This window comes from Camelus ferus, chromosome 11 (assembly GCF_009834535.1).
Source record: "Camelus ferus isolate YT-003-E chromosome 11, BCGSAC_Cfer_1.0, whole genome shotgun sequence".
Lineage (NCBI taxonomy): Eukaryota > Metazoa > Chordata > Mammalia > Artiodactyla > Camelidae > Camelus > Camelus ferus.
Genome location: NC_045706.1, coordinates 14,860,961 through 15,141,607, shown reverse-complemented (window position 1 = coordinate 15,141,607; position 280,647 = coordinate 14,860,961). Strand labels below are relative to the sequence as shown.

Here is a 280,647-nt window from a genome sequence, read left to right as displayed (position 1 = left end):
CCTTCGATGCTTGCCATCTTTGAAGGAAAAAAAAAAAAGCTATTGTTTAATAATTTCACAGCAATCTGAATACCCTGGAGAGCTTCTGTATTTTAAGTTGCTCATAAATTGACTGTGGTCATATGTTTCGGTGGCTTCTGTGATGTTTATCTCAACTTCTGATTTTCTATGCAATATTTATAAGATAAATATTTTTGAACTCCCTGTGACCCTTTGTCTTTGCCATAAAGGTTGAAAAGAGGAAACGTAATGACGTTTTGCGGGGGGAGCTTTTCTTTTTGTATTTTTACATCCCATGTCAAACATAACTCAGAGCGGGGGAAAAAAGAAAAAGAAATCCTCTAAGGAAAAGACATAAAATTTCCTACTAATAATTTATCAAGCATGAGTTTTCAACTTGACATTAACTGGGAGAGGAAATGATGAAGTAAATTTTCTAAGTGTGGAGTTGTCACTGGAGAAAAGATTTATATTAGTCTCTGGCATCAAATCATAATTTCAATTTGTCAGTATTAGGCACCATTTCTTTTCTTTGACGTTTTTAGGAGTCTGACAGGAGAGGATTCTGTGTGTGTTGCCGTAGACACTTCCTGCCACGCACCTACTGAAGGTTCATTAACTCCTCAAGCTAAGTATCTCAAAGAGACTGACGCACCAACACCAGAGCCTCGGCACGCTCGTGGAAGGAGTACGTCAACTCCACAATCACATTGAAAAGACTGATTTCTCTTTTGCCCATGAAATTAAGAGAGCACTGGTTCCTACCACGCATGGACAGAAAAACTGCCCCACGGCCTCTTTCCAGTTAGGCTAGTGAAATTGAACATAAACTGTCGTAAGGGCCAGCTGGATCCCAGCCAAAACCTCACCCTGTTACTAGGCATCTTCCAACAGCTTGCACGCTGTCCTCATGTCCACGCGAGGAAAAGACCAGGCCGGTCAGCAAAATCACGGCAAAGTCAGATGACCATCTCCTCACCCTTCCTGCACATAGTCTTGTCATCAGGTTCAGCCTAGGACCTGGGGAGAGTGACCGTGAGCTCGCCTTCAGGCCAAGTGGCCAAGGGATGCTGAGGGTTTCCCTTCCATTGTTAGCCCTGAGGACCACTTCTTTGCCTCTCTCAGTAGGAGAAAAACTCTCAGTCATAATAATTCATATATTTGGCTTGTTCCTTTGCTACTATTTAGTGTCAAAAATAAACCACGATCATTACAAAAGGTAAAATCTGATGGGATCTGATGCTAAGTGGAAGAGTCAAACACAAAAGCCACATATTACATGTGTATAAAATGTCCAGAATAAGCCAACCATAAACACAGCACGTGGAGAGTGGTCGCCAGAGGCTGGGAGAAGCGGGGCATGGAGAATGTTTAATGAGGATGCGGTTTCCTTTGGGCTGGTAAAAATGTTCTGGGACTGGAGAGCAGTGATGATTGCCCCCTTTTACGTGTACTAAATGCCACTAAACTGTGAGCTTTCAAATGGTCAAAACGGTGAATTTTACGTTTTGTGTCTTTTACCGCAATAGAAAGAAACCTGATTGGGTCCTTTTCTACTAGGCTTGCAATTTATTGCCACAGACAAAAATATATAAAACAAAAATTGGAGAAAATATTTCAACAAAAGAGAAAGAGAAAAAATTTATTTTAGCTTCAAAAATTGTTAAATTTATCACTGTTGAAAGCAAGCAAAGAGGAATTGCAGTCTTCATGAGCCAATGCAATTTTCTCATTTTACAGCTAAGAAGTTAAGGATTTTGTGGCATTGTGGTCTTGAGAGCAACATCCAGATTCTTGCCTACCCCTCACTGGTCTACATTACTGGCTGTGTGACTTGAGTGCAGTTACTTAGTCTCTCTGAATCTCAGTTCCCACATCAATAAAATGGACCTGAGGGTCATCTAGAGGCCTCCAGATCACTTGTTAAACAGCAAAGCCAAATTTATTAGAATTTAGTGCAGTGAGGGAGAATGCCGTCTTGACACAGTCTTAATTTCTCAGAAGAAGGAGTCAAAATGGATATTTATAGGGTGTTAGCATCCAGTCCCAAGTGCCTTTTTTACAGCAGGCCTTTCAAGGTGGAGCTGACTGAGGTCAGACAGAGTCCGGAGCATCATAGTTTTAGGGGACAGCATGGCGAAGGTCTTGAAACAAGTCTTAACAAACTGTTGTTTGAAACCAAGCTGTTTACCTGTTGCTTTGGACAAATGGATCTATAAGAATTTCCTGAAGCAAACTGGGCAGTTATTTACTGGTTTACAGTCTTATTGTTCCTAAGGGAAGGGTTCCTGGAATGAACAAACAAGTCACGTGGACATGGGTGGTCTCAGCTCCGGGCCCTAAGAGTCCGGTCATGTTCGACGGAGGGGCCGTACGTAGTTCTCAGAGGCGCTCTGGTTGTATGTCAAGCACATAACCCAGTACCTACCCCTCAATAAATCCTTTATTTTCTCCCAAAGTCTCACCACCATTCCCACTAAAAACTTGCTCCTGGATAGTGAATCTCAGTCAGGACTGGAGCCAAGTCTTCCACCACCTTGCATTCTAGAACCCTTTGCACAACCCGTTACTGGATTGGGCTCCACTTCTAGCCCTGGCAAGTTAATTTAGCCACAGGAAAAAGCCCCATATCTTTTCGCTACCCCGAATAAAGCAACAGCCGGGCAGAGTGGTTGTGATGCCAGCAGACCTGGGTTCTAGGTTTTCTGTCACTTGATTTGTGACCCTAGGGCAGTTATTTACCTCTTCAAGCCTCACTGCCTCATTTGTAAAATAAAGATGGCAATGCTTAGCACATAATATTCAGCTAATTTTTAAAACTATAGATCCCTACTCCCAAATTCTAAGTTCAATTCCTTTTCTAAGGTTTGACAAAGGGACTTTTATTTGGTTTGGTTTGCTCTTATTCCATATCTTCTGGGAGGACCTGGGTATGTCTCTCAGGATGCTGAGAAAGCAGCCTTTCAAATGGAATTGTGAGCCTGACCTACTGAGAGGAAGGATGCAGAATTCCAGGGGACATGAGGGACCCACAAATTTAAACCCAAAAGTTCTCACTGTTTAAACAGGCAGCCCCCAGGTTAATTTGATGATCTGAACCTTATCAAACTTAAATTCTCTTTCTTACTACCTGCCTCGTCTTCTTTCCTGTGACGTGCAGCATCCCTCACGCGTAGGGCCGTTCACATTTTTAGCTGCGCCCTTTCAACCTGATTTATCACCTAGCAGTCAAGTACAACAGTTTTTGTTTCAGTATTTATTTATATAAACTAGTGGTCTGTCTGACCTGTAGAATTACCCACAACCATGTGGTAGGTTAAATCCATGGCACAAGAATATTGCAGATAATTCCTATGCTGGACACTTCCAGTGGAGGCATCAGGAAAAAAGGCCCCTGGGACTGGCATGCGTTCTAATGCGCCCCCAGTAAATTTGGGGGAATAATTTTATATCTCTTAACCACAATGTTAACTTTGAAAAAGGCTCTTGTTTGAACAGGATAAGAGCTAAGATCTTTTCCTAGCTCCAATGAGCTGTGATTACCTGCTCTTAACCATAGGTGTTTTCATGAAAATTCAGGCTCTCCTTGAAGGCAAACCCAATAACTTTCTAACAGATTTTTAAAGAGATCAAAGTTAATGGGTTAATTTGTATTTTTCAATCCAGAAACATTTATTGCACTCCAACCAGAAGCCAGGTACTGCCTTAGGTGATGGAAAGCCACAGTGGCCAATCCTGGCCCCCAAGTAGCTCACACCTGCTGGAGGAGGCAGCCAATGTAAGTCTCTAATTGAACTATGCAAGGTTTACTGTGCAACCCCCCAAAGAGGGAATACATTCTAACCCTCTGGGATAGTCAGGGAGAGTGTCACTCAGAAGTTATCAAGTCAGCTGGAACTTGGTGGATTTTGTAAGTTTTGCCAAAATAAAAAGGACATTCCAAGCAGAGGAGAAAACTTTCCAAAGGCACGGAGGCAAGAAAGAATAGGCTGGATTCTGAAGACAGTGAGAATACTTGCACGGCTGGAGCATAAGGCTGCCAAGGCTGGTGCAGTGGGAAAAGATTCTGGATAAACAGGCAAAGGCTAGACTGGCTGGGAAGGAGTTTATATATCTTACCAGGAATTTTGGAGCTCATTCTGCAGGGCAGAGAGCGTCCTTGAAGGTTTTTAGTAAAAGAACAACTGAGTCAGCTTGGAGTTGCTTCACACGTCCTCGACATGAAGAGGGAGGATGGATGGGTGGAGACAGAATTGGAAAAGGGGAGATGGGTTAAGCGAGTCAAGAGGATGAGAGAAGGACCTAAACTGCAGCAAGGAGGGCCAGAGCAGTAGCAGGTTTTGTTGGGGGGAAGATCAAGGAAACAGAGTTAGATGTGTGGTTTGAGGTTCTTGAGTTGGATGTGGACACGCAGGGAGAGGTCCACCCAGCAGCTCAGTAAATAGATATGGGTTTCAGGGTCAGGCTAGATGCAGAGATGTGGGAATTGTTGGCTCACCTCTGAGGAGAAATTAAAAGTGAAAACTCTAATACTGCTAACAAAAGTACAACAAAACAAGTGAGAAAATAATGGTAGCAAAGGGACAAATAATTTCTACCACTTTCTTTAGGCTTATTCCTTATGTCTTTCTTCTTTATAACCAATTCCGGTATTATATACAACAAGGAAGAAAAGTAAATGTTTTAGGATTATTAAGTATATATGCGCACGCATGCAAACATGGGAGTAGTTTGCATGTGTGTGTGTGGACTTCCTCATTCTAGGAAAAGATGGTGCATCAGCTTCAGGTCAGGTGAGTTGCCCAGGAATAACCAGGAAAACGTTATAGTCGCTTCTTTATATTTTAGTTTGTTGTCCAGTGTTTGCAGGACTTTCCCCTCCATCACTGAAAGAATGTGTTTGCTCCCAAGGACTTGGTATCAGGCAGACAACATATTTCTTACGTTAGAAGTGGCACTGTTAGAAAAAAGAGCCTGAGAACCGGAACTGTTGCCAGAAATAGCCGGGTAAATTCACCCACTTCCAAGAAGGTCACTCGGCTTCAGAACAGGGTGCAGGCAGACTGAAGCAGATTCCTGGCACTGCCACCACTCTGTCTGCCGGCTGCAGAACTTAGAGCTCTTAGTTCCCTTGGTCAAGGGCGCTAGTGTTGGCCGGGCATTTGCTGTTCCTCCCTGTTACACTGCCCTTCCAGCTGTGTCAAACTAATCACCGTTATCGGGTGACCTTTCCTAGTAAGTCAGTCTCCCTTCTGTGTGTACCAGCTACCTGTTGAGAATCCTATTTTTAATGAACAATCATAACCCAAGAGCTGTCATCTGTCAGGTTTTAAATGTTTGTTAAAAACAGGAGTCCCAGACATGTAGTCATTAGACCACAGAAAACCATAAACAATAGGAAAAGCCAGTCATAACAGGAGATGTTAATTATCTGAATTCATTACTGCACCTCAGCTGGGGAAGGGAGGGCCATGGTGAGAGGCAAATCATACGGAAATGGAGGGTTGTGGTCCTTAGCAGAAACAGTTCTACTGACCCACAGGAAATTACATCCCTGTGGGCATCCTGTTCATATTAATAACTAGAGCCATGCTCTTTTTTGGGCGAGTGGAAGGTCCATGTTCTAGAGCAGGACTTGGAAAAATAGGATAATATCTCAGGAATGATCTGTAATGTGGAAGAATGCATCAAAACGATAGTTAATTTTTCTTTAGTGATTCTTATTGTACTTAGTCCTACATTAAATGCTCTTATGGATTCCACCACTCGATCTGAGAGAACACCGCGAGACAAGTACTGTATCATCACACTTTACTGATGAGGAAACTGAGGCTTGGTGAGGTCAAATGTCTTGCCCAAGAATCCAGAGCCAGGCAGTGGCTGTCAGAGCTTTGGGGACCCAAGTACTTTTCTCCAGAGCCCACCCTCTCATCCTCACACGTCCCACTCAGGACACTAAAATGCCCCTTTGTGGAAACTAAAGTGGGCATGCTCCCTCCCTACACCCCCTCCCTCTGGGCTCTCTGATTCACGCCATCCTTTGTCAGATGGGTGGTGGCAGCTTGGGTTTTGGTCAAGAGAGTGACTCTCTGAATCACCCTCAAGTTAGGGGGCAAAGGCTGGGGTTTATTCCGTGGCTGCATTCTCTCCCCCTCAACACAGTACCATGATGTCCTGGGTAAATGCAGATACTCAAGATGTCCAAAGGTGCAAGGTCCAAGGACACACCTGCATTTGTGGATTAGAGATCATGTTTCTAAGATTATTAGCTTCTTTTGTTTCACCCAATTTATTTCCCAGGTCATGACTTTGTTTCTGTTCTCATACATGATGAAGTATGTACTTTTCTGTCTGCCCTGTACCCTATGTAACTCACTTCCATGGTCTTAACCCCATGGCATTTTCTCACTATTTCCCCTGATATAGGGAAATTCAAACTTCCACATCCACAGAACCCTAGGACACAGCAGACTATTGAATTTAACTGAGCAGAAGACCTTTAGATAGCAGCCCCAGGTACACTGGATTGCACGTCATTAACAACCACTATGGGCCGGGGGGAGGGGTGGGGATAAAGTCCTGGCTAATTGACAATCACTCAGAAATTAATATAAAGCATCTCTGAAATGCAAATCGTTAAGTGTTTATTGAAGCCTATCTGTAGGCCTGTGCTGAATACTAGCGTACAAAACATTTCCAAAGAACTTACTGTCTGATTGCACTCAAAAGAATAATTAGAGGGAAATGGTGTTATATGTAATCAAGTGTTTAAATGTGTAGAAGGTGATTCAATTGATCAAAGTCTATTGTATAATCGCATTTCAGATACACACCAACAATACAAAGCGAGCTACCGTTTTCTCAGTTAAAAAAATCAGACAAAAGTCCATCGTTTTCTATGCGTAGCTATGACATCAGTCAGCATTGTCTTTCTGGCATTTAGGTTTTCCTCTTATCTGAACCTCATTTTAATATCTTTGAACTATTTAATAAGAAATGCAGTCATTATAGCCACAAATAGGGCTTTTTATTACGAATCATTCTTTTCTCATTACCTGCATGCTCCTTAGATGTTATTTTGAAAATGTGTTCTCTAGGACAATACTTTTCTTAGGGTTTTACTTTTGGAATCCAAATAACGATCACTCCCACCCCTTCCTTCACCTGAAATGTATCTGCTGGGAACCCTGGTGCCACAGAAAGGATTCTCAAGATCTCCTAGAGAGAATACTTGATAAACTTTACAGCCAATTTTACAGCCAACAGCAGACTTTGAAGATGAGAAAATCAGTATGGCTGGGAGAGGACCGTACACAGAGGTCTTCTAAATTCCTTTTTCAGTTTGTAGTGCTGCAGATAAGTTTTTCCATGAAGCAGTCCAACCCCTGTTGCTGCAAGACCTGGTTTTTTTTTTTCTTAAACAAGTAGGTAAACTAACTAGAACTTATGTCAAGTCTGGTGACTCTGTATAAATGGGTGCAAATATAACTTGACATGTTAACTTCATTCTAGAAAACAACTGATATTCATAGAATTACGAATCCCACAGTGGAAAGGACCTTAAGAGTCATCCAGTGCAAATACCAATCTCATGCTGGAATTGCTCATTTCTAAAGAAGTCTGTTTTCCAGAGCAGCTGAGCTGGAGTTCCAGAGATACGTCTTGCATGCCCCTGTCCCATTAGGGCAGCTCAGTACGAACATCATCTCAGTGGTGATTTATTTACACTGGGTGGCATGGATGGGTTCTGAGTGATAGGTTGGTAAGTTTGCGAGTATATATTTTTTTTCAATCTCATACTTAAAGAAACATGCCAACACTATGATCTCCATCTTCCAGATGAGGAAACTGAGACCCAGAGACTAAGTGAGCAGAGCTTGAATCCAGGTTGGTCGGGTCCCAAGGCCTACCCTCCTTTATACTAGTGGTGCACCAACCGCACTACGCGAATACTTGAACAAACCCAAGGAAAAGTAGGGGAAAGGAAACTATTTTAAAGAGAGATTAAAGCGGATTGCTAATAGGTTGAACTAGAAGCCAATTTTTTTGGTCACCCCAATAGCTACAGTATCTATTCCTCTGTATTTCTATTTTTCTTTTCTCTATAGAAACATCTATACTTCTGAAAATTCCAGCATGTTTGTCGATTTTTTATAAATCCCCCTTAAATAAATGCAAGTTTGAAAAATCCCTTACCAGCCACCCATGAAACAGGATGAGTTGTTTCAAATCGAAGGGCTTGAAAAACCGACCAGAACAGAATATATGAACTGGCAGAAGCACAACAGAACGAAAAACCAAGGGCAGTAGCTGAGAGTGTCCTAAGATACACATGCTCAGAAAATGGGGAAGCTAAGGCAGGTCGATCGTGGGGAGCAGGAGACCGGAGTGCCTGATAATCGCTTGGTATAAGGTCTTGCCAGACAGGACACTCCCACCTGCTCAGTGACCAACAGAATTAAGAGTCCTGACTCCAGCTACAGACAGAAGCAGGAGAGAGAAATCTGATGTGGGAATAAACACCTGATTAGCAAGTTCAACTGAATAAAGATGAATTGATTAAATGAGGCAGAATCTTACCTGTAACTACCTTGGTGTGTTTAGTCTGTGTTCCCAGATCTCATATGGTAGTGCAGTAAAACATATTTTTTACTCCGAGCTGTTATGTTGATTCTGCCAAAAACACGTGGAGATGGGATTCCAGAAAGGGGAGGGTGGTTCAAGAGCAATGAAAGGGAAAACTGGGTCCATGGAGGTGCAACTGGATGTTACCAGCAGCAGATTCGGAGGCTTCGATTTGGGTGAGTCAGACTCATGCTCGTCCAAGAATTAAACAGAAGGACCTTCTACAAAGAGTCAGGTTTGATTTTCTATCATCAGATTTTATATTTATTTCCCCTCCCCCTACCAGCTGCTTCACTGACGGCTGGCAAATCCATAACTGAGTTCAAGGGTTTTTCTTTCCCCTTTTCCTCAAAATTTTACATTTCATTAAACAGGAGGATTAAAAAAAAACCAGGAAAGTAAAGATAATTGGCAACAGCTGTCTATATAGCACCACCTACTAGAATTTATTAATATCAACATTTGGCTATATTTCAAGATCTTTTAAAAATTAAAAAATTAAGTTGAAGCCCCTTGGTTTCCTGCCCAGGACCATCCTCCCCAGTCCCTCCATAGCAACAACCTCTATCACGAATTTAGCAAGCATCTTTTCATAGCTGCATCATGGAATATTGTCTTGTTACTTTAAAAAAAAATTTTTTTTTGTGGGGGTGGAGAGGTAATTAGGTTTACTTATTTACTTATTTTAACGGAGGCACTGGGGATTGAACCCAGCACCTCATGCATGCTAAGCGTGGGCTCTACCACTGAGCTATACCCGCCCCACACCCTGTCTTGTTACTTTTTAAATGTTACAGGCATCATATTATTGATATTGATCTACAATTTGCTGTTTTCCAGCCATTCTGCTTTGAGATCCGGAATTCCACATCTTTTACAGTCCCAGTGACCACTAGCTTAGAGAACTATTTTTAAAAAGAGAAAAGAAAGAAGAATGACTCCCATCAGCAGATGTTCCTACTAGATTATGAAAGGTTAAAGTGATAATTATTAAAATCACTCAGTTGCGCCTCCAAGGGTACCATGAGGATCTCTGATCTATCAAATTAAAAAGCACAGCATTGTAGAAAATTGCAATGAGTACTAATCAGACTAGATAGGTTATTTTTTAATTTCACAGAGCTATTTTATTCAAATGAAAGTGCTTTGAAGATGAAAAGCACGTTTTTTCCCCTCCCAGAATTAAATCATTCCATCCCTCGTCCCACAAAGTTTATTAAAGGAGGAAAAAGTAAATACTTATGTTCTTCCCTTTTTATGGAGTTTCAGTTTACTTATGTTATGGCTTGCTTCAATTTTCCATCCTTATTTCTTGTCACAGTTTGTAATTTCCCTACGCTGACAGATATCCTTTTTCTACCCTAATTATGCAGAGTAGTGGTCTGGAGGGAGGGGTCATTAGCCTTATTTTTCTTGTGGTTTTTCTCTCATTATTTCATGGCAAGGCAATATTTTTTAAAAGACCTCATGCTCGTGAATGGAAGTTGACATAATAGAGCAGAACAAATTTTTCGGAGTCTGAAGGTCTGTGATGTAAATACCCAAGTTTGTTTTTAAAGGGTTTTCATAATCCATTGTATAAATATACATACTTACATAATTTCCAAAACATGTTCTTTCAAGCCACAATCCTTCCAGCGTTATTATCTGTTAGTAACTAGTAAATGTGGGCTCTGCGAGCTTGAATTCCAGCGTGTGACTTTATCATTCTCAAATTGTGTGAGAGCTGGAACTTCTTGCTTCAAGAAAACTTCTCCAGCATGTCATCCGCTTTGGAGCGAAGAAGACTCCAGAGGTTTGATAAACTTGACCTCTGTGGAATTATACCAGAGAGAGCTGAAATAAATATTTGTAGGCATTTAAACTCATCCTTCTAGGTGGCATTCTGCAATTCCTTCTGAAATCTACTTTTTATTTCTCCCCTGAACTTCTGACCAAAGCCATGGGGGTTTCAGTGAAAGCCAGCGAAGACAAGACGCCGCCTGTTGGAAATCCGAAGGGTATTTCCCATGTATGAGTGGTTTCACATGGGCTCTATCTACCCTGGCTTGCGGCAGAGGAGCTTAGAGAGGGGGAGAGGGCTGCTCACAGTTTGAGTTGAGTTTTTCTTATCTTTGGCTTGCTGGGAAAAACACCTTGTTGGCCTCCACCCCACAGACCTGCAAGCTTTGTGATTGCCCAGGCTTGAGACAGAAGAAAGTGCCCAGAGGCAGCAACAGAGACATCCATGGATTCTTGGACAGGAGATCTTACCCAAAGGGTCCTGGAAGCACTCCCCACCGTGCGCAGCAGACCGTGGGCAGGACGTAGCAGCAGTCTTCGCTAGCCAAGGGGAAGGAGGCTGCCATTGATAGGGGAATTGATGTCAGGTGGGCTCATCAGTTACCAGGGACGAATTAAGCCCTCTAATTAAGAGGATTGTATAGTCATGTGAGTGAAGCAGAGACCAATCGAGCAGGGAATGGACAAAGAGCAAGAGAACAGCCATCTTGAATGGCCTGACCATACACACCTGAACGCAACCTCCTCGATATTTCCAGCCTCACATGCCCACCTGAAACTGAAGTCAAGGACAAGGGGAACCAGAGACCCTTTGGACCAAGCTCACTGCTAGGCTTTGACTGGATCTTTTACCTGTCCCTCTATAAGGTTCTTCCCAAGAACAACCCTTTTGGGTTTTTTGCCTCAACAGCCTAGGTCACATGTTGCTATCTTCTAGACTGTCCAGTGTGACAGAAGTCTTGACCCTTGGTGGACTTTCTTTCTTTACTATATTACTATATTAAAACTTCTCTCACGACAGTTTGTTTTAGTCATGTTTGTATTTTCATCTTTAAGAAAATAACATGGAGAACAGTAAGGATAAGGGGAGGAGTTTCAAACATGGGGGAACAGATGCCAGGGATCCCCCAGTGAGCTCCGCCTCACTCAGCCCTTCCCTGCCTGTCAGTGGATCTCTCATTTCAGCTCCAGATGGTCCCCTTGACCTTGAAGACAGCCTTCTGGAAGATGTTTTTAGTCTTGCACCTAAAATCATTATTCTTGGCAGCTCAGTGGGAGATACAGGCTAAAATATTTCCTCTGGGGAACAGTAATCCCAGCCCTAAAGTTGGCTTAGTAGGGCTCGAAGCACACTCTCTTATCTCAAGATGAGTAAATTTACCAATTAAAATTCTTGATTTCTCATCTGCATAACTTTCTCACACTGAGGTGATTAAAGCTGGATACTCTCCTTCTGTCCCTCTGGATCGACTTTCCAGTCCTTCTCCCAGCCAAATCTGGCCTTTTGAAAACCCCTAATGTAGGCAAAAGCATATCCTTAAATTCAGAAAAGGACCAGACCAACCAGTGCTTTGATATGATCATCGCCATCATCATCATCATTAAACACCTGCTCAGGACCCCCACAATACAAAGAAGTGTAAGATACAGTTCCTACCCCAGAGGCATCTCTAATAGCATGTGTCTGCAGGGTGTGCCTATATTTGCACAGAATGAAAAAATAAATAGGCGTAAGGAGAAAGGTATGGGAAATGTCCACTCAACCATGCAGGCAATAAATACTGCAGGAGTTCAAGAAAGGGGGAGAAAGCTTCAGCCTACGATATTTTTTAAATGATCTCAGTAAAGAGGTGGGGCTTGGGAAATACAGCATTGAAATGAAGAGAGACAAGGGCGTTCTTTCTTCCAAGGAGAAATGTGTGAACAAAGACATATAAAGCAAAACCAGAAAGGACCCAGACGTGCCTGAGGCCAGTTAGTGAGCTGTAGCTTGGTACCGAATGTTTGTTTTACATGCAGGACAGGGACTGCCTCTTTCCTATGTGCTAGCTAGTGTCCAGGACAACTGGTGTACCTGGGGGATAGTACATTGCAACGTCTGGACGTTTGCTAGGGAGACAAAATTTTGCTGTTTGTCTTCTGCCTGGTTTACTAAGAATGGTGTGAGTTTTCAGCTTAGAAAAGATTAAGAACTGTATTTCTTTTAGCTCACTTCGTTCTGGTGACACGGGCACATTTTTTACCTGTTTTAAAATTAATACATACAGTAGAATGTATGTATTACATGCAGGAAAATTGACCCTTTTTAGTAGATAGTCTTGCGAGTTTTGACAGATGCGTGCAACCGTGTAACCACAACCACATCAAGACATCAAAGAGTCTCATCACCCCAAAAAAAAAAAATCCCCCTGGGCCCTCCAGCTTCTGGTAACCACAACCTAGTTTCTGTCCCTACAATTTTGCCTTTCTCAGGGTGTCTATAAATGGAATCACACATCCTGTAGCTTGAGAGCCTGGCTTCTCTCACTTAGCATAACTTATCTGTGATTCACCCATGTTGTTGCATGTATCAGCGGTTCATTGGTTTTTGTTGCTCAGTGGTATTCCACTGTATAGATGGTCCAGAGCGCTTATCCATACAAAAGTTCAAGGACATTTGGGTTGTTTCTACTTTTTTGGCAATTACAAGTAAAGCTGCTATCACTATTCACATACAGGTTTTTGTGTGAGCGTTAGGTATTCATTTTACTTGCAGAAACACTTAGGAGTGGGACCACTGGCTCATATAATAAGTGTATGTTTCATTTTAGAAGAAACTGCCAAACTGTATTCCAAAGTGGCACTATTTTGCCTCCCCACCAGTGGTGTATACAACCTCCAGTTTCTGTGCATCTTTGCCAGTACTTGGTATTCTTGTTTTCTTGTTTTCTTGTTTTTTTTTTTAATAGAGCCTCTTTTGTAGGCGGCTATAGTTTTAGTTTGCGTTTCCCTCATGAGTAATGATGTTGGGCACCGTCCCACTGGTAAGTTTTTCATTCTACCACACCTATAAGTAACCACTCCACTACAGGATTGGTGCTCAGCCAGGGGCAACTTTGCCACCCAGGGGACATCTGGCAATGTCTGGGGACAGTTTCAGTTGTGCTGCTGGCACCCAGTGGGGCAGAGACCAGGGACACTGCTAACCATCCTACAGTGCACAGGGCAGCCCCCCACAAAGAGTCACCCATCCTGAAATGTCAATGGTGCCAAGGCTGAGAAGCTCTTCACTAGAGGGTGGTCAGAAGGACTCAAACCTAGGCCTCCCCGAAGGTTATGGGAACTCTTCATGCTATATTACATTTACACTAAATAAAAATGGACTTCATAGTTTCCGGTTGATCTTAAGCCTTTTTTCTTCACTGCCACTCGGCCCCAGGGTCATAGCTTCGTGCCCTCCGCTCGATACTTCCCAGTGACAAGCGCTTCTCTCAGGTTTAGACTGCACGCTCTCGCTAACTTACATATTTGGCCTTCTTCTGAGCTGAATAAATGTCAGATCACTGAGGTTTTCCTTTGCGTCTGAGTTGCTTTTGCCAGTGAGACTTCATATTATCAAACTTGGGCCCAAAGTAACTTATGTTTGCATCATAAATCCTTGAAAATGGTTACAATGTATTGCCAAAAAAGCAAGTCACTTACTCTCTCTGCATCTCAGTTCCCCTGCTATGAAACATGAGAACCAGAGGGGAAGCTGACTGCCAGGGCCTCTTTGAGGCTCCCCTGTGCTTTGAGTCCTGTTGAGACTGTTGGTGCTTCTGCTATCCAGCAGCACAACGAAATCACTCCCGTGCCATTTCTTGGCACCAAAGGTTTACATCTATTTGGGAACCCTTGCCTCCAATCACCCCTCAAAACTATTTCTTTTAATAATTAACAGATTAAACGATACGATTTGCTCAGGAAGAGTTTGACTTCCTTTGAAGACTCCTTATAGATTTCAGTCATTTTTAGATTGGGGTTTTTATTTCAGGTCAGAAGTAGAGCCATTTCCAGTCCATGTCTGTGAGCCCCGAAATTCACCTTCAGAATCGGTGTGGGAAGAGGAGGGAGGCAGAAAGGCAAGAGACCGCCTACCTGCTGAGGCCAAATACTACTCTGAAACATCTACCTCAGTTTTCTTACCACTAACTCAAGGTAATAACTTCATGCAACAAGTACATATTGGGTGTCTGCTCTGTTCTCAGCACTGCCAGAGACTTGAGTAGATCCCAAAGACAACCAGGATATGGCAGCTTTCCTTCCAGAATCTGCCTTGACACAGGGAAAGGCTAGACCCATCACCCTCAAATCATTAGCCTGCCATACACAGCCAGGACTTTCAGCTGCCCCTAGAGCTGACACATGCATGTGTAAACATGTTATTGTTGAGGTGACAGAGTGTCAGGCAGTGCTTCTGCTGTTATCTGTAGGAAAGGACCCTTTTAAAAATTTCCAATCCATTGGAGACCAATGCATTGGTAAAACACAATTAAAAGCGTGCTTTGATGTCACAACAATGTGAAATCGTTATGCAAGTTTCTAAATGCTTTATCCTAATTTCTGTGGTTGTCTCAATGTAGAGGAGTAAAATAATGAACAAAAACAAAAGGAAAACACCTACAGGCCAGCCCTGGTCCGGGGACCACATTTTGGCAATAGGTGAAAAAGAAAGGTGCATGAACACACAATTCACGTTGATTTCACCCAACAAATCTGGGGCTTGAAGCCAGTAAGAAACTGAAGCAATCAGAGTAACTCCTCATCCTCAAACCCCACCAGGTCTTGACTTTGCTTCTCAGATCCTCTTCCTCCCATATCTGTTTTCCGTTCAAGCACTGGATGGAGGAAGAAACCAAAGCAGAAGAGGAAGGCAGGCAGATGGGGACTGCTGTGTGGCTGTGACCCATCTAGAGTGACTGACAGCGCCCCTCCCAGACACTCCCCCTCAGTTCATCAGGTCACCTAGGACTTCGCTCACCTCCCTGATGAGTCACTGGGCAGTACCTGTCACATAACATCACGGTCAGGCCCCGCTCTGAAGACATTCCAGCCACTGACCTACAACCTAATTGTTCTCTCACTAGTGTTTCTAGCTCACTGAAGCGTCCAGTCCCAGCGATCAAAGACTCTTCTCCTCCCCTTCCAACTCACCCACGGCCCCTGCCAGCCACAGTCACCATAAGGTGGCCGTGACTTTCCCTCCCTCTGGGTCTGGCCAACTGCAAGCCAGCAAGCTAGAGAGGAGTCTCCCCTCCCGTGAGCAGCCCCGGGCATTCAGCTGTCTGTGAAAAGCATTTTATTTTAAGAACCAGAACAAATTGTCATTGCAATAACTCCTCTACAGCTCAGGATGAAACTCCATCACAAAATAAAGTGTCTGCTGAAAAAAAAAGGACAGGGATAAAAAGTCACTCTTCTTAACTTGGTGGCCAGCCAGGTTTAGATTAGACCATCTCTGCTGAACTGCTGAGAAAAAATGACGTGTGAAAATTCATCTGTCTTTTGTGGATGCTGTGGAATAGTTTGCTGGACGTGGTCACAGAGAAACACTCTGCTAAGTGAGCCACCGCTGAAACCGTGCTCTTGAAGGAATATGAAAAAGGGAAACTCGTCGGACTTCTCAGGTCCCCAATGTAGTGTCTAGAGTGTTGGTACCAGTGGTGCATTTTTTTTTAATTATGCAAGAAGACAGGAAATTAATTTGACTCAGAAACCAAGTTGTCATAAAGAGGAACCAAACCGTGCTTCCTGACACTTTGACATAAAACTGAGTAAACAATATTAAAGTTGAATGATATTATTTTGAGAAACAGTGACTGGAACTGCCTCTCAGCTCTTCTTAACACCTTCTGTCTCTTCCAACTCCAATCTCCCCTGCATATTAAATTAATCTTCCTAAAATACACAATACACGTCTTATATCCCTCTTTTGGTCATGAATCTACAATGGCAGCCAATAATTTATCTCGAAAAGTTGGTGCCTTGTACAGCAGAAGGAATCTCAATCATTTCATCCAGACTCCTTATTTGCAAAGTGATGAAGTAAAGTGATTGACTCATGATCACTCAGCTAGGAATTGACAGAAATAAGAAACTTGAGCTCCAAATCCAAGGCATGGTTTGCTTTTTTTTTTGCCTTAATTCCTCTGAAAAACTTTCAAAGCACAATTTGACTCCACATTCTTGTAGAACATCATTTCTCAGCCAGAGTTCCCAGCTCCACCTCACCGCTGTGCACAGACCTTCCCCTTTGTTTATGGGGGACCTTCAGCCAGAAGTTTCAGCCCCTCCTTCCCTGGACTCATTTCACTGAATTTCTCCATGAGCCCAGCCTGAGAACCCTAGTACTGCTCCTTTCCTGGTTCCTCTCCTATTCATTGGCTATCCTTTGTGATTAGCATTCAATCACATAGTGTTTTGTTCTTTCAGTATTTCCTGGGTCCTTGGCCCCTTCCCTCCTCCAGAAGTCTCACTTCCAGTTCAAATAATTCTTTCATCCCATTCTCCCCGTGACATGGTTTTGAGTATACTGCTCACAGTGCTCTTAAATTATGATAAAAAATATTTTAACATGAACCAAAAAAAATCCAACATCAGAAAATAGTCTACAGATGGCCAATCACCTCCATTGTTCTAAAACTACTACTGTCCTTGTGTCCTGAAACCTCACCAGCTTTCTGAATGTCATATCATACTGAGGACCCACCGTGACCTAGCTAACACCAAGATTAATCATCCAGGCACACCTTCCTTCTTTAGTCTACGTGCAGTTAGATTTTCAGATTTTTGTAGAATGTTGCATTCATTCTCCTTAAAATAATCTTCCTTCTTTCATTCAGCAAGTCATTGTTGAATTCCTTGGCACATGTGAGAAACAAAAAAGAAACAGATGTTAGTCCTTTATCAAAAAGTGCTTATAGTAAGTAAGGTTATACACCCATAAATAATTATTCTAAGATAAACATTAATGTGCTTTTCATGAATTTCAGTTGTAGAACCATGAAAGTTCAGAGATGAGGAAATTGCTCCTATCCGGGGAGAGAGAAGATAAAAGACTTGGTGGAGAAAAGGTGCAGTTTGGATACACTGAAGGGATAGGAAGGAAATTCTCTGGGACGGGAACAGGATGGGCAGAGATACAGAGGCAAGAGATCAACGACGTGAAACAACCTTGGCGGGTAAGAGCAGAAATCGTGGGTTTCACTGACACCTGATTCCAGCCCAGTCTCATACGGTGCTTCCTGGCATTTCTCCATCCCATATTTACACATCCCTTCCTCCACAGTGAGGACTCTGACTCCCCCAAATAATGGCACATTTACTCATTTGCTCAATTCCACAACACTCATTGTCACAGCCATGTCACTACACAAAACAAACCCATGGGAAAGAGTTCAAGATTTATTGGAAGTTTTTTTCCTCCTGGACTGAGGATCAAGACTCAAAGTGCTATGTTCAAAATCACCTGGATTCATTCACCCTGTCCCCATGCCTGCTCGGCAGGGTGTGTTATGCCTTCGAAATACAGGGGGCTCATTTGTTTCTATTTGCATTCAGTTTCTGGTTTTTTCCCCCTTATCTTTCTTGACTTGGACTGTATTTTTCCCAATATGTAGAACATTCAAGGTCTTGACCAGAAACTTTATTTCATGCTTCTTTGGTAGTTGACTATACCTAGAAGACTGGATTGACTCATTACGGAATAAATAGACAGAATAAATTGTGTATGACAATCAGAGATACCCATTATTGGAGAGGTTTTCAGTTGAATCTCCAAAAGTCCTGTAAGTCCTGTAAGCTCCAGCCTTTGCTGTCCAATCAAAGCGAAGTCTGATGTGCCCCAAAGTCTCCACCTAACCAAGGGCATACACCCAGATGGCAGCACTCGGATGCCCCAAAGGAAGGTACTCCATCTGGGACACCATTCAATGGTGCCCTGGGGGAAACCTGTCCTGGGGTTTGTCCTTGATGTCACAGTGGCTGTTGAAACATTTTTAGAAGTAGCATCTGCACAATAAACCTCCTCATGTGACTGCTGCTTCTTCCGCTGTGGGCAAGGCTACAAGAAAGAAGAAGAGGTTAACCTTCCTCAGAGATTAGGACAGATCTGTGCGTGCATTGCATTTCTTTGGGTGCAAATATGGCACCTCTACTTGAGAAACCATGCAACTAGATTGCAGCCAAGTTGGCCTCTCCGTGGGGAACAGATAAGAAAGACATGATTCATTACATAAATCATTCTGAGAAAAAGGGCTCTAGTTAACATAGAGTTGGTTTCACTTTTAAACTATTCTTATCAATCATTATCAATGTAATCATTAATGACTTATTTAAATAATTGGCTGTAACATGCAAACACAGGGCCAAAAGACCAACTACTTGTGTGGGAGTTCCCAAGACTATACTTTTACAAAGGCCTTTTTTTCCCCATGAAGTTGGGTTGCAGAGCCATGCATTGAGCATGGTTTTCCTCCTTTCCATCTCCACGGAGGGGAGGAAAACACTGCAAGTTCATTGGTGGCAGTCTAGGAATGTGCTTTGCCCAGTGCCTTATACCAGCACTGCCTGGGGGGTTCCCAAGGAAGGGACTCAGCCCAGTAGCCTGGGGGGTCCTGTGACATGAACCCTTTACCCAGGCTTCTCCCCAAAGCCCTCAAACCATCTCATTGGAGAGGAGAATGCAGGTGGGGAACTGGGGAACTGGGGAAATTTCTCTCCTTTGAATGTTGGAAGCACACTTCTGACCTCCTGATACAATTAGAGGGAAGACAGAACTTACCAACATCATTCATTTTTACCTAAGCCTGCTGATATAAGACAAGGTGGCCAATCTAGAGAGAAACTTGAGTCACAGAGCAGTGAGACGCCCGACCCTCACTCTTCCATACTATTTCTCCTTCTCTCAGTTCTGCGCCTCCTTCAGTAAAAGCTGTGGGAGGATTCATCTATTGATCACATAGTATATACAGAGCAAGGTACCAGGTGCAAATGTAACAAGACATTTGACAGACGTTATTAGTTAAATACTGACACCTAACAATGCACTCAAAACTTAGAAGCTGAGGGGGAGGATATAGCTCAAGTGGTAGAGCACATGCTTAGCATGCACAAGGCCCTGGGTTCAATCCTCAGTACCTCCCCTAAAAATAAACCTCATTACCTCCCCCCCAAAATAAAGTATGCAATACAAAACCTAGAGACTGAAAACAACCACCATTTTACTTATTCTGTGGGTCAGCAGGTGGGTTATTTCCACTAGTTCCTCTTAGCTAGTGGTTCTTCTGCTGGTCTTGCCTGGAGTCCCTCACGCAGTTGAAGTCACCTCTCTGGCAGCTCAGCTGGGTCACATGTCTGTAACATGCAGACAACATTCTGGTAGGGCGAACCTCAATACAAACTTTTCAAGCTTCTAATACCATGTCTGCAGATATCCCATTGGCCAAAGCAAGTCATATGGCCAAACCCAGAGTCACTGCGGGCGGAGACTCCCAAGGGCATGGAGATGGAATTCACTAAGGACACCCGCTGTGATAATCTACCACACGTGGTCTTGTAAGGACACAGGCTGCATGTGTTAACATCAGAACCACAGCACAAGGCTTATTTGGGCTTCTCAAGGCTCCAGGCTAGGGCTCTTTCTCCAGCCCACATTCTCTCTGTCCTCACCAGTCTAGCTCCTACTTCCCGATTCATGTACCATTCACATCAGGCATTGATGGACTACAAGGCTCAGAGACCTAGTCTCCTAGTCTTCAAGCCTACCACCACTTCAATCCTGGCCAGCAATTCCCCTGTGTTTTATTTTTGTTTTGTTTTAAGTATCTTAAGTATGGAGAAAAATAAAGTGTGTACCTGATAAAATAAACTAGATGACACATAAGAATAAAAATGAAAAGTAGAAGGTCTTCAACCCTATCTATATAATCTACTCTTCTCAATTTTTCTTCTGAAGACATTCCAGCACTATCTGAGCTCCCAAGTCCACTTTATTTCCCACTTAGGACATCAAAGCCACAGGGATTCTGTGGGTCTGCGAAAGTGGTCGAGTCGAGTGGATTTTTCAGCCTCCGCAGATGTTCTGCAAAATCTCTTGGTCAGTCTCCCTCAATTGACTGTTAACTTCAGAGCTCTTGAGCAGGAGTCACCTCCATTACCCAGAAATTTATTTCCAGGGAGCTGGGGACAAGCCTCGGGTGCTGGTACAGCTCAGAGCAACGCTGCTGTGCCCACGTGAGAACAGGCATGACTTAGTGGGAAGCCCTGAGCTGCCGCAGCCTGGAAGGTGCTTTAAGCTGTTCCGTGGGGCGTGTCATGGAGCCCAGCTCTCCAGGGGATACATCTTCATCTCATGTTCCAATTACGACTTTATCTTCCCCACCAAAAAATGCAGAGATAACCCATTCTATTGGCATAGTATAGGCACACTCTAAAGAGTGACACATTGCACACTCGAGCAGGCAGACACGGGACAGAGCACAAGAGCATACACAGGTGGGAGGCAGCAGGGACAAGCAGGCAGAGGCAGCACACGCCTTGGCAAGAAGACTGGACTTGGGGAAGAATAAAAACCTGGGAACAAGGGCGTCAGTGGAAACTAAACTAGTAATGATGACCCTGGTTCTCAGACCAGCGTGGGACCTGCAGAAGAGGGGCAGCTTCGCCTGGATACAGGCAGGAGAGGAACCCAGACCAGAGAAAAACGAGCACGCGCTAATCCGAGGGTTTTCACCAACACCCTCCCCCGTGCCCAGGAAATTAACACACCGGTCATCTACCTCAGAAGTGCAGGTTACACACGCACATGAAATGCACATGCACAATGTGATTTATTCTTCAATTAATTGCACTAAATTGCAATTCTCACTTCATAACAGTGGTTTCCAGTTATTCCTACCAGACGGTTTTTGTCTACCTAAAGCTCCAGATTAGAGAACTCTTGCAGATATTGTTAGGAGAGCATGCGTGGGCTGTGCAGACACTCTAAATATTGCTGACGGACGCCAATGGCCGGAGTGGGCAAGGCCCAGACAAGCCTCACTCTTCGCTGAATCTTGCTTTAATGAGGTTTATTTCCGCCTGTTCTCAGGACACATTGTACTTCCACATAAGGTATGAATTCACGCTCTCTAGGAAGATCCTCAATCCCCTTCGACTCCTTTTTAAACCGTAACAGTTCAGAGCATCTCCCCCCGTCTTTTTGCTCTCATTCCACCTTCTTCTATTCCCCAATCTCTTTATGAAATAATATTTATTGTTATTAAACTTGCCCCATAATCTCTTTTTTATTTTTCTTCTGGGTTCTGGGAGAATTTCCCAACCTTATCTTCTCCTTCCCTGATTTAAATTTCTGCAGGTCTCCAGTGCCTCCACTGGGATTTGTAATTTGGCAACCACACTTGTCATCTCCAGGCTGCCTCTCCTGCTCTGATAGCTCCCCTTCGAATTTGCTTTGACTGCTTTCCCAGCAGCCATGTCCGCTTGGATCTTACTGAGAACACAAATAAGATTTTATTTTCCTTGCACTGAGTTTATTTCATAGTTTATTTTGCAGATTTGCTTGATTCCTAGGATGGGTTCCCTTCTTTAGAAGTGAGGCGTCCCCTGTGTTTCTTGCATTCTGTCTGAGCCGAGCCTTCTAGAGGGAGAGGAGGGCCGGGAGTTGAGGTGAAACCATTCAAAATGATGGGGTCACCTGTTTGAGTTTTTTACGCAAGTAAAGAGATTCACTTAAGTTTCACTTTACTAAGTCAGAGGTCCAGCAGCTCTGGCAGAGAGCGTGGTGGGGGTTGGGGAGAAAAGAAAGGAGAAAGGCAGGACCATAGGCCTCTGGGCAGAGGGCTTCACCTACAAGCCGGAAACCCCTGTTCATGTCCACAGCAACACACATGCTTTGCCTGGTGTGCCTGTCCTCTGAGCAAGCAGCTCTGTGTTCCCTGGCTCTGCCCTGAGGCCACCATCCACCCCAAGTGCTGGAGCTGGAAATGGCCGCTCCTCAAAGATGCTAAAGAGCTGGCTGAATCTTGGTGTCTCTCTCCCTCCCTTGCCTGCCTCCACCCCACACTCTTCTCTCCAGTCCTGACCCTCAAATTTGGTGGCTATTGGTGAGGGTCTAAGCCTCTTCCTCTTCCCAGATAAGTAGTCCCTTTCCGTGCATGTTTAAAAAGATGGTGGAACTGTATTTACCAGGATTCCTCTTAGGGAGAGCACTGTATTTGGAAGAAATAACTCGGCCAGCTGCTAGGTAGAGTGGATGAGACTCCAAAGGCATATTCTTATTACTAATGGTGGTTGCTTAATCGATGACCATGAGACAAGGAGAGGAATTTGTTTGCTCCTGAGAAGCAACTGAAAGAAAGAGAGAAGAAAAGGAGAAAGGGCAGTCACGGAGAGGGCAGAAACCCACGCATGCCCTGTGCAATGTCGCCAGCCCTGTGATCTGCGTGTCTTCAGTTAAGGCAGGTTTCTTAATGTGAACACCATTGACATTTGGGGCCCCCGGATAGTTCTTTGTTGTGGGGGGGCTGTCCTATGCACTGTAGCACCCCTGGCCTCTACCCACTAGACGCCACTAGCACACCTCCTCTGGTTGTGACAACCAGAAATGTCTCCAGACACTGCCAAACGGGGACAAAATTGCCCCCGATGGAAAACAACTGAGTTGAAACAACTTAACTCATGAAGCACCCGGGCTGAGTGAATTCTTTGCGGAGAGTGTTGAAGGCTTTGAGTTTCTGGCTAGACTGATACGGGGCCAAGCAGGGGCAGCATGAGGGACAGAGGGGGCCATAGGCAGAAGGGATCGTGAGAATATAAGCCCCAGGAATTCGCAGATATGGTGGGTAGGGCTTTGAAGTTTTATGAGCTGTGGTCTCTGGGGGCAGGGAGTTTGCCTGATGTCTGCATCACAGAGTCAGCCCCAGATGAGAGCCCCCCTCCTTTGAGTCTGTTTGAGTCTAAGCTGTAGATGACAGAAATTCCTCCATGTCCCTGGCACGTGGCAGTCAGTCTCCCTGGGTTGCTAACTCTGAGCCAGGCTGTTCCTGTTTCTTTAGTGGGAATCTGGGAGGTCATCCGGCCCAGAAGCTGTCCTGTTAATCAAGTTCTCCACACCAGCAGTGAGTCTCCTGCTTTGGTGGAAGCACCGGTGGGCGTTTGTGCTGACACAAACGATCAGTGTCTCTCGCAGGAAGACATGCATCGGTGACAGTCACATCCTAAGACCTCAGGAGAGGTTTTCAGGCTCAAGTGGAGCAATATTGTTGGTGGCTTCCTTCAAGAGAGGTGTGTCCTGAAAACAGGTGTGGCCAATTGCTTGCCTTTGCTATTGTTGTTAATTTGTTGTCTAGGCTGATCAATGCATCACTCCTCGAGACTCAGGGTTTCTGGCCATTTCCCATGAGCCCCTGCTCCCTTGTCCCATGTGAGCCCTGTGTGGTGCCTGCCTGCTTGCCTTCAGCAAGCACCAAGATCCTTAAGCGTTTCCAAAAGTACTTCCTTCTCTCTTCTTCTGCCAGATTCCTAAACATGTAATGGTGGTTTACTTGTTAATTCAAATCAAATCAGCAAATACGTGTTGAAGGGTTAGAACAGAATGATCTCATGGAAACATGGAAACCCTGGTGTCACCATTTATTGAGCGATCATTATGTGCCCTCCGATACTTTAGGGAACTGATCTAATGGCAAAGCCCCCCTTTAAAGACTGAGAAACTGAGTTTCACAAAGGTTAAGTAACTTGCCTGTTGTCACAGTGTTAGCAGCTTGACAATCTGACTGCAAACTCTCTTTACAATATTGTGAAATGGCATAAAAGAGGAGAATGTCAGGTATAATTTTATCGGTTTGGGCCACAGTTAGTATAAATTTATGGAAAGAGAGTTTGCCTTTAAAAAATGGGGTTATTTCCACCATGCTTGATGAGTTTTTAAAATTTTTTTCCATAGGGATTAACTCATGGTTCCTTTGCATGGCAAAGATAATATTGCATGTGATAATATCAAAAAACAATTTCATAAATACCATAGCTAATTAGTTAGTAATGTCCACATACTTAAGTTATAAATCAAAGTGTTAACCTGTTAAGTAAAATATATTCTAGCTTTCTACCTTGACAAATAGGACTTAATATAACAAAATAAAATATATATGTGAAATTACATTATTAACATGACTGAAAAGTAGAAGAATTTGAAAATAAAATAATTAATTTTTAAAAGGGGATTGTTAATTCCAAAATTCAAGCTTTCAGACAGATTCCTAAAGGTGGAATTGGGGGTCAAAGGCAATAAATATGTTCTCAAGTCTTATGGGACAAATTGCCTGAGTCCTTTTAAAACCTTTGCCATTTTAACAGGTGAAAACATGCTACCTCTTCATTTAATTGTGCATTCTTTATCTCTAAGATTGAACAGTTCTTCCTGTTTATTGGATAGCTGTACTTCCGTTCATGTTCTTCATCTGTTTTTCTGGTACACGATTTTCTTAATATTTTGTAAGGTTTGCTTGTAAAATAAAGACATTAACCCTTTATCATAGTCTTAAAATATTTTTACCAGTCTGTCATTTGCCTTTTTGATCATTTGTTGTTGCTTTAGACACTTAAGAATTTCTTTCATGTTGTTGGAAAATCTCGTTCTTTTTCATAATAATTTATTGTATTGATGCAGCACTTAGGAAGTGTTCCATTTTAATGTTTTCTTCTGATCTTAAAAGGCTCGATGTTTTACTTTCATGCTAATCCACCTGTAATGTATTTTAATATATCAAGTGAAGCTGTAATTTTAATCTTTTACAAATAACCAAGTTTTCCACCACTTTTTGAATAATCACAATCTTTCCCCACTGCTTCCTTGATGATCTACTAAGTACTTAAATATTCCGGGGTCTCTTAGGTTGACTGTTCTGTTTTGTCTATCCACTTACCAACTCTTATGCCCAGAGCATAGTGTTTTAAAGCAGCTTTCAGATCTCCTTCAATATTTAAGGCTCCTTCCTTTTCTCATTACACTTTCCCAAAACTTTCTTAAGAACTCTTTTGGCATGTTTACGTTCCAGATGAAGTTTAATCGTTAGGTCACTTTTTAAAAGATAAGCAAAATCTCTTTATTTGCATGGTGGTTGCTTGGGTTAGTTACCTGCAGCTCTCCCAGCCTGCCTCTGGGTCTTTTAACTTGCCCTGTCTTTGCCTGGAACCCCACCCTCCCCACCCCACCTCATCAGCTGGGTAACTCCAGCCACTGGTTAAATTGCCCGGTTGTTCATCTATCTGTCCCACATCACCCTCCCCCTGCCTTGACCCCCTCTGAACTGTGAGCCTCTCCAGAGCAGAGGCAGAACCTTGTTCTAATCCTCTGCCCCGCGGTCCGACTTCGAGCATAAAGGTATTGAATAAAAGATCAAAGTAAAGCCAGGAGGAGGTCAGTGTGAGAGGTGAGCTTCAGCCCGGATCTTGAGGAGTCCTCAGGGCACTCAGCTGGGCCTCTGGCCTCAGAAACCCCCAAGGTCCCTTCCTAACATCCACGGCCTCTTTAAAAGACTTCCCTCAAATCTACGCCTCGCCCAAAGCTTCTGTGGAGCTACAGTAACACAGCCCACGTCAGAGGGATGTGATGAGCTGATTTCTGCTAAGGGCCCAAGTCAAAGACTTATGGGACTGCATTTTAATTTTGGCAGCACGAAGTGCGAATAAACATCACCAGGCTTTATTGCGCTAAATCTGTTGCTAAATTCCCTGCTTCTCGACAAGTTAGAAGCCTAATAAACAACTTCTGCAATGTTCCAATAACTATGACTGTCATTTCACTGATTCTGAATGACTCATAGTCTTTCTGCTGATTTCCAGCCACAGAAGTACTTTTTGTCTAAAGCATTAAACCTGAAAATCCCTAACTCTCAGGATCATCAGAACAGTTGGGAAAATAAGAAGTGCACAAAGCGGTACCTGGAGTTGAAAGTCTGCAACAAGGCTTGGAAAGCAGCACCTGTCTTCTTGATGAGCCGAAGCACGGGTAAGGGCGATCTCATTGTTTTCATCTCTCACTTCGCGTAGCTTCCACTTTCAAAGATGTAGGGGAGGTCTTGCTCTGGAAATAGAGTTACTGTCTTATTGGGAACACTTTGGGCTTGAAACAGAAAGGGAGCCATACGCCTCTCTAAATATGTCCCCAGCTAAAGATGCTTCATGTGTCCTGGGTAAACAATCATCACCCCTTCTAAATCTGCACTCACACCCTGTGTTAGAAAATAAATGGTAGCACAGCCCCTCATACGTACGTAGGCTGGTTAAGTTTTCAAATCTGTGCTAAGATTTTACGAAGAGGCTACCCCATGCTCTGGCCCTATATATAGGCGGAGGAGCAGGGCACTGCCTGAGAGGTAGGACGGAGAACGCTGCTTACATTTATCGCCCAAACCCACACGCCCACACCCAACTGTCACAGAGCCTGAAATTCCTACCATTAGAGCTGCTACTTTTGGTTAAGGCAGAGGGCTTCAAGAAAACCCTTGTTCAAATATAAAAATACCAGGCAAGAATTGGTCTACGACACTCAGTTGCAAACAGCGTCGCATTCCTTTATTTTTCTGTTGCAAATAAAACAGGGTCAGATGGCTTATAAAGAATAGAACAGGGAAGTAAAAACAGTGGCTTTACAGTGGTGAAACCTGGCAGATGACACCTTCACCAAGCACTGAGGGCTGACGTGACCAGTGACATTATGTGGGTGTCATGTGCCCTCTGACGTGACGCGGTGTGGCGTGAAGGGCACATAACCCTTGTGGTCTTCCTCCCCAAGTCCCACAGCCCTAGTCTAATATGAGAAAAGCAACTGACAAGCCCAGCTGGGTGATTAAACGCAACCTGGCACCCTGAATTGGACTCTGGAACAGAGGACATCAGCAGAAAAACTAGTGACATCCAAATAAAGTTTGGAGTTTAGTTAATATAATGTACCACTGATGGCTTCTGAGTTTTGACAATGTACCACGGAAATGTAACTTGTTCACAGTGGGGCAAACTGAGTGAGGGATAGACGTCTTTGCAACACTTCTGTAAGTTTAAAGTTTTACAAAATAAGGCTTTTTAAGGGTCACAAAGAATTCTGATATCCATTTTATTCTTTAGGGCTCCCACCTCCAGTCTAGGACTGCAAGGAACCCCAGGAGCTTGGTAGCGCCCTAAACAGTTCTCTAAGTGTAGGGTCAGCGCTCAGCTGGTTTGCCTTACATCCCCTATACTTACGGGTGCAGTCCACAGCCATCTGGTCAGTGCTGTGGATCCATCTGCCCCGGGGGCCCAGGCCAGCCTGGTCCAGGTGCTGGCAGGCAGCTACTGCTGAGTCCTCCACTTCTTGTGTGCCAGGCTTGGCACCAGGGGACACCTGCCTTGACTGTTAGTCTTGCACATCAGTACCTGATCCTTTGCTGGCCCGCAGGTGACTGGCCCTTGCCTAAGACATGACAAGCTGGGGTGGGTCTTCACCATTTCAGAACCTCACTCCTTCCCTCTGGCCAGCCTTGGGGCTCCACCCTCTTCATCCTCATCATTCCAGTGGGTTGAGTCCTGCCTCCTGCAGGAACCCCGATTTTTTAAAACAAAGGCATCTAATGCTCCCCTGAGACAGAAGAAGTCCAGACATCCAGGACCCAGAACCCAGCTCCTCTCTTTATAGAAGAAGGAAAAAAATACTTCTCATTCTTTCCTGATGAGCTTACAATCGAGAAAAAATTAGGCAGAGTTGATTCTCAAGCTGGTTATTCCACCACATTAAATGTTCAATATATGGCCTTGTACCACTAAGCCATGGAGGTGACACATCACACGGTTGCGGGAAGAAGTAGCACCAGGCCCTGTATCCCCTCCACCCCCAAGAGACAGCTGGAGAAGAAGAGAAGGAGGGAAGAGTCCTTTCCAGAAACGGTCAGCCGGGAACCTCCATCAAGAGAACCAAAAGGAGTAGCCAACAGGGTAGTGTGGGCCCTTTACTGTCTGGGGGAGGCTCCAAATGACCACTGTGCATTAAAAAAAATAGTCTGGCTGCATTATTTTGGATACATTAAACTAAATAAAATATGTTATTAAGTGGGGAAAAAAAAGTCTGGCTGTCCTTGCATACTGTGTGAGAATTTTCTTTCCTGATAGGAGTTGAGATTCCACTGTCCCTTGAGGCTTCATACTTGTCCCTCCTTCAGAGACATCTTGAGCATGCACTAACCGGCCAAGCCATCGAAGGATCAGGAGTCCCTGCCATGCCCATGGCAGGACGAGGTGCCCAGCCTGAAGGGCTCGGTTACCAAGGGGCCTGGATCACCTCTCAAACATCACTGACCATCAAGCTGAAGCCCCAGGTGCCGCTCCAGGCAGAATGACTCCAACCTGAGCAAAAGTGACGGGGGCACAGGGAGTGGGGAGGGGAGGAGAGTTCCAGACCATGAGCCCCCTTCCATTGGGTCAGGGTGAGTTTCCCAAAAGAGGTGGGGGGAGAGTCTCATCAAGATCTTTGGAGAGGGACGATAGACCTGAGGACCAGAGGACTGGTTAGGAGTGGGGGGCATGTGAGGACGGTGGCCACGACAGCCAGTTTATAGAGGACTCAGAAGTTTGTCCATCATGAGACGTGGTCACGGACAAGCTGTAGTGTCTTCCCCCAGAGTGAAGGCGGTGGGGCGCTGCCCAGGCCAGCCCCAGAACTGATGTCAGGGATTACACGGCCTCCAAGAAAATCCTCTGCCTCCCTGGGATTCTGGACATCACCGAATACACTCTAATAAATGCCTTTTCTGCTTAAAGGGGCTAGACTTCCTCTCTGTTATTTGCTATTAAGAACTCTGATTGACACACGTTTACTCCTTTTATCCAAATTTACGTAGATAAATGGCACATGAAGATGATTCCCCTGAGTCTGGAAACAGTCAATTAAATGGATATAATGAATTCTTTTAGCAAAAAAGACTAAAAGTATTTTTGTTTCCTCCTTCCATAACACATATTAAATAACCCCATCTAACATTACTTCTGCGCCTCAGAGACTCAAAAGCAGCTCGGAAGCACACGAGGGCCTATGAGTTAATTATATTAACAGCCTTCACCGGGTTCCGCTTGTGGTTTTCCTCTCACAATGAAATGTGAAGGATGGGGGAGGTCAGCTTTGCCATGTGTGGCTGCTAATGTTTTGAACCAAGGATCTAAGGCTGTTTGATACTTTTGGCTTCATCATCCCCATTTCGAGTCCCATTCTGAAAATAAAGCCAGACTGAAGTTCAAAATGGTCTTTTGGTCCAAGATAAAAAAGTTAAATTCCTGAGGTCCCTCCTCACCCTATTTTTTCGAGGTGGCTTTTGTCATGGAGCCAGTGGACTTCCCTGATGCTCTCCTGTTCCTTCCTCCTTGGTACTCACTGTGGGCTCCTTTCTGCCTCAGTTTATCTCAGCATCTGCTCCGTGGCTGTGGGCTTCTTATTTCTTCTTGGCTCTCCTCCTGGACAGTGAGACTCAGACTCAGGGCTGGGCACCGAGAAGAAACCAAGCGTCGTCCTTTTGCTCTTGGACACACAAGGAGGTTGTGGCTGTACTGCCCATCCGGCCCATACCCCGTCGTGTGACTAGAACCCAGCAGAGGGGGGTCCCCACAGCTGAGATCAGAGCTTGGGTTTTATGCTCCTCATTTAGCTCTGACGTTTCACAATTCAAGAGAGGTCAAGGGTGTGTGGTGGTTTTCCTTTACCCTTTAGGTACTTGGAGCACTCTTCAGCAAGGGCTAGGATTCCCTAACAGTGTAAAAATACCAATGCTGCTTACTTTACTCAAGGATGGGTGAAAACTTTTCTGGACTCTGTACACTTGTCTGTGTGTGTGTGTGTGTGTGTGTGTGTGTACCTGACCCTTGTTTTTCACAGAACCCAGGTTTGCCTCCATGTATCAGATATTCAGTCTCTAAGAGGGACAGAATCTGAATTTTTCCACCCTGAGTTCAACCTATGTAGGCCCAGGCCCCAACCCAGGGTGACCTCCAAGTTCTTCTCAATCTCCAGATTCTGAGCAGCCTCCTGTGTGATAGAGGAAGGAAGAGTCGGGGGAAGTTGTTGGAGGCAAGAGCTATTTTTGGTGAAGCTCCCTGTAAGCTGTACAGGAAGACAAAACAGGAGTCTTCTCCTGCTTCATGAAATTTCTTGTGAAATTCATCCAGCCAACTCGCCATTTGGCATCATCTGCAGACAGCAGATCACACTGACCCAGTGCCCAGCAGAGTAGGTGTGGAATCAGTGGTGATGGGTAAATAAATGAGAACATGATTTGCATTTAAGTTCAAGCAGCTAAGAAAGCATGCTGTGTAGTAGTGCCTTTGCAAATTCATCTTTTCATGGCAAACTTGGCCTCCAAACCTTGGGTGTATACAGAGGGTGCAACGTTGACATTCGCCCATAAGACACATTGTCCTAAACTGCCTCTCCCACCCCTATAAGATAACAACTTGCCTTAAAATAGCACTTGACACACTTTTCTGACTTTATCTCATCTGAGTCTAAACACAGGAAAGGAGGGGAAGGTTTATTTCAGTTTTACCAATGAGGCTCTGTTACCGGCTGAATCGTGTCCCCTCAAATTCTGGTGTGGAAGCCCTGACCCCCAGGATCTCAGAATGTGACTCTATTGGAGACAGGGTCATTAAAGAAGTAATTTAGCTAAAATGGGGTCATTAGGGTTGCTCTCACCCAATATGATTGGTGTCCTTATAAGACAAGGATATTAGGACCCAGAAAGAGAGAGGGACCTCCGGCAGGTGCGTGCACAGAGAGATGCCATGTGAGAGGACGGAGCGAGAAGGCAGCCATGTGAGAGGACGGAGCGAGAAGGCAGCCATCTGCAAGCCAAGAAGAGAGGGCTCAGGAAGAAACACCACCACTACTACCACCAATAAACCCTACCAACATCTTGATCTTCGATTTCTAGCCTCCAGGGCTGTGAGAAAATAAATGTTTAAGCTGCCCAGTCTGTGGTACCATGTTGTGGCGGCCCTACCAGACTAGCACGGAAGTTAACACCCTGTAAGAGCCAGAGTAAACTTTAGTCCTACGTGCCCTAATTTGAAAATTCTTTATCAAATAAAACAATTTACTTAGGGGACAAAAAAAAAAAAAACCCTGCTTGGTGGCTGCTAATGTGTAATGGGTCTCCGACTGACTTGCTACTTCCACTGTTTAATTGCCCGAGGGATTGTACACACACAGACACAAATTCTAACGTTCCTTTCCAGGTGACTTTTAGTTCAATCAGTATTTAGAGTGAAATGTTCCTTTGATCCTAGGCAGCACTGGAAAATAATGCTGGGTGCCCACCGCCTATTCCCCCGCAGGAAAGCTCTGACCCTCCCTCCTTATCTGCCCTCATTTGTGCAATAGTCACATTTCCTATTTGAGCCACACGCAGAGAATGACAAAGATTCTGAGAAAAATTGGACTTCTTCAGGTAGACCTAATTTCAGTTATAAAAGCCCTGGATCCTGACTTGCTTCCTTTGGGGAAAGCTGACCTGCACTGCTTCCCCCGCCTCGGGCCAGAAGTGACTGGTCTCTCCGAAGGGGCCAACGTTTTACATGTATCTTAACACTTTCCCTGCATCCAGTTTACTCTCTGGGAGATTGGGGCAATGCTCTTTTCCATTCTGAAACGGAACTGAATCTTGGACGTGTGCAATATTTTGCAGTACAAGTCCACTTCCGCCTTTTTCTCCCTGCCCTGCTTTGGCACCTGCTTTCTCAAAGCCAAGAGAAGAGGGTTTCTCAGTCATGAAGACAGCTCTGGAACAGGTGGCCCAGGAGCCAAGCTCTAATTCTGCGCAGAACACTCCCCCTGCCGAAAGGGCTAGAGAGGCATTTGTTACTGCTGCGGGGCGAGGAGGGGCGGAGGGCGGATGCAGCTGACTTTCCCAGCAGGCAGAGATCAGGCAATACCTGGCTAAAATAGTAACAGCTGTAAGTGACAGGGACATAGTCCATGTGTGTGGCTACCGCCAGGGCAGTCACAATCCAGGGTCTTCAGCCATGCTCTGGCTGAGGACCGCCCTGGGTGATTTTGCACCCTGTCCAGCTACAGGACCAAAACCTAAGTGTTTTGAGAATTTGAATTCCTGTTCATGAATTTAAGTACTACACATTAACTGGGTTCCTTAAAAATGTGCCTCTGCATGTGTCTTCATTATCATCATCTTTGTGGTTTTCAGGATAATCATTAAATCCTTATCAATATATGCACAGCTGGCAAAGATACCAATCATGCCAATAAAGGCCAATCTCAAAATCTGTGACCTTCATGCCAAGTGGAGAAGTTGGCGTCTCACCCAGACTGTGACTTAGGGGTGACGTGGGGGCTTGGGAGATGTGAGAATCTAAGCCGTATTAGGCTATAAATGATACAGCTCTTCCTTCTCTTCCAGTGGCCTTTGATGAAAAACCAATTTTAAGTCTGCTGATCCCCAAGCATCATGAAACGAGGTGTAGGGACCCCGGGGCTGTGGGTGATTGTCCATCTAAACAGCCACCACGGAGGATGCATGCACTACGGGTTCCCAACGCGGCACAGCAAAGTGCTTTATTAAGAGTTTGATTAAGGTTCTTTATTAAGGAAAAACAGATTTTTCACTCCCCGTTAAAGCAAGTTGCAAATTCCTAGCTACATCCCAGTATTACTACCAAAGCTCCAGAAATGTGCCCAGCTAGTAAAGCAAATGTTATCCTACACCAAATGGAAATGGCTCTCTGAGAAAAACTGCCTGCACGTCAAGCCGGACGCCGGCTAGAATTGGAGAGGCAGAGGTGAGTTCGGTTCTCCTTTCTAGAGAGAAGACCGTCGAGAAGAGACGAGGCTCCCCGCGGCAGGGACCTTGCGCCAAAGGATGAGCGGAGGTGGTGGGGGGGTGCTCTGCGCCCAGGGAGGTGGGGGTCGGCACGGCCCCGATGGAGGGGAGGTTGGCGCTCTAGAAGGAAAAGAAGGGCAGGGCCGTGGTTCAGGCCGTGGGAAATCCTAGGGTGATGCTCTGGGAAGTGAGAGGGGACTCGCAGCCGAGGGCAGAGTGAAGTAGCTGGAAGCTCCTGCGCGGAACGGTTCCCAGCTTGCCCTTCACTCCCACGGCATCTTTCAAAGCCCTGCCTAGACACCTGGACAAGGAGATGAGACGGCTCAGAAATGAGGGTGCGGCTCCTCCCCTGCCTTAGCTCTCCAAAGCCTTCCTCTGCACTTCCCGCCGCCCCTGACGGTAGGCAGGCGGGCCCCGCTCGCTCGGCTTCCTTTGATTCATAGATGGCTGCGTTTCCAAGAACCCTTTATAGGAAGCAAGAGGAGCTGACCCTCAGCTCCCGGCTTGCGTGGGCGTAGGGTTCCTTTAAAGGAAATGATTGTGTTGACTTCATTTAGAAGCCCCGAATTTCATGTGCCCTTAATTTGAAAGCTGGATTTTCTCTCCCACTTTCTTCCCAAAGCCAATAAACAGATCCTTTGATGGAAAGTTCCACCACCATCCCCCCCCCCCCCCCCGAGGGAGCATATGGCCGCTGTAGTAATCGCTTGCAGAAGGGAGGGCTGGATGGATAGAAAATGCTCTGGCGACATCTCAGCTGACACCGAAAGCTAGTAGTCGTTCATCAATAAGAGCACTGCCCCTGTGGGAGATGGAGCCCTAAGGAGATTCCAGACACACAGAGGGCTTTAACTGACAGCGGCTTAGGACGCAGGTAGAAAAGAGGGGGCTCTTCCACAGGACACACTCACACTTGCTACCTCTGAACCCAACTCCCTGTCACCTCAGTAAAGTGTCTTTTAAGACTGTGTGGTCCTTATCCTGTCTCCTTATATGAACCACATGCCCTGCTGTCATCTCAGCTGGTCCTTTTTCAACCTTCAGTCAGCATCTGTCATGTGTAAATAGGAGAGGAGGACTTGATTCTTAAACCAAGGGCCTCAATTACCTACCTCTGGTTTTTCTCCAGAAATTAGAACAATTAACTGGATAGTTCTAAATATTAGTAAGAAAGTTCTGTTATTGTTAGCAATCCATATTGAATATAATAAAATTTGAAGTCATAAATCAGAACCTGCTGGATTTTTTCTTCATGTGGTAGTGGCATGACATTAAAGCAGCTCTTTTTTCCAGGAAGGCATTTCCTCTCTGCTTACAATGCTGCTTGATCAATCCCATCCTGAACCTTCTCCATATAGGCTATAACTGAGCCAGAGCTCAGAAACAAAAATAGTGCTTCTCAGCTCAGACTCAGAACCTTGTCAAGAAAAGAAAGAAAGAAAGAAAGAAAGAAAGAAAGAAAGAAAGAAAGAAAGAAAGAAAGAAAAGAAAAGAAAAGAAAAGAAAAGAAAAGAAAAGAAAAGAAATAAAGTCACACAAATTTAATCTAAACTAGCCTCCCAAATTTTGGAGTGTTGGAAACTATGCTCCATATCCAAAAAGCATGATTTCCGAGATTACGAAGTTGAAGATTTAGACAGCAGTAGCGTTGTGTGCCCCTCCTGGGAGTGGGCAGGTTCGGAAGGGAGATGGCATGGCAGTGCATTGGGCTCCTCCTTTCCAGCAAGTGCTTGTGAAGCTCCTGCAGGAATGTTGCCTTTCTTCCAAATGTCCAGATCTAGGAGACTCGAAAATAAAATTTTCAAAGATTGGAAAGCTTTTGATATTTTCTGTTTAGGGATTTGGGCAACAGTAGAATCACTCACTAGGTTATTTTAGTACCAGCCATCCAGGGTCGAGAACTCTTCTGGAGGCTGAGTATGTGGAAAGACAAGGACTAAAGGCCCAAGTTCGAGGAAAGGTCTCTTGGAATCTTTCAGACAGGGCTCCCACCAGGTAATGAGAAGGAAAGGAACAGACATCCTATGGGTCTCTGAGGATTGGCTGGTTTCTTAACGTTCCTCTGCCACCTAGTGGCATTTAAAGCCCAAGTGTAAGTCGCACAGAACTTCCCAGGAGTTCCTGTCAGGGAGGACTAGCTGTAAGATTCCTCTGAATTATCTTTATGTTTTACTCAAATGCTTTTCAAAACATCCCTCCTGAGGCTCATCAGAGAAGATCCATGAGACCTGACTTCAGGTCTTTGCTGGTGTGTGAGGTGATGACCTGAAACCACTGTACCATGGACACTTTGCCTGAGAACTTGTAGCAGGTGACAGTGTTTCCCTTCATAATAATGTGACCCACAGCTCAAAAACTACACACACACACACACACACATACACACACACACACACTCCTTGCTCTCTTTATCTCTTGATACAAGGAGATCCATCATAGCTCCCCAACTGTGCCTCTACTATTGCACCATGATGGGAATTCTCTTACAAGGATAACGCCGAGTCTTTAATGATGTCGTGTCATTTGCATGACTAGAGTCTTTTGCCTGGTGCCCATGACCTTGCACTGTTCTAAGCCTGGAAGAGCCATGTTCAGCGCTGGTGTTCTGAACTCTCTACTATGTCAACAGCTAACATTTATTCAGTGCTTACACTGTGTGACAGAGTGCATAACATTGGCTCATTATCACTATTGAATCTCACGACAATACGACCAGGAAGGTACCTACTCTTGGCATCATGGTGCATATGAGGAAACTGAAGCCCAAAAAGATCCAGCAGGTTGATCAAGTGATCAAACCCAGGCGGACAGATTCCAAAATGTACATACATGCTGTAGACGTTTTGCTACAGCTTCCTTCAAGTTCAAATCATATCCCTGCTGTTGGACTTATGATGGTATAAAACTTATTTAATTTCTCAAGCTGATCAGATTGCTTGATTAATAGCCCAAGCTCATCACGACACACAAATATGAGGTCTCTCAGCATAAAAACCCCAGCCTCATCACGGGAGGTGGATGTCCTATCGGCACTGCATATCACACCACGTCAGGGACTTCTTAGCGTAAAAGCAGAGTCCTGGAAGTGAATCACACAGGTGAAAGAATTGTAGCACATTTCAGACTAGCGAATCTCGGTTAAGATTTCTCAGAACCATCCAGAGGAAGAACTGGTCGGGGTAGATGGTGTAAAGGAGTGAAATGAGCCCAGATCCAAAGTCAGACACCTCGCCCCTTGTATGCAGCCGAGTGAATTGGGAACCTCATTTTATGAACTGTTAAAAATCATTCTTCTGAAAAGCTAAAAAGTAAAATAAACATTGAAATCTAACATCTTAAGCAAAATATGACAGCATGAAAGTAATACTTCAATTTACACATTTTCAGGCAAGCAAAGAATGGTCTTTCAACAGTTTGAAAGAACGAAATTATTCTGTTTTATGCCTTTCAATTTTTAAAGCCACTTGAGGTTTTAAGGCTAAGTGTTGCTAACTCTGTTGGATGTGCTTGTCACCTCGGGGTGCTTTTTAAATCATTTAAAACTACTTTTCATTTAGAGAAAGTACACTCTGCTGAAGACAGAGTAATGAGAATAGTCCAAATTAATAATATTAAAGGGAACATACTTCAGAAAACTTATATTCATGTTATTTGAAGTTGTTTAAAGTTTTTTTCCCTCAATTTCCTTTGTAATGATTATGTATAAGGCAGGAATCGATTGCACCCGTATGATTAGCTCCATAGATCCCTGCTTATTTTCTATCTTCTCTGCATCTTTTACAACAGACATTTGACCCATGTCAGTTAATTAGATTAGAATAAGAAATGTCAGTAAGTCAGCAACTGGCAACTAACTGTACTTGGCCTCGATATCTTGGGCCAGTCTGGACAACATCTTTATTTTACAATATGTGATGGAATTTTACACGTTGTAATCCTTTCCCATCCAGTAAACCGGGAAGCTTAAAGAGCTTTTACCATGGCTGTTGGCCAATCAGCCAAAGTAGTTAATGTAAAAACTTGTTTATGTATTGTTGGATTTTTAACAAAATGTCTGCCAAAGGAACTTTTCAGTACAGGAAGCAAATACTTTTAAAATATAAACATATATTTGTAAGTAGAAAGTAGATTTTAAAATGCAATTTGAAGTGCTTCTAAGACAATGTTGTTTTCTACTATATATTCAAATACAATGAGAAAACTCAGCTTCCTTTCAGCTGAAATGTGGCCAGATATCAAAGGGCAGGCCAATGCCTGGACCGTTCTCTGTCTTTACTGAAGTCAATGTCTTCTCCCAAATCCTGCTAGTGAAAAAACTGGCAAAGAGCAAAAAAAAAAAAAAAAAAAAAGTTTCCTGGAGATTCTACCACACTGGCAAGAAATGCATGCCATTTTTGTATAATATAATAATCCAGAAATGGTATATTCTTTTTCAATGACCTGCAGAGCAAATTGTACCTTGGGCTGCACAAATTGATCTCAATTACCCAGGGAAAACGTGACAGTGCAGAGATGTATTGTGGTATTGTTTATGTGCCTGTGTTGATTTTTCTTCAGCATTGTATGATTTGGTCTTGCAACTGTTTAGATAAATAGTAGTTAAGAGAACACTGAATACTTCATAATTCACTCACTTATTTGGTAAGTCCCTGGTTGTGCATTCTCCACGTGCGGGACTGTGCTAGGCTGAGGATTCTGGCGACTAGGAATTTGGGGTCCTTGCTGGGAGTCTCAGCTCCAAAGTCAGCTGACCTGGGGGCAAATTCTGACTTACTAGCTGGGTGACCTCGGGCACGTTGCTTCAGCTTACTTAGCTTGTTCATTTCTAAAATTGATCTTTTGCAAGAATCAAATGAGTTAACAAACGTAAGTCATCTCAAACAGCATCTGATTGATTGTAAGGATCTGCCATGTTCTTTAACGCAACAACGGGTGAGCATAGCTGGAAAGAAAGCATTGCCAGAAAAGATGGAGTTGCTCCTAGTCCTTGTCAGGGAGGTATTTGTTTGCTCCCTGTGTCTGTTTGTGTTGTCATATTTACTGAGTTCATTAAAATTTACCTGTTCAGGGCCACAATCAGTACCATTGAAGCTGTGGTCTCGCACGAGTCTCTTAGCTCATGTGCCCTAATGCATCCGTTGAATCAGCCATCGTTTGCTCTGCCTGATATGGTAGGCCTTCTCAAAATGCCATGAGGTGCTCCTTGCCCTCTCTGACTCCACTCCCTGCCATTTCTTTCGGACACAACAATTGCTTAGCACCATAATTCCTCAAAACAGGTCTCCGTTTAACTCACTTGCTTTCTGGAATTACCTGAACTCTCGTCATTTGCCCTCATGGTTTTCGAGAAAACTATGAGGCAGAAGGATGCTCTGAGAGATTGCCAGAAAAATTTGAATTTGCTAACCAGGCCCCATTGGGTTTCATACTGCTCGGTAGGTCCCTGCAGCAAAGTCTGGGGTCACTTTGTTGTCATCTTGCTTGTTACTTTATTTACATTCTGTCCTCATTCCCACTCCCAGCTATGTGCCACTTAAATTGCAGACAAGCACTGAGTATTCAGAGCTCACAGTTTCTTGGTATGCCCGTTAGCAACTGAAAGCAGATCAAGGAAGCTCTCCACTTGACACAGGATGACAGCTAGTTTACCAACTAAATTCAAAAGAAACAAGCCTCTTCAGGGCAAAATATTTTGAAATAATTTCTCAAACGATTTTGAAGTTCCCCTTAACCTGAAGTGACTTGCTTTTTGCTAATATTTTAACCTTAGTAAAAATGTTCACTGCTGTTATTCTCAGCACCTAAAACAGTGCTAGACATGTACTTAGTAAATATTTGTTGAAGGAATTGAGGTATAGTGGGCATGATTATAAATATTAGGTTGTTTGGAAAATTATATGACTGGTCTCATGATTTGAAGAGGATTCACTGAACTATATCCAAAGCAGAATTTATTCATTGATTCATTCATATATTTATTCATTTAATAAACATGTATGGTACTTAGTATTGGCCAGGCACTATTACGAGTGATTTATGTATAGCAACTAATTTAGCTAATATTTCCTCTCTATATAGCTGAATAATCAGATCTTAGAAATTGAAATAAAGTTTGAACAAAAAGAGGTGTGTAAACTACAGAGCTGATTGAAGAATTCAGCAAGGTAGCAGGTTACAAAATTAACGTTCAAAAGTCAGTTGCATTTCTTTACACTAACGATGAATCAACAGAAAAAGAAAGTAAAGAAACAATCCCCTTTAAAATAGCACCCAAAGTAATAAAATATCTGGGAATAAACTAACCAAGGAGGTGAAAGAATTATACACAGAAAACTATAAACCATTGATGAAGGAAATTAAAGAAGACTTTAAAAATGGAAAGATATCCCATGCTCTTGGATTGGAAGAATCAATATTGTTAAAACGGTCACACTTCCCAAGGCAATCTACACATTTAATGCAATCCCTATCCAATTACCCAGGACATATTTCACAGAACTAGAACAAATCATAATAAAATTTATATGGAGCCATCAAAGACCTAGAATTGCCAAAGCATTACTGAAGAGAAAGAAAGAGGCTGGAGGAATAACTCTCCCAGACTTCAGACAATACTATAGAGCTACAGTCATCAAGACAGCATGGTATTGGTACCAAAACAGACATATAGACCAATGGAACAGAATAGAGAGCCCAGAAGTGAACCCACAAACTTTTGGTCAACTCATCTTCGACAAAGGAGGCAAGAATATACAGTGGAATAAAGACAGTCTCTTCAGCAAATGGTGTTGGGAAAACTGGACAGCAGCATGTAAAACAATGAAGCTAGAACACTCTCTTACACCATACACAAAAATCAACTCAAAATGGATCAAAGACTTAAACATAAGACAAGATACAATAAACCTCCTAGAGGAAAACATAGGCAAAACATTATCTGACATACATCTCAAAAATTTTCTCCTAGAAGAAATAAAAGCAAGAATAAACAAATGGGACCTAATGAAACTTACAAGCTTCTGCACAGCAAAGGAAACCAGAAGTAAAACAAGAAGAAAACCTACAGAATGGGAGAAAATTTTTGCAAATGAAACTGACAGAGGCTTGATCTCCAGAATATAAAAGCAGCTCATACAAATCAATAAGAAAAAAACAAGCAACCCAATCCAAAAATGGGCAGAAGACCTAAACAAGCAATTCTCCAAGGAAGACATACAAATGATCAAAAGGCACATGAAAAAATGCTCAATATCACTAATTATCAGAGAAATGCAAATCAAAACTACAATGAGGTATCACCTCACACCAGTCACAATGGCCGTCATTCAAAAATCCACAAATGACAAATGCTGGAGAGGCTGTGGAGAAAGGGGAACCCTCCTACACTGCTGGTGGGAATGCAGTTTGGTGCAGCCACTATGGAAAACAGCGTGGAGATTCCTCAAAAGACTAGGAATAGACTTACCATATGACCCAGGAATCCTGCTCCTGGCCTTATATCCAGAAGGAACCCTACTTCAGGATGACACCTGCACCCCAATGCTCATAGCAGCACTATTTACAATAGCCAAGACATGGAGACAGCCTAAATGTCCATCAACAGGTGACTGGATAAAGAAGATGTGGTATATTTATACAATGGAATACTATTCAGCCATAAAAGCCGACAACATAACGCCATTTGCAGCAACATGGATGCTCCTGGAGAATGTCATTCCAAGTGAAGTAAGCCAGAAAGAGAAAGAAAAATACCATATGAGATCGCTCATATGTGGAATCTAAAAAACAAAAACAAAAACAAACAAACAAAAAAAATGCGTGAATACAAAACAGAAATAGACTCATAGACATAGAATACAAACTTATGGTTGCCAAGGGGGCGGAGGGTGGGAAGGGATAGACAGGATTTCAAAATTGTAGAATAGATAAACAAGACTATACTGTATAGCACAGGGAAATATACACAAGATCTTATGGTAGCTCACAGAGAAAAAATGTGACAATGAATATATATATATGTTCACGTATAACTGAAAAATTGTGCTCTACACTGGAATTTGACACAACATTGTAAAATGATTATAAATCAATAAAAATGTTTTAAAAAAGAGGTGTGTAGATTTCAATGAATATGTTGGAAGAAATGTGTAACTGATTTATTTCATAGTAGTAACACCTTATTTCAGGTTTACTCATTCTAATAGGCCCGTGCTATATGCTTTATATAATAAACTCCTTTCATCCTCACAACAAATGTATGTTATAAGTATTCTTACAGATATAAAAACTGAGGCTCTGAGAGAGAAGACAGATACAGGTCCAAAGTCCACGGTCACAATATTAAGAATTTGAACCCAGCTCTGAGTTCAAAGTTTTTGCATGCTTGGAAATCATCTTGTTCTCTTATTTACTTTCTGCCCTCTTTCTTCCTCACTCCCACTCCCAACTAGATTGTAAGCTTTACCCATTGGCAGATAAAGCCTCTTCTTTCACTGTAGTATCCGTGTCTAGACAAGGGCCAGGAGTTTGTAGGCACTAGAGAAATATTTGTTTGATGGGTGAATAATGGACTCCAGAGTCCTAACAGGAGTGCTACACTGTCCCCCGAATACCATGCTCACTTTAAAGGAGAGATGGTTAAAGAAATTCTCTTCTTGATCACAGGGCAGGTATTTCAGAGTGCATTCGGACCTGAGAGTCAAAAAATCAATAACCCACAACACCTTCTGCTGTGGTTCCTTAACTCATTTGGTTCCAAGGACCTGCGGAATCATAAGATGTCAGTATTAACTGTGTTTCAGGCATCATCAGGGACATCAGCGCCCCTGGAGCAAGGAAAAGGCTGGCTAGGAGTGACCTCAGGCAGATCACTTCCTCCCATGGGCCTTTTCCTTGTCTTACAATGAGTGGCTGGAGTGAATCAGTAGTTTGCAAATACCAGGCTCCAGTGAGGGGGAAAAAATCAAATGTAGTGTTTTGCAGAGCTAAACTCATGCAATTTAAAAGTTGAACTTTTCAGCCTTTTTTTTTAAATTATCAAAACATCCAGTCCTTTATGAAAAAAAAAATGTGACAATGAATATATGTATGTTCATGAATAACTGAAAAATTGTGCTCTACACTGGAATTTGACACAACATTGTAAACTGACTATAACTCAATAAAAAATGTAAACAATAATTCTATGCTAAAGAATTTTTACTACAGTGTTATTTATAACAGTGAACAGTTGAAAAGCATTGTAAACCTTAAACAATAGGGAATTGCTTAAGTAAGTAATGATCAGTGCAAACAATATTTTATTATATAGCCATTGAAAATGATATTTTCAGATTACTTTAATGAAATAAAATGCTTTCCCTGTGACACTAAGTGCAAGAAGCAGTGTACAAAACTTTAATCAAAATATCTATCTATAGTTATATGTTCCATAACATTTACCTACAGATCTGTATATTCATACATAATAAATAACAAAATGTTAAAAAAAAAAGTTGAACTTTTCAGCCTTTTTTTTAAGTATTAAAACATCCAGTCCTTTATGAAATTATGGTGATAAATGGCAATTCTTTTTGATCTTCACTTAGCAAAACAAAATTCTGCAAGGTCAGAATTTTGTTTTTGAAGTTTTACCGGTCTGGGGGACCTGAAAATCTGGTCACTTTCTCTCTTGTGCATTCCTTCATCTCTGAGAACAGTGGTTCCACAGGGCCTTTTGGTCTTTTCTCCTCATCATCCAACTCTATGTTTAACAGGCAGAGGAAAATCTAGAAAAGGTGCTTGCTTCAGCAGCATGTGTAGTAAATTTGGGTCCATCCCAGAGATTCACGTGGTCCCTGCACAGTGATGACTCACAATAAGTGAAGCATTGCATATTTTTAAGATATTTTGTAAACCCCAGGGCAACCACTACAATAAGAAAGGATTAACTCCTAAGCCAATGGTAGAGATACAACTGAATCATACAAAATGCCCAATTAATCCAAAAGCAGCTAGAAAATCTGGAAAAGGACTATTTATTTTCAATGTGTATCTTGCTTAGCATAATGATGGACTCTTGGGGGCAGCAAACCAAGCCTAAGTTCTATGAAAACACAAATGGAGTCAGGAGCAGTGCTTGAGCTATCTTTATTGCTTTGAAAGCACCACAGAACCAAAATAGAATATTGACAAGGGAGCTTTCTTAGACTCAGGAGAATGAGCGCCAACTGCGTGGCCGGGGTGACACATGGGTCGGTGCCTGCTGCCTGTCTGCCCTACTGTCTTCACCAGCACACCACCACCTGTGTGTTAGGCTCGGGGTGGCTGCGATCAGGACCCCGCTTAGATCTCCTGACCCGAGGAGGCCAGAGGGGGCAAGTCACGCGAACACCTCCCTTGAGCTGGTATGAGTAGAATTCCGATCCCTCCAGTGCTTTTTCTCCCTCTCCTTCCTCCTTCCTGCAAAAGGGTAAAGCACCCACAGTGTGTTCACAATAGAACCAGGCCCTCAGGACAGAGTCTGTGTCACAAGGCCAAACAGTTATTAATTATAAAGCTCCAGGCATCTAAACATTCCCTCTGCTGACACCTCGGGGGCTGTGCACAAGAGGATGCGGTCGGCTTGAAAACGAGTAAGGACAAAGGCACTTGTGTTCTTCTCATCAAGCAGCTGGGGCACCCACCGCTCCACCTGCAGCGACAGCATGAGGCTGCAGGTGTCTCTAGGTAGCTTCTGAGAATTAAACACAGGTCTAAAGCTAGAATTATAGGTCTTCTCAGGGAATGCCGCTCAAATGAACGTTGGCAACACACACCACCTTCTCCTATCTCTTTCCAAACTCAATTTCCTTCAGTGAGAAAACTGAACAACAGTATCTTTCCAGATAATAACTAGGTATATGTACTCTCTCCCCTCCTCCCCGCTTTCTCTTAACCATGCACTTCTGTGGTGCTAGGCATCTGAGATGACTCAGAATAAAATTTTAAAAGTCAACTGGAGCAAAAAGAGTACATACTCATTGAAAAAAAAATTGGAAACAAGAAAATAAAGTAAAATATGAAAGAAAGAAACCACTCCTCAAGAGAAACCACTGTCGAGTCTGAAACGTAGCCATTCAGAACTTTTCCTTTACACGTACAAATGGTTGTATATATAAAACAGTATTTTTCACTTTATTGTAAAAGTTATTCTATTAAAACAACAATTTTTATAATACACATATATATGCATCCTTCAACGTTTTTAATAACCGTATTTAAAAGCAGGAATTACCCCTTTATTTTTTAAAGATTTAGCTTATTTGTCCACATCTCAGTGCTTTGCAGTCTACAATGTCCTTTCACATACATCATCCTATGTAGTTCTCAGAACAGCCCTGCAAAGTAGCTTTTATCATCCCCACTTTACAGGTGAGAAAACTGAAGCTCAAAGAAAGCGACACGTTTAAAGTTTCACAGTCAGCGTCGGGGCAGGGTCATCCAAGTCCACATCTAGATCGTGGTACAGCCCTGCGTGTTCTCTGGTCGCCTCAGATGGAGCTGCGGCAGCAAAGGGAGGCTCTGTTACAGTCACCAGCAGGGCAGCATGGGAGGGTATCCCCGGAGGTAATTCAGAAGCTTAAGGAATGCCTATTCATCGCCCAGACAAGAAAATTATATCACCTATCAATTGTGAGTCCCCCGCAAACCTGCACTGAGTTTAAAAGGGAATAAAATGACTGATTTTATTTCCGTTCTTCTCTTGCTGCAGTTAGAGGCAGAGCTTAGTCAAAGAGAATCAGAAAGAGGAAGAAAAGAGGGGCACCAAGCCTCCAACTAAGAGTCTGCTGAATCACACACACTCGCACACCCATCTTCTGTAATAGATAATTGGTCTTTTTGTTTAACCCATATTAGTGCAAAGGGAAAAAAATCTAAATATGACTTTCACCCACTCACTGAAGTATCAGAACTTTTGACTTTTGGGAGGCAGCAGAGGACAGTGAAAGGCACCCCCAAACTGGGTTCAAATTCCAGCTCAGTAAATCCCCAGCAAGAAGACCCTCAGAATTACTGTGCACCTACCTGTGTCCTACATCGCAGGGTTGTCTGAGCCTCACTCAACGCAGTTATTTAGTATTTATTCCCTGTCCCTGCCTTCATATGTTTGTCCTTTAAATTTAACTGTATTCCTTATCATTTCAAAGGGAAAACAAACATTCTTAAAATACAAATATAGTACATTGTATATTATTTCTTTCTGACCAGACAGAGTAAGTCCTAAATGCTACTGTGCTAAGTAAACACAGCAAACTCCTAAAACATGTAATAGCCCCTCACAGATCAAACCATGTCCATTTTTGTAGCTACTTTTCTTGTGCTGACAAGTGTCCAGACAGTCAGAGGGCCTTTCAACATCATTATGGCATGGATCCTGTAGCCAGCGGTGTCGGAAGTGAGAACCGTGACCCTCAGGCCATCGCTGCAAACTCCACCTTTACTTGAACTTGGTCCTGACCCTCACTCTACCCCCACCCCCCAAACCTGGTAAGATCTCTGCTTCTCATTTCCACAGCCTGCAATACTCTGGGCCACATATTTATCTGCTAATGAGCATCTGAGGCAGAGGTCAATCTAGAAAAATATTTCAATATACTGGGAGTAACTGTTTCCCAGGATTGACTGGCTTTGGGGGGTCGGGCAGAACTTTCATAAAGTCAACATTTAAATTATGTAATACATGAATATACTCTTTTAAAATCTGAAACCGTCCTTTAACGACTCCACAAAACTCCCTGCACCCCTACTCTGTCTCCCCAACACATATTTACACAAGATAACTTCTCCTAGGACTTCAGTGTCTAACTTTCAGAAATGCCCTCCTTAAAAAACATACATACACACACGTTAAGCCGGTACACCTCTACTCTAAAAAGCTACAAAGTGTCATCAGCAATCACCATGGAACATCCTCTATGAACAGCCACGTTACATCAGTCCTACCTCCTGTGGTACATCACCCACAGCACAGGCAAAATGGGGCATTTCCACCGTCAAACAGGAATCTGACAAGGAACAGAATGTGATAAAGAATCTTGCTGAACTTACTCTCTTTTCCTTTCATAGCTTCCTCACCTGACTAACTTCATAAATTAAAAGCTCATAAGCGGGATGTTGAAGGAATTGATAAGGATTAGAAACTCAGAGACAGCTCTGGACAGGCAGTGTTCTGGTTGTTTTGGGTGTGTGTATGTTGTGTTTGTATGGGGTAGGGGAGTGGTGCTGGGGGTGGGCGAGTGGGGGTGGGCAGAGACAAAAGGAAAGATTCTCTTCTGTTTTGTTGCTGAAGTGGAACTACATGATGCCTGCAGGTAGAGCGCGATCTTTAAAAACCATCAGGAACATTCGTGCTTCAGAGCGTGGCCTTTGCAAACTAGTTACTAGGATTGCCTGCCTAAACCTTAGAACACCTTTGTGAGATTGGATCATCCAACTTCTCAGACAGCACCTGGGATTTGAGCATGCGGAACATCATTCTGCCATGAAGCTATGCTTCTAAGCTCTGCTTATCTTTTTTTGAAGTTGGTGCCCTGGAGCTTAGATTTAACTGCATAAAAGTAAAAGCCAGGAACAGACTCTTTTTGGCCCACTAGTCCCAGCAGGGACACTCTAACCCCTCCAGGCTTGCCCCAAAGTAACACAAAAACAAAACACTAAATCCAGGACGAGGCCAGTTCACAACCCAAAGCAAAAGCCTCCTTTAGCATGGACTCCCGGGGACCTGGGTTTTGGGGGGAGACGGCAGCTGTGGGGGGCCTGGTGGGAACAGAAGTGACACTCCAAGTGTTCCTCTCACGTGGGCAGGCCAGCTTAGACCAAGGGCAGCGGGGGTCGTGGGCATTTGAGGGTGTCAGGAGTTCATGAAGAACTCGCCTAAGAAAACAGGCACTGCGGCAGGCTGAACTGCTATTTCTTGGGAAAGCAAAGCATAAGGATGCTAGAAACACACACACAACTGTCTGCTCTTGGGCCTTTAATTAGTTATTAAAAACTACACAGTGAAATGGATGATGTGGGAAGCCGTTCTAGTATTTAATACAGTTCCCAAGTTAATGTAACTAGAAGTCGACTATCAACAAGCCAAGGTTTTTATTTCAGTGAGTCCTAAACTTTCAATAGATTCTTTTTGCTCTGGGTTAAATGGTGGCGATCCCTCTCTCAGATATAACACCCTATCCTTTTTTTTGAAGTGCAACTGGGGAGAGTCTGACTGGCAAGAAGCATGGTCTTTGGACAATTTTTTTAAAAGGCTGAAAATTCCTCAGAAATAGACTACTACTTAAGTGGATGCTCCTTTTAAAAAATAAGAATCAGGTCTCTTATATGTAACTTGGGAATTAACAGTGTGTCTCTACAGTGGCAGGGACATCAAGTCTGGTCACACTTCTCAGAATCATCAAAACAGCATTAGCATTGGTCAGCCAAAGGCATCCTCCCAAGCTGCTGGTCCTGAAGAAGTGTGTGCTCATTCTACACGCACTGACTGAGGCAGACTTCATTAAGAAAAAACAGACTTGGATTTAAGTTCATTGGAAAAGTCTTTCACAACTGCGGGTCACACCGACCTTTACCTTTATTCCACAGCTCTTGATTTCAGGGGTTCTTTCCAGTAGTGAACTCTTTTAAGAATGTAGCATGATCTATGTGTACCAGAACTGTTAAGAGAAATGGAAATCAACGAATAATGTGTAATGTGAAATAGCCATCATTCATGTTAACTTCATGAATTTAGTGCCATTTCAATATCATTTTATTGAATGTATTATATCTTTATTATTAAAGCTAGATAATTTGGGCAAGTAAGTTCCATAATTTTGTGGAAAATCTGCATATATTGCTGGCTTGTCAAGTTCAATGAAAAATTCTCACACAGGCATGTGTAAAAAGCCAAATTTTGCTATCAACAATTTAAACAAAATTTTAAAATACAGTGTGGCATTCAATTTAATCTGCTTACTATTGTTCATTGCCTTTCAATTATAATTGGTAGAATGACAAATCTGGAAGGCAAAAATTCTTAATCTAGTTTAAAAAAGAAAATTTAAGCAATCTGAATCAGCCTTGCCAAGTCTGGAGAATCAGTCTGTTAGCAAGTGTTGTGTGTAAATAATCAAAGATGCCAGTAAAATACAACTTGGAAACAGGCATTAGCTATTTAATAAGTACAATATATACATAAAATTCTCTTGAAAAGCTTCATTTTATACAGAAACATATTTACAAAATGAACAGTGTAATCAAACTAAAGATTATCTGTACAATGCACACATATATATGAACTTTGGAAGATAAACAAGTTTCATCATAGTCAAAATGGACAGCCATATGCATTTTAAAAAAGAATTTCATTCAAGAAGAAAAATACATCTTTAATATACAATTATATTTTTCATTTATTTTCCTGAAAATTCTGTTTGAATTCTTTTTTGATTACCTTCTCTTGGTCAGCCTTGAAAAATTTCAGGTTTCTAGTGCCACCAACTGGTGCTAAAAATGAATGATCTTAGTGTCGAAAAAGAATTTTGTTTTAAAAAGGTTATTGGAAGATAGGCCTACTGGAGTCAACATTCATAAGGCAAATTAATAGTACTGAATAACAACATGATTGATAAAAATATTTTCACCAGGGTAGCATATCTAACATTTATAATATTAATGGTTTCTAACACTTTTTTCCTTCTACTGGTAGGTATATCTTGGTCTAAAATTATACATAAAAATCTTTAGAAAACAATATACTGCAAAACAAAGTTTGGGAATACACATGATAACATGATTAGAGTCAGCGTTATGAGCATCAGGTAGGCAATAATTTACTAAAATGGCAAAAATTGAAAGCCTTTTTATGGTCTTTGGATATTTTTTCCCCTTATTCTTAAAGAATAAACATCTAACTGTGAAAAAAAGTAAGGAAATATGCAGAACCACCATGAAAACAGCAATCTGTTCTCAGCATACCTCAGCAAGGATTCATTACCAAACGCTTCATGCCAGAGTGGGACTTCTGGTCACCTACTTGTACAAGTGAATGAACCCTCTTCTGACAGGGGCTGACTGTGAGCTGCAAAGGCTCAAAGAGCTGCTCCTACTGCCTCACAGCTGTTTTCAGTAGAGCACAAGCGCCATGAAGACAGGAACTGCCCTGTCTGGTCTGGTCACCAGCAGAATGATGATCTCCTGCATAGTGCCTGAAAGCATAGGTTTTCAATAAATGTGTTTATTACAAGAATAAATAACATGTTGGGAGCCTGATAAAATTTAATTTCAAGATAAACTGCTTTAAATGGTAATGGGTAGTTAAAAAAAAAAACAAAAACAATGGTAGAGTTCAAACTCATTCTTCTGCCCAAACCCAACATTTTCAATCCTTAAAACTCAATAGCTTAAAGTCTGAAGTGGTATGGGGAAAAGGGAGTCACAGTGAGTATTGATTTTAAAATTAAAACCTAGTGAAGTGTATACATACACACACAAATCATCTCCTGCTCGAAGAAAGCAAAATAGTGCTAACTAAACAAAACAGTATTTGATGTGTTCAATTAATAATGAACGCATAAAACAAAACTTCCCCCAGATCTCAAGTTTATCCAGACCATTTTCCTTTTCGAGACACCCCATTCTTCTCTCCATATGTTCAAAATAGTAAGGGTAGAAGGTCCTCTAAATGCCTATATCAGAATCTGTTTGTGAATCAGTTTACAGACAGATCAGATAAATGCACATTTTATACACACTTTGCTCAGTCCTGATCCGTACACAAAAGGATATAGTAGAAACTAAAGAACAAAAGGAAAATAAAGCATTTTCTTCAGAAGTCTTTCATAGTTTCTTGCAGTTATGTGGGGAAAAGCAACAATAAGTCAAAATATGGTTTATAATAGCTTTCTTCCAAAATTGTTTTACCATCAAACTTCTCTGAATGCTAGCACAAATGTTAATTTGGAATGTTTCATTTTCTTATGTAATATATGTATACAAAAATGAATGCGTATTTTTTAAGTGTATAGATATAGGACACTATGGATCTGATCACTATTCGGTCTCCATTACTACATTTTGTGTCTTGGAGGAAAAAAACAAATATTGTAGTGCATGAATCATGTAGGAAGCTGTAGCAATTTAGTTACGTTGGCTACTCTAAGTAGTCTTTAAGAGTATCAACAGTATGTCAAAAACAACTAGGAAAATAATTTAGATTTGATTGCACTTACCCTTTTATTAGTCTACTTTGATAAATTATTACTGGTAAAAAGAACAAGACACATTATGGTATGACTAAAACTTTTTACAGCTATTTTAAATATAAAATGTTTCTGAATTTATATTTCCATTTTGAACTGAAAAGATTTTGTTTTTGGATGAAAATATGTAACTCAATATACAGAAAAAATAAGACACTACATTGAATCATCTAATCCTTAGTAAATGATCTTTTTAAACAATGTTAAGTTGATTTTAAAAAAAAGTTAAAACACATTAAAGGGACATTGCCACCATAAGCCCAGCCCAACTTTTAGAGCCATATAATTCTTTAAAGGCGTTTAATCCAACACCCCAAAGCTTACTTCTCTTAAGGGGAGAAAAAAGGATGCCAAAATCCAAAACAAAAATTATGGCTTGCTGCAACATCTGTGTATGTGCCAAGGTATCATAATAGAAATGATCTCTGATTATATTCAGAAATGATCTGAATATAATGAAATGTGAAAAGCCACACACAGAAACTGTAATAGGTGAGAAATTACAAGAGGCAAGAAAAAAATTCAATGACAGAAATACTGATACTATGACTGGCAACATTTGAGTGCACTTCGTAAATAAATATTGCAAAAATCCAACAGGATAAATTTGGCTCTATAATTCCTTTGGTTACGGAGATGTAATTATTTTGTGTTTTAAATAATATACTGAAACATCATCATATCTGGGGACTGTAAGTTCACTTCACTATGATATATAATTATACCAACAGTAAAAGATGGTGGCAAATGAAATGGTTAACAGTGCCATATGCTGGACTCTCTTGGGAACTGGTTCTTCATAAATATCTTAAATTTATCTTTATACTTGATGTCAGTAAAACTAAAGTATTTCAGTTTCAAAGAATTCCTTATTCATCTCTCTGTTCTAATGACTAACCCATTTCATATTTCGAAATATAACTGAAGTCCACAGGAATTTTCTAAATGAGGTTATTTAAAAATCATAATTTATGTAATGTAAGACTTTAAAAACTCCACTATCAACTCAATTTGAATCTGAAAAAAAAATGTGACTAGCACAAATAAGGAAACTTGATAGAGATACAATGTCTGATCATTCCTAGTTACCAAAAGCTAGCTTTCCTATTAGCTTCCATTAAAACAAAAAGATTTAAGAACTCAGAAGCATCCCTAACACACAAGGAAATGTTGTATTAGAATGTCGAAACGAAGGTTTTTATCACTTCTTTAGTCTTCTTCATGTTGGAGAAACAGCATATTACTGAATGATTAACACCCATCCTTTCACGCATAATTTTAGAAAGCAAAATCAATTTTGACATTATATATTTTAAAGGGAAGAAATGTGGAGAAGAAGTTTTCAAAAGCCCTTGTAGTAATGTTCAGCACTTCATATGATTATGAGCAAATTAAATTAAGTTGCTCTGATTCAATGACAGGCTGTCACCACACAAAAACAAATTTCATCAAAGCTTACACTTTTACAGTATAAAACAGCAATGCATTTGTATTGTAAAAGGTACTTTTTTATACAGATGAAGCAAAACAAGTTTTTTACTGGCTGACACACAAAGCAGGGAGAAGTTTCCAACAACACTAGACAGTGGCACCTGCTCCTTGTGTGGCTTTTTTCTGTTTACTGAGCAAGAGCTTTGTATTAGGTTTTCTTCGTTCTCTGTTCTAGTTCATGCTGGTGTTTAATAAGACGTTCTATTTCTGTTCCAAGTGTTTGCAGATTTTCCTTTAACAATTGGGAAAAGGGGAAAAGAAAACAGAACTACTAAGTATAATAAGTAAAAAGATTCGGTTTGAACTAGTTTTGCGTAAATTTTGAACTGAAAGAGTGATGACTAGTCTTATGCCATGTGAGAGAAACTAGGCACACAGCTGTTTTCAGTAAAGTAGCCCCACACATTTCAGAGTCATACTTAATCTTTTTACTGAAGCTACAGCCAATTTTAGTGCATAAAATTATTATTAGATTAAAAAATTGTTTTTTAAATTCATCGCTAACCATAAAGGCCCAAATAGCACAAATAGAATAGCTGGGTCAGATAATAGCTGAGAAAAATAAAATAAAGCTAGAAAATACATTAGAAAATAAATGCCCCAATCTAAAAAATGTCTCAGGAATCAATCACAACTAACCGCAGTATGTGTCAAAGGCCACCCACTGCAAAGTAAACAACTCAGCTTAGTGTCTATCCAACAGCTAAACTGATTTTTTTTAACTATATCTTTCTTTCCTTGATAATTTAAAAAACTGTACTTTTCAAAAAGAGAAAAACACAAAATTTTCTCTATGGGAAAAATGGCTACCTTGCATTTTAGAAGTAGTCCATTCATGTGCTAAAATCAAACTATGAAAGGGGCACCATTTTTGCTATGTTTATTGGTTGGTAAATGAATGAGAAATACAAATACCTTCAAAGTAATATTTTTTAGTAAGGTATCCTCCAAAACAGCCTGTAATTTTCTGTTAATCTCCAAAGAAAGTTCCAATGTTAATCCACTATCAGCTGGGTGGGATGTGTATAAAGATGCCATGATGCCACCCCGTCTACTTAAATGGACTTTGTTAAAATCAGATGCCTCTGAAGAAAGTGTGCCTGATTCTTCTCGTAAAATGTAACTCTGAATTATTCTGCAAAATAAAACAACACTATCAGTTATGTAATTGTAGAATTAAAAAAAAAACTGTAATTTGCAAGAGTCAATGAATCATAGCATAAAATAATTTGCCTACTAGGTTAATAGCAGAACTATATTAACAATAAAGAAATTTTCCTTATTCAGATGGTTTCTTAATCTCATTTTTGTTCTAGCATGGTATTTTAAAAAGAAAGTATATACATTGCTTTTCTATTTTTTTCCTTATTACTTTAAATCAAAATATAGGAGCAATTTCTTTAGTGCTCCAGTTTCAGTTAATATTTTTAATTTCCCGGTCATTAAACTTAGAACCATATTTTAACTTTTTTTTTTAATAAAGTCATGGGTAAACTTTTCTCTATGTCTAAATGTCAAAATTTTTAAAAGTAATGGGTAAAGATCCACAATAAAAAAAAAAAACAACCCCAAAAAAACCCTCTGACTTAAATGAATATGGTATTTTGAGAGGAATTTGGCCCAGCACAGCTTCTGGAGTCAAACAGAGCTGGGTTTGCATCTCCAGCTCTCAAGTCTGTCACCTGTAGGATGAGTTGACTCTGGAACATTTAGTAATTTGACCTGAGCCCCCGTTAACTAACCTGCCAAATTAGAGAACTCATTCTCTCCCTGAGTAGATGTAAGAAATCAGTAAGATATTGTTAAGTCATCAGCACAGTGCCTTGTGTTTGGCAGGTGCCCAGTAATACCTCACTATGTCCTACCCAACAGGAATGATAATCTACAACCTCATTATCTCTTAGAACCACCATCTTGAAAATAAAAAGCTAAGTAGAACACTACCTATTTTTAAGTTATTTTAATATCTTAAAAAAAAATTAACACCTATTGACTTTATAAGATGTTAAAGAAAAAACCTGTTTTCTTTCATCTCTGTATTTCCAAAACCTAGAACATAAATAAGTGATCAATAAAAGATTGGAAACTGAATGACTGTAATTTTAAGAATTATTTTTTGAAAGATAGGCTCTTGGTATGATTAATTTTGAACACAGTAACTTAACCACATGAATAATGGTATTTTGAACACAGGTTACATTACCATAGTAATACATACTTTGTTTTTTTCCTAATTTCTTCCACCAATTGTTTGATATGATCCTCCATAAACTCTATCTTTTCATTTTTCCGAGCATGTGCCTTCTGCAGCCTTACTATCCTCTCTATCAGCATGGCCTTGTCTACTTCTGGAAAGTTATCCACAGCTACTGACGACCCTGTATTTTCTGGAGATCGATCTTCTGCACTGCTTCGAGCATTAAGGGACCCTGAAGACAAAAAAATCAGTTTATTATACTCAGTCTGGATATATCATTATATATTATTTTTCATATATTATTTCTTCTAGTATTGTTTCAAATATTCACTCTAATAGAGTTGGGCACAGATTGCAACACATGGCATACCTGCCCTGAGTTCATGTTTCTGAATACACTGATGATGGAAGTACCAAAAAGGTCTATTATGTCTCTCAGCAACAGGATGAGGAGTAGCAACAGAGAAACAAGAAACTCAAGAAAAAGTCAGAAAAACAAGTCTGAACTGAAACCAAAATTAAACTGAGACAGACAAGGACAAAGACAGAAGACAGAATATAGCCAGTGGTTTAAGCTCTGGAGCCAGCCTCCCCAGGTCCAAATCCCATTTTCCTGCTTTCCAGCTGTGTGACTTTGGACAAGTTATTTATCTTTCTGCATCCTGGTCACTTCGTCTTAAAATGGGAGTCATAATATTATTTGCCTTACAGACAAATACCTTCATTTAAATGAATTAATATATCTGAAGTGCTTTTCCAGCCCTGTTTTGTAGATTTAAGACAAGTTATATATCTTATCCAAGGTCATACACTAATAAATGGCAGAGCTGGGAGCTAGATAACTATGTGTAATCTCAAGCCCATGTTCTTTCTACTACATCAATTTCCCACTATTTAATAGTTGATAACATTTTCCCCCTAATGTGCAACTCCTGGGAGGCAGTGTAGTGTAGAGGTATGCAGATGCTAGAGTCTGAGAGTTCTGTTACTGTGGATTTTGGGCAAGTCGTGGAACCACTCTAAACCTTAAGTTTCCCCATCTGTAAAGTGGGAATTACTTTGCATGACTGTTCTTCAAACATATCTGGAATGATATGTTTGAAGAATTTAGCATGGCTCCTGGCATTCCAAAAATGATACATATGTTGATATTTTGCTAATTATTTTCACAATGCTATCAATCATAATTTTATAGACTATTAATTTTTGCTTTAGACCACAGACATATTTACCATGAGAAAAGCAAAAAGATTAAAAATACATACGTGTATATATATCTATATATAAATCTGATACACAACGATCATTTCACTAGCTCTCAGGAGTTAAAAGTAATATAAAAGGAAAAAAAAAGACCATACTACACCAAATCTCTCTACATAGATGAACACAAATCTGAATTAAAAAATGAAAAGGGAAATTGTTGCAGGAAATAAAGAAGCTGGTAAGGAAAAAGGAGTTAAGGAGACAGATGATACAGAACCCCATGACAAACTTGAAATTTTATGTAATAATGAGAACTTAAACACATAACTGGATATATTTTTTATAATTATGTACAACTACTGCCTTTTACAATTCAAAATTAAAGAAAAATATATCAAGACTTTTTAAAACAAAAAATGCTATTTCTTTTTATAATCAATCCCCCCCAAAAATTATAAAACCATTAGTTTTTTACCTGATGAACTAGAACGACTTCCCATGCTGCTGACTTCCTTATCATAGCTTCCATTCTCAACCTGATCTAACTTTCTTCTCGCTACAGGAAGATGAAATGGATTACTTGAGACAACTATTATGACCACTTGCCCCCACTATCTCTGATTTTAATCACTAAAGTCACTTAGGCCAAAACAGCATAAACAACAGAAGAAACTTCTTAAATACATAGACAGGAAGGCTGTAAGTGTCATTCATACAAATGACATCTAGAAATGTACAGGTCAAATACAAAATACATGGAAACAACATTATGATTAACAACTGACACTGGCATCACTTAGGTACACAGAACTTAACCTTTTGGATCCTGAAAGATTTAAAAGAGCTCTTCAGTACCAGAAATTTCTCCCCAAATTTCCCTTCAATTACATCTATTAAAACACACTGAATTCTTATGGCAAATACCTGAGCATATTCATATTAAGTAAATGCTAAGTCTCTTTTATTTTATTACTATATTTCACTCTATTTTAACACAAATAAAGCAAAGGAGAATAGCAGAGAATAGGATGTCAGAATACATCTCTTATTCATCTTTGCATCCAAGCACATAGCACAGACTTTCAATAATTGTATAAATTTTTAAATGAAAGAAATTTGGGTTCCAGTTCTAGCTGCTAATTGTTGCATTCAGGTAGTTGATAACATTTCTGGGTCTCAGTTTCCCGTAAGATTAAAGGTTAGGGTTCAGTGATCTCTAAGTCAGATGTCTACCAGATGGGTGCAGGTACCTTGATGCTACATAAAATAATTCATAGATAGGGAAAAAACATTAGAACTTCTATTTATACTTATATTTAATCTGATCTTCTAAAATTTGTATTTTTCATTTTTTCTCATGTGCATAAAATAGAGTAACACATGTTTAAAATTTACAAATAGACAGCTATACATTGGAGAACAAATGCTTAAATACTTCTTACTGACAGCAGTATGTGATCAACAAGGTCTAGACACTACTGCCTCAGTAAGGTTATTTCCCCAGTTCTTACATTTTGTGGTTATGCAAATAAATGTCTTCTGGCATAGAACATGCTATAAATTATTTATGGAACTGTAAGAAGTTTAACTATTTGGTTTATGAACATTGATACATTAAAAGAACATACATCTCTCATCACTGTGGGAGCCACTGACATAAAATATTTTTTTCTAAAAATCCTTAAAGATTAAAAGAAACAAAAGCATTCAAGGACTAAGTATAGAAGAAATGTATATATACCCTGCTGAAGTTGTTTGGTAAGATCCTTGACACTAGAGGCATGTTTACGTCTTTGGGTTACTAAATCATCTTTTAGTTCTTCAACCTGGGTACTCAATGCTTTAACTTCAGTTTGTCTACGAGTGAGTTCAGCCTGCAGAGTCTGGACTTCTTCTCTTCGCAGTTCTTCCTCTTTTAACAATCTACTTTCCTAAATATTAAGTAAGATAAAGAAAAAGATACCAACTTTAATATCTGTTTCTGTTATTGCTCACACTTTAAAACCTTAAAAATATAAGCTCTTTAGTAGTAAATTCTTCTACCATCGTTCCTTACCAGGTTTTGTTTACTGAGTTCCTCAAATTCCTTATACAGTAACATAAGGGGATATGTTAATACATCTGCCATTCTATACACGCAAAACAACATGAAATACAGGACTCTGTATTTTTGGACTACAGTCTCCAACTATTTTTATGAGTAACTTGAAGACACTCTCATAACTTGAAAATACTAAACCATTTTTAAACTATAAAAATATAGAAATTTAAAATCCCTTCAAAAAATTTACAGTAATTCCAGTTAGGAATGACAAAAATCCTGGTTTCCTTACTTTCAAAAGAGAAATCCTTCTTCATAACGACGTTAGGAAGAAATTTTATTATAAATTACATAAGCTGAAAGGAAAAAAACTGACTTTTCTCACAGTATTTGAAATTATAAAAAAGTCAGTGGCAATTAAAAAAAAAGAGCTTAAATCAGCTACCACTAGGTTTATGTTTTTAGGGAAATTTAATTTGTGCTTCTTGCTCTGTTGCTTTAAAAGTTAAATATACATTTATACTTACCAAATCAGTATTTGTCTGTTTCATGTGTTCACATTGGCTTTGTAACTGACTTTCACTACAGGAAAGTTTATCAAACTGTGACTGCAAAGAATTGGATTCAGACTGAAGTTGTGCATTCTTACTAGTGAGCTTTTCTGTAAATAGTAGTAGCTCAGATTCTCTTTTCCTACTGCCTTCGATGTCTTTTTGGAGGTCATTAATCAAAGAATTAAGATTTTCCACTTCTTCCTTCAAATTTTCAATTTCTTGTTTACCTCTAAAAAACAAAGTTTATATTTAAGAAAAAAGTTAAACTATTAAGAGACATTAAATTAATGGTTTGGGAATTTTCACTGAATGAAATGATTTCTAAAGGTACTTCTATTTTTTTATTCATCCAAATATTTATTTGGATTATTATGAATGCCTAATATATGCTAGGAACTAAGAGTTGGGAATATACGTAAGAGAGATTGCCATGGCCCCTGCTTTCAAAGAGCTTTTAATCACATACTGTGATAAAACACTTTGGTTGATGAAACATCAGGAAGTGTGATAAAACATTTTTGATGATAAAAGCACAGAGTGGGTCACCTAAGCTAATGTAAGTGATGCTTAAACTAATATTTAAAGTGAGGGTTAACGAACTCTTCCTGTAAAAGGCCTAGACAGTAAACAATGTAGGCTTCCGGGGCATATGGCCTTCCTTGCAACTGATAACTCTGCCACTTTAGTGTGAAAGCAGCCACAGACAATACTTAAAGGAATGGCAGTGGCTGTGTTCCAAAAAATAGTTTACCGACAAGAAGAGACAGTGGGCTGGATTTGGCTCAGGGGCCACAGTTTGCTAATTCCTGAGCTAAGGGAAAAGTAAGCATGAGCGGCAGAACAGTATGTTCCAGGTAGAGGAAGCAGTATGTGCAAAGCTGGGAAGGGAACAAGAGAATGATCCCTTGTTGGTACTAACAAAGAGATACTCAATACTGATGAGGATAAGGACTGCACTATATCCTAACACTTAACACAGGGCTCAGCACATAGGAGACAATTATCGACATTTGTTAACCAACTACTGCTGAAACACAAGAGTGAAAAAGGAGAAGGCACAGAGGGAGAAGCAAGGTTACTAACGATCTTCCAAGCCACGTTAAGACATCAGAACTCACTAGGCAATCCTTAAGGCAATGGGAAATCACTGAAAGGTTTTCAGATTTCCTTTTTTAAAAAGATTATGCTAACCACAGCGTAGGAAATGAACTAAAGGGGAAGTAGGCAAAACAAAAAAGTTTAGAAATAAATTAGGAGTTTGAGATTTGCAGATACCAACTACTATATATAATATAAAATAGATAAACAACAAGTTTCTTCTGTATAGTACAGAGAACTATATTCAGTATCTTATAATAGCCTATAATGAAAAATAATATGAAAAGGAATATATATGTGTGTGTGTGTATGTAACTGAACCATTATGCTGTATACCAGAAACTAACACAACATTGTAAACCAATCATATTTCAATTAAAAAAAAAGAAAAACAGTTTGGAAGCTATGACAGTTTTCCAGATGAGAGTTAATAATGGCTTGGACAATGGTAGCAGCAGTGGGGATATAAAAAGCAAATGGCCTTGAAAAATATTAAAGAGTTAGCATGAACAGTATTTTGTGATTGGTTAGATGTGTGAGGGAAAGGATAGAGGAGCCAAGAATAACTCCCAGGTTCCTGGGCTGGAAAATCATGTGGCTGTCACACTCACAGCTCATCTCAGGAATATAAGAGAAGCGTAATTGAAGGCGCAACAGATGAATCAGTTCTGGATGTAAGTATGAGATATCTTTGATACTTGTGTGCCTGGAGCTCAGGGAAAAGGCTTGACAATAATAACTTGAAGGTCCTGCAACACACTATTGGAATAGTTAGGATCACCCAGGGGTATAATAAAATAAGAATAAAAGACAGCTTTATGACAGAAAGAGAAGGCTACCAAGGAGACTGAGAAAAAAAATGGCCAGAAAGTGGGGAGGAACACCAGAAGAACACAATGAAATGAAGCCAAAGGAACAGAGCATGTCAAGAAAGATTATGGGCTTAGTGGTATTCATACTGAAAATTCAAGGAAGGCTTCATCTGGGAAGTATCTGCTATATTTAAGGATGCTTTAGCAGTTCATAATTAATGTTGCAGAAGCTAGAATGAGATGGAGAGGAAAATAAGAACAAAGACCATGAATAAACAGGATGATTCTATAAAGGCATTTATTTGGTTGTGAAGGAAAAGGAGAAAGCAGATTACAGGAGTTTTGATGTTTTTAAGATCTAATAATATTTAAATGCAGAAAGGAAAAAGTCAGTAGAAAGAGGTAAGACATAAAGGATAAAGATGGAATAATTAAGACCTCGAGAAGGCAGAAGAGCATGGAATCCACAGTAGAAGTAGGTATCACAATTTGACTCAAAAAGAACAGCAGTATTTCTTCCAAAATAACAGGACTGAAGATGCAGGCAAGTTCATAGGACTGATAGCAAGAGGTTGAGAGAACTGTCACCTGACAGCTCCCACTTTTGCTATGAATTAAGAGGTAATCACCTGTCAAGAGTAAATAGCAAAGCGAGAGGGAAGATCAGAATTGAGAAGAAAGCAGTAAGGTTTGGAATAGATGCTAAGAAGATGGGGGAGAAGGCTCTGACTAAGAACATATGGTAGGACTGGAGGTGCATTAGTATTCCCAGTTGAGGTTCTAACCGTGAATTTATAGCAGCATCAATCTGGATGACAGTGCAGCCTTCTTTAGCAGCACTCAGCAGTTTGGGTATTGGTAGGATACGAAAAAGATGATGTTTGGATCCACTCTGAATCCAGGCTCTGTCAGGTAATGTCATAAGTAGAGTTTAGCTAAATGATTTTATGAGAAGTCAAGGAATAATGTCACCACCTGAACTCTAGCTACATACATGCAAAGATACAGATACAGATACATATCTACCTTTTGAAGAAAAACTAAGTACTGTGTGTAAATAACAGAATTTGAAAGCTAAGGAATGGATTAAAAAAAACTATAATCTATTCTGTCTTACAAATTACTACTGCCAACATTTAGGGAATATAAACTTTGATTTTTAGAAGCCATGATGGGAACTTTAAAGATAACCCAAAATAGCTCAAATGAAGACAGGAATTTAAATTTTCTATCTAGTAGAATGTAAAATTATTCTTATTTAATGCAATAATTGCATTTAAAAACAGAAACTTGAGATGGAATCAAAAAGCCTGTTGATTAGCACAAACAGAAGCTGCTCATTTTATACCTTTGATGCTGCTCCTGTAGCTGATCTGCAATCTTCACTTTGTCCAACAAGTTCTGAATTTCAGCTTTTTGGCGATTAATAATTTCTTTATATTTTGATAATTCATCTTCTGTTCTTAATCGTTCATCTTCTAGACATTTTACCTATCAAATAATCATAACCAAGTTAAGCTACAAACAATATTTTCTTGTTCCTTATTAACTATTTCAGATAGCAGTTATATGTTAATAATCTAAGCTGAATTCTGAAGCAATATTAATGTGAGGAAAATATAATGGGACGTTAATAGTCCTGTGTTTCAGTCTCAGATTTCTCATGATTTAGTCATGGGAGTTCTAGCATGTCACTTCATTTTTGTTGAATCTTCATTTCCTCACCTGAAAAGAGTATGTACATTCCCCACCTACCTCAAAGAACTGGCATAAAGAACAAAGAGAAGGGTGCATGAAAGGCACTTTCAAAATCAAGTGACTGCAAATGCCAGGTGGTTCCCTAAAAGTCTATTTCTAAATAAATGAATGATAATGATAATATATTCCACATTCATATTAAAAGGGATACTATTCTTAGAATAAAGACTATAAACACTGGAAAAGATTTCATAGATTGTTAGAAATTAAAACTGTATACAGACTATTAAGCATACCCAGGAGAAATGTAAAGTCTTTCTATTATTTTCTGACACTCACAGTTCTAAAGCCCATATATCTTCCCAATTAACTTGCTAATAAGACTACCTTTAGATCAGAGGCCCAAGGAGGAGTCATAGGGAGAGCAATGTGCTGTGAAACAGGAATGTTCGGCAAATATGTTAAAGGGGCTGAAATGGAAGACATTTTTAATTCTGTAAGTAAATTTTGTTGCTAGGGAATTGATATATTACTCTTCTGAATTCTTTGACTCTGGAATGCTTCTATATAGATACCCTTTCACCTACATTTTAAAAATCAGAATGAGTCCAAAATTAAAGGTACTTATCCTTCCTCTGGAGTCATGACTGAAGACTGAATTACCTTCGTTCTCAGTGTTCGTAGCTCATCCATGCCCTCCTTAAATGTCCTCTTCAGATCTTCTAGTTCCTTTATTTTGGCATGATGCATCTTTTAAAAGGTTTAAAATAAACCACAAATCATTATATGCTAAACCAGACCTAAAATGTATTCTCAGCTCCTTTCAAAAGGCCTTAAAAGCAGATGACAATACATATTTGTTATTTCTTTCCTTCTGTATTATACTATCTAGGATATACAAAGAATAGAGCTACTCACTTCTAGCTGATCAGATTTTTCCTGCATTTGTTTTTCCAGTTCTCCTTTTGTGACTCTAAGCTTGGCATCAAGTTCATTTGACTTAATTTCTTCTGACTCCTAATGGGAAGGAAATGACAAAAGTATGACAATTTTTAAAGTTTTATGCTTTGGAATGTGAAAAAGGGTTTTGCAATTAAGTTTACTAACCGTGAAATATATAGCTCATGCATCTAAAGTTGATGACTGCACTGAAAGATTTTTAGTATGTCAATTTTGCACCAACAAGAAGAGCACACTTAAGATATATAACATAATACAGAGTGGGTTTTAAGTTATGCATTTGCTTGTACTCTTCATTCTTCTGAAATTTTCTAGTATTCTTATTTGGTTAAAAACGTCTCTAATATCTCTACTTAAAGTGCTGTAAGTACTTTAACATAGGAAATAATCTGTATTTTATTTGGTTGCCTACAAAATCTATTCTACACATCAAATACTGTAGATACAAAAATTTAATGAAACAAGAGTACTGATAGTTGGCGTAATTTGTTACTAATCTATTCAAAAATTTAAGCATACCTGATATGTTTTTATCATATCCTGACAATTTTTCCGAATCTGATCTGCTTCTTCCTTTGCTTGAGTTAATTTTGTTGTTGTCTCTTTGAGTTTATCTTTGGTTTCCTGCAACGACAAAAAGACAATGTGAGAAAACAGAAAATATATATTGGGTCTGCCCCCAGTTCCTGGCACAGAGCCCCTAAAACCCTTGCAATTTTTTTAAGTTGTAAAAACACCAGGGCCATCTCTTGTTCTAATACTGGTCTTTGATTTCTATTCCTGACACAGAGCTCCTGAAACCTTCGTAATTTCCTAGATGATCAATCATGCTTATGTGATCAAGCCTCCACAAACATACAAACAAAAACCCAAAATATGAGGTTTAGAGAGCTTCCAGATTGGTGTACACATCTACACTGGGAGGGTGATGCACCTTAACTCCACGGGGACAGAAGCTCCTGAACTTGGGACCCTCCCAGGCCTCACCCTATGTATTTCTTCATCTATATCCTTTATCACATCCTTTAATAAACTTGTAAAGTGTTTCCCTGAATTCTGTGTGCCACTATGGCAAATTTTTGAACCCAAAGGAGAGGTTGTTAGAACCTCCAATCTACAGCCAGTTGGTCAGAAGCACAGGTGATAATCTGGGCTTGAGACTGGCATCTGAAGTGGGGAGAAGGGCAGATGGAGGAAGGAGGAGTCCTGTAGGATGAGCCTTTAACCTGTGGGGTCTGACACTATCTCTGCATAGATAGTGTCAGAATTGTGTTAAATTGAAGGCCATCGAACTGGTGTCACAGAGAATTGCTTGGGGGGAAAAGCCTCTAAACACTGGGGACTAGAAGTGTCAGAAGTGAAGTGTTCTGTGTAAAAGTAAAGGAGAGGCACAGGGAAAAAACCCACAATAGGGGAGAACTGGGTTTTTCCTTTACAGATGACAATAAAGTTGGCACAGTGATGTGATGAACGGTGAGAACAATGACCAGGGAGTAGGGAAAGTTCCTGTCTTAGCACTGCCACAGGAGTCAAATGCTATTCCAGTAATATCATTTTATGCTTCTGACAAGAAACTAATGTGGCTAACTGATAGTCACTAAATAAAGTTAAATCTGATAGTCTTCAGCAAAGCACTAGAAATTACTAACCTGATAAAACAAAAAGAGCAAAGTGCTTAAGCAGTTTTTTGTATGCACACGTAAAAGACAATTCTTCAGTTTATGGCCTTGGTATCTATACAGAACCTTTTCACAGATTCATGCTGCAATTTGGTTTCTGTTCCTAACCCCTCTCCTAAAATAGCAACTGAAGGTTTGTAGGGACTACTTTCTCATTAAATCCAATTGCTTTTCCTCATTTCTTATTTTTGATTTCCCTATTCCAGTTCTGATCACCCCTGACTCTTTGAATAGCCTTCCTCTGCTTCCATTACAAGACAGCATACTCCTGTTTTTTCCCACTTCATCACTGCCTTCTCTGTCTCCTTGATTGGCTAGACTTTGTGTGGTGATTGTCCAAGTACAGTGCTAACTAAACAGAGCCTGGCATGTAGCACTCACTTCATTCATTCAAAACATAGCAATTGAGAGTTCCTATGTGTCAAATACAATTTTAAATGGTTTGTAGCCCTGTGTGAGCTCCAAGGATTGTTGTTCCTACTCCTTTCTCTATAGTTTCCCAACACTCATTTGGTCATCAATAGTTAGCAAAGAACTTGAGGGAAACCCACGATTCTCTAACCTATCTTTGACCAGTATCAACACAGACCCCCTACAGTTTTCTCTGATAATATTATACATAGAAGATCAAAAGGTTAACAGTCCTACCTAATTAGAATTATTGAAAGAGATAACGAATGATTATGGTTTTAAATAATATCATCAAGCCTATTTTTTAAATTTGGAAATTGTTACAAATAACACTGTTTTTTTGTTTAAATAATATATCAGAGCTGTTTTTTTACTTCACATTCTAACATCTTCAGATTTTTATTACTGCTTATACCAGTTCAGTTAGTGCTTAAAATTATGGCATAAGGTATATAATCACCTTTATAATCACCTTTTATTATGTTAATTTTTTAATAATATGATATTCATTATGCACAATACCAATGGAATTATATTCACAATAAACAGATAAGGTAACTTTTCTTTGTTACATTCATATTTAAATAAAATTTATATTTCTTGATTTTAAGAATCTTATCACTAATATTTTTAAAAATTTCCAGTTTACTTTCAATTTTGATAACTTAGACATTCTCCCCTTCCCCTGAATCTCTGACAATGTTTAATATAAAATACAGTATACCCCAAAATGCTAAAAGAATAGTCAATTTGGGTGTTATAAACAATGAATAAGAAAACAATATTCTATTCAATTTAATATATAAATCATATAAGGAAATCTTTTTACAGTCACCAAATATTCAGGCCCAAACTATCCTACAGGAGTCATTAAATTAAGCTTTATGCCTCATTAATAACTACTATGCATTTGCTCTTAAAACTGATTCTAACAATTTTTCCACTCTATTACAGTACTCACCTTGTGTGAATCCATTTCTGCTTTTAATTTGTTTTGTGCCCACTTTACTTTAATGATGTGAGAGTTGACATCTTCCTTTAATTTGTCTATTTCTCTGATGAGTCTAGTAGTTTCACCTTCCTAAAATAACATCACTGTGTCATATTTTTCATTTGAACAATCAACCAATCACTTGTGTATCTTTTATATCACCTCAAAGAAATCAATGCAATTATACTATAATTCAGGGGCTAGCACATTATGGCCTACAAGCCATAAAACTTAAAGTTCAAATCATAAGAGGGCAGTAAAATCCTAAATCCAATTAATAGACTTAAGACTATTAATATTTATATTTTAACCTACTAGTATACTGTGAGTATAAGCCTACCTTTCTGATTCTTCTCAACTGGTTGACATTAAGGTGAAATATGAATTAAATTTGTTTTGCCAGAATTCCTGGGAACAATGACAACACTCCTGAACTAAAAGTTTAATTAATAAAAAATAACATTCATTACCAAGAAGTGATAATCTACTGGAAACAAGATCATACCACGAGGCTGCTAGTTAACATCAAGGGCTCTAAATAGCTCAGTAATTAAATCTTCTTAGGCAGCATTTAAGAAGAAAATGTCTTTCTGAAGGAAAAATATAAATTCTACTCTATGAGTAAGTGTTACATTAAGATTCTGGTCAAATTATATTTTTGGCTCAAAACCTACTCACATTTTGACACAACTATGTATATCTTTTACCAAAATAAAATCTTCCTTTGAGACACAGTCATTTCTTCAACATACAGATTTTAAAAGAAAGTTTTTTCAAAGTTCTGTCTAATAAACATGTATCAGTTGCTCACCTTTTCACAGCAAGTATTATTGTACAGTGCTGGAATTACTAGAGCATTCACATGCTTAGAAAGTAAACTAATAAAAACAACTTTATGTTTAATAGTGGTTTAACCAGGTTATGATTGATTAAATAAGAAAAAGCAAAGAGAATAAATTTCAAATAAGACACAAAATCAAAAGTTATACCTTTGTTTCATATAGCTGGTGCAACCGCCCTTTCTCCTGAGAAAGCTGCTTAATTTTGTTAGTGTTTTTCTCATTTTCTTTATTTGCATCTCTAAGTTTTTTTTCAAGTATCTCTTTTTCCTTTCGAAGGTCTAAAGATTCCTTCTCGCCTCTTACATACTTCATGACCATTGCTTCTTTTTCCTGGCGTGCCTCTTCATATTTTTTGTTGGCCTTTGAAAAAAGTATCTAGCATTAATAAAACATTTTTTCAAATTAAAATAAATAATACTTTCCTGTAATATTACCATTGTATTTTTTGGTTTTTACACAACATTTCCAGGACATGTGTCGTGGAATTTTAAAATAGAGAAATGATACAATAAATAAATTAGTATCACTAATATTTGCTTCTTCCCTTTCCTATTCCTTTTCCTTTAGCTAATTTGGTTGCTATTTTCTGTTTACTCCTTCAGATCCACTTTTCAACTCTTTCCTAGCCCTCCCTGTGCTCGGGGAAAATGCCCATCAAGGACCTTATCAACAAGTTTCTTTCCCCCAATATTTCCAGCTGGGTTTGGCAAACAGGAGGCACTAAGCTGAAGATCAGAAGGGTAGGCAGAGAAGAGATCTGGCTCCTCCAGAGTCACCACAGGTTCGCTGAAAGCCACTGCTCCTGCCAGGTGCCCTCCCTATACAACTACCTTCTCTGGGTTGTACCACCTGCACACTCTCCTCATTCCTTTAACCCAAAGAGTGATAACGGCTCCACCAGAGACCCAGGATCTTGCATTTCCCCTTGCTCGGCTCCCTAAATCTTGCCCATACCTACCTTTGTAAAGAGTCCTTTTATGAGATTCTCCCCAAATCCCCAGTTTCTGTTTTCTGCCAGGACACTGACTGCAACTGACAATTTCTAAAATCTATAATCTTAGCTCCCTCACAAAAAGTAGTAAGTTAATGAGTGATCACTGATTTCCTATATATGAAAAGCTTTCTAAAGTATGTCACATATTAATTAAAAAACACCTAATTGGATTGAGAGAAACATCTATACATATACTCATTTAAAGTTCTCTGGTAAGTATAAGCTGGTAATCCATATTCTGAAATTTCATACAATAAAAACTTCAACAGATAGCCCTTCGTTTAGGTAAATTCATAGTCTGCAAATAAAATGAAGCACATACTTATTTTGTAGAAGACAGATCTTTAAACTGTAAGGATTTTCAGTGGGTCTAGTGGTAAACTCCAACTAATCCTGTAACTGAACTGAAGTATGTATAGTGCTAGGAGAATGTGGGAAAACCTCCTATGCTCTGATGAAAAGTGCCTGACAAAAAGTTTCATGAAGTTCCAGTATTGCTGATAATCACATGTAGTAACCACCCAAAATAAGTACTTTAAAAAATCATCCAATTGGGATTTTTCCCCCATTGAAACAGCCTAGTAATTTTCAAGAGAAATTAAGGAAAACATTGGAATAGGGATGTCAGAGATCTCTGAGGATTTGACTGACAATGTGCTTGTGGACAAATGACTGAGAAAACTGATGGAACTGGCTAACAGAATTAGCTAGATTTTTGTACAATGGAATAACTGTACTTAGAAAAAGTCAACTAAGGATAATGTCAACTTTAAAAAAAAGTCCAATTTCATGAAACCAATGCTTAGATAACGTATTAGCTTTGGGAACACAATAAAGAATAGGTCGTGGTTTCAGTCCAGAAAGAGCTCACTGTATGGTGAGAACAACATACAAACAAACATTATAATATAATTTCTAGTGGATGAATGTATGAAGTCCTTTGAAAATACAAAAATACTAGTATTCCCTGGGAAGAGTTGACCTGAAGGGTGAAAGATGCCATCTATCCTTGAACTAGGAGCTATACTTGAGTTAGTCATTGGAGGTTAAGCAGGACTCAGCAGAATACAAGGGACTAGTCAAGGAAAGGAATTCAAGGTAGAGTGGTTATCATGTGCAAATGCCTAAAAGTATAAAATAGCATGATATATTTGAGGATATTAAGTCATTTCGTAGGGTTTAAATTTGGTGTGTTGAATGGAGTGGGGAGGAAGTATTTATAAAACAGAAAAAGAGATTAGATCCTGAAAGGAAGAAGGACTTCTCCTGATATGCTAATGATTTAGGATTTTATCCTATAGGAAATGGGGACCCAAAGAACAACTTATAAATCAGAACCTTTTATTACATTGTGTTTTAATAAGACAACTGGTAGTAGCATCGAAGCTTCACTGAAGTTGAAAAACAGAAAAAGGTAAACTACAATAGATGAAATAACGTGTTATGAGGTTCTTGACTACAGCAGGGAATGTGCACCAGAATGTCCTGTTACTCAGTCATCCCTGAATCAGCTGCAAAAGAACAACCTGGAGTGCTAAAAGTTCACATTTCTACATCTCCCCCAGATGATGGCAGCACCTACTTCATAGGATTGTTGGGAGTATTAAAGGAAATAATACAGTAATTATTATTTAAGCTTCTATTGAAAATCAGTCCACTATGGCACAGGTAAAGTAGGAGGAAGCATAAAAGTCTTTGGATTTGACTAATTTAAGATGTTTCTCATTAACCTGGATGAAGATAAACTTTGAGTAAGATAATCAATAGGATTCAATAGCCAGCTAAAATTAAGATAAAAATGTGTAAGCAGTCTGCTTCTCCAAGTATGGCAGATAAACCCTCTCCATTCAAAACACCAAAAACTGTGAAAAACAACAAAATTTTTTTAATGCACAGTTGAACTCACAAGAAAGTATGGGAAATCCCCAGGGCTAGAAAAATCTAAGAGGAAGCAGGAATCCAGAATGCTTTGCTAGGGCTGAAACCTTCATTTACCAACACCAGAACACGTGGGGATGAGGGAGACATGTTATAAAGTCCCTGAGAATTTATAACTAACCCTACCCTCTTGTACCTGTACATTTGAGATTCAAACTGATTCTACAAATCTGTTCTGAGAAATGGAGCAACCTCAAGTTGCAAATTTTAATTGGAGAGTGTAGACGTAATGTGCATAACGTGTGCACACTCATGCTGGGAATCTATTTCTAAATAAAACTTACCAGGTTTGGTGACCCTAAGTGAAGGGTAAACAAGTGTTTGTTTTATTATTCTTTTACCTTTTCTACAGGCTTAAAAATTCTCAAATCAAAAGGTTGAGAGGAAAAGTCAGGGGGGAAAAAGGAATGAAGCATATCCGTCAATAATTAAATGGAACAATCTTTAAAATCTACATAACAATACCCACCTCTTAGGGTTATTGTGAATATTAAGTAAGTTAATACCTGTAAAGCATTTTGAGCATGAGTTGGCATGAAGCTAAAACTCAACACACAGCTACTATTATTAACCTCACCTACACTCCTCATCATTAGAGAGGAAACAGATACATAGCAGTGACTGTATAGTATATTGCCATTTGTTTAAAAGAGGAAGGAGGATGGGAGAAAAAAAGGAAATATATATATGCTCATCCATGCAACAAACATTTTGGGAAGGATACACAGGAAATTGACATCAATGGTTGCCTCTGGGAAGGGAGGAAAAATGGGAGAAAATGTTTGGAAGAAGACGTGTTTTACTGTTGAACTGTTATCTGTGCATATTTAATATCATTTTTTAAATATAATCTCCAAATAATTTTTTTTTAAAGTTCAGCAGGTGATTCTAATGAAGCTATGTTTAGGTCCACTAAAATCAACAACTTAACATCTTATCCTCTGTATTTCCCTGCAATCAATATAAAAGGTTGAGAACTGATAGTTATGAGTTTTAAACATATAACATTTCTAATGCTCAGGGTCAGCATACTGTAAAGAACCACAGAAATAAAGGTTGAAGTTTTTTTGTAGTTAGCATGCATTTATGTACTGCTTTAGCATTTTTTTAAAAAGGTTAATTTTTATATAAATAAAATTTCCTATTCCTAATACATCACTAATATCCAAAATTGTCTAACAAGTTTAGTTTACTTTAATAAACAAAGAATCATCAGAAAGTTAATAATGATAATGACTTGAAAAATACCTGTTCCATTCGATGGGACATCTCTTTGTGTAATTGCTGAATTGCATTTTTAGCTGCAATGTCTTGAGCTACTACTTTATCTTTGGAAGCTTGAATTTCTTTATTAAGTTCCTCTATTCTTGATTCTAACTGTAAAAAAATTACTTCCAGATTATTTTTATATCCAAAACAAAGAGATCATCAATACCTCAAATAAATATAAACAAAGTAAATAAACATAAAGAATGCAATGAATATACTTCAATCACAGAAATCATAACTAAATGTTAGCAATGTTTCTACATACCATTAGAATTTAGTATCAATCTAAAGCAGATTCTGATAAGATGGATGGTAAGCTCTAGCATAATTACCAATGAAGTAACTCAAAAAATAAAGTGAATATCATGAAAGAAATTTAAATATTACATATTCACTGAATGCAAAAGAAAGCAGTAAATGAGGAATAAGGAAACAAAATATTAACATAAAGAAAGACATACAAAAAATATAGACATACAGAAAATTTTTTAATGATAAATATATTCCAACTGTCAACAATAACATTAAATGTTAAATAATTAAATAATCAAATCAAAAGGGAGAGATTGTCAGACTGGAATAAAAAAACAAGATGTCATTTACAAAGATACTTTAGATTCATTTCATAATGATAAAAGGGTCAATCCAGCAGAAAGACATGACGATTATAAATATACATGCAACTAATAACACATTGCCAAAATACACGAAACAAAAACTGACAGAAGGTGGGAAGGATATAGCTCAGTGGTAGAGTGTGTGCTTAGCACACATGAGGTCCTTGGTTCAGTCCCCAGTACCTCCATTAAAAATAAACTAATAAATAAATTAACCTAATTACCTCCTTCCCACCAAAAAAAAATTTTTTTAACTGATAGAAATGAAGAAGGAAATGCACAATTCAACAATAATAGTTGAAGACTTCAATACCTCACTTCTAGTAACAGACAGAACTAGACAGAAGATTAACAAGGAAAGAGGAGACTTGAACACAACTATGAAACAACTAGATCTAACACATCTATACAACATTCCACCCAGCAACAGTGCACATGGAATATTCTCCAGGAAGGAATATATGCTAGATCATAAAGCAAATCTCAATAAATTTAAAATATTGAAATCACATAAGGTATCTTCTTCAACAACCATAATGGAATGATACAAGAACTCTGTAACAAAGAAAGCTGAGAATTCACAAATATGTAAAAATTAAACAACATCCAAATAACCGAGGGAGAAACCATAAAAGAAATGAGAAAATAATAGGTGATGAATGAAAATAAAGATACAACATACTTATAGAATACATCTGAAGCATTGCTTAAAGGGAAATTTGTAGCTATAAACACCAATGTTAAAAAACAAGACAGATCTCAAACCAAAACTTAAACTTTCATCTTGAGATACTGGAAAAAGAAGAGCAAATGAAATCTAAAGCTGGCGAGAAGAAATATCATTAGAGAGGAAATTAATCAAATAAGGAACAGGAAAATAGAGAAAAATCAACAAAACAAAAAAAATTTTCTTTGAATCAACAAAATTGACAAACCTTTAGCTAGACTGATCCCTAGTATCAAAATGAAACAGGGATATACTGACCTTATAGAAATAAAAAGACTTATGAATGAATACTATGAGCAACTGACTTAGATGAAATGCACAATTTCTAGAAAGCCACAAACTTAACTGGCTCAAGAAGAAATAGGAAATCTGTATAGACCTACATAGGCATACCTCAGAGAGATCGTGGGTTCAGCCCAGACCACTGCAATAAAGCGAAAATTGCAATAAGGCAAGTCACACAAATTCTGTGGTTTCCCAGTGCATACTAAAGTTATGTTACATTATACTGTGGTTTACTCATTATACAACAGCGTTATGCCTAAAAAAATACATACCTTAATTAAAAATACTTCACTGCTAAAAAATGCTAATCATCATCTAACAACACAAGTTGCTACAAACCTTCAATCTGTAAAAACCACAATGTCTGTGAAGTGCAATAAAGTGAAGTATAATTTTTAAAAAGGCATGCCTGCAATAAGTAAAGAAATTAAATTACTTAAAAAAATTTAAAACTACCCTTAAAGAAAAATTCATGTCCAGATGACAACACAGGTATATTCTATCAAACATTTAAAGAATTAACACCATTCTTCACAAACTCTTCCCCCTAAAAAGAAGGAACACGTCCCAACTTATTCTATGAGGTCAAAACTACCCCACACCAAAACCAAAGACATCACAAGAAAAGAAAGCTACGAGATCATTATCTTTTATGGATACACACAGAAAAAGTCTCAACAAAATACTAGCAAACCAATTCTCCAATATATGAAAAGAATTATACACCATGATCAAAAGGGATTTATCATAGTAAAGCTAGGGTGGTTTAATATTCAGAAATTAATTAATGTAATACACCATACCAACAGAACAAAAAACACATGATCATCTCAACAAATGCAGAAAGAGCATTTGGTAAAATTCAACACTCTTTCATGATAAAAACATTCAACAAATTAAGAATAACAAAGAACAGCTTCAACCTGATAGAGAGCATCTGTGAAAAACCCACAACTAACACTGTACGTGACGGTGAAAGACTGAATGCTTCAGAAATAAGAGAAGGATATCTACTCTTGCCACTTCTACTCAACATTATATTGGAAGGTCCAGCCAGGGTAATGAGGGCAATCAGGCAGGAAATGAAATAAAAGGCACTTAGATTAGAAATGTAGAAGTAAAACTATCTGTAGATGACATAATCTTACATGTGGAAAATCCTAAGAAAATTCACAAAAAATTTTTAGAATAAACAAATTCAGCAAAGTTACAAAATATAATATAAAAAAATTACTTGTTTCTATACACTTGTGATCAACAATCAAAATAAAATTAAGAAAACAATTCCATTTACAATAGCATCAAAAAGAAAAAACTACCTAGGAATAAATTTAACAAACAAATTGCAAAATTTACTCTGAAAACTACCAAACACTTTAGAAGGAAAGAAAGATCTAAATAAAGAAGGACATCCCATGTTTGTGAACCGGAAAACTTACTGTTGTTAAGATGGCAATACTCCCCAAATCAATCTACAGATTCAATGCAATACTTAACAGAAACCCAGTTGTCTTCATTTAGAATGACAGGCTAATAGTAAAATTCATATGGAAATACAAGAAACTGAGAATAGCCAAACAATCATGGAAAAGAACAAAATTCAAGAACTCACACTTCCCAACATCAAAATTTACTGCAAAAAACAACAGAAATCATATACATGGATTATTTATACATGGACATGTACCCCAATGTTTGTAGCAGCACTGTTTACAATAGCCAACACATGGAAGTAACCTAAATGTCCATCAACAGATGAATAGAGATGAATGGATAAAGAAGATGTGGTATATTTATACAATGGAATACTACTCAGCCATAAAAACCAACAACATAACGCCATTTGCAGCAACATGGATGCTCCTGGAGAATGTCATTGTAAGTGAAGTAAGCCAGAAAGAGAAAGAAAAATACCATATGAGATCGTGCATATGTGGAATCTAAAAAAAAAAACAAACAAAGCACAAATACAAAACAGAAACAGACTGACAGACATAGAATACAAACTTGGGGTTCCCAAGGGGGCAGAGGGTGAGAAGGGATAAACAGGATTTCAAAATTGTAGAATAGATAAACAAGATTATACTGTATAGCACAGAGATATATATACACAAGATCTTATGGTAGCTCACAGAGAAAAAAATGTGACAATAAATATATATATATACATATGTTCATGTATAACTGAAGAATTGTGCTCTACACTGGAACTTAACACAACATTGTAAAATGATTATAAATCAGTAAAAAATGTTAAAAAAAAAAGATTATATTAAACTATAAAAAAAAGATGTGGTATACATACACACACACACAAAAACATACAATGGAATACTACTCAGCCATAAAAAAGGAATGAAACAATGCCATTTACAGCAACATGGCGAGATTATCATACTAAGCGCAGTAAGTCAGACAAAGACAAATATCATATGATACCACTCATATGTAGAATCTAAAAAATGATATAAATGAACCTATTTACAGAACAGAAACAGACTCAGACATGGAAAACAAACTTATGGTTACCAAAGAGGAAAGGTTGAGGAGGGATAAATCAGGAGTTTGGGATTAGTAGGTACGAACTACCACATATAAAATAAAGTCCTACTGTGCAGCAGAGGGAACTATATTCAATATTTTGTAACAATCTATAATGAAACAGTATATATGTATAACTGAATCACTATGCTGTACACCAGAAACTAACACTGTAAATCAACTATACTTCAGATTTCTATTATATATAGAATACAGTCACATCTTTCATATAAAAATACAAATTTACATTAAACAAAAAAAAAAAATCAGGCTATGATCCCCAGTTCATAAAAGAGAATGCTGCACCGACCAGACAAGCAATCTTCTGCATTTAAAATATGACTTACTTTCCAGAACCTCAATTTATACACACATTTTCAGGAATGTATTTTATAAACTGAAGTATAGTCTTTAAAGATTTTTGTTTTTTTACCTGTTTAATTGTGTTCATATGCTGCTTCTCTGTTTCTGTTCTTTTTCTTAGTTCTTCTCTTAAATTGTCTTTTTCTGAACAAATGTCTAAGATGAGTTCCTGATGCTTCTTATTTTCTTTAATTAACCTAAAAATAAAAAGGGCAGTATACGCAAAACATAATTTAAAATGGCGAAGTGGAATACAATGTGTTTGCAGATTGGGGTGTAGATACTCATGATTAATAAATGAACATTCCTAAGTAATCCTTTTATAATGATACATTATACTTTACAAAACATTCTCTCGTCAGTCAGGCTATTAACTTTTTCCTAGAAATTCATGTATTTCAAATTAAGTGAAATACAGTCAGATAAAGAAAATCACACTCTTTCAACTCTTTTAAGTCTTTAGGCATCTGATTTATGTACTTCATCTCTTCTGCTTTGGAATACCTTCAGATCAGTGTCAACTAGGGGCAATTCTTCCCCTCCAGGCATCTGTCTGCGGACATTTTAGGTAGCCACAATAGCAGTAAGGGTTACTACTGACTTCTTGTGGGTAAAGGCAGAGATGCTGCTAAACATCCTACAAAGCACAGGACAGCCCCACCATCAGCAAAGAATGATCTGCCCCCGTATGTTAACAGTGATGAGGTAGAGAAACCTTGTTTTAGATTTTAAGAATATTTTAATAACATTCTAATAGTTATAGAAGAGTAGTCAATGTAAAATAATAAAATTTTAAGTAGAAATTTCATTTTGAGTTCCCTAGAAAAATATAAAAACCTTAAAAATTACCAGCAAAAGTAATCAGAACTATAAAATAAGGTACTTAGGCTAATATTTTGGGATTGTTAATAGCATCAGCTATTACTTCTCATTTATTCCACAATTACTATTTACTAAGTTTTAAGTACATTGTTTAACATTGATGTCTATAAACTAATAAGTCTATGAAGTTATTATTTGTTTTTATGAATTTGGAAAACAAAATAAAACTGAAACCTAGAACTTACTCCAGGTCATACAGCTAGTAAGTGGTTAAATTGAGATTTGCAACCCAGGTCTACTTTTTTGCTATCTTCTCCTCTGAAGATCCCTCATTCACTCAAAAAATGTTTACTAAGTGCCTACTATGTTCCTATACTAGTCTGTATGTTGGGTCAGCAGACTGTCCCTGCCCTCATGATTCTTATATTCTAAGAGAGAAATAATAAACAATAAATAGATAATGAAATGCCAAGTAGTGATTAAGTTCTATTAAGACCACTCAAGGAGGGCAAGAGGACACAGAGTGCTCAAGCTGTGGCTGTACGTAAGGTAGTCAAGACAGACCTCTCTGAGGAGCACAGGAATGCAGTGAGGAGGAAAACCACGAAAATGTTTAGGAAAGAGAAAAATGTGTAGCATGTAAGTTTCTTCAAGCCTTTCATGGCACAGTGGTTTAACTTAGATAATTTATATAATTGGGTATACACTTAATTTGTTCCAGAAAACTACCTGAAACACAAGAACCCTGGCTGTAATCCTGGCTCCCTCCCTGTGAACAGCAGCAAGCCCTCAAATTGTTATTTTTAAATGCCAAATGCACATCCCACACTCAAATAACTGTTCTTAATTAAGAATTATGGTTGGGACGTTGGACAATAATATTGATGTCAGAAAATAGGGGAATGGATGTCTAAACAGAGACATCTGGAAACAGATGCATTCATGAAAATTTAAGCCAAAGGAACTGAAAGGCAGTTTTCTTTACAGAAAACGAAGTCAAAAGAAAAAATATGGGCTGTTTTAGAGCTAACCTGTGTCACAAAAAATTAACTTAGATTTAAATTACAATATTTGACATTTTTATAATGTCTTAATGTCCTCAAAACCACCTCATCAGGTAAGCATGGTACCCCTTATAAAGGTGAGACCTTTGTCTCAGAGAGGTTAATTTAATCAAGGAAACAGCAGGTTAAGTGGCAGCGGGACTCTTTCAACTCCCTGCTCCTGAGCAGAACTATGCTTACCCCTTTCTGCATGCTGCCACTGTTCTGACAGGATGGAGCAAAAAAGAGGAATTAACTTTCTGTTCTTAATGTTTTTAGATAAATTTTAACAAGTATAACTTGTTTATTTCAGATAACCCAAAAAATCCACTGAAACCAAAGTGGGTTCAGATTTTAACTTTGCCATTTACTAGTACATGACCTTGAGCAAGTTATTTAATCTCTATGTGCTTCAGATACCTCATCTGTAAAATGGGAAAAGAATAGTTCAGCATACCACGTATAGCTGTTGTGAGGATTTCATGAGTTGTACATGTAAAGTGCCAGGCACATAATTTAACAGCACATAAGTTTTCCTGCTATTACTATTAAATCTATAATTTACAAGAGAGTCACTTGTAAGACTCCAAATCTAAGTAAAGAATGAAAATGTAGAAGGGATAACCTCAAAGGGAAGGTCTAAAAGATAGGTACAGATGGCAGGAAAATAAGGAAGTTACCCCAAAAAGCAAGAATGGCAGAAACACTGATGGTTCAAGTATAAAATCATAGCTTTTTCTTAATAGCACCACTCTGGTCAAGTTATGAGCAGGAGTAACTCACTGCCATTAGTTTTGGGGTAGTATTAAGAAAAGGTCTTCAAGACAGGCACATGTAGAATAGATAAACAAGATTATAATGTATAGCACAGGGAAATATATACAAGATCTTGTGGTAGCTCACAGTGAAAAAAAAATGTGACAATGAATATACGTATGTTCACATATAACTGAAAAATTGTGCTCTACACTGGAATTTGACACAACATTGTAAAATGACTATAACTCAATAAAAAAAATGTAAAAAAAGAAAGGTTTTCAAGTCTCAAGAGATATCTGTACACTCATGTTCACAGCAACATAATTCACAATAGCCAAAAGGCAGAAGCAACCCGAATGTCCACTGATGAATGGATGGATAAACAAAATGTGTTATATACATACAATGGAGTACTACTGAGCTTTAAAAAGCAAGGATCTCTGACACATGCTACAATATAGATGAACCGTAAGGACATCTGCTAAGTGAAATAAGCCAGTCACAAAAAGGCAAATACTGTATGATTTCATTTATATGAAGTAACAAGAGTAGTCAAATTCTTAGAAAAAGAAAGTCGAATGGTGGTTACGAGGGAATGGGGCAGGGGGAAATAGGGAGTTGTTCTTTAGTGGGTATAGAGTTTCAGATTTTTAAAATGAAAAAGCTATGGAGACTGGTTGCACAACAATGTGAATATACTTAACACTAAAACTGTACAATGAAAAATGGTTAAGATGGTAAATTTTATGTTCTGTGTATTTTATCACCATTTAAAATAAAAATAAAAAACAGAAAAAGAGAAGGGCTCTGGGTGCTTAGATTAAAATTCATTAGATAAATCAATGAAGGGTGAGCAAGTCTGCAGAAGACTGATCCACTGATAATGTGAGAGTAAAGACTCTAGCATTAAAAGTCAATTACATATCCAGCAATATTTGAATTATGGTGTATTTTCTTCTGTCATCTTCCTCTGGTAAAAAAGAGAATCAGTTTGTATTTTAGCCGAGGGTAGCATGCTTTATTTTCCTTTCTTAATGGTTATAAGAGTACCTAAACATATGCATCACCTACATATATAAGTCTAGAATAAGAACACAGGATGATATAATACTACTAGGAAAAGACAAAATGAAATTAAATTATCATTAAAATAGAAATTAACTCCACAAATCCAAGAAAAGTCTAAAAACAACTATATTCTTATTTACTGAATGATAATAGGTCAGTTCTTCTGTTCTCTAAATCTTAATTTTTTAAACCAATGAATTTACAATGGGGATTTTAAAAAGCTTTTTTGAATTTTATGACTTCTCATTCCTTTTGAATTCATCTTAGTTGTGACAATATTATGCTCTACATTCTTTCAAAACAAAAATTTTGAGTTGCCTTTGTATTTCTAGATCTTTAATGAACTTACACTATTTAATAAAATATTTATTCTTATATGTTAAGACGTATATGTAAAACAGAAATTTTGAATCACATTCAAAACAATGATTTTATACATACATACATATACATTTCTATATATGCTAATGTATTTGACATAGGTATATTATTTACAACACATAAAAACAGATGTTTACCTATTATTTTTAAAATAATGAAAATAAAATACCACATTCTAAAAAAAAAAGAGTTGTATATTAAATGTGACACTTTGTGTGTTAAATCTGACACTTGCTCAATAACTCAACCACTATGCACATGGCTCTACTATGGAATTAAAAACAGATAAAATGATACTGTCCTTTAAAGAATTCAATCTTTAATCCCCACAGAAAAAATAACCTGAAAGAATAAAAAACTTACTTCTTTATGGTGTGCTCCTGCTGCAAATACTTATCTTGCACACACTTTTCAAACATAACTAACGCGTTTTCTCCCTTATTCATTCCATTTGGTACTCGATGTTCTTTTGCAAACTCTGTAGATAAGAGCTCAGATTCTATTTCTTCCAGCAAGTCCTCTGATGTTGAAACATTCATTTTTGAAATAAGTTTCGTGGTGCAGTCTGTATCATAAAGACTATTTGAATAAGTCTTTTGATTAGCTGTTTCTGTAAATGTAGATGACCTTAATTCTGCCAATATTTGTGTTACTGTTTGTTCGGTTTCATTTATTTTCAAAACTTGCTTTGTCACATCTCCAACAGGAAAGTTAGCTATTTGTTCAGAATTTTCTGGGCATGCATCTGTTTTAGCACAAGAATCCTCATCTCCACCATGATCTGGAATATAATTTTCCTGTGCTTCACTCTGATTATTTTGCTCACTAGGCTGACATAAAGTTTTATCAACATTTAGTGACAACACTTTGGACTCATTTTCTAAGTTGCTGCTTTCATCACCAGAAAACGAGCTGCATGAGTCTTCCTTTATTTCTGATGTTTTCTCAGTATTTTTATCAGAGGAAATGGAGGCGATATGCTCTGTCTCTGACATGCTGACTGGCACCAATTCACTCTGCATTTCTTCAAATCTGTTCCTGATCTTCGTTTTACATCTAAGAAATTCAAAACATAAAAAAGTTTTTTTAAGTTTTTTTAAACCAAGACCCCACATTCCATGATGTGGAAAAACTAAGGCCAAGCATTTTACCACTAATAGTTCTTTAAAAATTCCCTCCTTGAGCAGGGGGAAAAATATATAATAGCTGATCCAAGTGAGCCCAACTGGCAGGATGCTACAAAGTCTCATTCTCTTTTCTCCTATACAGTCTTACAGCTTCATTTCAATTGCCATTTGGCACTCCCTAATCACTCCTATAAGATGCTGGGTATGGAATGACACTAGTAATAGGAAGATTAGTACCAAAGAATTGTTTCGAATTCCTTCAGCTCCACAAGGGGAGAAAGACTAACAAATTTGTATGAAACTACTGGGGAAATAAATGAAGACACTAGTTAAGAAATTACAAATAAAGATAATAAAACAATGCACAGTAACAATGATATTTACTGAAAAAGGAAAACTAAACATAGCAAAACACCATTACCTATAGCCCAGACACCCAGAACTGAGCTGAAAAAAGTGAGGGTGTAAAGGATCCCTGACACAAATTCAGTTTTCATCCAGAGATGAAGGAAGTACTATGTCAATTTCCAAACATTCTCATCAAGAACACACAATGTTCAGTGCAACTCCAATGGACCTTGTATGCACTGCCTGGGTCATAAAAGAAACATTTACAAAACTAATTCAATGTTAGAATATATATTTATTCTGTTTATGAGGGTTACCAATCTAGTTATTTTCTGAAAATTAGTCAACTTCAAAAATTATCCTGAGACAGATAAACACAAAATATTCCAGTAATCTTGATGAAAAAGAAATTGTCAACTTTCGTCAGGTAGCAACAAAGCAAGTACTGGAGTCATGTGATGCTGGACAAGAAAGTGGGTAGATCATAGTTTTGACAGAAACTAGGAAAGAAACAATTCTAGATGGAAGGTGCACCTATGGAAAATAAAACAGAAAGATTAATATCTGAGTAACAGAAACATGTATGTTTACATTAATCTGTGATGAAGGTGGCAGTCAGAGGATGGTGACAAAGGGTAAGAGAAGATGGTCAGGTAGAATCCTCAGAATGATATGCAAGAGCGAATTTTGTTAAGAAGGACTTAACAAAATAACAAGTCATGACAGACTCGTATATTTGATTATACTATAGAATTTCTAGCGCATAATATATAGGTTCCAAAATACTTGTTGAATTAAAGCACAGAATATGATAAAATTAGGATTTGAGGAATATTATTTTAGGGATGCAAAAATGGGGAAGAATAATTCTAAGAAAGGAAAAGAAAACCAGCTTGTTTGATAAACACTCTGGCACTGACTAATACAGACATTGGCCTTAATACTACAAATTATCTACCTGTGTAACATATTTCCAAACAACCAAACAAATCATCGTTGTTATCTTGCTGCATATATGTTAAATGAGACAAAGTCCATATTAGTAATAAAGGTCTGGTTTAGGCAATACAAATAAATGCAGCAAGTCAATAAAAGGCCTTGTGAGTATGCAGTATTCCAAATCTAGGACAAAATAAAATAATTCTCAAATGGGGCACTAGGTACCTCCATTACTTTCCTCAAAGTAACTAACAACAACTTGTGAATGTACTGCTGCTGAATTTGATTCTCTTAATGTAGAAATCAATCTAAAAAGCAGTTTCAAACATCATAACTAGTCAATACTATGCTTTGTCTACAGAAATTGAACTCAGAGCAGACCAAATGTAATGGATAGCAGATAAAGAATCTACATAAAAGAGAATAAGTCTATGACAGCATTGTGATTCGACAGCATTGTGACGCTCCAGCATAGGTAGAGCAAATGAGAAGAAACCACCACTTGAGAACTCCACGGCTCTGTGTGCCATGCTCTGTAAACAGAAAAGCATTAAACAAACAACGGTTATCTTCTTATACAGCTTTCATATTCCCCAGGGTTCAGCCCTCAATTTTTTCTCCTACAATTCATCCATTTTGATAACTTACACCAAAAATTGACAGTTGATGCCCATGTTAATTATTTTCAGCCCCATGCTCTCGAGTTACAGATAACGAATGATCTCTGTCTTCACTTTAGCTCTATACCTATAAAATCTCCACCCAAATACAGGCATTCCCAATGGTTCAGACTCAAAATGACTAAATCCAAAATCATAATTATAGCTCCCCAAGTTGAGTACCTCCAGAAAATCTTTTTTATTTCTGTCAATGGCATTATTATTCTTAGTCATGACTCCTTCCTTTCCTTTGTGCTCATATTCTTTTACGAATTTCACGTCTCCTACAATTATACCCTCCTTTCTACTGTCACTGTCCCGTACCTGCAACCAAACTCAGGCCTGATAACTTCCTATCTGGAACACTTGCATTGTTGGTTTCTCAGTCTCACTCCATTCCTCCCTCCTGTTCTCTTTCCTGCGACTCCAAGTGAAGGAGCAAGGAGATTAATATAAGGGCAGTGACTTGAGACAGAACCAGGGCAAGTGTCATCCAATGCAGAGAAGAGGTTGAAGTGTATACTACATTGGTTCTGACAAAGGGGAACAGGAGCTGCCCTATGAAGTGGGTCCTCAATGGCACAAGGGGCCAGGAGCTACAACACTGCCCCTAAAAAAATCCACACACACCACCTCCACAGAGACCACCATCAAATGCAACCATATGAAGCAAAGTAAGGCCAGAGCCATCTCTTCTCTCTTTAAAGTTTCATACAGTGAGAACTGCCACCACTGCCTAATCTTCTTCCCCCAACACCAAAAGGGCTAGCTAGAGAAGGGAGAGGGAACGTATTTTAGAGCCAAATTACATCTCTTCTTAAATCTAAGCAGCTGGGAACTAATAGCTTCAACATTTCTTCAGGGAGAATGAGAATGATTATCATTTTTTGTTGCTTTCTTTTGTTTTGTAAATGATTGAAACCTGTCTTAATTCTGGAGTAAGTTTTCTCTAGCAATCAAAAGTGGCAGAAAAATTATGACATCAAACCAAGACATTATTAAAGGACTGCACTTCAGAGGGAAGCGTTTTACACAGTATGTCTGGTGATCCATTAAGGAAAAAATAAAACCATTCCCTATCTACACCTCAGAGTTGCAATTCCTCCATATACTAGTTGTACTGCTTTTCCAATCTTCTCTCTCCATACATTCCTAAAATCCTAGTACTTCACCTTTCCTGACCAGTCTGCTAAAGATCCCTCCAAATAACGTGCACATTAACATCTGCATGGCTTTGCTCCCATCTGGATTGTCCTTCCCTTCAGCCTATGCAGACCCTAATTATAGTTAAAGGATGGATTCTACTGCCACATCTTCCTTCAAATCTTCCCTCATCAAAAGCACAAAAATAATTTCTCATGTAAATGAAAACACAGTGCATTCATACATCATCAAGTACACAGTTGCAGCCCTCCATTCAACTATGGATGTTCCCTGCAGGTTCAGAAATGCAATCACATTTCTCAATAGCCTTTTGAATGATCTCTACTTGCAAGGAAGAGGAACCTCACCGTGGACTGAATCAAACTTCTTAAATCGCAAGCAATATGGTAATAATAAATAGTATGTAAATCTAACAAATACACTCTCTACTACATTTATAGTCATTCCTGCAAAGGCTGTTCAGAGGTTCTCAGTGAGGATGAGGCCCACTGGGTTTACACAATGAGCCAGGGACTGAACAGCATTGAGAGGGTGCGAACCAGGTTGTAAGAAGACCTGTAATGTACAAGACAGTACAGAACAACAAAAAAGTCTCATTCTGCTGGATACTCATCTAGGTTAAAAAAAAAAAAACACCTGCTTTTATAATTACCTTGGCTTAAATTCTATTTTACATATTATCTTCCTGTAAATTAAAGAAGGTTTAAGAGAAGTACTTCCTATACTTTTGCTCATTAACATGCCCATGACCTTTGTAAGTCTTCACATAAACTGGCAAACTTTGTTTTCATGCTAAAAAGAATACTGATTGGAGATGAAAGAAAAAGGAAAGGATTTAAAGAAGATCTATGTGTATATATGTAAAAAGCCATCACCAAAGAGTAAATAACTGTGTAAGAATGGTGGGGGGAGGGGAGCCATGATGAACTTGATTATGTCCACGATTAACCAGGGGGAAAAAAATAGCTGAGTCCTCTTGTGGGTTTCCAGTTGGCAATGCTGATGTAGGCTAATCTGGCTGCTGTCCAAGGTTTTTCTTGGGGGTGGGGGTAAAAGGGGTAGTTGTCATAAAGCTACTGAGAATGGAATAGCCTAGGAGTAGATTAAAGGGGGGAATGTAAAACTAGACATTTGTTTACAAGATTGTTTTAATTAAGAAGTGCTTGTACAAATTAAATTCACACTCACATATACAGTAATTACAATTACAGACTACAATATCTGTTGGCTTTTTTGAGGAAAAAAGTAACACAGGTTATTTGACTTTTAGCAACTCTTACTCATTAGAGAGAATACTGTATTTAAAGTTAGCACAGTCACAAAATTCCTCTTAATTCAAGCACTTAATTTTTTCCCAGAGTTGTTTCTTTTTCTGACACAGTACTACAGGACCAATTCACACTTCAAAATTGTTTCAATCGAGTGAGAAGTGGTTTCGCTCTTACTGGAGCTCATCAGCTGTAGGCAACTGGTCAAGAAACACTTTTTATTTGCCTTAAAACTAACCATTATCCACCATGCATTTTATTTCTTTTCAAAGAACTCACAATTTTACAAAATTATTTCCATACAAGAGCCTTATAAATGAAAACAATGTCTTCAACAGCTTTTGGTACTATTTCTTGTTTCCCAGAAATTAGCAATATAAACAACAACAAAAGAACTTAAGCTTACTCAATAAATGTAAATACAAATGGATCCAATCCACAGATATTTGGTAACAGATTATCAAACACACAAGCTTCATACAAAAGTACCAAGTCAGAAATACATTTCTAAACTAGATTATTAATTCATTCATTCACCAAACATACAATGAGCATGTATTATGTGCAGTCACTGTACTATGTGCTGGGAACACGGCAGTGAATAAAACAGACATCTCTTACAGAGTATACATTCTGATGTAGTTGATCAACATATAAAAATCTACATTAAATCTTTTATTCTTTGTGTTTACAGTATTTTAATTGGAAGGTCTGTCAGCATTTCATCAGAAGTCATATAAGATATGAATGTGTGTTTAAGTGCAACAGAAACATCTCACTCAGTTCATCATAAGTATTATTTACAACTACAAATTTTTAAAATTACAAATTGTACCATGAGTCTCAAATAGTACCAGCTGTACACGTCTCAAATAATGTCCATTAAGATAACCAAGATGAGCCTGTGAAAGACTACTGTTCCTAATATAATGGTTTACTGTCCTCTGAAGGAAAAGTATGTACTTCCAAAGGTCTTCTACACATTCCCCAAGTACACTTTGAAAACAGTATAAACAAAATAACTTATCTTTCTGACCAGTTCTAACAAGGTTCTGATGTAGCAATTAAAGTTAGAAGCAATAAATAAAATTTTAAAAATCATCCATAGTCCAACACAATCTGATGACAAACCCCAAATATCTGATTTCTGAGAGATATTAAACTTTAAAATACACACACTTTCTTGGATAAAAATTTTTTAAAACAGAATAAAATAAATAGAACAGAAAAGAATCCATGTTATGAAACATGAAAACTTTGTTTCACATAGTGAAAATCTGACACTGAAGTTCATATAAGGTGAATTTGTGCAAATCAAATTCTACTTTTAAAAGATTAAAAACTCAGCTGGCTATTTCCAAGAATTCTAGATTAACTGTATCAAAAGGAAGACATATTTGTAGCCACATTTTAACTAAGCTTTTGGGTAGATTTTAATTTTAATATATTGTGTTTCCTTTATGTGAAATATATCACTAGATCTTAAAAGTTGCCTTTAGTCACCAGTCTAAAAAGTACATTATATGAAGCCAAGGTCAATTATCCCTGTAGGGGTTTGCTTAGCTTTGTACTCAAGGTCCAGGAAATTGTGAATTTTATAGTTTGCGCACTGTCACACACACAAAAAGATGTTGAGTAGACTCAGGGCAACAGACGCAGCAAGACTATTTGTGCTCCAAGATAGTATAAATCCTGTGATACAGTAACAGGAGAAATTATGATTTATCAAGATTCCAGAAAAAAGAGGGTTAAGTGGCTATCACATATCAACGGATATCACATTATCAAGTTTTACATCATATTATCAGTTTGGTATCTTAGATCCATGCAATTTTACATATCTCTAGTAAGTGTTAAAGCAGAAAGTTATCAATATAGAACTCTCACTCATTCTGAAGCTACTTGTATAGAACTCACCAAATGAATTTTAATGAGTCTAAGAAAACATCAAGAGTATTTTCAAGGACACAAATGAACTGATTTACAAAACAGAGACAGACTCACAGATACAGAAAATAAACATAGTTACCAGAGGGGAAGCGGGTGGGGAGGAATAAATTGGGAGATGAGGATTTGTAGATACCAACTACTGTATATAAAATAGGTAAATGACAAGGTCTTACTGTATAGTACAGGGAACTATGTTCAATACCTTGTAATAGCCTATAATTTAAAAATATGAAAAGTAATAAATATATATGTATAACTGAATCACTATCCTGTATACCAGAAATTTAACACATTATAAATCAACTATACTTAAATTTTTTAAAAAAAAGTTTTTCAGCTAATTTCCCCCCCAAAGCTGGGGGGAAAAAAGGGGAATAATTGATAACTTAAAAAAAAAAAAGTGTTAAGTCTGCCTTATATTAAGTTCTGGTTAATGTTTAAATTTTGAAGCCACCTTTGGCCTGGGCTTGGTTAATTTGGTATGACATAGTTTACCAAAAAATTAAATTATTCATTAGCTACTACATCCCTAAAGTAGGCTAAAAGTTCATGTGTCTTAATGACAGACTACACTCACAATCCAATCAATACTTCCCTTTGCTGGGTTTGATTTCCACTGTGTCTATTGCCCCTTGACACCAATACTTTTTCTTTTGTTTACTTCTTAGCCCAGATTTTTAAAATCTCAGTAGCTGAGAAATAAAGTTCAAAGGTGATGTTTGAAGTAATATAAGATTAGAGGGTTATTTGCAAATTTAAATTATCTATGATCCCAAAGTTGCCCTGAAATGGCATCTGCAACACTGTAAGCCCAGTGACATGTTTACGAGAAATTTAAGAATCAGCTTTAATTATTTAAAACTAGAGATAAGGGATAAAAGATAAACCTAAATTTTGTTGAAAGAAAAGAAACAATTTCAGGTTAAGGAGTCTCACTTTAACATGAAACTGTTAGGTTAATTTGAAAAACTAGTACAAATTAGTCATTTTTCAAAGGGAAAAATGATTTTTCTAAATCTCTAAATAAATAATGTTGCTTTGACCCACCACTTCTTCTTATAGAGTATACTTCTCTGTTTTACCTTCATTCCAGATGTCAGCATGTAGCTGTAAATAGATGGTTTTAAACTGAATATACTAAGCAATCATCATCGGCTACGCTGTCATTGTGTAACATCAAAGAACTCTTTAATTTATGGGTGAAGAAACTAAAAGGTTAAAGAGTGGTTACTGTGTTACACCATTCCTTTCCTGTTAGCAATAAATAAGACTGAAATACCAATGACACTCTGTGGAATCTCCACTGTTTAAAGGAAGCTCTGAGTTTATATGCAGGTATTCTAATTAGACAAGGTCCTTTAAAAAGAATAAAACCGAATAAACACAATCCATGCATTTCCAGGGAATAAAACCAATATAAACAGAAGCTAGGCATTTCCAGGTAGAATCTTCAGTAATTATATATACTTCCCCATTACAATGTAATAAGGAATTTTAATTCTTTACACTGCAAAATTTATTAATCACTCAGTATCTTCACTGCGTTTAAAATAACAAGGAAGGGGAGAGAAAAAAAAAGAACTAGGCCAATAATCATTGTTTTCTATCTGTGTAATGATGGATAAAGAACTGGAAAGTAGCTGTATAGAGAACAGTATACTTTATACACAAGCAGATAGTTCAGTTTCACTATCAATATCTCCTGAACCTTAATCTTTCCCACAAGATCAACCTTGCAAACATGAAGGTATACCCACAACTAGTGTACCTAAACACAATTGATTTTTTTTGACTACCAGCACACTTGAAACACTTCCACTTATTTGCTGTACATTTTCCTTAAGAAAACTTCCTATCTATCATTTTGAAAGAATTTTTTTTAAAAAAGCTAAGCAACAGCTGCTTAGCTGCCAAATGCCTGGGGTTGCATGGCATTTCTATACTATGCAATTCCCCTCGGTAACAAGATTATCGAATCAAAAATAATCCAGATGTTCCAACTCCAAATACGGGCCTCTTCTCTCTAAACAAAATCAAGATGTAAATATTAGCTAAAGTTATTAAATTGTTAACAGTCGAGCAATAACTACACCTGTACTGTTCCCCAATATCGCTACTAAGGAACATGTAGAAGGGGTTACAAGTTTGATAGAGACCCAAATTTGAAATACGTTTCCTACTAACCAAGGTTTATCAAATGCCTTGATGTCCTTGGAAGAAAGACAACATAAACACAAAGAACAATTTCCCTCGTATCCACAATCCCAAAGAATCGTCTCTAAATTACCTAAAATCACTGTAATAGAAGTATTTGGAAGAGGGTAAAAAGTAGTTAACAGTAAACATAAAACACGAACACAGTCAACTTGGAGACGAAAAGAGAAATAGGCGATTAAGTCTAGGAAGGACCGGCGAGCAGGTGGGGCTTAGCTGCATGGGGAGATCAGGCAAGCGGCCCAAATGCTGCTACTCTCCAGGCACCGCTCTGGAGGCGCGGCCCCCACGACTCCCGGCCACCCCTCGGCCTCCTCCTCCCCTAGAGGCCTGGGACTGAGAGAGGGAGGGAGAGGAGGGGACCCCGAACTCCATCCCCCAGCGCTCGCCTCCCGCCCCCGGAAAGCGAGGTGGGGATCCGCCCCGGGGGCAGCGGGACGGCGCGGGGAGGTGGGCAGCCCGCCGCGCCGCCAATGAGACTCCCCGGTCCGCCCCGGGCGCCCCTCAAGCACTTACCCCACTTCTCCGAGCCTCAGGCCACACCCCTAACGAGGCCGCTGGAACTCGGGTTCAGGAGCCAACTTCTCCATAGCGGGGTCCCGCAGACCAGGAAGGGCCAGGAGACGGCGGCGGGGAACTGGGCCGACACCGCGCTCCCTCCGCGGCGGCTTCCCAAACCCCCGCGGAGCTGACACATCAACAAAGATGGCGGCGACGCTGAAGCCGGCCCCGCTACAGCTGAGGGGGCGGGGCTCCCTAGAGGAGCCAATCAGAGCGGTGCGGGCGGTGTGACGCAACGCACCTTGAGGCCAGGGTAACCTGCCTGCAGTGGGCGGGGCCGGCGCCGCGCCTTCTCCGGCCCCCGGAGCGCTGGGCCCTGCGCTTAGACTCGCTGGGCACCCACGCACGGGCGTATCCGGCCAGCCGGCTCTCCAGACTGTATTGCCGTCCTACCTGTCACGCCCCTCCCCGACCCGAGCTGGTTATTGCCTCCTGTAGGACGCGCTCCTTGGAGAGAATCGCTCTTTACCCTTTGGCCCTTAGTCCTAATTAGTCAGAGGCATAAAGTAATAAAAGAGAATTTGAAATTGTGACTTCCCAGCTCTGATGCGTAAATCTTGCACTTGAAGTGGGCGTCAGCAGGAACACCCTACCTGCCCGTCTCACAGTTCATCTCTGGAGGAGGCTCTGAGGGTTTCCATAACACTGCGTTCGTGTCCACCGCGTGGCACGTACTGCCATTGTTTAATAATAAACTTGGTGCCTTGTCTCTGGTACCCGGCTGTGGTCCTCTCCCAGCTGGGTATCCCAGCACTCAGCATGGGGTTTGACACGTAAGAGCTGCTCAATAATTATCAAAAATAAATCAAAAGTGTATTGGGAAAAGGTGTATCGGATACAGTTACCTAATCGCGTCTGGAGAAGGAGAGCAGTTTCAGTCTGTGGAGGTTTTTGGTAATCTACTCTGCCCAGTGAAGTGCTGTTCTTTGATTTGGGACTTATGATGCACAACTCATGACTGAATATAGTTAATTCTGACAAGTCGTTAATTCAAGAATTTATAAAGCAAAACTTCTTCCCATTCTGTTAAGCTTCTTTCATACAAACTGCTGGCAAAAAATAAAAACCCACCAAAACCAAAAACAAACAAAACACTTAAAAATCAACATTGTGTAACTGTTCCTCTTTCCTTTTCAACAGGAAATGGCACCTCCGTCCTTAAATAAAGATACTGATCAAAACACATTATGCAGTTAAAGTGTGACAGTAAAGAGATGACTTTAAAACAGTTGACAAAACATTCCTATTGAGATGTTATCCAAGGGGAAAAACAAAAAAAGAACTAAGCTTTTTCAGTATGCATATTGTTAGTAATAACATTCGGTGTCATTTCTGAAATATATATTGTATTAGTATAAAGTATACATGTCTTCGAGAACCAAGATTTTCAGTATTGCCAAAAGGAAATACAAATATAAAAATCAAAGAAATTAAGTAAAAACATTGCAATCTTAAATTTGAATTTAGGAATATAAGTATGAACTCAAAGTGCATTTTTTTCCATTAAAAAAGTCTGTCCACCGAAAAGGCCTGGAACAATGATCAACCCAAGCACACCCCTATTCTCCTATCATCTCTAAATATAATTTCCCACTAAAAGCCACCTGGACTCCTCTTGGAGCCCAAGGGTTGAATCTACATCTGGGGTAAGAAATGTACAAGATAGCCTAGGACATATTGGTTATACCAGAAAGAAAAAAAAAAAAAAAGAAAGCAAAGATAATAGGAGTTGTGTCAAAAAGACTGAGGAGTAAATTCAAAGGTGTTCCCACTGGTCAAAGACAGGACAATTTAAGTGTCCAAGAAGAACAGCAATTGAGACACATCTACTATGTTAAAAATCAATGAGTGCGTTGATTTTTTAAAATGTCCTTTGGTCACCTTTGGAGAATGTCAAGGAATCATCACATTCTGCAAACTGATAAATGAATCAACCATCCTACCTCTTGTATTGCAAACTGAACCTCGATCAAATACTTGATGTGGGAAAGTTCTTCACAGAATTTCAAGTAATAAATGCAGAGGAAAAGACAGACTATCACCATTTTGGAAACCATAATGAAATAATGGATCTAGGTAATGATCATCAGTAAACCCAGAATCATTAGCTAAAAAGCTGATGGAAAACTTTCCAGTGCATAGGTGGGGCTGACAACACTAGAACCTGCTAAGTTAATTCTAAAATTCCCCAAAGAGAAACAAGTAGGTATCAAGTGCCTTCTGATGTGGAGCAATAGAGGAACACACCACCACCTGTGAAACATTTTTGCCAGGGAAGAAGTAATCAATAAAACTGCTTGTGAGAAAAACTGCAGTTACTTCAATATATAAGTTGTAAGAAAATGGAAAGATTAAAAGAGAAATCTCTTCTTAAAATACACCACTGAACCCAAATGTAGGATCTCATTTGACCATACCAACTGTTAAACATCACTTGAGATTATTTGGAAAATTTAAATACTAACTTTGTGATATTAAGAAATTATTTTTAAAGGTGGGATAAATTTTGGTGATTTTTTTAAAAGTCATACTCTTTTAAAGACAGAAACTTAAGTATATATGGATTTTAAAATTACAATATCCCAGAATGTAAGAATGTGCTCAAAAAATAATAATAAAAACATCCCCACATTGATAAGGACATATCAAAGTGTTACTGGAAAACTGGGTTTGCCTCTTGGTGAGTGCCGAATCAAAAGACACAACCAAGACAAAGCAGGGAGAAGGAAGGATTTATGATTACTTGCAGCAAGTAAGGAGAACACCAGGGATCCTTCCCAAAGCAGCGTCTCCCCAAACAGCAAAATTGGGGAGGTTTTAAGCTAAGAGTATATGCATATTCATGAAGGGGCTTGAGCAGAGAATTCAGCACAGAATTGGGGCAAAAGCCAACACAGTTTAAGCTTTAGTTGATTGAAGTCAGGAGGGTCAACGTCATCGTTCTATGCTCCACCTAGGTCTTAGTTCTTGCTGAACTCAAAGAGATATTATGTATATCCCTTGAGGAGGAACTAGGGTTCTGCTTTACTATGTTACCCGCCAGGGTTCTTGGATTCCTTGGTCAATAGAAATTGACAAAGGTCAGATGAGAAATTCAGGCAAGAGTTTATTGGGATTTGTGCTGGCAGCGAAAACAAGTAACAGGTTCTCTTGCTCATTCCCTGAGTGGGAGGGGTAGGCTGGTTCCTTAACTGGAGTGAAGGTTGGGGCAGATTAGTGGGTTGGGCCATAAGGGTGGCTTAGGTGGTCTGCCACCCCCTTGGTGGTGCTGTGTGCATGGATCATGCCCAGTACCCTGCTTTTGCTCAGGACACCTCAGAAGTGGCAGCTGGGTTTTTGGTCTTTTCGTATCTTGTTGATCAATATTTGTCCCAACTGTGAGTGCCTGCAGTTAATTTTAGTTCCTTATAGTTTCTGTTTTCTATTGTTCCAGGAAACATTTGTCCAGGTGCAAGCATGTCAGCAAAGGGTCCCAGGTCCCAGCCTGTCTCAATTGCACTGTTATTTGACTGCCTTTTCTGTTTCTGCATTCCTTTGTTCCCTTAAGATCATAAATTACTGAGATCTGTTCAAGGGCAAGCATTGTATCCAGGCTTAGATCACACAATGGCTTAGGCCAAAATGGCTTCTCTTATGTCAAGAGAGCCATTCCCGCTTCTCTTACAATGGGGACCCCCTAACCTATCTGCGTACAAAAGGAGAACAAAAAAGAACTGAAAGGAAGCACTCCCAAAGTTGGAACAAGGAAATAAAGGTGTTGGATTACAACCCAAAGTATAAAATATCTGAGTCCCTACTGATATATAGAGATGATTGAATATGTTAATAAATAGGAGAGACTAATCTTACATGCAAAAGAATCCTAAATAATTTCTGTAGGTACTCTACCCTTAAGGAAGGGAAGCATAACTCCCCTTCCTTAGGTGTAGACTGCAAATAATGACTTCTTCCAAAGTGTGTACTATAAAGGGAGGAGGAAAAAAGAATAACTTTTTAGTAGAGGAACCTGACAAATGCTAGCCAGACAATCATGGAAAGTATCAACTGTCACAAAAAATGTTTGGAGAATGTACACTTCATATGATGCCATACAAATAACATGTTACTTCTGTAGTCTTCCTTCTAATAACCCATAACTACAGTTTTATCATGAGAAAAACACTAGACAAATTCCATCAATGGGGTATCTTACGATAATGCCTCACCAATATTCCTGGAAACCGTGAAAGTCATCAGAATAAGGAAAGTCTGAAAACCTACCACAGCCAAGAAGAGCCTAAGGAGACACTGTTGCCAGAGAACAGGTTCCTGTCTTGCTCATAAAAATTCAAGAGCAGGCATAGTAAAGTGAAAACAAGTTTATTTAGAGAGAGACACAGTTGAGAGACAAAGAGCAGGCAGTCTCAGAAGGCAAGAGAGCAAGCAACCCCAAGGTGAGAGGTTGTTAGTTTTTACAGGCTCAGTAATTTCATATTCCAGCATCATTCCAACTATTTTGCGGAAGAGGTGGGGATTTCTAGGAATTGTCCCCTTTCCCCCACCCACTTTTTGACTGTTTATGGTCAGCCTAGGAACTGTCCTGGCTCCTGTGTGTTTGCCATGAGGCTCAAGGTCTACTGGAAGTCAAATCTTTCCCGATCTCCGTGCTAACCAGTTTGTCCTGTTCTCTATTGCTGTGTCATTCCTTCAGTGGTTGTGCCCTGCCCCCTTCTCTCCTATCTCAGCATCACAACTAAATAAAGTGTGTTATCCTGAATGGGATCCTGGCTCAGAAATAGGGAAAACTGGGTGTGGCTTCTCAATCTATTCTGTCTATCTAAAACTGTCCTAAAAATAAAATCTATTTAAAAAGAAAAAAATATACAAGTTAGAACCTGCTTCAAAACAATGGGGGGGGGGGAGAGTATCTGGGGTACAGATGCAGACAAGATTGACCATAATTTGATAATGTTGAAACTGGGTGATGGGTACCTAGGAATACCATTTTTCTTCTTAATTTTTTTTAAAGATCATAATTCAAAAAAAGTTTTAAAAATTTTTAAATTTAAACAATATCAACCTATAATTACATGCTTTCAGGAGAAAAGTGATCCCACTTAGTTTCCAAGAGCAGGCAGAAGCAGTGAATTCATTTGAAAAACCTTTTTAACACTTTAGGTGGTTAACATGACCCAAGTTACCTCCGTGGAGACAAGGTCTGCATCTTTGCCCTTGGAGCTCCCAGGAACTGCTTTCTAGAAGAAGCTAGAACAACCGCTATCTTACGGTTTTGCAGGGCACCGCCTGCAGTGCGCAGCTTTTGTACCAGCGCTGGAGCTCAAGGACGCGCCTCGCGGGCCAGAGCGCGGCTCCCCGACGCACACGGAGGATGCACGTGGGCGCGCACTGCGCAGGCGCCGCGCTGGCGGCTGGGCTCTGGGAGTGGGCGCAGCGAGCGCAGCGGGGCTTGCAGGGCTCCTGGGAACCGGGGGACGCCACCACGGCCAGGCTTCAGAGACAGGTCGAGGTAGGCTGTCCTTTTGCCTCTTTCCAGGTCGGGGGTTCCCAGGCACCTGAGGGGAGAGGAAAGGACTGAGTGAGGGCTATGGGAGCTTTGGTCGTTGGGGGCCGGACGTTCGGTGCTGGACGTTGAGGTCGGGCGTTGAGGTCAGGCGTTGAGCGGGTACCAGGGTCCAGGAAGTGGAGAGCGTATGGAAGGTTAGAGAAGCCCTGGGACCCTTGGCCTGGGAAGGGAAGGTCTAGGATTGGAGGTTTCGGTGGGGGAGGGTTCTGTATTGGGGGAGGGGCGAAAGGCGTGGGAGTTGAGCTGTGGGCAAGCGGGACCTTGCAGTAGGTTTGGAAAGTAGTTAGGTCTTCCAGGCATCGCTCTCCAAAGTGTGGCCATCCACCTGCTTCCCGTTCGGGGGCCTCTTTACCCTTCACTCTAAAAGAATCTGGTTTGTGGATTCAGAGCCTTCGTTTAACTAAAAGCTATGGTGCAAACAATATTAATACTTTTTAGGCTTTTTTCCCCCTACTTCCTGCCTCCTGTAGTAAGGAAGGTGCACTGCAGCATTCGCTTAGATATAGGTAAGCACTGGTTCGTTAAACAGGTATTCGTAGCGTGTCTGTTGTGTGCCGGTCGCTTTTCTTGGCACTCAGGCCGTGCTATAAATATGCTTGCCCTGTTGGCCTCTGGAGTTAAAGAGCATTCTTCTAGTTCCCTTACTGAGCCATGAGGGCGTTGAATGCACAATTGCACGGCGAAAGAATACGCCCTGGAATTTCATCTCAGCTGTGTAAGGGCACTGGTCCTTGTGAGTTTGGCAAGTTACTTCTTCTTCTCAGGGCTTTCTTCCTTATCTGTGGGAATAAGAAGAAATAGGAATACTTTTATCCTCAAATTATTTCCGTTTTCAGCGTGCAAACCAGTTCCACATAAGTGGAAGAAATTCCTTGCGTGTGGGAGTGGTATAGAAGTGAAACAGAAATAACAGCTGTCTTACAAGGATTTAGTCAGCACCTGCCTCTGTGCAAGGTAGTTTACATATAGTCTCACATTTAATCCTCATGACTAGGTGTTATGAGGAAGTTACTACTGCTGGCCTCATTTTATGGTCACTGAATCCTAGAAAGATGAAGTGAGTTGCCCGAGCTAGCGTAGCTAAGTGAGGAAGATAAGATTGCTCAGACTTGAGTCTGACCGACTTTAAAGCTCATGTACCACTGAGTTTCATAGCTTTAAAACTGAGTGTTTCCTTTGAATAGCCATTCTCTGAATATGTGAGGTTACCAGGAAGACAAAAGCAAACAGAGAAGAAAAAAAAAAACTGCAGTTAAGTATCTGCTGCGTGTACTTTTGATATTAAAGAAATTAAGTGAATGTGGGTTTACTCTAGCCTCTAGGCTGTGGTCTCCTGGAAAGAAAGGAGAGGTCTTACATAACTGTTTATAGTGTATTCTGGGATGCTCCTGACTTCAGAGAGGAAGGTTGCAAAGTTCTAAGGGAGTAAAAGAAAGGTCTTGCCCCTGGGGGACCTTGAAGTCTTCCTGGGGCCAATTCATGAAGCACAGAACAAAAGGACAACACAAAACCAAGAAGACCTTTTTGTCTGCAGAACTGTAGAAGTTAGTTACTTTCATTCCACTGCTCTTTTTTGCGTCAGTGATTCTCAAGAGAGGTTTGGGACCCCTCCCCCCCATTAACCTCTTGTGTTTGCTTAAGGAAACACATAACTACTGTGGATTTGAGGATGATTATAAATACATTTTATCCATCACTCTTAGCGTGTGAAAAACAGAACATTGTATATAGGGGATCTTCTTGTTTTAAAATTGGGTGGAGTGTAGCCCGTGAAGTGTCATGACCCCCGAAGCAACATCTGTCACACCCCTGTATCTGTACCTGTATACCAGAAGTCTGCAACCCAAGGTTGGGAAACCCAGTATTATGAGATAGGGCCTGTCCACTCCAGATTCAAATATTGACAGTAATTGACCCAGTGATTGACACAGGATGAAGCCAAGTAAGGATAAATGCAGATTCTTACAGTGATTTTTTTTTTAATGTTGAAATTCAGCCTTAAAAGCCTGTTCTGTACCCCAGTTGTGGTAGTTACATAAATCTATACATGTGTTAAAACTCGTAGAACTGTAAACCAAAGGGGAAAAAGTTATGGTAGGATAAATACGTATTTAAAAAAAATTAAATTCCAAAAGATTTTAGGTGACTGCAGGTTTTCTGTGTGCTCAGAATAGTCCCAGCTGCCCTCGGAAAGCTAGTGCATAGGTGGAAGTATTGTTCGGAGGCAGGGATACCCTGTGCTCAGTTCGGAGAGTCCTGTCTGTATGAGGGTTTCTGATGAACTAGAGAAAATACTGAGTTGTGAGACGTCTGCAGTGTGTTACATCAGCTGGTGAAGGACCTGGAGGAAAGTGGCCATTTCAGATGCTTGAAAGGTTGTGGTCACAGGGCAGCAACAGGAGTTAGTCGGTTGGGAAGAGAACCATTTTTATAAAGAAGTATGCAGTACCATTGGCTGTCCAAAATTAAAGGACATTAGAAGCTTCTAGCTATAAGACAGGTCAAGATGTCTGTTTGTCCTGGCCCTTGTAATGAAAATTCCTGAATAGGGTGAGGCCAGTGAGGTAAACCAAATTCTAGTCTAATATTCCACCCAAGGTGAAGCTTCTTGTAAGCTGACATGCTTTTTATTTGCTGCTTACACTTTACATTACCTCCAAGACTGAGTCTGTTGTTGTTCCTAAAGTCAAATATAGTTATTTTTGGACTTTGGAAGAGTATGAGGTAAGATGTGAAGTATTGCTGTGAAATTTCAGTAAACCTCCCAGCATGATGTACGTCTCCATTCTAGACCTCCAGGTGTAATTTCAGACCAGGAGTTTAATTTTCCCTGTCCAGGTTGTCAGGAAAACAGTGCAGTCGTGCATTTTAAATAGTTTTATCATATGAGTATCTTTTGAACGCCTGGTTGTACAAAACACCATGGTTGGTGCTGTAAGAAATGAGAGGGGGGTTTTTTTGTTAATTTTTTTTTGATAAGATATGGTGCCTGCCCTCAAGCAACTTAAAATAACTGCCTACGGGTAACTAATACAGGGTAGTGAGGATCTAGGGATTGACCGTCAGCCTTGCTAAATAAGGACAAAGTTAGGAAGGCTGTTTCAGGAGTTAAAGGCAGTGTATTGAGGGTCCCAATGGTGTTTTGAGAAGGTGTCTAGTTTTGTGGTTTAAATGTTATTGTGATCTTTTACTTTGTTTAGAATTAACCACACTTTAGGAAAAAAGGTTGAATTGAATATACAATGGTATTTTAATATTTAAAATGCTGTTTTCTATAAGAGTAATTCATCCTTAAGTATAATTTAGAAAATAAAAAAGGCAGTGAAAGATATTTTATTATCAACCTACCTACCCCAGAATACTCTTTGTTATTTAAATTTTAATGTATTTCATTCATCTTTTTTACATGAAGTTTTGTTCTTTTTCAGTTATTACATTGACTATATAGTGTTTTTCTGATTTTTCATTTGCTGTTCTAACAGACATTTTACAGTGGTTTTGAGAACTAGGATTCTAAATGGTAATGTCATATTCTGTTTACTAGAGGCATCACAACTTTCTTTTTCCTTTTTTTCTTTTGCTATTTTAAATGGACATTTATACATGCCATATTTTTTGATACTTAGGATTGTGTCAGTGGGATGATTTCTAGAAATAGGCTTGTCAGGTGAGTGGCCAGGAACATTTCAAAGAATATATTTTATGTGTATATATGTATACACACACACATACGTATCTTCAGGTTATTCCCAGAAAATATTTCTCAGAAAGAGCATTTTAATTTATATTCCCTTCAGTAACGTGTCCTTTTTAATTGCACCATGCTATTTAGAAAATAATATATAGCTATTTCAATTTGAATTTTTAAATTACAAATGAGGTTGACTGTTTTCCCCCTTACGTTTGTCAACTAATCTTTATCCTTTGTACATTCTGTTCGTGCCTTTTGCTCATTTATTTTATTGGCATCAGGGTATACAGAACAGAAAACCCATAGGTTTTTTTGTCTGATGGCACAGTAGGTCTGTGCATAGGCCCATCAGGGCTGCTGCGAGCAGTCTAGGACACTGCCCTGACACCAGACTGCATTTTCCACTCCACCGTCCGGAGAGTGTGCTGCTTTCTTATGCTTATTGCTTCCTGATGCAGCGTGGGTGATTTATCTCCAGGCTTTAGGTTGCAAGACGAAAGGGCTGAAAGACCCTGCTAGCCAAATCTGTCCCTGTTCATCAGGAAAGCACAGAACTTTCGGAGAAGCTCCACTTAGGAGAACTCTGATTATTACGGTCAGTGTTGTCTCTAACTCAAGTTGGCAAATCGGAGAAGGTGGGGTTTGGGTCAGTCACCAACACTGTCTGGTATGGTATGTGGGTCTTTTTATTATTTACTCCACTTTTTCAAAGGTAATGACATTTGTCACACATCTTTGTGTTAATGCTTATTTCTTGACCTCTTTACTACTTTTTTTTTGAAATAAGTTTTGAATTGTTCATATAGTCGTGCTTGCTATCATTCCCTTTTTGATACTTTCTCACTTTTAAACTAAAAATCAAAACCCTTCTACCCCCCACCCCCCAGTGTGTTTGTTGCACACTGATTATGTGGGAAGCAAAATCTGAGATGGAGGTTTGTGTAGTGTGATGAGTGAACATGATCTGGTTGGTATAGTTTTTGTTTTTGTTTTTGTTTTTTTGAGTTAGTTGAAGTGAACTTCCAGTATATGCTCAGTGTTGGAAAAATGAACATTCTTGGTTGTATTGGTCCCTATTAGATCAAGTTTATTGTGTTAGTAAAATATTTCTTAGCACTGCTTGTTTTCTGTCTGTTGACTAGTAGCTAAAGCAGGAGTGTCCTTATAGTGAATGAATTTCTCCTCCAATCAGTGTTTACTTTATACATGTCAAGGTGATGTCATTATGAGTCAGAGAGTCCTGGCTGCTTTCTCTCCTGGGAGGGTTTCTTTTATCACTTTTATCAATAATATTTCTTTGTCCTAATATTTTCTACCTTGAGTTCTATTTTATCTGCTATTAATACCGGCATTCCACCTTTATTTTGGTTATCCGCATAGCACATGTTTTAGTCTTTTTATTTTCAACCTTACCATATATTTTGTTTTTGTGTGTGCCCTTTGTGCTTAACATCTAGCTGGATGTTTTTCTCCATTGGGCTATCCTTTTCTCTTTTAACTGAGACTGAATCATTGATACTTAGATTACTTGGTCTTGATTCTGCTATCTTACTGGATAAGATTTTCTATTTACCATACTTGAATTTTTTTTCTCTCTTGGATTGTGATTTTAAAGTTACATGTTGTTTGTATTCTTGTGATAGTTGCCCTAATAATTTTTTAGTGATTTTTTTTTTTTACTAAAGTTAGTTGATTTACATTGTTTCAGGTGCACAACAGAATGATTTGGTTATACATGTATGTATATTCTTTTTCAGATTCTTTTCCATTACAGGTTATTACAGGATATTGAATAGAGTTCCCTGTGCTATAACAGTAAGTCCTTGTTTACCTATGTTATATATAGTAGTTTGTATCTGTTAATCCCAAATTCCTGATTTATCCCTCCACCTTCCCTTTCCCTTTTGGTAACCATGAGTTTGTTTTCTATGTCTGTGAGTCTGTTTCTGTTTTGTAATAAGTAAGTTCCTTTGTATCATTTTTTTAGATTCCACATATAAGTGATATCATATGATATTTGCCTTTCTCTTCCTGATTTATGATAATCTCTAGGTCCATCCACGTTACTGCCAATGGCATTATTTAATTCTTTTTATTGCTGAGTAATATTCCATTGTGTATATATATACTACAACTTCTTTATCTATTTATTTCAATGGACATTTGGGTTGTTTCCATGTCTTGGCTATTGTAAATAGTGCTACTATGAACACTGAGGTGCTTGTATCTTTTCGAATTAGAGTTTTCATCTTTTCTGGATAGATGCCCAGGAGTAGGACTGCTGGATCATATGGTAACTCTATTTTTAGTTTTTCAAGGAACCTCCATACTGTTTTTCACGGTGGCTGCTTCATGCCCTAATAACTTAATGCATGTTCTTTGTATTTCTTGTAGAGTCTGGAGTTACTCCGTATTCATACCCCTATCCGGTTTGCCTTAGAAGTTGTTTTCCTTTTGTAATTTCACAGTATTGCTCTCTTACTGCGTTCATCCTTGTAGCTCTCACTGTGCTCCCTCAGTCTGTGTGCTTCTTGCTGCAGGCGTGCTTTCCCTAGCAGCTGCAGGGCCGCCCACCATAGCTGCCCATCTGCAGGCCTTCTCTGAGGGATCTTCCCAGGGTCTGGTCCACTGAGAGTTCCCCACCTTTAAATCTGCTTGTGTATTTCTTTTTTTCTTTTCTTTCTTTCTTTTTTTTTTTTTAATTATTTCATTATCTCTTCTGTGTTGTCATTGAATGAGGTTAGACCTAATTTAAAGCAGGAAATGAGTTGGAAGTTTTAGGACACCAAGATGGGAGATTCTTCTGCTCTTTATCTTCTCTGTCTTCTGTTTAGAACAGTGTTAAACAACATTTAGATATTACTCACGCCAATTTCAGCTGTCTCTCTATCTGTGGCGTGTTTTTTTGTTTGTTTGTTTTTCGTTTCGCTTGGGATTTTGGTTTTTGGTTTTGGGGGTTTTTTTTGTTTTGTTTTGTTTTATGGTCCTCTGAGCAGTTTTGGGAAGATGGGCAGAAGTTTTGCCTGCAGTTAGACAAAGCTATAGGCGGCCACATCACCAGTAAGAGTTGTTTGTCTGCATTTGCTGCCTTCCCTGGGCGGGACATTTAGTATTCTCTACCAGTAGAGAGAACGATAAACCAGCCTCACATCTAGTAGAGGTTTCTCAGAGGCACCTTGCAACAATGTACCTTATTTTCAGAGAAGGGTGTGCAGACAGGTACATCCTTAAAAGCAGTAGATACAAGTTACAGTTATGGAAGCTCAGCTGGAGATTATGAAACAGGATTTTGGAAAAACAGACCCAACAGGGGTCAGTTGAGGTGAATTGTGAAGGATGACTAGAGAGAGTTGACCAGGTGGATGAGAGAGTGGGGCATCCTGGGTATGGGATTCAGCACATTCAGGGACACAGCAGAGCATAAAGTAGGAGAGCGTAGAGGGATTCTGAGAGGCTGGACAGGTGTGTGGTGACCTGACTTACACATGACCTTTATTGTGTTGCACCATTAAGTTGTATGCCCTAGGCCGGAAATACTTCTTTTAAAACATGAATGTCATTTTCTATTCTTGTTGTTTCCAAAGCTTTTTAAAGTAATAGGGTCGAACCCTGAGATAACTCTTATGATGTCTCTTGAATTAGTCTTTTGTTGTCTGTTGTCCAGTTCTGTTGAGCTTGGAGTTTGTACTTACCCACAGAGAATCTTTCTTTTCTTGTGCCTGTAAGATGGGCTTTGATCCCACGGTTACGGGGTTACGTCTGCTTTGGAATCACTTGTGAGACTAACCTGTGACATAAAAAGAAGTCACCTGGGCCCACAGTGCTTCTACTTTTGTGATTAAAAGTTGCCTTTTACATACATTTCTTCCCTTAGACTTCTGTGAGTGTTACATTGCCACTCAACATGATGTCAAGAAATAATTCAGAGGTGTCTACCTGTAAAATGACAGAGCCATTTAACTTTGAGAAAAAGGAAAGCAAGCTTCCACTACATGATTTTTTAAGAAGTCCCGGAGGACATCCTAACCATCCTAATTTTAGGTTGAAAAGCCCAGAGAATGGAAACAAAAAGAACAATTTTTTGCTTTGTGAGCAAACCAAACAGTATTTGGCTAGTCAGGAAGACAATTCAGTGTCTTCAGACGCCAACAGCATCAATGGAGAAGTGGCTGGACCCAAAGGAGACAGGAAGACATTGCCAATAGGTGAGTAAAAACTGCAGGCTTAATGCTGCTTGATTCTGAAGCTTTCTTTGACTTATTGGAATTATGTATAACTACACACCAGCAGGCTATAAACAAAACAACCATATGGCTAACTTACAGTATTTCCATTTAAATATTAATTTAGAAGGAAAAACCAGATGCTAAGCTAAGTTGCTACCTTTGGCTAGATTACTCACAGACAGGATTCCCAAGGAGAAAGTGTCTACAGATGAGCTCCCCCCGCATCAGAGAAGTATGCTGGGAATGTAGAAAAGAAACGCTCTGGCTTTTTATGAGTGTTCTAAAGATGGGCCATATTATAAAAATACAATGTAAGTTTTATGCATGTAATGGTTTACAAAGATATATCTTAAGACATTAATCTGTTTCATTTGATTTTTAAAAATCATTCCTTTAGACTTCATTCTAAAAATCTGCTTTGTGAGGAGGCTGCGGCCTTGGTGGAATGTAGCCTCTGAATGCATGAGATGTGATCTTTTAGTGTTCTGGTGACGTAGTTTTCAGTGTGGCCCTTGGACCTCTGGGGTCAAAACTATTTTCCTAACAGTATTAAAACATTATTTGCTCTTTCCCACCGTGCTGACTTTATGCGAGTGGCTGTAAAAGCAAAGGTGAGTAAACTGCTGGCACCTTTATTAGTTCAGCTTTAGCTGGGGCATTAGCCTGGGCTGGTGGGCATTGCTTTTCATTATCATACACTTGTCGTTAAGACAAAACAAGCCAGAAATGTCAGTTTTACTAAAGAATATCCTTGATGAAGCAGTACAAGTTATTAACAAATCTTGACCCTCGTGTACAGGTATTTTTAGCATTTTGTGTAACAAAATGGAAATTCCCACTAACTTTTGCTGCATGCGGACGTATGAAAAGCATCTGTGCAGTTGTTTGACTTGTGAGCTGAAAAGAAACTTTTTTCTTGGAACATCATTTTTATTTGAAAAGAATGACAAACTGTGGTTATTTAGACTTAGATATCTGGCAGTCGCTTTCTCAGAAATGAACAAAGTGAGCCTGTCACTTCAAAGAGAACAGCTGACAGTATTTTGTTGCTAATGATAAAATGCAGGCTTTCAAGCAGGAATGAAAATTTCAGGAAACTTGTGTCTGCCACTCTGAGACAGCTTCCCAATACTTAAACTCTTCTGGTAAGAAGAACAGAGATGTATTAACACAATTTTTTTTGATACTGTCTGATGAACTGTGTCAACATTTGGAAGATCTGCATAACTTGAGTTTCTCAGTCTTTTCCAGAGGACCAGTGCATGACGTTTTGTAGTTATGCATGGGTAAGCATCCTTTCAAAGTGCAAGATAAACCAATGGATTCTAATGTAGCAGTATGAAAAGATACGGTTTTAGATTCCACCTCGCAGCTGACCCTTAAACTACCACTTGAGTTTTGGTGTGAATTATAGGAAAATATCCACAATTATCTGAGAAGCCTGTTAAATAATAGTCCTACTTGCAACTGTGTATGTGTGTGTGGCCGGATTTTCTTCAGATACTTCAGTTAAAACAACATATCACAACAGCTTGGATGCAAAGGCAGATACACAAATGCAAGTATCACTGGCTAAGCCAGACATTAAAGAGATGTGCAAAAATGATAAACACTCTTTTTTTTTTTTTTGCTTTGGAAACTAGTTTTTTTTTAAACCATAGCAACATGTAATGCATTTATAATTTTTAAATATATTTAAATTTTCAATACTAGCATTAGATATTTCTAATACTTAGTTTTAATTTCTAATAATATTAAACGTTAATGATGTAAGTCATGTAAGCAAAAGCTCTTTGAGGTCCTCAATAATTTCTAAAGGTGGAGATGAGTCTAGAGTTCAAAGAGCCTGAGAACTGCCTTCATGAATGGAGAAAAGTTCATGGTGAGAGAGATGCAGTCGTCCAGGAAATGTCAGACAAGTCCTTATTTTTCATTAGGAAAAGTAGGATGTTGCTTATTTATAGTGTAGCTTTAAGGCTACTATGGTACAGCTTTATTATCTGAATGTCACTTAACTATATTATTGTACGTTTTCAGGAATAAGGTAATATTTGACTTTTATTAGGCGTTATGTTTTACATCCCCAGGTAACCCTGTGTCACCATTAAATGTTGGAAATAATTCACCATCCAAAGAAGTAAATAGTGTAAGTTGTATCTTTTTTTTCTATTTTGTGTTGTCTTGGATAAAAGATTCTAAACTTGTTTTTGTATTGTGTTAATGAAGAATTTCTTAGAGGGGAGGGTATAGCTCAGTGGTAGAGTGCCTGCTTAATTAGCATGCACGATGTCCTGGATTCAATCCCCAGAACCTCCATCAAGAAATAAACAGACCTAATTACCTCCCCCCTAAAAAGAATGAAATTAAAAAGTTACTCAATTTGCAGGCATTACTCAAGGTCAAACTGCCTTATCTTTAGCCTAGTATATATATTTTTTTAAAAAATCAACTTTTTTCTGTCTAGCTAATTGTAGATTGACATACAGTTGTAAGAAATAATATGGAGATACTTTGTAGCCTTTACCCAGCGTCTCCATATGGTAACATGCTGTACAGTTATAGTGTAATATCACAGCCAGGATACTGACACTGCACAGTCAAGGCACAGAACATTGCCGTCACTCCAGATATCCCTTTTGTGCCGCCTTCTGGCCACATCCACTTCCCTCCTGCCCCTACCCTCTTCTTAGCCCCTGGCAACTGCTCATCTAGTATTAATATTTCCAAAATGTCATTTCAAGGATGTTCTATAAATGGGATCATACAAGTATATTCCTTTTGGGATTGGATTTTTTCATTCAGCGTAATTCTCTGGAGATTCATATAGATTGTTATATGTATCAATAGTTCAGTGCTTTTTATTGCTGAGTAGTACTCCATGGCTTATTTAAACATTGACCCATTGAAATACATCTGGATCATTCTCAGTTTCTGGCTATTATAACTAAAACTGCTATAAACATTCATGTTCAGGGTTTTATGTGAATATAAGGTTTTTTTTGGTTTTGTTTTTTGCTCTAGGATAAATGCCCAAGAGTGCAGTTTCTGGGTCACGTAGTAGTTGCATATTTAATTTTTTTAAAAAGCTGCCAAAGTGTTTTCCAGAGTGGCTATTACCATTTTACACTCCCATCACGCAGAACATATGAGTGGTCCAGTTTCTCTGCATTCAGCATCCTCACCAGTGTTGAGTGGTGGTGTTTTTTTTTTTTAGTGTCCCCATTCTCACAGATGTATAGTGATAGCTCATTATGGTTTTAATTTGTGTTTCTCTAATGGCTAATGATAAACTCTTTTCATGTGCTTATTTGCTATCTCTATATCCTTTTTGGTGAAATGTTCTTCCTGTATTTTGTCTGTTTTCTAATTTGGATTATTTGGGTTTTTTTTACTGCTGAGTTTTGAAAGTTCTTTCTATATTCCAAATCCTAGTCCTTTGTCAAATATGTGATTTCCAGATATTTTATCCCAGTCTCCAACTTGTCTTTTCATTCTCTTAATAGGGTGTTTAGCAGAACAAACAAGTTTTTAATTAAGTTCTGATCAATTTTTCCTTTTATGGATCATGCTTTGGGTGTCAAATCTAAGAACTCTTTGCTACTTTAGATCCAGAAATTTTTGAATTCCACCCCCTGCCCCAATTTGTAGTTTTGCATTTAAGTTTGTGGTCCATTTTGAGTTAATTTTAAGTTGTAAGACTTAGGTTGAGGTTAATTTTTAACTAGGGATGTCCAGTTGCTCCATCACCATTTATTGAAAATGTTATATTTCCTCCACTGAATTGGTTTTGCGCTTTTGTCATAAATTAGGTGGGCAAATTTGTCTGGATTTTCCTGGATTCTCTGTTCTTTTCCATTGATATGTGGGGTCTATGCTTCACCAATACCACATGGTACTGGAGCTATGATAGACAGCCTGGAAGGGGGGTAGGATGATTCCTCCCACTTTTCCTTTTTTCAAAATCGTTTTACCTAATCTAGTTTCCTTTGCCTTCTTATCTACATTTTAGAGTAATCTTGTTCGTATCTACAAGAAATCTTGCTGGAATTTTGATAGGAATTGGATTGAACCTGTTTATCAATTTGAGGCTTACTGACATCTTTGCTGTGTTGACTCTACTAATTAACACAGTCTGTCTCCCGATTTATTTAGATCTTCTTTGATTTCTTCCACTTTGTGGTTTTCAGTTTACAGACTGTGCATGTTTTGTCAGATTTACACCTAAATAGTTCTTTTTTTGAGTGATTGTAAATGCTGTTGTATTTTTTATTTCCATGTGTCCTCACGTTCATTGCTACTATATAAAAATTTTTGCATGTTTAGCTTGTATCCTGTGACCTTCCAGAAGTTACTTATCCTAGATTTTTTTTTTGTAGATTCTTTGGAGTTATCTACATAGATAATTGTATCATCTGCAAATAAAAGACAATTTTATTTCTTCTTTTAAAAATATATGCTTTGTAATTGCCCTTTCTTGGCTTATTTATTGCACTGACTAGAACTTCTAGCTCTGTGTTGATTAAGAGTGGTGACAGTGGAAGGCTATAGGTACATATGCGTAGAGAAATTTCAGTAAGTGTATTCACTTGAATGCCTCTAGGTAGTGGGACTTCAGGTGATTATTATCGCTTATTTGTATTTTCTGTATTGTTTCAGTTTTCTTCAAGAGCAACAGCAACAAAAGTGGTGACTGGATATCTTGCTTTGTTTTCAAACTTAGGGGGAAGCATTGAGTCTTTTTACTATTAAGTACAATATTAGCTATAGGATTTTTGTAGATGATCTTTATCAGGTAGAAGTTTTCCCTATCCTACTTTTCTGATAGTTTTTTATCATGAATAGCTATTGAAATTTTAAAAATACTTTTTCTTTATCCATTGATATTGTTGTGATCCCCCCCCCCCCATTTAGCCTGTTAATTTGGTTGATTGCATTGATTTTCCTTTGTTTTTAATTTAACCAGTCCTGCATCCCTGGAATGAACCCCACTTGGCCATGGTGTGTAATTATTTTTATATGTTGCTGAGTTATATCAGGTATTGTTTTGATAAGGATTTTTACATCTGTTTTCTTGAGAGATCTTGGTCTGTAATTTTTTCTCTTTCATTACCTTTGTATGGTTTGGGTATCAAGGGAATGTTATTTTGCTCGAAGAGAGATTGTGTAGAATGGGTGTTAATTAACTTCTTTAAACATATTTGGTAGTGTTCTCCCGTAGTAGAAACTGTACAGGCTTGATTGAAAATTGTATAGGCTTTTTTTGGGGGAGTTTAAAAGAATCTGATTCAATTTCCTTAATATTTATAGGGCTATTCAGATTATCTATTTCATACTGTGATAATTTGTGACTTTTCAGGAATTGGTCCATTTTGTCTGCGTGGTGAAATCTGTGTGTAGAGTTGTTTGAGGCATCCCGTTACCATTTTTACTTCTTCGTGGTCTGTAGTGATACATCCCTTGTCTCATTCCTGATGCTGCTGATTTTTTGCCATCTCCATTTTCCTCATTGTTTGTCTTGCTAGAGGTTTGTCAGTTTTATTGATATTTTCAAAGAACTAGGCCTTTTTCACTGATTTTTTTTCTCTAAGCTTTTATTTTTAATTTCATGGATTTCTGCTTTTATCTTTATCATTTTCTTCCCCTGCTTGCTTCAGGCATGTTTTGTTCTTACTGTTTAGATTCTTGAGATGAGAACTTAAATTATTAATTTGAGACTTTTCCTCTTTTCTTATGTGTGACTTGAGTGCTGTAAATTTTTGTCTTGGCAGTGCTTTAACTGTGTGTCCTACAAATTTGGATGCGTTGTATTTTTACTTTCTTCTAGTTCAGTATGTATTACTTTATTTCCCCTGAGACATCCTCCTTGGCTCATGTGTTATTTAAAAGTGTATTGTCTAGTTTCCAAATGTTTGGAGAATATCTGTTATCATTCTGTTACTGATGTCTAGTGTGAGTCCACTGTGGTTGAAGAGCACCCTCTGTATGATTTAAATGCTTTTCAGTTTGTTGAGGTTTGTTTTATGGCCCAGAATGTGGTCTGCTGGACAAGGGTGGGGTTCCAGCTTCCCAGGGTCCTTCTTGCCCACCATGTACTCTTTACTTATACACAGTGGGGTGGGGAGAGTGGGCAGGCTGGAGGGAGGATTGGAGGTGAGAGGGTTTGGAGACACCCCACTCATTATCATTGAACAGTGGTGGAAAATCCTGAATGTCCACTAGGTTTCTCCTTAGCACTGCCCCAGTGGTGGTGGCTGCAGGGGAAAGAGGAGCATTTGTTACTGCCAGGTGGGAATCCAGGCTCCCCATGTGGTCTCCACAGGGAGACCCCACAAGGCTGAAGTGCTGGCTGCTGACTCTGTTGGTCTTCCGCAGTACCACCCGGGTGGGACAGACAGAGTCCCTCGCTACTGTAGCCTGGTAAAGGTGGAAATCTAGCCATCCCAGTCTACCTTTGCTGGTGGGAGTGGGGCCATTGTTTTTTCTGTGATGGTTATCTGGAGTAGAGCAGTTACTGATAAAAATTTTCTGTCTTGCTGGGCCGCCCCTTGCCTGGTCTTCTGGCCAGAGAGAGAGCAGTCTCTTTGTTGGGGCTAGTCTGAGCCTTTTGGCATTGCTGGATTGCTGGCTTCTCCAGCACCCCATCTGGGGTATATGAGACAGAAAGAAATCTCTGGAGACTCATCACCGTGTCCTTCTCTGGGTCTCAGGGTTCCTAGCCTGTCTGCTGCGTTCCTTCAGAGCCACTGTTCTACATCTAAGCCCAGGCTTTTCCCTTGTACTTAATGGGAGGAGTAAGGAAAAGTACATCTATTTTATCTTCTAAGAAGAGGAAATCCCAAATCTAGTACTTTAAAAAAAAAAAGCTTTATTACCAAGTTTTAATATTGCTATTTTCTTTTCATAATAGAAGCCTGGCAATAGTGTTATTCCTGCAAAATCGAAAAAAGTACACAAAGTGGTTGAGAATTCATTGTCTATAAACAGTCCGGCATTCTTCAGCTCCGTGGGACCTCCTCTTCGGTCGACAACCTGCCATTGCTGTGGACTGTTTGGTAAGCATATTGCTCCTGCCAGATGTCTGCTGAATTACTCCTCTACACATTTGAAAAATATTTTTATTACATAAAACATGAAATATAAACAGAAGAGTATATATACACGCATACCCATTCTTCAGCTTAGCAGCTACCAGCATCCTGCCATTCTTGTTCATCCATATCTTCCCACTCTTCCTGCTTCTTTACTTGATTATTTTTTATACTTTTTTTGAGATAAAACTTACATGCATTTATATGCACAGACTCATACCCTAATCAAGATAAAGAATATTTCCATCTTCTCAGAAAGTTCCCTCATGTCCCTTCCCAGGCACTAGACCCGCCTAAAGGCAACCACTGTTTTTTTTACCATAAATTAATTTTTTCCAGTTACAGAATTTTTTGTAAATGGAATCATACAGTGTGGACTCTTTTGTGTAAAGCTTTTTCTATGTAGAGAATATTTCTGAATTTATTCTGTGTGGCTGCATGTACACTAATTATTTTTTTCTTTGTTGCTGGGCTGGGTAGCATTCCATTGGGTGGTACCACAATTTGTTTATCTGTTCTGTTGTTGAACATTTTGCTTGTGTCCAGCTTTGGGTTATTATGAATAGAGCTCTGTACACATTATTACATGTTTTTGTATGGAGATGTTCTCATTTCTTTTGGGTGCATACCTGGGAGTAGAATTGCTGAGTCAAAAGATAGGTATACGTTAACTTTATAAGAAAAAGCCAAACCATTTTCCAACGTAGCTGTCTCATTTTATATTTCCCCTGGTAATGAGTTCTGGTTGCTCCACATCTTCGTCAACATTTGGTGTTTTCAGTTCTTCTAATATTAGTCCTTCTCGTGGGTGTGTAGTGGTATTTCTTAGTGGTTTTAATTTGCATTTCCCTCATGATCAATGATCTTGAAGGGTTTCCATGTACTTACTGGCTGTTTGGGTATTTAGCTCTCTTTTTTCTATTTCTTTTAGAGTAGAGGCACTCAAGGCCAGCCCAGTTTTGTTGTTTCTTTATGTGTTTTTTGTTTTTGTTTTTTAGACAGCTTGTTTTCTTCTGCCTGAATACTGATGGGATTTTTCTAAACTTCATTTCAAAAACTTCCTGAGTTTTTCTAGGTATGATTCTCTTCACTGGTTTTTGTTTTGTACTTTTTAAATGGCACAAGGTAAGCCGTGTCTGCTTGCACACGTCTGTTTTCACCACCGCAGATTTTCTCTTTCGATGATTGTTCCCTTTATAATGTGCGTTCTGGGCTCTGCTTCAGGAAAGCCAGTTGTGTCTCCAGTCCGTCCTCCCTCTCATTTTCATCTTGGCATTCCCCTTTCTCTGCATTTCAAGAGAGCTTTAAAATTTAATCTTAACACCTAATCATAAACAGCATAATCCTCTTCAAATAATCTCCTTGATATGATTAATAGAATGGTGTTTATACGTCTGGTCTTTGAAAGTGTCTTGCTCTTGGCAACAAATACTTGGAATAAAACTTCAGTGACCTGGTGGGCCGTGCTCTGTAGGGTCTCTGAGGTGTTCCCAGTGCAAGCAGACATACTACTGCTCCATAGCGTGCCAGAGGCGGGACTGGTCGGCCCACAGCATCGTGTGCAAGCCTGTTCAGCAAAAGTAAGTGTGATTTGTTTTTAATTCATCAGGGAATATTTTAAAATACTTTTTTGTTTTGGTGGTATAAGGGTCAAATCAGGTAAGCAGGCCATAATTACATAAAAGTTACTACTTTTTACTTATTTATTGAGGTATAACAAAGCGTACAAATCAGAAGTGAACAGCTCTACAAACAGAAGTTTTCATGAATGTAATTTTATTAAATAGTACATATTAGGAGTTAAAACCTTAAGTAATTTTTTCTTCTAGTGATTAGAGCTTTAGAATGCATTATTTCTATTGTATGTATACTTCTCTGGATTTTAATAAGGTGGAACTCTCACAGGCTTCTTGAATTTTGAATTTAAAATACATAAATCTTACTTTCATGCTACTTACCGGTTTACAGAGCAGTTTCACTTGTGCAGCCTCATTTGGTCCTCAGAACTCTTGTTTTAGGTAATGTAGGGATATTTCCATTTTGCAGATGAGGAAACTGAGGCTTGAAGATTATGGCCGTGTTCCTTTCATTAGGAAGTGGCAGACCATTGCTTGGCCAGCATAGGGTTGTTTTACTCTGTTACAACTGTGATTTTCTCTGGAAGAAGCTGTTTTACTCTTCCTGGATTTTGCTGATTGAGAATTTAATGTAATTGTGACCCCTGCTCCTACTTGGCTCTGTGCTGTAAGTATTTTAATCAGTTACTTTATTTCAGTTTCCACAAACTTGAGGATAATAAATCACCTTTTGAAACGAAGAATGTGGACGTGAAAGACGAGGTATGATATATTTACTCTTTCTTTGCCTTCAGGGCAAATTTTTAATGACTCCCTTTATTTTGAATTAAGAGGACTTAAGCTAAATAAAATATTTATGGCTTGTTTCTGCCTTGCACCAGTGTTTATTTAAAAACCAGTTTCCTGTTGAGTAAATCTCTACACCCTAGTGATTGATTTGGTGACTGTTGGGAGGTTTATGAGAGTTGCTTATGCCCAGCCTTTTTCCAGAAAGGACTTGAGATGACCGTGTCTCCGTGTAGGTGCACTGCTGGTGGAGTCCTTTCTTCCTAGTCCCTGCATGCACATGTTCTCCAGCGTTGTGTACTGGATTCTACCAGGGCCTGCCATCTAAGGAGCATAATACCTTTCTTCCATCTAGATAACTATGTGGGCAGAGTCATTCATAACCTGAAAAACATCGATTATCTCCAACTCATATTTATAAACGAATTTTAGCCTTGGTCCAGGCTTCTACGTTCAAAAGAAAATCCATTCCCATAAAAATGTATGTATGCATTAGTAAGTCCAAACTTAAAACACTACTCTCCCTCCCTCCTTTTTTTTTTTTAAATAAACAACATTGTCATCACCATTATGGCCTAATTCTTGAGTGACTCCAGTTCTGTGCACACTGCCTATGGACAGTAAGTTTTAGTGATTCTTGAAAATGTACACTATTTCTCTACACTCTTACTCAAGCCTGAGAATCAGGCTGTTTTGGCCTCGATTCTAGCAAATAGTGGCCACAGTATCATTTAAACACGTGCTTGTCAGTAACTCACTTATGTGGTTTTTTTTTTTGAACCAGAGAGACTGTCCCCTTGGAATTACTAAAGAAAAAGCCCTTGGTGCTGATAAAATAATGTTTTCTGATTTGAGAAGCCTACAACTCAGCAAAACCATGGAAATAAAGGTATTTGGATTGTTTAATTTCTATAGATAGGGATCCAAAGAACCATAGATTTTTATTTCCTTGTTTCTTGTGTTTAATTTGAGTTTATATGATAGGTACAGAATATAACTGAAATTGATGAAGATTGCAAAAACAGTCAACAGCAATTTTTGTATGCTGTTATAAAGCTGTAAGTAATTCATATTTGCTGTGTTCTAAGCAAATTATTACAACTTTTCTGTCTTTGAAAGGGTGCAGTTACTGAATTCAAACACCCAAGTGACTTTTATGTGCAGTTATATTCTTCAGAAGTTTTAGAATGCATGAACCAACTCTCCGCGAGCTTAAAGGAAACATATGCAAATAAGGTGCATGAAGAAGATTATATCCCTGTGAAGGGGGAAGTTTGTGTTGCCAAGTACACCATTGATCAGGTAGCTCCTAATGAAATGAATTATTTAATAAGACGTTTTAATTTACTTTGGTCCTACCAACTTGACACCAGAGCTTTTAATGATGCATTAGTGACCTGAAATGAGGCTCTGGCCACTCTCCTCTGTCTCTTCTCAGTCAAACCTGGAAGGTCCTCCCAGTTACTCACTCCCTGCCCCGTGCCTCTCCGGCTGTTTCTGTAGCTCCTCAGGGCTGGGACACTGACTGGAGTTTGTGTTTATTTGTGTGGCTGAGGGATCAGTGTGTCACAGCATCTCCTGGGCTACACCAACCTGGGGATAGGTGTGCATAGTAAAGGACCCTAGAGTAGGCACATCCAGGGGTCTCTTAGCCAGATTCTTAAGAAAGTAAGTTAACTTGTTCACTGAGTACCTCAGAACAGAACAGTAGATGTCCTTCGCATGTTCTGTAGATTAGTTGAGAGTTTTTAAACCTAAGTTTGTGAAATGCTGTTTGGAAGCAGAGTTCTGTTATGTTTCACTTGCAGACCTGGAACAGAGTATTAATACAGGACGTTGATGTGCTGCAGAAGAAGGCACAGGTCTTGTATATTGATTATGGAAATGAGGAAGTAATTCCAGTAAACAGCATTCACCAACTAAACAGAAACATTGATTTATTTCCTCCTTGTGTAAGTCTCTTTTACTTTGTAAATTCCTAGTAATGTCCCAAAGGAGCTGTTTTTAATGTTTTGATGCACACAATATTTGTGTGTTCTATTGCCATGGTTTTTATGGAAAAGTACCTATTACATCTTTTACAATGCAGAGAAACACTATGGGCTTTCTTGGTGCCATTTTATTAGGCCTTATTTGGTTATGTGCCGCCTCAGGTGAGAAACTTAGCATTTTTAGGGACATTTTATCAATCTGCTCTTTAAAAACAATCGTTTCTATATTTATTACGTTACTTGGAAGCAACTTCAGTTTATGTTTGAGGGATAATTACTATCCTTTCATGAATTTCTCAGGCTTTAAGTCCCAAAAGGAAAAGCATTGTGGATGAAGTATCAAGGAAGGCAAATAATTATTGATAAAATTACTTATTTGGTTAGTGCTTGATAATTTTCAGCATGAAATATATTATCTTTAAAAAATCTTTACATAGTTAATTAGAAAAAAGTCATTTTCAAACACTAATTTTTTTAGTAACTTGTGTAAAATCTTTCAGGCCATAAAATGCTTTGTGGCCAATGTTATCCCAGCAGAGGGGAGTTGGAGCAATGATTGTATCACAACTATTAAGTCACTGTTAATGGAGCAGTTCTGCTCTGTAAAGATTGTGGACATCTTCAGCGAGGAAGTGGTTACCTTTGCTGTGGATGTGATGCTGACAAGTTCAGGTAAGATCTGAGTCTGGAACACTTAATATGTTCCTTAGTCTCCATCAGTTACTCAGAGAAGAAACAGAAACATGGAGTGAGACCAGGTCAGCTGTGCTGTGGAGTCACTCAGATTGTAACTGAGAATATGGCCGTGGCTCTGCTCTTGGCAGTTGGTAATTCGTCAGAGACAAGGTCGGGTTTGTAGAATTGGGTGGACTGAAAGGCTAGAGTTAGACTTAGTGTGGGGAAATTGCATCACGCTTTTAACATAGCCATTATAGGACCTAGTCCTGATCTCTGCTCATTTATGGGGAAAATTCAGGAATTTCTCTGTGAATTTGTCTGTCCTCATGAGTGCTTTTTCTTTGAACAGCCTTCGCAGACCTGCATTTGGTTAGCCTTAAGACCACAGGCACATAGTATTTAGGTTGTGGAAATGGAAACAGTTTGGAATCAGTTCTTCCCTTCTAGCTTTAAGCGTATTTGAAAAGTGACCTCTTCCAGTGTGCTTATAATTGCCTCTTGGTTTCCAAGGTGTTATTACTCTTCTGCTTTCTAAGACCCATCATGGCTGGTTGGTGACTTGGTAGAAAATGTAGTTAATCCTGGTGTGAAATTAAGTATGCAGTCTCTGTCTTTTGTTTCTTTGCTGGTTGTGTTCCACGATGTGACTGGAGCTTTGGATGCTGTTTCACGGAACCTGGAGTTTACGTGGCTGCTGGTTCACCCTTGGGTCAGCCATCCTTTACATCTGAGATGAAGTAGTCTTAGGTCTTAGATTTACTCTTTCTCGTAAATCGTGCTCATTCTAAGCATGCCAGTGAGGTGGTAACTAAATCTTTCATGTTATTTTATTCAGAATTTTTAAGTAAAATTTTTTATTTAGTTTTCTGTCTAGCGATGATGGGAATTTTGCCTCAATTTTTAAAACTGAGCATTAACTAACTATATTTTGCACATAGAAACTGAGCTAGTAAGGAATATGCCAGGATATTAATAGCTGTAATCTGTAAATCATGTGATTATGATTCATTTATTTTGTGTTTATGCTTTTCCTCCAATACTTGGTATAATACATATCTCAGTGGAACTGTGTTTTCTTAATCACTTTTAGGAAAACTGTTAGACCACGTGCTCATAGAAATGGGATATGGCTTGAAACCCAAGGGACAAAATTCTAAGAAGCAAAGTGCAGATTCAAGTGAGTATACAGATTAATATTGAATGTATAGTATATTGTCTACGAAACAAAAAAGAATATATTATATTTCTCTACAAAACAAAAAAGACACAACTATCACACTGTTTATAAACTTTGTGTAAGGAGGATGATACTTTTAAATTTGGGAGTATATTATTTTTAATCTGCCTTCCCTGCTTGTCCTCCTTCCCTGTCTTCCTGATTGATCCTTAACTTGATAATTATCAGAGATCATAAAGTACTAAATGTCAAGACAGTTTGGATTGAGGGATTTTTGGCTATCATTTCCTTAGTTTGATTTGTTTTTCCCTCTTCCCTCATATTCCAGCAATTAAAAAAATAGGGTTATAACATTCTGTTCTGGTAGGATAGTGTTTCTTAAGTTTTTTCTTATTTAATTGTGTAGTTTTTCATTTGGTCTAACAAGAGAACCAAGAAGTTTTGCTATCGTCATGTTATTGTCTGTTTGCTTAATCTTGTGATGTTGTTTTTTGCAGTCTGCTTTCCCCTTTGCTTTTTGCCAATTACTTTAGGTGTAGATATACTTCATTGTCTTTGGCTCATTCGTTCAGAGGTGATTGCCAGATTGATGGTGGTGTGAATGGTCACATCCTGTCGCATAAACAGACTTGAGTCATCCTTAAATCTTCCTTATTCCTCAGCTCCCATCCTTTACCCTGTCTGATTGATTGCCAGGTCTTTATTGATTCTCCTTCCTAAGTAGCATTTTTTTTTCCTTCCTTTAAAATAAGTTTTTTCCTACCATTTTTCTGGTTCAGGAATCCTTATCATTCAAGGGTAATTGCAAAACCCTTCCAATTTATCTTTGGTGTCCTGTCTGTATTCTTACAGTACTGCCTATGTGAAATCCCTGAAACAGAAATCTTAGTGTGACAGCTCTGCTGAAAAGCTCTCAGTAGTGTTTTGCCATCTGGAGGGGAAAACCCAATACTTTCTGGTCTAAAAGTAGTCATGGTTGAAACCATCAATAATGGTGGTGTCTTAGGGAGAGAGTGAAGTGAGGAAAAGTGAGGGAGGTGAACCTGGGACCCATGATGTCAAGTGAGAAGCTGTGATTGGAGAGGTGGAAAAAGAACAGGGATAGTGCTGCCAGGATAACAGAAGAGTAAGTGTTCTGGAAGTCGTCAGCAGTAGCAGATGCTGCAGAGGGGTTGGTGGAAGGAACGAATCCACCCGGCCATCTCTGCTTCACCAGGACTATGGAGGTACCATCGGGGAGGGTGCTCTGTGGGCAGTGCAGACACCTAGAGAAGAGATCATACAATGCTTGACAGCAGGAGTGCAGAGTGCGGGGGTCCCTGGGAAGGGCACCTGACCCAGACTGGGAGAGGAGTGTTTCCCAGTGACCCCATACCGAGCAGAAAGCACTCAGGTTGTTGGGGGATTGGAAACAGGTTCCAGGAAAAAAAGAACAGCATGTATGAGGGCCAGGAGGTTTGAAAGAGCAGCTGAAAAGCTGGAAAGTTGGGTTAATGAAACCAAAATGGTTTATTTTTCTGTTTTCTGATAAGGTGATCTCGAAGATGTTGGGAAAATGACAGCTGAAAACAAAATTGTTGTAGACAGAAGTGACCTAATCCCCAAAGTGTTGACTTTGAATGTAGGTGATGAGTTCTGTGGTGTGGTTGCCCACATTCAGACTCCAGAAGACTTCTTCTGTCAACAGCTACAAAGTGGGCGTAAGTAAATCTTGATTTGTGCTATCAGGGTAGCATACTTTGAGAGATTCAGCATACAAAAATGCAGATACTGTGTAGGCTTGTATTCCTTTTGTTTAAGATGTGATCTTTATCTACAGATAAGCTGGCTGAACTCCAGGCATCACTTAGCAAGTACTGTGGTCAGGTGTCTCCACGGTCAGATTTTTATCCGACCATTGGTGATGTCTGCTGTGCTCAGTTCTCAGGTAAGGAAGGAGAGTGTTAATGAATTTCTTACCTATAATTAAGTAACAGCAGGTGAAACAGTCTTCAGTTTACATTGGATGGCTGCATTTGAAATTTGAGTAGTGAAGTGCACCAGCAGTGATTTCACATCAGGATGTGAATCCGGATCCTCCCAGGGTCATGTCTTGGCCAGTTTTCTTTGGAATAACAAGAGGGCCTGGAGGCACAGAGTTGTCATGGCTGCTGTACCTGCACAGATGATGGCTCTCTGATGACTGGGCTCAGTTCTCTGCTGCAGGGAGGTCCGGTGGCCTCGCAGAAGGGGAGCTACAAGTAGGCCTCTGGTAAATCGATTGCTTGGTTGGTGGAGTCTGGTTGACTGGTCCTGCCAGGGACAATTCTAAAATTGATCCACTGAGGTGACCAGGTTGTGTTCTCTATCCTAATGAATGTCTGTCTGTCTACTAGGGAGACAAAGCACGTAAATAAATAATGACAGCACATGGCGTGAATCATCTAGTAATGGATGAGTAAAGGTGACATTTTAGGAGTTGAAGCCTTCTGATAAGTCACAGTGTTGAATAAGTGTACATTGTTCAGTAAAGCTCGATGTTACATTAAAGTAGTGTCTCCAAATGACCATCTAAACTGGGGAGGAAAAGTGTGTGTTTATATCTTCCTTGGAAGATCATCTGAGATTCAGTCTGTCCCTTTTTAGAGGACGGACAGTGGTACCGTGCCTCCGTCCTGGCCTATGCTTCTGAGGAGTCTGTGCTGATCGGATACGTAGACTATGGAAACTTCGAAATCCTCAGTTTGACAAGACTTTGTCCCATAACTCCAAAGTTGTTGGAGTTGCCAATGCAAGCTATCAAGTGTGTGCTGGCAGGTATGTGATTTTTATGGTTCCCATATTAAAATACTGAAACCTCAAGGAGCAGCATTAGAATCAAAATTAGTGAGTAGATCAAGGAATGTGTTTAGATGTAAACTTACCTTAGTGTAAGAACAACCCTTAGTAGAACTTTTAGGACATACAAGTGACTGGCTATCTGTAATAAAATAGGATGTGCCTATGTGTATGAAACGGAATATTCTTTTTGTTATTTATAGATTCTGCATTATCAGTAAATATCTCAGAAGCCTCTTAATTGCATGAAGTAGGGGGAAACCTACTTTTAAAAACAGTAAGAACATTATGATCTTATGCTTAGAAGTTATTGTATATGTTACATGTTCCACTGGGAGCAGGCATTTCTTTCCATCTTAAAAGATTGGTTTCTACAACTTTCATTCAGATGTACCATAGTTTAACTAATATTCAGTTATCAAGGATATTTCCAATTTTTTCTACTGTCAGTGTTCTTTTAACTACATTTCACAACCTATCCAATGTCATTTCCTTAGAAAGAGCTGCAGGTTACTCTGTATAAAATAAAGAAGCTGTAAGACTATGTAGTACAGCATAGGGAGAATAGCCAGTATTTTATAGTAACTTAAATTGAAGTATAATTATAAAAAATACTGGATCACTATGGTGTACACCTGACACTAAGGTAAACTGAATATACTTCAATTTTTTAAAATTAATTTTTTAAAGAAGATTGGTGTCAGTGGGTATCAGGTGTCAGATTCCTTAGGAAAGTCGCCAGTGGGGACGCTCCTTTTCATGTTTGTGGTACGTATTACAGCCTGTTCTCTAGAAGGGGTGGAACTAGTTCCCACACCTACCAGAAATGCAGGAGGGAGTCACTTCCTTCACACGGTGCACGAAATAGGTATTTCCGTATTATTTCACCTTGGCCAGTTTTGATCACCTAAAAACTAAATCGTTTTAATTTGCTTCATTACCTGTGAGACTGGACCTTTTTTTGTAGGTTACTTGGCTCTTAGTTTTGTGAAATGACCAGGCATAACTCAGGGGTTGTTGATTCCTAAAGGCGCATTTGTAAGTGCCCCTTCAGTAGATGCTGCAGATGTTTCACGTGTCAGCGTCAGCGTAAAAGACTGGTGCTTCTTCCTGGATTGTTTCATACTTTTGTTTATGCTTTTCTTAACAACCTTACTGAAATATAATTTATATATCATAAAAATCACTGTTTTTAGCTATGCCATTCAGTGATTTTTGGTAAATGTGGTAAGTTGTACAGCCATCACCATAATCCAGTTTTGGAACATTTTTATCACCCGCTGAGATCTCTTGTGCCCATTTGTGGTTAATGCTAGCATTCCAGGCTGCCTCTGCCACTAACCTCAGGACATTTCACATCTGTGGATTTATGATGGTTTGTTTGCATAGAAGTACAGAAGCTTTTCACAGACTTTTTCTGTGTGATTTTGCTTTCATTTTCATGTTTAGAAAATCCTTCTCAGATGGGACTTTCTGGTTCCAGTGTTTGTCATAGATTCCTTGTTTAGCTTTGTGGAAATTAGGAGCTAAATTTCTAAATGCTTGTGAGATAAGACATATTTTAATGCTCTTTTAAAAATTCTTTGTTAGGAGTAAAGCCATCATTAGGAATTTGGACTCCAGAAGCTATTTGTCTGATGAAAAATATTGTACAGAACAAAATGATGACAGTGAAAGTGGTGGACAAGCTGGAAAACAGTTCCCTGGTGGAGCTGATAGATCGGTCCGTGACACCTCACATCAGTGTCACCAGAGTGCTCATCGACACAGGCTTTGCTGTGGGGAACAAGGGGGTGGTGGCAGATAAGCCCGGTGACGTGAAGGAAACTGATGGTAAGTAAATTGTCTACCAGATGACGTGATGCTGGAGTTCAGATGGCTTTGTGAACATGTGGGTTCTCGTACTTTCAAAAAGAATTGATGAGTGCCTTCTGTCTTTTTAAATCAAGCATCCATCAGAAGAGTGCATTTGAGTCAGCTGAAGATCGATCAGAAATGTGAATCTGAAAATTTGAGATTTAGTGAGGTAGTGATGGTTAATTCTAAGACTGATTATCTTTCCTGTAAAGTCACTAAGAAAGTAATTGGAAATTCAGTTCTTCAAAAACAGATCCTTCAGCAGCCTCACCTCCCACTCCCCACTCTGGCTATTTGTTTTGCAAAATGTCCATTTATTTTCACAGTTCCCTTGGGTGTAGAAGCAAAAGTGAGTCCGTTGGAGTGGACATGGGTTGAACTTGCCGTTGATGAAACAGTAGATGTTGTTGTCTGTATGATGTATAGTCCTGGAGAGTTTTACTGCCATGTGCTTAAAGAGGATGGTAAGTTGAGTCTTCTCATTTTAAGTCTCTTTTTACAAAATACACTGGCATAGATAAGGCAAGATGCTGGGTGGTGAGGGCCAGGTGAGCATTTGTACTTCCAAGAAAGATTGGGCTATACTTGGCCTTTTATTCCATGTAAAGCCATTATTTCTGTTTTCAACAGTCTCTGTTTTTAAACCCCTTTAGATTTCACAGAATGTCCTCTAAATTCACTTTTGAAAAATCTTAATTGTTGATTTCATTGAAATGTAACATACGTATAGATAAGTGCATAAATAAGAGTACAGCGTAACAAACGAGCCCAAAGTTAAAACGCTTGTGTAACCAACATCTAGGTCAAGAAATAAAACATTACCAGTAACTCAGAAGTTTCCTTCTTGTCTCCTGCAATCACTACCATGTCTTTCTTTCAAAAGTAAATACTACCTTGCCTTCTGATAATAGCATAGATTATTTTTCCCATTTTTGAACTTTATATGAATGGAATCATTCAGTATTACTCTTCTGTGCCTTGTTGCTTTTTTTCATGCTGTTTGTGAGTTTCGCCCATTTTTACATGTGGCTGTAGCTTGGTTTTTTTGTTGTTGCTACTGCATAGTGAGCAACGTGCATTATTGTATGAATGTACTGCGATTGATTGTTCCTTTCCACTGTTGGATATTTGGGTTGCTTCTAGTTCTGAGCTATAAAATGATGTTGGTATGAACATTCTCATACAAATTTATCGCACGTGTGCATGCATTTCCATTGAACATATACCTGGGAATGAAGTTACTGGCCAAATCTTAAAGAATATGTATATTTTCAGCTTTAATCAATGAATGCCAAAACTTTTCGGAAATGATCAGAACAGTTGTCAGTTTGAGAGTTCTGGTTGCTCCACATCCTCACAAAACACTTTGTATTTTCCATCTTGCTCTCTTGAGCCATTCTGGTGAGCATTGTTGATTTTTAACTTCTCTAAATTTGGGGTTTTCTCTCTGTTAATTGAGGACCTTAAGCTAGATAACTAAGTTTCTCTCAGTTTCTGAGATTTGTCATCCCTTCATTCAGAATTGTCTGGTAGATAGGCTGCTGTTTCATATAGGATAAAATTTTAAAATATTTAAATTATGTTTTAATTTTCACAAGTGATTATACAAGCATATGGTACAAAATTTAAAAGTTACAGAAGAGTATATATATGGAAAGTAAGTTTCCCAGTTCCTCTTCTCAGTTTCTAAATATCATTCCAATTCCTTTTCTCAATTTTCTTAGCATCTTTTCAGAAGTATGCTATACACATGTTTGTATGAATGTATATATTCCTTCCTTTTCATGTAGGCGTAAATGATAAGACACTGTAAATAATTTTTGCACTTTGACTTTTTTCTCCCAGTATATCCTGGATATCAGCTCACATAGTGTTTCCTCCATTCTTTTTAAAATACACTTTTTAAATTTTGGAATAATTTCAGATTTGTGGAAAAGTTGCAAAGATGGTACAGAGAGTTCCTGTATACCCTTCACCTAGCTTCCTCTAGAGTTAACGTCTTACATAGTTGTGGTGTGTTTCTTACAATTAAGAGACCAACATTGGTAAACTTCTGTGAACCGAACACCAGACTTCAGTTGGAGTTTGCGAGATGTCCTTCTCCAGAGGTGGCCTTTTGCTGTTCGGGTCCATTCCAGGATGCCACATCGCCATTTTGTCCCCATTCTTTTTCATGGTCACATAGTATTCCACCGTGTGGCTTTATCCTAATTTAACCCAGGTGTGGACAGCTAAAGGATTAGTGTTTCCAAGCATCTATTACTAAAACAATCCTTGTGCTCTGTGATTTTGTTCTGAGAGCATATCCATGGGACAAACTGCTAAAACTGGCATATGTCAGAGGATATGTGTGCCTGTGCTCTTGAGAGAGAGCGCCCTCAAGAGGTGGGCCAAGCTAACTCCCACCAGCAGTGCATGAGAGCCCTTGCCCACACCGTTTCCAGCGGCGTGTCCTCAAACTTTCTCATTTTGGCTAATTTGAAAGGTGACAGTTCTAACCCGATAGAATTTAATTTCCATTTCTGTCAGTGGGCCTTTGCCACAGATTTCAAAGATATTTTTCTTTTGTAGTGTTCACATCCCTTTACTTGGCATGTAAAACCCCTCGGTGGTGTTTTTCCAAGCACATCCCTGGTGGTGGTCTTCGATGGTTTACCTTCTACTCCTCGCTGCTCCCACCGAGTGTCATCTGGCCGCTTGGTTTGGTACTTTGCCTCAGAGCTGTTTATTTCTTCTGGAATGCTGTCTCCATTCCTAGCAAACGAGGCATACTTCAGATTTCTCTACGAAACCTTTAGCACACAGAGCTTACCTCTCTGAATCTCCTTAGCAGACACTATCTGTGCCATCTACTTAGTGGTTACATACACTCCTTCAGGACAGCTTGTGTAAACTTTATTTCTGTGCAGGCCTGTACACTGTTTCCTGGTCCACGTGCAAAACTCACTCTGTAGTACCAACAGCAATGCCATTGCCACGTCACTGCGTCCAGGAAATTGTTGGTATGGGGTTTATCGCAAGTATTAACTGAACAGTGACTTACTTGCCCAACTTATTTTTAAATGAGGAAAAGAGAAAGGCGTTTGGTGTACTTTATGGTTGTTTGGGGATGTACCTGAGTTTTTACAATCAAAACATTTTCCAATTTTAAAGGAAAATCTGTTACTCTGAATGTTTTTAAAATATTAAATGCTGTGTTGTGTTATGTTTTCAGCTCTGAAAAAACTCAGTGATTTGAACAAATTGCTAGCAGATTATTGCCAGCAGAAGTTGCCTAATGATTTTAAGGCAGAAATAGGGCAACCTTGTTGTGCTTTTTTTGTAGGTAAGTTGCAGTTGTGCAGTCTTGACTACAGTAGAATCTTCTATTTCTTGACATTGAACCCTCATTTTCAGTGTGTATTCCTGATGTTTAAGCAGATATTTTTCATAATCGGAATTAAATGAATGCTTAAGATATGCCTTTTCCTTCTATCTTTGTAACAGGGAGCCTCCAATTGATACTTTTCTTACCTAGACTTTGCCAAATGCTTTTCTTTCCAGAATTTCTGATAACGTTAAGAGCTAAAGAACGGGAGACCCGTTCACTACAGATTCACTGTTTATTCTGGTCGCCCTGTGCATGTTTATTTTGAAAATACATTTGATGAAACGCCTTAATTTCATTGCAGGTTTTTGTTATTTATTTTTGTGTTATTTACCAAGTAACAAGTAAAACACTTTCATTAGTGGTGAGAGTGTTATGTCTTCCACTTTGACAAATATGTTCAAGTTTATTAAGTCTTACCTCCTCTTCATATTCTGCTTATTGGATAGGTTATTGGAATGAAGTCTTTTAAGTTATAGTAAATGTAAAAACATGATGCTATAAAAACTTTGGAGGTATTCTAAGAATGAATTTGGAGAATTCTTGTAGGGACTTCTGAATGGAAAACAAAGTGTCATCTGGGAAGAGGGCACATTTATTAGCTACTTTAGACAAAAGATGGTCTTTTTGAAGGTAAAATTCTTAAGTCTTAATTGAAGAGAAATATTCCATGTTACAAACTTTGTGTTTAAATCTAGGTGACGGTAACTGGTATCGTGCTTTAGTCAAGGAAATCTTACCAACTGGAAACATTAAAGTACGTTTTGTGGATTATGGAAACACTGAAGAGGTTGCTGCAGACGAACTCCAGATGATCCCATCAGAATTTTTAGAGCTTCCATTTCAAGGGGTACAGTGCTGGCTAGCAGGTACAGTGCAGAGTAAGAAATTTTCTCAACTGTCTTCTGATATTTACGGTACATAAACTTCTCAGTGTTTATGTAATTTTAATGTTTTGTGTTAAGTTAGAAGATCCTGTTTCATATTATGAAATTTAGAAACGTGGCTTAGTAAGCTGGTCAGAATGTCCAGTGTTGATGTCCGTGTAGGGAAGCAGCTGCTATACGTGTGATGGGGGTCAAAACCGATGCCTTCTTTTGAAGGCATTTTGCAGGATTCCTTAAGAGACTCAAATAGTCCTACTTTTTATCTTAGTATTTTTACTTGTCATAATTTATCCCAAAGAAATACTAGTCTTGTAATTTCACAAAGTTCGCCTCCATGGAAATTCATTACACTGCTGTTAATAATAGCAGAACAACCTCAATAGCCAATAACAGAGGGTTGGTTGAGTGAGGAGCTGTATAATGGGAGGTGGTAGTACCTATTTCATAGGGTTGTGGTGGGGAGTAAGTGAATGTTCAGATCAGGGCCTGGCACTCAGGAAGTTGAGTGTTTGCTCTTGTTACACAGTCATTAAAGTGATGTTAAATATGTGTTATTGATACGAAGAATAGTTCATGATTTAAGTGAAGGAAGTTATAATATATAATATAATAGAGACACTGGGTGGCACTGTGATTGAGAGGACAGACTACAACCAGCTCTGCTGCCTACTAGCTCTGCGACCTTAATATAAACTGTTTAAACTCTCTGCGTCTCCTTTCCCTTACCTGGAAAATAACGGTGCCATCCTCAAAGAGGTGCTAGGAATAAAAGAGATACAAGATATAAAGCCTGGCCATTACTACTACTGTGCCTACCCATAATAGTTGTTTTTTTATCATGAACATTTCTTTATGAAAGAATTATGAGTACATACGGGCATGTGTATATTTCTGTGTGCATGTGAAGGCTGTGGAAGGTTGGGTACCAAAATGTTAACGGTGATCATGTCTGAAAGCATTAGATGCTTTTTATTTTTCCTCTTGCCTGTTTGTTTTATTTCCACTTATTTTACACTAAGTATGTTTGGGATCGTTTTTAATTACCGTGTTTTATGTCAGTTCTTCTTAAAATGTGATCCTACCCCAGCCAGTATCAACATGAGAACTTGTTAAAAATGCAGACTCTCAGTCCCCACCCAAGACCTACTAGTAAATTGGAAACTCTAGGCTAGGACTTCAAAATCTGTTTCCACAAGCCCTCTAGGTAATTCAAATGCATACCCAAGTTTAGAAATCACTGTTATGAAAATAAGGGTATAACCCAAAGTTACCTAAGAAAAATAATTTTCGGCTAAGTAATTTTAAAATGACATTTTGAAATTATTGTTGGACAGCTGTCCACAAAGGTAAAAGTCGATGTTTAACATCTTTTGCTAGAATAATTGGTAACTAATGTATCACTGTGTATGTAACAATGATGGCTTCTAAAAGAAATAATAATTCTATTTTTGCCTGTTGGGAAAAATGCCTGGTGAAGATGTGTTAGAGGGGGAAGTAAGGACAGATCTTGAATCTCCTAAAACCCTAGGAGTGTATTTGCAGACGCATTATCTGTAACCCAGGCATGGAGGATGAAATGTGTAATTGATTATTGAAAAAAGGTAACTCAAAATCACTGATCTGAATGGTAAACTTGGCAAAGGTCCAGTCTTGGTTACTCTTGAGGCACAAGTGCAGCTTTGGGGCACAGAATTCTTTTTAATGCTGTTCTTGTTTGTCAGTTACACAGCCTAGAAACAGACATTGGACTAAAGAAGCCATAGCAAGATTCCAGGCGTGTGTTGCAGGGAAAAAACTCCAAGCCCGAGTGGTTGAAATCAGTGAAAATGGAGTGGGAACTGAACTCACCGATCTTTCCACTTCTTATCCCAGAATAATTGATGATGTTCTGATTGATGAACATTTGACGTTAAAAGCTAGTTCACCACATAAAGACTTAGCAAACAATATACCTGTTAATAAACATGATCTTCAAAGCGATGCCCCAGGCCTTCAAGGTAACATTTTAAAACCATTTATTATTTAAATTTATGTTATCCTTTGCTTTTATAGGCTATGAAAATTTTTATATTCTAAGTGACATGATTTTCCTATATAAACATGCTTTGTGGAAATAGATGAGTAATAGATCATTTAAAGTTAGTTTAGTATTTATTGAAACATGGTTTTATAAAGCACTATATTCATCTTTAATGTAGTAACTCGTCAGGTGAACATGCACCATACAACTATGTATCCCTTCAAGTTTTAATACGTTTTAAGAATTACATTAAACTTACTACAGAAAAGGAAACACACTACTGAAATATGCTATAGGAATGTAGTAGTTTAAAGCTTCTCATTATAGATTGAACTTTTTTGTAATACTGACGAAAATCTCTCAAATTAAACATATTCTTTTGTGAAAATAAAAGTTTTAATTTTGGGAATGGGGGCACGTTGATGATCAGTAGGATGTTAATTCATCTTTTTCATGTGGGACCTGTGTTGCAGCCATCTCTTCAGCTGAACAATGGAGGACAATTGAATTGCCAGTGAATAAAACTGTACAAGCAAGCGTATTAGAAATCGTAAACCCAAACTTGTTTTATGCTCTACCAAATGAAGTGGCAGGTAAGAAACCAAGTTTGAGACATATTTATGCTGATCTTTTAAACCCTAGAATGAACTTATCTGAACTCCTTAGTAAGTGAGGGGAAAAAGAGAAGGGTGATGGTTTCTGTTTCACTCAATGTTTTAATTGATCATAACATCATTTAATGAAAATTTAATTGTAAAAACACAGATGTGAATGTGAGGGGAATGCCCTGCATTCAGCGCCTGTTCCACTGGTCTTGATAATCTACAGGTCTTTATAACAGGATGGCATCGTTAATTACTGTATGATTTCCATAGGTACTATCTGTACTGAATTGTATTTATTAAGCCATTTAAGAGAATTTGAAGCAAAACTATTTTAGATATATTGAAAGAGTATTTTGTAGTCAGTCTATAATCACAGTGTTACTGTATCTTGGAGACTGAGGGAAATGTTTTACACTGGACCGAATCATGAGTAAGAGTAGTGTATAGTGTTGACTTTAATTTTCCTTTTCAGTTTCATGAAAGTTTACAATTAATGCATCTCTTCAGTGTATTTAAGTTTATTCTTGTAGTATCAGAAGGTGAGTTAGTACAAGTTGGCTGTTCAAAATAATTTGTAGGAACTTGAAGCCTGAAAAAAATGACCCTTTTTTTTTCCAAATGGTCAAAACCAATAATTGTGGTGATGCAATCACTGCTAGTAAATGTATCTTCAGTATGACTAATAATCTTTAATCTGTATAATAAAAAGCAGGGGTTTAGGATTATCCATCCTGACAAGAACATACAATATGGTGAAATACTGTTTCATTTTATTAACTGTAACACACTTCCTGAAAAGTATACTGAACAATATTGTAAAACTACAGCTTAACAAGTTTTCATAGAGTGAACACGCTAGAAGAGCCACCTGATCAACAAATTAGCCCACCAGTGGCTTCCTTCTTGCTCCCTCCCAGTATTGCATCCCTTCCCCACAAGGTGACCAATAGTGGTTTTATCTGTTTTTAAAATGTAATGTATATTTTAATATACACGGGTTCTTTGTTGAGTGATTAGATTAGACGTTCCTTTTTATATACTTTTATGAATAGTAGCATTGAAAATTTCTTCACAAATTACTGTTGTTTATATATTTTAGAACAGGAAAAACTGTGTGTATTGACAGCTGAATTGTTAGAATATTGCAATGCTCAGAAAAGTAGATCGGCCTATAGACCAAAAATTGGAGATGCGTGCTGTGCCAAATACACAAGTAAGATTCTTTTTGGTCAAATATTAAAGGGAAGATATTTGTCTGTTCTCTTTTATAAGAGAGTATGTGGGCTTTGTTGTTTTAGATGTGGATTTCACTTGGATAGGTAGAGAAATTAAGAAAGGCAAGGTTGTTGGTTTAATCCATATGGTGGGGTTATTCACCTTCCCTGTTCCACAGCCACAGAGTATATTTCCACTAGGATGTGGGTAAATAGCTGTAAGTCTGTCGGTACTTCTAGGTAACTGTGTATGTCTTACGTTGATCAACAACATTATAAATGGAGGGACTGCAAGTAATTTGTAGAACTCTGAATGTCCTAAAAAAATGAAATGCCTTAGGGAGGCCAGACTCACTGAATTGGGTATTCTTTAACCGTTCTCCTCTGTTTAATATTTCATTGTTAACAAATTCCTTTGGCTTGTGTAGATAACACAGTGAATATTCTTGGGCCGAAATTTTGGTAGCTGTAAATACTTTAGGGTGAATTTTCGGGGCTAGAATTCCTGAGTCAAAGGATGTAGCCTGTTTTGTAAGTTCTGGAAGCATGTTGGTCTCTGGGCATCTCAGAGAAATGTCCACATGTGCTGTAAGTTTGTGAGGGGCCGGTTTCGTCACCCTCTTACCAGCAGTGGATTGTAAGTGGCTTTGATCTGCTGCCTAAAGAGTGTTCATTTTAAAATTTAGATTTCCAGTTAAAAAATTTATTTAGTTTTATTTTTCTTTTGTATGGCAACTGGATCCACAATTTCCCTCTCTTTCTTCTCAGTAGAAATGTGTCATAATTTTTGGTTAGGTAAGTACTACTTTATTAAGATTGCACGAACACTATTCACAGCCTAGCCTGTAATTACGTTTTTCTTTCACAGCAGCCTTTTTTGTTACTAGTGTTCTATCATTTTACTAGTGATCTCCAGTTCTCTGCATGGGTGTAAATTCTCTCCATGAACACTTTGTGACCTTGGTCAGCTTTTACCATGTTGTAGGCATCTCCAGCCTTCTGGTTTGCTCCCCTGTCTACATCGCTTGTCCTCCAGACGTGAGCTGTTGTCCGGAATTTTTCTTTTACCCTCAATGCTGGGGATTGTTTCAACGCCAGCCCCCTTTGCTCCTTGGATTTCTCTCCCACCCCACCTTGTTGGCTAGATTTCCCCTGCCTTGTCTCACCTTGTTTTCTGGATCCCTTTCTTTTGACTCACTCTTCATATTTGGGAATATCCCATCCTCTGGAAGCTGGGAAAAGGTACATGTAAGGTAAGTTTTCTGTTATCTTCCATGATTGAAAAAGCCTTTATTCTCCCCCTGTTACTTGATAGCTTACCCATGTATGGTATTCTAGGTTGGAAATCATCTTTTCCTCAAAATACTGAAGACATTGCTTTTATATTGTCTTTTAGCTATTTCTGTGGCTAGTCAAGATGTCATTCAGATTCTCCATACTTTGTACATAGTTTTTTTCCTCCTTTCTGGAGCTTCTGGTAATCTCCTCATCCCCAGTTTTGAATTTTATGATGTGACTTGGTTTTGTGATTGGTTTTCTTTTCACCTTTGTCCTGAGCACTCAGTGGGGGGGCCTTTAGTCCAGAAATTCATGAGCGTCGGTTTTGAGAAATTTTTTTTGAATTCACTTATTCCCTTCTTTCATATTCTGCTGGTTTATGAATTCAAAATATTCTGATGTTGGACTTACACTTTTCTGCTGAATTTCCTTTGTTCTGTTTTTCAAGAGATTTCCTCAGTTTTATCTTCCAACTTGTCTTCATTTTTAGTATCACTTTTCTGGTTTCAGTAGCTTTTTTGTTTTCTCAAATGTGTGTTTTTAATACTGCCTTGGTACTCATTTTAAGGAGGGAAGGTCATTTTTCTGAGGATTTTTATATCATTCTTTTCATTTCCGTGGTCTTCTCCATCCTTGGTCTCTGTTTCCTTGAGTTCCTGTTTGTTTTGGCCTTCGTCTTTTATGTTGGAGACTTCGTTTTACTACCTGGTCAACCTTTGCTGTTCACTTATTTAAAATGGTGCGCTAAGAAGCTAACTGGGAGTTTCTCTGTGGGTGGGCAGAGCTCGTCCACTTGGTGGGTGTCGCTGCAGGGTGACCCGGCTCTGCCGTTTCACTGGGGACTCCTGACGCTGGTGTCTTGAAGTGCTTTTGCTTGAGATGGTTGTCTCCTGCCTGGAGTCCATAGCTTGCCTGACAGTCTTCTTGTAAACGTCTCTGTTTGTTCTGCATCATGTTCCCCAGTCTACAGTCTGTGTGGAGAAGAAACCAGTCTTCTGTCCGTGGGTAGGAGCAGCTACCCGGAAAAGGGGGTATTTTCTAAGCTCTGTTAAAACATGTAAACATAAAACTCATCATTCTCTTTAGCAACTTTAAAAATAGGTATTATGTGTAAGTGTATTTATAAACTAAAGTCTATATGTCTGAGAAAGTAACTCTGCTTCTGTTATCCAGTCCCCATTTTCAGCTCCATCTTTACTCCTACTGTTGCATGAGTAGCACCAAATATTGACCTTGGATGCTTGGGGATTTGAGACACAAACTAGGACTGCTTCTTGGCTTCCTTACAGCCAGCTTTAGTTGAACTCTGCTCTATCATTTCCATTCATGCATCTGCTTTCCAGCTTCCAGTGTCATACTGTCTTCTCTCTTGTTCTCTATCCTTGTGGTTTTAGGCTTTTTTCTGTTTAATTCTGTAACTCTCTTTTAAGTAGAATCTGGAAGGAGTAGAGGTTATGGTTGTATTTAATCTAAACTTCTTGGCATGAAATCAGAAATCTTGGTGTGAATTTCTAAGGGATGTAAATGTGACTGTAAAGAGCCATCCTAAGGGCGGAGGACATCACTTGAACTTAACTTCTTACCTGAGATTCCTGTTGTATTTTCAGAAGATGACTTCTGGTACCGTGCCATTGTTCTGGGGACATCGGATGCTGATGTGAAAGTGCTCTACGCGGACTATGGAAACATTGAAACTCTGCCTCTCTGCAGAGTGCAGCCAATCCCTGCCAGCCACCTGCAGCTTCCTTTCCAAATTATTAAATGTTCTTTTGAAGGTAGACAGTTAAGTCACTTTCCAACTTGGGTGACTGTGGGATTTTTTTTCTTCCTTTTGTAGCCCTAAGTCTAAAACAAGAGGGTATTTTAAGCAATTGCCCAGATTTCTAAATATCAAGCAGAGTTTACCAAAAGAATCTCATATCATTTAATTATTCTTTCTTTCATCCTCACAAAAATTACATTGTTCTATATTTGTTTTACAGATCAGCTTCCGAGAATCAAGGTTCAGAGATTGTGATTTGTGCTAGGTTGCAAGGCTAGTAAGTGGCAGGGCCAGGACGACCTGGGGTCAGTCATCTGACCTCTCACATGGAGGTCTCTCTGCTTTGTCACAGAGACTAGAGACATTCAAATGACACCATTTTGGGCTACCTTCCTATTCGTACTATATCTGCATATTTATTCAGCCCTTTAGTGGGAATTTGAGTAAAGTAAACTAAAATGCTTAAGTAGCTTTTTATTCTTACTCCTGATTTCTCTACCCAGAGATTCCTGGCAGATGGTAACACACTGAATGCCTCACAGTCCGCTTTGGTTTTGACTCAGACTTGCAAAATTATCTTTATTATTGTTGCTTCTCCCATTAGAATATATGTCCATGAAGGTGGATATTTGTTTTTAGCCCTCTAGATCTAAATTAGTGCTTGACATGTAGGAGGGATTGATGAATATGTATTACAGGTTGATTTTTTTGAATGCAACAGCAGTAGTGCGTCAAAGCATACCTAAACCTAGCTGAAATCAGTGAGCCTTTTGCTTATTATCCTTAGGTAATTTATCTAAATATTAGCTTTAAGGGACTTGAAGATTAACTCTAACATTCAGTTTTTTTTTCAGGACTAATGGAATTGAATGGAAGCTGTTCTCAATTAATGATAGAACTACTAAAAAATTTCATGTTGGATCAGAATGTAATGCTTTCTGTAAAAGGAGTTATCAAGAATGTCCACATAGTTTTGGTTGAGAAGTGTTCTGAGAACGGTACTGTCAATATAGCTGATAAGCTGGTGATGTACGGTCTGGCAAAAAACATCACATCGAAAAACCAAAGTGCTTTAAATAAAGGTATGTTTTTCAGGCTTAATAACTTGTAAGTGTAACCAAGAACAGATGTAATCAATTTAGTTGACCTGATCTTTCCTTATTCTCCATGGCCACATCCCATTCGTCCTCCTCTGTAAATCCAGTGGCGCTGTGTTCACTCATGGTGCCACCTCTGAGGAGCCGCCTGAAGGGAAGCGGGCCTTGCAGTCTGGGTTTTTCTTAGATGAGTCTCAGCAGCACTGTTGATACAGCGTCGATGCTGAGAGCTGTAGAAATATCAAGCACTCAGAACTTGCAGCTTCCTTTTGATCCTGATCAAAGTGAAAGGAAGTCATATTTTTGAGAATGGATCTTACTGGTTCTTTCATATGATGATGATTTGGCAGGTCTGCCCTTAAAGGAGAGATCTCGTGTATGACAAACAAAGACCTAAAACCTTGGAGGTGAGAGTGCTCATTTGGTATAATCCAGGACACAATATAGATAACATTAAAGCCCAAATGAAAAGTTAATCATTCAAGTCCTTTGTAGTCGGAAAGGATCTGCCCTTAGATCTGTTTATATTCAGTCTCCAGGGGCTATTTTTTTCCTGTTATTTATAATGTGTGTTGTCTGATAATGGCTTTTTGTATTTGCTTTTAGAAAAGATGAACAGGGTGAATTGCTGCTGCACAGAGTTGCAGAAACAAGTGGGTAAAATTTCCTTTAAGTGAAATTATACTCAGCATTTTTAGGAATGAAGTAACACTATTTATTTTTCACCCTCAGGTTGAAAAACATGAGCAGATTCTTCTCTTCCTCTTAAACAATCCAACCAATCAAAATAAATTTATTGAAATGAAAAAATTGTTAAAAAGTTAAGTAAGTTAAGTTAAATTTATGGTTTTTTTCACTTCTGTAACCACCAACAGGACATCTCCAGTCATGTTGTCAGGGCAGAGCTAATGGGGTGAAGCACATTTTGAGGCTGTACTTTATTTTGTGGTCTAATGATCCCGAGGTCTGGCTGTAACATTTTTGCTGCCTTCCTAGGTTTTGTTTGCTAACCTCACGTTGACCCTACTAGTGGGGCTGAGTCCAGGGCCCTCCGGGTTGCAGCCTCCTTTCCTTACTGTGGTTTGACCTAGAGAGATGCAGGGACTTGTAAGATTGTTGTGAGATGAAGCTTAACCTGAAATTCCTTGTTTCTGGAGTGAAATTAACTCTCCCCGGTGTGCACGTCTGTAAAAACAGCACTTTTTGTGAAGAGGTCCTAAGGGGCCAAGAATGGAAAATGGGCTTCACTGATAGAAAATTTCATTTCAAAACAAAGCATTCTCTTCCTCTTTTGTCTGTGGTGATTGTAGGAGTTAAAGATAACGTGAGTGAGTTTTGCATAGTGACTCCCCCACTTTTTTGCTGTCTGGGATCCTTTGTTCTAAGATGGCCCCCAGAAATTACTTTGTGATCACTAGCCAATTAGAACTTCTGACCAAAATGAAATTGTCCTTGCCAAAAGCAAGGGATCTATGACTTATTTAATGCGTGCACTCCTGTGGGCTGAAGTGCAGCTTAGATCCCAGCACTTGCAGATGGCTCCCGGGGCCCTTCTGCTCCCTGGGGCCCTGCAGGCTGGCTGCTCTCAAGGAGGTACCTGCTGGGCCAGACTGTTCTCCACATGGTAACAGACAGTTGTTCTATTTCTGCTTCTAAGGAAGTACGGCTAAGTTCTGAGCTAAATGTCATTCATGCAAAATCAACAGTTTGAGTCTCATGATTTACTTGGAGATAATTTATTTCTTTTACTTCACAAGTTTTGGTTTATTTTTAATAAATGCTGAATTACAATTGCAGTGACAACTTCCAGTCCTTTCTAACACATTAAGTTTTTAAACTGACTGCTGTTTTGTGTAAAGTTTAAAATCTTAAATTTTATGATAGGTTTAATTTCATAGATTGAGGAACACACAGTGACATGAGCTTCTGGAATATAGTCCTAGAACCAGATCATCATATTTTTAATCAAGTTGATTAATTTGTATGTGCTTTTATTTTTTATTTGGGCCATAAGCTTTTTTCCCCCACAAAAATATTGAGAGTGCTTGCATATACAACTTCAGATGAAACCTGTATTTTCTATTGTTTGTAAATAGATTGAAGGTATTACTTAAAAAAAAAACTTGATTGAAAACATAGTAGTTGCACTGGCTTTTCCCCTATTGTGGGAATAAATACATATTTTGTCTACCTTTGAATACAGTATAATATCCTGTATTTGGGGAGTGCCTTATTTAAAAAACACTTTCGCATCTAGTTACATATTTAATCTTCACAGTACCCTGCAGATTAAAAGAAGGTAGACCTCATTTCCTAGAGGAGGAGGCAAAGGCTCAAGGAGGTTAAATGGCTGCCCCGAAATCTCACATGCAGACTGGAAAGCGGGTCTTATAACCCAAAGCTGAGCTCTCTGTCCTGCCCTTCGCTGCTTACCTGGATGCTGTGCTACAATACCATTTTAGATTAGATCTGTTTTGAAGGGCATGAAACTAAGGGGTTTTATTATTAGGAAAAAAGTCACATAACATGGTTGCTTAAGCATACTTCATTGTGGTGAGAATATTGTTGAGTATTTAGTCATTTAAATTATTCTTCCTAGAGATAGAGAAAATGTACTTGAAGAGTTAGTGTTTCATCATCTCTGGAGAAATTTGTTTTAATTTGTTAGTAATTTAATTGTAAAATTGCAGAAGTAGGAAGCTATGTGTTGATGAGAACATAAAACTATCGCTCAGAAGTGTTCAGCATACAAGGTAATATAAAACATTAGGCGGAGACCAAACAGCTGTTTATGTTTAAAGCGCGTACAAACAGCTGTATCGAACGCTGTAATGACGGTGAATTTTTTTAACTGGCAGATCTGACTTAAATCTGTAATTTCAGTTAAAAGTGAATATTTGATTTGCTTGTACTTAAGATAGAAGTTAAGAACTGTAGTGACTGAGTTTTTATATAAGGCATAATGATAGTTGATTTTTCTCTTGCAGAAACAGTCTCTTGGAGATAAAACACTTATGAGAAGGGAAACAGCGAAGGCTAGACTTAGGAGAGAAAGTACAGCATCTCGTGTTTTTGTTTATTGGGAACTTTTCTTTAATGGCCTTTTATACCTTCATTTCTGTTTGCTTACCACTCTTCTATTTAGGTTGGGTAGTTTTATTTTTCGCCCTGTAAGTTCTTCCTCCCAAGTAAGTTGTGCATGAAAGATTGATACCAAATGCCTGGGAGTATCGGGAAGGCATGCATAGGAGCTTTTCCAGTGTATATATAACTTTTTATTACTTAAAGTTTCTGAAGAAAATATGGCTCCACGTCAGTACTGGATCAGTCTAATTGATAAATACATGAGTGTTATTTTTTGGACTTTATGTATGTTTGATATATTTCATAATAAAATGTGTCTTCTCCCTATCACAGTCGGCCTCTTTCACATAATAAATGTTCTCTGGTTTGTCGTTGCTTTGATCTCTGCTCTTCTTTTCCTGTCCGCTCTGGGGTCATCAGCCTCTTTCTCTCCATCCTGACGTGGATCACTTGTCCTTCGGCCCTTGGGCTCGCAGCTGCTTGACCCCGGAAGGCACCTTCTCTTTCTGCCCCTGCCATGCATAGGTGCCTTTCCAGATCTGTAGCCACTTAGATTTTTAGTGTAGATAGAATTACATTTTCTGAAGCACAAATAAAGTTAACAATTTAAGTTAAAAAGCTAAGCTATATAAAAGCTGAGTATATATTTTTCTTGAAGTGCATAGTCATCTTAAACTCTAAACTCGCATGTGCAGAATTTAGGGCCAGCTGACTTTCCTGCCAGCCCCTAAGTTTCTGTTAGGGAATTTTCCCATGATATAAGTATCAGACTGTGATGACAACCTAAGAAGATGTCACCAGCTCAAAGAAGAAACTTGACTTCTTTTTTTTTTTTTTTTTTTACTGAGATAATATGTATCAGCTAGATTAAATGGAGTTTTTCCTCATGTAAAAAGTTGTTCAAACATTGATGTGCTTCTATTAGATAAAACTTCAAGCTGCTCTGCCCAGTAACATTCTTTGAACTTCACAGCCAGATTTCCCATGTGTTCTTATTGCCAGCAGCATTTTTACTAACTTCCTTTTCTTACTGGCACATAATAGGAGCACTGGACGCTTACTTCGTTCATACCCTGTTCAATTCCAGCCACAATGAAAATGCAAATGAAAACTGCAATCACAGAATTGGCCTTGTTATTAAGGAAAATTAAGGGAAGCAAGTCAAAGAACACATAAAAAAAAAAATCTTAAGTCCAAGTTCATCAGATTCCAAGGTTTTATCATATGGTACATGCCGGAAATTTGAAGAGAAACACATGGAATGGGGTTTAATATTATTTCATTGTTGAGCTATTTGCCTTGTTCCCAGAGAAAGACTAAATCTATAGCACTAGACTCACAAGTAGAGATATGGGTTAAGTGTCTCCTGGATTAATTCTACATGTTCTCGCACTGGACCACCAGATCTTATTTTTGAGTAGGTTAAAGAAATTTCCTACTTGAGCATTAATATTTAATGATTAATTAATCAATCATTAGTATTTACTGAGCCCAAGCCGTGTGCCTGACACTGAGGTATAGGCGCTGTATTTACTGCTCAGTAGAGCCACGTGGGGCCCGTCCCAGCCCCAGCCCCAAGGCTCCCTCCCGATGCAGAGTTCAGTCACAGACGAGTACACCAGAACTGACATTGTGATAGTTTATTCCTTGGCAGAGGCCATGTAAATACTGAGGCAAATCAGATCCATTTTGCAAAGGAAGAGATTCTTAACAACATGGATTAAGCAGTGAACTGGGAAGTGGGGGAAGATGTATTTGATAGGCCTTTTGGTAGAATTTTTTCACTAGGGCTGCTAAAAATGTAAAAGTTTCAAAATTTTGAATGAGGGTGAAAATATAGCCTGAACTCAAGCTCTCTTGCTGTATAATAAATGTTCTAGAAAACTGGTATGTGAGGATCCTTATCAGCAGGGCCCTAAAACTGCCAGATTCTAGGGGAGGAATAAGGTCGCTGCGCGCCCCACTGCTCTGAGGCCGCCAGCCCAAAGTAATAAACCATTAATGTGACCAACCATCACCAGCACGACTGCTGCCTGGATCTGGCAGACAGCTCTTCTGGGATGAGCCTGAGTGACCCTGGGCTACTCACTAGTGCGGGTGTTCTGTAGCCAGATCTGCACCCAACAGAAGGTTCTCAAAGGTGCCATTTGTTTGTTTCTCCAGATAAAAGGAGTTGGAGGGCAGCTGGCGTTTCCACACATGCAGTTAAGAGTTGTAGGATGGTTTTTCCCGCCGGAATTAAAGGGAGGTTCAGATGCAGTAAGACTTCTGTCCGTATGCACGGGGCGAGAGTTGCAGAGGGCTCCCCCAGGAACCGCTGACACCTTTTCTGTGCCTGAACATCGTTCAGATTACTGTTCAGGCACTGCAGTCTGACCTCCCTCAGAAAGTTCTTGAATCTTGTCAGTAGCTTTCAGATAACGTTGGTTTCATGCCCAATCTCATGCCATTTTCCTGTGCTTTCCTTGAGGTCCATTTTACCATTTTCCAAGGTCCATTTTACCTTGAGACCCTGAGATGGTGCTGTTTTTAAAACCTTGTCCTGATACCCTTTTGATGAGCACGTGCTCACCTCCTGTAAAACAAGCCTTCCAGGAAGTGAGATGGACCATGAGGTTGATAAGAGGCAGGCAGAGCCTACTCTGCCACCTCCAGGGGTGCACCCAGATTCCTCTCAAAATGCATTCAGTGAGTACTTCTGTTAAGGCCTGTCCGTGCATGTGAAAACTAAAGATACACAGTTTGGGAATATTGACAGTTTTGAAGTAGAGTGCTTATGCAGTTTGGGATGCTGGTTGAATGACTAAATGTTACTTAGCCCTTTGCCTTTGTAGACGTCTATACCATGTTTACTTGATGCAGCCAGAAAGCATCACATTTTCCAAAAGTAAATCCAGTAAAACCCTGTGCATAATTCTTTTTACAGAGTTGAGACGCTTTAACCCTTAGACCAATTGCTCCCTGCCCCAAACCTAAGGGTCTTTGGCTTCAAGATGGCAGTATTTCTGTTCCTCATGTCCCTCTGCCACACCTTTGTTTTCTCACACTACCCTTAGCTCCAGTTTTTGCTCTGGCTTAATTTGCTGCCTGTGGGGCACTTCAGAATCAGGCCCTTTGTTTGCTCTGGGATGGTTTCTTTGCCATTTAATATGCTTTGTTTCCTGTTCTTTCACTTCTCAACAAGAGGGTTCTGGCTGCTCTGTGGGTTCTGGGAAATCCATAACTTTTGTGGCTCTATTATGCATCCTCCTTTGGGTTTTTTTGTTTTGTTTTGTTTTGTTTTTAATGTGAGCACCTTGCATTATCATTTGGGGGACTGGATGCAAAGAATTTGAATTGGGCTCCCATAGATTAGGGAAACAGTCTACCCATCAACTTCTAATTTTATAGGCCAGGGAATTGAACATTCAATCAAAAATTAAGCATATTTTCTCTGGCAGAAAGCCAGTAGGGAGGAGAGCTGGAATGGGAACCCAAAACTTCACCTCCAAAGCAGTGCTCGCTCCACTGCCCTGGGCGTCTCCCACTGCACACTGCTGAGCGCTGAAGTCTCCATTTCTCTCTGCATGGAATTCAAAGTTGTCTTTGTGCCTTGTGTGTTTACCACTGAGACATGCTGTACAGGGTAACTCACAAGTTAATTCACGTTTTTAAAGGTCACTTACTATGGAGAGTTACCAAGCATCGGAGCCACAAAGATGAATAAGGCAAGTCCTTGGAAGCAAGAGGCTCACAAGCCCTTTGGGATGAAGGTCCTTCGTGGTAACTATTTTTTAAATTTCCACAGGTCTTTGCAAAGGAGGCGTTGCCAGGGTGACAAAAGCAGTTGTCCAGCCTCTCTGTATTAAAAGCCTCTACTGTTCGTCTCTGCCTCACGCAGCACCCTCCAGGACCTGGGCCGCCTGATTTTCCGCCTCCCCACGCCCATACCTGATAGAAAGACACACTGACTAAACTTTGACGTGAAGAAGTTCAAAGAAACTGATGTCTCCACCAGTATTGTATAGTTTCAGCCTTTTTACTTCTCAATCATGGAATGAAAATGTGAAACACCCCCAACTAAAGATTTAAAACTGTCAGGAACATCCAGCATTTAAATGGGGCTTCTCTAAGGTAAACCTGCTTAGGCAAAGGCGTGCCGGTAAATGTTACCAACCAATCTGAACAGGTAGGGGAGAGGGCTGTCAGCTGTGAAATGCCCACTTTCACCAGGGCTTGGTCTGCTCTTCTCAAACCCCTGCTCTGTCTAGAGTGGCACAGGCCACCCCGACTTGTGGCTACTGAACACTTAAAATGTGGCTAGTCCAAATGGAGCTGTGCTGAAAATGTGAAGTGCAACAGAATTCCAAAGACTTAGCTTAAAATAGCTCTTATATTGATTACATGTTGAGATAATATTTGGGAGCTACTGGGTAATTAAATTAAGTTCACCTGTTCCTTTTCAAGTTAATGTGGCTACTAGACTCTTTAAAATCACCTGTGGCTTGCATTGTATTGCATCACCTGCCTGGGACAATGTCCGTCTAGAGGCAGAGACCCTCCCCCTCTCTCCCCACAGAGCATTTAGACCTGCAGTCAAGTTCCCCTGCACAGGTGCTCATGAGTTAACGTCTGCTGCTCGGGTGCAGCTGTGTTTTTACATTTGGGTGCTCAGTAAATGTTATTGGGAGGAACGAATGAGGTGAAAAATTGAAGCCTCTTTTTCTCTTTGGTGAAGTTTGCAACTTTACATTAGCCGGGGCCACTTTTGTTGGAAGCTGTCCATATGGGGAAGGTTGGAAACCAATTGAGAACCACCAAGGGAAATGTGATGTTTTTAGGATTTTTTGAAAAGGAAAGGTGTAAAAACAAAATTATTACTAGTCTATCAGATAGATATTTACAAGAATACAAGAATAATGGGAAAGGGACATGGAAAAGAGGAAACAGGTCAGTCTTCCTGGGGCAGTTTGATAATACACAGCAAAAGCCTTAATTACACACACACACGCGCGCCCTACAGCTCTTTCTTGCAAGGGATTAATTGGACAAAAGCACAAATATCTAACTTACAGGGGAAAGGGGGTAGAAAGGGATAAACTGGGAGTTCCAGATTTGCAAATATTTACTATATGTTAAATAGATAAACAAGTTCCTCTGTATAGCAGGGAACTATATTCAATATCTTGTAGTAAACTTTTTCAATTACAAAAGAGCGGATAGGTGAATAGATTAAGCACACTAGAACAGTAAGTGTAGCTAAAAGCACAGAAAGATGTTCAAGAAGGGAAATAGAAAAGCTGATTATGACACTGCATGGAATGAACTAAAATTTTTTTCATGTGGAGGATGACGCTGGAAGAACTAACAGCATAGTGTCAACAGCGATTATCTCTGGGTAGTTGTGTAGGTGTGGTTTGCTTCTTGGTATTTTTTTTTTTTTTTTTTGTAACGATCCCACATCATGTAATGACACTTTTGATGGCATTTGGGAACTACAGATGATGCAATAGTAGCCAACGTTTACTGAGTGCTTACTATGCAAAAGACATTGTGCTACTTTGCTCTGCGGTGTTTGGTTTAAAAAAATCAGAGCACCTTCCAAACTTAAACGAGGATGCTGGCCAAATAGGCCCGCTTATTACCGCCCAACTGCAATAACAGGACAGACAGGTAAACAAACGGCAATTGCCATGACAAATAGAAACGATGCCAAAGTCAACATTTTCGCACGGGTCGCAGCAATAAATCCGTGCGGAGTCTAGAGCAGAATGGCTTAGTGTTCCTTGCTGCACCGCTCGGAGGCTGGGAGACCAGAGCAGAAGTAAGCACCTTTGTTTTATTTGCCGACCTTGGCCAGCTCATTGTTTAAAAAAGAAAGAGGCGCTGCGAGCCGGGTTTCCAAAAGCGCGATGCGCCCTCCTTGGGAAAGCGACCCCAAGAGGGTCGGCCGCGCCGCGCTCTCCGCCTCCCCTCGAGGAGGAACACAGGTGTCCCACGTGGCTCCCGCCCCGGCCGCCCCTTCCCCGGGCTCGCAGCGCCCCCTGGCCCGAGCCGGGTCCTGCGGCGCGCTCTTCGCCGCGCGGGTCCGGGTGAGCCCAGCCCCGAGGGGTCTGCGCGCGGCGTCCCGGCTCTCGGCCTGAGGGGGGCGCCGCTTCCCTCCTCGCGCTGGCGGGGGCGGAGAGCCCCGCCCCCAGGCGTGCCGGCCCGGCGTGCCGAGACCGTGCGGCCCCGCGTGGACGCGGCGTCGGCGCGGCGGGGTGGGTTCCGCTTTGTCTGCGCTCCACCTGAGCGCGGGGAAGTTGGCGTTCCGAGGCAGGGCGCACCTAGCGCGCGCGCTCTCCGGGATCCCCGCGGTCCGCCCCGGGCGAGCCGGCGGGGGCGCCTAGGGAGCCGGGGAGCAGCCCCTCCCATGGGTCCCCGGCACCAGAGCGCAGAGTCGCGGGGCGCGGACCGCAGGTAAGGGGACAGGGGCTCGGTGTCTGTGGGTGGAGGAGGGAACCACATATTACAGCGGCCCTGCTCAGCACGGTCTTGGAGCCCCTAACCTGGCTCGCCTTTTGAATAAAGGCTTTGGGGACATGCCCAAGCCTCCCTCCTCCCATTTTACACCGCCTATGCAGGTGTTAAAGTCACTTCCGTGCCGTTTTCCCAAGCAGCCGAGTGCCCTCATCCAGGTCTCTGCGTGCAGAGTCTGAGAAGGGCCCGCTGCCCTGAGAAACTTGCCCTTGGTCTATGGGAAGGCCAAGGGATGTATCCTCCATGGTGATTTCACCTGTTGGGACCCCCCCCCCCCCCCCGCCACTGGCCAGCTAGCCCGGCCCTGCTTCCTGCACTTCTCCAGCTCGGAGCCTGGCTCTTGGGATGAGAAAGGGAAGAGGCTCAGAATTGCACTTTAGAAACTTGCCAGGGTGGCCACCCAGGCAGAAGGGAAGGGAGGAGGGCACCTTGCTGTCCTCTCATTGTGGAATCAGTGGCTGTCGAACTGAGAGGGGTCTTTCCACGGGGACACCATGCATTGTGTTTGGTGTCTTGGACTGAATAATCAACCTGTACAATTTTCAAATGATGTGGTCCTTTAAAAACAACCCCCCTAGAACTTCTAAGTGTTTTATAAATTGAAGTCTAAAAATTCGAGGTCTGCTTTTGCTTCCACTGTGAGATTATATTAAGAAATGTTTATTTATTGAGAAAAGAATCTGGAGAAGAGAAGGAAGCAGAAAACTCGAGAGATCTCTGCAGTTGGCAAAGGTCTTGGGAGTTAATTTATAAATGCTGCTGGCTTTCAGTAGCCTGCAGCCATTCTTTTCCTATGGCTGATGGGGTACAGAACTCCAGTAGGCTGTTCTTTGTGTGGGAACTGGCCCTTGCTCTTCTTTTGTAGAAACCCAGCTCAGAGTCATCTCTTAATGTGTAAGAATTTCCCAGACTAGGTCTCCAGGCACATCCTGAGGGCCAGGGGGATTCCTTCCTTTCTACATCATACCTATCTGACTGAACACCCATCAAGAACTTTAAGCCTGATTTTAAATTTTCTTTAAATCTGGTTTTTGGTCTATCATCCAGAGCTTCCCCATTTTCCCTCCCCCTAAAAAGGCTCGGATTCCTGGAATGAATTGGAGTCAGCTGCTCATGTTTTAACAGATGAGGAAACTGAGAGCCAGAGAGGGTAGAAAACTGCTGGAGGGAGAACAGGAGAGCCTGCCGGGAACCCTGACTCCTGGGTTTTTAATGAGCTTCCTTAACAGCATGGCCGTTAATTGGCAAGTGATGACGTTGATTATAAGCTGCTGGTGAAACTGCAAAAGCTTTTTAAGAGTGTGCCCACCAGGTGTGCATCTTATGCAGTATTTTCACTGCATCTCTGACACCTGGGAGGATGCCGGGCACAGGGCAGGTGCTTAATAGTTTTTATTGACTAAGTTAGATTTCATATAATTATACCAGTGGAAGGGTCAGCCACACTATGAGGCATTTAGAGTAGGGGTCCTCACACAGGTACTTAGCAGATCAGTAAAAAAAAGAAAAAGAAAGAAAGAAAGAAAACTTTTAGTTGGAACACTGTCACAGAATGGCTGATTGTAAATTTTATCCCACAAGGATTTTTTTTTTTTAAATAAGACACACCCCTCCCAACATCTTCAAGGCTATCAGAAGTCTCTTGGGGACTCTGTACAAGGGACGGGCTACCCTGTGCAACACCCTGCTTCAGCGCCTCCCCAGGCCTGCAAACTGGGACAGCTGAGCACACGTGAAGTCCCTTCCTTTGATTCACCCCTTCATCTTCCAAACAGCTCCAGTCCGCCTACTCTTCCACCTACACAGCTACCTGCTGGGCTTCCCTGAGTATGGTTACAGTCCTCCTCCCCTCCCTTCCTTTCCTGATCCTGCGTCCCTTCTCTTAACTGGATTTCCCTGATCTCCACTGAGGCCACTTTGCCCTTGCCCAGGGGACTTTGGCTCAGTAAGTCTCATGTGATCCTGGCAACAACTTTTCCAGGTCATTGGGACGGGTAATGTCACCGCCATTTTTGAAAGGAGGAAATTGAGTGACTTAAGTTAAGGAGTTTACCTGAGAGGTTCATGCTCAGGTCTCCGGATGTCAGACTGGTGCTCTGCTGTCCAGCTGTCTACTGCACGCTGCTTGTCTCCTCCGGGCTGCCTGCGAGAAGACCTGGCCCTGACTCTAAACTTGCGATCTGCCAGCTCTTCGACCAGTGGGCCCCAGCTTCTCCAAGACTCTTTCCACATGTATAAAAGTGGAAATGATCATGTTGACTCTATAGGGTATAAATATAGTTAAGTTATTTAACACAATGATAATCTTTTACATTTAGAAATTATTATACATTTAGAAAGTCTTTTATTTTCGGGGGGGGGCTTTGTTTCACTGGGTCTTTACAACACTTTGTAAAACAAGAGTCACCCCATTTGACAGATTGATTGAAGTGAGGAGGGGGTGGGGGAAGTTGTTGCTTTCAGAGTCACCTGGTTAGAAGCAGAGCTAGTCTGGAACTCTTTTTTCTGGACTTCCAGTCCTGTGTGTGTGCTTTCCAGAGTCCCCTGGCAGTGAACTTGGGTCCTGTACAGCTTCAATAAAGGGTTTTCAAATACCAGCAAAACAAACATCAAAATCTTTTCTGGCTAAAAATGCCTCTTAGCCAGTACAGTGAGTGTGGGGAGCCTGTGATTTATGTCCATCTGCCCAGCTTTCTCCCCAACCATCCAGGGAGTCAAAGGGCAAATTGTTGGTCCCTTGGTGCTGATTTCTGGTTACCAGACTCTTGGGTTCTGAAAATTTGTGATTCTCTTAAAGGGAGCATAATTGCCCAGAGCAACTTTTAAAATGCTCTTCTTGCCTTATCAAACTAGAAACATGTCCACTTCCCTTGACTGTCAGGGTGAGAGCCAAGTATTTTGCCAAATAGACAAGGAAGATACTTGTTACAGCAAAAGACCAAGGGCTTCCTGGCTGGGGACTTTCACCTCTGATTTTAAGGTCTTCCTGTTCAGGTGTTGACTGTTCTTGTAAAGGGTTCAGATTTCTATCCCACGGATTGAGAGGAGGCTGCCAAGGACTAATCTAATATTCGGGGCTGGAATTGCATTTTGTAAGGAGGTGGCAGTGGTTTCCTTTTTCACCCTGCTTTCATTTTGTTTCCAGTTATAGAGGAGGAGGTGGGCATTGTACTGCAAAACTGCCTTCAGCTGTCATTCCTTTTGCCCTTGTTTTTCAAAAGTAGTCTCATTTGGCCTGCCTTTCTTCCTGTCTCATGGGAAATGTAATCCCTGGGCAGCGCAGAGTGTGATTTTTTGCTGTGCCCTGCAGCAAACTTCACTCATCTGCTATCCCAGGTGCTGCGTGGAACCAGGATTTGAAGATAACAGTCAAATAAGGGGGTGGGGGATGGGGAGCATTTCGGGCCATGTGTAAGAACCAGAGAGGCCAGGAATAATGTGTGGGATTAGTTTGAGTAATGGAACAGAAAGGAACAAATGTGATGAGCTAGGCATTTGGTAATGGAAGAGGCTTGACAGGGTGTACCTGGGGATGAAGGATCTGTTTCTGCCTCTGGGTTGCGGACCACTCCCGACTGCCTTGTACAAGAATGCAGAGGGTTCTGGAAATCTTCTCATTAGGTGCTGGAGCGTGGGAGTTGCTGGCAGGTATTAGCAGATGGAAGACGGCCAAGGGGTGGGATTCAGGGTGGCAGATTTTTAATTATCCCTTTGTTCCTCTATCCTGACTCCTCAGAGTCAAGAAAGTGACGATTGAACACATCGCTGGGAGGCCAAAAGGGAGTCTGATCCACTTCTTAGCTGTCTAACCTGGGGCAAAAACTCATCACTTCTCCGTGTCTTAGTTTTCTCGTCTGTAAAATGGGGGCAATACACTCTCACAGGCAGGCTGTGCAGATTAGGAGAGAGAAGCCCCGTAAGTACAGAGCCCAGTACTGGGCACTTTAGTGAGTAAATGCTTGCTAGATGGTAGCAGCTCTCGGTTTTTACTGTGGAATTCATCCTTTTAGAGAGTTTTCAGATGTAGAGTTGTATTTAGAATGTTGAATCGGTCTTGCAGGAAAGTTTTGCCATGTGAAGCGGGGGAGCACACTGAATATTTGAGCTGACTGGGTAGGGATAGATAGTAACTATCTACTAACTAACCCTTCACCAGCGTCAAAATCACATTAGTTTCATTTATTTTGGTGTAAAAAAGAACTTGATGAGTGCGGCAAGCACAAAGATTCATCAGGACGTTGTATCTTCCCTCCAGCCCCGCTGCTGGAGGTGAGATGATGCTCAGTTTGCCCAGCAAGCACCCGTCTCACTTGCTTTGTGCCAGGCCCGAGCAGCTTGCTGGGGCTCCAGCAAAGACTGAGATGCAGTCTCTGGTCCCTGGGGCATTTGCCACCTGGCAGGCAGGACAGGTGACTCAGCAGACAGTTTCAGTGTGGGCTGTGTGACAGTGGGGATTGTGTTGGAGGAGACAGGGAGCTGCTGAGGTCCTAGTCAGCACCGGACGACCCAGGCACTTACGAGGGGGCATCTGATTTCTTACATGGATTTGCACATTGCCAACATAAACTTCATTTTAATGAGCAGAAACTTAGGAGGCTCTGGAAAAACATTCATCTGGGCGAGCAGAGACATGTGACAGGGCAAAATGGGTCTGCTTAGGTTTGTCACCTGGCAGAGAGAGGGGCCTGCATTCACTGAGTGTCTTGCTCTGCGGCAGGCACCCTCCCTCCCTCCCTTTTTTACCTTGTCCTGGCTTTGTGAAAAATTAACAGAGTCCTGAGCCTCAGAGTCCTGCCTGTGCCCAAGGTTAGAAGCTGTGATCCCAGCAATTCATCCTGAACTGCAGGGCTAGACAGCACTGAGGAGCGCTCTGCCTTTGCCCTGCCCTGGCCCTCGTCCCCAGGCCTCGCCCCTGCCTGGCTCCCAGGCGGCAGGTGGGGACTTGTCCCGCGGCTCTTGTGTGGAGTAAGGAAAGAAAACACGTCCTTGGGGAAGAGGAAAGTCTGTCTTGATGTCTTGAAAGGCTCAGTGGTAGCCCCTCCACCAGCCAGTGTCCTCTCTGAGTCCCTCTTTCTCCCTTTGATTATGTCTAGGAAACTCTTGCCTGCCTTCCTCTTGCAAGATCGAGTCTTCGATTTTCACTTAGATTTGGTGAGGATGTGAATCCACTGAGTTATTTGAAGCCCAGAGACTCTCAGCTGGTTGGGACATTGGATTTAGTTTGCTTCAGAAATGTTTTGAAAACCAACAAGCTGAATAAACAGTAGGGTAAGGTCTGCCCATTGCGGGTCCATGATGGAGGGGAGAGCTAGACGGGATTCTTTTAAAACCAGAAGACACCTTGGCAGCAACTGATCCAACCTCCTCATTTTGCAGGGGGAGGAGCCACGACCCCTCTCAGGATCACATGGCATGAGATGAGAAGGGGGTCCCTGGATCCAGGGTGCAGGCTGTCTGCCACCATGGGGCAGGGGTGGCTCCTACCTGTCGCGGAGTCACCGTGTGCCAGCTCAGTGTAGATGGAGTTCAGGGGGTGGCTCGAGGGCCCTGAGCTGACCTCGGCTCCATGAGTAGCATGGTTAGAGGAAAGTGTGCTGGATTAGGAGCCGGAGATTTCAGCCTTGTTATCACCTAGGACTCCTCCCCTTGTGAGCCTCAGTGACCCCTTCCTGCCATCTCTGAGGTGTACACGGCTCACTCCCTGAGTCTCCTCTTGACTTTCACACCATAGCGCGCCTCCTGAGGCTCGGAGCACAGACCCAGGGGATGGGCATTGTCCACAAAAGCACACTCATACCACTGGTTGTTCCTGTTTCCTGCATTTCGGAGTGAGGTCTGGCCATAGCACCTTGATGAACACAAGCTGGGTCATTTTTAACTTTTCTGCAAATCAGAAGAATCTGTATTTCCTGTTTTGACTTTGAGTTTCAAGGTAGCCATTGCTCTCAGCCCGGTTCAGCAAATTCTGTGAATTCAGAGTCGCGTTCTGTTTGGTTTCTGCAGCTGGGAGGTGTGTTTTCATTGTCCAGGCAAAGGTAGTGGAATTGCATCAGACATGTAAGACAGTTCATCTGAGTGAAGGTTAAGTTAAAGGCACTTAGGTGAGTGGCTGAAGAGGACTAGGAGACTCCTGCTGAATGTTTTGGAGAACTGGCCTCCCCAGTGGAGGTTGGCGGGGGTGGGGAGTCGGATGGGTCTGAAGGACCAGATCTGTAAATGAAAACTCGGGGCTTCTGCCTTGCTATCTCTATTCTTAGGTGCAGGAGGGTGGCCTTTATCTACGATGTTAAAGGGACTTTCTCAGCGCATCAGGTTGGAGTGAGTTTCCCCGCTGCGTGCTGCATGCTTATTATATACCACCTGCAGGGACTGACCTCCTCTCTCATCCCTCATCTCTAGAGGGATGTAAATAAGCTCATTTGTACGTCCCCTGGAATCCTGTAGTATTTCCCTCTCCATATCTCTGCTCAGGATTTCCTCTTCAGAACTATCTCCTGATTGAGCATCAGTGTTATCTGTTTAGCAGAAAGAAATGTGTGTTTCCTTGTTCTTCTAAGTCATTTCTTAAAAGACAGGTTTAATGCAGAAAAACTGTAGGATGAGATCTTGAATGTATTGGATCCCAAAAGACGAAAGAATTTCTAGAACCTATTAAGACATTTTTAGATTTTTTTCCTGCCAAGTTATGCTGGGGGGAAAAAGTCTAAATTTCATCTCTCTGATCCCTTTCAGTTTTTATACTGCATGTACATTCACCAAAATATAAGTCTGTCTGAATTGTGCATCATATCTTTGTTATTGGAATGATAATGTGTTTCTGGGCTTGCAGATAAAATTAGAAGTAAACTTCAGACATGTGCCCTTATGGAATCAAAGTTATGGTCTATAATTTCTTATGAAAAGCTCTTGGTTGCCATCCTTAATATCTGTCTCAAAAATCGATAAGTAATCAGACCCTATGGAACTGAATTTTACCCATACTACAAGCATTATTAAGCAATAAAAAGTTTTACAAGAATACTTTTGTTTCTTCCTCAGCTGCATGACTGTTTTTCAGTAATTTGGAAAGTGCAGGCTGGGTGACCTTATTGGGTTTCAGAAAATGAAGACTTTGAAATCATTCAGCCAGTCAGAATCTAACTCCTTGTGAAGAAGTGGAGCCACTGAGAAGGAAGGTCTTTCCCCAGGGTCACCTGGCTGGTCAAGACCCATGATGAGCTGGGACTCAGGTCTCTTAAGTCAGGACACGGCACACCTTGCCAGAGCCTGTGAAGGAGCTGGGGTTTTGGGGGTGGGTGTCTGGGGAAGATGTTAGGCTGTTCTTTAAAATCAAAGTCATTGGATTAACAACACAGTCAAAAAATGGACAAAAGACCTAAACAAACATTTCTCCAGTGAAGACATACAAATGGTCAATAGGCACATGAAGAAATCCTCAATATTGCTAAGTGTCAGAGAAATGCAAATCAAAACTATGAGGTATCACCTCACACCAGGCGGAATGGCCATCATTAAAAGTCCACAAATGATAAATGCTGGAGAGGGTGTGGAGAAAAGGGAGCCCTCCTACATTATCGGTGGGAATGTAGTTTGTTGCAGCCGTTGTGGAAGACAGTATGGAGATTTCTCAAAAGACTAAAAATAGACTCACCATGGGATCCAGCAGTCCCATTCCTGCGTATATGTCCAGAGGGAACTCTACTTTGAAAAGATTAACATGCATCCCAGTGTTCATAGCAGCACTATATACAATAGCCAAGACATGGAGACAGCCTAAATGTCCATTGACAGATGACTAGATAAAGAAGTTGTGGAATATTTATGTAATGGAATATTACTCAGCCATAAAAAGGAATAAAATAATACCATTTGCAGCAGCAAAATGGATGGACCTGGGGATTGTCCTACTGAGTGAAGTAAGCCAAAAAAGAGAAAAATACCATATGATATTACTTATATGTAGAATCTTTTTTTTTTAAATGATACAAATGAGCTTATTTACAAAACAGAAACAGACTCACAGATATAGAAAACAAATTTGTGGTTACCAGAGGGGAAGGCAGTGGGTGGAGGGATAAATTGGGAGTTCAGGATTTGCAGATCGTAATTACTATATATAAAACAGATAAACAAGGTCCTACTGTATAGTACTGGGGACTATATTCAATACCTTGTAATAGCCTATAATGAAAAAGAATATGAAAAGGTATATATATAAATCATTATGTCATACACTGGAATTAACACAGCACTGTAAACTGACTTTACTGCGATAAAGAATAAATAAAATAACAACAACAACAAAAAGCTTTGCAGGGAAAACCAGAAAAAAAAAAAGTTAAAAAAACAAAAACCAAAAAACACTGGAGCAGAGTCTTCCATGGCTTTGAGGGAACTTGAGGCTTCTCTAGGCTGCTGTGGTTATCGTGGCGAGGACCAGCCTCTAGGGTCACATTTGTGCCCCAGGAAAGGCTGAGCTGTTGCCATCTTGTTTAGGGGTGTGACTTGGGGAGCTCACAGAGCTGATTACTGCTGCTTTTTTTTTTCCCTTGTCCTGACCCTATAGTTATGTCAAGATGCCCTCTTTCCTGTTGCTGGAAGCCCTCTGCCTTTTCCTGTTTGCTGGAGGTAAGTTTTCTTGGTGGGAGGGGTGAAGTATTGATTTGGTTTGTCTCACATCGTGTTGATTTTAACTTCTCTTGAGTGCATCAGTGTTTCTCCACTCCATGGCCACCTGCCTTGTTGAAGCCGCATCATCTGGTGCTTGGACCATTGCAGTAGCCCCCAAATGGTCTCCCTGGGTTCACCTGGTCCCCCTCCATCCTGTTATTCATATACCAGCCACTTCAAAATGCAAATCTCGTCATGTCTGGACCCCTCTCCACTCCTATCACCTACCTGAAATTTTAAAGTAATGTCCCATGACTCTTAAGAAGCTCTGCCTGATCTGACCCTCTGCCACCTGGTGTCCCCTCTGGAGCCCCCTCCCTCCATCCTTTGTGCTGCAGCCCACATTCCCTCCAGGCCTGCTCTGCACCCTTGCTCCCTGCCACCCTAGGGGTTCTCAGTTAGCCCCTCTGCCTGGATCACTGCCTCACCCGAACACTGCTGCTCTGGTGAACTCCTGCTCATCCCCTACCACCATTCCTCCTGGACCCCCAGATCAGGACAGATCCCTTTATTGAAACCTCCTGTAGCCCTGTGTCCCTCTGCTGTGTAGCATTTAACATAGATATGAGTTTATTTCTGTGCAAATTAAAAAAAAATTAGTGTCCATCTTCTCCACCAGATGGACATAAGCTCTATGAGGAACAGACCCTGCCTGCTCTTTGTTCACTGCATGCTGTGTAACCTTGGCACCCAGCCGGGGCTTGGCACACATTCGGTGCTCAAGAAGTAGCTTCATGAAGGAATAATGGGGCAAATCAGTGTTCTTTTTACTTGCCGTTTTGGCCCTCCTGGGTTCTAGCCTCTTTGAAATAAGAGATGGTAGAAAGGAATGGGTGTGTTCTGTGGATTGCTGTCTGACAAGTAAGAACGAGCGGGCTGGGTGGCCGGCTGTCCGAGGTTGGCTCAGGATCGTCCTGTGGTCCCTGAGGCTCGGCTGCGGTTCCTGCCTGGTTTATGTTTCCGCGAGTAGGTGTGCGCACCCTGCGGGGTTGGCTGCTGTCACCACCTGCCTGTTCTCCGGGGCCTCGGAGATGAGAGAGGCTGGAAGAAGGGTGTGGTTGCTCAGCCCACCTCTCCCCTCTCTTGAAGTCCCGTGGGTGGACAGTGTAACACAGCAGCTTCATTACCGAGGGACTGGGGAGGAATGAGACTTGTTTGGGGACAGGGCCTGAATGCGGTCCCTGGAGGCCCAGACACAGGACCAGTTCTGTTTCAGCTCATTGTGAACTTCACTCTCTGTAGTCTGTTCAGTTTACAGAGCACTTGATCTGACCACCCCTAGGTTGTACAGATGGGGCAGGGGAGGCCCAGAGAGGCTGTGTGACTTGCCTGGCATCACACAGCTATCAGTAGGTGAGCTGGGATGGAAACCTGAGTCTCCTCCCTCCCAGGCTGCCCACCCTTCCCGGACAGGAATGGACAGGCTTTATCTCTCTAAGCCTGTGCTCTTACCTGTAGAGTGCGAGGGTTTGACTAGATTAGTGATTCTCAACCCTGCCAGCTCCTTAGCACCGCCTGTCCCCCCCAGCAGATTCAGGTTCTGGAGCCCAGGTAGGTGGTCCTCAGAGGGGTGGGCTGACTTGGTTTGAAGAGGAAGCAGCAGCCACACATTCATCAGCTCCCTGTTCAGGGGGAGCTTCTGCAGAATCCGGAGGTGGTTACACAGGGAAGAAGTGAAGATGTCCCCCAGGTACCCACTCACCTGCTGTAACAGCCGAGCACGTGGTACAGAGTTACGTTAGCCGAGCCACATCTGGAGTGAGTGATCTGCAGTCACAGAGCCCACCCTCCCGTCCAGGGCAGTGGCTGGCCAGTTTCCAGCTGGAGAACTTGCTGGTAAGACATTTTTAAAGGAACAGTGTCTTCCTACAGGACGTTAGGGATTCCTCAGCTCCTGGGCTCTTTGCCAGTATTTTGTAGGCACGTTCAGGAAAGCTTAGTGCCTACCTGCTTTGAATACAGGGTCAAAGGGTGTGAGCATTTTTATAGCTCTTAATTCATTTGGCCAAACTGTGCAGAGAGCCGGGCTGGGCTCTGTGGAGGAAGGAGAAGGGGGAAGTGTTCCTGCCTTCGGGGAGCCTCCGGGGGAGCAGGGCTCATGGGAGCAGCACCGCATTATGGGGTGGGCTGCAGTGGGAGCCCCCCAGGTTGGCAAGATGTTGGTGATGCCTGAATGCAGTGATGCAGAAAGCTAGTTTTCTGGGAGACCAATTTGCTGAATTATTGAGTGACTTTTGTGTTCTTTTGTTTGGGTTTTTTGGGGGTGAGGTGTTGCCACTGCCTCTGTCCTAACATCAGCCATGTTTTATGGAAGTGGAGGTTTTTGTTTTTGTTTTTGTTTTTGTTTTTTTTTCTATAATCAGTCTACTGTCTGTATTGTAGTTTATGTCTTGTTTCTGCCTCTGGTAGCAAAACGGCAGTGGCAGGTTCTCGCAGACCTCATGAAAGAAGGTCTGATTTTTTTTTTGTCTGATAGCTTTTGACTGGGGAGCTAATTGCTGGTTCAGCATTTTGGCCTTGAACCATCTTCCCTGTGAGTAGAGATTGAGGGGAGGGCATGTCAGGTGGGCAAACTAAAAAATCTGGTCAGAGGAGAACTAGGAACTGGTTTAGTTTGCTATTAAGGAGACTAGTGAATGGAGAGAAACCAGAGTGGAGCTGGGACCACTCCCACTGTCCTGGCAGGTGCAAATCCTCTTGAACCCAACTTCCCTGTGTGGTATGATACCTCCCTCCCTCGCCGCCTCCTGCACCCCCACCTTTACCTCCCAGCAGCCCCCCATTTCACATTCCTTCATCTGCCCCCCTTCCTGGGCTGTCCTGCTCCTGGGCTCTGCCCACCCTCATTCTGTGCCCTCTGCGCTTACTCATAGGACATTGACATTTTTATTACTGAATTATTTTTTTTTTTATTTTGCAGTGGAGGTAATTAGGTGTACTGATTTTTAGAGGAGGTAATGGGGATTGAACTCAGGACCTCATGCATGCTAAGCACGCATTCTACCACTTGAGCTATACCCTCCCCTGGACATTGACATTTTTAGAGCATCTGCACGTTTACTTCTGACATCGACCATGCACAGTTGGCTTCTCAGATAATCCTTCCAAGTGGCACCCTCATTGTCTTCAGGACTTCCATCACGGTTGGCTCGCCGTTCAGCAATCCTGACCCATTACCTGTTCTGAAAGTTTATTTTGTAAACAGTTATTGACTGCTCACAGGCCATGATTACAGTTTTACTGGGTTCTGTATAGAAGAACAAAAAATGTATTCACGCACTTCGTACCCCAAAACTTTTCAGCCCTTGTTCATACTCATTGCTTTGAAGGAATATATCAGTGTTTACTCATAGTCCTGTCTCTTCGGATATTTGTTATCAGCAGCATTCCTCAGACAGATAACACCAAAGGGAGTGTCTCAATGTGCCTTTTCCCGTCTCTAAAGTTGTTTTTCCTTTGGATCAATTCCCAGGTGTGATACTACAGGGTCTAAGGATATAAGCCTTTTTATGACTTACTTCATTTGGCCACGTTGTTTTCCAAAGGGGTGTATGTACCAATTTACAGTACCACCGCTGGAAAAGTTTTTTCCTAATTTAATCTTTTCCCAGTTGCATTTAAATTTATAGCTTGATCATCTAAATTTCATATTTAACAGAGTATCCCACTGTTTGAATCAAAGTGTTTTGTCACCTGTTTGAAAAATTTCCCTTGTGCGTTTCTGCAAATTCTCTTTCTTCTATAAATTGTCTGTTCACATCCAAGGTTAATTTGTATGTCAAGAAACTACCCCAGAGGGGCACCCAGTTCTTATGCCTCACCAGGGACAAAGTTTCAGATAAAGGAATGTCATTTAAATGCTGACACTGTTTCCAGCAAGTTGCAAAACAACAATGTTTATACTATTGCCGAGAGGAACCTGGAAGGGCAGGACATGCCGTACCAATCCCTGAAGCTCACTAATGGCGTTTGGATTTTGGCCAAGCTACGTATCCCGCCAGGAAATCCCAGTCACTCGCTGTCACTGAAGTGTGGAGCTCCTGAAGTCTCCCAGTACATCTCTTGGGTCTATGACAGCATTTTGAAAAACTGACAAACTGGTCTGGTGTCCTCTGGCCATCCTGTGATCAGTGCAAGCCAAGAGCTCATAACTGGAAGAAGTTGTATTGGCGTGTAGACGCTGAACCCGAACACACTGAAGCCACTCGCCGAGGTAGTGACCAGCCTAACCTGTGCTAACGTTAGGGCACAACCTGCTGGAGAGCTTTAGCTTCCTGTGAACATTTGTAACCACTGCTTGAATCACTTCCCACCTCTTGCCACCTGCCGCTCTCTGTCCTTCCTTGTGGGCTTCTCCGTCCGGTGCCGGTGGCTGGCATTTTCAAGAGTAGTTTGATGTTTTGTAATTGAGAGCTTGCTTCAAAAGCAGAAAAAGACAAAAGAAGAAAATATTTTAAAGCAAGGAGAAGTGTCACTGAATTGTAAAAAAACAAACCCCAAAACTCGTCAGAATCACTGGCTGTCTATATTCCCTCTGTATGTACTTTTAATTTTTCTCTTCAAAAAACCCAAATTTAAATGCAAAGATACTTGGGGGTGGGTGTATAGCTCAGTGGTAGAGCATGTGCTTAGCATGCGTGAGGGCCTGGTCCAATCCCCAGTACCCCACCCCCTAAAAAAAAAAAAGAAAGAAAAAACTTAAATGTAAAGATCCTTGATAGAAGTCTGGGAAGGTGGCGGGGTGGGGGGGGCTGTTTGTGTTGTCCATCTGGTAATTTTTAAGATACAATGTCATTAAACCCCTCGACCTTCCTGTTTTCTCTCTCATTCCCCGTTGGTTCTGGTCACATAGCATGGCAATGGCAACTCCTCTCCTCTCTGCCTTGTTATGACTGCTTCTGCTGTCTTTTCTCCTAGTGCCCCCATCCCTCCCTCTGCAGGAAGTCCACGTAAGCCAGGAGACCATTGGGAAGATTTCAGCCGCCAGCAAAAGTAAGCCCATGTTTTACTCCACCCTTCATATGCCATCTTCGGCCTCTGTGTGACAGACCCAAGAGAAGCCATGTTACTCCAGACAGTTTCTGCCCCACTCCTGTCTTTTTTCATGCTGTGGACAGAGTCATTTTCCCCAGACAGGGGCCTGACCAAGTTCCTCTCCTGGGTAAAATCCCTAGGTAAATCCTTGTTGCTGAATTTCTTGGTCATTGCTTCAAGGTCTTGTGTCAGGTGACCACCATCTACCCAGCCAGCCTTGTCTTCTACCATGCTCCTTCTTCTGCCCGCCCTGTTCGGCATCCCCTCAGTGTGCCCAAGCCGGACCCGCCCTGCACGTCCCTCCCTCCCTCTCTGCTCACACCCCCCAACTCGCTGCTCCTGGTGGCGCCTTCTCATTGGTGCTTCTCTGACTTCCTCTCTTGCATCTTTGTGGCGAGCGGATGAGTGTGGACTCGAGCCAGATGGCCTGGCTTCGATTCCTGGCTTCCCCACTTCCTGGTACTTTGGCCTTAGGGAAGGTACCGAATTGCCCAGTACCCTGCTCTCCTCATCTCTCCAACAGGAAGACACACTGTAAATCTGCCTAAGGGTGGTGGTGGGGGGCTGGGTTGCTGATCGCTAAAGGGTGCAGGGTTTCTTTTCGAGGAGATGGAAAGTGTTCTAAAGCTGGTTGTGATGGTGCTAGGCTGTATCTGTGAATGTACTAAAAACCGTTAAATTGTAAATGGGCGACTTATCTGTGAATGGTATCTCAATATAACTGTTGAAAAAATTTAAAAAATAGTAATCAATCTCAAGGTGGTTATGAGAATTAAATAAATTAAAAAGTATAAAGTGTTTAAGGTAGCACCTGGTTTACAGGAAAGGTGCAGTCAGTGCTGGTTACCATTACTTAGCCTCTTGGGTAATGCGACCTTACGTACCAGGGTGCCTGGCTGTGTCCCAGACTAGGTTGTGACCCCTGAGGGCAGGAACCAAGGCTGTTGGGTGTTCCTCACTGGCCCAGTAGCCACTCCTCTCATGCAACTCAGTTAGTGTTATTGAATTAGACTCTTTCCTTATTACACAGATTTTCATGGAAGGGCCTGTCTGTGCGCGTTCTGCCCGTGGTAGATGCATGTTCTCTGCTGCAGGGGAGGGCTGCATCTGGCCCAGACTTTGCCCAGTGTTATTTCCACCATTGTGCTAAGAGGAGCTGGGCCCACCACAAGGTTGTTTCCCCTCCACTCATATTTGGTAGTAAGGTCCTCTTGGGATCAGAGCAGGGAAGCTGGTTGTCACCCATTCTATCCCACTCTCCCCTAGTGATGTGGTGCTCGGCTGTAGTGGACATCCTGTTTCTGATAGACGGCTCTCACAGCGTCGGGAAAGGGAGCTTTGAAAGGTCCAAGCACTTTGCCATCACGGTCTGTGACGCTCTGGACATCAACCTCAGGAAGGTGAGTGGAAGTCTTGTCTTTGTATTACAACATCTTTGATTGCAAGTGACAGAAATTCCATCTTAAGCAAAAGAGGGCATTTACTGGCCTGTGGAACCAGGAAGAACAAGGGGGTAAATCCTGGTTCCAGACGTAATGGGATCCGAAGACTCAGCCCCTCTCTTTTTCCTTTTCCTCTCCATTTTGCTTTCCTTGGTTGGCATCCTTCCCAGGCGGGTTTTCCTTTCATAGCAAAGTTGCCCTGCATTGTCCTTCGAGCTCGTCACACCAGGAAAAAGAGAGTGGACTTCTTTCTGTGTGGAACTGGTAGAAGTCCCTGAGGAGGGCTCTGATTGGGCAGGCATGGGTCACATGACAATTCCTTGACCTATCACAGAAGTCAGAGGGAAGAGATTGTCCAGCCAGACTTGAGTCATTTCACCCACATTCTTGGGGGGTGGATGAACACTGGATGTCCCGCTAGAAAGGGAGGTGGTGTTTGCAGAATAGTGCGAAAGGGAAAGCATGCTGACAGACAAAGACTGTAACTACCTCTGAAGATTAGAGTCTTACTATGAATCACAGCTCCTCCCCTCTGTTTACTTGAAAGGAACAGCTCCTGCCTGATGAATCCAACCAGTATCTGCATTTCTTGTTCTTCATGGTTCTAGATAGCGAGTCAGCAGATACCAGCAGAGTGTGCTAGCTGCAGCTCTTGTTGCTAAAAGAGGTATTTTGGAACAGCTCAGTAGAAAAACAGTCAATGAACACAGTTCTCAGAAAATGAAACACAGACGGCCCTTTGACATAGGAAGAGATCCCCAGCCTCACTCAATGTAATAGCAAATCTCCAGCTGCGATACCATTTTCCACTTAACTGGATTAGCAGCAAATCCAAAATTCGGTGCCGTGCTCCTTTGGCAAGCCTGTAGGAGACTGGTGTTCTCATGCTCTGCTGGGGAGTGTGCAGCCTCTATAAAAGAATCTAAAAATGTCCATCAAAATGACAAAGGCTTGGACTCTGACCCCGTAATGTATTCCACAGATACTCCCACAGGTGCAAAATAATGCACGTGCAAAATTTTTCATTGCGGTGTTGTTTGTAATTGTAAAGATTTCAGGCAACCCAAATGCCCGCTCTCAGGGAACAGATATGTCCATTATGGTGCATTCATATAATGAAACACAGGGCAGCTGCAGAAAGCGAATGAGGAAATTCTCTGATCTGGAGAGACAGCAAAATAAACTGAGTGTAAAAAGAAAGGTGCAAATGGTATTTATAATATATTACTTTTTAGGAAAAATGGAGATGAAAAAAGTCTGTATTTGTATTCGTTTGTATATGCATCAAGAAACCCTGGAGGGATTTGTGAGAGGCTAAGAGCAGTGATTTCCAGTTGACGGAGAAGGTGGGATCTGAGCAGATGGGGCATGAGTCCAGGGGGAGACTCATGGGTGTAAACTTCATTATACTTTATGGATTTTGAACCGTGTGAACTGACTCAAAAATCAGATAAAAATTTAGGAAGGGCATTTTGGTCTGGAAAGCCATAATTACTTGAATTAGGGACTAGTCACATACAGACTGAGGAAGGAAATGGTTTTCCAAGATGACATTCCTGGATTAATCCTAGAAAACCCTTTAGGATTTAGGAGCCAAAGTGGCTGTTAATGAGGGCCAGATTTTCTCCAGAATGGCATGTCGTCTGGGGAGGGAGCCCATTGCTCTCAGGCTGTCTCGCTCAGTTATACCTGACGTCATTCCATGAACATGGAAGTTCCAGCCATGAAGTCAACCCATCACAGACCCCGAGAGGGTCAGGGCCGAGGCTTGCTGAATCTCTACCCTCCTCCACATACTGCCCTGCTTTTAAAAGGAAGTGATTCTTTATGACATTTCACTAGTTTTTCATAGAGGAAGAGCCATAAAGATCAAACACTGATGACCTTAGCAGGGATGTAATATGTCCTGAAATGAGTGGCCTGGAGACCCCAGTGGATGGCAAGTTGGAAGAGAAGAGCTGTATGGAGTATTAGAGAATGTTTTATAGATGAATAAATGGGTTCAGAGAGGCTAAGTGACTGCCTAAGGTCACACAGCAATCTTCGAAAAGAACTAAGCGTGGAAGAACTGGGCCTCTTGACTCTCAGCCCAGCACTTCACATTCTGCTGTCCCAGTCATATAGCAAGTGGACAGCTGGCGACATGGTGAGGTGTGTGTGTATCTGTGTATGTGGAAGTGGGAGGTGCTGATGGAATTCAGCATCCTCGAACAGAGGATAAGAAAACTATAACAAAAAAAAAACTTCATGGGTGGTGCTGTTGGGAGCAGCTATCCCAACCCACAAGGCCCCAGAGTTCAGGGAATTTAGTCTCGATGTTGCTGAACCACATCTAGAATGTGGCATTTTTAGGTTAGATACTGGCAAATGGGACAGTGGCCACAACAGGGAAACAGAACAGTGAGAGGCCTGGACATTCCCATTCGAGGGAACTTGATTTTCATGAGAAGGAGGGTGCTTAGTGGCTCTGTTTTATTGAGAAGATGGAATCTGGGGGTTCAGGGAGTTTTGTATTTGGGTTTGTCCCAAGAAAACTTTCTTAAAGCAAGACGTGTGGAGCAGAGGAATTGGGTGTCTGTTTCGTGAGCAAGTGAGCGCCTCCACCTCCAAGCTGCTCGGACTTGCTGGGACTTCTGGCGAAGGCTCTTCGCATTAGGGTGACTTCAGACGGTTCAGTCTGATCTGCGGCTTCAGGTTTTATGTTTTTGCTGCTGCATTTTGGTGTCACCGTCTTGTTATCTCCCCACAAAGGAGATTTGATGTGCACCTTATTTTACGTTCCAGGCGGAAATTTTCAAGTAGCTGTAAATGCAGGCTTTTTATGGGGGCTTTGTTACTGAGGTGGATGTAAGGTGTTTGAAGTCTTCCTCTTAACACTGAAGCTGAGAAGTTCACTTCCTGGCTTCTAATATAATGATTGGAGCGGACTGATTACAGTGTGCTGAGAAGTCTGGGCGGGCTGGCTTCTGAGCATACAGTAAACTGAAGATAAAAGGTAACAATTTTGCTCCCAAACCACCAATTAAATTAAATGCCTTAACTACTGACTCAGGCTGTTTCCATCTTCTGTTTTGAAGTTGGCTCCTTCCTGTTTAACTCAGTTAAACACACCCAGCTGTTGGTCTCAAGGGAGTTTTTAAACTAAGTGATTCATTCACATGATTAAAAAAGAAAGACATTCAATGAAAAGCATCCCTTTCACCCACACGTTTTGTATTTGCCCAGTCCCCCCCCGCCGCCTGCTGTCTTGTGAGCATCCTTGCAGAATTGCTTCATGCAAATACAAGCAATGTGAATATCTGCTCTTATTTTTGCCCTTTTTACACAAAGGGTACCACACAGTACGTAGTGTTTATATATTGCCTTTTTCTCTTTGCATTGTCTTGGGAGTCTTTCCATGTCTAGATAGATAGGTAGTATAGGTATTAATAGAGCCATGTATCATTTTTCATTGCTGATTAATGCTCCTGTCGTAAGGATTTGCCAAGGTTTAGTTAACCAGCTCCCTGTTGATAGACATCCGTTATTACAGATACATTGTGAGCTTGTAAATATGTCGTTTCACACCTGTGGAAGTACAGCTGTAGGATGAGTTCCCAGTAGCCCCATGCATTTGTTATTTTCAGTAAACCTTGACAAATTGCTCTCTATGCATGCTTTGACATTTATGTTCTTAACCAGCAGTGTTTGAGGATACTATTTCCCCCTGTAAGCGTATCTGGCTTTTTGCTACATCTCAGGGTGACACAGTCAAGCATCTCTTCTTACTAAGGAACCATTTGTATTTCCTTTCCTGCGATCTCTGTTCATATCCTTTGCCCATTTTTCTGTTGGACTGTTGATCTTTTACATATCAATTCTTAGATACTCTTTATATATTGGGGAAACTAACCTTTTATCTCTGACATGAGTCGGCAACTTTTCATGTTATCTTCCTGTTCTGGTTGCCTTATGGTATGTTTTGCCCTGTGGAAGTTTTCTTCGTCAGATTTATCGATTTTCATTTCTGACTTCTGGATTGCAAGTCCTAGTAAGGTCTTTTCTACTTTGAAGTTACAAAGGAATTCTTTCAAGTTTTCTTCCAGAACTTTTATGGTCACATTTTCCACGTTTAAATCTGGAATCCGTTTGCAGTTTACCCTTAATTCTTTTGCAGATGGCTCTCCAGGTGTCCCAATATCACTTACTGACTAGACCGTCTTTTCCCCACTGATCTGAGATGACCCTTTAGCAACATGCTAAATTTGAGGGAGATTTTACAGAGGTCGCTTCTCAGAAACTCTTTCTTGAGGTTCTCTACTATTCTGCTTTTCAGTGTCCCTCTCCCCTACGTGCCCACCTAAAACTTCATTTTCTTTTTCCTTAAGATGCCCAGAGGCCCCTCCTAGGACTCTCCCGTGGAAGGAAAGTCTGATGGGCTGTGCTCACTGGGAGCAGATGCAGCCAGCCTGGTGAGGTGGTTGTGTGTTGATCAACCACCAGGCCTGTTAAGGGATCAGTAGAGAAGGAATTCACGTAGCAAAAGTCTGCATCATTGTTTAAATATGAATCCCTTGGCCTTTTGCAATCTTGGCCAGAACTGGGGCTGGTTCTGAGAATAGTAACTAAGAGTGTAGTTTCTCCAGGAGTTTTGAGAGCCAGTGACAAGGTGCAGGGGTTAGGTCCTCGAGAGGAAACTTTAATGTTTCAACTCTTCTCTGCTTGACACATGCCAATCTTAAGGGTCCAGAGAGTGACTTGACTCCGTCTCCCTTCTCCAGTTTTGCGAGGCATTGGGTTTTCTCACGTGGTCTCATGCATTAAGATGCAAGACCTGGGACCACTGGTGGCTCTTATTCTCTCCACTGCCAAGGAACTCCAGCTCCAGTGTTGCTTGTCTCAGATGAGGGTGCTGCTTGTCCCCCAGTCTGACTCCAGTCTGGAGATCGGGCCCTTCCCTAGCTTGGCAGGAGCAGGCCTGGAAGGGCTGATCCCCTCAACAAAGGTGGGTGTGTGGTGGCTGCGGCTGGTGATGAGCCACCAGTGACGGTGGCTGTGGTTAGTTTCTGTGGCATCCCAGGGAGGGTGGGAGCGGGTGGTTTGCTGAAGGCCTGCTGAGAAGGGAAGCAGCATCACTGAGCCTTAGTGAGGATCCCGGCCACCAAGTCCCTTCCTTACTAGCCCTGGGCCGGGTCTGTAGCCTCTGTTTTAGTTTCTCCAGCAGTAATGTGGGTACGAAGAGTGCTTTGTGGATTAAATGAGATAATTGTTGAGATGGCTTAAAACAGTGCCTACACCGGGGAGGCAGGCAGTAAGTGTGAGCAGAGACCCCTAAAGCACTCACAGCTCAGCCCAGAGAGCTGTCAGGATGGGGGTGGAGTTGGTGGTAGTCAGTGCAGAGTACAGGCAGATGTGACAGTCCCCTTCCAGATTCTCCACTGAGTCTCTGGAACCTTCTTTTCGGGACATGAGAGAAGGCTCCAGCACTGGTGTTTGGGAGTGGGCAGGAAGCAGGGGCCTTAACCTTTCTCGTCCCTTCTTTCCTCTTAGGGATGTTTGTGACTTGACCCTGCTCTTGGCCCCTGGGCCCTCTGTCTCCCCCCGCAGGTCAGGGTGGGAGCTGTCCAGTTCAGTTCTGCTCCTCGTCTGGAATTCCCCTTGGATGCATTTTCAACCCAACAGGAAGTGAAGGCCAAAATCAAGGGGATGGTTTTCAAGTAAGTGTGACCAGATGCTGCCATGGTTAGGATGAAGCTAGCTTCTCTCAGAATCGCCCTTGAAGGGTTGGCCCGGCTCTTAACCTCAGAGAGAGAGGGCTGTGGGTAATGTGAATTCCCTTCTCAAGGCTGCCCCTTATCATTTACATGACAATGTCCCAGGTGGGAACTTAAATGCAGGTTTTTTAAAAATTGCTGTTATTGTGTCAGTTACCTGGGAGAAAGGGCTAGTGAGGGTGGAGATAGGTTAAGAGCATGAGGTGGGTGGAAGGGAGAACACTGGGTCCTTTTCCCAGTACTGTCCCTGGTGACCGCGCAGCCAGGATGATTCACCACACTTCTCCAAGCCTCATTTTTGTGATCTAAAAAGAGTCAGTGCTCCTCTGTTACTGAGAGTGCTTTCAGAATGATAAATAGCTGTTTATTTGCTCGTGTACATACACATCCTACAAATATATGTACATGGTGGGTCAAAATTTTATTCACATCACAAGTCAGCTGATGTGTGTATATGCACATACATATGTGTGTATACGTATATTTTGTGTATAAATATTTTATATATGTGTGTATTACATTTACAGCTGTATGGATATGAATGAGTTATACACATGCATATGTATGTATATACACATCCACACATACACAGTGTTCTTCATAAGTGCTCACAGAAGAATGCCTTTACTTGCCGCTTGCCGCTCTGATCTCCGGATCCTCTTTGATCTCTGCTTTCCCTTCCCCTAGTGTCTACTGAAGTCCCACTCAAGTCCATGGTCCCAGCCATTTACAGCTGTCACTTCTACTTGCAAATACCCTTAAGCTCTGAGGTCTTTTTATCAGCCTCAGGCCTCTGTAAGCTCCCAGTACTCTCAATAAGCCTGAATCCCCACACTGGACACAGCAGGAACTTTGGGGGCCCCCACGTTCCAGAGACCCCCCCCCCCCAGTGACTTTAATCTTAGGCTGTTTATCCCAGCCCTTTCCTCTGCCCTTGAGTACCGTAAACAGAATGAGAGGCAAGTCAAATACAAGAAAGTTCAAAGGGAAAAGGACATTAATATTTTTTTTAAATGGTGTTAGTGTACACTGACCTTTCTGTGTCCCCTTGGAGCCTTCTAACCTTGGGGCCTCCAAGAATGTTTCCTGTAGAGAACAGAGGTGGCCTCGCTCCCATATCTGGGGCTCAGACACACCGAGCAGTACTTGTCAAAGTGAGGTCCTCGGTGATGGTCTGGGTCGGAATTGCCTAGGGAGTGTGTCAAAGTGCAGGTGCCTGGGCTGCCTCCTACGGCCGCTGGATCACTCTGGGCAGTGATACCGAGAATCTGCACCTTTGAAAGTTCTCTCCCCACTGCCTCCCTGCCCTCAGAGTGTCATATACACTCATTTTTTTTTAAGCAGCTTTATTGAGATATAATTTAAATACCATAAAATTCCCACATTTAAAACGTACAATTCAATGGTTTTGAGTACATTTTCAGGGTTATGCAACTGTTACCATAATCTAATTTTAGAACTTTTTCATCATCTCAATAAGAAATCTGGTGAATAGACTTTTACTCAGACAACATGTATAAGTGGCCAATAAGCACATGAGAAGATGCTCAACATCATTAGCCATTAAGGAAAGGCAGATCAAAACCATAATGAGATACCATTTCACACACACTAAGAAGGCTAAAATGAAAGACAGACAGTAACGAGTGTTGGCAGGGATGTGGAGAAATCTGAGCCCTCGTATACTGTTGGTAGGATTGTAAAATGGTGCAGCCACTTTGGGAAACAGTTGGGCAGTTCCTCAACATGTTAGAGTTATCACATGTCCTAGCAACTCCACGCCAAGAGGATTGAAGACATATACCCCCACAAAACCTTGTACACTCATGTTCACAGTAGCATTATTTATAATAGCCAAAAAACGGAAACAGTGTAAAAGCCCAGTGGATGAATGGGTCAGCAAAATGTAATTTATCCATCAAAGCAAAAATACACAGATAAGACTGCATCACACTCAAAAGTCATGCACAGCAAAAGAAACAACAAAATGAAAAGGCAGCCTGCAGAACTGAAAATTTTTGTAAACCATATATTAAGTAAGGGGCTAATATCCAAAATATATGAAGAATTCATGAAAGCAATAAAAAAAATGTGATAAATATTGCTACAATGGCAATTGCTAATGGCAATATTATGGTAGATAAAGATGTAAAAGTAACACATTGTACACCTCAAATTTACACAATGGTATATGTCAAATATATTCAATTATTTGAAATAGGGATTTAAATAAAATATGATATATCCATGCAGTGGACTATTATTCAGCCATGAAAAGGAATAATGATATGATTCATGTTACAACATGGATAGACCTTGAAAACATGCTAAGTGAAAGAAACCAGACAAAAGCCCACATACCGTATGATTTTTATTTCTACGAAATAGACTGGAATAGGCAAATCTGTGGAGACAAAGTGGATTAGTCATTGCCAGAGGATATGGGGAGTGACTGCTAACAGCTTCTTTTTGGGGTGATGAAAATATTTTGGACTTAGGTAGTGGTGATGGTTGTACAACCAAATTATACTAAAAACCACTGAATTGTATGCTTTAAAATGTTGAATTTTATGGTATATGAATTATATCATTGATTTATTGTTAAAGAAGAAACCATTATATGCACACAAACATTTGCAGGAGAGAAAGTAACCTACTGGCTTAAATTTAGGACTGAAAGTCAAAAACTGGAAGATTTCGACTCAGATAACTCAGCCCTCCTCTCATGTGAAAAACTAAGCCAGTAGCAGTGAATTGGTACTAATAGGCACTTTGGAAGTCACCTAGTATCTCTTCCAACCCCTTATTTCATGGAGGGGGATACTGAGGTTGAGAAGGAGCAGGTGACTTGGCCAAAACCACAGGGTCACAGTGCTCCATCCATTAGGCCCCGTGGGACTGTCCTTTCCCACTCTCCCCCTAAGTAATTAGTTGAGCCCCTTCTCAGCTGGGTTGAAAGTCACAGCTGAGGGCTGGAGAGTATTATTCATGACCTATGAAATGCAGAGACGCATTGAGAATGTGCCGGATGAGGACACTGGGAATGTAGAAAGACCCCTCTTTATGTGTCTGAACAAGGTCAGCTCTTCCTTGGGGATGTGAATGGCGACCACTTGTTTATCCCAGGGTGATTGTAAGAGACAGCAGACAGAGCAAGGAGGCAGTAACTGGTTTTTTGGCCACGGTTGTAGTGTCACTGAGGACACTGAGTGTTAAGACATCCTTATTATCCAGAACAGAGGAAATGTTGGCCAAATGGGAGTGTTGACCTCCCCAGGACTCTTTGCCCTCTGCCTTCAGTGTAATTTTAAATTCTGGACTGATTAGCACAGCTCTGTCCAAAACCCAGAACACTTGCCTTTCCAGACCAAGGCAGTCCCCCAAAAGCGTGTTTTAAAATGGCTAAGAAACCACCGTGACAATCACGATATTTCTACATTGTAATAAATGTAAAGAATATTACAACCAACCCTTCCAGTCTTGCACCCCACGATAATATAAAATCAGATCAAACATGGCCAGCCATTGACTCCCAAATGCCTAGAACCTTGGCCAGGGGGCTGTGCGAGCTGGTTCCATCATCTCATTAATTTCACAACAACACGACTCTTGAGCTTTCTGGGATTGAAGGTTTTGGACCCTGCCTATAGCTTTATCAGAATTGTACTGTATTTAGATAGCTGTACAGAAATAGGTTACTGCTTTACATTAGCACAAAGCCTTTTATAGCCATCTCTGGCCTCTTTAAACCATATTAACATTTAAAAATAGCTTTTAGAATAGTTAAAATTACAAAGCACTTTGCTGTCTTTAACTTAATATGATTTAGTATGTATTTTTCATAAAAGCTGCATTATGTTTCATGTTGATCCTTTTTAATGGTTATGTAATAATCCAAATGAATTGAGCTATCACCATGTATTAAATCAAGCCCCTAAAAGGACACACTGAGGTTGATTCTAGGATTTTTGTCCATTGCCAAAACCACTACCAACAAAAACTCCTGTCATCAGCATCCCTGAACCTACAGTGAGCTTTCTTAGGAATTATTTTTCAGAGTCTGTTGCCTGCACTGCCTGCATCAGAATCACTGGGGGTGGGGGGAGAGGAGGTGGGTTTAAACTGTAGATTCTCAAGTCTGGTCACACATCTACCAATTGGGATTCTGGAAGGATGGAATCTGAGAATCCACATTAAGTCTCTTGAGGGATTTTTATGCTAACTAGAACTTGAGACTAGTTCAAAAGATGAACTTAGAATAAGCTGCTAGTTGGTCCATTATAACTACCACTGATGGAGCGCACACTGGGCACAGCATTTAATCCTCAAATAACACTGTTATTTTCCCAACTTTAACAGGGAAGGAAACGGAGTCTCAGGTTAGATAACTGCCAGGTTCAGCTGGCCAGTGTATCATGGGCCTCATATCTGTGCCCCTTTCCTTAATCAGTCCATGCACTGCTATCATGAACAGCCATCCATCTGTGAACTTCTTTCTACCTAGTTTAGTCCTATTGGAGAGAAATGAGAAGAATCTTGAGACTCTGGCCCCAGACCTCCTAGTCTGGAGCCAGATGCTGAGGTCAGAACAGACTCACCTAGAAATATTCCACAGGATGAGTGGAGGTAGCAGGGTTTCTCCTCATTTCCCAGGGTTCAGAAGCTGTCAGGAATCTCCGCTGAGCTCGGTCGGTTGAGTCAGAAGCCAGCAGGTTAGGTGCAGAGGTGGGGAGGGTGGACGCCACATGCATTTGTGTGCTGAGCCATGTGGAGCATGGACGCCCTGCAGGCCAGTGGAGCTGTGGCCTGGGCTCTTGTGTCCTTGAAATTTAATTAATCTCCAACCACAGGCTGGTGGCTATGAAGAGCGGGGCCCAGACCCACTCAGAAACCCAGAAATGAAAAAGAAAAACAAAATGTATCTCTGGAGGGGCCCAGGACTTATATGCAAAATGAGAACAGAATTGCAGAGAAGTGCTTCCCCGCCCCCCACCCCAGGCCTGAAGCTTTGAGGGTACAGGAAAAGAAGTGATGATCAGATGGCAGAGGGGGTGGGCTGTGTTTTGAGGAGAGAAAGCAGTCCGGCTGAGAAATTAAGGATGCAGGGCCACAGCCAGAGGCTCGAGGGGAGCACTGCCAGGGGGAGGGCACAGGGAGCTCCTGGCTTTGTGGGAGAAGTTTTGTGACCATTTAGGCAGAACAGGACAAAGTAGGAGTCAGCAGACCTTTTCAGTAAAGAGCCATAGAGTAAATATTTTCGGCTTTGCCGGCCACGTGGTGTCTGCACAGAGAGCTCACAAATGCACGGGGGCCCGTTTTCCATGCCCGTTTGGCCACAGGCTGTAATTTGCCAGCCCCTGGAGAGGAGTGACCATTGGCTTTGGAATTAGCCTGACTGGTTTTAAACTCCAGTTTTGACCTCTGCTAGTCAGGTGAGAGGCAGGTGACTTGACTGGTTATTTAACCTGACGGTTAAGAACTTGGGGTCTGGAAGGATCCAGGGTTCAAGTTCTGCCTCCACCACCTGTGAGCCGTGTGACCCGAGATAAGGCCTTTGTCTGAGCTCCGCGATCTCAGAGCCGTGGTGAGAATTGTACGGGCAAGCGCCTTCACACACACACGCGCTTAGCACAGTGGCACCTGGCACGTGGTAAGTGCACAGTAAATGCTAGCAGTTCGCGTCACTGGTCTCTGAGCAGGGGATTCCTCATCTGTTACCATCCACCGAAAGGTTTTACCTAAGATGTGTATTTTAGTGAGTCATTACTTTCTTCCCAGTTGATGCTCGGAGCTGGCAGTCCACCTTCTGAGGACGTGTACATGAGCCTCCTCTGGGGAGATTTAGTAGGGATTCTGAGCTGGGATTCCACAACTGGGCTGTGAGGATTAGGGAATCTTAGCGTCCTGATGTCGTGGGATGTTTGTAACCTGCCCTGATCTGAAAGTAGTCAGAGGAGTCAGTCTTCCAGCGCTCAACGCTGAACTTGGAAGTGGGCCGGAAAGGCCTGATCATGGAATCGATCCTCATCAGATCCTGGCATCAGAGCCCCGTCCTTTATGCCCACGGATTCTTAAGAAGCTCTGTTATCTGCTTTTCCACCCCAAGGAGACGTTGAGCCGTAACAAGAAGGGCCTGGTAGAGATGGGAGGTGGGTGTTAGACAAACAGTGAGAATTGTCCCCAGAGCCATCAGTGGGAAGAGAAAGTGAACACATAAACAACGAAGAATGACATTATACAACGTAACAGAAATGGGCTAATAAATATTAAGTCCAGCGAGGTTATTCCTCTTCATCATGGTTGTGGTTTTAGATGGTGAGGACGTGTATATCTCATGCTAGAATTGTCCCTTTGAGCCTCTGCTGGGAGAAGGCTCTCATTTCAGCTTCACCTGTGGGTCGCTGACTTTTTCTTTCTCTTTTCCTTCTGGGTGAGTTCAGAGGAGGGCGCACAGAGACAGGCCACGCTTTGAAATACCTCCTGCGCAAAGGGTTCCCTGGGGGCAGAAATGCCTCTGTGCCCCAGGTCCTGGTCATCGTCACTGACGGGAGGTCCCAAGGGCACGTGGCCCTGCCAGCCAAGCAGCTGAAGCAGAGGGGCGTCGCTGTGTTTGCCGTGGGGGTCCGCTTCCCGAGGTAAGAGATTTCGCCACCCTGGGTCACCCTCGGTCAGCCTGGGGACTTCATAGCCGTGGGAAAGGAGGGGAGCTGGGGAAACCATCCTGGCCCTTCTGGGATCTATCTTTTCCTCACTTTGAGGTACTGTTGTCGGCACACGGGGAGCTCCAAGTCTTTGGAAGTCTGAGCGCATTTGCTTCGTCTTTTATTTAGTCTGAACACTTGGTTTCAAGTGCTGGAAATGTGCTTTAAATTTATTCAGGCAGAAACTGAAATTCATGGACTCCCCTGACTGCACTGGGCGGGTCAGAGGCTTCAGTGCCAGTAAGATTCTTGACATCCCAGGGTCCGATCATCTCTGCTGTTCGCTCAGCCTGGTTCTCTCCAGAAGCTGGGATGGTGGATGTGGGCAGCACCCCAGTTCACATCTTCCCAGCCCCACCTGGAGGGAAAAGACTCATTTCCCGTTTCAGGTTGAATGATCCAAAAAAGTGTTCCGACTAGCCTGAGTCTCAGGTCCGCTCCTGAATCCAGGAGAGTGGGTGTCTGGGCCTGGCTGCCTCCTCCAACCACGTTTCTCTAGATGCTGGAATGTGCATTCCAAGAAGTGGAGGGGGCACAGGTCCCCAGTGATCTCAGCCCTAAATATGGAGATGATCTCTATGGACCTCCAGTTCTTATGGGTGTCAAGTAAAATGACTTTGGGCACTGTGCCTATACATAGAAATCTCTTCCTTAATTTTAGTACAGTCATCCCTCCGTATCCATGGGGGATTGGTCCCAGAACTTCCCTCCCAGGATATCAAAATCCACGAATGCTCAAGTCCTTTACTCAGCCCTTCCATATCCACGGATCATAAACACAGCACAAGATCTGCAGTTAGTTGAGTGTGTGGCTGAGGAACCTGTGGATATGGAAGGCCGACTGTACTTTATTCATTCTCTCAATCAATAGATGTAGGTTGTTTTCCTCGTGCCAAACTATTCTACATTCTGAGGATGCAGAGACAACAATACAAAGTCCCTGCTTTCATGGAGCTTCCATTGTAAGAAAGGAACTAGATAATACACAAGTGAATGAACAAAAGTAATACAATTCCAGATGGAAATAAAATGCAAAGGAGAAAAATAAACTAGGTAAGAGGTTACAGAAGAGGATAGCTGTTTTGGATTTGGCAAGTCTCCTCTAAGTTGATTTTCTGAGCAGAAACTTGAGTGAAGTGAGGAACAAGCCTTCCAAATATCAAGGAAAAGAGAAGGCAAGACAAACAGATGGCAAGTGCAAAGGTCCTGAGGCAGTAGCTAGTGTAGTGTGGTACAGAAACAGTAAGACAGTCAGGGAGGGGCTGGAGCCCGGCAAGCAAGGGGTGAATTACAAGAAATGAGGCAGAAGAGATGGGCAAGAGTCAGGCCTAGAGACTTTTGTGGGTTATTGTAAAGACTTTGAAGTTTGTTATGAGTAGTCTGGGAAGTCTTTGGAGGGTTTTGCGCAGGAGAATTACATGAATTGGCCTGCATTTTTAGAAGATCACACTGAACGGTGGGTGGGCCAGAGGGAGAAGTAATAACAGGGGAAGTGGGGGATTTAGTTAGGAAGCCTTCAGAACAGCTCACATGCAAAGTAACGGTGGTTTGCAGTAGGGGAGCAGCTGTGGCCCTGCTGAGGAACAACTGGACCTAGGATACACTTTGAAGGCAGAGCAGCGGAGTGACTGGTGCATTGGATATGGGGGTGTGAGAGAAGAATCCAAGATTCTGGCCTGAGCCCCGTCGTGAATGGAGGTGCTATTTGCTGAAATGGGAAAGACTGGGAAAGGAAGAAGGGAAATTGAGTTCTGTTTCAGGCAGGTCGAGGTTGAGAGGCCTGTGGGCCATGTAAGTGGAGAAGCTAAGTAGAGAGCTGGATGTAAGAGTCTGGAGCCTAGGAGAGAGGACAGGCATCAAGATTCAGATCGAGGATGGTACTTAAAACCTAAGTAAGATGACCTAGAGCATGAACACAGAGTGAGAGGAGGACCTGCGTGTGTGCAGGTCAGAAAGAGGGAAGAGACAGAAAGAGACAGGTTGCAGGTACCTGGGGCTGCCCTGGATTGTGCCATCTCCTGGTGGTGATGATGACCGCTGCCACCACCATCATCATTGTTGTCCTGGCCAATAAGCTGGTGTTTTCACACAAGCTGCCTTGTCGTTGGCTGTCCTCAGATATAAGGAACGTAAACCCCTTGAGAGAGGAGAGGGGATGTGACCTCCTGGTTCCCTGACAGCCCTTGTGCCCAGGCAATGCTTAATAGAGAACCTTGCCCATAGTAGTTGCCCAAAGGTTGGTCACTGAGGATGGGGTCTGCCACAGGGTGTAAATACCGGCCCATTCCGGGCTGGCTTCTTCAGCTGCTCACTGGAGTAGCGCTTCTCAAACCATCTGGGGTGAAGGTCCAGTGTGTTTTGTTTTCTAGTCCATCATAGACTGATACTTTACAAAAATACAATAAAAATGAATTGCTAGAAAAATGAAATAAAAACAAAAACAGAATAGGAGTTCAAATGCTTATTACTTGACCCAACAGACAAAAAATGACTGTCAAGTTGCTGTACAGTTAAGTTTAAGTTGCCGTACAGTTCAGTTTCTAAATGCTTAGTGTCTGTGTTTATCGGAATCTGGACCAGGGTGAAACAGTTTGGAGACCTGTAATGACCCACAGACCATACGTTGAGCATCTCTGGCTTGGAGAAGTCAAGAAGCCATTGCCAGGAGAGGGGGCATTATTCAGATCTGAAGGCCTAAGCTGCAGACACAGGAAACCTCTGAGGAAGCCTGTCAGGCTCCCAGGCCCGCCAGACCCCCACCCCCAACTCCTAGCAAAAGACTGGCTCACTGTTGACCAGCGGTTCTCCAGGTGTGTTTCCTGGACCGCAGTGTCAGATCCCCTGGGAGCTTGTTAGAAATGTACAAACTCGGGCCCCACCCCATTGAATCCAAAACTCTGGGGCAAGGAGCCAGAATCTGTGTTTTTTCTGGCCCTCGGTGATTCTGATGCCCGCCAAATTCTGAGAACCGCTGCTGTGGGCAGCGTGAGGCTCTGTGTGAGATGAAGGACGGATGCTTCTTCAGACTCTTCCCCCCTTGTCCTGTAGATTGCGCTCCTTCTCTGATGGTTCTCAACTCTGGCTGAGCACCTAAATTACCAAGGGAGCATTTAAGGTCTGTTTGGGGGCCAGGGAAACTAAGGGTGGGGCCTGGCAGAGCTGCCCACTCAATGCTGATGTGAGGCCAGAACTGAGAAGCCCCTTCTGTGTGCCAGGCGCTCTCCTAGGTACTGGGGAAATGTTTGGCTTCTGTGGCTTCAGAGGAGAATGGAGAGTTTTATTTAAGTGAAGTTTAGAGATAAATGAGGTTTTTGCCATGTTGCCAGATTTTGGTCTGTTTTGATGAATTTTTGATGGGCAGAATTCTATATGCGCTACTGACTACCTTGTCTTCTTAAAACAGGTTTGCCAACATCATTTAACCCTTTGTTCATGCCCTAGGGTCATGATCCCACACATCATTTCTGTTCTGGGCACTAACATTGCCCTCTGGTTGTCTGAGTACACAGCCTCACGTTGCTGGCCTGTGAGTTCTCATTGCCACTGTTTATAATTCTTTAGGATTTTTCTTCCCTGTTACTAGCTATACCTGTTTGTTCTTCTCTTGCTGTCACCCAGAACCACTTTCCTTCATTTTCTTTCTTACATTTTTCTCATCAGCTATGGGTTACAAAACCAGACAACTGACACTTTCAGGATAACTCCCTCTGAGGAAGTTCATGGACTGTAGCATGTGCACATTCTGACCCACAGCTGAGCATTACTGAGGTCTTTCTCTGGGTTACTTCTGCACCTTACATGCATCTTAGATGGTTGAGGTTGCAGTGAAGTGGCTCCTGCGTCAGTGGGTGGTGGTGCTGTCCACCAGGAGCCCAGGGTCCAGGAGACGGGTGGGCAGGAGGAGGTTGGGTGCGGAGCGACCAGTCATTGTAACTTCTCTGCTGGGGGCCGGGGCACAGGTGGGAGGAGCTGCACACACTGGCCAGTGAGCCATGGGAGCAGCACATACTGATGGCTGAGCAGGTGGAGGACGCTGCCAACGGCCTCTTCAGCACCCTCAGTGGCTCTGCCATCTGCACCATCACCTCTCCAGGTAAGTAAGTCTGTCCTGTCTGGGAAGGGGTGGCCTTGCCCATATGGAAGTTGGGTGTGGGCTGGGGAGGGTTCCCGGAGGCCTGAGGTTAGGACTCAGGAGGCTCCCTAGGGAGGGAAGGCACAAGGAATGGGGCCCAGGAGCTTTGGCCCTGGGGCACTTTGCTCTCTTCTGCCTTGCTCGGCTGGCCCTTGTGGGTTTTTTGGCTGGGAATTGTGAGCTTGTCTTGCTGGGTAGAGAGGCTCAGGGCTTGGAACCCAGATCTGGCAGGGCCCTCGTGCCTGTCCCCTGCTCGGGAGGAAGAGCCAACTCCCGTGCCATGGTCAGCACAGGGAAGCTTCATTTGGGGGTGAGATCCCTGTATTCGTAGACTTTGTCAGGGTCCATCCTGGAGCTGGAGTGCAGTATATTATCTGTGCACAGGATGGAAGAGCTGTATGGGTGGGGGCTGTGCAGAAGAGATGCTCTGAGACTGGCTGCCCTGATGTGCTGTGCCCCAAAAGAGCCAGGGCTGAGGGTGGTGGAACTACGGCTTCGGAAGGAGATGTAAGCCTGCCTTCCCCGTCGGTTGTGCACTGTGGACACAGAATGCAAGGTCCAGCCTCACCCCTGTCAGCGCAAGACACTGGAGACAGTCAGGGAGCTTGCCGGCCACGCCCCATGCTGGAGAGGATCTCGGGGGACCGACGCCATACTGGCTGCGCTCTGTCCCTTCTCCAGGTTTGTCCGTAAGGTCTGGGATCAGAGCCTAAGGGCACAGCCTGGGAGGGCATGTCTGAGTGCTCACAAGCTGCAGGGATAACAGCTCTCTGGAGCCTTGACCGTGCGACAGGGATTGGAGGAGACCTGGGAGGGAGCCAGGGACAGAGCTCTGGGGACACAGGCAGGATCACAGCTACGCAGTGTCAGAGTCTTGTAGACATACTGCTCAGGTGCCCGGGGGAGCAGGGTCCCAGCCATTCTGGAAGCCTAGTAAGTCAGCCAAGAACTGATCCAGTTGAGCAGTGGTCTGGACTTGGGATAGTGGCCAGGTAATCCGGTTCCTCTGAGAACCAGTTTCCACATTTGTGGAGGCTGAGTGTGGCAAGAGGCCAAATTCCACTTGTGGAAGCCCTGGGGGATGCTGGGTTCTTCAGGACTGGAGCTCAGGCATACGAGGGCACCTGCTGCCCTGCTGTCAGCCACTCCCTTGCAAATCCCCACACTGACCCTCGGCACTTTATCCGGACCACTTTCCATTTTACACCTGGTCAGCAACTTGTGAGCTTGCCCGCTCGTGCTTCCTGGAGGGCCAGGGTAGTATTTGAACCAGCTGCATCTTGGCCCCTTGGCCTGGCCTCAGTGATGAGGTTAGAGTGCTCACACAGCCATGAGATGGATTGGCCGAGAAGCCACGAGGGCCGTGCTGGGCCGATGCAGAGTCCAGATGCCATCTTGGCAGGAAAGGGCTGTGCCCCGCACGTGGATCAGAGGAAGTGGGGCCTTGTGCCATGTCAGAGGCCACTGGAGGCTCTCTTCTGAAACCCGAGCTTTCAAGTGAAAGGAGGCAGGTTCCTCATTCCCCAGGGACCACGTCTACGTGACCACTCTGAGCCAGGCAGTGTGCCATGAGGAGATGGCACAGTCGCTGCCCACAAGAAGCTCATGGTCCAGAGAGAGCCTCCCAGGTGCTGAGGTGGGACTCTGGAGGCATCACCACTAATGAGCTGGGAACCTCCCACTGTTTGCTTCTACATTCGGAAAGGGGCGGCAGGTGGTAACAGGACCTGCCCGAGAGGAGTTCAGGAGCACACAGCGAGTTAATATGTAGAAATACTGCTATTTGTAGGATCTGAGAATAATGCATACAGTAGGCTTTTCATCTATCCCCTCGTTCAAGAAATAACTCTCAGAGGCTCTCCTAAGCTCCCGGCACTGTCCCAGGTCCTGGGGAATCAGCATGAGCATCTTAGAAATGTGTGCCCTCGTGAGCAGGAGGCAGCAGTAAACAAAATACCTAAGTGAACTATTGGGGGTGGGAAGTGCTTTGTGGGGAAGACCGTGGGGGTGGGACAGGGCGGGGTGAATAGGTGTTTGGGGCGGGGTTGCAGTTTTAATTAGGGTGGGCAGGGAAGGCCTTGCAGAGAATGCGGCATCTGAGTCCGGACCTGAGGCGGGGGAGGGATGAGGCAAGGACAGGCCCAGGCGAAGGCCTGTGGACAGGGTCTGCTCAACAACGCCGGCCCCCAGAGCAGGCCCAGGCGCCGAGGGGCAGGGCCGGTGGCGCTTTCTGGGCTGGGACCTGTGATTTTATAGGAGTAGACAAGGACAGGGAGATTTCTCTTTAAGGAGCTGGCAGCTTGGCAGAGTTTTGATTTCAGCAACTTCTTGGTTTGTAATTGACTTGGCTTTTCCCCCAAGGGGATGTTTTGCCTCAGGAAAGACCATGCCCTAGAGGTGAGCCCAGTTAGCTCGCCCCCAGGCGGGCGGCCTTGGGCTGGATCTCACTGGGAGAAGCCCTCTTCAGAAAGTTTTAGAGAGCTTTGTTGTCAAGGCCCCAAGAGGATCTCTTTAGATGAGGCCACCCCTGGAGCTGCTGCCAGCCAAGAGGAGGGCTTTCCGCCCGAGGGATGGGGAGCTCCTCCTGCCGCGGCCGGCCCGTCGTCCCCCAGACTCAGGAGAGCGGGGAGGGGAGACCGGGGGCAGAATGTGTGGCTTTGGACTCAGACGATGGAGTTTGGATCCCAGATCGGCAGTGCTCCGATAACCGTGTGACTTTGGGCAACTTAATTCAGCCCTCTGAACCCATTTTTCCATCTGGAAGAGGAGATTATTGTCTCTTCAGGTAGCTGTGGACTTGAGGTAATGGTGGGGACACCTGGAGCCTGGAAGCCAGCACAGGAACAGTGGCCCCTGTGTTGTCACTGAATGTTAGCACTCAAACAGACCTCAGAGGTCACGGAGACCAGTGGTTTGCAAATCCTCCTGAGCTGCAGAGCCTCGTAGGAATACTTGCGGTGCAGGCTGGAACTAGCACATTTCGGGGGAGGGGCGGGGCTGTGGCACTGGGGGGCTCTGGACACACGGTCCCTTTCCCTCTCCACGGAGGCTCCAAGGAACGCAGTTGAAAACGACAGATCGAGTTACTGTATAGAAGAGGGAACTGAAGACCAGAGAGGGAAGGTAACTTGCCTGGGGTCACATAGCCAGAATCCAGTTGCTTGATCCCAATATTTCCCACCCGCTCCTACCTTGTGCTGGCCCAAGAAAGTGACTCGTAATAGAAAGCTTTCCCATAAATCAGAGCACTGAACACAGATCGCTCTGACTTCTGACATCATCCTTTTTTTAAAAAAATTATCCTTGAGGAGTTTGAAACATTTCATACTCTATGCATATAAAAGTTGGGGTGGAATCAAGGAAGAAAACAAGTTTTGACTTGCTTCTTCTGCACTGGCATCTTCTGTCAGCTTTTAGTGTTTTTTTATATTTTTATTGCAGTATAGTCAGTTTACGATATTATGTCAGTTTCTGGTGTACAGCACAATACCTCAGTCATACAGGAACATACATATATTCGTTTTCATATTCTTTTTCACCATAAGTTACTATAAGATACTGAATATGGCTCCCTGTGCTATACAGTATAAACTTGTTTATCTGTTTTCTATATATTGGAGCTTTTTGTGTTTTAAATAGCCTCTCCTGTTCAACCTTTGATCTCTACCATTTGTCTCCTTGGATTGTAGCTGGAAGAGAGTGTTCTTAACCCACCCTGCTACCTGCCACAGGACCATCTGCCCAGGTACAGCCTGCCTCTTGGATTCTTCTTTTCTTTCTGGCCCTGGAACTGGCTCCCAAAGGGGCATTTACACTCCTAGGGCAGAGACGGGTTGGACCCAGCTCCCGGGCAGAGGGACATGCTCACGCCATACTCATGCCTCCCTTGTTCAGTGGTATTTCTTCACTGAGGAGGAGTGAAGGCTTTGGAATTTCTTCCTTAACCAGCTCCCCTTGCACTGACAAGAGGCAGAGAGGGGCGTGCTCCAAGCACCAGCTTTGCAGACAGAAAGCCTTACCTCCAGCACTGAACCCAGGGCAAGATACCCGAGCCTCACTTTCCTCTTCTGTAAAATGGGGGTAATGTTTGCCCCATGTCTGGAACCCCCATTTCCTTGCTCTGGATGATGGGGGGTATCACACATGGGATCCTGGTGAAGATTCGGTGGGTAATGCCCACTAAAGTGCTTCATCAACTACAAAGTCCCAAGCAAACAGGAAGACTTATCAACACCCTTAAGATCCTTCAGCCTGGCTCCCCAGTGGGCCCTCACTGCTCCCCCCCACCCCGGGTCTAGTGTGTCCCACTGACCCAGGAGCCCAGAAATCGCACTGGAGTGTGTTGGCATCAGTGCTTCTGTGGGTGTGCTGCTCTGGAGGAGGTGGGTAGCCCGAGCCCTGAAAGCAGAGCCAGAGGCTTCACGTGCAGGTAGGATGGTGCTTCCGACCCAGGGTTTGGTGATCCTCCTGGCATGTCATTTTAAAGTTGCAGCACTGCTGGCCTCTGACCCATAGGAGGAAGAGAAAGTGGGACTGTTTCTGCTCAGAAATGAAAGCTCCAGGACTTACAGTTTTGGAACCAGAATTGGAACCCCCAGCTCTCCCCCTTCCCAAGTCTCTGACCTTCAGTTCAGCACGTGACTTCTGTTCACTGAGTTTCACCTTCCTCGTCTGTGACACGGGGGTTCACAGTATCTGCCTCATCCGGTTTATCAGTGAAGTGAGATCATGTGTGTGGAGTGCTTTGCACAGTACGTGGCCCAGAGTAGCTGCTCAGTTAAGGCTCGTTGGTGCTGTTAACGAGCCCCCAGTTGTTTCTATGGAACTTCAGCTGACAGAACCACAGGCCTAGGTGCCCAGAGTTAGCCTCAGTAATTCCTGCCTTCAAAAAGTACAACACTTTAATTACAATGATGTGACCACCAAGTAATATATTAACATTTTTAAGGTATTGAGGGTTTGGACTCCTACATATAAATTGGGGGCAGGGGACGTCCATAACACATGACCCCAGTATCAGAGCCAGGAGCCAGATCCCACTGGCATATCCCTGAGTGAGCCTGTAATTCACACAGGGGGCCTTACTGAGCCCACCACTGAGTGTCCATTACCACCCCCACACTGCCCCTGCCTTACGAAGTTCACTTGCTTTTCTTTCCCACTTCGCTACAGGTGTTGAGACTAATTTCCTGGGCTGATGTGCCAGGCTGTTAATGGACATCTCTTTGACAGGCCCCTGTGACTCCCAGCCCTGCCAGAATGGAGGCACATGTGTTCCAGAAGGACTGGACAGGTACCACTGCCTCTGCCCGCCGGCCTTTGGAGGGGAGGCTGACTGCGGTACGTGTGCATGAAACCTCCCAGACTCTGACCGTCCAGGGGCAGGGGAGCCCAGGCTCCTGCTTCTCATCTGCCACCCTTTTAGCTACTAGGTAGGAGCTGGCCCTTGAGTTAGTGCCACCTGCTTCTCAAGTGATACACTGAGGTACCTCAGGTGGTGGAGGGCTGGGTTGGACACGGCTCCTGGCTTCCTAGCTTTAGAATGGCTGTTGCTTGATCTCCGAGCATCTTTCAGGCTGGAGCCAGCCCAACTGGGTTCTGGTTCTGGGCAGAGTCTCTTCTCCCCTCTTCTGAGAAGAAGAGTGAAGAGCCTCAACCACTTTCGGTTTTAAAACCAAAAAATTAAGCTCATAATTGGCTTTCCCCTCTACGGTTACGAGAGTTTTAAATAAGATTATGTACGTAAAGTGCTTAGCACAGTGCTTGACTTTACAAAGGACAGGACGTGTGAAATACTAACTTAAAAAACTGGAGTGCTGAGTCAGTTGGAGTCATATGGGGGAAAAAAATAAATCTTGACTCCCTACCTCCCAAGCTAAACATCAGTTCTAGATGGAGAATAGATTTAAATGTAAAAAGCAAAGTCGTGCAGCTTCTGGAAGAAAACACAGGAGTGTATCTTCATGCTCTTGGGGTCTATAGACAGAGTTCTCCAGCAGGACACAAGGTGCACTAACCGTCATGGAAGAAGTTTGAAATAGTGAGAGCGCCGCCAGGGAGCGTGTGTCCGGCCCTAACTCTGCGACATGTGCCCTGGGCATCAGGCCTCGTAGCTTCAGTGTCTCGGCCCCCTCTCCCTCCTGGGAAGGGGGGGTTTCCTGCCCCACGTGGCGGTTGGGTGCCCCGGGTGGGACGTGGGTCTGCGTGCTCCGCGGCGTGACGGCCACTGTGATCCCGGCAGCCCCGAAGCTGAGCCTGGAGTGCCGCGTCGACGTCCTCTTCCTGCTGGCCGGCTCGGCGGGCACCACCCCGGAGGGCTTCCTGCGGGCCAAGGCCTTCGTGAAGCGGTTCGCGCAGGCGGCGCTGGGCGAGGACTCCCGGGCGCGCATCGGCGTGGCCCGCTACGCCGCCGAGCTGGCGCTGGCCGTGCCGGTGGGCGAGTACCAGGACGTGCCCGACCTGGTCCGGAGCCTGGACGCCGTGCCCTTCGGCGGCGGCGGCGGCGCCACCCTGACGGGCAGTGCCTTGCGGCAGGCGGCGGAGCGCGGCTTCGGGAGCGCCGCCAGGACGGGCCAGGACCGGCCCCGCCGGGCGGTGGTCCTGATGACCGAGGCGCGCTCCCAGGACGAGGTGGCCGGCCCGGCGCGTTTCGCGAGGGCCCGGGAGCTGCTGCTGCTGGGCGTGGGCAGCGAGGCCGTGCGGGCGGAGCTGGAGGAGATCACGGGCAGCCCGGAGCGCGTCATGGTCTACACCGGCCCGCAGGACCTGTTCAGCCAAATCCCAAAGCTGCACGGGAAGCTATGCAGCCGGCAGCGCCCAGGTAAGGACCAGTCCCTGCTCTGGTGCCAGCCGCAGACCGGCTTCACCGGACCTGGGGCCAGCTGGGCAGTGGCGGGCTTTCTCCTTTTGGTAACGATTTCATCAGGGTCCGTGATGGGGGCTGGAACCACAGCCTCACTCTTATATACTAGCCCTGTCAGGATTAACTTTGTCGGTATACTGGTCAGTAAAATGGGACTAAGAGTAGCACCCCCGAGGGGCTTTTGTAAGATTAAGTAAGACAAGCAACTTAACACACTTAGTACCGAGTAAGCTCACTCAGTAAGTGCACTCCGAGTGGTAGGTATTGATATTTATTATTATTCGTGGTTGTTTATTGTTATTGTTGATAAGGAGCTCTGAACTTAGTAAATGTGCCACACAAGCGCAGCTTCCCAGTTTCTTTTTGGCAAATCAGAGAAAGAAATGCCTTCCTAGCACCCCCACTCGCCTGCACTGGCACACACACCTGGAACAAACCTTTCGTGAAATACTTGTCCTTTCTGAAACTGGGGATGCGTTCTGACCGTAATTCTGTTCAGTTTTATGACCCATATTGATGTCGAGACCCACCATGGCAGGGTACTCTGGAGAACACTGCCCTGGGAAGGAGACATTCCCACCTAGGGAGTAGGGGCCTGGTCCATGGTCAGAGACATAATAGCTGAAACAGATCCTCCATGGGGAGCCCCGATTTCTCCTCTAGAGCCCCGGTCAGCAGCAGGGAGCTGCATGTGGAATTCAGCTTCTCAGCCCCCGATGTCACTCTCACCAGAGGTGAGACCTTCCCTTCTGCAGGGGAGGGACAGGGGTCTGCCTGCCCACTTCCAGGGTGCCCCTCCAGTCTCATCTCCCCTTGGCAGCCAGAGGGGTTTTTTTTTTTTAAAATAGTGACAACAGTGGAGTCCCCATGTACTCCACATCCAGTGTCCCTCTTAGAAGATTTTAACCATGTACAGTTGTCACAATTAATGAACCAATATTGACACATTATTATATTTATTTATTTATTGAAGTACAGTCAATTACAGTGTGTCAACTTCTGGTGTACAGCACAATGTCCAGTCATGCATATACGTACATATATTTGTTTTCATTTTTTTTTCATTAAGGGTTATTACAACATATCGAACATAGTTCCCTGTGCTATACAGAAGAAACTTTAAAAAATCTATATGTATACAGGCTAACATTTGTAAATTTCAAATTCCCAAATTTATTCCTTCCCACCCCCTTTCCCCGGTAACCATAAGATTGTTTACCATGTCTGCGAGTCTGTTTCTGTTTTATAGACGAGTTCATAGTGTCCTTTTTTTTTCTTTTTTAAGATTCCACATATGAATTATATCATATGGTATTTTTCTTTCCCTTTCTGGCTTGCTTCACTTAGAATGACGATCTCTAGGTCCATCCATGTTGCTGCAAATGGCATTATTTTAGTCTTTTTTATGGATGAGCAGTATTCCATTGTATAAATATACCACAACTTCTTTATCTAGTCATCTGTTGATAGACATTTAGGTTGCTTCTGTGTCTTGGCTATTGCATATAGTGCTGCTATGAACATTGGGTGCATGTATTTTTTCAAATTAGAGTTCCCTCTGAATATATACCCAGAAGTGGGATTGCTGTAGGTCTGTTTTTACTTTTTTGAAGAATCTCCATACTGTTTTCCACAGTGGCTGCACCAAGCTACATTCCCACCAGCAGTGTAGGAGGGTGCCCTTTTCTCCACACCCTCTCCAGCATTTATTCATGGACTTCTGAATGATGGCCATTCTGACTAGTGTGAGGTGACACCTCGTTGTAGCTTTGATTTGCATTTCTCTGATGATTAGTGATATTGAGCATTTTTTCATGTGCCTGTTAGCCATTTGTAGACACATTATTGTTTATTAAAGTCTATACTTTATTCAGACCTCCTTAGTTGTCACATAATGTCCTTTTTCTGTTCCGAGGATCCCATCCAGGACACATTACGTTGAGTCACCTTGTCTTCTTAGGCTCCTCTTGGCTGTGACAGTTTCTCAGACTTTCCTTGTGATGGGGCGGTTTTTTAAAAACCAATGAATGAGAGCCTCTTACTCCATCCTTTACATAATGGAACAGGTGAAGTCCCAGAGCTCAGTGGTGTACAAGTTGCAGGTGTGTATTCCTCTCATGTCACAGTTCAGAGGTGAGCAGCCTGGGTAGCAGGGTGGCTAGGCTGTGTTATGGTTCCACCTCTAACTCCAAGGTCACGGTTTCTCAGACAGCAGGAAGAGGGCAACGGGGGAGTGGAAGGCAAGCAGGTTTCTTTTGAGGACATAACTTGGAAATTGCACAATTACTTTCAGTCACATCCCATCAGATAGAACTGGTCACGTGGCCACACTTAGCTGCCAGGGAAGCTAGGAATGTGGTCTAGCTGGGCATTCATGGGTCCTGCTGATATTCTAGGAGAGGGTGGAGGACAGATACGCAGTGGACAGACAGCAGACTAGCTGACCTGGGCTCTGCTTACTGCAGTGCAGTCCTCACTTTGCTGCCCCCAGAGGTCCACTCTGCTTGCTTTTTCTGCAGGCTGCCAGGCCCAGTCGCTGGACCTGGTCTTCATGTTGGATGCTTCAGCCTCAGTGGGGCCTGAGAACTTCGCCCAGATGCAGAGCTTCGTGAGAAGCTGCGCCCTCCAGTTTGATGTGAACCCAGACGTGACGCAGATCGGCCTGGTGGTGTATGGCGCCCGGGTCCAGACTGCCTTCAGGCTGGATACCCACCTCACCCGTGCTGCGGTGTTGCGGGCCATGAGCCAGGCCCCCTACCTGGGCGGGGCGGGCTCGACAGGCATGGCCTTGCTGCACATCTATGACAAGGTGATGGTGGTCCACAAGGGTGCCCGGCCTGGTGTCCCCAAGGCTGTGGTGGTGGTCACGGGCGGGAGTGGGGCGGAGGATGCAGCTGTCCCTGCCCAGAAGCTGAGGGACAACGGCGTCTCTGTCTTGGTGGTGGGCGTGGGGCCTGTCCTGACGGAGGCACTGCGGAGGCTTGCAGGTCCCCGGGACTCCCTGATCCACGTGGCAGCTTACGAAGACCTGAGGCACCACCAGGACATGCTCATGGAGTGGATATGCCAAGGTGAGTGGCTGCCTCCAGGCAGAGGCCCTCGGCCCGAGCCTTCACGTACACCGTTCCAGGGAAGCAGCTCCTCCCGGCTACCCGGGGCCTCCCACGTGCCGGGCTCTGTGCTGAATCCCACGCTCACATGAAACCCCGCAGGGAGCGTGTGCCCAGCTGTCCCCATTTGGCAGAGAATTTAACACAGGCACCTCTTCCCAGACTTGAGAATGAATGCACCCCACTTAAACAGAAGACTTTGTTAGGATACCCACAGGACCCCACGTTGGCACTGACCTTTTAGGAGCAGACATAGCCAGGCCAGCCTGACTCCGAGGCTCCCTTTTGGCAGTGACATCCTTTCCACGTTTTTAAGTCTATGGCCCTAATGATAATAGTAAGCACTGCCGTGTGCACAGCTCACCAGAGAGTCTCCAAACACCTGTGGGAAAGTTGGGTGGACACTGGGTCTCTGACTAGCCATGCAGTTTAGGGTCCAGCCGTGTGCTAACCTGTTGCCCAAGGGCTCATGGAGACACCAAGATGTATAAGACTCTACTCCAGTGGCTTCGCCTCTCTCTGGGCTTCCTTGGAGGAGGGTCTCTGGGGCTGACCCAGGCGGGCCTGCTGGCTAGTCCTCCCTTGCAGAAGCCAAGCGGCCAGTTAACCCCTGCAGACCCAGCCCGTGCCTGAACAAGGGCACCTGCGTCCTGCACGACGGGAGCTACCGCTGCGAGTGCCGTGCCGGCGGGGAGGGCCCCCACTGTGAGCGCCGTAAGTGGGGCTCCTGCTCGCTCGTGGGAGCTGGGTGGGGGCGGGGGTGGTGGTGTGCGTCCTCCTAGGCCCCAGGACCGAGCCGAGGGAGGTTCTCGGGCATTGATGGAAGGAATCACTCATTTGTTCATTAGTGCTTGAAACATTTAGTGGGTGCCTCTGGCCTCCCAGGTGCCGTTCCAGGTGCTGGGAACAGAGCAGGAAACGAGACAGTAGGAACCTCTGCCCTGATGGAGCTTCCACTCCAGTGAGGGAGGGAGGCAGCAAATAAGTGCCGCATGTAGTGTATTAGTGCCGAGCACAGTCTAGTTAAAGAAAATGTATGGTGACTGGGAGGAAGGCTTCCCAGGGCAGCCTCGGGCAGGAGCACAGCGGATCCAGGGCACAGACCGCAGGCCCGGATCCAGGTGGGTGCATAGATGTGCAAGTGGTGGGGAAGGCAGAGTTCTTTTTTGAGTGTTTCTGTTTGCTCAGTGAGATGGGACCGTCCATCAGCTGAGAGAGAGGATGGGGAGGAAGTGCTGGCAGTTCGAGGAGAGGGGAGAATCACTGTCCAGGGGAAAGACACAGAGAACGAGTGTTGGGCAGCATCCCGGGCCCACCGGTGGCCACAGTTCATGGATTTAAAGTGAGAACAGCCAGCAGTGGCTAGAAGACAATTCCCGCTGGAGCCCAGGGTCTCCGGGCACTGGCAGAGGCGGGCTTCCGAGGGCCGGGAGTGACATGAGGGGCCCCTTCTGCTGGGCGTACAGAGTAAGAGCGAGATGTGATGGGGCCCGTTAGGCTGCTGATTGGTTGAGAAGAGGGCTCAGACACTCCTCCCTCAGTGTGCACTTCTTTCCCAGGGACCTTGAGGGGAGATGCCCCCAGGATACGTGGCTCCAGCCCAGAGCCTGCAGGAGAGCAGCAGCCCTCCCAGCTGCTACCGAGAAGGCCCGGGCCCCCTGGGCGCTGAGGGGGGGCCTGCCCTCAGTGGAGCATCCTGTCTCATGCGGCCCTTTTGAGTGTCTGCCTCTGGCTGTGTCTGGAATCCTCCTGCCCTGCTTCCCGACCCAGGGAGAAGAGAGGGCTCGGCTGGAGATGACCCTGCTTAGGGACATGGTAGCAGTGGATTTCACCCTCTAACAACGATGTTGAAAACTCTACACGTGAAAAGTAAGTACCTACTGGGCTGGACCTGGTTGTGCCCTGCCAAGCTGGTGTCATCTGCCACCTTTCCCCTGAGGAGGAACAGAGGAACCTGGAGACTTCTGATGGCCTGTTGGAAGCTCACTTTGCCCACGACAAATGCTAAATAGAATGTTGTTGGGACAGTCATGCCCAACAGACAGCAGCGATGCGGGTGTCATTCAGAGCACTGCCGCCGTGGCATTTCAGGATGGACCCGGCGTGGACCTTCTCACACATCTTTCCCCTGAGATGTCCTGGGTGCATTCGTTCTTAGTTTGACAAGGTGCTCGAGTGGCATTTGTGCCTTGTTCCGGGACTGGATGTGTGTGTGTGGGGGGGGGGGGAGTTGGAATGGCCAGACTGGAAGGTGAGCGATCGCTTGTGAGGGATGGGCTAAGTGTGCAAACAGCCCGGGTCTCCAGGGGACACGTGAGCTTGGCCTGGGCACTGAGCAGCACTCCCTCCCAGGGGCTTCTATGAGTTTACTTAGGAGGGTTAATTGTGGGGTGTTTCTGAGTCCTTATCTTACTCTGCCTTTTGGGAACAAAAAGAATTCTTAAACTCAATACAGAATAAAGAAATTTAGGGGAGTTTTGCTTTTTTAGGCATAAATCTCAAGTTGTCTAGATTTTGGTTTTATTTTGCTTTTATGCCTCGTTTTTAAAGGACTGTTTCAAAGAATGATGTTGATTATTTAACAGGAGTATTTGTATCTAAATGGCAAAAAGGCTTAGCTGGAATATTGTCTGGTGAGCTAGGCACTTGTTCACCCCCGCAGTATTTAGGGATCAGTTTCCCCCCTGGGTAGTAGTGTTTGGAGTTGGATTTTCAGTAGAAGCTTTTGTAAATTTAAAACCAGATACTTTATCATAGTTTTTCATATAAATACCTTAATGTGATGTTTTATATGCAAACATTCAAGACTACCTTGATTTAAATACTGCTTAGCTTTAAGAACTTCAGGATTTCTGGTGCTAGAGAAGTTCTCGAAAGGTTATCACCATGGTTTTTGTTAGATGTTAAAAATGAGTCCGGTGTGCCAAGCACTGTGCATGACAGTCATTTGCATTCAAGGGATATTTTCATTCCTGTTATTACTCTTGCCTTGACAGAAGGCGACATCAGAGCAGGGTCACATGTCCACCTTGGCAGGTGCCAACAGCTGACGTCAAAGAATTTACATGAATCCATTGTCTTTAACAGCAATGTAATCATTTCGTAGTGTAGGCTCTTGGTCTGGTTCAGGGCTGATATTTGGATGTCCCATTTGAACTGGACTTAAAAAAAAAAAAACTATAAAACTGTGGGCCCTGGGCTTACATGTTAAAGGATATACTGTTTCTAATTTTAGGTCGCAGCCCTTGAACTGTTTTGTTTTACCTTTTCAAGTGAAGGTGCCACTGAAGAGGTCAACCCTTTCACTGTCCCTGGTGCATCAAAGGGAATTCCTAACAAGACAGCCTTAAGCCATTTTTTTTCCCCAGCCAACCCTTCTTCTTTCTTTTAAAAGAAACTAGCTTTTAATCATACATGTAATATATAAATTTGCTCTCCTTGGAAAAACATTGCAGGTAAGTCGTAAAATAAGATTTTCTCTGAATGACCCTGATTCCGGCCAACTTGCTAAATGTTCTAGTTCTAATAGTTGATTATTTGATTCTCTTGCTTTTCTAGAAAGATATCGTTTACACGTGATGACAGTTTTGTCTCTTGTCGAAATGTTATACTCCTTTTTCTTGTCTAGGACCTCCAGAATCACGTTTTAAAAAGTAGTGGCAACAGCATGTATCTGGTCCTTGACTTGAAGGGACTTTTTCATCAGTATGTGTTATTTCCTGTGGATTACTTGATAGGCAAAGCTTACTTCTGTTGCTGGATTACAAGGAGTGTTTATTAGAAGTGTTGAGATTTGTGGTTTTTCTTCTTTCTTTGAGATGATTTCCCCCCCCACATGTAATCTGTTAATATGACAAATTACCCATTAGTATATTTTCAGTTGTTGAACCACCTTTGATTTCTTGGATAAATGCTATCTGGCCGTGATACTTGATTCTTTAAACACTGCTGAATTTCATTTGCCAATATTTTTAAAGATTTTTTTCATCTATGTCCAAGAATGAGATTTAGGTTTTCTCCCACAGAATGTGTTGGAATTTTGGTGTGAGAGCTCTGCGAACTTTCTCAAATGGAAAATACATAGTCCTCAAACCTTCAATCTGCTATATTCATAGCATTTTCTTGTAAGGTAAAAGTCTGTCTTATAAGTATCTGAACTTCAGGCTTCCTTTTCATTTCTGCCATTCAATATTGCCTTAGGCCATCTTCTTATTGTTTTAGTCTTTTCAATGAGTCAGAGATTTGGTTTTGTCATTTTTTAAAACAAGCATGTTTATGCTATGAACTTTCTTAATTATTACTACTCGGGCAACTTTCCAAGTATTGGTATGTTTCTTTCCCCCAGGAACTATTTAGGAGTGTATTTAACTTCTAGGAGTACTGATTTTTCAATTAGGTATGATCAGCTTCTGAAGATGTTACTTATGGGTTACACTATTAAAATTTTTTTTCAGCCTTTTAAGGAGGTTTAAAGTCTCCTGCTAAGATCCCACCTTGTCGTTCTAGCAGTTTTCACTGCACATAGTTTGAAGTTCAGTGTGTAAGTAACCATGATGTTTCCCCTTGCAGGCCGTTGCCCCAAGTCTCTCCATGAAAGACAAGAAAACCCAAAATACAATTAACATTTTATTAAAAAAAAAATCTAACTCACCACTTGGGACACCAAGTATTTATGACAAAGGAAAGAAATGCCCTGGGATTAGAAAGACAAATAAGAATCAAAAGACCTTTAGTTCTCAGGAACCAGGGTTAGAGGACGCTGGTTCAGAGCCCCCAGAAATGAGGCAGAGATGCTAGTTGAAATGTTTCAGCCTGTGTTAACAGTGCCATCGGAAGAGAACCGGCAGCACACAGGACAGCACTCCAATTTTGAGAGAAGAAAGCGACCACCAAAAACAAAATTCACCCCTTTTTCCTTGGGAAGGGCCTGGACATTATGCACAACTTGAAAAACCGGGACTAAGAGAGCATTATATTAAATAACTCTTCCCTTAAAAATGACCTCGCCACAGGACTGAATCTGTAAACACAGGGTAATCTTGCTTCTATGGTAATGTAAAAAGTCAGTTAAATCTCCAAAGACACTTTTGACTGTTCTAAATTACAAGATTTTAAACATTTTCTTCTATATAGTACAGCATCACAAAATTTTATTTAAAACCAATTGATTCAGGCCTGTTTAAGGCTGAAAAAAAAAGTCCTTAATTTACTGGGAACTGTGCCTCAGCTTGGTCCCAAATATTTCCCCCATCACCATTTTTCAAAAAACCATAGATGGTTTACACAGTGGAAGAAAAGGACAGTTTAACCCCAGACACTGCTAAGAATTGGATAGGAGATGCCAGTCAGGAGTTTAGATCTTCTTGATCACCAAAGCCATGTGATCAGTGGGACAGGGCCCTGCTACCTTGATTTCTCTTCCACAGAAGTGTCAACATCAGAAGCTTTTCACTTAAAAAAGCTTGATCAAGCAATTGATGAAAACTTCAAGGAAGAAACACAAAATACCCCTAAACACAGCAATGTCTTGTTTACAACCAATAGACTAAGTAACAAAAAGGCTTTTTTGGAGATCTGTTGTCTTACTTCCTTTGGCTCTCCAAAGGGACAGAGCCGCCTCTTAGCTGAAGCTTTCCATCCACAGAACCCCAGCGCTTCCTTTTGCTTGTAAACAGACTCACCCTTTCACAGAGTTGCTGCTTTAATGAAGACGGTAACACAGCAGGATTGTCACCAAGGTCCGTATCGATGGGAGGGTCTTTAGACGAAGCTTGTTTCCTAACTCGTTCCTTTCTTCTCCCATTCCTAGGGTACCAGTCAAACACCAGCATCCCCCCCCACAAAGAAGAAAGTTAGTTATCCTCTGTAGCAACCTACCTCTAAGCAGAAGCAGCTACGAGTAGGGACAGCAACTGAGGTTCAGCCCCTGTGTGTTCCCCACCGCTTGGAGCACTGATTAAGAGATGTCTGAGGCCATGGCGCAGCAGATGGTGGGGCAAGGATTTCAGCCACGGCAGTGTTTCATGTGTTTGTGTGGATTTAATACTTATTTTAAGCACCTGCACCAATGACTGTCTCCAGCAGGTAAGCAGGACAGAAACAAGGAGCAGAGCCTGCCAAAAACACAGGCAGCTCTAGGCATGTTCTTTACTGTACAAACGAGTAAAGGATTCATAACACTTTTCATCTAGCCCTCAGGGAAAAACCCAGTTGGCATCTGCTCCTTGTTTACCCCTTACTGAGACTTTGCCACCAGCTGGCTGGGCCACTTCAGGCAAATCACGTCACCTGTCTGAATCTGCTGCTTTAGTTTTCCTGGTAGAAGTCCTTCAGTCACTGAGGTTTGGTGTTTTTTTTTTTTTCAAGTTATTGGAAAACTCTCCAGCCCCAATCTGTCTCTGAACTGCAGCTGTCCCCCTGGAATTACTGATAACCACGTGGTGGTGCATGGATTCAGGTACCCTCAGGCTGACGCGTCAGGTCACCAAACTGAGCGCAGGCACCTTTCCGGTTGGTCTCTGCCAAAGGCACAGCGAAGCCCTAGCCCCTGCCTCTCTTCTGCTGAGAGCAGCGCCCTCACTCAGAGCAGTGCCCCCCGGGTCAGAAGGGAGCCCCGCCGTAGAGACAGTTCTGCTGTCTACCGGCAGCCCCGAAAGAGGCCGGGAGGGACCACTTACCTTGGCTTTCTGGAGGACAGTGCCTTTGCCCGTGACCATGACCGACAGAGGCCTATTCTTGAGCGCAGTTGCTGAGTTGACTGGGGTACAGTCGGGGACAGGAGCTAGGGTGGCAGCTTTGGGCTGTGGTGATGGGGGAGAGCCAGGGCACAGAGTTAAGGAGAGGGAGGTGGACCCAGCCCCACCTAGCCCCAGGCCAGGAGGCCCTGCCAGCAGCTCAGAGGACCATGGCTCCCGGACTCACTCGGGGGCTCGCGTTCTCCAGGTGGGTGGTGTCCACTGTGGTGCCCAGCGTCACGGGCCCCGCCTCGGCCTTCTTCAGGTTGTCCTTCACCTCCACAATGCTGAGCTCCAGGTCCACACGCCTGCGCTCCTCCGTCCTGCACTCCTCGTCAATCTCCTTCAGCTTCTGCTCCAAGTTGGCCACCACGGCCTTGTCTGCAAAGATTAAGTCAGCTGCAGGGAACAGCCCTTCCAGCCAGACGCCCTGCTTGGGGGGAGGTGGGATTTATACACTCACCACTCCAGAATAGGACCCTACATGGCCACGGACCACAGCTCTGGCTCCGACACTCAGAGCTGGGATGGGCCTGTGTGTGGTGAGCAACTCCAAGCCCAAGTCCCGTGTCTGTATTCTGGGAGGCCCCGGAGGACGAGCTCTGCATTCACAAGAGGGCCTGAGTCTGGGGTCCCAGGCCCTTCTGGTAGGTTCTTAGAGGCTCGGTCGTTTTGATACCTGCTATTGTGACAGCGACCCCAAAGGCGTAGAAAAGCTTTATTAATGACCCTTGGAGGATGGCTGGGCTGTTTCAAGCTGCCCCAACCCTTCTGGCACGGGGTGCTTCCCTGGGCCTCACGGAGCAGTGGCCCTGCATGCCGGCACCATCTCAGCCCTGTTGCATGCTTCCCTCTCACCCCAGAGGTCTCAGGTTGGTCAGAAGATGGGCCAAGAAATACACATTTGTTTCAAGTGAAAATCAAACACTGAAGGTCTAAACACATTTTTAGAGATTTTCTCCTTTAACCAGCTTTTTAAATTCCATCCTGGTCCAGGACAGCAGCCTTTCAGACAGGATGGAGGGGAAGGACTGCAGGAAGCACCACCTGTGCCAGACGCTGAGGGGAGGGGCTGCAGGCCGCGTGCACAGATCTGGGTTCTTCCCACAGAAAGCCGAGGCCCCTTACCCGTGCATTTGAGCAGGGTCTCCTTCAGCTCTCGTTTCTCCTTCCGGAGCTGAGCCAGGTGCCCCCGGATTTCTTCCTTCTGCTTCTCCAGCCTCTCCTTCTCCTCTGTGTACCGTTTCACCTCAGCTTCTGTCCTGTTCTTGCCCAGTTTGATCTCTATAGGAGCAGAGAGGGGCGCCCCTTAGGTCAGCCAGGCTGGCACAAGGGCTGTCCCCACCCACGCTGTGGGCTCAGACAGAACCCAGGGCTTGGCAGCAGATTAGAGCTGGACACCAGGCCAGCCAAGCAGGGACAGAAAAGGAGACTGGGCCTGCCTTTTCTTTGCTGTGTGACATTTAGCAAGTCCCTTCACCTCTCTGATCCTTTGTTTCCTCACCTGAAAGGGAGGGGATCAGGCTAACTTCTCTAAACCATTTCCCAAACATCCAACTCTTATCTAGGACAGACACCTACCTGCACTGGTTGCCTTCAGCCTGTCCTTCACAGGGGGGCTGGCCCCAGCTGGGGTGATGGCCGCAGCATCAGGGCAGCTCGGTGAGGAGGTTTTCTGCTGTTCAGTCTGGATTTTGACTGCTGCGAGTCTCAGGGAAGGCTCCTCGGGTTCCAGACTCTCCTGCTGCATCTGCTTTGGAATAAAGCAGGCACCACTCAGCTGGCTGAGGGGCCGGGAAGGTGACGCCGGCTCATCTGCTGGGGGACAGCCTGTACCTCCAACTCAGGGTTCTCTGGAGGCTTCACGAGGGACTCCTCAAGGGCTGGGGCAGGGGCAGGGTCTGCAGGGAGGGCCTCAGCTGGAGGGTCCTGGTGGGGTGGCGTGGAGAGGGGGTCCTGGGCCTGGGCCTGGGCCTGGGCCCCGCCAGCGCCGTGCAGGAAGGACTTGACTGGTGTGAGGTCCAGGTATACCCGGTCGAGCTCGGGCTGGCTTGGAGCATCTGTCACAGGGGCAGCCTCCTCTGGGGTTTCCACCTGCACAGGAAAGGGTCAGATGGCTTTGAACATTGCCTCTGCTCCCTGGGCCCTGCAGGGGACACGAGCCCTGCCGCAGAGCTCCAGTCCCTTCCTTGTGCCAGAGTTCGCAGGACCTTCCTCCTGGGGAGCCCCCTGCTGAGCTGAAAGGTCCGGGGTCACACCCAGGGTTTGCCATTCAAGAGATGGGAGACACAGGAGACGGTACTTCATTTTCCGGACCCTTATTTCCTCATCTGTAGAGAAGAGACTAGTAGTGCCTCTCTCTAAGGCAGCTGGGATGAAATGAGATAACCCACAGATGCCCTCAGCACAGCCCAGACTCCCATGCCCAGTTAGTGGGACCTGCTGTCAGTGTGACGATCCCACCTTGGCTGACAGCTTGAGCCTCAAAGACTAATGGTGTCTGGACAGCTACATGTACGAGAAGGAGATTAGAACATTTCCTCACACTCTACACAGAAAGCAACTCAACATGAAAGACCTCAAACCATAAACCTCCTCAAAGGGAACATAGGCAGAACACTCTGTGACATAAAAGCAGAAGTAAACAGATGGGATCTAATTAAACTGAGAAACTTCTGCACAGCAAAGGAAACCACTGACAAAAAGAAAAAGCCACCTACAGAATGGGAGAAAAGATTTGCAAATGATATGACTGACAGGGGATTAACAGCCAAGATACATAAACAGCTCATACAACTCCATATCAAAAAAAAAATTTTTTTAATGGGCAGAAGTCTTGAATGTTTTTCCAAAGACAGATGGCTCACAGGCATGTAAAAAGATGCTGATCATCACTAATTATTAAGGAAATGCAGAGATACTACCTCACACCTGTCAGTGTCTATCTTCAAAACGTCTACAAATAACAAATGATGGGAATGTGGAGAAGACGGAACACTAGTCTGCTGCTGGTAGGGATGTAAACTGGTGCAGCCACTATGGAAAACAGTATGGAGGTTCCTTGAAAAACTAAAAATAGAACTACCCTGTGATTCAGCAACCTTGGTACAGAACCAGAAAAAGGCAAAAACAGTAATTTGAAAATATACGTGCACCACAACATTTGTAGCAGCACTATTTACATAGCCAAGATACTGAAGCAACCCAGTGTCCATCAAAAGATGAATGAATAAAGAACATACACACACAGGCACACACACACTGGAATATTACATAGCTGTGAGAAAGAATGAAATTCTGCCATTTGCAGCAAAATGGATGGACCTAGAGAATACTATGCTTAGTGAAGTAAGTCAGACAGAGAAAGACAAATACTGTATGATATCACATATATAGAATCTAAAAAATAATACGAATGAAGATATGTAGCAAAACAGAAACAGACTCACAGAGAACTGGTAACTAGTGATTACCAGTGAGGAGAGGGAAGGAGGATTGGGACAAGATAGGGGGATGGGATTAAGACATACTATGTATAAAACAGAAGCAACAAGGACATATTGGAATTATAGCCATTATTTTGTAGTAATTTAAGGGCCTATAATTTATAGAAACACTGAATCACTATGCTATAACCTGAAACTAATATTGCAAATCAACTACACTTCAATTTTTAAAAAGGCTAATAGTATCGCCGCTCCCAATTCTCATACCACACCCTCCACCCTTAGAACTGACCAGAGTGGTTAACCAGCTGTTTTATCAAGCTGAGTCCCCAAACCAGGCAGACGGCACAGCCCCACTGTACAAAAGATGACTTCACTGCACCTCAGTTTCTGCACTGGTGACCCTGCAGGTGACTTGGAAGCCATGCCTCTCAGGGACCACCGAACAGCCCCAGGGTGCTGCCCAGCCAGCATCCTTACCGCAGCCGTCAGCTCTGACATCTCCACGTCGTCATATAGCAGCTCCTGACGATCCTGGCTGGGCAGGCCATCAATGTAAGTGTTTGGCTCTGAGAACTTCCTCTGCATCAGTCTGGAAGACATGGCGAGAGAGGATTCAGGGCAGGATGGTAAAAGCTACCAATTTCAAAGGATTCACAACAAGGAGAGGTGCAGTGAAATCCGTGGGCTGTGCAGGAGACGGGGACCAGCACTGACCTCATTTTAAAACAAATCTGTTTGTTTAGGGTTCTCTCTCCTCTCTCCCCAGGGCGTTCTTACTAGAACTCCTGGTCTCAAATTTCTCTTCTAGAAGAACAAACTTTCTCTGTCTGTACCTCTCCTCCTAGGATCCTTTTGTCTCTTCCTACCCTGATTTCTCCCTCTCAGGATCTCCTTCCAACAACAACAAAATCCTTTCTCATTTCAGTTCACAGTACGCTTGGGGCAGCACAGACCAGGTATTTTCCCCTTAAGAAAAGGGATTGTTTCAGAGGCTCAGCTAGCTTCCACCAGTGCTACCTCTGCCCCCCAGCCCAGGACCACTTCTCCTGAGTCCCAGTTTGCTCATCCAGGAAGCAGAAGCAGCACCCTGCCCTGCTTAGTCCAGGCTGCGCTGGGACCCAGCGAGGGTCCGTGGGAAAGGGCTATGTGGACAGCGGGGAAAGCGGAAGGCCAGGAGAGGCGCTACCTCTTTCTTAAGGAGCTGGACAGCATCTAATCAGAGCCAGGGATACCATGGCTGCCCCTGGGCCAGAGGCCTGGCTCAGCTCCCTGAGGGCTGCTCCTGGCCCTGGCCTTCCTGCTGCTGGCAGAACAGGGCTCACCCTGAGTTCCCAACTGCCATGCTGTGCGACTGACCACCAGAGGCCAGTCTGGGCCTGGGTCCTGAGGCCCGGCTTGGAGTGGGAGGCTGCAAAGCAAGAAGGAAGCCCCTGATACTCACAGCAGAGAGGTTTTCGCGGCACTCACGATACAGGAAACCCTGTCGGCGTCCACGTAGTCGTAGGTGAATTCTTCTGGGTCTGTCTTGGAGCCTGACTCAGAGAGCAGAAGGCCTAGCCAGTGGCCCATTTCCTCGGAAGTCTTGGCCTGGGAGGAGGCCGAGAGGGACACGAGCAGGGCTGGAGCGTGCTGCCTGGGGCCCAGCCCCTCCCCGCTGAGGCTGAACAGCACCCCTGCCCCGATGCCCACCCTGGGCAAAGCCTCTGAGCGCCCTGGGGCCACGTCCCTTATTTTCACTAGCATATTCCATCACCTAGGGACCCCAGATAACATTTCCTGCTATTCATACCCTGGTGCCACCTCAGTGACACTGTGACATTTGTCCCAGGTATCACATGTGATTCATAAACATGTATTTCTAGAAGGCTCATGGACCAGGAGAGAATTGTTAGAATTTGTGTTTTAGGTCGATACCTAAAGGTCGATCTGGATACAAGCTTGCCCCTGGGAAGCAATTGGGATGTGGATCTTTTAGCCACCAGAGGGCAGTATTGGAGCAAAATTTGGATGAAGACCCCTGGATGCAGGCAGGACTAGGTGAGCAGAAGTGAACCATGGTGTGTGCTTCAGTGCATGTAAAGCCCTCTGGCTCAGGCCTGCCCAGCTCATTGCAAAGCATTACGTCACTTCTATTGTCATAAATGTAACGTAAGGGTGAGGAGTGGGAATAACTGTATCACAAAGCTTACTGTCCCCCAAGACAAGCCCTAACAGTCAGCATTTTTATGTACTGGGCCCCATCTGGTGATACACAAACGAAATCACAAACCCGCTTTGAATCCCCAGAAAGTTTTTCCAGCAGCTGGGGGAGTTATAAATACTCCTGCCCTAAGTACAGGAAATAGCTCATTGTCCCCGCTCCTGTGACACAACCACCCTGAGGTCAGAAAGGGAATGGAAATTTTTTTAAAATGCAAACAATCTCAGGCAAAGGAAGTAAAAAATAAAGCGCGGCTATGTTGAATCTCGCGTTGTGGGACTGCAGGCCCCAGGACTCGAGGCAGGCAGCTGTGACCCACGCACCCTGGCTGTGCCCGCCTGACCCGACCTGGCCAACATGGTACCTCAAGCTTGGCCAGCTCCTCGCCATTGTGCAGGATGCGGAAGGAGTAGAGGTGGTCGGGGCTCGGATCTGGAACCACCTCACAGCCCACCAGGCTGAGGGGCTGCTGGGCTGCCTTGCTCCGGTTCCGGTCCTGGTAGAAGTACAGGTGACTGTCCCTAACAGAGCACCAGCGCGACTTCCACTGGCTGTTCACCAGCACGTTCAGGTAACCTGCGGGGAGGGACGTGGGTGTGGGTGGGTGTGGGCGGCCGAGGGTGCCCAGGGCTGCCCCTGCCCTGGCCTCCGGAGAGGCTCCTCTGGAATCTCAGTTCCAAGATGTGTCGTGCTTTGCCTGAGAACTCCTGACCCCTCAGAGGCTGTGAATTTCATATTCTTTGTCCTTTTGCATTAGCAGCTAGACCCTTTGCAGGCAGGTCCCCTGGTCCTACTGGTTTTTGAAAAAGGTGTGTCCAGGGGAAAGTGAGCTGTGTCTTGGGCCAGACCAGGCAGGGGGTGGGGTGTGTGTGTGTGTGTGTGTGTGTGTGTGTGTGTGTGTGTGTGTGTAGGACGTGCCTGTCCTGCAGCTCCCCGCCTCCCCACCTCTGCCAGCCATGTGCAGGCAGCTCGCCCCAGCCAGGGTCTCCTCGCTGCAGGTGCAGTCCCCTTACCTCCACAGCCTTAGCTTCCTCAGCTCCCTGGACAGCCTTGCCATCCCTGGGTCACTCAGTCTCAGCCTGCAAAGCCCTCCCCATGGTCAATTCCTCCTCATCTTCCCAGAAACATCTGGCCTTGGCCCTCCCTGGCTCCTGCCCTCCCCATTCCGCTGGCCTTCAGACACCTGAATCCTGGAACAGTGAAACTCTGCTTCCCTGTCTGCCTTCCACCCAGACACAGCTTGTCAGGGCAAGAACTTGCCACCTTCATCTCCAGTGCTCAGGTCTGTGCCCTGTGGCCTCCCCAGCAGGGAGCCCTTCTCTCCCTGCTGCACACAGGGGCTGTCAGCCCTGGGATGTGCCCGTTGTACAGTCCTTTCCTGTTTTTAAATGATTGCCTGTGTTGGGTTCAGCTTCCCAAGGAGAGGACAAGCTTTCCGCCCTCCCCACCCCAACTTAGCTGAACATTTCCAGAGCTGACACCCTGTGCCAAGCAGAGCCTTCTCCCTGGGGCTACAAAGATGAGTAGAAATCCAGGACCCTTTGCAGGAGATTGACATCTGCCTGTGCTGCTCACCTTCCCAGAGGCACTGGCTTATGAAGTGGGTGCCTTCTCCATCCTAAGGGATTGGCAGCTGCTCTGAACCTTGGCTGAGATGAACGAGGCCCATATAGCAGGTCAAAGTGCACAGCCACCTTTGCGTCCAGCCCAGTGCTGGCCACACAGTGGGATCATGAACTTCAGAGCCACAGGAATACCATGTCACAGTAGCAGAGTGGAAGACTATGAGCCCAGGACCTAGGAACTGGCTCATTCAGGCAGGCACCCCGTTTGCCCATCACAATTCTCTGGACCAAAGAGAATTCTGGGTTAAGGGGCGGGGAGCTCAGATGCCAACTCCTGAGAAGGAGAGCGTCTGTGTTCTCTCTGGCCTTTCCCCAGCCACAGGGGACAGGAGCATGCTTCGCTGCTGAGTAACTGCCAGCAATAACCCAGCCACATCTCCCTGAGTGACTCACTGGGGACCAGCCTCCCATGCCCAACGCCGTGCCCCCTGAGGCCACAGGGGCTGGCAGAGCTGAGCTGCTAGCTGGCACCCTGGCTGGAGAAGCGGGAGGCTGTACAGCCCATCTGCCACCTTCCCGATCTGCCCGCCACCCTGCCAGTGGCAAAACACAGAGCCGAACTGGGACTCAGGAGAGGAGCCCAGGGTGGGATGTGGGCTCCACGAGGATGGAGAGGCCCAACGATGGGCAGTAGTGGCCTTCAGGGCCTGGTGGGACCTACAGCAGTAAGTTCCAAGTTGGAAACCAGGATATTTTCTGGGCAAGGTCTCTCTCCTACTGGCCTCAGTGTCCTCAAGGCTGAGTAGGGCAGTAGAGATGACCTCTAAGGGCCTCCCCGGGCCCACACATGCCCTCTGCACCAGAACATGGGGTTTTCTTGTCCGCTTAACGGCTCTCACCAGTCTCCCTCTCAGAGTCTTGCTCCCACCCACGGGGGCCATCCCAGCCCATTCAGCTCCTACCCATCCTTCAAGGCGCAGGTCCACAGAGCAAGAAAAGTCATTTCTGTCCCTGACACCTTGGAGCTACTGAGGCGGCACCGTACGTGGTTACGGGTATAAAGCCATCATCTTTCTTGAGCTGGAAGCTCTCTGGACTGTGTCCTCCCCCTGCCGGGTCCCCTTTGCCTAACATGGTGCCCATCATGTTCCATGGATACTGATCACACGAACATGACTTTAAAGACAGTTAGGAGAACAGCAACTGATCACCCTTTCACTTCCACAAGGGAGCCAGCACTGCAGCAAGAGGTCTGGTGAGGCTTCAACAGCTCCCTGCAGTGCCGTGGAGACCAACAGAAGCTGTGGGCCGTGGGCTCAGCAGCCCGACAGGCGGTAAAGCCAGACCCCAGGCGCGTGCCTCTGCCGTCCGAGCTGCCTTCCTGGCGGCAGGCTCTGGCCCGGGGTGGCTGCGGGTCTTACTGGATGTCTCGAAGGACCGGTCCGGAGGCTCCAGCGAGGTAGACTTCTTCCTGCCCAGGTTCATCAGGTTGCTCAGCTTGAGGCCAGCAGAACATTTCTTCTTGACTGTCAAGAGGAGAGAAAAAGCCGAGTCAAGATTCCCCAGTGCTGACGGGATGGGGACAGGGACAGGGCTGCTGGGTTTTCCCGTCTTTCACGAGGGCATGTCAGCCGTCTGGGTGCAGCGCTGATGGCTTTTCCACGTCAGCGCTGGGGAGTCTTCACAGACTCAGAGCTTTGAACCAGGCTCAGCGAACGAGAAGAGATGAAAGAACACCCCACCCCTGGCAATTTATGAACCTTCACTTGGGCTTGATCACCACGCCCTCTTGCCGGGGTCTACCCGTTGTGGTCTTCCCCAGCAGTTTATAAACTGGAGGCATGTGGAACTGGCTGTAAAAGCCCATTAGGGTTGAGCCAGACAGCCGAGCCTCACAGCCCGGGATGCCACCCCGCTCCTAACCCGAGGCTGAGCACCACAGCATCAATACCGTCTCTGGTCTCTGGGACCTCAGGGTGGCCATCTGTAGAGCTTCCACACTCCGAGGCTGACAGGTACTTCTCGCTTATATCTGGCTGTGGAAGAGAGAGAGACCAGTGGGTGACCTTGTCTGGGGATGGTTACCTCGGAGACCTCAACTTAAGGGAAAATAACGGAGGACTCTTGGGTGCAGGCCTGGGGTCACCTTGGAGTCCAAGTCACTGGTAGGACCTTCCCAGGTTCTCCTGGGGCTCCCTGGAGGACCTGCCTTTGCCCTCCTTTCTAAGGTTCCCTGCCCCATCCCAGAGCATCTTCCCCTTCTTCAGGCCACCACGCATCCCTGTTCACAAGTTCTCCAGATGACTGTTCAACCAGATGTGATAGCGGCCCCGTTGCCAGCGGGCAGGGCAGGGAGCCAGCCCCAGGGGCGCGTTAGAGTCAGCCTCGCACCTAAAGCTGTCAGGCTGGGAACCACCCACGGCAGGGGCACAAGGTCGTCTCTTGAGAATCAACATGCTACCAACACACAGGCTTTGGAGAAGGCTTGTCCACAGAGTCAGACCCTGATTCGAATCCCACCTAGAACATTCTCGCATTATACGCCTCTCTGAGCCCCATTCCGCATGTGTATAAAATAGGGATGACATGCCTGTCTGCGTTCCCAGGGCTGCGGGAGGACCGGAGACAGTCCCTGGGGGGTCAGTAGCTGCTGCTGTGGAAGGTGAGACACTCAGAATATGCCAATCAAGCTTCTTTAGAACCACAGACCCAGACCTATGGGAAACAGGCCAAGGGACTCCCAACCAACAGGCCTTTGCCAGGGACCAGCGACAGCAGTATCTGGCCAGGGAATCTGCATGCCAGGTCCTTAGGGGGAGCTCTTGTTTCTCACCCCAAAGTGAAGAAATCCCAAGATGACTTTGTTTTCTTGTCAATGACCAAGGAATGAATAAGACAACGAACATATTGGCCCCTCTTGGGTCCCTCTAGAAGGGCTGTGGGTTTTTCTCCATGAAGGATGGCTGCTACCTTCCCATGGAGCAGGGGGCCTCCTCCCTGCTCGAGGCCTCTGCCCACCTGCCTGCCGGTGGTGGGGAGCCCAAGGTGAGACATAGGGACCCTCTGCTCTGTGCCTACCAGGCTTCTGGGCACCCACCTGGGGACGTGGACTGTGACTCCATGGGTGAGGGCCCTCCCCTTGGCCAGCCCCCAGCCCCATGCCCCGACACTGACCCTAAAGCCAGTCCCCAACACTCCAAGCGGATGAGCACTAGAATGCTTTGGGGTCAACAGTCAGACGGCTCCCCCAGCCCCGGAAGCTCTACTGGGGAGTGGGTGGGAAGGAAGAGGCTTGAAAAAGAAATCTCCCTGCCCAGGTGACTTTCATCCCAATAACGCTTCCCTGAAGCAAGAAAGTACCGCAGGTTTGTATTCTCTTCATCCGTTTCCTGGCTAAGCCCTCCGCCCAGGACGGGTGCTTCTTATGAACTGGGCTGTAGTGCGAAAGCAAAGCTCCCAACTTTACACCTTTAATTTTTACCAAAAAATGGACCTGAGCTCTACTGGGCAGGGCAGAGGCTTACTTTCGGACTACTCAGGCGCTGGGCGTCTGCGATGTACTGGTTTCCCTCGCACGCTCCTTCAGAAGGCAGGCCACTTACCTCCTGGATGACCTGCAGGAAAAGGAAGGCCCTTCAGGCCAGCACTCATGGCCAGAAGCCCCTCTGGGTCAGGGGGAGCGGGTGGGGGTGGGAGAGGGGACTCGAGATTTCCCAGGAGCAGAGCACCCCTCCCCACCACCCCCCACTACCAGGCCCACATGTGGCCTCGGTGTCCAGCCAAGTGGGGCTTGTTCCTGAGGCCCCTTCAGCCGCAGGCCCCCAAGTGTTCTGGAGTGTGCTGGGGAAGGGAGAGTGGGCTTTGCAGCCCAAACACAGCTGGAGTAGCCAGCCCTCAGCTCCACACGCCCCCTCTGGCCCCATTCTGGGCGGGGATGGCTATTCAGTCCTGGGGGGAGAACTGCGTTTGCCAGATGGCCCCCTGGCTCACTGTGGAGTGCCTCCTCGCTGCCTTGGTCCCACTCGGGCTCCCAGCCTTGCCTGCCACGGGCCACCCACCTCCTCCAGGGAGGAGCCTTTTAACTGACTGATGATGCCTCACTGGAGGCCAGCAGGTGAATGGATTTCCACTAGCGCCCACGCCCAGGGGACTGAGGGGACCAGACCCAGCCACAGGGCGCCCTGACCCACTTCCTGCAGACAGAGCGCTACCAGGAAGCCCTGCGAACTTGAAGGACCACAGACCCTTTACCCTTGACGACGCCTACCCACTTTGGAGGAAGCAGGGGGCAGGGGGTGGGCAGAGCCGCAGGAGCCCCCGGCCCCAGAGGGGAGCAGCCCGCTTCCCCAGACACCCGGCGCCTCCCTCACCCGGAGCCACTGCTCGGCTTGGTCCTTGCTCTGCAGGCCCAGCACGATCACGTCGGCGTTCAGCGGCGTGATCTTCAGCTTGTGCTCCTTCTTCCGCACCTGCTTCTCCTTGTGCACGACGCTGCTGCCCAGCAAGCTCACGTCCAGCTGGGGGCTGTGGTCCTTGGAGGATTTGTAACACTGGAAGGAGGAGAGGCGAGACACTGCTTGGCCAGGGGTCCGGGTTCTGCAGGCGAGGGGGCCCCTGGGCAGCACGGGACCCCGAGAGCCGGGCTCTGCCCAGAAACACTGGAAGGCCAGACGCTCGTCAAGTGCAGAGCTGTAACCTCAAATATCGGCCACGCTTGTTCTCAGCAGAGTGACCAGGCAGCTTAGCTCCCTCTTCCTCAAGCCCCCTCCTCCTCACTGGCCAAAGGTGCCCCCAGGCCCTGCTTCTCCAGCTGAGCTCACTGCAGACCCGTGCTGGGTCCTCAAACCCGTCCTCTGTGGGCACCTCCCACCTCTCCAGGGGGGCAGGCGCTTTCCCTGGTCCTCAGCCTCGCTGCTTCTGCTCTTGGTCATCCTCCCCAGGAAGCGGTCCTCAGGGGACAAAGGCTGCGCTGACCACCCGCTTAGTTAGGAGATGATAACGTTAGCAAGGAAAGGAAGGAACGCTCTTCCCTACTGGGCGAAATATGCTGCCCTCCGTTTCTCCCTTGTAAAATGGGGGTTCTTACGGTGCTGCTTCGCAAGATCACCTGAAAAATCTCTCTACACAGCAGGGCAGGTTGGAGTCAGTGAAGAAAGGGTGTTTATAATGACTCCATGGAACTTCAAATCGGGGCATAAAACTCAACTTTAATTTAAAATAACAGGAAACAGGGCTGTGGTCAGAATACTATCTTTTGATTCTCTTATGGGCCTCATTATCAGTCATTCAGAATCTTCCAACTTCTAAGGAGATACCAGTGATTCTTCGGCTGCATGTGAAGGCAGCAGCCACATTGGGGGTGGGGGCTGGGGGAGCCCTGGGTGGGCAGCAGGCTCCGCCCCAAACCTCCAGTGGCTGGGATGTGAGGAAGAATGAGCCCACAGCCCAGGGGGCAAAGAGACCCCTGGGGAAAAATATCTATCAGATGGGACCAGACAGAAAGGGGTGGTCCTCACAGACCCCGCTGAGAGTCTGATGGAAAGAACTAGCCCTTTCTGGTTAAGAAAAACCATGTCCATCCCTGCACACAGAGCTCTACATGCAATTCCAGGCCGGGGAGAAGCAAAACCTCCTGATGTAAAAGGCTCTAAATGCCTGGTGTCGGGGAGCATCCCCAGCCCCGCACCCGGGAGGGGGGAGGGGAGGAGACTGACCAGGAGCCTGGTGTCCTTGATGACACAGAGCTGCTTGGCCCACTGGCCCAGCCACTTCTTGCGCCACAGGAAGGCGCAGATGCGGGCGTCACGCATCAGCTCGATGCTGGCCTCGGGCGAGGGCCACTGGTGGGGGGCCGCCCTGCCCCTGCTGCTCTCCTCCTCATCGTAGGACTCGTAGGAGCTGCTCACGGCCTCGCCGTCCTCTGCAGGGGAGACCCGTCCGTCACAGCCCTGCCGGGCGGAAGATGCCCCGGAACAGGCAGGAGAAGCCAGTGGCCGTCAAGCCACCCCTCTTCCTCTCCACGGCCTTGAACCAGCCCACAGCCACCAACCACAGACCCAGGCAGACCTCCCTGCCCCTAAACCCCTGAGCAAAGCGTCTTGGATGCTGCCTCTGGCCACAGACACAAATAACAGAAAACCAGGAGTTTCTCCCTTTCCCTCCTCAAATCTCGTCACCTCAGACTCCACAGAAACCTCTGACAAGACACTGCCCACAGCATCTGCCCTTGAGAAGTCCAGTGCGCCTGCTAGGGGCCTCCGTTTCCTCAACTGAAGGCTGAAGCAGTGGGGCGGGGTCTTTCCCAGGTCTTCCGGGTGGGTCAGTCTGTCATTCCAAGGGCCCAGGAGGAGGGGGTTGCCGTCTGAGCCCAGAGCTGAGAAAGCCTCCAACATCTGGGGGCCACTGGCTGCTCCTGCCCTCCAACAGCTGGCCTGCTCTGTCCCTGGTCCTGTCCTGGAAGCCACGAGAAGTGGTGGCTCCTTGGACATAAAAAGTGAAATGGACCACGGCAGGAGATGGCTCCGGGGAAGGCAGCCACCGTCCCATTCCCAACTGCGCTCCTCAGAGTCAGAGTCACGACCCTTTCTGAAAATCCACTCTCACCCTCCACAGACTCTGTCCTTTATCCTACCCCCCAGAATACCTCCCAGCACAAACTTAGCTCTTTCTACCCATCTCCACCTTCCCTCCACCTCCAGCAATGAGTCCAACTCACATTTTTATTCTGTTTTTAAAAAAATCCCCAAACTTGCCAAGAACAAACTGAGCCCAGTCTTACGTCGGCTCCACACACCTTGGTTTCTGTCCCCACCACCCTGCAAGAATTGCTCTGTTCTCCAGGTCTCACTGCCCTATTCAAGGCCAATAAAAAGCCAGGTGAAGAAAAAAAATTAAATCATTAGAACTCCTAAGTGCAGGACATGGAGAAAGGAGAACCTCAGGATGCAGGTCCAACCCCCGGCTCAGCACAGGAATCCTGTGTCTCGTAACCCTGCTCCAGCCTCTGCTTGAATTCTCCTGTGGACGGGGAGCTCACTACCTCCTGACTGCTGGACAATTCCTTCCATTACTGGGCAGCTCAAACCATTAGAAGGTGGAGCCACCATCTGTTTCCCTGTGATTTCTACACATGGGATCTGTCCCCTTGAGTCAGAGTGAATGAAGCCTCTCTTCCCTCTCCACATTACCCATCAGAAAAGAGACAGCCCATGGACTCCCGGTCTTCTATTCTCCGGAAGCTTAGACTATCTGCATAGCTAGGCTCCTGCACACTAAGAAAACAGAACCGCATTTACATTAGAAATAAAAGAAAACAGAGACCACTGCTACAGTTATTCTAGCTATAACACCAATAAAAATGTGTTTTATCTTGTTTTAATATTTCTAAAAACAACCCTTTGAACGTTTTAATCTCAGTTTCCTTTAAAAGCAGTGTAGTAACGACTCCCCTTCCTAGCTTAATAAGAAAGTTGCACAGTTCACAATTTTATACCTATTAAAATGAGCAAAGATTGAAAATAACGGGGCTAACCAGTGCTGGACCCTGAACTCCCCTACTGCTGGTGGCAACATAAATAAACACAAGCCCCTCAGGAAACAACCTGTCAGCCTGTTGTTTCGCGAACCACAAAAACATCCATACCCTTTGACCCAACAATCTTAGTCCTGGGAGTTGATTCGAGGAAACTAGTTTTTTAAAAAGGAAGGAAGGAGGGAAGGTTGCATGCATTGAGATATTCATTCAAATGCTATTGAGCAGTCAGCAGAAGGAGGCGAGGCAAAGTATGATTTCATCCAGCGAATCATGCAACCACAATCAATGAAAGCTCTGAGGATTAGCCTGCAACTCGGGAAACTCCTAAAGCTAGGACAGTAAGCGAGAAAGCACAATTTCAATTATACATGCAAATAGATCAGTATCGAAAGGCCACAGGAAAAACTCAAAAAAAAAAAACCAGTTGATTTGCTTGGCAGTAGGATCAGGGTGATTTTGTGAAAAAAAGTCCTTGTCAGCACTGCATTAGCTGTACGGTAAGTGAAGTAAGAATGATGCAAGGCCGTTGGGATAAACCCTTCAGTAACAAAGACTGACGGGCGAGGCTGCAGAGTTTTGTGTGATGAGCTGGCCAAATCTCCCTGCTGTTTTGTACTTCTGGGGTTGCCCCACATGCTCCACGGAGAATTCTAACTTCTATCCATCTGCCTCCAGGGGGATGGGGAAGCTGAGAAAAAACAGCAAATCACAGTACCTCCCGCTACCTGAAGCAGCGTGGAGAAAATTTAGGGCAAACGTACCAACGATTTGATCTCTGTGAGGCATCACAGCACACCCATAAGTGTAGGATATTCTTAAACAGACACTTGGCTTCTAGAGGTCGCAGGATGAACAGGAGTGACAGGCAGGAGGCTCAGATAATCCCATCCCCCTTTGTGCTGCCCCCCCCAAGGGGGACAGCACCCACTGGGGTATGTCTTCAGGAAGAGAGCACAGCCACGCCACGCTCTGCATCCTTTAGCTGTCTGTTCGGCTGCCACAGGTGGGGGTCTGTGGAAGGATGACACACGGCGTGCACGTGCAGGTCCCATGCACAGGGGAGGGAGGCGGGTGGCAGCCACCCCCCGGGACATGCGCCCTGCCCCTGAGTGCCAGGCAGCAGCACAGCATCACTGGCGTCCCAGCTCTGGGACGAGCAGTACCCAAGGTGATCGTGGCGTAAATGACTCCTTCAGGCACCTGCACCCATCGGGGGACTCCACTGGGGGGAAATCGGCCAGAATGACCTGCGTGGTATCCAGAAGCATAAAGGCAAGAGGAAGAGAGACAAGATGAAGAGAGGGACAGACCCAGATGCAGAGACACCGAGAGATGTGCTGGCATGGCTGCCTGCCCACCCGAAGTTCGTGCTTTCCCATCAGAGGTTGTCAGGGGAGGTCCCCACCTGGCCAAGGACATGATTCTCAGCCCCTTCCCATCCAGAGGTGTGACTTCTTATCACCAGTGGAATGTGGGTAGAGGCACTGGGCATCACTGGCTGGTACCTTTAAGAAGCACGAGGCGGCTTCTCCACTCTCATTACAGAGGATGCTGTGGCCTCAGAGGGTGGCCGAACCCAGGCTGGAAGGAGCCTGGGTATCTCAACTACCTGCTGACCAGTAACGCCCACTGAACGTTCTGTGAGTGAGAAACAGACGTGCGCTGGGTGACTATGAACCGGAAGGGGGCTGTACCCCAGCAGGAGACTTCATCAATGAACTGGCTGCACCTACTAGCCCCTGCACAGGCCGTCAGGGCACTTACTACACTTTTGTTCAGAGAGGGGACTCTGACCCAGTGGAGCAGTGTGGGGACAGTGCTGAGAAAACAGGCCAAGAAGTCAAGCAACTGGTCTTTTCCAGGAAGTCAGCAAAGTTGCTGTTGGTCAAAGAACCAGAGGAAGGGGCAGGAGCCCAACGGTCATTCCTTCTGGTGCGACTGTTCAACAGACGTGGGGGGCAACGGGAACTGAAGGCGGGCCAGCTTGTAATGCGGGGGAAGCCCCCTCTTTGTGGCAAATGTGACCAGCTCCCCCTAGTTCATCCTCAGCACTGGCAGGAGAGAAAAGGCAACTGAGCATCTTCCCACCCCTCTTGCCACATGACCTTGTGATGACCTCTCAGTCTTGGATAAAATTCATTTGAGCTCACAGTTGAGAGACAAACACCAGGATCCTTGTGACCACTTGTTTGTGTCGAGATGAAGTGTCTGCCCCACAAACAGGCCCCTGGGAGCGTCTGAGAGGCAGGCCCCAGCTGGCACGGGCCACACCCCAGAGCGATGGGCTTAAGATGCATGGAGGTGCTCACTGGGGTGAGTCAGTGCTCCCACCTTCCAGACGCGCCCAGACAACCCCACCTCGCTCTCAGTTCTGGTCTGAAATCAGTCCAGTCGGTGACTTGGCAACACCTCACAAGCAAGCTGACGTCTGCCCACAAAGCCAGCCTCTTAGAATAAAATACCCTCAGACCAAGAGGCCCTCACCTCCCACACAGCTCCTGGGACCACAGACAGTAGGTCAAGTGTGAAGAAAGAGGACAAGAATCCCATGTGACTGGTCCCGTCTCACCCCTGGTCCAGTTCTTTATGGAGCCAACAAGGCCCCCTTCAGCCAAGTTCATTCCCACCACCAGGGACCCTTACCGCTTACATCTGCAAATTGCTCTGTACTATCAAAGAACTTTCCCTTACGAATGAAGGAAAGAGAAGGAGGTAAGAAAGAGGGAGAGGACCAGAGTCTAGCTGCCCGGGAGAGCAGCGTTGCAACCAACTCTTTCTTCCAGAACCTGCGAGGCCTTTCTGTGCTATGGAATCCCCACGCCAAGAGCATTTCCAACGTCACCAGGCAGAGAACAGACAGCTCCAGTGTGAGCCCTGCCCCCATAGCACAGGCCATCTTTTTAATACCTAAGTTAGGTCGGTCACTAGGTAACCCTCCAAAGGTTGGAAAAAGGTCTGTTCAGAGAAAAGCCGAAGTCCCCACCAAGGCCTGCAGCTGCCTCCTATGCCCCCATCTCCTCTCTCTCCCCGCCAACCCTACCTGCTCCTGCCACACTGGCCCCTAAACATGCCAAGGGCTCGCCTGCCTCAGGGCTCTTGAATGTACTGTGCTCTCTGTCTGGAAAGTTCTTCCCACAGGTATCGGCCCCACTCACTTCCCTCTTCATTCAGGAATCTACCCAAGGTCGCGTTGCCAGAGAGGCCCCCCCCCAATCTAAAGTAACACCCCCAGCCCACCCCAACCCGGCCCCTGCAGCTTTCCATCCTAACACTTGTCACCACCCAACACATCCTACATTTATTTCTCGTCTGTCTCCTCTCACAGAATCTAAGTGCTGTGACCACTGAGTCCCGCTGACTCCTCAGCACTGCTGAGTTCCTGACTGCTAGAAGCGTGCTTGGGAGCACAGTGACTATTAAGTCCAGTGAAAGAACCGGGGAACTGGGCTTTGGCTCAGCCTGTCCACGTTTGCCTTGCTTCTGAGGCCTCGTGCCTCTGCACCAACACACCTCTCCTCTGTCACATTTCTGTGCTGAATCCAGCAACATCCAGGCGGGACCACAGAGAGCATCACACAAGTAAACCAGCGCACCTTGGACCAGCCGGAGCCCCTCCTTGCAGGTGGGCTGGGTCTGCAGTACCCCATCAGCTCCCCATCAGACAGAGGCCAAATGCTCTGTGGTGGTTCTCAATTCGGGCCACACTCTCTGGTAAGGGCAGCCCAGGCTGCCCCGTGTCTCCAGCCAGGGTAAGCGTGCCAGTCACCACCAGAGGGCCTGGTGCCAGCATCAGCGCAGGACGGGGTTAGACCCCTCCAAGCCCCGCCCCAGGATGTACCATTGAGAGATGTGTCATAGGGTTCAGCCTCTTCATAGTAACCCTCTGGAGACTCGATCCTTGGGATGGAAAGCTGTTTCCGCTCTGGAATCTGCGGTATGAACAAATAAACATTTTCAGATATGATATACTGGGAACAACTTGGAATTAACCCTTTGGGTGGGGAGAGAAGGAAACAGAAGACAAAAATACCCAGCTTGGACCTCAAGCAAGCCGGGAGGGAGAACACAGGTTACCATGTCTCCGTCAGCCACCCCATCCGCTGTTTGGTTTGCATCCAGCTGAAGGCCTGTGGGTGCGTTGCTTAACCTCACCGAGCGTCAGCTTCCTCCTCCACAAAATGAGGCTCAGACTCCACACACACACAATATTGTTGTACATATAACGTAACACACTTAAAAGTTGAGGGGGTGTCAGGCTGTCATGGTGGCCATTACGGCTTCTAAAGAGAATATCCTTTCTACAAAGACAAGGGCTAATCAGAGGCACACAGAGAAAGAGGACCAGATTTCTAAATTCCAAACTTCTCCTATAATAAGTTCAATCATTTGTTCGGCAGACATTGGATGGCTCCCATGGACGGGCTGAGGGAAACCTTCAAGTGGTCAGGAGTCAGTCCTGAGAGAGACTTAACCAGGCAGTGAAACTCACAGCTCCTGAGAGAGGGCGTCGTGGATGGCGCTGTAACAGACGAGGTCCAGACCCCACATACCCGGAGGGTGTGAGGAACATTCTGGTTCAAGGAAAGATGCTCAGGGGACAGGATCTTTGAGCAGAGTCTCAAAGACAACCTGGAGCTCCTTACACCTGGTGTGAGGGTGAGTGAGCACAATTTGAGTAGAATGAAAAAAAAGCCCACAGGCAACCACGGAGAAGCACAGAGCATGAAATCGTTCTCCTCCCTAATTCTGCCTGTAAAATGGGCACTAGATTCTGAAGGTCATCTTATAAGCAACAGCAAGGGAGACAAAAGAGGTCAACTGTGGCATGAATATGACGGTACATAGGACATAAACGTGGAAGCAGCCATCCTCGCAGGTCTCCCATGTCCTTCTGCATCAGGAAGCCCCTAAGGAGAGCCAGGAGAATGTTCCTAGTGAGTTGAGAACAGAAACGGTAAAAGCTGATGTGCATTCCCACTCCTGGTTCTGAGAAGTCGTCGTGCTGGGCGTCGCACAGGAGAAGCAGGCCTGGGCTCCCCAGGGAGCGCCGAGCATAAAAGAGGCAAGGCCCTTGGCTCAGACAGACCCCTGGGCGGCTGGGGATTCCCTACCCTACCAGAAAGATGGACAGGAGAAGGGGAGGGATCTAGAAACCTTTGCCTTGAGTATGAGCTTATCTGGGGAACCTCTGACTGAGGGATCTTCCCTGGTCCTGGCCCAGGAGATAGTGGGAGGCAGTCAGCCTGGGTTTGGGTCCCCATGGGACAGTCAGTACTCAGCAAGGGCCACAAGGGTGTCTACTCCCAGCTGCCCTCAGGGCAGAATAATCTCCTGCAGGGCTTCACCAAAACCAGGCTCCCCACAGCCATGTCTTCTGTGGCCTGGCGTCTAGATCCATTTATCTGGCTTTTAGAGTGGATGTAGCTACGTCTGAATCTGGGCTTTAGGGATGCACAGACTTAGCCATGGGTAGGTGACAGACTTTCTGGGCCTCACTTTCCCTCTCTGTGAAATAGGAACAGTACTGGGGTCATTTTGAGGATTCAAGGTTAGAGGAGAATCACGTAATTACACAGACACAATGGCCTGTTATCAGATGTCAAAGGAGCAAGCAATCCGAAACTCTCGAGATTCAGAAGAAAAGACTATTATTTTCATTAGCAGCATTGTTGTGATGATGAAGGTGGTACACGGTCAATGAAGATGCGGAAGAGATGGGACTTCAAAACCGGAAATAATGTTCTGAGGGTTCACAGGAAGGGGCAGGGAAGAAAGCCACCCTGCTCAGCATGATTTGCCAGAGGTCAGCAAACTCTCCGTAAAGAGCCAAGAGTCAGTACTTAGGGATTTGCAGACCATTTGAGGATTTGACGTCTCTGATCTCAGCCCTGCTATTGTCATGCAAAGGCACCGATAAATAACACATAAGTGAACAAGCGTGACAGTATTCCAATAAAACATTACTTGCAAAAGCAGGTGGTGCAGAGATTCGGTCAGGGGCGGTGCTTGCCAATTCTGATTTCGATTAGACGTGAGAGCTGGGGATGAAGGGTGGCAAGGTGACCTGAGGCATCCTTGCAGTATTGAACAACCCACCCCAGAGTGTACCGTAGAAGGTCCCTGGAGGGGGTTAGTGGATCCAGCCCCAGCTCCCCAGACCCACCAGGGTAACCGTCTTTTGTGGAGTCAGCTGCTTTCCCCTAGATCAGCTCACTGAAGTCCAACGCGTGTTCAGGCCTCAAAGGGGAGATGGGGTGGAGATGGCTGTGTGAGCCAGAAGCAGAATGGTGCCAGCAAACATCTGTTTCCCTATGGTGACCACAGCACCTGGCTGTGCAGACCACAGTCTGGAAGGGCCTCAGCTGCCTGAGTCACTGGCCACACCCATGAGGTTGCTCCTGACCCCTGGCTGCCCCTTCCCGTGCTGGACAGGACTGAGCCTGGGACAGAGGCCACACTCTTGGCCTAGCCCTGGGCACGGAGGACCCCAGGCAGGCACCCAGCTCTGCCAAAGCCACCAGCAAGCCTCGGGCCGGGCGTTCAGTGGGATGACCCACAGTGGTGCCCTGAAGCTCTGGGGTCAGGGTGGGAAGGGATACGGGTCTCTGTCTGAGGGAGAGAGGTCACAGGGTCACCTCAGGCTGCCATGCTCCCTCCCTCCCCGCCAAGCTATTTCTGCTCTGGTTCTCCTCCTGGAAAGAGCCAGATGACACAGCTGGTTCCCCCTCTGCCCTGACGTCACTCCTCTAGGGGTCTTGGACTAAGAGTTACAGCTGCTTCGGCCAGACTTGACCAGAGAGGAGGCCCGAGGGGGAGCAGATGCGAGCGCATGTGGCCAGGGAGGGGATCACCCCGGGATACGCCCCTCCCTTCCTCACTCCACATCTGGAAGGCCCCTGGGGTGAGGGTAGGCGCCCGGGACAGAATTAGGAGGGACCTAGAGAAGGTCCTTCTCAGCAGAGAAATTCCACCAGGAAGGGAGACTACAAAGTCCGCTCGCTCTGCTGGAGTCTCCCCAGGGCCTGGAGTGTGTCCACAGGAACCATCACCACACGTCTGCGAGGCCGCCCCAGGACTGTGGGGTTCCTGGGTGGTACTTACCCAGTTCTAGCACCAGGTTCCTCTCAAGCCTCTCCAGGCCCCGACGGCCAGCAGACACAGCTGACACGGGGAGTCCGCCCTCGGGGACAGCCCTGCCCTCACTGTGCCCTGCGTCTCACATACCGGATCCCCTGGGGCCTCTGTACCCAGTTCACAGGAGCCTGGCGAGGGAGCAGTAAGAGCCAGCCAGAGTCCCGGGGCTTCCAGGACTTTGTGACCTGATCAGTCTACAACCACAACCCGGCCCCAGGCCCCAGGCCCCCCAGTCCACCACCACGTTTGTAAAACCCCGACATCCAAAGCAAGTCAGTGCCTGGGAGACTCTGCCTGGTGAATGACCCTCTGCCAGGTGTGACCCGTAAGTAGCTGCCCCAGGTGGGGCGGGCAGTGTCACTCCCATTGCACCAAAGCCAAAGGCACCTTGGTCAGAACCAGACACTGAATTCAAGATAGGAAATTTCCAGCCCTGGCTCAGAGCAGCCACCTTCCCTCCCCAGCCACCCAGTGAGTGGTGCTGAAGACACACCAGAAAACCATAGCACCTCCCACCAGCTGAACACTGGCTGCAGTGGGATGGGAGCTAAGGGGCCGTTTCCCCTCCCCCAAGTCCTAGGGCTGAAGGGGAGGGGAGTCTGCAGCTAGAAGGGACAAACTTGTACCTTTACTCTGCTAAAAAGACAAGCTGAAGTCTAGGAGGCTGCAGAGCAGCCTGGAAACCAAAAAGCTGCATATGAACCCTGGCCCTGCTACCTCCCAGTGGTGGCACCTTGGCCAATTGTTCTAACTCTCTGAGCCTCTGTGTCTTCATATGAAAAAAAAACAGTGACAAAAGACATAGCACGTGACAGGTGGTGGGAGGACCATGTTTGTGTGCACGGGGTGGGCAGAGCCTAGCAATCACCGGCATATTGGGTACACAGGGACTCTGGCTCAGTCCATCAGATCTCACTCAGCCTGAGATGAAGGGTGTTCCCCAGCTGTCACCCACTAGAGGGGTCTCCCGTGGTGGGATGCCCAGGCACCCCAGACCTGCTCTACCAGCTGTGAAGAACCCTGCTGCTCCCAGGAAAGCATGAGTGAAGGGGCCGGTGTGGGGTCTGGTGAAGGATGGCTTGGTAGGAACTCAGTGACCATGGAGTCCTATGGTCCCACTGTCCTTCTAGAAATCCTTCCCAGCTCCTGCCTCACACCTTTTCTAGGAAGCCTCCCCAACCAGATCTGATAGTGGAAAGAACTTGGTTTCAAATTCTGGCTCTGCCACTTCAAGGTTGTGTGACACCGGGACATTGTAAACCTGCTGATTCCCAGATCCTCACCTATAAAATGTAAATGCTACCCCTCACCTCCCTGAATACTTAACACAGTCTGCCACGCCCAGCCTCGGCCCACTGAACAAGACAATCAATCGCAGGAGACAGATGCTCATGTTCCTTTCACACCAGGAAACAAAAGGCCAGACACCCTAAGTAACTTGCTCAAGGTCAAGGAGCTAGTACCTGGCAGAGCTGGGATCTGAACCCAGGTCTGCAGGATTCCATAATCCCATCCAGCTGTCCATGAATATATATGTGTGTGGCCTACTATGAGCAGATACAGGACATGAAGCAGCAAACGAGAGACGCAATCCCTGCTCCAGGAAGCTTATATCTGATCCAGGAGGCAGATAATAAACCTAGAGGGGGTAACCAGGCAGTGGGGCCTACAGTATCTGGGGCAGGCACAGAGGTGGGATCCCTCACAAGGGCAGGCCAGGGAAAGTCTGCCTAAGGATGTCAGAGAGATGAGGAGGTGGCAGCCATTGAAAACCCAGGGCCCAGGAAGTGCAAAGGCCCTGAGGCAGGACTGCCCATGTGGCACAATCCAGGGACAGAAGGGAGGCCAGTAAAGAGCAGATGCGATGAGGCTGGAGATGTAGCTGGGCCAGACCGTGTAGGACCTGGGGCCACGTGAAGGACTCTGAATGTTTTCCCCTATGTTCAGTGAGAGCTCTTGGTGGGTTTCAGGCAGGAAGTGCAGGGTGATGTGATTTACATATTGGAAAGATACTATGGCCTGAGCTGGTGACCACAGCTGTACAGGACCCTACTCACAGGGTGCTGGGAGAGCATGGCATAGACTTGGACACATGGTGGCACTTGATAAAGGAGGCCCCTCATCTCCCACTGCCACTCCTCTTTGCACTGAGCAAATGATGTCGCCTGCAGGCAGGCTTACTTGTCTCTGTCCCTCCCGGTGCCTCGCCCCAGGCCCCCCACACAGGAGGTGCTCTGGAAATGCTAGAAGCCTAGTGGGCTGACATCTGTGGGGACAGCTGGAAGTGCAGAGGGCCCACATCAAGGAAATGAGGGGTTTCCTGGACCCACACTTACCATCTTGGGTGGCGGGAGGTCTGGAAGGCTCTTTTGAGGGGCCAAGGAGTGCTGGCCAGGCTCCCCGTTGGTCAGTGGGTTCTGCTCCTCGGGTGCTGTGGGCAGCAAGCAGGAGGGGGCTTCGGTGAGGGGCGCCCAGCCTCACGGCAGAGGCTCATTATCCAGGAATGTCAGGTCACTGAGCCTGCTGTTTCTATTTCAGCAGGTGTTAATTACCCAGGCAGGCCGTCCCTGTGGCCAGTGCTGTTTTTCCTCCAAGAATAGGGTAGACCTGCCACGGGCAGATTCCTCCAAAGGAACTGGTTTGAGGTTTCTGGCAGGCTCCACACCCTCTCCTCCACCTGCCCTGGGTCCAAAACGATCTAGCCACAGAGCTTGAGCGAGCAGAGGAGCTGCCCGGGGTCACTATATTGAGCTGCTCTCAGGACCGACCCTGTGATTACCTCTGTCCACCCCACAGTTTCCCCAGAAGGCAAACAACCTCGGGCACAGTGGCTGCTTTCCTGCAGGGGGACTTCTGCTGGGTCCAGGCTTGGTGGCGGGGCAGGAGGTGGAAAAGCCACAAAGGGAACTTGGCCACTGACCCTCCGTGTGCTGTTAAGGAAAAGGCACCAAAGGCTCTTCTGAGCCTGACCACTTCAGCCGGTGGCCTAAACAGCCCGTGACAGGCAGGCTTGGGCAGATCTGGCCTTGGAGCTTCAGTGGCTGACGTTGTGAAATCTTTAACAGGACTGAAAGCCTTGGAATGCTGTGTTCCCACCTCTCACTAAGCCTCTGCATTTGAGTCGCAGGCTTGAGAGCTAGGAGAGGGGGCTTCTAACCCCCTCTCCTCTGCAACTAGGCAGCTCGCAAACCTCTGGGCCTCCCTGAGGTCCTGCTAAACCTACTCCCGAGGGCTTTTCAGAGGAAAGCAGAACATGACAGAAGACACCATGAAAGACAGTATGTTCTTCCAATGGAAGATAAAATGTTCTGCCAAGAGATCACCTTTGAACAAAACCTTTGAATATTAATTAAGGCAGCTGTTGACATCACCATTTCCTCCCCATCACCTCTATACCACCCCCCCTCCCCGCCCTGCCACTACACATAAAATCCAGACTTCTATCAAAAAGACATAAAGCTGGGGCTGTGGAATCAGCACCATATATAGCTGCCTTCTTAGAACATCTGAATTATAACTTCCTATTCCTGGGATGATGCTGGGAAATGCTGAGAGATTTTAGGGACAGATTCCTTATCCATGAAGGGAACGGGAGACCTTTAAGAGGCAAGGAGGAGGCCTGATGAAACATCCCAAAATACATCAACCCCAAAATACCATCAACCAAAATATGACTTCCAAAAATAACTCCACCAGGCCTGTCTGTGGTGCTGGCTGGGAGCAAGGAGGGGTGGGATGGGACCAAGGCTTATACCTGCCCCCAACCCGGGCGCTGGCCATGCCCTCAGCAGTAGCCCTGTACCTTTGTCTTGGGACTCGGCATCCTGTTGCTTGTGGACGGTCACTTTGTTCATATAAATGTACTCCTCATCAGAACCTGCAGAAGGAAGATGGAAAACACAGGCTTCACGTGATTTCATGAAGGGAAAGGCCTTCTGGAGAGAAACAGTGTTCCCCCGCCCCTCAGAGACATTGTCATCCACTGGGATTCCTGTAAAGGCATACAATATTTAGACTTCATTGAGTCACTATAGAAAGAACTGACAGATGTCCAAAATAAGAAATGTCAAGTTTCTGACTGTTAGTTTTCTAGCCTGGGGGAAGGGGAGGGTAGGAGAGGGTACAGAAGAATAACTTAGGAATAAAAGTCTTAAGTGGAAAAGCACCCATACCTCAAAGAGCTGCCTCATATTTCACCAAGCAGAGATATCTCTGGGTTTTCCTAGCATTTCATTTAAATTGTAAAACACTTCTATCAGTCATTCTCACCCTAGTCTGAATTACCTGCATGGGCTAATCAGAGTGATGGCTATATAAGATAGGTTACGTTGAGGATCTGGAAGTTTAGCTCCCAGTCCTCTAGGTGGGGTGCCACTGTGGAGGCCTGAGCTCTGGTTTGGAGGGGTAAGTGTGCTGGGAATTGCACCTGGAGCACCAGCAGCTACCTGCTCTACCCTGTAGCGGCCCAGCCCTTCCTCTCCTTTAAAAACATTTCTGTACAGGTTGTCACTTTCCTGTGCGTGTCTAGGCAGAGAAAAGCTGGTCTGACTAGCCTTTCTAACACAGCTCCAAATGCCCCAAGGACCCTTTCTTCAGAAGCCTGCAGACAAACTAGTGCTTCCTAGTGCTTCTCCTCTTAGAAATCCTCCTCTACTTCTTCTGAGGTCCTTAATTTGCATTTCCTAGAAACTTGAGGCTGATCAATTCCAGTGGCTGGAGACGGTGTTACCCAGCCAAGGAGCCCAATTCAAACTCCTGGCGAAGGAGGCAGTTCAACACCAGTCAGTTCCACACCACAGACCGCCCAGACTCTGGCCAAGAGGCCTGCATCAAGGGAGCCGCGAGGGCCCAGAGGAACAGGAGGAGGATACGGCTGGGTGGATCTTCCTCCATCAGCCTGTGAGATCACCGCCCCAGCGCGCAGCCCTGCCAGGACCTCTCAGCAATGTCACCCCTTTACCAAAGGCTGCAGCCGCTTAGAGAAAGGGAACTTGAGGTCTAAACATACTTAGCCAGTTAGCTGCAGCTTGTATTCATCCACTGACTGGGGCCCAGAGGGTGTGGATCAGCACCTTCTCCAGAACATGGCACGGGGCGGGGGGGGGGGACGCACTCTGCAGAGGGAGGCGGGAGATGGAGTGGGGGGTGGAGGGGGTCTCAGCCAAGCTCTGCTGTTAACAGTAATTCTGAGCAAAACACGTAAGCCACGTGCCTTGGTTTCCTTGTCTGCACAGAATACAAAATAACTGATGAAACAGTGCCTATTTCTACCTAACTGAAGGTTTTGATGACATAAAACTCAAATATTAGGGAATCTGGAAAAGTAAGGTGATCTTATAACTAGCAAAGTTTGAAAATGACAGCCTAAACATGGGAAGCAACTCAGAGGCTCAGTAATAGGAAAATGGTGAAATACATACACCATGGCCCATCAACGTGGGTGACAGGTCGACTTTAAAAATAAACTACTACTGTAGTGTGTAAATTGGCACAACTATTTTGGAAGTGATTTTGGAGGATAACTTAGTTTTAAAGTGTTCATATTCTTTAACCTAGCATTTCTCCTGCCAGAAAACTACCCTGAAGATAAACTCCAGCATGCAAACAAAATTTTATTTGAGGATGTTTAACTGTAATATTTTGAAGGTTTTTTTTTAGAGAACAAAACTTAAATGCCCACTAATAATAGGGGGTTAGTTGAGCATTAGTGTTCATTCATCAGTGAACACTATCCAGTTGTGAAAAATAACAAAGTAGCTCTACGTCTGTTTTACAGAAATATCTAAAACTTACAGTTTTAAGGATCATGTTTCAAAAAAGCAAAAAACCAAAAAAAAAAAAAAAAAAAGCATGTGAACTGTCAACACATGGAAATGGGCACAGGTAGTAATTCTCAATGTAAAAATAATACAAAGCAGAATACAGAGGCAAACAAACCACAGCTACACGAAAATATTCTGATGACAAATAAAGATCAAAAAAGGAATTGAAGAAACGTAAATAGTGTTCAGTGTTCATTTCTTTCTTCTTATTAGTGACTAAACCTACACTTCGGTGCAGAAGGGAAAAAAGGCAACATACTGCTGTCACTGTTTTAACTGTTAGATTCTGAGCAGGTGCTTCCTCCCCAGGATGGCGATTTGTAAACTGCAGAGAAAACTGGCTCTGGCGGATTCCAAGGCCACGCCTCCCTCCTCGGACACTCTGCAGGCTCTGCTTGACTAGGTCTCGATTCTCAGTGTTGCTAATCCACTACCATCCAGCTGGTAAGTAAGAGGCTCCCAGGACTGTAATCCTGTGAACTTGGCCCAGGGAAGGGGAGGCTGATGAGCTGTCTCATGTCTAGGAAGCAGCAGCCTTGGGTGGGAGAACTTTCTATCGTTCCCTGACTCATTTTCAGAAGTGCAGTAAGCACCAGCACTGTGCTAGGCGCTGGGGATACAGCAGAGAACAAAACAGACATGGTCTCTGCCTTCATGAACCCACCGTGTTGGGGGAGGGGGGTAGGCAGACACGGATGGGGTGGTTGCACAGGTGTGTGGGAAGTGACGACAGCCACAGGTGTGGTAGGAAGGGGAGCTCCTTGTGCTCTGAGCGAGTGTGTGGATCCTGGGGGAACGACCCCGTGTCTGAAGAGGCTGGTGGTGAGGGGCAGGGAGGAGGGACATGTTGGATAGACAGAATATTTGAAGCGTTTCCTATCACAGGGGCAGCCCCAGAAATGTTCCCAGAGTCTCTGAACAGGGGATAGGGGGGCCCTCTCAGGGGGTTAAGACAGAAACAAATAGTAGGCCTCCAATAAATAGACCTCAACCTGTGCCTCAACTTCACCGTCTAGACAGAAGGCCAAGAGAGGAGAAAATTCAGCAATACAACAAAGATCAGAAAATGGACAATTGCGTTTGAAAAGTACACGTGCGCGCACACACACAGTCTCACACACACACACAGTCATACTCTACCCCAAATGTGTGGGAGTAAACAGCGGCCCAGCCAGTGGAGACCAAGCCTATCTCAAAATGATCAGCCTGCCTCTGCCTACAAGTCCAGTCAGGCTGAGTTAATTTTCTGGACGATACACAGTAAGGTAGGCCTGGGACGTTAAATTCTGGGGGCTTTGGCTTGTATCCGGTGCAGCATAGTGATTAACCTGGTGCAGACTAACCTGGAACCTGGAGAGATGAGGGGAGTTAGAAGGGTTAGGTCCCCTGGGCTCTGCCGCTCCCGGCCACGTGCCTTGAACAGGTGACTTTCCGAGCCTCAGTTCCCTTGCTGGTGATGGGGAAAACGGTAACTCCCCCACGGCCTCGGCATGTGGGTGAGGTGGCACAGTCCAAGCCATTTCATACACCAGGATGGGCGGGGAAGTGCTAAGTGCACGAAAAAGGCCAGCTGCTGTTACTAGCACTCCGCCATCGAAGAGGGGCCAAGGGGGCCAGAAAGGGGAGTCCTCACACGGTGGCTGTTCCCCCCCGGGCCTCACCCTGGAGGGCAGAAGTGACAGCCGATGGCCTCCGCACGGCTGTGCACAATCATCAGTGGTCTGGGTGCACCCTGGGGGGCGGTTCACACTGTGGAGCCCCCTGACCGGCTCTCAAAAGCTCCCACAGCCCTACAAACTGCAGAGGCCAAGGGTGGGGAAGGTCTGCCTTTATAAAAGCGGAACATACCAAGACCAGGGGTGAAACAAAGGTCATCCTGTAGCAAGCTAGAGCTAGACCAAAAAGGGGACCCCACACAGGTGGCTCTGATGGAGTGGTGAGAACCGAGGACAACGGGTCAGACCGATCACAGGGGTGCTTTTTTTAATTTCCAACAGAGGAGCTCTTTATCATTAAACATTCTCAAGTCGGAGCACATCTAAACGGTCTGGGAGTGTGCTTTTGAAAGGATTCCACCGATGAATCCTTCTGTGGAGTGATTCGTCCCTCCCTCACCTACCTGCCCTGTGATGTGGATTTCCCACGTGCCCTTCCCCCCTTTGATGTGCTGCTGACCAGCACTCAGGGCAGGGCAGCAGACACTCACTACAAAGCCAGGAGGAGCCTGGGGAGCCGCAAAGGCAACGAAGGGGCTCAGGGAAACCGCCTCTGATGAAAGGCTAAGGGGGCTGGATTATTCTGCCCGAACTGAAGGCCACTGGGCATAAAGCAACACGCTCCAGCTTTATGACTTCTCTGATATTCAGACAATAGAGACTAATTCTACATGGGACAAAGAAAAGGAAAAGGGACTTTGAAATGCAGCCCAGGAGATGCAGGTTGGTCAGCAGGGGGATTTCCTGACCGTGATGGCCAAAGCAGGTGCACTTCCTTCTCCTGGCACGGGTTTGGGCTGTTCCTACTGCGAGGCAGATGGGCGAGATGCCCTCTTAGGGTCCCTACTGTCCCAAAATATCATTTTGAATCCTCAAACATCCGATATAAAAATAAACTCTCCTAAACTGTTACGACTTCACAAGAAGGCTTTTCTTTTTAAAAAAAAAACAAAGTTTGGGCTAGAAATGAAGCCATATGTCCGCAAGGAGTCTTATACAAGGATGTGCAAAGCAGCCTTATTATTCATAATAGCCCAGATCTGCAAACAACCCCAATGTCCATCAGCAAGTAGATGGAGAAGCAGACTGCGGTCTCCTTGCAGAATGGAATACATTTCAGCAATAAAAGGAACTCCTGGTACGATCCACAAGATGGAAAAATCTCCTGGTAGCAGCCAGACAGAAAGCACAAACCGTACGATTCCATTTACATGAAGCTCTAGGCTGAGCAACGCTAATCTGTGGTGGGAGAAATCGGAACAGTGGCTGCCTTGGGGTGGGGGTGGGGAGGAATTCTTGCCCTGGGGAGGCATTCTTACCCTGGGAAGGGGCGAGAAAGAACTCCCTGGGACAACAGAAATGTTCTATGTCTTATTTTGGGCGGTGGGTACACAGGTGTGGACAGCTGTCAAAATTCACTGAATTAACTACTTAAGATCTGAGCCCTTGGCTGGGTATAAAATCTAGCTCAATTAAAAAGACAGAAAAAAAACAGTGAACTCAGGGTTCTGTGATGTACGAAGTCTTAAAACGAAGTTTTCCTGTTTTCCCTTGGGCTGTGTGTCACTGGGCAAATTATTTAAACTCTACAGGGCTCAGTCTCCTCATCCGTAACCACAGCACCAGCCTCAATGGGGTGTCCTGAACATGAAGCTCATTACTACACGTGCAGTGCAGCGTTAGCTGTTATGATACCAGTTTATTTTCACCTCCCTACTGTCAACCATAAGGAGAAGTGCTTTGAAAACACTTTGCCTGAAACCTCATTCGTGGGCTACTGTGTTGAGTGTTCAGAGATTTCTGGGCTCCTGTTCACGTCCCGACTCCTGCACTATTGTTACGGGCTGAGCTGTGTCCCACTCAAAGTTCATAAATTAAGTCCTAACCCCGAATACCTCAAAATGTGACTGTATTTGGAAGAGAGGTCTTTAAAGAGATAATTAATGCTAAGTGAGGCACTGAGGTGGGCCCTGATCCCATATAAATGGTGTCCATATAAGAGGAGATTTGGACACAGACGTCCAGAGGAAAGACGTTGCAAAGATGCAGGGAGAAGGCGACCATCTAGACCATCTCTCTTCAAGGAGAGAGGCCTCGGAAGGAACCAACTCTGTCGACACCTTGACCTCAGATTTCCAGCCTCCAGACTGTGAGAAATCTTAAGTTCCGCTGCTTAAGCCAGTCTGTGGGGCGTTATCATGGCAGCCCAAACACTTTCCGGTTGTTTCCCCGGGGACCGCTTTCCTAAGGCCCTGGGCCACACTCACTGCTGCTTTTGGTATAGAGCCGGAGGAGCTCGGCCAGGCCGCTCTTCTTCACCACGGCCGTGCTGCTCAGGTTCTCCTGGTCAAGAATCTTCAGGAAGTCATCCAGCTCTGTCAGCAGCTGCTCCAGGGCTAGGGAGAGAAAACAGAAGAAGCCTTTACAGCGGCTGCCCCCTCTCCGAAGGCTCGGCTCAGATACAACCCTGGATCCCACAGCATCTCAGGATGGGCTCTCTGGTCCCAGGGGGAGAGGCCTGGGGTGAGGCCAGGCAGCACGTGGGGGGCCCAACCCAAAGGTGTGATTCCCAGTGCCAGGGTCTTGGGGAGAGGAAAACAGGCCCTTGGCTTTGTGATGGAAAACCCCAGCCACAGCTGCAGGTCTACCGTCTGCTGGAGTGACTGGCCAGGGCGGTCCAGGCAAGCCTGTCAGGCCACGAGAGCCTGGAAACAGGATATTCTTCCTCAGTAAAGGTCAATCAGAACAGCTCAGGGTCTGGGGAACTTGAACACAGATCAAACCCGCAACCATCAAAAGAAACGCTGCGGTTGACCCAGTTGTTAATTCTTTCCCCAAGAATGGGGAAACAGAGGGTCAGTCCCTCCAGGGAAATGAAACAGTGATTACTCTGTCCCCACAGAAATGTGGACAACCCACCAGAAGCCACACTGGACAAACAAAACCTTCCCTAGATTCTTCAGTGACTGAGCCACCTCAGCTGCCATGAGCCCAGCATCACCCCCAAGCTGGTTAAGGGCTTTGGTGCTACAGATCCAGAGGTCACATACTCCTCTCCCAAGGGCCCCCACTTGCCAATTTCTAGCTGGAAGCACCCTGCACAGATGCTAGTGCAGAGGGCAACAGACTAGGTGCAGGGCATTCACCATTGTTGTTGTTACTGTTAATGACCTGAATCTCTCTTAAGAACAGGATGCTGCCTTTGCTGTAGGGTCCTCATCCTGGATCCCCTGCCCAGCTGGCTCTCTCCAGGACATGCTCATTAATGGCAGTAGCTCCTTGAGGGTCTAAGCAGTGCCTTCCAGGCTGTCTGGGGATCACCTGGTGAGCTTTTAAAACTCCTGACGCCCAAGCCACACCCAGATGGATGATACCAGAATCTCTGGGAGTGAAACCCAGGAGTCAGTAGTTCTTAAAACTCCTCAGGTGATTTCAACACACAGCCAGCACCAAGAAGCACGGGTCTAAATGCAATGCCAGGTGTCACATCTGAGGGCCCTGCTCCCAAAGCCGGCAGCCAGGACGTCCAGACTTGCCCTCCGTCTCCTGCTGCTGAAACTCTAAGCAGCCATACACTCTCTCCGAGCTCCTTCACTCACCTATAAAGTGGAGAAGACTGCATGGGCCCTGACCATCTCACAAGGTTGGTGTAAAACACAAAATCTGTGAAGCTCTTCACAACAGCACCTGTGAAATGCTACGCTAACCACAAAAAGAGCTTTGTCGTCATCTCCTCCTCGCAGCCTGGGGCATCACCAGTTATTTCTATTCTCCACTGGTAGCATTCATCTCTAAGCTCCCCTTTAGAGAAAAAAACAGAGCCTTGCACTGTAACACTGCCTACCGTACCACATAAGGGAGAGGAAGGGAAGGAAGGTCACCTCCTCAGAGCAGCCTTCCCTGACTGCCTTCTCCAAACTAGTTATTTCTTATTATTTCTAATTGGGAAGAAGATCCCACAGAGTCTCCAAGAGGCCAGCGGCTTTTTCCCAGTTTACTAAAAACTGATCAAACTCTCAACAGAGTGAATTTTGAAAGTGCATTAAGCAAGAGCTCCCAGAGCCCACCGAACCAGTTAATACCACGTGAGATCCCCCCAGTGTGCCCAGCACTCAGCACTCAGCCTAAACTTCCTAGGAAATTGAAAAGGAGATCAGGACGGCGTGGTTCCTGCCCTTTGCAAGCTCATTGGTGGGACAAGACCAGCACGGGTGACATGATTAACAGACCAAGGCACACCAGCAAAAATTCAAGAGTCAAGCAAGTGATATCAACTCCTGTGACAGGACATCAGACAAGAGGCCGAAGGCTGGGAGGTTTCCGGGAAAAGGCAGTAGTAGACTGAGGCCTTAGCTTGTGTTTTCTTTGGTTTTGAACAGCTATTCATGAGTTTCCTGTTGGCTGCAGCAACTCAACAGGCTGAAAAGCAGTGAGCTTAAAGAAGTCAAACTGGGAAAGACAAAGGATAAAGACAAGGAAAATGACACTGAGCTTTGAACTCAGCCACAGTGGATGAGGAAAGTGAAAGGGCCTTGCAAAACAATTAGGAGCGCAAGCTGCACTTTCCTGAGCTTCTGAGCTCCGCTGGGCTGTTACTGCTGCTACTCCCACTAACAACAACAAAAAAACACAAGAACTCAAAGTCTCTTACTTCCACATCCTCAGCTATTCCCAAAAGCTGCCTGATTCCTGGAAAACGGCCTTTGTTTATTTTTATGTGAGCAAACATGTACCAAGCCAAAGGATGAAAAGTGTTGTGCCTGCTTCCAGGGAGACAAAGGTGACCCAGATGGAGTCCCTTGCATTTCCAAGGGCCCGTGCCTGGTGGGGGAGGGGGTGTGCAGTGCATACACAGGGTGCAATAGAAGTGATTCAGGGATATCTCCCTGGACCAGGAATGCACTGAGGAAAGAGGCAAACTCTGGGGTTATTGGGGGATAAATTTATAAGCTAGTCATTGAAAATGAATAAGAGTTTGTCGGAAAGAAACACAGGCGTTTCAGGAAAAGGGAATGAGATGCTCAGAAGACTCAGATGCTGAAAGCACACAGGGTGCCTAAGAAACCACAAGGAGCTCTAAATATCGGGGCACCCGGAGTGTGGAGGCAGGATGAGTGGGCCTCAAAGGGGAGAAGGTGAGCTCTGTGGCCAGAACTGCAGAATTAGATCATACGGACAGATCATAAGGGCTTTATTTGCTTTGCTAAGGGGTTAGTGCCTTATTCAGGGCCTCTGGGAAATGCAGTAGAAAAGCCGTGATGCAACAAATGGGACCTAATGAAACTTACAAGCTTCTGCACAGCAAAGGAAACCAGAAATAAAACAAGAAGAAAACCTACGGAATGGGAGAAAATTTTTGCAAGTGAAACCGACAAAGGTTTGATCTCCAGAATATATAAGCAGCTCATACGACTCAATAAGAAAAAAATAAACCCAATCCAAAAATGGGCAGAAGACCTAAACAAGCAATTCTCCAAGGAAGACGTACAAATGATCAAAAAGCACATGAAAAAATGCTCAATATCACTAATTATCAGAGAAATGCAAATCAAAACTACAATGAGGTATCACCTCACACCAGTCAGAATGGCCGTCATTCAAAAATCCACAAATGACAAATGCTGGAGAGGCTGTGGAGAAAGGGGAACCCTCCTACACTGCTGGTGGGAATACAGTTTGGTGCAGCCACTATGGAAAACAGTGTGGAGATTCCTCAAAAGACTAGGAATAGACTTACCATATGACCCAGGAATCCCACTCCTGGGCTTGTATCCAGAAGGAAATCTACTTCAGGATGACACCTCCACCCCAATGTCCATAGCAGCACTATTTACAATAGCCAAAACATGGAAACAGCCTAAATGTCCATCAACAGGTGACTGGATAAAGAAGATGTGGTATATTTATACAATGGAATACTACTCAGCCATAAAAACCGACAACATAATGCCATTTGCAGCAACATGGATGCTCCTGGAGAATGTCATTCTAAGTGAAGTAAGCCAGAAAGAGAAAGAAAAAATACCATATGAGATCGCTCATATGTGGAATCTAAAAAACAAAAACAAAAACAAACAAACAAACAAAAACAAAGCGTAAATAAAGGACAGAAGTAGACTCACAGACAGAGAATACAGACTTGTGGTTACCAGGGGGGTGGAGGGTGGGAAGGGATAGACTGGGATTTCAAAATTGTAGAATAGACTACACTGTATAACACAGGGAAATATACACAAAATGTTATGACAACTCACAGAGAAAAAAATGTGACAATGAGTGTGTATATGTCCATGAATAACTGAAAAATTGTGCTGAACACTGGAATTTGACACAACATTGTAAAATGATTATAAATCAATAAAAAATGTTAAAAAAAAAAAAAAGAAAAGAAAAGAAAAGCCGTAATGCTTTCCTTCAAGCAGGCTAGAGACAGAGTAACTGCGAACAGTGGGGAGGACAATGGAAGGGGCCGAGGGGACCAGGGGACCGGGAGGGGAGGGAGGGGGGCCAGTTAGATGACTGCATTAGCACGATGAGAAAGATGAGGGTGTGGCCTAATCAGAGTGGCCGGGGCCATGTGGGGCACTGCACCCCCACCACCTCCAGTTCTCCCACACACCCTGCAAAGGCACAGCATGGGGAATGGGCCCTGGAGGCTGGATTACAACCTAACTCAGTCACATCCAGCCTTAGCAGTGGCGCTGGGGCTGAAGTCCAAGCATGAACAAGTCCAGGTACTTGCTGTCTGTCAACCATCCCGGGGAAGTCAGGGAGGTTGACCATGGCCTCTGCTTCCTGTTCCGCCACACTTTGCAAGGTAGGGAGGGGATGGGGAGGAGGGGGTTGGACTTGAGACATGACAGGTAGTGGCAATGGAACGTGGTGATGATTCCATCAGATGTAGAAACTATAAGAGAAGATGCTGGCGGAGAGATGTGGAATGCCGTAAGACCTGCAGGTCTGAGGACACTGCAGTCAACCGGGCAGCTGTGGTCCCTGCTGCTGGGAAGCTGATGGGCCTGGCAGATAGGAGAGATGGGCAGGTGGGGAGCGCTGTGAAAGCAGACCCCTCCTTTCCCTCTGAAATAGCGAGCTGGGTGAAGGGTGAGCACCAGGGTTGAAGAAACGCAGGACCGGAACCAGAGGGAGTCGTGAAGCCGGGAGGTCATGTCCCTTCCTCTCTGGAGCCACGTCATCCCTCAGGGTCTCTCCAGGTCCCTCTCCACGAAGCCGCCCGTGGCCAGAGGCACCCAGCTGTCTGGCCAGCTCTGCCTCCCTAGATTCCTCACTGTCAAAGTCAGTAGCTCAAGGTCATCTCAGCTTGTGCCGGGTCCACGTTCCGGGCTAGGCACGAGCCCTTACTGGTCCAGGGCCAGCCTCTGTAGGTCTGGGCTCTGACCAGGCGCCACGCGCAGCGGCAGGGGTGGTGATGCTCCTGTGGTCACACCCTCTGGGCCCCAGCTACAGGAGGCCCCGCTATTCGAAAGTAGGGCGTTCCTATGAAAACTCTTATAAGCCGAAAAGACACTGAAGTGAAACAGCAATCATCCTTTTTTTTTTTTTAAAGAATGAAAACCCTTTTTGGATGGATTTCTTTCAGTTAGAGAAAGCAGGTATTAGCGTAGGTCTTCCATCAAGAGGACACGATGTCAAGTGAACTTTGGAAAAGCAGGGGAAACCGAGAGCTCAGGTCCTCGGAAAATAACAATCAGGAAAAGCAAGGCCCCAGTCTGCGCCAACCGTGGTGACATTTTTCAGCCCTCAGAGCCGGGAGGGCCGGGCCACCCCTGGGAGGAATGTGGCCATTTCATTGAGGCTCTGGAAGGACTCAGTCTTCCCCCCCCCTCCAGCCCCCCCTCCTCATTTTGGTCTCTTCCTCGTCCTCCAGTGGAGGGGGGGAAAAATAAGTGTGCTGTTCATTGTGGAAACTATAGGCCCTTGTGCCGGCTTTCCATCCCGGCTCTGTTAAAGTTCAGAGTTGTCTGCTCACGGCCTGACAAATCTCAATAAGATTCTTGTTCGGGCCTTCCAAGGCCCACGCAGAGCTGGACGCTTCAACTGCTCGATTCACTGCCCTCGGCCCTGGGCCACGGCCGAGCTCTGCCTCCAGGTGACCTCCTCCCCCAGTTTTTCTCCTCTCGAGGCAGCCCTGTGTTTTGGTCACTAGGTTCCCAAACATAAATGTCTCCCCGACACGCTGAAGAAGCTGCCCCGCATGGTCCCCCTGCCGTTTTATGCACACATTTTTATTTATTCAGCTGCATCTGCTGAAGACCCGTGATTGAGGAAGGTTTTCCTTTCAAACATGAAACTCAGCAGACCTCTTCTCTAAGTATAAAGACGTGCACCCCTCCTCCCCTCCCCAGCAGTTCCCAAGACTGAGCTGCTGGGCATGTTATCTGCACGAACCTGACGCCTGGGGACCAACCGAAGTTAGGAAGCTGGCGGAAGTTTCCGTGACAAGCAACAGGAGGGCAGAAAATGCCAGTAGATTCCTCCCGATCATAGAAGATCCTCAAGTTCTCAAGGATGAGCTTTTGGAAAACATACCCCTCCCTCCACCTTAAAGGGAGACACCCCTCCCCTCTTAGAAAGCCCAAGCCCCCTTTCTCTAAAAGGGCCAAATGCCGAGCCAGCCTTTACCAAGCACCCGCTGTACCAGTGGGTACGTGCCAGGCATGTTAACGGAAGTGGGTTTTCTTTCTTTTTTTTATGGTGGTGATCCACACATAAATTTGTGTTTATTTATTTACCACTTTAACCACTTTAAAGTTTAAAATTCAGTGTTACAAGTTCATGCACGGTGTCATGCAACCATCACCACCATTATCTAGTCCCAGAACTTTTTAATCACTTGAACCAGAAACTCATTCGGGCGTCACTCTCCATTCTTTCCTCCCCCAGACTTGTGGCAACCACAAGTCTGCCTTCTGTCTCTGTGGATTTGCCAATTCTAGGTATTTCATATGAATGAAATCACATAATATGTGGCCTTTGTGCCTGGCTTCCTTCACTATGCATCATGATGTCAAGGTTCCTCCATGTTGTAGCCTGTACAGAATTCCATTCCTTCTTATGGCTGCGTGATGTTCTATTGTATGGATATACCACATTCTGCTTATCTCTTCATCATTAATAAGGAAGTGGGGTTTTTGTAAACAAAAAGAAATCTTTTTAATTGGGATATAGTTTACATACAGTAACACCCTCTGTTTTTACTGTATAGTTCCAGTGTTTTGACAAAGACACTCAGCTGTGGTAACTATCACCATAACTATGATACAGAACTTTTCCATCACCAAAAATGTTCCATTGTGCCCTTTTATAGGTGACCCCTTTCCCCACTCCCAGGCCCTGGCAGCCTACATAGCCTTTGGAGTCTGACTCTTTTCCCTTAACATAAGGCATCTGGGACTCATGCCTTGTTGTTACATGTATAAGAAGTTTGTTCCTTTTAATTGCTGTATAGTATTTCATTGCATGGCTATAGGAAGCCCATATGTCTCCAAATACCCAGATATCTCCTCTGCTGGGTGCTTCTGGGCAGACACAGGTTCCTGCATCCTGATGCCTGTTTCTCATGCTCTTGAAGGCACCTTCCTGCTGACTTCAAAGGGCATGCCTGCTTTCAGTAAACTTAATCAATGACCACTTAGGGCCATGCATACAAAAGATAAAGCTGTGATTCTCAGCAAAGGTTGCACATTGGAATCACAGGGGGAGTTAAAAAAAAAAATCCTGATGCCTGGGTCCACCCCCAGAGCTCCTGCTATAATTGCTCTGGGTATGGTCTGGGCCTCACGTGTTTTCAAAGCTTCCCAGGTGATACGACTGTGCGGCCAAGGAGATGAACCACACATCACAGATGGCTTCATGAAATGTCTCTTCACTTTATAAAATCATTTATAAGATTCCTTAGAAAACAAATTTCCATCTTGCTTCTCTATGACTCAGTTCTGATTTTTACATGGAGAACTTTCTAGGTTCATGCCTGTTTTATAAAGTTGGATACATCTGAAAATACCTTTTCTCTGTAACATCTTTTCCCTTCTGGACAGTGAGGGTGTGGAAGGCAATGACCAAGATGTCTCTATGTTTACACATCACTGACTCATTTCTTTGTCCTGCTTAAACAAGAGGGAGCTCTTATCACTGATAATCAGCCCCCAAAAGATTTGCAGGCTACCCCTCGGGCAGGCTGTCATTGATCCTGTCTGCTTAGACCTCAGGAGACTGAGCCAGAAATGTAAATAACCTTCTCCAGTATAAATACTCCAGGAGTTTTTCCTTATCTCCATCTCCAAGAAACAGCAAGGGAGAGAGGGTTGTGCTTCATTTACTAGGGCTGTGATTGCGCTGCTCCCCGCCGAGCCTGACCCTCAAGGTCAGTTTGTCATCATTTTTGCAAGATCTGCTTTTTCTCACCTATCTTGGAGTCTCATCACTTAAAACACTTTCCCCAAGAAGAGGCCACCCTCTGCATTCCCAGATGAGCCGTGTGGGCTTGGAGAGATGGGACAGATGCTTTGCTGCGGCTTGCACTACTGGAAAAACAACTCGAGTTGCTCACTGGTGACCTCTCAGATGGAACGAACCTCCCCGAGAGCAGAATTCCAGCCCCAGCTATGAAGCCAGCTGGAACCGGAGCCGCTCAGCTAGGGCCCCTCAGAAATTCACACAGTAACCGCCGGAGACATCAAACTAAGCACAGCGAGACAGGAAGGCCTGGGGCCTGCCAAGGGCCACTTCCACTCTGTCTCAACCTGCCCCGAAGCGCCACCTGTCCTTCCAGTCCCACAGCACAGGGGCTATTACCTGGCGATTCTCCCATCTTTGTTTTCTGTTTGTCCCATGAATGCAAGTCCTTGGTCCCAATGAAGTTGAAAGCTCTGTATACGTAGAGATCACGTCTTCTGGTTTGGTTTCCCCCACTGTGTTTAAACAGTGCTTCGCTCAAAAGTCAGTGCTTGGAAAACATATGCTGAGCATAAGACTTGCAGATATACACACACAGACACAGACACACACAGACACACACACACACACAGATATGGCCTAATGAAAGTTCCTACCGAGTCGTCTTGAACTAAAAGGATTTGGGCTAATCCGTCTGGTAGGAATAGGCAGAGGGCTCACCAGGTCCCGGCCACAATTCCAGTCCCCACCTGGGCCAGGTAACAGCTCTGGAATGACCAACGAGAGGCAGCCCCTAGCAGCTGAGGTCTCTCACACCTGGACAGCACTCTGGTAGAACTTTCTCAAGGGGGCAGGCAGGAAGGACATGGAGGTGGCTATTCCCCTGGAGGCCAGGAACCCAGGGCCAATGGGGCCTTACCCCCAGGGCACTCCAGCAGTTCCGGGGTACACAAGAGGAGAGGACTGAGGCGCCCCAGCTTCTAGCAGCCACCAGGGTCCAGGCCAAAGGCTTTGAGGCCCAGGGGACCTTTTTTCCTGGGCTCAGTTAGGACATTCCTTAAATGCAATTTGCCAGAAAAGCAGCTTCATTCAGACTCAGTTATGTGGGTGGGAGGCGCAGAGGTTCCACGGGGCGGCTCCCTGCGCAGAGTGCCACCACAGCTGGCACAAACCACCTCAGTCTCTGCACAAGAGGCTGGCAGGGGTCACTCAAGTTCACTTTGGAAGTTTGGGGAGTACTGTGTCTGATAGAAGAATAAAAAAAAAAAAAGGCTGGAAGATAACAGTGGTGATCTCTCGGTGGCGGGATTCTGGGAAATGTTTCATTTCTTCTTTACACCCTCCCCTGTCCCTCAACACAAAAGAGCAGTGGGTTAGAACACGGAGCACAGACGCTACTGCAGGGCTGCTAATGCTTTTGGCTTTGGCTGCAAATTTAGGCTTGTTCCTGTTCACTTGCTATTTGTATTAGACAAAAAGGACACAAACTAAAGATGTATGGAAAGAAAAAAATAACCACTGCACTGCTTAGGGTTCCTGTTTCCTTCCAGCATTTGGCAAAAGGAATGCCACACCACTGGGGCCAATGTGCTGGTGGGGGCCTCTGCCACCAGGGTAGTCAAAATCAGCCCTAGTGATCCAGAGCCACCACCGCCTTGACCTTTGAGTCAGCCAGCAGGAGGCTACCCCCAGCTAGATTCAGTGCCTCTGAGCCACATGGGCAAGAGCCCTTCCTTGGGGCTCCAAGGAAGCTGGGACAGAGGACAAAGGCCTCCTAGCCTCCACAGCCTCTCTGTCTGGTCTGGACCCCGGCGACTGCTGGGACCTAGGGTTTCTTGCCCCTGCCCTCACACTCCCTCTAACCTGCTGGAATGTCCTGGGGCGGCAGGAGAGGCAGGCCATGTATCTCTTGCTCTGAGTGCCCTGAGTTCCCGGTCTAGAGGGAGTAATGTCCTCCACGCCCTTCCCACCTGAACCAGGTTCCAGATTCACACTGCTTAAATCTTAGCTCCAAATCGTGGTTCACTCTTGGCTTCACCATATACAGGACGTGTGGCCTTGGAGAGCTTAATTAACTTCTCCGTGCCTGAGTTTTCTCATTTGTAAAATGGGGTTAATAACAGTACCTACTTCACAGGATTCGTGTAAAGATCACAAAATAATCCCAGAAGGTACGTACACTAAGGTAAATGTTAGCTGCTAAATAAAAGCTGTATCTCTCTTAGAAGATGAATAACCCTCCACAATCATACACCCTCCCAACACACATCCCCCACAACACACAAACTCACACATTGTAATTTCAGTGGAACAGTTTCAAAAAAGTGGTTCGAAACATTCTCATTTGATTTTTGCAGGACTACTAAACTCTGTCCTGGGGGCAGAAGGGCAGCAGGAATAACTCAGGTGGAGTTTGAGTTAAGCCCCTCTGGGGAACCACCTTCCTAGAAACATACAAGGCTGAAAATAAACAAGTGAAGGTTTTCTAAGCTTCCGAGAGCTCCCCAGCCCGGGTCTCAATGGGTTAAAACTGACACCAGAAACAGAACAAGTCAGTGCCAGGCTGTGATCTGAGAGGCAGCTGCCAGGTCCTTTGCTTCTTTCCCACCCTCTGCCCATCTAAGCCCTGCCCTGGCAGCACCACCCTCTGCCTGCCTTGACAGCAACCCAGGCAATGTTTCTTTGGGCAAAGAACACAGCAAAAAACGATGCCTCAGAGGGGATAACCCAGGAGCATGAGCAGTGGATCCTATTTGCTTCACCCTCTTCCCCAGCATCCACGTGCCCCTCTTATTTTGTAGCCAACCACTCTTTGGGAAACGCTTTTACCCAACTGTATTTGTGGTTTGGGTGGGACCAGAAGCTCCATTCCTGACTCCATGGACAGCCACATGATCTTGGATGTAGCCAATCAGAGTATTTCATTCCCTTAGCCACAGTGATTGGCTTAGGAATGGCCTCCTGATGAGAGCCAAGCCAATGAGCATCAGTCTTGGGACTCTACCTGGAACTACCTCCTGGTCTCCGAGCTGCTAGAATGTCAGGCCATCTCCAGGAACAGCCTCCCAAGGAAGGAAAACAGAGCCTGGAGACTGACGACATTTCAGCCCCGACTCAAACTAGCCTCCCCCATATCATTATGTGTGGCCAAGACTGCAATTTTTGATTAAGCCAAGTTGAGCTGGGTTCTCCTTTGCTTGCATATGGAGAGTAAATACCACAGCACATTTTTTGAGCCTGGAATCTGGGCCAGGCAGTCTGCAATATATAATCTCAGTCCATCCTATGGGGTAAGGAATTAATCATCCCCATTTCACAGAGGGGAGACCTGAGGCCAAACGAATTCATACTGTAAATATCAGAGCTCAGAATCAACAGGCCTTCCTGGCCCCAAGCCTAGAGTTTATTCCATTAATCTGAGTCTACGTCACATTGGTAAAGACTTGCTTATTAAAACTGACTGTCCAGAGAGTGGATTCAAAAACATTCTAATGAAAGCAAAATGTGGGGAAAGATCCAGGATAAAAAGAACCTTGAGAAGCCTGGGATAAAATGTCACCAAGGCCTGGAAGGAAAACTGAAAGGGGAGTCCCAAAGGACCAGAGGGGAGAAGCAGAGCAGGGCATGGCATCCGGGGACGTGGAAGGGTCTGAAGGAAGACCTTCACCTAGTGCATGAAGTGCTGACTGACTTCCAGACTGCTGAGCCCTCCAGGGCAGCCTGATGCGAGAAACAATGGTGGCAGCTGCAACTCTTGGCTCAGGAAGCAAAAGAGCTCGGAGAGAAAAATGCCATCCCCAAACCTCCAAGCGTGCCTCCTCAGGGCTGGGGCCAGACCTGGAGGACAGAACAGCTGATGGGATGGGTGGGGTATGGTTGTTCAGTCGTGGGAGAACACAAGAAAAGGATCTGCTGAAATGGTCCTTAATATTAGGAAGAGTGGAGAAGCAAAAGTCCCCACACAGAGGAGGAATCTTGATAAAGCTTTAATAAAGCTGGCAGCTCTGAACGACTGTCTAGCTGGACTAGCCCTGCTTCTGCCAATTAGAACATCTTTAAGGGACGAGAGCTGATAATCAGGCAGAGAGCCATACATAATCCCTTTATGTGAACCCCACCAACTTGGAATCAGTCCCTTTAGCGCTGGTAGGAATTAAGAATCAATAATGAATGGAAATTAATTATTTTGGTCTACTTAGTGTTCTTTCTCCCTTCTTTTGGTATTGGGAGGACCAATTCCAATTCCATATGGTTCAAATTTGGCTGGCCCCACCTGAGCCACAGGAGGTGAGGATGTAGCTGAGGACTGGCCATTCCTTATGCCCCAGTGATGGGTTCATAGGGGGCCAGATTTTTCTCTAGAATTTGCTCTATGGGTTTTGGGAGAAAGAGGTCTTTCTTGGCTTTGGGTTATAAACCACGAGGATGTATATTTGGAGCTGCAGTGAACCCCTTCATTTCCAGTCTGAGGATGAAGCCAGTGCTCAAAGGGAAGCAAAGCAGATAACTAAAGAGACAAAGCCCTATCCACATGCTAGAATCCCTAGATCCAGCCATGCCTGAAGCTACCTTTGCCCTTTCAACTTTTCATGTAAGCTGGGTTTTAGTCACTGATGACCAAAAAGACCTTGTTAACATGTAAGTGAAGTCTGAACAAATGATGGCTTCGTGGAAACCACCCCCTTTACAAGGCATAATTTAATTTCCTGAAGCCATAAAATGGCTCAATAGGAATCTTAATTTCCTGCTCCCTTTGAAAGGTCCAAACACAAAGCCAGGTAATTTTCTTGGATGACCAATATGGCGCCCAAAACAGCAGAAAAACTACTGACAGTGGCCCACAAACACTGAGGGCATGGCTGCAACGGTCCTGTTTAAACCTGAAGAAGTAGCAGGCCTAGGGATAGATGGGTAGGGTTGGAGAGCTGCCTCCCTGCCAGGAGCCCGTCGCCTCTCTTTTCTGACTGGTGTCCATGTCCTTGTGCTGCTCTCCATGGGACCCAAGACAGGTGGCCCACAGCAGTGCCCTTCAAACTGGACATGAACCTTAGTGAGTGGACTGTGCTGTCAACTCAGTGAGTTACCAGCAGCTTGAAAAAACTTGTAGTGGGAAATATCAGAACGCATACCACCTAGTAGAGGAGGGTAATCTTCCATAAAACCTTTGTTGTTAGGTGCACGTATGTCCTGAGATACAATGTAAAATGCATTTCTTACCATGGTCACAATCCAAAAGTTTGAAAAGCACTACTGTAGGCCCACGATCTCTTATCTGAAACCCACAAAGCCAGAGGTGTTGTGACAGTCAGTACACTGCACATTCTAGAAAAGGAACATGGTGCCCAACCTCCCAGCAAGGTCTGGGGAAACACTCAGGAATAAAACTCGTTAATATTTCTACAGCAAAATCCACAAATACTCCAGCTGAGTGGGCTTAATAGGTTACACATTGCCCCACATCATTTCAGATGCCAACCATACAATTTGTGCCAACCTTACAAAACAACTTTTGGCTTTTCAAGTTTAGGGATTTGGGAATTGAGATAAAATTGTGGACCTATCTAAGGATTCACAGGTCCGTTTTTCCTTCTTCTGCCTCAAAACTGACTTTGAATTTTCCAATTAAAAAAAAAAAAGACCTCATGGATAATGACGAACCCACACTATGCTTTTGATGACAGTGAAAAACCTCAAGGTCTAAGAAATTCACAGGGCTATGGGCAGGTGGGCCTTTTAAGGATCCTCTTCAAATTAACTTTGCTTCTGAGTGGGGCTCACCCAGTGACCGGCAGTCTAAAATGGTACTACCCCATTCTTTGGCCACTAGCCACATGTGAGCACGGGAAATGTGGTTCATCTGAACTGAGATGTCCTATAAACGTGAAGATGGAATTCCAAAGACAGTGCCACCCTCAGAACAGAATGTAAAATACCTCAACTGTTTTTTTTTTCCCCCAAAACATTGATTCCATGCTGAAATGATGGTATTTTGGATCTACTGAGTTAAGTAAAATATATTCTTAAAATTAACCTCACCTGTTTTTTTAAGGTTAGCCACTTTAAACATTCTTTAAAATTACATATGTGTTTTGCTTTCTATCTCTATTGGACACCACTGATCTAAAATGTCTATTATAGACTCAGAGCATTTTAAAAGCAAGAAAAAAGTTATCCTTCTGATGGAAACAAAACGAGGTTGAGAGAGAGAAACAGACTTTGCTAAGGTCATACGCTTAGTTTGTAGACAGCTAAATTTCCTATATCTGCCCAAGGCTTTCTAAACCTAAATTCAAGTAGTTTTGTATCCTACATGATAAAGGAAAGCACAAGAGTCATTCTTTAATAAAAATTCCACAGCAGCAGCGGAGAAGGCTTGGAAGAGGGACAGGATTCTAAATGTGTTAGTCGTGATGCACCAAAGTGACAAGGGGCAAGAAGAGGGAAGTTCTCTCCACAGGAAAACAGCTGTGACCTGGATGAAAAAGATTTGGTTCCTGGGCGCAGGCTGTTCTTTGTTTACATGAACAAAAGCCAGTTATTCATCATAGAAACAGTCTAAATTAAAGCCTTGTAGCCCTGTTATATAAATAATGTAAAGGTATCACGGAGTTTTGAGTTGGATCACTGTTTTTGTTTCGACAAAATGTGTCAAAAGAAACTGCTGAGGTTACAGTTTCTGACTATTCCAGGCATTGCAGATCGGGGGAACATTTTAAGTTTGTATTTGGCTCTTTATTTACGAAATCCCCCTTTCCCTCCCCGGCCAATCTCAAAGGGACCCCTTTGCTCCCGATCTCCCCGTGCCAATGTCTCCAACACTGTGGCCCCCAGCCTCAGACACTCTGAAACTGTCTTTAGCCACTTTATCTCTGCCATAGCCAAGTTCCCGAATGCACCACTCATGCCTACGACACTTTCTCTGAACTCCTATCCCCTTGACCCTCAAACCAGGCTCTGAGAGCCCCCCAAGGCATGGTCAGCAATTCAGTCCACCAGCAATTCAGTGCATCCGGCCTCACCTCACCTCTGCCCTGGTCCTGTCTACCCAGGCTGACTGTTCACCAAGTACTTCCTGATGCTGGCTGCACGTCGGTGGTCCCTTTAACAATGCAATAAGCACCTGCTCTCTGCCAGGGCCACGCGAAGCAATACAATAGGGGAGAAAAATGGGCACATCCCTATTTCTCTATTTCAGTTGGCACACATTCCTTGAAATCATAAAACAAGAATGCGTGTTGCAACTCTGTTTGCGTGTAATGTAGTAGTGTTTCCTTTATTCTCTCCCCTCAACTGTGGTGCTACTAAAATGAGACTGCTTCCTGTAACCAGTGACATCTTAGAATCAATCATCTCTCAATCAACCCCTCCCCTTCCAACCACGCTGATTTCCCATTCACTCAGAGTGAGGGGCTATGTGCACTGTGTTAAGTTTCTTTGGACAAGTTACTTTCTAAGTGTTGTCAAGCCCCCTAATGCAGAAATTGTGTCTGTCTCGAATCTCAGACCAGATTTCTACAGTGCCAGCATTGGAGGTGACTGCGGGCAGCCCCTCCTGCACCTGGTTAAGGACCTGGTTAGGCACCTGTTAGGCCCACAGCCCCGAGCAGGAGCTGGCCCATTTGATGATTAAAGCAGTGCTGGGCTTAAGTGAAGAACCGGCGTCTTCCAGTCCATGGCTCTGAAAATCCCTGTCCTTTCCACTCAGAACTGGTTGTTGGGACCCCATCCAGCCCCTCCAGAACAATTCCAGCTCTAAATCTCAAACTTGGTTCCGGAGTTGCTTACTTAGAAGTGAGGCTTAATTAGAAAAACCTGGGAATAAAGGCACTGCTGTCTCTTGCTTTACCATTTCCTGAGTGTAATTTGGCATAAAGTAAAGCAAAAATACAATGAACTCTAAATTCAGCAACCGGGATTAATAGATTACATGATGGCAGTTTTCTACTGAAATTTAAACTACGAAGACAGAATTATAGTTAAGTAAATAACACAAAATGCTAGTGATAATAAGCCAGCAAAAGAGAAAGAATATAAACTAAAGAGGAAAACTGCTTTTATTAAGAATAAAGTCAGCCAAGAGCTGACTGAGCTCTTAATAATAAACCTATACGGTAGACATAATCATCCCATAGATGAAGAAACAGAATCAGGGAGGTTAAGTAATCTGCCCAAAGCCACACAGCTAGTACACTGACACAGAGTGAATTCAAATCACTCTGGCCTCTCCCACCATAACCTTGGCTGGCCTCTCTTGTAATTTCTTCTTTTATGTCCAGATTGTAAAACTTACAAAAATTAAAAATCTGCAGCCTTTTGAAAATAGTGCCTAGCAGAGCAAACATACCTAAGGGAACAGTCTTGTCTAGATTTATATATAAATACAGAAGAACTCTGCTAGTTCATTTCAACCCTGCTTGTTCATACAAGTTGCCAACGACCAAATCATATCCTATGAGAACAGTTAACACAGAAAACAGTAAAAGACTCAGGAAATACATTTAACTTACAACAGGTGCTGAGACCACTATTATTAAAGTTTCTAGTATGTGATATTGAGTTATTCAAATACCAGTAAATCTTGCATGGTAATTATTTTGCTAATGCAATACTTGTTAAGCATAGGTAGCCAAGTTACAAAATGTATCAACTTTATTACTGGGTTTAAAATGACTTTTGGCTTTAAAAAGACTAAATGCCTTCTAATAAAGTTAGCTAATAAAAAAAAAAAAAAACCCCACCACTCAAACGTGTTTTGTGAGCCCTGTGTGTAAACATGCCTTGCACTCCTCAACATGGCAACTGGGAAGTGAAAAGCATTGGGAAGGAGACTGAATGAACATCCATGGACCAATCCTACTGGAGGTATTCATCCAAGTCCTCTGGAAATTGACTCCCCCTACCCACTGCTTAGCAGGTCTACTGAATCAAAGTGGGTTCATGGGGAAAGTTATGTCTGTTAATAAAAAGGTAAAGGGTTTGGCTGGCAAATGAGGTTTTAATCAAAGCTTTCCTCTGGCTATTAGAAACAGGTTTCAAACAAGTGATCTGCTGGCTTAGTGTGGATCTGGTCAAAGAAACCCAGACATCTCTCCCTGAACTATAATAACATATCTTGTCCATATTTTCTTTCATTCATTTGAAAAAGAGGTACTGATATGGTCAGGACAAGAGGCAAAGGAAGTCAATAGAAATTTAGAAGACTAAGAAAACATTTTCTTTTATGAGCCACTGTTTTAATTTCTGCCTTGGCCCCTACACTTCTTTGTTTCACTTGAATATAACTTTGCCAAGGACATTAAAGAGGGTCTTATCTATGACAGTGCCACCTTACTAGAGCTAAAAATGAACAAATACCACAGAGATAAAGTTTGAGGTTAATTTTAGGTGTCAACTTGACTGGCCCATGAGCTTCCATAATTACATGAGCCAATTCCTTATAATAAATCTCTTCCAGTGGATGGATGGATGGATGGATGGATGGACAGACAGATAGACAGATAGATAGACAGCTATTCTATTGGTTTTGTTTCTCTGAAGAACCCTAACTAATACACAGAGCTTCTGCAAACCAAGGAGATGCCCTGTTCAAGCTGAAAGACATTTATTTTTTTTAACTTTTTTTTAATTGAGGTATAGTCATTTTACAAATGTTGTATGTTTTTTTTTTTTTAACATTTTGAAAGATATTTAGAAAACAGCAAGGAAAACTTCACATGGCTAGGAATTAAAACACTCACCACTATTGTCCTGAAACCTCAAACCTCCTAGTACTTTTCTATCCCAAATTTATTCCAACAAGCACCATTCAAAACCCCACAGATCTGGACAATCTCTTGGGTGTTGAGGCTCAGAAGTTCTCAGAATTTTGAACATGTATGAACTTTTCCAAGCAAAATTTCTGCATCAGTACAATAATCTTCTCCATTTGCACCTATTCTACTCCTGTGAAATCACGGGGCCAAGTGTCAGGAAACGAGCCCAGGCAGAAAATGGTGGGCAAGTTGTCTGGGAAGGTGTGGAGCTCTGTGGCCTGCGTTGTCTCAACTGGTCCCAGTCCAGAAATATCAGCAAGACAATCAAGGTTATTCCCAAACTCTTGGCACCTGACTTCTCATAAAGACTGAAGAAAAGCACCCCTACCTGACATGTGACATCTGAGCAGAGAGGCTAGGACAACTCTGGAGCAAAGAGTGTGCAAAGTAATGGAAACATCTTGACTTCCCTTTGGCAACTAAGGGGTCACGTCCCTTAGTGGCGTGCTGTCTCTAGGTGACCATGTCCTCATGCTTCTCACAGCTTCATTTCTTCACCAGATATTTATGGAAAACCTAGTATGTGTTAGACCCTTAGATTCAACCACTAAATAAAATGGGTATGGCCCTCTTGGACTACACATCAACATGCCTTGGTATAAATTCTCTTGCTAGAGTTATATTAGCTTTTCTGCACCTTTTGGATGAACATCAATACAAAATTCCTGGCGGCCTTTTTTTTCCCCCACGACCCCTATATCACACCTCCCCCTTTCCCTCATCCCACTAGTAACCACTAGTCCTCTATACCTGTGAGTCTGCTTCTTTTTTGTTACATTCACTAGTTTGTTATGTTTTTTTAGATTCCACATAAGTGATATCATACAGTATTTGTCTTTCTCTGTCTGACTTATTTCACTTAGCATAATGCCCTCCAAGTCCATCCATGTTGCTGTAAATGGCAAATTTTCACCCTTTTTATGACTGAGTAGTATTCCATTGTAAAACAAATTCCTATTTATTCTTAACATTCCAATCTTCTGTGATTCTCCATGCGTGAATGAGTGGTAGAAAAACCTATGTCTTTTCTACAGCTATTTTACGATGGCAGCTGTTAAATTCTCCCTCATGATGAAGGAGGACCTCAGTGTAGTGGAAAGAGCTGGGCTGGAATTTAGTGGCTGCGTTAATAGGCCGTTTGAACTTCAGCAAGTCTGACAACTTCTTTGAACCTTAGCTTTCCCACCAACAGAAATGGTGAGAGATCATACCTATTTCACAGGGTTGACATAGGGATTAATTGAAATAACAAGTGAAAACCACCAGACACATAGCATTATTCAATAAACGTTATTATTAACCCCCTGTAGTGGGTTAAAGAGAGGCCCCCAGAAAGATATGTCCAAGTCCTAACCCCTGGTACCTATAAACTGGACCTTATTTGGAACTGGGTCTTTGCTGATGTAATTCAATTAAGGATCTCAAAATGAGATTATCTTGGATTTAGGGTGGGCTCTAAATCCAATGACTGGTGTCCTTATAAGGAAAAGAGAGTAAGCTTTAAGGTACAGAAACACATATGATCCAGCAATCCCACTTGTGGGTATATATCAAGAGGGAATTCTAATTCGAAAAGATACATGAACCCCAATGTTCATAGCAGCACTATACACAATAGCCAAGACATGGAAACAACCTAAATGTCCATTGACAGATGACTGGATAAAGAAGTTGTGGTATATTTGTGCAATGGAATACTACTCAGCCATAAAAGAATAAAATAATGCCATTTGCAGCAACATGGTTGGACTTGGAGATCATCATACTAAGTGAAGTAAGCCAGAAAGAGAAAGAAAAATACCGTATGATATCACTCATATGTGGAATCTAAAAAAAGGACACTATGAACTCATCTACAGAGCAGAAACAGACTTACAGACATACTAAACAATCTTATGGTTATGGGGGAAAGGGGGTGAGAAGGGCTAAATTTGGGAGTTTGAGATTCACAAATGTTAGCCACTATACATAAAAATAGATTTAAAAAAAAGTTTCTTCCGTATAGCACAGGGAACTATGTTCAATATCTTGTAAGAACCTTTAATGAAAAAGAATATGAAAATGAATATATGTATTATATGCATGACTGGGACATTGTGCTGTACACCAGAAACTGACACACTGTAACTGACTGTACTTCCATTTAAAAATTAATTAATTAAAAAAAAGATACATAAACACAGGGAAGGCCATGTGGAGGCGGAGGCAGAGATTGGAGTGATAATGCCACAGCTAAGGAATGCCAGGCACCACAAAAGCCAGGAAGAGGCAGGAGAGGATTCTCTCCTAGAGTCACGACACCTTGATTTTGGATTTCTGGCCTCCAGAACAGTGAGAGAATAAGACTGTTGTTTTAAGCCACCCAGTTTGTGGAAATTTGTTACCACAACCCTAGGTAACTAATACACCTGCCTTCAACTCATGGAACTCGAGCAGAATATCTGCACACAGCTTAGGAAGAAAACACAGAGCCCGGGAAGGAAGAGACTTACAAAAGATTTAACCCGGCTGGAAAGCGCTGCTTTTCCACTGGATTATAAGAATCTGATTAGGTTTAAAATCAGGCAGGTAAAAACATCTGAATTTGAAAACATCCACCCCAGTGAAACAGAGCCCTCCATTTTTGCCATAAACACTAGTAAACAGCTTTCACAAAAAGCTGAGCAGTGGTGGGCCTAGGGCTTGTAGGTGGGACCCTGACAGGTGCAGGCGGGACAGCTGCACGGGGCCCAGAGGAGAAGCCTGCCCAGGATGCCCACCCCCAGGCCCTGCTCCTAGCTTGGCGCCAGTGGGGGTCCCAGCCTCTCACGCCCTGGGAGCTGTCTTTCGGGAGTAGGTGCTGGACACAGGAAAGGTGGATTGGGAAAACAGAAGTCTGAGTGAGGAAACCCTTAGAACGCGCACCAGACTCAGAAATTCCAAGTTGTGTCTCTTGAGCCCACTGGCTTCCCATCCCACGCACAGCCTGCAGTGCGTACACCACACACGCCACAGGGCCCAGGGCCAGGCCAGCTGTCCGCGACACTGTCCTAGAGTCAGCGCCCAGGGCCCCCCGCAGCCCCAAGCAGGAGGAACAAGGCTGAACCCCTGCTCTGGTTCTGAGTCCTGATCCTTCCTGTCTTGTCCTATGAGCCCTCAACCAACATTCGCTGAGAATGACGCACCCGCTGGACCCTTGAGTTATGTCATTTCATTTCATCCTCCATAGTCTTATAAAATACATTCTGTTAGCCAATCTTAAAGTTGAGGACACTGGGTAAAGTAACTTTCCTAAGGTCACAGAGGTCACCAATGGCAGAGCCCAAATCCAAGCCCAGACCTTTGGTCTGGCCTCCAGCGCTCATCCTCACATCAGGGAGGCCGTCCCCATCAGTTCACAGGGCTTCTGTCCTCCAGCATTCAGCCTGCTCTGTTCATGCCCCTAAAACGATGGTGCTGTCATGTGACGGCCTGCTGTCCCAAGGGTTCTACCCACATTTTATTTAATCCTCATGACAGCCCAATATGAAATACATCGCTATCCCCATTTTACAGATGGGGAAACTAAAGTCTCTGAAAGAGGAAGCGCCTTGTTCAAAGCCACACAGCTAATGGGATGCAGAGCAGGACTGAAGCCAGGGCCCTTTTCCCCCCAAACACCCCTGGTCCAGCCACTGACTTGATAATGAAGCTGCAATGATCAGCAGCTGCTGAGGGGGTGAGAGCCACGCTGTCACTTCCATTTCTTTGAGTCCCCTCCCCCCTGCTGACATTCTCCTGCACAGGCTGCCGCCTTGTTAAAAACTCGGGAAAGTCACAGCTGTGACAGCTGCTGCGGGTTTGCCTCTGGACTCCTGCTGCCCAGGTCACGGGACAGCCTGGCATCACCCTTCACATGGGCAAGAGCCTTGGGGTCTGTATTAGTGTCCTCGGGCTGCCATGATAAAATACTACGGAATGATGACTTAAATCAACAGGAATGTACTCTCTCCCAGCCCTGGAGGCTGGAAGTCTAAAATCAGGTGTCGACAGGACTATGCGCCCTCTGATGTATCCGGGGAAGAACCCTTCCTTGTCTCTTTGTCTCTTTCTAGCTGCTGGTGGTTGCTGGCAATCCTTGGCATTCCTTGGCCCGCAGCTGCATCGGTCCAATCTCTGCTTCTGTCATCACATGACATTCCCCCTGTGTGTCTCTGTATCCAAATTGCCCACTCACTTAAAGGACATCTTATCCTTATTGGGTAAGGGTCCATCCTAATCCAGGAGGGCTGCATCTTAACTGGATTGCATCTACAAAGTTCCTATTTCCAAATAAGGCCATAGTCTGAGGGTTAGGACTTGAACACAGGTTTTGGGGGGATCTGCAGCAGGAACAGGAAAGCCTAAACAAATTCTCTTCTCTGAGAGCTCTCACCTGTGGCCTCAGCACTGAGCATGGCCCTTGCTTCTCAGCTATCAGGGGACAAAATGTGGGGGCCCTTTTGGGTCCTCCTGCTCTCCCTTGGACCATGAGTTTTGTTTTAATATCCAGGCCCCAAATCAAGTAAGTCAGACTCTCTCTTGTTGGCTCCAAGCACCTGGAGGCTTGGAGCCAACAAGACACACGGGCAGACAGGACTGAGAACTAGAGTCCTGGGGCATAATTTTACTACACCATTGGTTCAAGAGAGGTGGTAAGTCACATGTAACCAGTAACTGACACTCCTCTGTGGTGTGTTCCAGGGTTTCCAAACTCCTTCTATCATAACAAAACTCCTGAGCTGTCAAGACTTGTTTAAGGCCTGCCACTCCTCCCCAGCTTTCCCCCAGCCCCCCAGCCTGAAGCTTCATGAGGAATAGTCCCTCCATGTCTGCCTGGATCACTCCTTACTCACAGCGCCACATTTAGTGGCTGGCACATCATGGCTACTCAACACAAGTCTGTTGAACAAATGGAACAAATGAGCAAATGAATGAATCACTGAGTGAGTGAGCAAATGGACACAGGTACTCTGAAGGGCATTTTAGGAGACAAAGCCACATCAGCGGGGTACGGTGAATCCTGCCATCCATCCAAGAGTTCGTAACCCAGAAAGGGTTGGACAAACTCTTCCACTCAGCACCCTGCAACTCAAGGAAGAACCTGTCAAGTCTACGTGATCAGTATCCTATGGAGGAGGAAGAGAGAGTGACAAGTGACTAGGTGATCAGAGGGCAAAATGGTGTCCAGGCTGGGCTTTGAGGGTTTGGATACATGGAGATGGAGCAAAGGCGGCGTTCAAGGAGACGGCGAGAGTGGTAAGATGAGAGCTTGGGGCGGGCGGCAGGGAGGGGAAAGTGGGCCACAGCACAGGCTTCAGGCAGGCAAACAGCGAGCTGAGGCTCTGACAGGTAACCCTTGCCAGCCAGGTGGAGGTGTGTTTCCCTTGCTCCTCAGCTGAAGCATCCAGTTGGTAATGGGAATCATAAATGGCTTGGAGCAATGATGAAGACAGACTCAGAGAAGCGTTAGCTGGGTGTGGTGTGTGAAAACCAGCAATCTAAAGCCCAGCCCAGCCATAAACTCAAGTTCACAACTCAGACAGAGGCTGGGCAGCAGGGATTGTCTGACGAACTCTAAATACTATCCAGAAACTCCTAACAGGCATGTTTTACAAGGCCAATGGCTTGAAATCAGAACTTCAATGCTGAGGGTTTTCAGTAGGAAGGAATCCCCTCCCCCTTTCTTAGTGTACATACTTATTAAATCATTGCGATCACGTTGGCAAAGAAAGCGACTTACTTCTCGGAGCCCTGTTTGACCCACGCTAACATAACAACACAGTGTTACACACATCAATTGTGCAGAAGTGCCTAGGTGTGTGTGTTGTTCTCTTCCACACCCAGGCTAACGTACAATCCAGGAACCCTCAAGAGTAACCTTGTGGACTCTCCAGGGCATCCAGTTCCTATTGGCAGTTTCAGTCATTCCTGGGCACCAACCTGATAGTAGATGTAACTGGGGCTCCAAGCTCTGAGTCATAGGTAACCATTCGGATGGTCCAGAATAGGCTTAAAACAGTTTTTTGAATTATTACCAAAATGAAAATATAAAATTTTAAATCCTCATCGAGAGCTCATGGAGAAACAAATAATATCTAGGGCCCAGTTTGAGAAACATAATCTTAACACGATGCAGAAAACCATCTATAATGGCTTCCAAGGAACTCACCTCCGCGGAGCTCACGACCCTCACAAACGCCCTTCCAGCCAAGTCCGACCAGTCGTTACTACAGTCAGTTTAAGGGGCAACCTTTCTCTGAGCATCCTTGATTTTCTAGATGCCCATCACGCACTGTAACTATCTCTGTCTATCCTTGGGGCTGAGATTGACGACAGAGGTGTGCCTCGCAGGACTGTTTAGTGCGCAGATCCATGAACTACAGTGAAAATCCATGGGTCTCAGTTCCCAGTAACAAGATGCTGCCACTTAGCAAAAAGGAAAGATTCTCAAATACTCGTGAAAGACACAACTGAGGCAGGCCGCGTAGGGATTCTGTCAGGAGGAAGCACAAGGCCTTCCAGCAGGGAGGGCTGTGCTGGGTCCTCAAAACCAAAGGACATAGCGATGACGGGTGGAAGGGGAGCGAGGATCACTGCCTCTGAACAGGTCACTAACTGTGCATTTGTGCCCCGTATGCTTCCTAAAGGGCTTCTGAAAGTGAAACCAGAAAACCAACACCCAAGCCGAAAGGATGGGAAAGAAAACATACCCCAAACCTAGGAGAAAGTTGTAAAGACTATGAAATATGAGCTTTGCCTTTCAAGGTAGTCAAATCAGCTAAAGGATGGGGGAGGAGGGCAATTATTCTTATCTGATCAAATGAAACATACCAGTCCTTCAGCCTTTTTCCTGATACTACAGTGTCAGAGGAATTCCTCACTTTTGACAGATTAAGGCATCTCCAGTGTTTCTTCATATTAACACTTAGCAGAGGGGGCCAAGCTGGTCAGCTAAGATGGCCAAGCCAAACCACGCCCGGGGACAAGGCCCCAGATGCTTGGGAGGGGACAGCCCACACATCATTTGCTGGCTGAGCTAGAAGGAAAATAGAGCTTTGGGTGACTTCCCATCTCTTCTGTGTAACGGGAGGCTTCTCGACAAAATGCGAGATGACAAATAGGCTTCTGGAAACACCCTGCCTGTGCCGGGGCAAAATAGCGTCAGTTGTTCGCAGACGGACACACAGAGACTGAGACTCGTTATCAGGCCAACCTCACGTTCCCTAAGAACGTGTTACAGAGAGTGAATTTCACGGTGCACCCCATCTCCAAAATGCCCGGGGAAAGATTACTCAGTGATTCGGTCCATCTGTCTAGGGCGGCTGTCTCCATCACATGCTCCTCCCCTACTTAGCATGGGGCAGCCTGATACCGTCCTCTGGTACTAAAGGGACAGGATGTGGCTGTGGGCAAGAGCTAAATGTGAAAACGGCTGTTTGCAGAGCAGCCAGGAACTGACCAATAATGAGCCCCAGTCCCCGAAGCTGCTGATAACAGAGGGCCAGAGGCCAGGCTAGAATGTAACCTCCAGTAAATCACTGTTAATTGCCAGGGAGAGAGGAATGAGGGCTCTGCATGAACTTGCAAGTTGATTTCAGGTCGTTCCAGAGCCTTCCCGAGGATGGGAGGTGGGGGTGGATCCCTGGCAAGAAGGCGGGGTAGGGGGCAGGCAGAGGGGCTGAAATACTGCCCTCCACCCTTGTCTAACTGTGTCCTTTTTTGCAGCAGTCGATGACCATGGAATGCACACACACTATCAACAGGAAGCTGCTACTTCTTCCCAACCGTGCAGGCCTGGCTGGAGCATGGCTTTAGGAGTAATTAACTACATGGACACACTACATACACCGCTGCAGACTGGGAGCAGGGATGAGAGGCAGGAGTTACAGGAGCGGGATTCCACTAATGGCTGAGAGTGAGTTGGTGCCACCTTGCTCTCCTGGCAGAGGATATAAGAGGCTGCACCTGCCTCAAGGGGTTGACGGCTCCAAGAAGCTGCCACTATTGGTACACCAGGGACAGAAATCCTATCTTTCATGAAAACTGATCATGGCGGGCAACTCCAGGTGTCCCCTTGTGACAGTGGTTTCCTTGGTTGGGTGCAAAAACTTGTTGCTGATTTTTAAAAACATTCTATGAAAAATTTAAATGAAATTTACAAACATGTTGAAATGAATAATTTTCAAACATAAAAAGGAATAATAAAATGAACCCCCTATGAACCCATGACTGAGATTTATCATTTTCTAACAGTTCTAAAAATTTTGCCATTCTTACTTCATCTCTTGCCCCACCTATTTTTACTGATATATTTAAAACAAATCCATTCAAAGTATAATGTTTAAGTTCTGCAATATGCATAAATACCTCCGTGTGTCTCTAGCAGGTAAAACCTTTTTACATTCAAAACCAATGATCACACACAACCAAATTAACAGGCCTATTCTTCAGTTACTTTGGCACCTTGTGCCCAGATGCAGGATGCAGGGGGCAGTCATGGGATTGGGTGAGATACCCTGTCCCCTTTTGCCACCACCAAGCAGGGTGACCCTGAGCAAGCTGGTCAACCTCCCTGATCCAGTGTTCTCACCACTCACAGAGAATCAGACGTTTCATCCAAACTCCAAATACGGCTATTCTCAGGCCTCCGGAGGTCCCTGTAATGCTGTCTATAATCTACTTTCATACTCTTCTTACATAGTGCAAGATACAGCGTGAGAGTTGATTTAAATCCACACCCCAGGGTGGAGAGCTAATATGTAAAGTACCCTAGTCAGATTATACACGCCAGGGGCTTCTGGTCAGTTGAAAGCCTCCAATCACAAATCCATACCCCAGAGGCAGCTACTCCAAGGCTTTAGTTATTTAGAAGGATGCTAAAGCTGTTTTGTTGCTGACATGAGTGGTGCTCACATAAGTGGAGAAGCTGGAAATCCTGTTCCAGCGCCTCCACCCTCACATGAACCTGGCCTGAGACAAAATGCAGTGCAGTGTTCACGTTCCTGGATGACTCTGTTGCCTGATCCCCTAGGGTAGTTAAATCCTGCCACTAGCATTTTCTCACATCTGCCTTAAGTGAGGCGCCTGGTGGCAGAACACCTGAATGCCAGAAAGCAGGGGCTTCATCAGACCAAGGCTGTTCTTGTAACTGCTGGCTCACAGAGAGGTGGAACGCAGCTGAATTTGGCCTGAGACTGGCTTTTGTTTTGACATATCAGCGGGGAGTGAAATTGTAGGGGACAAGCCATTGGCCCCTTTCTTTGTTTTACCATTGAAAGTCACCATGTTTGCAGAAAGCACCCACCTTGTGGCTCTCTCCCCACTTCTAAAATTTTACTCTCATGATTTCCCTTTATCTGAATTCCCTTTCCCCCGCTTCTCTGTAAATCCTTTCCATCTGTTAAAGCGCACAGCAAGGCCTGCTTCCTCCAAAGAGCCTTTTCCAGCCAACAGGGCCCAGGCAGCAGTAAGGCAACAGAACTAAACTTTCCCATGACCAGGAAGTAAATCTGGGGGCTGCAGGAATGTTGCACGTTACTCTGTCTGACAGGCTGCTGTCTGCTGGGCCTCCCACAGGGCCCTACGGAGGGGACACTGGTGGGTGGGGGCCAGGCAGGGGCTCACCCCTTCTCTCTCATCTTCCCCCACCTGCCACCCGGCAAAGCAGCTAAAATAACACCGAAAACTTCTCAGTCTGCCTGTCTACGCACTCAGTTCTCCAAGGAAAAAGCCAGGTGTGTTTGCACTAAGGACAGAAAATGGAGGCGAGGGGGCAGGGATTTGGCCATCTTCTTGGAAAGAAGAAATGCAGCTCAGCTGGGAGCAGGCAGGTCATGGAATTAAAGGCTTCTGGTGCGGGTAGCTGTAAATGCTGATTCTGAAGAAAGGAGATGGCAGGGCGAGACCCCTCATCAGTCCAAAAAGAAAAGATGATTTACCAAGGTCAGAAATTGGGCCATGGAAAATTCCCTGTGGTTTTTTTTTCAAACAGCCCAAGAGCAGAGGGAAGATTATCTTTTTGTCGGAGAAAAAAAGGCCCCTTTATAGCTCATAAACCTAGTGAATTAAATAAGATTCCAGGGTATAGGTAACATGGACAAGTTCTACTATATTTTATCAGGGGAAAAGGATGAATTGAATGCCTCTCCCCACAAGAACCACTGTATTACTTCTCCCCAGCAAGTCACATCCTGTAGAGACAGCAGCAACAAAGGTTTCTTTCCCTCAACTTGGATGAAACAACAAAATTCCTGAGTAATTTGTTCCAAATCGAAGTTTCTCCCTGGGCTTGAAAAGTGATGCTGTTAAAGAGTTGTTTTGTGGAGAATCTAAGGATGCCTGGAGAGTTTAACCCCCAGAATGACGACTAGTCTTGTCTTTGGTCCCTGGACAGTCAACTGGACAGTCCCCAGAGCCACCTTGGGAGCCCTTCCTCCCAGCGCAGAAGGCCCGGGCTCCATTCTTTATTCCAAAGAATTCCAATGGGTTCCCAGATTTTCCCTCTGTAAACACCAAGTCCAACCCTGGGCTGACTCGCCATTGTTTGTCCCAGAATTTATGGCTCAGATAAAGGAAGCTGCGTAGGGCTGGGTGGGGTGGGAGGGGCAGGGGTTGCCACAAGTAAAATAACCCAGTATTTTCTTTTGCTTTTTTCTCCGTATCTCAATGTCCAGAACAGGCTGAGGGTGACCAGCTCCGGAAGCCTACACGATGCCAAATACCTTTTCAATGACTTCTTTTGTATACTTTCTTCTATTTTTATTAATTTAAAATTTGGAATATATGCCCATGGTAAAAATGTATATATATTTATATCAAACAGCAGCACAAACACAATGAAAAGTTTCCCTCCCATCTTAGAAACCCCAGCCCCCTCCCTGGAAACTACTGTCAATGGTCTGTGTGTCTTACCAGGGATTTCTGATGCACCCTATTCTAAATAAAAAACATACACAGAAAAATCCAGGCAAAACTCTTTTATACCAGTAAGTTCACACTATATATGGCATTCTGAGCCTTGCTATTTTCACTTGTCAGTGTCCCTTGGAGATCCACTTTGGACAACATAAGGCTGTGCCTCGTTCCTTTAAACAGCTACATGGTACTCCAGCCAATGGATGCAATATATGTTTAAAAATAGGTCTTTTTGTTTATAAAGTACTACATCTATTATTTTGCAAAACTGTTACAAGAAATGCACGGCAATGAGGACAATCTCATTAAACCCTTCCTTCCCGTCTTTTTTTAAACTTTCAATTCTAACTCTTCAAAGTCCCCCTGCCCATAGGTTACCCCAAAATGATGACACTAGGACCTTCAAGTGGTGGCCAGAGGAGAAGACAGGGACTTGGAAGATAAAGGCCAGGTCCCCAGAGCTCTGCCTCCACTCCCTGGTCCCTGTCTTGGAAGTCCCCAGGCCTCGGTCACTATGGTTACTTGCCAGTGTACCTGCGGCACCCCCTCCCCCAAGGCCAAGTAGCAAGATAATCTTGCCCCTTCTTTGCTGGTAAAATCAGCAAGACCTGAGTCCAAAGTGGACCGAAGACTCTGACTGAGGCCCCAGGACCACACCTGTCCAGTGTTTGTAGAAGACACCGAAGGTAGGAGCCCTGCCCTCATGGGGCTTCCGTGTGGTGTCAAAGAGCAACACAACACGGTCCCATCAATTGAAACCACCTCATACACACCGGACACACCCAGTCCCCTCTCTCTTGCTGCGGCTTCAGCATTCCAGCTGGGATGGACATTTCATCGGTCATCGCAGAGACCTTAACGTGCCCGCCCCTCAGATCTCCTAGGCAACATGACCCTAAACATCCCAGCTAACGTTACAGATTTGAAACGCCTGCACATTATCATTGGATTTTTCTGAAATTTGGTCATTCAAGCAGAAAGGGAAAAAGTGTTTCTGGAAACTCTCTCCATGAGACAAACAGTACAGCTGGCTAACCCTCCGGCACGGAACCACAAGGCCGGGCCACGGGCCTGCCAATCAGCCCCGCCGTCTCCCGTAAGGAGCTGCAGATGCGCATGCGCCCGGGAGGGTCTTCAGCCACCCGGCCAAGGGCCAGTGGATCCTCGTGGGTCTCAGACACTCTCCCAGAGGCCCCTCTGCCCCAGCCTTGGCCTCAAAATAAAGGCAGATGCTGCGAGCCCTGGCTCTGGTGAGGCCATTCTCGCTGGTGGGGGAGCAGCAGAGTTTGCTCCAGATTTGTTCCCAGATTTGTCTTTAACGGCTCAGCATTTACACGGGAGCTGCCAGAGTCCTGAACTCACCCCCTTGCTGGATGATTCTAGAAGAAAAAAAATATCATGCAGCTGTTTCAGCTTCTCCCTCCTTGGAAAGACCTTCCAGCTGGGAGCTGGAAGGGGCCCAGGGCTGATGTTGCATTCTGAAGAAACTCTTTCCTAGACAGATTTTTAGAGAACTAGGTTTGTGGGATGGCAGGGGTGGGGGAGGCTGCTTGAGCCCTCACAGCCAAGGAGCGGCATGTGGGAGCAGGCTGGCCTCCTGGCTGTGGGGAGCAGGGAGTGTGTCACTAGACCAGACATTACCTGGTCTAGGATTATCTCAGGTTCACTAGAGTGACTGAACTAACCTGGTCAGGTAAGGTTGGATGGAGGCTACTGCCTCATCCCTGAGAACTGGGGTCAGCAAACTGTGGCCCACGGGCCAAACTGAGCCCATCACCTGTTTTTGTACAGGCGCTAAGAAACATTTTTACACTTTTCAATGGCCAAAAGAAAACCCAAAGAAGAATATTTTCGTGACACATGAAAATTAGATGCAATTCTAATTTCAGTGTCCATAAATGAAGTTTTGTTGGAACACAGCTGTGCCTGTTTACAATATATGGCTGGTGACATCTGACAATGGCAGTGCTGAGTCACTGCCACACAGACGACGTGGCCACAAATCCTGAAATATTTATTATCTGCCCTTTACAGGAAAGTTTTCTAGTCTCCTCTTCTAGAGCAGGTCACTAGGGAATATCAACGATATGATGTGTAACAACAGAAAGCACTCATCTTCTACACTAATTTGACAAAATTCAAAATATACTAATTGAACACAATGTTTCATAACACAGGTCTAATGCGAATGAAAATGTCTTCATGGGGGGATTTTTAGTTTATTAGGGGTTCAAAGTTAATGTTCCCTTTCACCGAATTGATTGCAAATGTTCATCTGTAAAAACCTTTCTCGGCTTGAAGGCCACTGGCCAGTGCAAAAAGGAAGATGACTTCAACTTTCTGATCTCAGTTCCATGAGAGTCTAATTGGGAACAAATATAAAAGTTTTAAACTGGATTTGGGACAACAAAGTATTATATGGTCAATTATACTGTTCCCTCCTCTCCCTCCCCCAAAAAAGTCACCCTCTTAAAGGAACCACACACCTTAGACTTCATTTAGAGACTGTGTGATCTTCTAGAGGAAGGACCGTGTTAATTCATAAGGGCTCTGATTTGGGGTTTTTTTGTGTGTGTGTTTTTAATTGAAGTACAGTCAATTACAATGTGCTTATCTCTGGTGTAGAGCACAATGTCCCAGTCATGCATATACATACACATATTCGTTTTCATATTGATTTGTGACATAAACCAATATTACGGAGCGTTGACTATGAACCAGCTCTTGTGCGCGGGTCTGGTAGAGGTGGGGTGCTGAGTGCAATACAAAGATGTAAGAAATGTTACCTACACTTAAGGACTTTCAACTTAGAGGAGAAGAGAAGGAATAAATACCAGTTAAATAATAGAACTAAACTCTGATACCAATGCTCCTACCATGGTAGCAAGTGAATAGCGATCTTTACTGGAGCCTAAAAATGTGAATTTCTTTTAACATACGGTAGAGAGGGTTCAGTTTCCCTTACTAAGAACTGAGGAACCTCTACAATCATTGCTCCTATTGGAAGAGGATCACAGCAATCACCTATCTCAAAAACCACAAGGAGAAGCATTCTGGAACTATCACAGGGGCTGAGACGACACTGCAAATTCGGACCCTGATAATGCAGTTGCTGAACGTGTTACATCCAGAGCTGTCGACACTCAATTAAAAACACACACAACGACTTCAACCATCTCCAGGGGAAAGAAATACTGAAGATGTAAGAATAGAGGAACATGGGAAGAATAAAAGACCACCCAGGCAGAATCAGCCAGAGACTGAGAAACCATTGGAGCTTTCAGGCCTCCCTAGAAGTCACCACCCACAGAGCCATGAGCCAGGAGGAACGGGAAGGAGCTGGTGGAGGGAGCCCAGGGGACTGGGCTTGGCACATCCTTTACCTGCCTTCCCGATGCAGGGAAGGAGAAGGGCACTCTCCTTGGTGCTTTCAAACATCACTAGGGGTGTTACACAAGTCAAGGTCATAATACACAGAGAAACAGTCTCCCTTGGCCCACAGTTTACTAATTCACACTCCCCGCCCCCCTTCCCCTGACTTCCCAAGTCAAGGAGCACCTTTGAACAAGCAAATGTGAGATGCTGCAAACTTCACCTCGACTAGAAAATATAGACTTATCAAACAAGTTTAGTACATGGAATATTTTACCAGATTATCTGAAAAACCCAGCAGAGATCTTCCTTTCCTACGACTCTTCAGAGAGGCCAGTCTCAAGGCAAGGATCAAATGTGGCACAAAGCATGATTTGTAAACTAGATTACTCTGGGTGAAGTCCAACCAAGCACAGTTAGGTGCTTCTCAAAAAGACCACTGCTATGCCCATCAAGCTGTAGTGAGTGGGTTGTGGATGTGAGGAACAGAACGTCTGTGGACCGCTGGCTGTGTCATGCACACTGGACCATACACCACGTGCGTTAATCAAGGGAGGACAACCTTTACGTCCGTGGTCAGTGGCAAAACGGCAGTTAATGGAATAGAACGGTTACTCGTTTTCCCCAGTGTGATGATGGAATCATTCAATAATTATTTATTGAGCTCCCAGACTCTTCTAGATACAGAAAGATGCATTGCTACCCTGAAATGCCTTCATTTTAATTCACCAAGATAGTGATGAAGGGCGATGGAAGCACAGAGAAAGGGGTACCTACTGGCCCGAGAGGCTTAAGGAGAGAGCAACACATAGGTGACTCCATTTCTCAGGGACACTAATGTCTGAAACCCGTGTCTGAGGGAGTCTGTAAAGGGCTCAACCGTGTTTTCTGCAACATTTATCCGAAATTGCTTCCCAGGAAACAATTTCATGGGTCTTCGCGGGTGCCACACCTCCCATGTGCTTTGTCCCTATTTGCCAGGAAGCATCTCAGGCGGGAGGGCTGTCACAGCCAAAACAGAGCCCGAGTCAAGGGAGAGGGCCTTCAGAATGAGGCGACAAGTCACCAGGTGCTCCACCACCTGCTAATGGATGGCCCTGCTGGCCAAGAACACGAAGAAGCACTCTTCTTTACTTTATTCACAGAATTCATGGGACAGCTGCTTCGGACTCATTCTTGTTTGAATGCTAAACATGTTTCTAAAATGAGCATTCGCTTTGTGTTGACACAGGAAATTGCCTGGAATTTTCAGCCAGTCAGGTGCAAAGCCATCTCGTACTACTGAAGCTTAATATCTATTACCTCATTCAATCCTCACCAGTCAATGCCCTTGTAGACACCTGGACGGAATCCAGAAAAGGCTGGGACACACAATAAACTCAGAGCCTTTTTCAGGACAAAGTGAGACACTTTCTATGAACAAACAGTAAAAGTGTTGTCATCATCCTCATTATCCCTGGGGGCCAGGAAATTTTGAATGATACGATGAAGGACATTTTCTACACGAGGAAGGTAGAGCCTTTCTCCGTGAAGCAGTGTTATCTTGCTTTCCCTGTAAGTGTATCATCTTCCAGATTGTCAGAGACCCCTGCTTCTGAACTGGTGCGAAATTAAATTAGCCCCAAAAGACCAAAGGTAAGGGCCCAGAGAAGAAGTAATGACCACCATTTTCCAGCTTCCCAAGACTCTACAGTCCAAGAAGTCCCCAGAGGAAACCCATGGAGGAAGAAGCTTGGCCTCCAGGCCCGCAGGGATGTTCTGGCCTCCATGGAAGACCAAGGACACATCACTGATCATCACTAAGGGAAGGGTGAGGGTGGTGCTGGGCCAGTGAGCCCCAGACCCACCAATCGTGAGGAAGCACCTGGCCCTGGCATGACCTAGGCCAAGACATATGGAGAAGGGGCTACACAGCAAAACATATACCACTGCTATCAGCTCCCCTGTGATGGTGATGTCTGAGAAAAGCCAGCAAAACCAGGACTTTCAAACCCAGCCTAAATATCCTATTTTCCCATGATAAAAAACAAACAAGTCACCCACCACTCAGTGGACTAGTTCAAACTCTGGAAAAATTTTCCCATAAAGCAAATGTCTTTAGGGGATGACAGGAAGATGGAGGAAGAGACAGACAGACAGACATTTTTCCTTTAGTAAAATTCTGTAATATTGAGGCAACTTGAATTGCATTTTTATTGCCACTTCTAGGCAAAATTCTTTTGAGATTTCTTGTTCCACATGGGTTTACCCCACATTCCTACAAGTGAATGCTTCCAGGGCAATCACATGATGTTCTCCTAATCCCACAACCCCCCGAGCCCCCAAGTGTTTGATGAAGTCTGAGGAAGTGAAAGTTAAGTAGGTCTCTTCCTTGAGTAAATCAGTTCCCTTGCCTTACAACTCCCCAGAGAGTGGAACTCAGCCGAGGTCATGAGAGTGAGTCTGCCTGGGAAGACATGATTTCATTGGTGGGGACTTCGTGGGGCTTGTCTGTTTTATGTGGCAAATATTTTTGCTATCCTTCTGCAAGGGGGAAAAAAACAAAACAAAAACTCCATCTCTGGCAAGGATCTTGAGTCACAAAATCTGGGAAGAGAATGTAGCCAAAATCCAACCTCATTTCCCTACTGTCTGGAGTGTCAATGGCAATGTAGTGCTGGAGGAATGACAGGATTTCAGTCCAAGAGGCTTCCACTCTAAGGTGTGGGGCTCTTCTCAAAAGAGCCGGCAGGCACCGGCTCCAGGGAAGACCCTGAGTGAATTCACACCACACTGCCCTGGACAGTCTCTCCACCGACAAGGCACCCAAGAGCACCTGACCCAGAACTCTTTGAAAACAACCCTGTTGGTGTCTGTCTGCCTTCCTGTCTCAGAGTTCTCTGTCTCAAAGCCTTGGCATCCTCACGTCTACAATGGGAATGCAAAGCTCTATCTACACTCATAGAATTGCAAGGTTAAATAAGATAATTCAGCTAATGCATTTGTTAGAGGGCATGGCAGTGAGAAATCTTATTTACTACAAGCTCCTAGGTGGCAGGAACAATGTTGGATTTGCTTTGCACATTCTCTAGCTCTGTGCTATATATGGATAAGGGTTTAATAAATGCTTGTGATGAGTGGGTTTTTAAAAAAAATTAATAGTGAGGGAACATGTTACAAAGCTACAAAAATTAAAGCAGTGTAGCAATGATATGTGAACCGACAGACAGGTCAAAGGAAAAGACTAGAGTGTATAGAAGAGGCCCTAATATACACAGAGATTGAGTTTATGATCGAGACATCGAGAAAGAAAGAGTATTGAAAAACACTGTTGTACAACAGAGTAGCTGCCTGGAAAACATACATTTAGACACCTATGTTATACTTTGTGAAGAATTTCAGATTGCTCAAAAACTTAAAGCATGAAAAATAAGATCACAAAAGTACTAGAAGAAAATACAGCTGATGGGAATGTAAAATGGTACAGTCACTTTGAAAACTAGTCTGTCATTTCCTCAAAGGAGGAGTTACCATATAACCCAGAAATTCTACTCTTAGGTATATACCTAAGAGAAACAAAAACATATTAAAAAAAAGTATATACAAATACTTACAGCAGCATTACTCATAATAGCCAAAAAGTAGGAATAACACAATGTCCATCAGTGGATGAATGGATAAACAAGATGTGCTATATCTATGCATATCCATATGATGGAATATTATTTACTCATAAAAAGAAATGAAGTACTGATAACATGCTGCAACTTGGATTGAACCTTGAAAACACTATGCCAAGTTAAAGAGGCCAATCCCAAGAGTCTACATATTATGTGATTCCATTCATATGAGAGTCCAAAAAAGGAAAACAGATTAGTGGGGGCTTAGGGCTTGGGGGTGGGGAGCAGGAAGAGAATAGAGGAAAGGAGGGTGATAGTGAAAGGGTAAGGGGTCTCCTTTTTTTTAGGTGATGAAATGTTCTAAATTGACTGTGGTGATGGCTTCATATGTCTGTGAATATACAAAAAACCCCACTGAACTGTATACTTTAAATGGTGAATTGTATGGTATGTGAGTAATATCTCGATAAGGCTGTTTTCAAAAAAAAAGAGAAAGAAAAATATTTTTAAAGTAGAATTTTAGGGAAAGACTTTCTAAGTATGAACAAAACTCAGAGCCAAAAAGGAGATAACTTTGACCACACACATACACAAAATCCTACTTTAGACAAGCAAACATAAGAACAAGTCAAAAGACAAGAAACTGAGGGGGGCAGAGAGGAGAAATTTGCAACTCATATCCAAAGGGTTTAATTTCCTTAACATATCCAAAGTGCTTACAAAATTAAGTTTAAAAGACCAACAACCCAATAGAAAAATGAATAATGCTTATGAACAGATTATACACACAAACACACACATACAAATGGCATTTAAACACGTTAGAAGATGTTCAACTTCACTTATAATAAGAGATACCATAAAGGGATACTTTTGGCTGTTCTGATAGGCAAAGATGAAAAAATGTTAATATTATATAGCGTCGATGAAAGCGTAGGGAAAGAAACACTCTGACACTTTGCTGGCAAGAGTAAAAAGGACGCAACTTCCCAGGATTTACCTAATCAAATTGTAAATGCACACATCCTTTGACCCAGCAATTCTCCTTCTGAGATTCTGTCCTGAGAGGATATCCTTTATGTTTCTGAAATGACCTGCATACAAGGAAATTCGTGGCGGCATTGTTTGTTACTGCAAAGGACTCAGAAAAAATTAAATGCTCGACAATTATACAAATCATGCAATCTCTTCATAAAGGAAATACTCAGCAGCACTGTTGTATTCTCAGGAATGACCCCCAAGAAACACCCTGAACTTAAATAAGAAAGCAAGCAGGGGGTACAGTCCATCTGGGGGAAATGGGGACATTATACTTTTCCGATAGATTATGTGCACTCTTTTTTCTGAAGGATGATGAACGGGGACAGGGCTCGCTTCCAGCAGAAGAAAGTGAGTGAACAGCGGTATGAGGGGGTCTACTTTTTACTGTACCTTTTTGCTTTTTAAAATTAAACCACGGGGGCAGGAAAGAAGAAGAAAAAAAGGAAGGGGACAAGAGAGGAGGGGAAAGGAGGGACAGGAGGGAAGGGAAGAAAAGAGAGGGCAGGAGGAAGGGAGGCGGGGAGGGAGGAGAGGAACTGTTAGGATTGCTGCAGAGAGGAGGAAAAACATTTGGCTGAACATTATCCTTGACAGATAGTTATCACTGAGGGAGGAATTCTAGGGATTTGCACATTCCACATTAGAAATTTCTGCTCTATAGGCATATTTGATAATAAGCATGTATGACTTTTACCGTTAAAAAAAAATGTAAAATGACCATACTGAATCCCTTTCAGACTAAGAGCCATTTGCAATGTGTAGTTGTTGTTTATGCTATTTTAAGTTATTTAAAGTAACTCTATCAGAGAAAAAACTCGAAAATAATAAAAAGAAAAGGACAAAGAAGAACTGAGTTTACCCAGTTGGGCCCTTTTCTCTTTGGCTTGGAAATCTGACCTTTTATCTTTGTCCTGGAAAGTCGGTGGAGACCCACGTGGAGAGGGAGGATGGGGGCTGAACTTTGTGGCGGGGGTCCTGCGGATGCCTGGCAGCACTGAGATACCTACTCCCAGCTCCAAGGCCAGAGTCCTCACTGGCCCTACCTGACTCTCCACCTCATGTGCTCTCTCCTTCATCCCTTCTGACCTGTGTACAGGAAGAATGAAGCAGATTCAGGACAGGGGCCAAGGCCGAGTCCAGGGGCTCAAGCCCTTCGTCTCTCTCAGCCTCAGTCCCTCTAGAGGAACATGCTTTGCCCTAGAAGGATTAGACCCTCCCACACCCTGTGATCCTATAATGACCTGGCAAATGTGCGAAGGGGAAGGACCATCATCCCGTAAGTCAACTTCTAGAAGACGGTATTTAAGAGGCGGAATCATTCACTCTGATGATTCAGGGCGTTTCTCAGGAGCCATGAATCCCATCCTTCTCTCTGTTTCTTGCTGCCTCAGCCTCTCTATCTCCACGGCTGTTCGGGGGCCTTCCTTGCTGAATCAATGGCATCTTGTCTGTAGCCTTGACCAGGCTCCAAGTGATGAACCAACTTCATTGGGAGCGTCTGCTGAGGGCTCTCTGAGAAGGGTCATTGTTTCCCCCACACTTGTCCAAAGCCTCCATTTAGGGACGGCTGTGAGCATGGATGGAGGACATTCATCACCAGAAACATTTGCCAACAAATGAGAGACAGCTGTTGGGCTCCAAGGGTGTGTGGCTGGACATCGCCTGTGGTGAGATCTATTTTTCCAAAGGAGAATATCCTCACTTATCTTTTCTTCTTCCAAATTGTAAGAAATGGGGGAAATGCTCACCTTCCTCCTTACACGTCAGAGTCCACGGTCGTCCCACTAATCACATGGTGTGCAAGGCGTCATGGGAGCACAGTAGCAAACAAGGCTTCCTGCACAGACAGGGCACACATGCCTATTTCCCAGAACCCAGGGAGGCATTGCCAGGTCACGCGAGGGACAATGCCTTGCCTCTCTTGACCCTCTACGTGCCCTCAGCTGGGACTTCTGAAGGCTGGTGGAAAGAGGCAGATGGGAAATTGGACAGAAGCTCCTGGGAATTACCAGGAATAAAGAGAATGCCTGCTTATGTGCTAAACACTCTGCCATGCATTTTAGGGGCCATAAAACTAGCCATGGGGACAAGACAGGGATACGAGGAACAGAAACACACATATGCCAGCGCAGGGAAGTGCTGACTGGGTCCCACGTGGAGCATGAGCAGCTGGGGCCAGATGTGATCAACGAAAGCTGGCTTCCCGACAAGGGGGCGGTGGATGAGGTGGGTGTGACTGGGAAGGGCGGGGGGATGGGAGTACACGTTCCTGGTCATAAAGAACAACAGGAGCGCAGGCCTGGCTGAGCCAGCTGGGGACACAACTGGGAGACAGGACACCCGGAAGCCAGGCACACAGAGAAGGGTCTGCTTTTAGGAAAGGCCATTGCATCAGCCAGGGCTCGCCTCAGAGACAGCCAAGCCTCAGCTGTGAGCAACATTGGGGAATCCTCCTCCCCATCCCAAAGGGATACACCAAGATGGTGGACTGCAGCCAGCAGACTCAACACCCCACTTAGCATCAGATTCAGATGTGGCTGCCGGTCAGGTCTGAAGCCATTTGAGGATGGAGATCATGTCTAGCTTGATCAAGCTATACCAAGCAGCAGAATAGTGCCCTAGAATCCAGTGGAGCTGGGTTTGGATCCTGTCGGATTTCTTTCTTTCTTTTTTTTTTTTTTTTTTTTTTAAGTTCCTGCTTAGGCTGCCTCTGGCCTCAATGTCTGGCTTCAATTTTCTCCATCCACAGAATAAAGATAATAACATCTACTGCTGGATTCATGCCTCCCTACCCCCACACCCAGTCGTGATTCTGCAAGCTTGGAGTAAGATGAAAGTGTCCAATGGAAAAGCTCTGGGAAGCCTTTTATTAACATTCTTAGCTCTGCCTAACTCAGGGGAACAAGTCTCTGCATTCCAGGGGACTTCTCCCCAGCAAAGCAATGCCAAGAATGTCACTGAAAGATGCTAAGATGCTTTTTCTATCAGAACCCTCCCAGGTATGCAGGTCCCCTAGGGAGGCTACAGGTATCTGGTGCAGGGGGAGAGCTGGTGGGTCAGGTTCTCACCGTCACCTCCCCAGAGGAGTTAGGGACTAAATGAGATGGTGAGAACAAAATGCCCAGGGGAGAGAGGCTGCTGCTGAGCCTGTGAACACAGCTACCACCAGATGCAGGCAACAAGGCTTACACTCGGCTGAGAGTCTGAAAACTCGCCTCCCAGTAGAAACAGCTTCCTAGTCAGGGCTCAGGCCCTCAGCGACCCCATGCAGAAAACAGCCATCTCATGACTTTTGACACATCTCCCTGGGTTATCTGTGGAGGTTAAAAGTGGAACACACACTGAAATAAGAAGTAAAAGACACTGGTATTGATTTTAATGTTTCATAATCACTTGATGTTCCACTTAATGCCATTGCAGCAGCAGCAGCAGCTACAGAGCAGGGAAGATGACAAAGCCAGGGCTGACAGGTGGGGGACCCTCCTGGAAGTCAGCAGAGGCTGGAGGAGAAGCAACCTGGAGTGAGTGAACAAACTACACTGAGCAGCAGCGTGTCTCCGAGCAGACGTGTTCTCTCTGGGGCTGCAACCATCCAGGCCACATGGGCACCAGTCCTGCTCATCACCTCCGCATCTTGCAGATGGGCGCCCTGCTTGCAGGACTGCAGTGAATTTCACCTGCCCGACCGAGTGTCTTACTGAGACTTCACTTCACCTGCCTTCACACTTCACTGTGATCCTGCATCAAATAGCCCATCTCATCAACCAATCTCAAACACAATCCACTCAGCCCTGGGTTCCCATGACCAGGAGAGCCCGCCTTCTGGCCATAATATCCCAGGGTTGAGCATTAGGAACAATTAGCAATGACTAAGGAAGCACCGTGGACTCCCCTCTGCCTGCTTTGCCATCCCAGCCCAACCCTGGAATGATCATCTTTTATACGTGCTCGGTGCACTGCAGTTTTCAGGACACTTTTATGCATAGTTTTCCACAGACCTTCCCAGCAAGCCTGGGACAGGAGCAGGCGGTGGTTAGTACAGGTGGGGAAACTGAGGCTGGAGGGACCGAGGACTAATGAGGAACGATGTTCTCATACTAATGAGTTCAGAAATAGGAAAGGGCTCGTCTAATGAATCCGCCTTCCCCTCCTCCCCACAGCCTTAGGAGCAGCATTACTGGAGGCAAAGGTTTGAGGCATCAGAAACAAACAAGGTAGACCCACGGCAGCTTCAGCCAAATGTCTTGTTTCACAACCACCTATCACCGACAATTAGCATTTTGGGGCTCTGACCACGTGCTGAAACTACCAAGAAGTATAAGGTTTCACTCAGTCCTTGCAAACCTCTAAAGAAGAGGGCAATGAGCCCCTCTCAGGTGAAGAAACTGACGCTCAGAGAGGGCAAGTAAGTTGTTCAACATTGCGAGTCTCCAAGCTGGATGTGAACCAGGTCTGTGTCAACCTTGCCATTTGACTGTTACTATGTCCCCTACAGTCTGTACAGTGGGGGAATAAAGCATTCAATGCCTCTTAAAGGGAGAAGCAATTCCGAGACGTTAGGTGATTCAGAGGTCAAAGAGCTGTTTTCCTTCCCTGGCTTTGTCTGGTGTGGACGATGCAGGACCATCACTCAGGAATCTCAGGCAATGGTCCCACACCTGCCACTGATGAGCTGTGTGTCTGCGGGCTTTCTCCTGCCCAATCTCACCCCTTTAGTAAAGGGTGGGAAACTGTAATGGGTCTGCAGCACCTCTACCTCTTCAGAGAAGGATGAAGGAGAATATTCTTTTAAGATGTGCTTGGATTTTCCCTTTGGAATAAAAGACTGGTGGTAACACGCCCACTTGTAAGAGGCAGTGGATGACGGGGACGCTAAATTTCACTGCTCGTAAAGTGCTCTCCAGATAAGACCCAGGCTCCCAGTTCTCCCACCTCGTCTCTCTCCACCCTCCCTGTGGACGACTAAGCTCTGCCCCCAGGCCCCACCCCCTACACCCACACCACTCAAGCCCACGACGACCTCAGAACCTCTGCACCTGCCGTTTCCTCTGCCTGGAACTCCCAGTCCTGCTTCGCCACAAGGCAGGCTCCTCCTCTTCTTAGATCTCAACCCAAATGTCATCTCAGACAGACACTTCATGACCACTCTGGCTGAGGTTGGGACCTCGCCCTCCCTCGACCACCAATCACTCCCACAACATCCTGTTTTTTCATGTTACTTACTATCTGAAATTAACCTTTCTCAGGGCTGTGCCTGTTTGCTGATGGTCAGCTTTCATCCTCTAGAATGTCAGCTCCAATAACAGATGCCCCATCAATACTGGGCCCAGCTTTATTTCAACACCCAGACAACACGTGGCAAATGATGAAGCTCAAAAAATGCCTGTGGTGGGAAGTCCTGGAAATTCTCCCATGACAAAGGGCTGTTGAAGGACTTCAGCAAGTTCATTACAAAATCGCAAATCCTTGTCACTAGGAAGGACCCTGGGGCTGACACTTGAACTTAAGAGAACAGGAATGAAGTTCTATATTGTTCCATCACAGAAATATACAGATTGCAATGGACCCAGGAACAGGGAGACAGGGGACAGAAACAGGGGACAGAAACTGAACTTGTCAGTGAAGGGACGGGTCAGAGGAAGAGCAGCTAGAAGAAAGAGACAGCGGTGCCTGAGAAAGAGCGATGGGAAAACCATCAAGTCAGCAGAGCCCAAATCGGGGATTTTTCCATTTTCTGAAAACCTTAAGCTTTAGTTCTTGGCTTTTACACACAGTTGGATTTGCTGCCCACTCGCTGAGCCGCACCCGAAAGAGTTCGCTCTTCTGCCCACGCTCGTAGGACCCCCGGCAGCTCCAGATTCTGCCTCCTGGGCCCAGACAGCCTCGCGGAGCACACACCGGGCAAGCAGAACCGGGCAGGGGTCTCCTGGTCCACGTGGTTCCTTACCACACATACACTGAATCTCAAAAAGACTTTAAAAAAAGAAAAAAAGACAAAGGAAAACAAGTATATTTCAAGTAGGAATAAAGATGGAACAAAAACTGTTAGGGGCGAACGCTGTCCAGATCAAACAGACCCCAGGTCTGTTGGCAGGGGAAGCTGTTGCCCTTGTGTGGCTGCACTGATTTAGAGTGAATTTTCCCACCTCCTGGGGGGAGAGAAGCAAAAATGAACTACTGCACAGAGTCTAGCCACTTCGTGTCCAATCAATCAGGTACTGGAAAAACCCAGTTCCAATGCCTTCGACTCAATCTGATAAAGCTTTGGACATCAGTTCTTGGCTGTGACCTGGATGTACTTATTAGCAGTTTGAGCCCAAAGACGACACCAAGCGCTCAGAGTGGCTGGAGGGGACTGAGAAACACACAACTGTGAAAAGCCAGCTCTACCATCGCAGGTGTCTCTGAGGGTGTGTTATGAGCATTGCCTCCCCACAGGATGATGGCCGACTGCTAGTCACCATTACAGGTCTGATGAAACATTAGCTTTGGAGTGAACTGTAAGGGTGGTTGATTATCACAACCTCATGGGCAAAGGGTCTTGGCCAGCCCAGCAATTAATAAGAAAGAAAATGCCTCCCTCTGCCCCGCCACCGTGGACTCTTCTCCGTGGCGGGGGCCGTGGAGAGATGGGTGCCCGCACCACCCCCATCTCCCCATCACACTGCCTGCACCTTGCTGCCCTCATTATGCCAAATTCTGCTTCCAGTCAGACTTGGAGGCTTCTGGGATCAACAACAGACTATAAAGCAAATTCTTACAAATTCCCTTTTCATCCCCGTACCCCATTCCTGCTACCACCAGAGATGATGTTCTTTCTACCATGTACCTTTCTGTTTGTACGTGTTCCTGCTCAATGTCTTGCTTTGTGAATTTTTAATGGCCTTAAATGCTGTTGTCAAATGTGCTATCCTGCTTTTTAACCTTTCAGTCAGCACCACGACTTAAAGACCCGTTGCTGGACAGACGTCTAATCCATGGCTTCTAGTGCTGCAGAGTTTTCTAGAATGAGCAACTGCTGTCATAGTTCACTTACTCACTCTCCCAGGTAACACCCAGATGACTTCTCTCTCTCACCACCACCACCACCACCAGCGATGCGCAAAGACCATCTTCAAACCCACCCTGGGACCTGTGCATAGCTCTGCGTGTCCTGAGAACACCTGGCACCCTGAGGCCTCACGCTTCCGCCAGCCTGCTGGGCGGTTGTTTGGGCTCTGATGAACAGAGGAGCTCAAGCGTTGCTTCAGGTGCTCATTAGACTTCTGGAGGCTCCTTCACCTGTAAACTCCCAATCACACCCTTTATTTACCTCCTTTCTATTGAGATTTCTGCCTTTTTCTGGCTAATTTGCAGGAGTTCTTGGTATATTCTAAATGTTCATCCCCTCAGGCTTTTAGCTGTTGTAAATCTCGCCCTCCTTTTTTGCCAGCTGCCTGTTACCTCTGTCCAGGATGCCCACTAATAATGAACAGAAGCCCTTAACTTTGACAATCAAACTCAGAAAACTTGAGGACAGCAACCATGCCTCAATCATACAGTTCCATCTGTGAGCACTGACAATACACCACCCATGGATTTAGGGGCTGTGGACACAAAGAGGAGTCATGGCTTTTGACCCCTGAGCACTCAGCCTCCTGGGAATATAGACTTTCCACTGACTATCATGTGGATGCGATGACCATGGATGGCTTGGAGGGTCATGCAAGGTGCAGTGAGGGGTTAAAGGTGTCAGGGGGTCAAGATCAAAGCTGAGTGAGCTTGGCAGGCAGTGCTGAGGAGAGAACATTCCAAGCCAAGGGAACAGCACATGCAAAAGCCCCATCTGGAGAACCACCAGGAATCAGAATGGCTGAGGCATAGAGCAAAGTAGTAGTGACCACAGAGACTGGACAAATGGGAATGGGCCATGAGCAGAAAGAGCTGGGGTTTTCTCCAGCGCTGCAGAAGGGGACAGCACGCTTCCTTGCTCTTCCACAGCCACTGGTGAGTTGCCTGAGACACTGCATGCCCTCAAGGGAAACGGACCGGAGGGACCCTACGAAATCTGGGCTCACCTTAGCTATGTACTGAAGTCTCAGAGAACCCCACAGACAGAATATTCTAGAAAAAAAAGGTTCATGAGCCTGCATGTTAAGCACCAAAGCAGGTAAGAGACAGCCATCAGACAGGTCTGGACTGTCCTGAAGGCAACAAAGACCTCTCCTCCTGGCCTCGGCTGGGAGCTGCTCCGGCTGCTGCTCTTGCCTTCACGAAAGTTCTCAGCCCCAGAATTCCCCAACCACCGCCAACTGTGCTTGTGCCGGAAATGTCCCGAATAAAGTCATTAGTGACACAGCGGAATCTTACCCAAGACCCCACCAGGATTTCTGCCAGCCAGCTGTTTCCTCCTGAATCTAAACCATTTTCACACTCAGTAATGGTAATTTTTCAAGGAAAAAAAAAAGCCATTTGTAGAGAATATTTTGCTTCAAGCTAGGTGATTGCCCTGATTTTTTTCAGCCGGAGAAGAAATCTGTATGCACAGACACATGGCAGCCAAGTATGAAGGCACAGAGGAGGGTTGTGTAAGATGCAGTGAGGGGTTAAAGGCTTCAGGGGGGTCAAGGTCAAGGTGTGAAGGCTGAGTGAGTCTTGATGGATAAGATTGGAATCTGGAAGTCACTCCACCCCAGCAGAACACACCCTCTCTCAGCACCCTCACTTTCTCTCTTCCAAGCTGCCGCAGCCTCCCCAGGGCAGGAAAATAGATCTTGTTCTAGGACAGCAAGCTTATCCTTTGAAGGCATTAGGTAAATAGCTTTAGGAAATTTCAAGACAATGGGGCTGATTGTCACCTGACACCTCCTCTCCTCCAAGACACACACCCACACACACCCACACACACACCCACACACACACGCCCCCAACATGCCTGATGTCTGTGAAGTAAACATGTTTGTTAGCTTCCTCCCCCTTCCCTGGGGCCCCACCTGCTAGGTATGCTTAGGGCTGCGAGGAGGGGAGGCAGCCAGACCCACAATATTGGTTCCCCCACATCCTCCCATCCAACCAAAGACATTTTCCAACACAATTCCCGTGACCCCTTTTGCTCTGACATGACTTCCAACTCTATTGCTAGGGTCAGGGGAGGTAATCAAGTGCTCAATGCCACCTACTCACTTTAGAGACCTCCCACTTAGGAAAAGAGGCGCCCGCCTGCCAGCCGCCATGCCCGCGTCAGGCGTCCAGCGGTACTTGAGACACGAGGCTGAAACTGGCCTGAAACTTGCTCTGGTTGGCAGGCCGCACGTTCCCACACAGAGAGCGTGGGCCGCTGGTCTGCTCTTCAACTCAACAGCACCACCTCAGTGCCTCCCTGCAGACTTGAGAGCACTCAGGGCCCTCACCTTGGGGTCAGAGAAGCAACCCCCACACTGAGACACTCACTCAGGAACCAGAGCCCCCCAGGCCCTTTCAGTCGTGAGTGGAGACCTGGCGGCTGGGGGCCACGGGAAGGCGTCATGCTCCTGAAGGATCTGATCTCAAAAGCAACAGACTAAATTCTCCCTCGGAGAACAAAACGTTTCCCACTCTCGAGGGAAGCAGTGCGTGGCGAGTAGGGAGCGACACCTGGATCCCATAACTCTGGGAGATTCGCTCCCAGCCTGAAGTGTTTACAATTACATACGCCGAACCAGCATCAGATGGGCGGGAGATGGACGCTTGCCCACGGAGAAGCCAGGAGGTCAACGGGAAAAAATTATTTTAGTCGCTGTTGAGCCTTCATGTTTGGAACATCCATCCAAACTGTGGCAATGTTCTCATGCTCCTGCGTGTGGATGCTCATTTCCAGGGAACTTGGGGTGGCAGTGGGAGGAGCCCCACCCAGGGCTGAGGCTGTTTCTTCCACCCGTTGGAGGTTAGCAGGTCACAGGGCCGTTTAAGGACCCACAGAGAGAGGCTGGGAACTCTCCTGGGAATCCCAGTCACCAAGACTAGTCACACTGACCTGCGCTAGGGTGGGACGACTGGCAAGGTCCCAGGGTTAGCAAATGGCTTGGACCATGAGGGTGGGGGAGGGTGGCCTTCTCTGCAGCAGGCCACGTGGAGCGACGCTTTCCAGGGTCTGATGCAGCAGCAGGGGCCGTGCCAAACAGACTTCACTCGGGCCTCCTCTTCCAGCAGGGGATGAGACGCTCCTCGCCGGGCTGGGAGCAAGTCCCATTTCCCACCCTGACTCTGAGGTCATCCGCTTCTCCTGAGAAAGCCTGGGGTTCTGGCCTTGGCTGTTAGAAACAAGAGCAGAGACCTGGGGCAAGGGGAGGCTCTCTCTCTCTGGGTCTTTCTGGTTTAGGTGATGGCCTGGGGAAAATCCTTCTTGAATCGACACACACGGAATAGAACTGACAGAGGGAAAGAGAAGTGAGAAAGTGGGAGAAAGTCAAGAGAAAAGGAATAAAGGAATGAAAGAAGGTGGGGGGTGGAGGGAAAGAGAGAGGGAGGAGGGGGAAGAGAGGGAGGAAGGGGGAAGAGAGAGAGAAAGAGAGAGAACACTGCATGTACAGTGTGAGCCCGTGTGCACCCAGGAGGGGTCCTGTAGCAGCTAACGCTCACTCACACTTGCCTGGGATGGTTTTGTCATCCACTCGACCTGCCTGGCCACAGTCTAACTTTCGAGGCATCTGGGATGTGACTGACTTGAACCAGAGCCAGGCTTCCACGGGCCCCAGTGACACTCGAGCTTCACCCTGCTCAGGTGCCTGCCATGGCTCTCTCAGGAGACCTTCAAGGGGTCCCGACACGTGGAGCTGTCACCGTGCACCAGATGACCACTCTGGACCATCATACACACCACGACCCTCAGCCATGACTCTAGAGACATCAACCGCAGGGACCCCATCTCCAAAACGTGCTAAAAGACACACCATCCAACTCTGCCACGACCACCGTGGCCCAGGCGCACTGCATTGGGCATTCGAGCAATAGGTGTGACGTTGCGTGGTACTTGCTGCTTCTGCCTAAGGTCTGCCATGTCACCACTCTTTATTTCCTTCCACTCATGCAGGAAACTGCTGAGAAGAAACCACAGGGGGCCTCTGTTAACAGCGGTACCTGATGGTGTCCATCGTCATGTCTTCAAAACACATACTAGAAAGGGATGCCACAAAAGGCCTGACAAGGACAATGGCAGGAGACCTTCTCAAGTTCATAAGAAGTCTGGGATTATAAGTGAGAATATTTGCCCCCAAGGAGACCCAAGAGCATGAAGATGAAGATATTATGATGCCCCAAGCAAACCCCCCCCCAACAGGTCCCAGCCCCGATGTCAAGGACACCCTGCACCCTCGCAGAGTTCCTTCCCAAAGGACTAGATTTGAATTTTAGTAAATCAGCTCAATATGTTCTAGGACTGTGGGTATTAAATAAAAGAAGTCAGTGAAATCTCCAAACAATAAGCTCATTCAACACAATCTTTTTTTCTCCCCCCATCTGGGGACTTGAATACAGTTAACATGAATAAATCCTGTTGTGTAAAAACTGGGGGAGAAGAATGGGGGGGTGGAGGATGGAAGGAAATGGCAGGATTCCCACTTATTGGCCTAAGAGGAAGGCTAAGACAGTCCCCAGAATCCCCCCAAAATGCCAGCTTGCTGGGGTAGACCAGGGAGATGTAGCAACAGTTTGCAGCTGAGGTAAGGAAGTATCTGGGATTTCCCGGTCCGTGCACTCCCAGCCTCTCCCCCACAGCCCTCAAACTGCAGCCAGACTAGTACTCATACCTGTACTCAAGCTAGAAGTGGGCCCTTGGGCTGCCCCAAACCTGGCCCTTCCTAGTTGGACCAGCCACAAGACAGGCCTGACCCCACATCAGGACGTTTCCCTTCAAATATGCACAAAAAGATATTTCAAACCACTATCCCCTAACAGAGTCACACCAATCAGAACCAAGGACTGCAGTTATCCTATTATCACTCTGCTATTATTTGGCAATTCTTCCCAAATACCCCAAGAACAGGCGGGACAGACCTGCCTTTGTAGGTGACTAGAGGCCTGGACCATCTGTGATTAAGAAGAATTGCATGGGTGAAATTCTCCTGCATAATTCATGGTTCAAAGTGATCTGGGCCCATATGGTCCTCATGGATGGAAATTCTACAGTCTTCCAGCCAGCAGTTCTCAAGGAAAATGAGAAGACACAGGTCCAGCTCCCTGGGTCACAGAGCCAGGCAAGTTCATCTGCAGAACAAGCCATCAACATGGGTTTTGAGTTTTTGACAAATGGAAATCACCGAGCTATTCGGCCTCTGTTAGGACCACCAGAAAGGTACTTCCTCATTCTCGTGGGATTCCGTATCCCGTCTCCTGGTCTGGTGAGCAAGGGCTGGTGCTGCCCAGGCATCATAAGGCTCTTTCCTGCCTGGAAACACGAGGGCTGATCCCTTACTTGACATGGGACTAGATGCATTATTCTGCTAAATCATGCGTTCTCCCTTCTCAAAATCAATCCTAGCTAGCATAGACATGCAGGGCTGCCAAAAACAAAAGGTCAGCCAGGAAATAATCATGGTAGACTTGGGTACTCAATTCTGATTCAATAATTTTATTGGTTAAAATAAAAAAAGCAAAAACTTGCAGCAGAAAGACTGCCAAAGTCAATACATTAGATCCATGTGTGTGCAGAACGGTTCCCAGGGTGGGAACCCAGAGCTAATGCTTCAATATCCCATGACCCTCCTGGGGACATCTGCTGCCTGGGTTTTAGGAGAACTGCCTTTCTTTTTGTCTAAATAGAGGGACAGCTTGACCATCACCCTGTTGGTGCTTCACAGAAAAGCCTCTTGCACTTGAGATACCGACACATGGTTGGTCTTTTTGTTTCGCACCAAAATTCTTCGCCCTCTTCTGGTGCACCCTCAGACGGCTGTAAACACGACCACACCAAGACCTCAGATTCTATTTACAACCTGTGACGGCCAATCGGGCGCTCGATGTGACGCTGTGGTGCGTCTTCCTCTTGCACCGCAGCATCACAAACGGCCGGGGTTTGTTTTACCGTCAGCTTTCCGAGGTATCATTTGTAGAGAAAAACCCCACCAAAACTAAAAGCTGTCCTGTTGATGGTACGGCTCGGAGTTTTCACACACACCTAGAGCTGCGTAACCACCACCACCATAAAGGTTTGAAAAAAGAAGATTCCTATCATTCTAGAAATTTCCCTCCTGCCCCTTTGTAGGTGAACCCCTTGCCCCAACCCCAGCAACTACTGACCTCTTTCCTTTCTGACGGTTTTGCCTTTCCCAGAAAGTCACAGAAGTGGAATCGCACAGCGCGTCGGCTTTTAGAGTCTGGCTTCTCTCACGTAGGACGCTGGTGTGTATCACTCATGCTTAGTTATGTACTGCGAGTTTTTAAACTTTGGACTTTTGCTTTCTTGTCAAAGAGGCAAAATAATTGGCTCTAGTTCATCTTTGCTGTGGAGAAACCACAGTCTTGATTTAGGGCCTTTTAATAAAGCTGAGGCCTGGGAACAGGGTGACCTACCATCTCCGTCTGCCTGGGACTAAGGGATTTCCTAGGACTTGGCACTTTCGGCGGCAAAACCAGGAAAGTCCTGGGCAGACTGGGACAGTCAGTCACCCGTCCTTGGGAAAGCCACCTCCAAGGGCAGGAACGGACCCGCTCAGATTCCTCGTGGGAGCGGCAGGTTGCTTTCCCCGAGCCAATGGTTAACCATCTCTCCTTCGTGTAACCATGAGCAGAAGGCCACCACGCAGTCGGCTGGGGCTGAGCCTGTGGGCAGAGCCCATCACTCTCAACAGGCCTGCCGCTGTCTTTGATGTCCTGGGAGGGGCCCGAGGAAGTGACCAGAGAACTCAGGGGTCTGTTTAGAAAACAACAGAGCGGGGCTTGTGTGGGTGACGGCGCCCCTCCCCACCCCACCCCGGTATTTAACACCCACGGCGAGGTAGGACATGAAAACACGCCGGGCTCCTTCTGGTTTTGCATCAGGGCAGTGCATTCAGGGCACCCTCAGCTCCTACTTTTTCTGTACATCCTCCCAACTCCTCCCTCTCGGTGGGGTTTTTCATTAGTTTGTTTTGAGACTAACTAGGGAGAAGGTGAGCCAAGTGACAGAAAATTAGTAAAGAGCTTGAAGTTCTGGTTAGAATTTAAGGGCCTCTCCTATGCAAACCTACTGAGACATCAGAGACACTTCTTGCCCATCACCTTTCCAGCTGACCTCGAGGGGACAACAAAGATGCTCCGAGAAGCTAGGCTGCCTGAGCATCTCTAGCTCAGGGCTCCCAATACCTTCGAAAAGCAGGTGATGAGCATGCTTTGGGGTGTAATTTGGGTGCCCAGATTAACTGAGGACCCCCACACCCCATCCAAGAAGGCAGGAAGTGGTGGGGTCAGAACCATGTCACAGAGGTTTCAGGGTATCTGCTCCCCTGAGTTAATATAACACTGCCCCTTACGAGTACAGTCCAGTCGTTCTTACGAGTTATTCCACCAAACAGCAGTTAGTAATCATTATCCTCACTTGTACAGATGAGGAAACAAGGCCCAGAGAGATTAATTGACTTGCCCAAGGTCGCACAGCGAGTTAGTGGCAAAGGCCAGATTAGAACCCTGAGCCCCGGAGTGCCCAGTCTGGCGCCCAGCTCCATGAGATCCCTGAGCCATCAGTCCAGAGCATGGGCAGAGCCAGGTCTGCGCCCTTGGGAGGCTGGGTGAGCAGCTGCAGAGGGCACAGGCAGGCTCATACTCACAAGCAGAAACCTGCAGCATCCTTCTCTGTACCACCAGACAGCAACACCCCTGTGCTGGAATAGACAGAAACAAGGCTCAAGTCGGGAAAGCCAAGGGCAGCCACCGCAGGCTGGCATCTCCACTTCGGAATCTGGCTTTGAGATCATGCCTCACTTCCCTTTGTGAACCTGGCTCTCAAGGGCCAGGACCCGGGGGAGCACGTGCTCCTGTCACCTGGAATTCATTCATTCACTCATTCCCCCATCATGTACCAGGCACTTACTATGTGTCTGGCAGTGCGCTAGCGGCTGAGGTGGGGGATACCTGGAGGAGAAAGACAATCCTGTCTTGAAGGAGTTTCAGGGGAAACAGAGACAGATATTGATAAGACAGTGTGACATTAATTCAACAAATATTTGTTGAGCACTTAGGATGTGATATGCCTAAAACAGGGAGGGAACACAGAGCAACTCAGGGAAGGCTGCCTGGAAGAAGAGACATGCGGACTAGGTCCTAAAGACTGAGGAGCATTTCACTGAGTAGCCAGTCCCTTCTTGGCTAAAGGGACACTAATAAGAAATGAGTCTGAAATTGCATTGAGCACTTCTCTCTAAATAAACCCCTGCTGTTATCAGAATAGGAAATCTACCCTTTCAAAACACAGTTCTCAGGGATATCTTCTTATTGTATTTCTGATTTTGAGCTGTGGCCTAATCTCTTTGGGCCTCAGTCGACCTGTCTCTCAAATGGGAGTGAATAACCCAGTGTTTCCGTGGGTGGCTCTGGGCTTTGCTAACAATCTTGGAAGACACAGTTACACAAAAGTCCTTGAGGAACAAATTCCTTGCATGACCGATGGCATTCTCTTTCCCACTAAGGCTGCTGCTCCCCACTCTCAACAGGAAATTGGTTTTATTTATAAGAATCACAACCCTAAACTGACCTTTGCTGGGCTACCCACATGCCCGCCCTCATTTCCCCCTGCCCTCCTCAAGACACATCCTCCTTCCAAAGATTCCTAAGTGACCACAGAGCAAGGAGCGTTGACAAGTGCTCAAAGCCGGGTGGACAGACAATGGAGGCTGTTTCCTAGATGGGGAAACTGAGGCCCGGAGAGCTCAGTCACTTGTGCAGAACACATGTGCCTCCCGGTTCCCAAGCCACTGCCTCTTCCTTGTACCCTGACTGCTCTCCCTCCTCTTTCAGCCTCCCTTCTCCAGATGACAAGTCTTTACAGAAACATTTCCCATCATTAAAGGGATTTGGGAGAAACCGGGCAGAGCTTCCTCAGCTTTGAAGCCCGTTGGCCCCTCCTGGCCCTTTAATTGTGCTTGGAAGCAGCCCAGTTCCCAGCTCCTGCCCCTTCAGAAGAGTGGAAGGGCCCAAAGCAGAATTCCCCCACCCTCCTGCCCTTTTGGCACCAAAGGTGACCTCTCAGCATTTGTTTCAGACCATTTCATTGCCAGAGCTTCAAGGGCTCCCACACACAGAGCTTCAAAGTCAGGAGGGCTCAGGGTCAAGTACAACCATGAGCAAACCCTGAGCTTAGGATTCGGAAGCGTCACGTTGGAGACTGTTTTCCAGAAGCGTTCCCACAGCCTTTTAAATCCTACAGTAGCTTAGGGTGAATTGCATTAGATTTCTGCAGGTATCACAAGACGTGGTGAAACCACACCATGTGAGCAGGGAGGGTTTATCTGTTCTTGCCACACTTGCTTTTAATCTACCAGGTGGGGAAGGTGTATATATAATTATATTTTTTTAATGGTTCTCAACGCTGATGACACATTAGAATCACCTGGAGACCTTTAAAAACGACGACACCTAAGCCAAACCCTTAGACCAATTAAATCAGAATGTCTTGGGTGTGGCCTATACATCCATAGGGTTTAAAGCTCCCTGATGGTTTCTATGTGGAGTTAAGGTTAAGCACCACTGCCTTAAGTAGAACTTCAATAAGGAAAAACCTGAGCTCCTAGGCATGGAAAGACAGCAAACACAGATGATTCTTCTGAAGGTGAAATGAATATTATCAATCTGTTTATCTCTTTTAATTAGCTTTTCTTTTTCAGACCTTCCCTGACCACAGATCTCATGGTTCACATATAAACTTTCAGGTATTTTTACTGGCCTGACTCTTCCCAGCTCACCTCTACTTTCCAGCACCCTAGAACTAAGTGCCCTCTCCCAGGAATCAGGTGATCCGACTCAGAAACCAAAGAACACAGGAAAAGAATGATACACTTTCAACCAACTACTGTGATCCACATCAGAGAGACTATCTCAACCTTGCCTATTTGAATCCAAGTGTGATGCAATTCCAGGAAGCTTTGGCATGGATGTTCCAAGTGCAATCCACAGATAGTAGGTCAGTCACTTTTGGCCCCGGACACACTTACCAGCTGGACGAGCAGTAGGAACCAGAATGCTTTGACCACATGGTGTGAGTTCAGCCAATGGGCTCACACATGGTGATACAAGGATGCCCTTATGAAATTCATAAACACGTGAACACTCAAGGATGGGCACTGTCCCAGGGTACCCCGCAGGACTTAGCAGAGCTTTTACAACACCAGAGATTCACATACAAGATACAGCAACGCTACCATCACTTTTTATAAAAACTCTTATAAAAGCTCCATCTCTCTGGGGAAGACACTCGCACCTACTCCCTCCACTGCCACCTTGTTTTTGTCTAGCAGAATGGCTAAGAAGGGATGAAGAGAGAGCCTGGAAACGTTCCTGCATTACACACAGGGTGACATTCTAATCACTCTTTACCTCTAAACATCTCTTAACATCTCGCACAACAATGGAAGATCAGCCCAGAGCCTAAAACTGATGGGCTAGTTTGGGAGATGTACCTTGTGTGACATGCTGGCTGGGGGGCCTGGAAAACAGTTTCTCCTGCATCGACTGCTTTACGAGCTTCACAAATTAGAGAAAACATTGTAAGAATCTAGAGATGGTGACAAGGCATTCTACCTATTTGGGAGGAGGGAGAGCTCAAAATCGAGAATTTAGAAACATAGGAGGAGGCATTTAAATTATAAATTTTAAAAGTGTCACAAATAATTCTTCTTTATCCTTTTTACATATGTTCCGAGAGCCCAAGTATATCTTGTTTTTTCATTTAATTTTGTTGTTAAAACCACCATACCTAGTCATTCCATAATTACTCAACCTTACATTAAGGGATTTAAAAAAAAAAAAAAAAGGCCCTGAATCTCTGACAAGAGACTACAGATTCTAGTGAGTTGCACCAGTTAATGGAAGATTGGGTCCAACATGCTTAATTTTGCATAGATCAATGTTTCAATTCAAAGAGTGTTCAAAGTATAACTCATCTTCTCACGTGAATGGAGCATTCTACAGCCCTGGTGAGGCAGGGTGGGGATTCCCAGATTCCTCAGCTGAAAGGTATAGTGAACATATTAGTAGCATTCACCAGTGAAACCTGGAGAGATTTTTCTTGAGTCAAACACTAAAAGATGAGTTGGATTAGCTTTAGCAATCCAGATGATTTTCAAATGTATTTGCTTATCGCTGGCTGTGTCTGATTCACTGCAAAATGAGGAGGCAGACACATGTGTTACCAAAAACAAACACTGCACTGGAAACTAAATTTCCTTCAGTTGGCAAAAACCTCTTAGTGATCTTTGAGGGTGGGAGGACTTTAAACTCCCAAGAGAAAAAGAAAACTGAGAAGACTTTTGCAGGTTAAGGGCCAAGTCAAAAGCTACTGAGGCAAAAACCTCCTGGTAATAACTGGGCATTTGGAAAGACGACCCAAAATGTTATCATTTGCCCTGACTCAGAAAGATTAACGTACTGATTTGAGAAAGTAGCTTGTAATCTAGACCTTCAACCAGGAGCCAACATAATTCAAAACCCGGCAGATTCTGAGCCAACGGGACCCTCAGGCAGGCAACTCAAGTCTGGAACTCCCTGGAAGGGTCCCTCCCAAAGGGCAGAGGGGCCCCAGTGGGGACGGGAGCAGCAAGCTGCTATTTTGGAAGGAGAGGGGCTCTGGCTTCCTCAACTGTTTGAGACTACAGAAGGACACATTCAGTCATTCAGGCACAAAACTGACGTGATCTCAGCAGAATTTGAGACAAAAAAACCACCCATTTAGAAATGTGAGAGAGGCTCCAGGGAGGGTTCACAGGAGAGAAAAAAAAAAAAAAAGGGAAGGTTGCCAACTAACTTAACCCTGTCCCCGCAGCTGGCTTCTGTGCTCTTGGCAAAGACCCTTAACATGTGGAGCCCTGCCTAAGATTTAGGTCTTTCATCGTCACCTGTGACCAAGAAAAAACAATGAAAAGAATCCAAAGATACAACTAGTTCAGGGAACCAAAGCTGATTCCCCAAAGTTTCTTCAGGTCAGTTCAGAAATGAGAAACCACTGGCAGTGAGATTCCTTGGGAATCTGAGCACTCTCCTTTATTACTCTCTCCCAGGGGAAAAATAAATACAGAAACAGTACTTCCTTTTGCAGGTTTGGCAGAGTCCGGGACGAATAAGTTTAAGAAGCTTTCCCAAAGCAAAGGGGCGCGGGGGGTGGGGTGGGGGTGCCCGCAGCATCGCATTTAAGGGGCAGCTTTTTAACCTCCTTTTCCAAAAGATGTGCAATCCGAGGCTTCTAGACTCCAGTCCCCGGGCTCTGACCATGGGTGCGAGCCGGGCACAACCAGGGCCAGCCCGCCCACCCATCAGTGTCTGTCCAAGATTCCCCAGTCCAGGCCAACCTCCAAACTTGCCCAGCTGCGCTTGCAGCTAAGCCCTCGGGCAGAGACGCGATCCACCTGCCGGGCACCCCGGGAAGCCCCTAATCCTGCACTCCGCCCCTGCTTGGGAGTAAGGAGGCGGAGAAGGGCTCGGAGAGAAACAGTTACCCGAGCGGAGCGGCCGGACGATTAGGGTGGCCCGACCAAGCCGGGAGCGGAGCTGCGCGCCCACCCCACCCTACCGCCCAAGCGCATCAATTCGCAGGCTCTTTTTCTGGGTCCGCAGGAAGCCCTGCACTCTGGCTGGCGCCCGGGCGACAGGCCCCAACATGCCCCTTTGCCCCCGAAGCAACCCCGCACTGTTCCGACTTTACACGGGAACTCCTCGGCCCCCGGCATCTTTCCGGGGCGGCTGGGGCTTGGAGGGTGGGTCTCCTAGCGCACCCTCGGTCCTCCAACAGGTGAAAAGCCTCGCCACGCACCCCACCTCCCTCCGCCACCGGGAGGATCAAAGGGCCCGGGCCGCGGCCGCCACTCACGAGTCTCTCGGCCAGCCTGCGCCGCCGCTGGGGCCCGGGTCTTCGGCCCCGGTCCGGGCTGGGCGGGGGCAGCCGGCCCCGCTCACCTGAGCCCCGGCGGGGCACAAAGCGCACGCAGTGACGCCCCCGCTATCCCCAGCCCTGCTTTCCCGCGCCTAGTGGGGCGGGAAGGGAATGGGTACGCGCGGCGCGGGGACCCGCGCCCTCACCTTTGAACCGCTCCATCGGGGCCGCGGCGTGCGCTCCTCGCGGCTCGGCTCCGGCGCTGCGCTCTCAGCTCCAGGCTCCGCGCCCAGGGCCGCGGCGCTGGCCCCTCCCCGTGAGGTCACGCTCGCGGCCGGACCTCCTGGCGCGGCTGCCGCGCCTCTGGCCCTCGGACCGGGTCCCCGCCCGGCGCGCCGCCCCCGCCGGGGAACTCCGCGGCCGAGCCGGGCGGCCCGTCGGCGCTCTAGTCTGTGCGCCCCCGGGCCCGGCTTCCCGACCGAGGCCGCCTGGCAGTTGCTTCAACGTCCCGGCCCCGGGGGCGGCGGAGGGAGCGAGACCCGGACGTGCCCAAGCGCTGGGGAGACCTCGAGGCGGAACGGGCTCGGGCGGGCGGACCGGAGCTGTTCTACCAGCCGCGGGCCTGCAAAGCCCCTGCCCGGAGAGGGAGATTGAGGGCTGAGTCGGAAGGCAGAGAAGTGCCTAGAGCGCTTACCGCTTGACCCCGGGCCTGCGCACTTTCGCCCTCGGCATTCCCCCAGGGGCGACCTGGGGATGGAGACACAGGTGGGGGCATTCTTCGGGAATCGCTCGCACTCTCTTGCAATCTCTCTGGC

General features: G+C 44.2%; 4 protein-coding genes across 12 annotated transcripts; 2 read left to right on the top strand and 2 right to left on the bottom strand.

Annotated features, from left to right (window-relative positions):
* Window positions 1–48,429: 48,429 nt before the first annotated feature.
* CCDC186 (coiled-coil domain containing 186) lies at window positions 48,430–89,698 on the bottom strand. 2 transcript variants are annotated; one of them, XM_006183493.3, is made up of 16 exons: window positions 89,509–89,698; window positions 79,687–80,379; window positions 75,321–75,447; window positions 70,697–70,825; window positions 66,664–66,876; window positions 65,645–65,764; window positions 63,113–63,217; window positions 62,552–62,650; window positions 62,297–62,383; window positions 61,284–61,426; window positions 57,999–58,254; window positions 57,172–57,361; window positions 55,906–55,986; window positions 54,246–54,456; window positions 52,943–53,162; window positions 48,430–52,259 (listed from the first exon to the last, which is right to left on the bottom strand). In XM_006183493.3, exons 2-16 carry the CDS (start codon window positions 80,343–80,345, stop codon window positions 52,176–52,178), a joined length of 2,724 nt encoding a protein of 907 aa, XP_006183555.1. In that variant the 5' UTR covers window positions 80,346–80,379; window positions 89,509–89,698; the 3' UTR covers window positions 48,430–52,175. The 2 variants fall into 2 exon arrangements, with proteins under 2 accessions (XP_006183555.1, XP_032346757.1); XM_032490866.1 differs by lacking the exon at window positions 55,906–55,986.
* Window positions 89,699–110,534: 20,836 nt separating this feature from the next.
* Window positions 110,535–136,381, top strand: TDRD1 (tudor domain containing 1). Its single transcript, XM_032490865.1, has 23 exons — window positions 110,535–111,246; window positions 111,596–111,701; window positions 112,397–112,460; window positions 113,269–113,373; window positions 113,604–113,786; window positions 114,293–114,436; window positions 114,976–115,147; window positions 116,244–116,330; window positions 117,863–118,030; window positions 118,150–118,257; window positions 118,956–119,126; window positions 120,738–120,980; window positions 121,331–121,468; window positions 124,219–124,329; window positions 125,070–125,240; window positions 126,980–127,255; window positions 127,752–127,871; window positions 128,983–129,096; window positions 131,983–132,150; window positions 132,992–133,219; window positions 133,841–133,887; window positions 133,967–134,054; window positions 136,222–136,381. Exons 1-23 carry the CDS (start codon window positions 111,237–111,239, stop codon window positions 136,239–136,241), a joined length of 3,042 nt encoding a protein of 1,013 aa, XP_032346756.1. The 5' UTR covers window positions 110,535–111,236; the 3' UTR covers window positions 136,242–136,381.
* A 6,036-nt stretch (window positions 136,382–142,417) lies between these two features.
* Window positions 142,418–189,000, top strand: VWA2 (von Willebrand factor A domain containing 2). 3 transcript variants are annotated; one of them, XR_004323780.1, is made up of 14 exons: window positions 142,418–142,756; window positions 151,383–151,444; window positions 156,404–156,478; window positions 157,787–157,920; window positions 163,549–163,658; window positions 170,156–170,350; window positions 174,376–174,509; window positions 175,097–175,229; window positions 178,238–178,293; window positions 179,781–179,888; window positions 180,790–181,368; window positions 183,930–184,481; window positions 185,096–185,234; window positions 186,080–189,000. XR_004323780.1 is itself a non-coding variant. In XM_032490842.1 (14 exons), exons 1-14 carry the CDS (start codon window positions 142,710–142,712, stop codon window positions 186,187–186,189), a joined length of 2,421 nt encoding a protein of 806 aa, XP_032346733.1. In that variant the 5' UTR covers window positions 142,429–142,709; the 3' UTR covers window positions 186,190–188,997. The 3 variants fall into 3 exon arrangements, 2 of the variants coding, with proteins under 2 accessions (XP_032346734.1, XP_032346733.1); XM_032490842.1 differs by having other exon boundaries at window positions 142,429–142,756; window positions 185,109–185,234; window positions 186,080–188,997; XM_032490843.1 differs by lacking the exon at window positions 156,404–156,478 and having other exon boundaries at window positions 142,427–142,756; window positions 185,109–185,234; window positions 186,080–188,998.
* Window positions 189,001–189,133: 133 nt separating this feature from the next.
* On the bottom strand, window positions 189,134–280,188 carry AFAP1L2 (actin filament associated protein 1 like 2). Of its 6 annotated transcripts, XM_032490837.1 has the most exons (20): window positions 280,039–280,104; window positions 274,584–274,637; window positions 222,941–223,069; window positions 216,939–217,013; window positions 215,473–215,567; window positions 209,841–209,931; window positions 204,183–204,388; window positions 202,839–203,018; window positions 201,993–202,082; window positions 200,420–200,504; window positions 199,890–199,994; window positions 197,268–197,479; window positions 196,145–196,290; window positions 195,181–195,292; window positions 193,091–193,348; window positions 192,836–193,007; window positions 192,383–192,538; window positions 191,442–191,635; window positions 191,198–191,320; window positions 189,134–190,345 (listed from the first exon to the last, which is right to left on the bottom strand). In XM_032490837.1, the coding sequence occupies exons 1-20, from the start codon at window positions 280,052–280,054 to the stop codon at window positions 190,103–190,105; spliced, it is 2,742 nt and encodes a 913-aa protein (XP_032346728.1). In that variant the 5' UTR covers window positions 280,055–280,104; the 3' UTR covers window positions 189,134–190,102. The 6 variants fall into 6 exon arrangements, with proteins under 6 accessions (XP_032346728.1, XP_032346729.1, XP_032346727.1 ...); XM_032490838.1 differs by lacking the exon at window positions 274,584–274,637 and having other exon boundaries at window positions 280,039–280,188; XM_032490841.1 differs by lacking the exons at window positions 274,584–274,637; window positions 280,039–280,104 and adding an exon at window positions 207,166–207,249 and having other exon boundaries at window positions 190,151–190,325.
* Window positions 280,189–280,647: the final 459 nt, after the last annotated feature.

Bases quoted from the DNA above. Each gene is read 5' to 3' on its own strand.
- AFAP1L2 (XM_032490837.1), bottom strand. The intron at 223,070-274,583 runs GTGAGTATGAGC...TTCTCTCCCTAG, and splicing joins GATGCTGCAGGTTTCTGCTT to CCCTGGAGCAGCTGCTGACA. The intron at 209,932-215,472 runs GTAAGTGTGGGT...TTCATACCGCAG, and splicing joins ACCTCCCGCCACCCAAGATG to ATTCCAGAGCGGAAACAGCT.
- VWA2 (XM_032490842.1), top strand. From the start codon at position 142,710: ATGGGTCCCCGGCACCAGAGCGCAGAGTCGCGGGGCGCGGACCGCAG. The intron at 142,757-151,382 runs GTAAGGGGACAG...CTGACCCTATAG, and splicing joins TCGCGGGGCGCGGACCGCAG to TTATGTCAAGATGCCCTCTT. The intron at 157,921-163,548 runs GTGAGTGGAAGT...CTCCCCCCGCAG, and splicing joins TGGACATCAACCTCAGGAAG to GTCAGGGTGGGAGCTGTCCA.
- CCDC186 (XM_006183493.3), bottom strand. From the start codon at position 80,345: ATGCAGAGTGAATTGGTGCCAGTCAGCATGTCAGAGACAGAGCATATC. The intron at 66,877-70,696 runs GTATTTTTCAAG...CTTTTTTCAAAG, and splicing joins TGTCCCATCGAATGGAACAG to GCCAACAAAAAATATGAAGA. The intron at 62,651-63,112 runs GTATGCTTAAAT...CCTTCCCATTAG, and splicing joins ATATGATAAAAACATATCAG to GAGTCAGAAGAAATTAAGTC.
- TDRD1 (XM_032490865.1), top strand. The intron at 113,374-113,603 runs GTATTTGGATTG...TGTCTTTGAAAG, and splicing joins GCAAAACCATGGAAATAAAG to GGTGCAGTTACTGAATTCAA. The intron at 118,258-118,955 runs GTAAGGAAGGAG...GTCCCTTTTTAG, and splicing joins CTGCTGTGCTCAGTTCTCAG to AGGACGGACAGTGGTACCGT.